Source organism: Pseudophryne corroboree, chromosome 5 (assembly GCF_028390025.1).
Source record: "Pseudophryne corroboree isolate aPseCor3 chromosome 5, aPseCor3.hap2, whole genome shotgun sequence".
In the NCBI taxonomy this organism is placed as follows: Eukaryota; Metazoa; Chordata; class Amphibia; order Anura; family Myobatrachidae; genus Pseudophryne; species Pseudophryne corroboree.
The window spans coordinates 624,752,461-625,040,818 of NC_086448.1; the positions used below are offsets into that span (position 1 = coordinate 624,752,461).

A 288,358-nucleotide genomic window follows, 5' to 3' on the forward strand; every position below is an offset into this window, starting at 1 on the left:
GATTGCCCCAAACAGGGAGGTAGGGGGAGAATCTAAATTCTCTCTTCAATTTTTTATTTAAGCTTATCCAATAAATGTAGGTATCGTGAAAAATAATATTGGAGTTAATAGCTTTCAGAATAGCTGAAGATTTGAGGTGCAATGGTGCTGATGGGGAGTAGGGAGTAAAAATCGCCTGATCTAGTTTAACATCTGTGTAGGTGGATTTATCCAGCAACCAATCCCCTGCATAGTGGAAAAATACAGATATGGTATATGATTTGAAATCTGGGATACCAAGGCTTCCTTGCGACTTGGGGAGCATCAATTTTGAAATCGCAATCCTATGATGATTCCCTTTTCATATGAAAGAGAAGATAGAAGAATTAATGGTCAGAATGTCGCTGTTGGCAAGAGCAACAGGCAGCATTTGGATAGTGTAGAATACTTTTGGAAAGATCACTGTCTTTACTGCTACTGCCCTACCCAACAAAGAAAGGGGAAGAGAGTTCCAGGACAACATTAGTGTTGACATCTTTTGAATAATATGGGAAAAATTTGCCTTGTATAAATTTTCCACTTTGTTGGTAATGTATACCCCTAGGTATTTTATCGGAGAGGTGTTCATTTTAAAGCACAAGAAGACTGGGGAGGAAGCAAGATCCATTGAATAATTACCTATCGGCAGTATTTCAGACTTGTCTATGTTGGATTTTGTATCCCGAGTCCTTGCCAAAAGCATCAATCAATGACATGATGCTGTGAATGGAGATTAAAGGGTCAGTGACAAAAAGCAACATATCGTCTGCAAATAGGGAGACATTTAATTCATGGGTTGCTATTTTTACTCCTTGATACCCTGATGAATTGCGGAGTAGAATAGCAAGGGGCTCTATGGCAAAGGCAAATAAAAGAGGTGATAAGGGTCATCCTTGTCGGGTATCTCTATATAATGGAAAATATTCTGAAATTTGGCCATTACAGATTATCTGTGAGAGAGGGTTAGTGTATAGTAGTTTGATATAAGAAATGAAAACAGGGGGAAAACTAAAATGGGCCATAGTAGAGAATAAATGAGGCCAAAGTACAAGGTAAAAGGACTTTTCTGTGTCTAGTGACATAATCACACCTGGAGGGGAAGAGTCAGAAGAGTTTTGGAAAGGTTGGACAGCCGAGATGACCTTTCTCACATTCAGGACCGAGTGCCTACCAGAAATAAATCTGGTTTGATCCGGGTGAATAATTAAGGGTAACTCCATTTTAAGTCTGTCAGCAAAGATCTTCGCCAGGATCTTAGAGTCCGAGTCAAGCAGTGATATCAGCCTATAAGATCCAGGCAAAGTTAGATCCCACCCAGGTTTTGGCAGTATCTTGATATATGCCGCGTTAAAGTAAAGAGGAGTTAAACCAGACCTTAATATATGAATAAAGGTATGAACCAGAGTGTCATGAATGTGAGGAAGCATTAATTTGTAAAAGCGGCCACCAAACCCATCCAGGCCAGGAGCTTTGCCTTGTTTCAATGATTTAATCATTTTTTAAACTTCAATAGGCGTGATAGGGTTGACCAAATCTTTCTCCACTTCAGGTGTAACTTTAGGGAAAGTAATAGTAGACCAAAGTGTGTTCTGTCTGGAAGAGGATGAGTAGGTCGAATCCGAGTCTAAATGGTCAGAGGAATATAGGGCAGCATAAAAGTCCTTCATGACATTTACAATCTGTTTATTTGAGGAAGTGAGAGAGCCATCTGGGCCTCTTAAAGGGAGAACTAGCGCTGACGGCCTGGTATTATTCAGTATGTTAGTTAGTAGTTTGCCAGTTTTGTTCCCAAAATGGTGGTAATGGTAATTGACACTGTATAAATATTTATTCCCTCTGTTATGTAGGTATTCATTGAAATGGGTCCTTGCTGTGGAATATTCCTTTTTATTAGCCATAGTTGGGTTTTGGCAGTAGTCTGAGTAGGTAGAAGAAAGAGTATGTTGTAGTTTGAGATAAGAGGCAGCATAGGATTTATTTAGTTTTGCCACATAGGATAAAATATTGCCTCATAGCACAGATTTAGCTATCTGCCAAAATAGATGGGAGTTAGTGCTCGCATGGGACTGGTTGCTGGCACAGAAATCCTCCCAACTATCCACTAACATATTTTTAAAGTCTGGGGATACCAAAAGGTAGGTGGGGAAATGCCATAGAACTTTAGAGGGTGGTTCATCAGAAATATGCAAAGTGAACCACTGCATAGAGTGGTCCAAAATAGAGATTAGTTTAATCTCTACATCAGAAACCCTAGTGAACAAGGTCCGTGAGAGCAGCATGTAATCGATTCGTGATAGAGTATGATAGGTGGCTGAAAGACAGGTGTATTCTTTGGTTGTGGAGTTGGCCACTCTTCTTATATTCACTAGAGATAGTTGGGAAGCAAAATGGGGAATCCCGAATTTAGGTAAGGAGAAGGAATGTTTGGGGAGGAGGATTTATCAAGGTATTTATCAGAAATAACATTAAGTCCCCACATGCCATTAGTGCCCCATCCATGTAAGGCATCAGTTCTGTAATGAACTTCAGAAAGAAGTGTTTCTTATACACTGTTGGTGCATACACATTACATAAGGTGTATTGTTTTGAGTGTAGTAAAACATTAGCTATAACAAATCTACCATCAGTATCAGAAGTCATTTTGGTGAGCTCACATGGAATCTTGCGTTTGATTACAATGGCCACACCATGTGCTTTAGAGCTATAGGATGCACTGGCCAGCAATTTCCAATTTAATATTTGAAGTTTCAGCATTTCTGAAGGTATTAAATGTGCTTCTTGAATAAAGACTATGTCTAATTTTAACTTTTTACAGTATACCAGGATTTTTCTGCGTTTTGCAGGGGAATTGAATCCCCCTACATTGAAGGATCCTACTTTAATTTCAGACATGATGCATACCAATAGAGATGTAAGAAAGTACCTTGGTGCCCGGAGAATATCACTTCGTAAGGGAAGAAAATTCTAAGAAAAGGGGAGGAAAGAACATTATGGGGGGGAAGGGGAAGGGGAGGGTACACAAAGACATTAGAGAACAAAGAAAACATGACATGCAATAACACGCTCAGCGTGTTACGGAAAGTTAATACACAATCATATAATTTTCCAGAAACCAGCAGAAAATGATAATACCATCAGGTATAGAAAGAATTGTAACATAAACCCAGAGCATAACTCCTTCCATGCCCGGCTAAAACTCTGTCCTCATATCAATCTGAAAGGGTAGTATGTGGACAAAAATACAATGGGTGAAACAAATGCAACCACCAAGATGATGAGCGAGTGAATGAGGCGTACTACAATATAACAAGCACTCAGGTAACCACATTTCTGTATTGGCAAGGAGAAGGAGCAGAATACAGAATATTAGGCAGGATCTGAAATATAAGGTTCAGAACATGGTTCTCTTTGACGTAGAAATTCAGCAGCATCTGCAGGTGAAAGGAAATCATAGTGTCTGTCCTCGTCAAACAGACGCAGCTTGGCGGGGTGGATTAGAGCAAATTTTCGTTTGTCAGTAAGTGCATATAGGGGAAAAAGCTCTGCAGGCTTTTGTTAATTCTGCTGAGAAATCTTGGAAAAGTCTTAAATTATTACCCTCGCAATTGAGGATGGGTTATTTTCTGGAGGCTCGCCATATCTCCAGTGTATGTGTATAACTCAGGCATTTAAAGATGGTAACTCTAGGGTGGGAGTCATTGGGACGTGACAGTGGCCCAATTCTGTGAACTCTTTCTATTATCATATCATAGGTCTTGTATGCCTAGTAATTGTGGTAGAGAGTGACTCACAAAATGTTCCAGCGAGGGCCCTTTCAGTGATTCAGGCAGCATAACTATCCTGATATTATTGCGCCTGGAGTGATTTTCAATTTCCTCCATTTTATTGATTATACCATAATTTTCCTTTCCAAGTCTTTTAACTTCACACTGCTAAGTTATGGGCTATTGAGCCAATCCTGCTCTCAGCAGTGGATACACGTGTGTTTAGATGCTGTAGCTGTGTGGTTGAATCACTTACCGCCTTGGTGAACTGCGGCCCCATAGTGAAGGAAATGGCATCCACTAAATCCCAATATAAGAGCGGGCTGTCTCGATGTCGAGGAGAGTAGGCAGAATTAGTGTCCTGTGTGTCCGTCATGGACTTCTTGGATGCCAGAGTAGCAGTGTGCGCCTCCTCGTCCAGCGCCATGACAGGGTCCACAACTCTCTTCACTTGTCGCAGCATCTGTTGCTGGGAGCGCGGTTGCTGTGAGGAGGTAACATATTTACCATCTCGGGTAGGCAGTAGATGGGGTGAGCAGGTATGGGGAGGATTGGAGGCTAAAATAGCCTTAAACAGCATCTCAGAGGCAGACACGGAGCGGAGCTATGAGGCAGAGCTGCTCACTCCATGCCCCCAGAACCAGAAGTGATGACTAAAATGTGGGTTTATAGAAGTGGAGATGTTGCCCATAGCAACCAATAAGATTCTAGCTATTATCTTCTAGAAGATGCTAGATAAATACGTAGAATCTGATTGGTTGCAAATGGCAACATCTCCACTTCTATAAACCCACACTTTAGTAAATATACTCCTTACTGTCAACTATTGTCTTGGTTTCCTGACCATATCTGCCTGCTGTTCCAGCTAAGTTCTGATGACCAAGGAATGGGTCAATATGTCACATTTTTCTTACTGTTAATTGCCCACTCTTTAGCCTATGTTACACCAAACATGGGAAGAACAATGTATTGATTAGTAACAGCAATGAGTTTGTGGTCATTTTAAAGTTATTTAATGGCTTTGGTGAAAGACTGGCACAGGCCCAGCAAAGTTATTATTTAGCTGTCCAGAATGCATTTGACTTCAAGATACTCACAGCATGTAACAATAAACCATTGCTCATTTGATTAAATGTATTCCTTGAAAGACGAGCTTGATTTAAAGATGAGCTGACCTACTCACCTCACTGGAGGAACTCATCATATTTGGATCAATACTTGCCTTGGAGTGCATCAGCTTCCATGGAAAGGCTTGGCTATTTGCCATCAGATGTTATATGCTGCGTCAGCTGGGCACTTTGAGGTGCCCATGCAGCTAGAGTAAGAAGAGGTTCTGCAAGTAAAGATGTTCAATAACTGCACTTGAATAGCATGTTCTATAGACACTAATCCCTTTTTTGACTTTGATTTGTAAGATGAAACTAACCTTGGTTTTTAAAATGAAGTCATGGCCATAGAAGTGGATGATCTTAAACAACGGCTCTGTTACACAAGACCATCTGGCTGCTGAGGTGTGTAGATTTTAGCAATAAGGAGCTGATCTAATTCAAAACCATACAGAGCCCAAAGAGCTCAATCATTCTTGGCCACCTCTGTGTCTATACCAGCAACTCAATGATCAATTGAAGGACTAAACAATTGTAGAAGTGTGATGTGTCATGATGCATGAGAGTGTCAACAGTATGTGCTGCTACCCAAAGAGAATAGACTAATTTCAACTACAGTAGCTAGACTGCTTAGCAGTAGTGAAGTTTTAGAAGGATCTTTAATAAAAATCAATTACAGTCACCCCCATTCCGTTAAGAATAGGACCACCCAAAAGACCTGTTGCTTGGCACCAAAATACTAAATTGGACCTATGTTCAACTCTGCTTCAGCCCCATAATTTGTGCCATTGCACTATAAGGAACCAATAGGAATATTATATCTGCCCAAGGTATCAATAGTGTAGTACTGTATACAGTATGTTTCACCACAATGTAACAAGAGCTTGATGCAAGACATATGCAAAAAAAAAATCTCCTGCAAAAGGCTAATTGCTACTGCAGATTTCAGTCCCATTTATTGCCATTGGTGACTGCAGCCTGATCCCTATGTACTATACTCAAAATAGTGTTGCTTTTCAGAGCTTGGTCTCAAAGGCTACTGCCATACACAGATAACAGTAGTGTAGATGCTTTATAGGGATCGGTATGGGATCCCAGCAGTTGGGATCCCGCCGTTCAAGAGACTAATGCCAGGAGCCCGACAGCCAGAATCCTGGCAGCGAGCGGAGTGTGTCACCTTGTGGGCTCACTGCGCTCACCACGCTTTTGGCCCCCTTAAGTCGCCACACTATTATATTCCCCCTCGGGTAGTGGCGTGAATGGTCGGGATTCCAACTTTGGTATACTGACTGCTGGGATCCCGACAGCCAGTAATTTAACCATATACTCTTTATACCAATGGCTTTTTTGGAGGAGAGGGATCTTACAATCCCTCTCCTGCAGCCTCTTTCCATCACCATGGATTTTCACAAGCTAACAGCATATGAACGCACATTGTCAGTCATTGTGGAGGAGTCTTTCAAACATACAAAATACTCCTCTAATGTGCAGGGAAGTACATGTTACAGGTGGGTTAAGTTCGAGGAGACCCAGATGGGTGGATTCCCAGAAAAGTACTTCAACAAAATAACTTGAATATATAAATATGAATTTATTGTATACTTAGCTAAGGTTATTGATGAATTCAGTAGATCCAGTTCGATACAGCAATCACATCATCATACTCAGGAGCCTCGCCCTCTTCGTCTAGAGGCTGAGTTATTTTCAGATCATCCTGGTTCATCCAGGCTATCTAGGCTGCTTTAACATTGAAAATGTCTATCATATATAGGCTGAAGAACTCCTGAGTAAGGGTATTTCATGTGTCCAAAGTTCATATTACGACATATACATAAATGCCAAGAAACAGTAGGGGGCACTGTTGCCTCAATTATGAGTGTTGGAAATAACATAAAAATATCAATGTGTAACATGGATTATATAGATTAACACACAAGGTGAAAACACCATTGTCTTAATATGAAGATGCAAACATTACAATGTTGACATATGTCCAACTCCAAACACTTGTCTTGTTTTTGTCTGTCTCATATAACCAGACAATGGACATTGCCCTTGCTTGTAAAATATACCTGTGTCAGGAATACTGACACACACAGAACATAGTTTGTAATAAATATATGTATATTTCCCTTGTATTAAATATATATTTCCCCCTTCTTGTCCTATTAAAAACACCATATTATATTCATAACAAACACCAACCACCATTCTAAAGATATAACATAAAGCACTCCTATAATCCAATGAAGTTAAAAACATGAATTGTATATAGTCAGTATGCAACCTGGCATGTAATGGGTAACAAGTACTATCTTCAGAATGTTTACTCATTCTGTTCTTTGTATTTGGTGCTAAAAACACATGAGAGCATGACATTAATAATGGTGTTTCTTACTCCTGATACAGTACATTACAGGGTCAGTGCTTTATCAAAACAAATTGCTAGTACATAGTTGGGATAATCATCTAAAAAAATTCTGTGACTGAAATAAAAAACATTGTACTTCTGCAATTTTTAATACTTATTGCTATTAATGTCATAGCTCTGCTATATTTCAGAAGAAAGTGATAATATGTATAAAACCATAAATAGAACTATTTTTAAACAAAGAGCAATAAAACAGTTGTAAAACAAATTAACATACCAATACGCTTCTTTCTGTAATGAACTGAAAAAGAAAGCTTAAAAAATAATTAAATTGAAACCTTTCCCAGGTGGCAGATTACACAAAAAATTGGTATTGTAAATGTGCTGTGACCATTTAAGGGTTTATTGCAGTATTATTTTAAGAAAATTGTTTTGCATTTAGAATTTTGTGTTTTCATTTATTATCACCATTTTTGTTCAATAAGCATTTTAACTTTTATCATATTTATCGGTGCATCTTCCACAGATCCACAGGACATAATAGCTACACTCTGCAACTGCCCTCCTCAACTGCATATTCTCTACTCCAGAGTATGCACAGTGCAATAACGCTGTTTAAGCCCTACAGAGAATACTGAATAAAAGTATCAAAACGCTGTTTCATTCTGTAAATAAGCAAAATGCCTCATAGGACAATTCGACCAAAGATTTGAATTAGCATATAAGGTCTTATTCAGAGGTGGACGCAGAAGTGCCTGCAGCGTCTATTGGCGGCCACCCATCTATGCCTTTATGAATATGCTGCTACATACTGTAATCCTTCCCTAGTGTACATGTGTGTGTCAAAATTTGCAAGGATTGATCATACCACTTCAGTGTCCGTACATGCAGTAATTCTGATTGCTGCATCTTTAGACCCCACCATTGGTCACACCATTCAAATTTGTACCAGCTCTATGACAGGTAAAGTTTCTACATCTGTGTCTCCGAGTTTTCAAGGATTGATCATACCACTTCAGTGCCTGTACATGCAGTAATACTGATTGCTGCAGCTTTAGACCCCACCATCGGTCACACTATTCAAACTTGTACCAGCCCTATTACAGGTAAAGTTTCTAAATCCATGTAAGGTCTCCTGTGCGATTAGTTGAGCATTTGTGTATGCAACCACTTTCCCCGACATTCCTGTAACATTCCCAAAAGACGGACCATTTCTAATACACCTCCCTGTCACCGCCCAGGAATACCCACCACATATTTAATACAATTCTCCCTGCCTGGTCCATAAATTAAAACTGTGACTCTACATAGACACAATCAGGATGCATTCATGATGTGACTTAGTTGCGTATGCAGTTACAAAAAATCACTCCAGTGAGTATGACATCATCAGTGCATCAATCTCAGAATAAGTTCCATAATACTTTACAGTATCTTCAGTCCGTTTTCAGAAAATGTAAATGGTACAATGATTATCTATTCAAGCACCTTGGATAAAATGTACCTGGGTAAACCACTTATTCATAATTCACTCACAGTCAACCTTTTCTAAGACATATAAGATCACATTTCGATGTGTGGCACTGCTTTGGTATATGCCTTGGGTACACACTTGACCTTTGGTCTCATGCATAACAGCACAAATGTAGATGTACACATTTCAGAGTGGGATAACACAGAAAAAGTTGCAGCATTATCTATTACCTATTGAAGTGATGACATACAGTAGATAAACAACAAATACATAGTATGAGCTACTATGACTTTAAAGTACTGGGTTTCCTTGAATTCTGACTCAGATCCAGTTTCTCATGCATCCATGTTTCCCTGGGTAAACCACTTATTAATAATTTACTCACAGTCAACCTTTTCTAAGACATATAACTTGTTATGATTCCAATACTCTGGTTTGGGGAGATCTTATAGCAAGGACCTGAGTACTGGAACGTAATGCTGGGAAAGAGAGTGGGAACGGGAATAGCCCCTGGCGCCCTATCTCCGTTGTCTCGCCCGTGCTGTCAGAACTCTCTTGCGAGACTATGGTTGCTTGAGCCCATGGCAGCCGCGTTTGAAGGGCGGATTACGTCTGCCCAACTCCGATGCCCCCTCAGGTCTTAATGGGAGACAAAGAGAGATCCAAGACAGGGTGATAACAAGGGGCCCTCTAACTAAACAACAAAGTCAGGGGCTACAAACTAACCTAAAACTAGAGTATGTGCGGAAAGCCGCCAGGGAAAAGGACAACCAAAATACCCACTTATCCACTCTCCTAGAGGACTGTGGAAGCGGAAACCTCCGCAAATGCTCCAAAACAGAATACAAAATAAAGCGACCTAGGCCGCAGCACGCGGCAGAGCCGCCACTCACGAAACCACACGAGATCCTCTAGCGACTGTGGCGGGTAAATGAGGACCAGAAGACTCCTTGGGGTGAGATGACAAACACCAAAATTCAGAGACTCTGAGGACAGGAATGACCGGACACAGCAGAACTGGAACAGACGTTCAGCAAACCAAAGAAGCATGCAGGAAGCTATAACCGGCGTCTGTGTGAGGCACTGAGAAGGCTTAAAACCTTGAATCCTCCAATCAGGGTTTCAGAGCCTGATTAACATAAATGTCGTGCAGCTGCCTTGCTGCACGACCAGAAAACATGTGTCTTTAATTAACTGATCGACCCTGCAACGGGGAACACGGTCCGCCCGTGGCGTCCCCGTTGCTAGGGTCCTGGCGGCTCGGCGCGCACGGCGTCCCAGCGTTGCTAGGGAGCCGGCGGCTCAGCGCGCACAGCGTCCTAGCGTCGCTAGGGACCCGGCGGCTCAGCACGCTCGGCGTCCCTAGTTGCTAGGCGCCGGGCCGCGAAGAGAACTCGGACCGCGGCGCATAACAGTACCCCCCCTTGAGGAGGGGTCAATGAACCCCTAAAGCCAGGTTTCTGAGGAAATTCCAGAAAAAATGATCTCTTGAGTCTAGGGGCATGAAGATCCTTATCCAGGACCCAAGACCTTTCCTCCGGACCATAGCCTTTCCAGTGAACCAAAAAATAAAGCCGGCCCCGGGACATTTTAGAATCAAGAACCTTCTCTACCAAGAACTCCTGTTGTCCCTGTACATCCACTGGAGATCTACCCTGAGAGGTCCTCCGAGGAAATCTACTGGAAGAAACATATTGTTTCAACAGGGAACAGTGAAAGGTATTTCCAATTCTGAGAGATCTTGGTAAACGTAGCCGAAAGGCAACTGGGTTGACCTTCTTAATGATAAGAAACGGTCCAATAAATTTGGGTCCCAGTCTAGCCGAGGATTGTCGAAGCTTGATGTTGCGAGTTGACAACCATACCTTATCTCCCACCTTAAAAGTGCAAGGACGTCGGAGCCTATTAGAAAATGTATTTTCTCGGAAGGCCGCTTTTCTGAGAGCAAGGTGCACTTTTCTCCAAATTGCTCTGAGATGGGAGGTTAAGGTCAGCGAGGAGACTGGAGAATGATGAAAAAAAGAATTGGCTCTAGGGTGAAAACCAAAAACTGAAAAGAATGGATACTCTTTGGTGGAGGAATGACAAGTTATTATAAGAAAATTCAGCCAAACGGAGAAACTCGGACCAATCATTCTGGAGTTTGGCCGAATACAAACGTAAATACTGTTTTAATGACTGGTTGACTCGTTCGGTTTGCCCGTTAGACTGTGGGTGGTAACCAGATGTTAAAGACAGTTTCATCTGCAATGAGGCACAAAAACGTTTCCAGAATCGTGCGATGAATTGTGGACCCCGATCAGAAACGATATCAGTGGGCAAACCATGAAGCCTGAACACATGGCGGAGGAACAAAACTGCCAACACTTGAGCAGAAGGCAATCGGGGAAGAGCAATAAAATGAGCCATTTTACTAAAACGGTCCACTACCACCCAAATGACTCGGAATCCGGCTGAAAGGGGAAGGTCAACCACGAAATCCATGGAAATATGAGACCATGGCCTGAGAGGAACAGTTAAAGGCATGAGTTGCCCAATAGGCAACGAACGAGGAACCTTATGCTGTGCACAAACCTGACAGGAATGGACGAATTCCTTAACGTCTTTAGAAAGACTAGGCCACCACACTGAGCGAGAGACTAACTCCAAGGTCTTAGTGATACCCGGATGCCCTGAGACTTTGTTGTCATGAAACTCAGTTAAGACAGTGCCTCTCAAAAATTCAGGGACATAAAGACGACCAGCAGGAGTAAGTCTAGGAGCTTGGTGTTGAAGCTGGTTTAACTGAGTAAATAAATCCTGTGTGAGGCCTGCCCGGATGACCGAAGATGGAACTATGGGGGTAACAACAGGATTGCTATTGTGAACCGGAAGAAAGCTACGTGACAGGGCATCAGCTTTCGTATTCTTGGAACCAGGCCTGAAGGTGATTATAAACCTGAAACGAGTAAAAAATAATGCCCAACGTGCCTGCTGAGCATTAAGCTGTTTAGCTGATTCAATATATTGCAGGTTCTTATGGTCAGTAAAAACTGAAATAGTATGTCTAGCTCCCTCCAGCCAATGCCTCCATTCCTCGAAAGCCCATTTTACTGCCAGTAACTCCCGATTACCAACGTCATAGTTGGATTCAGCGGAGGAGAATTTCCTGGACATGAAGGCACAAGGATGTAACTCCAGAGACTCCGGATCTTCCTGAGAAAGGATAGCCCCCACTCCAACCTCTGAGGCATCAACCTCCACAATAAAGGGCAGTTCCGGATTAGGATGTCTGAGAACAGGAGCCGAGACAAAGGCTTGTTTCAAGGCCCGGATGGACAACTCAGCTTCATGCGACCAATTGGAGGGATCCGCTCCTTTTTTAGTCAGAGCTACTATGGGAGCGACCAGGTCAGAAAAAGTATGAATGAACCGTCTATAATAATTCGCAAACCCTAAAAATCGCTGAATTGCTTTTAAATTAGTGGGTTGCGCCCAATTAAGGATGGCCTGGAGCTTCTTCGGTTCCATAGAAAATCCCTGGGGGGAAATTATGTACCCTAAAAAAGATACCTCTGTGATGTGAAAATCACACTTCTCCAGCTTGGCATATAAATGATTCTCACGTAACTTTTGAAGAACCAGACGCACCTGGGTAACATGTTGTTCCATCGACTCAGAATATATCAAGATGTCGTCTAAATAAACGACCACGAATTTCCCTAGGAAGTCACGGAGAACATCGTTAATGAGGTCTTCAAAAACCGCCGGAGCATTTGACAGGCCGAACGGCATCACCAGGTATTCATAGTGACCCGACTGAGTGCTGAAAGCCGTCTTCCACTCATCCCCAGATTTAATTCGGATGAGGTTGTAAGCTCCCCTAAGGTCAATTTTAGAGAAAATCACGGCGGAACGTAACTGATCAAAGAGTACAGAAATTAACGGCAAAGGATAGGTGTTTTTAACAGAGATCTTATTCAGTGCCCTAAAATCAATGCATGGTCTAAGCGAGCCATCTTTTTTCTCCACAAAGAAAAAAACAGCACTTAAGGGAGATTTTGATGGTCTAATAAATCCCTTCTTTAGGCTTTCCTGAATATAATTATTCATGGCCGTGGTTTCTGGCCCGGACAAGGCATATAATCTACCCTTAGGCAAAGTGGCACCTGGAACTAGTTCAATTGCACAATCATAGGACCGATGGGGAGGCAGAATGTCCGCATTGCCTTTGGAAAACACATCGGCAAAATCCTGGTACTCCACAGGAATGAGCTCTGGCACGACTGCTGCAACCCTGACTGGATAAGAAATACATTCTTTAGCACAAAAAGAACCCCATTGGGAAATCTCCCCGGACCGCCAATCAATGGTGGGATTATGAAAGGCAAGCCAAGGGTGACCCAAAACTACAGGAACTGCCGGGCAATGTGTAAGGTAGAATTCTATATCTTCAGAATGTAAGGCTCCTACTGTAAGTACTACTGGAGGTGTACGGTGAGTAATTACCCCGTTGGAAAGCGGACCCCCATCTAAGCCGTGCATGGTGATACATCTATCTAACGGAAAATGTGGAATGCCTAAGGCCTTAGCCCAAGTTAAATCCATAAAGTTTCCTGCAGCTCCACTGTCGACAAAGGCCGCCACTAATGAACTGAGGCTGCCAAAGGAAACCTTAACAGGGACTAATAGAGAGTTGTTTCAGGAGATAAGCTGCAGACCTAAGTGAACCCCCTCACAATTCACCTGGGCAGAGCGTTTCCCGACTTGTTCGGGCAGTTACGAGCAAAATGTCCCTTACCACCACAGTACAAACAAAGACCGGAATTTTGTCTTCTGGTTCTTTCCTCAGGAGACAGCCAGGAGAGACCCATCTGCATGGGCTCCTCGACGTCCTCTGGGAAGGTATAAACACAAGGACTAGGCCTTACAGTTGTTCCTCTTTCAGCCCTCTGCTCTCGGAGACGACGATCAATTTTTATAGCAAGCTCCATGAGTTAATCGAGAGTCTCAGGAGCGGGGTACTGGAGGAGACTGTCTTTAATGAAATCAGATAAACCGAGGCGAAACTGACTGCGCAGGGCCGGGTCATTCCAGCCACAGTCGTTCCACCAACGGCGAAACTCGGTACAATAAACCTCCGCTGGATTTCTACCTTGTTTGAGAGCGCGCTGATGACTCTCAGCTGACGCCTCTCTACCTGGGTCATCATACAAGAGCCCTAATGACTTAAAAAAGGCGTCTACAGATAACATCGCAGGATACTCAGCTTTTAAACCAAACGCCCAGGTCTGAGGATCACCCTGGAGTAATGAAATAATAATCCCAACCCGCTGGGATTCAGTACCAGAGGATGCAGGTCTTAAACGAAAATATAGCTTACAAGCTTCTTTAAAATTAAAAAAATCCTTTCTGTCACCGGAAAAACGGTCGGGTAAATGCATCTTTGATTCTGGGACTACCCTTGGGGAGGCTCGCAAAAGATCTTCCTGCGATCTCACCCGAAGAGAAAGATCCTGAACCATCTGAGTAAGTTCTTGCATCTGGTTGACTAAGAGCTGACCGGGATTTGGTCCTAAACCTGTCGGATTCATGAGGCCGATAAACTCTCACAAAAACAGAATGAGAAAAAAAATTAAACCCCCTTTAATTTTAAGTTTTGTGGCCGGTTATAATGTTATGATTCCAATACTCTGGTCTGGGGAGATCTTATAGCAAGGACCTGAGTACTGGAACGTAATGCTGGGAAAGAGAGTGGGAACGGGAATAGCCCCTGGCGCCCTATCTCCGTTGTCTCGCCCGTGCTGTCAGAACTCTCTTGCGAGACTATGGTTGCTTGAGCCCATGGCAGCCGCGTTTGAAGGGCGGATTACGTCTGCCCAACTCCGATGCCCCCTCAGGTCTTAATGGGATACAAAGAGAGATCCGAGACAGGGTGATAACAAGGGGCCCTCTAACTAAACAACAAAGCCAGGGGCTACAAACTAACCTAAAACTAGAGTATGTGCGGAAAACCGCCAGGGAAAAGGACAACCAAAATACCCACTTGTCCTCTCTCCTACCCGGCACCGCCGAGTTCCGGAGAGGACTGTGGAAGCGGAAACCTCCGCAAATGCTCCAAAACAGAATACAAAATAAAGCGACCTAGGCCGCAGCATGCGGCAGAGCCGCCACTCACGAAACCACACGAGATCCTCTAGCGACTGTTGCGGGTAAATGAGGACCAGAAGACTCCTTGGGATGAGATGACAAACACCAAGATTCAGAGACTCTGAGGACAGGAATGACCGGACACAGCAGAACTGGAACAGACGTTCAGCAAACCAAAGCAGCATGCAGGAAGCTATAACCGGCGTCTGTGTGAGGCACTGAGAAGGCTTAAAACCTTGAATCCTCCAATCAGGGTTTCAGAGCCTGATTAACATAAATGTCGTGCAGCTGCCTTGCTGCACGACCAGAAAACATGTGTCTTTAATTAACTGATCGACCCTGCAACGGGGAACGCGGTCCGCCCGTGGCGTCCCCGTTGCTAGGGTCCTGGCGGCTCGGCGCGCCCGGCGTCCCAGCGTTGCTAGGGAGCCAGCGGCTCAGCGCGCACGGCGTCCTAGCGTCGCTAGGGACCCGGCGGCTCAGCACGCTCAGTGTCCCTAGTTGCTAGGCGCCGGGCCGCGAAGAGAACTCGGACCGCGGCGCCTAACATAACTCACATTTGGATGTGTGGCCTGCTTTGCTATATGCCTTGGGTACACACTTGACCTTTGGTCTCATGCATAACAGCACAAATGTAGATGTACACATTTCAGAGTGGGATAACAGAAAAAGTTGCAGCATTATCTATCACCTATGCAAGTGATGACATAGATAAACAAATAAATAATATGAGCTACTATGACTTTAAAGAACTGGGTTTCCTTGAATTCTGACTCAGAACCAGTTTCTCATGCATCCATGTTTCCCTGTGACTCAGACCCTGGAAAGATTTCACAATTCTCTCTAAAAAAAGAAAACAGTCATCAGTTATATTTGCATTTACTGCGTCCCACTATGTTGCAACAGTTCTTGTTGTTCTGGAGATCAAACCAAGCCCAACATATTCAGCGTTCTGTTGTCAGGCTAGAGGCAAGCATGACAATATGCTGTGGAGATTTATGTTGTCTTGCTGCTGTGAATAAATCTGCGGCTTTCCAATTGTATTTATAGAAAAGATCAAATCTATTTTTTTGTGCATAGTTTGATTCAGGATGGAGTCTATGGCTACTGATGAAATCCCTTCTACCTCTAAAGCAGACAACTTTTTAAATTAAGTGAAAGGAGGGCTTACTAAAAAAAAATAATCAAAATTAATTTGTCTATAATTAAAGATAAGTGCATTAGATGTGAATTACTTACTATTTAGAAACATAGGGGTCTATTTACTAAGACTCGGATGGAGATAAAGTGGACGGAGATAAAGTTCCAGCCATTCAGCTGCTAACTGACCTTTTGCCTGTGACATGCCAGTTAGGAACCGATTGGATGGGATTTTATCTCCGTCGACTTTATCGCCACACAAGGCTTAGTAAATAGGCCCCTTAGACTACTACTACTACTGAGAGAAATAAAGAAGACTCTTGTCTGGGGGCACTCTTGACTTCTAATTTAAATAACATTTAACTTTTATTTAATATATATTAAAAATAAGTTTGAAAGAGAGATGTTCCCATATGCTGTTTAATCAGTTTAAAATATACAATTATACTTACACATCAAATATCAATATGAATAAATGTGCGTATGCAATGACTCTGTGAAAATTGATGACTTACACATTTCTGATCACTAAAGCCCTTCTATTTGAGTACATGTTGGTTGTGGTGAATTACAGTATATTGTTGCACATCAAGGCATAAATACAAATAAAATTTGAACTTGTGTAATAATTGTATGTTTTAAACTCATTAAGCAGCATATTGGGAACATCTCCTCTTTCAAACCTATTTTTAATATAATGTATACAGTATTGAAAATAAAGTTACATTTTAATGAAATTAGAAGTCAAAAGTGCCGCCAGATAAGAGTCTTCTTTATTTCTCCCAGTATTAGTAGTCTATACTTCTGACTCAGGGGAGCAACATCAGCCCACATACATCTGGGGCATTATCCATGCAGATGGCCCCAATAAATGACATAGGTAGTTGGTTAAGCAAATAAAAAACACAGTTTTTATTTTCTCTCTGTACCTCCTTCCTGGCTCACCATACCCAAGCTGGAGGTAAGGGAGTGACCTAGTATGGAGCCATATCCCCTTTCCCCAGATTTTCTCTAATTAGAAACATAAAAGATATGTGCAAAAAGCTTTTTGTATGCAGATGACACATTGTCATCCCCTTTAAGTGTAGGAAAGATATTTTCACCATAAGCAGACAAATGGATACTTCACTGTAAAGGGCCGTAATCATGGCCAGATTTGGGAAGAGAGATGTTTGCTAAGCGAACTGCTCAGCACACATCTCTCCCCCCGCACAGCACAGCGCGATGTGTGCAGAGCATGTGGGGGAAGATGGGGGGCCGCTCATTTCACCCAGCGGGTGAAAAGAGTGACCTGCTAGATTGAGCCTGCATGCAGGCCAATCTAGCACCAGTGATAGCGATGCATGGGGCCGCGCATCGCTATCATTGTCATCCTTAAGGGTAGAGAAACTACAGAGCACTCACAGAGGTTGTGATGGCCCATTCATTACATTTATGGAAAAATGGTTTGGGTGCCGCCATGGTCATGAAGACATCTACAGGTTCCGTGACCGGAGGGCGCGTGGCCAAACCAGGTAGGCATGACCTTTTACCCTTTGGAAAAAAATCTATGTAAAATACTGTACAATCTGAATTTGTTGTCATCAGCAGCTGGCCAAGATCCCCACTGGCGTAAACCCCTCCTACAGGCCCAGGCCCTGGTGATTATTACCTGCTTCCCTCCTCTTATTGCCCCTGATTGCTTTTCTAAAAATACATTTTATCTCCACTTATAAATATTACAATCAGCTCTTGAGGTAGTTGATAGATAAATTGTATGTCTTTTTCTATATTGTCATTCTAGTAAGTCTATACTTATTATGATATCCAGGCTGCACAATATATATATATATATATATATATATATATTCTACCTCTTTTTAATATCCATTCGCCTTTGGTTCTACCTATGTGTACTTTTAATTCTGCACATTTGCTATTCTTTCTCACTTCAAAGAGTCACAGAACTGTCATCTATTTCATGTCTGCCGAAAAGTGTTAATTATACAGTTCTCCATCTAGTACCATATAAATGAAAGTCCAGATGTCTTACCTGAATGCTGATTTTCTGAAGAGGACACCATACAGCTAAACCTATCCTGCCTGCAAAAAAACTCTGATAACACACTCTTCAAGATATTGCAACTTCAAATCCATGACCTTCAAAGAATATCCAGTAATTATTTTCTAAGGAAATGCTACATTGTGTCATGTAGGTTTGCCAAGATACCAAAACAATAATTTCATTGGAATCTAAGTACGTTGCCTTTAGCTTTCCTTTCTCTATGTGAATTCTGCTACTTGAATATTGCTCAGCTATTCATACTCAGATTAATGATATTTTTGCTAGTTTACTGTTGAACGTAGCAATAACAGTTACAGACTTTGCCTTGCACAAATAAACATAGGCATACAGAAATAGCAATTTTAGTACACTTACTGATATATAGTAACAAGAAAGAGGGGTCTAGCAGGCTAAATCTTTATTCTCAATGCCTAACATGTTTTATGACACTACATCATCTATGCCAATTAACAAATGTTTATGGAACTTAGGAGTTGGGTATGGGTGACCAGCACCTGGGATCCAACTGGGAGAATGCCTTGCAGGCTCGCTGAGCTTGCCGCACTGCGGGCTCAGTGGCGAGCTGTGCTCACCACAGGTTCTATTCCCACTCTATGGGTGTCGTGGAGGTATGTTGTTGAGATCCCGGCTGTCAGAGTCCCGGCAGTCAAAATACTGATGCCGGGATCCCGACACCAGTCAGAACACTGACATCGGAATCCAGACTGGGTCAGGAGACCAATGCCGGATCTATGACAGCCTGGATCCCGACTGTTGTAAGTAGCGAAGTGTCAGGATAGTGCCGGGGGTGGGGGAGGTTAGGTTTAGCCAACTCCATGGGGGTTAGGGTTAGGCTGCAGTGGCTGGGAGGTTAGGGTTAGGCTGCAGACAGGGGGATAAGGTTAGGCACCACCAGGGTGGGAGGTTAGGTTTAGGCACTAAGGGGGGAGGGTTAGGATTAGGCTACGGGGCAGGGCAGGTTAGGTTTAGGTACCACTGGGGGGGTTAGGGTAAGGCACTAAAGGGGAAGTTAGGTTAGGTTGCAGGAAGGGAGGGTTAGGAGATAGGGGAGGGTGGTTAGCATAGCATACTCACCACTGTCAGGATTTCTCCTCTCGGGATTCCAGAGTTGGTATTTTGACCGCCGGCATCCCGTCCGGCGGTCATCCATACTGACCCCGTCGTGGACACCCATGAGTGGGAATATTCCCTGTTAGTCAGCATGCTGACTGTTGGGATGTAGAGGGTGTGGGATGTAGCCACAGGTATTGTGGCCAGTGGTCTCCTGACCGCCGGTCACGTAACTACATCCCCCTTTATTAAGTGTTCCTGATGAAAGTTACAAAATACCAGGCTGGCTAGGGTTGGTCTCATTGTTTTAATTAACATGTACAGGAAGAATAAAAGGGATAATCTTTATAAATTGATATATATCATATGAAATACCAGTACTGAAAATAGCAGCCTCAATAGTCTTTGGGTAAATTTACTAAAGGTCGATTTTAATGGATTTTAAATCGATCTAAATGAATGTTATGTTTCAAGGATAATTTGATCAAAATTGATGCTGTGTTTCAAGGATTAAAAAGCACAGATACTAACAGACAATTCTTTATTTTGATTTTTAAATGTTAGTAAATACAGTATGCGATTTAGCCTCGGACACACACAACATTAAATCTATTAAAATTAACCTGTAATAAATGTAGCCCCTTACCTTTCTGAAATTCTTGTTCTAATGAAAGGTTTATTACTCAAAGGTCCTTGTGTTAGCCAACCTGGAAAGTATACTGTGATTTTAAGAAGTCCGAGAGATCAGGTGCACTTACAGTTATCTCAATAGCTGCTTTCTAGCAGTGTCATAGAATATGGAAAGGTTAATTTTGATAAAACTGTATTTAATAAGAACACAACACTTTAGAACCCAAAAATGGTATTTCTATTTAAACAGGATATGATGAAGTCTGCTCTATACAGATGGATTGCCTCAGCTTATGTAATCATTGGAAGGCACTGCTATGACTGAGAAATGATAAGAGTGTATAACAAGAAAGAGCAATACATTATTATATGTTAGTCAGCTTGCAACACATACAAACTTGTGCACCACAGTTATGTTCAGTGCTAAAACACTACAGTAACTAAGCTGGAGAATTGAAGAAGAGACATTTTAAGCATTGCTCATATACAGTGCAAGTGTGCAACAAACTTTTATCTATGATACTATGAATATGCCATGTGTTACTGTTAACATTAAATAATGCATTTTATATTGTATAAAATTATAATCTTACAGTGAACAGCAATAACTTAGGAGTCTCATCAATTTGAAAGTCTCAACATCGTAGTCAAGTAGAAAACATTGTAAAACCAATTGCTTAGCTTCTGATTGAGTGTTATTTTGCTTCCATTAATGTGAGGAAATACTTTAAAGATGAAACAACTGACAGTTGCTCCACTCTACAAAGCAACTTATATAGAATACACTTTTAGAGTAGTTCTGTGTTATTTCATTTATTTTTAACATTACCATTTATCTGACAACATTATATATATATATACACACACAAACACACACACAGTATATATATATATATATATATATATATATATATATATATGGTGAAATAAACCTGGCACTCCTCCAATGGCTGATATGCCCCGGTGCCCTCAGTGCTCCACTCTACAAAGCAACTTATATAGAATACACTTTTAGAGTAGTTCTGTGTTATTTCATTTATTTTTAACATTACCATTATCTGACAACATTATATATATATATATATATATATAAACACACACACAGTATATATATATATATATATATATATATATATATATATATATATATATATATGGTGAAATAAACCCGGCACTCCTCCAATGGCTGATATGCCCCGGTGCCCTCAGTGAAATTGATAGTTAACCGAAGAAAAACAGCGGCACCCAGGGACTTGTAGCTGAATAAACGTGTATTCAAAAATCACATTAACAGCATCATCGACTTTTCGGGGTGACTAACCCCTTTATCAAGATGTGAGAGTATATATACTCTCACATCTTGATAAAGGGGTTAGTCACCCCAAAACATCGATGATGCTGTTAATGTGATTTTTGAATACATGTTTATTCAGCTACAAGTCCCTGAGTGCCGCTGTTTTTCTTCGGTTATATATATTTATATATATTTATATATATATAATGGTGGGATTGTTTAAAATGCAATTGCTAAAATTTTTAGATTTAAAGCCAAAAAATATATAATAATACAAATGAGCTTTAATATCACATAAAAGTGGATCACAACATAAAAAGTACTTCAAAGTATTGATAAAAATATATAAACATAAAAGATCTTTGTAAAAGGTAAGGAGTTCTGACTTATCTTTAAAAATAGGCAAGGGAGTCAGTACAGGGAGCCCAACGCGTTTCGTCACAACAGACTTCTTTAAAGGGTAAGGACAGAATGAGATAACATGCCTATTTATACCCCTGGTATACTAGCTCAGGGTTGGTGATGTCATAATTGATCATGTGATCTAATGAAAAAATATAACATAAGAGAAATCAAGGACACTTGGTTGAAACATAGCCTAAGGCAAGGGAGGTCACCATAGGGATGTACACATAAAAACCAAGTGGTTTGTAAGGCTCAAATGATGTTAGGAATGTTCAAAACTGTAAAAATGTGATGAATTGCAGCACTTCCGCCACACTTCCGGTGACGGAGGTGACGCGTCACGTGTCTCCGGGTACTTCCACCCCACTTCCGGTTTTGCTAGTGCGCATGCACCGGCAGCGCTGTTTGTTCACTGCGCATGTGCCCGCAGCCTCTCCAGTTAGCAACAGTCTATGTTTAGGTCTGCATGCTGTGTATGTCCTTCTTATTAAGTGCTCCGGCGGCCATGTTGTTGGAGGGAAGCTCCATAGAGGATAAAGGAAATGCGGTGGCCATCTTTAAGGAGTCTTTGGAGACCCAGAATCGTGGTTTATCGGTATCCATGACGACGGATCCATATAAATAAAAACAAACAGAAGAGATATGGTAAAATCTATGTACTGGTTTCTTTGTTGCAGGTAAAACATGCTGGAAACTATTATATGAGGGAATAATACTAGCCCACATGATATACATTAAAGTGACAGATACATAACGCTAACAATGTGTATCTAGAAAGTGACATCATATTAAAAAGCCATAAGTGATAAGAGGATTTGCAAGTGCCACTAATTATTGAGAATAGAAAATAGAAGAGAAATGGTTGTAAGATTACAACCCCAAGGTTGTGAGGAAATAGAAGGGGGGAAGAACCAAGCGAAGAGTATTGACCTAATAAAGGATATATAAACAATGTGAGAGTGATGCTGGGAAGGTGATGATATTTGAGCTCAGAGAATTCATAGTGTTATAATTCATAAGGTGAGTCATAAATGGTGTCAACCTGGTTAATATCATGTGGTATTGGATTGGTCACTGGTTAGCTTGATGTTATTTGTCAGTCCCTACAGTACCTGATCTTCCCATGCAGTCCCCCTCCCTGGTACTGATCAGGCCCAAACACTGCTTAGCTTCCAAGATCGGACGAGATTGGGCGTACCAGTGTGGTTTGACTGTACACGAAAGGTAAACATCTTATCGCCAGAAACACGATCGCAAATTAACACACGAGCCCTGATGAGTCAATTACTTTAATGTAGTGTGACATGGACACCCAGGGGGGGAAGGAATGTGCAAAAGACAAAATTGTGGCGACAAAGGAAAAAGGGGGAGTATTGGAGGATACAGCACCTCATAGAAAGGGTGCAATCTCATAGCTCTCGTTCAGACCCGTAGGTTGCAAGGTCTGTAACTGAAATATCCAGTACATCTCCCTTCTCGAGAGTTTGTTCGCGAGGTCACCTCCTCTCTCTCCCAGACATACATGCTCAATCGCCTTGAATGTGAGATCCTCAGGGTTGGAGTTATGCTGTGATGTGAAATGTCTAGAAACAGTATGGCCTCCACCTTATTCTTGATATTCCTTATGTGTTCCTGGATCCTCATCTTTAATGGTCTTTTGGTCTTGCCCACGTACTTCTTTTTGCAAGAGCAATCCAGTAAGTAGATCACGGACATGGTATTACAGTTCATGAATACCTTTATGGTGTATTGCTTCTTGTCCTCCATGTCGCTAAAGGTTTTTCGATTCGGATGTAGATATTTGCATACATTACATTTCCCACACTTAAAGGAACCCACACACTTTGGCATTGGGGTGCTCTGGGTGGACTTCTCCTTCAACAGGCTGGGTGCAAGATGGTCCTTCAGGTTTCTAGATTTCTTGAAGATGATAACTGGTTCAGACGGTAGGAAGTCCTTAAGTACTGGGTCCATGAGAAGAATGTTCCAGTGGTTCCTGAGCGAATTCCTGATGGTCTTTTCGTGTGATTGTAGGTGGTAATGAAGGCAGCCGAATCTTTCTTGGCATCTCTTGGTTTGTACTTCAGGAGGTCTTCTCTGTCCACATTCCTTGTTTTTTCTAGGGCTTTCTTCAAAATGGGCCCCGGGTATTCTTTGTCCTGGAACCTTTTGCTGTAGACCTTTAGTTGGTCATCACAGTCCTTGGGATTCGTACAATTCCTTTTTATCCTCGAGAACTGTGATGCCGGAATATTATCCTTCCACTTCTGGAGGTGGTTACTTCGGTAGTGCAAATAACTGTTCATATCCACCTCTTTGATATAGTTCTTAGTGGTAATGCCTCCATTTTCACCAGTTAAAATCAAGTCCAGATATTCGACCGATTTGTCATTGGTGTTTAAGGTAAAGGTCAAGTTCAGATCACTGTTTCCCAGCATATTTAAAAACTAATTAAAAGATTCAACCGTGCCATTCCAAATGATTAAAATGTCGTCTATGTATCGTCTGTAGAGTACCAGTTCTAATGAAAGGTTTATTACTCCTTGTGTTAGCCAACCTGGAAAGTATACTGTGATTTTAAGAAGTCCGAGAGATCAGGTGCACTTACAGTTATCTCAATAGCTGCTTTCTAGCAGTGTCATAGAATATGGAAAGGTTAATTTTGATTAAACTGTATTGGATTGCCTCAGCTTATGTAATCATTGGAAGGCACTGCTATGACTGAGAAATGATAAGAGTGTATAACAAGAAAGAGCAATACATTATTATATGTTAGTCAGCTTGCAACACATACAAACTTGTGCACCACAGTTATGTTCAGTGCTAAAACACTACAGTAACTAAGCTGGAGAATTGAAGAAGAGACATTTTAAGCATTGCTCATATACAGTGCAAGTGTGCAACAAACTTTTATCTATGATACTATGAATATGCCATGTGTTACTGTTAACATTAAATAATGCATTTTATATTGTATAAAATTATAATCTTACAGTGAACAGCAATAACTTAGGAGTCTCATCAATTTGAAAGTCTCAACATCGTAGTCAAGTAGAAAACATTGTAAAACCAATTGCTTAGCTTCTGATTGAGTGTTATTTTGCTTCCATTAATGTGAGGAAATACTTTAAAGATGAAACAACTGACAGTTGCTCCACTCTACAAAGCAACTTATATAGAATACACTTTTAGAGTAGTTCTGTGTTATTTCATTTATTTTTAACATTACCATTTATCTGACAACATTATATATATATACACACACACACACACACACACACACAGTATATATATATATATATATATATATATATATGGTGAAATAAACCTGGCACTCCTCCAATGGCTGATATGCCCCAGTGCCCTCAGTGAAATTGATAGTTAACCGAAGAAAAACAGCGGCACCCAGGGACTTGTAGCTGAATAAACGTGTATTCAAAAATCACATTAACAGCATCATCGACTTTTCGGGGTGACTAACCCCTTTATCAAGATGTGAGAGTATATATACTCTCACATCTTGATAAAGGGGTTAGTCACCCCAAAACATCGATGATGCTGTTAATGTGATTTTTGAATACATGTTTATTCAGCTACAAGTCCCTGAGTGCCGCTGTTTTTCTTCGGTTATATATATATATATATATATATATATATATCCACGTATATAGGGTCCCTGGCACTCCGGACTTACATTCACCTTGCTCCGGTGCCTTCCCTGCAGAGCAGCATCTCAGAGACTTGCAAACAGCATTTAAAGTGCAAAAAAAGACCCCAGTGGGGTCTTTGTTTGCACTTTAAACGCTGCTTGCAAGTCTCTGAGTGCCGCCCACACAAAGGATATATATATATATATATATTTATATATATTAGAAATGAGTGGGTTCCATACATAGATAACTGTACCCCCCAAACATCCCATTCCGAGCCCAGATATGAGTCCAGCTAGGTACTTCCCGCCAGACTCAGAAACCAGAATGTGGCAAAACATCATCATCCCACTGTTGGATTCTTGCTGGTTTTGGATTCCATGTAAACAGCCGCGCGTCACTGCCATTTTGACTTCAGGTTTGGAGAGTGAGGGATTAAGACCTCTGTCTCCTGTGTCTCTCTGTAGGTGGTGGCATTGGGTGGGGTTAGTGTGTGGTCTGTAGGGGTGCTTCTGTGTGCTCTGTAGGGGTACTGCTGCAGTCACTGTGGTGTACATGTAAAGTAACATTACACTGGCCTTGTATGCTGTAAAATTTCAATGGTGCAGTTGTTAAAAATTAAAAGCACACTGCTCCTGTATGCTGTAAAATACAGGGGTGCTGCTGTTCAAATAACATTACACTGGCCCTGTATGTTGTAAAAAAAAATCCAGGGGTACAGTTGTTAAAAATTAAAAGCACACTGCTCCTGTATACTGTAAAATATAGGGGTGCCGCTGTTCAAATAACATCACACTGGCCCTGCATGCTGTAAAAATTCAGGGGTGTAGTTGTTAAAAATGAAAAGCACACTGCTCCTGTATGCTGTAAAATGTAGGGGTGCTGCTGTTCAAACAACAGTAACACTGTCCCTGTATGTTGTAAAAATCCAGGAGTGCAGTTGTTAAAGTTTAAAAGCACACTGCTCCTGTATGCTGTAAGATATAGGGGTGCTGCTGATCAAATAACATTACACTGGCCCTGTATGCTATAAAAATTCAGAGATGCAGTTGTAAAAATGTAAAAGCACACTACTCCTGTATGTTGCAAAATATAGGGGTGCTGCTATTCAAATAACATTACACTGGCCCTGTATGCTGTAAAAATTCAGGGGTGTAGTTGTTAAAAAATAAAAGCTCACTGCTCCTGCATGCTGTAAAATATAGGGGTGCTGCTGTTAAAATAACATTACACTGGCCCTGTAGACTGTAAAATTCAGTGGTGCTTTAAAATAAATGTACACTGGTGGCCCTGTTTTGTATGCTGTAAAAATTCTAGGGTGCAGTGAAAATAAATGTACACTGGCCCTGTCTTGTATGCTGTAAAAATTCTAGGGTGCAGTGAAAATCAATGCATGCTGGTCCTGTCTTGTATGCTGTAATAATTCTATGTTGTAGTGAAAATCAATGTACACTGGCCCTGTCTTGTATGCTGTAATAATTCTAGGATGCCGTGAAAATCAATGTACACTGGCCCTGTCTTGTATGCTGTAATACTTCTAGGGTGCCATGATAATCAATGTACACTGGCCCTGTCTTGTATGCTGTAAAAATTCAGGGGTGCAGTGAAAATAAATGTACACTGGCCTTGTCTTGTATGCTGTAAAATTACAGGGGTGTTGTGAAAATACAGGGGTGATGGCACTGTCCACGGTTGCGATGTATCGGCCTGACCTTCACAACACTGTATGGGAAGAGGAGGCTCCTACCACCATTTTCATGCCCCCTGCAAGTGCTGGGAGGAGCACCTCCAGTCCAGTTGCTGATATTGAGATTGAGGATGTCACTGTAGAAGTACACCAGGATGAGGAGGATATGGGTGTAGCTGGCGCAGAGGAGGAAGTTGACGATGAGGATTCTGATGGTGATGTGGTTTGTTTGAATAAGGCACCAGTGGAGACAGTTGTTGGCCATGGGATGAAAAAGCCAATTGTCATGCCTGGGCAAAATACCAAAATAGCCACCTCTTCAATGTGGAAATATTTCTCCACAAATCTGGACAACAGGTGTCAAGCCATCTGTAGCCTTTGTAAATCCATAATAAGTAGGGGTAAGGACGTTAACCACCTAGGAACATTCTCCCTTATATGTCACCTGCAGCGCATTCATCATAAGTCAGTGTCAAGTTCAGAAACTTTGGGTAATAGTGTAAGCAGTCCACTGACACCTAAATAATATGGTTTTGTTTGAATATTACTTCTCTGTGAGGATGAGGATGTAAACAATGAAGGGGGGGGGGGGGAATCTGAGGATGAGAGCAACATCTTGCCACTGTAGAGCCAGTTTGTGCAAGGAGAGAATAATTACTTCTTTTTTGGTGGGGCTCCAAACAAACCAATCATTTCAGTCACAGTCATGTGGCAGACCCTGTCACTGAAATGATTGGTTTGTTAAAGTGTGCATGTCCTCTCTATACAACATAAGGATGGGTGGGTGGTCCCAAGGACAATTCCATCTTGCATGTCTTTTCTTTGCCACATCATTCCAGGGGTGCTGCCCTATATGGGATGCTGCCTCTCTGCTCTATCAGTCAAGGGGTAACATAACATAGTATCTAAGGTTGAAAAAAGACAATTGTCCATCGGGTTCAACCTATTTGTGGTCTCCTATGCACGATTATTTTGTATAACATTTTGACTGAAGTTGCTGACTGCCGTTCCGATTAACCCCTCTTTTCTATAATAACCATAGTGCGTGACTATGCCCCGTAACCCTGGATATCATTATCCATTAGGAATTTATCTAACCCATTCTTAAAGGTGTTGACTGAGTTGGCCATTACAACTCCCTCAGGCAGGGAATTCCAAACACGTATCGTCCTTACAGCAAAAAAGCCTTTACGCCGTATTGTGCGGAATCTCCTCTCCTCTAACCTGAGCGAGTGTCCACGAGTTCTCTGTGTTGATCTAACCAAAAACAGGTCCTGCGCAAGATCTGTATATTGTCCCCTTATATATTTGTAAATGTTGATCATGTCCCCTCTTAATCTCCTCTTTTCCAGTGTAAACATGCCTAGTCTTACAAGCCTTTCCTCGTATTCCAGCGTCTCCATACCCTTAATTAGTTTGGTCGCCCGCCTTTGAACCTTTTCTAGCTCCAGGATATACTTTTTGTAGTAAGGTGCCCAGAATTGTACACAGTTTTCAAGGTGTGGCCTCACAAGTGATTTATATAATGGGAGTATAATACTCTCATCCCTAGCATCAATTCCCCGTTTTATGCATGCTAATATGCAGTGCTTCCCCACTGCAATTTAAGTCAAGGGGTGCTGTTGCCTGTCTGCTGTGCTGTTTAATTCTCCAGGGGCGCTGCCTATGCTGTATAAGTCCAGGGGTGCTGCTGTACTTAATCCTAGGATTAAATGAAAACCTAGAGCATATATGAAACAAGCTTCAACATCACAAACAGATTTGTGAAAACTAGCCACAAAAGTGGAAATGGAAATTGCCGAAGAGTTTTTAGATAAATGGGGAGAGACCACATTTGTTGCCAAAGTCAGTGTGACTGAGAAGAGACTGAGGGTTTAATTCAGACCTGATCGTAGCCCTGCAAAATTTTGCAGGGCTATGATCAGGCACACTAACATGCGGGGGGATGCCCAGCACAGGGCCAGTCCGCCCTGCATGTCAGGCCTGCCCCCCCACAGAAGTACAAAAGCATCACACAGCAGCGATGCATTTGCACTTCAGGAGTAGCTACTCATCGCTGCCTGAGTCACAGCGGCTGCTTGTGATGTCACGCAGCCACTGCAGCCCGGCCCCCGCACACCTACATTGACCAGACCATGCCCACAAAATGGCTGCCAAATGCCGCCGTGCCACCCCCTCCAACCCAGTGACCACCTCTGCCTGTCAATCAGGCAGAGGCGATCGCTAGGCAATGACAGCCATCGAGTGTTAGTCATGCTCCAGCACACTGTGGCGCCGGCGCATGCGCACTTCTCACCTGATTGCTGCACTGCGATGAACGGCAGCATACGATTAGGTCAGAATGACCCCCTGACTCATAATCCAGCGCAACTGATGGAGAGGTAAACGTTATGGTTTCTGCTGGAGCATAAGAGAGAGGTTCTTCTCAATTGTTTCATGTTAGGGACTCACTCAAATGAATAGCTCCAATTAGTCAACCTTAGTTTTGATTTATTATTGATGTTTCACATTTTGGGATTATTTTTTAAAAGATGTGCATTTGTTGTAGAGGGTGCTTCTTTTCCTAGGGTTTATCACAAGACCTTGCGGTGTTAGAAGAACAGAGTTTCAGTGATCTTGCATTACATCAGCTTTCCATTGCACTGCAGCACTAGATGGGCCCGAAGCTCATGTGAGGCACCAACAGTTGCTGAATAAGGCCCAGTATGGAGTCTCATGGTGGTTTACAGCCAGGCAGATATCTGGCTTGCCATGCTGAGTTATGCTGTGGGCACGGAGGTTAGCATTGCTTGCTTCCTCCCTCAGTCCTACTTTTAGTATGAAATGAGTTTATAGAGTGGTAAACTCCACTAGGGCAGGGGCTCAATAACATAAATTTTTACTGCACAGTCCTGCTTAGTACTTTATTGATCCGAACTCAACTTGCCCCATCTGGGTCTGCTGTGGGGGCTCAGGAGGGGCCGCTAAAACATCTAAGGGACAACTTTATTTAAAAATAAAATATGAATAAAATAAACAAGACACACAGGTATGCTCACATGCATGTAACTGGGAGACACAGGTATGCTCACATGTGTGTAACTGGGATCTGTGAAAAAAAAATAAGGTATCTGCCACAAAATATGTAAATAAAAATGCAATAAATAAATGGAAAAAAAGAAACTCACGAGATTTTCACAAATTAAGTCTCCAGACTTCGTGAAGGGGAAAATATCCATTCTTGATCTTGTGGTATACACCAGTTTATTTGCATCCCAGCAGTTAATCCGAGATTATCTTAATCCCTGAAAATAGAGAATGGGGTACAATTTTAGAGGCTTTCGCCCCTAGTTTTTCAGTTTGTCTGGTAATGTGGTAATTAATAATTATATATTTGCTTGGTTGAAGTCCTTTCTGTTCCACACCAATATACAGTAGGAGTGGAGGTGAAAATCTGTGTGTTGTTCCTGATTGCGTGTGCCTCTCTAATTTTTATTCACCTTCTTGACACTGTCCTCTTCCTCTTGCCTCTTCTCCTAATGTGAAAAGTCATCAAATATGGAGGTGGTATGTTTGTAGCTAGCTATGATTCTGAGAACTTGGCAAGCTTTTTCCAGGGGGACCACCTGTCGCTGAAATGATGGGTTTATTAAACTGTGCATGTCATGTTTAAACAACATAAGGGTGGGTGGTAGGGCCCAAGACAATTCCATCTTGCACCTCATTTTTTTCTTTGCATTATGTTCTCCTTGGGGCCTATGTTTTAAAACTGCCATCCTGTCTGCCATTGCAGTGCCACTCCTAGATCGGCCAGGTGTTTGTGCCGCCCACTTGTGTAGCTTAACTTAGTTATCCAGTGATTTTGGTGCAACCTTTTGGCCTTAAAACAATATTGTGAGGGGTAAGGTGTTAAGAATAGAATGGAAATAAGGGCAAATGAATGTCATTGGGGTTAATAATACCGTAGGAGCAAAATTACCCATAAATTCTGTGATTTTAGCTGTTTTTGTGTTTTTTTCAACAATCATCCAGATACAAAATCAAAACCCTAAGGGGTGGTTTGGGCAAAACCAATCCAGATCCAAAATACGAGCGGGGATCCAGATCCAAAGCCAAAACACAATTTACTTTAGAAAATATTTGCAGTAATACAATAAGCATGATTTTACATCTTCACTTTTTTATGTCATTTAAAAAAATAAAATAATATAATAATAATATACTGCAACAATAGTTAAAATGGCGCCAGCCAGCTGGAAATGATCAAAATAATTAATTAATATTTTTTTATGAACACTCAGTAAAATTTCAGCATATTCCCATGTTCCGGGATATTAGTTTAACATTTACATGCCCTGTGTTTGCATAATGGGATAAACATGCAAATGAAAAATTAACAAAGCTTCTGCAAAAAGAATACAAGGACAATCTCTGTAGAAGTCCAAAGACATTTCTAAGCAGCGAAAATAAATTGTGTTGCTTTTACATTCTGTTTTGCAAATGCTACATTATTATGTGTATTCTTTATTTAAGCATGACTTTATTTGAAATAGAAAAATAAGTCATGATTTAATTCTAAATGGCAGATGGAACAGGCATAAGCCATTACATTTTTGGGCAACAAGAATAAAGAAAATATATCAATGCCAGTATATTTAATTTGAAAAACGCAACAGATGCTATTTGAATGCAGTCCTGATGAATTGTGGTGCCTGTATTTAAACGAGTACTTTCCAATGCATGATATTGCAGAGACGGTAGTAATGAAACAAAATATTAATTAGCCTGAATCCCATAGTTTTGTGTGTGTGTATTATATTCCTCAGGTTTTGTTATACTGTACACATAACAAATGCAACACTCCTGTTGGATTTCATTTATGCATTTGCTTACTGTGCAAACAGGGATATATTCAAAAGCATTCAAAGCTGCTAGTAGAAGTATGAAAATTTAAACAAGGCATCACTATGTAAAACAATAGCTGTTTCTAAAGCTAATATCACATCATGCAAAGTGAAAACAATCAAAGACTCTGCAAATTGTTCCAGCTGTATTCAAGCAGCACATTGATTCCAAACATATGGAGTTTGTATTAAATAAAGTGCAAAAACCCTGCAATCTTTTCCAGCATTACACAAAGGCACAGTTCAATACCAATTCCATCTGTATTCAAGTAGCACATTGATTCCACATGCATGTAGCTTGTTATGAGTAAAGTGATATAGTGTCAATTTAGGGCTCCCAGGTACAGGTCACAACTCACCATCTGCTAGTCCATGTAAAGCTAACATTTCAGAATGGATCAGTGTCCTTTTCTCAAGGCTATGAATGTATGAAGTGCATACCTGCAGAGTTAAAAGTGCTGTGCTACCTTTGGGGAGGCTTCCTTATCTAACCAAGATGGCCACCAAACCTAGAATTGCTCATGAGTGGCACCATTTTGTCACTCTGAGTGGTAAAGTATATACACTCACCAGCTTGTGAGCCGTATGATGCTCAGCTCTGCTTAAGCTCCATTCCATTTAATCAGTGTGTATCTGAGTGAGTATGGATGTACCCATTACTTCTTCAAAAAACAATTCCATTGGAAAAGCAACTAGGCTGCTCATAGTTTCAAGACATCAGCTGGTGGGTACATTTACTCTGCTCCATCCTTAGGTATGTACACAGACCACGTTTTACAACAGGTTATTTGCCCGGGTACACAAAATACCCAAGCCCCAAGTTACTAGAATGCCCACAGCAGCTCACAGATGCAATCAGAAGCACATATACATTGCAGCCTTCTATAGAACACGGAGTAAAGAAAGCACAGTCTGTTTATAGTGCAGTGTAACAGCACAGAAGCTGATTAGGGCACGGAAGTTGCAGTTATATCATAATAAATGAATAGAGGAGCAACAATTATATTGGAGTTTATCAAGTTAAAAGGTGCTGAAAATTACACAACTTGAAAATTTTATATGGAAACACAACGGCAGCATGACAGATTGTAGAAAGTGACAGCAGATCCTGGTGACAGTTCAAACCCAGACAATACAGAGAGAGTCATCAGTACTATTAGCTTAAGTGTAGAGCAACATGTGTACTCTATAATACATGGGAAGATAAAGGGGGACTTGGATTGCATATCCCTATTTTTAAACCCAATAAGATAACACACAGGAAAATTATAAACACAGGTGCACAATCTAAGCATTAAAAATACTGATAGTCAAAATAATTCTGATAAACTCTTACAAATAACATGGAGTATAATTAAAGTTTTTAGCACAAGTTTTGCCACAAAAGTGCCACCGCATCCAGGTGAATTTCATTAGATACATGAGAAGGTTTATTTACTAAGCCTTGGATGGAGATAAATTGGACAAATATAAAGTATCATCCAATCAGCTCCTAACTGCCATTTTACAGGATGTGTTTGAAAAATTACAATTAGGAGCTGGTCAGCTGGTACTTTATCTACATCCACGACTTAGTAAATAGACCCCCATATTAGGAACAGATACACGGTGACAGCAATTTGACGTCCTTGATACACAGAATTGTTACATAATGATAACAACTGAGTCTAAGTCACTGGTATTCTGGCACAGAATATACGGTCATCTTAGATGCAACAGTGTTCAAAAGCTACAAAATATAGAGCTAAAAACCCCTTTAGACAGTACAGTATATACAGATGTGTGTGGTCCAACAGAGGTAATGTCAGAGAGTGGATACAGATACTTGTGATATTCATAGATAACTTCACAAGAATGACACAAATGTACTTCATAAGAGAGAAATCTGAAATGCCCCCCCAAAAATTACAGATTACAAAAGACTTGTAGGCAATCAAACTGGTCACATAGTCAAGACCCTGAGATCTGATAATGGTGGAGAATACCTAAATAAAGAGGTAAAACAATTCTTGAGAAAATATGGAATAGAGTATCAATTGACCAATGCATAAACAGTGTCATTGAATGAGCGAACCGTACACTATTAGACAGAACAAGATGTATACTAAAGGATGTACTGTAGGCCTAAACAAACAGTTTTGGGCTGAAACTGTGTCTACAGCAGTTTATCTCAAAAACTGTTCTTCTACAGTTGCCCTAAAGAACATAGCACCTATAAAAACATGGTCAATGATATTGGCAAGCGTAAAATATCTCTGAACTTTTGGAAGTATTGTCTACTTGCATGTACCAAAAGAAAGAAGACACAAGCTTTAGTCAAAATGCATAAAGTGCATCATGCTTGACTACTGCCACGAAAGTAAAAGTTATAGATTATGGAATCCAGATGCTAAATAGCTAAATCTGCTAAATCTAGAGATGCCATATTCAAAGAAATAGCACTAGTCACATAAAATCTGGCATTTGATATGCATAAGAAATACAGTATGTGTCCTTGGACATGCCAGCAGCTGGAGATGCATCTGAACCAGTACATTGTAGTACTTACATGCCAGAAGTGTGAAAAACATCAAGAATCATGACAGTGACGGTATTCCTAATTTTATTAGTTAAGAAACTGTTGCTATGGTCAATGCTGTTAGTGAGGGGAATCTTAATAATACGTATATCTACAGTACTAAAAAGACCAGATAAAAGTCACATGATAAATTGATGTTTTCTTATGTGTTTAACCCTGTTTTCTTTCCAGATTGCTATGAGAAAGCTTTAATTGAATGTGTAACAGAGAATTTTGTAGCGAGGGGGCTGTTGAAAGTAGAGTGCGCTACTGTGCATAGTCCATGTTAATTTCTATGGGGAGGTTTTATTCCATAACCCAGATGGTCATTGAACCTAATACTTCACATTTGCAATGCCATCTTGTCACTGTGTAAGAGCAATGCAGTGGTATAAAACTGTGAACCACTTAGCTCTAGAGAGACCAGTGATATACTGTACCTGCTCCAAAAGCGTTTCCAGTGATCCTGCACTGCTGTCCACATCCTTAAAGCACCACATAGAATTTGCCACAGAGAAGCTGTAACTGTATGTACAAACTTACAACACTGCATGTAGAGCAATACGACAATTTAGGAGTCTGATTCAGCTACTTTTTTTTCATTATACTTTGACAGTAGAGTGTGCCTTATTTGAAAAAAATGAACAAAAAAAAACTTTATTAATAGTGTTTATGGTTATTTTTTTGAGTGTCTTGTGGAGATTGTTTTAAGTGTGGTCTCTCATATTGGAAAAAGACTAAGTCCATTTCTATTTTGAATTGGCATTAGAATATATTAAATAACATTCCTTTCCTATTTCTTAGCCTTCCTAAATGTCAAAAATCTATCTAAGACTGATAAAAGTAATAAAAAGGAAGGCGTCCATCAATTTGAATGGCATAATATAAAATGTTCATGTTAAAAAAATTGAGTGATGAAGTCTAGTGATATTATTTTGTATTGTGCTTATCTCTGACTTGTATTTCTAAAGTACACAAGTTTTACATAGCATTCTTAAATGCAAACATAACAATAAATACTATTTTTAAAGATTATATAAGAATACATGATTAACTGTATTCACATCAACACATACTTGCCTACCTGACCCCCTCCACGAGGGAGAAAATGCTCTTTTCCTGGACTTTCCTGGTAATGTATGATTGCCATCACCTGTGGTGAGCTAGTTAATTGATAAGAAAGGTGTTTCACCACAGGTGATGGCAATCATACATTACCAGGAAAGTCCAGGAACAGAGCATGTTCTACCTCATGGAGAGGGTCAGGTAGGCAAGTATGCATCAACATTGTGTTAGGCCGTAACCATTGCCTTAAAATACAAAATGCCACTAATAATACATGCCACTAATCTGCTTAAAAAATGGAAAACAGCTTTTTCATAATTATACAGTATTTCATTAGTAATGCAAACTAGCATTGGACTTCTAAAATTATTTAGATTCTATGCTACAGATACACAATCAAATAATGCATAACAGATACATGGGATTTTAAATTATTTTACATTTTAACTTTACCTTTTATCCATGGGAGTTTCAACAGAAGAGGGGACCCGTGTGCACAACACACATTGCACCCATTATAGAAACACCTATGCTTTTATCCTAGTTAGAGGTCCCTTTGACTAAATGGCCCCCACAGCACCAGGGTCATTAGGAAGTGATTTTCCCTTATGGGGTTGGCTGTATTCAGTGGAGATTTAACAATTTATTATTATCCACCTCTTTTACTAAACACAAGTACAGTAGCAAATCAGTAGTCGGGCTAGCCACTGTGATTGACATTGTGACATTATGTTGTGGCTTGCACCTGAATCATAATAGATAGCCTTAGATGGCTAGTGTTTGGACAATGAGACCTTGGAGAAATGACGTTGTTGTCTCTTCTTGTGGGTCTCATAGGAAAGTAGAATTATGTTTACACAGTACATTAAAAGTACCTCTTTACATGATGCTCTCCAAGCAGAGTCGCACCAGCTACCAATGCACCAGTTTAGCTTGAAAAAGCCCCTCAGTATATCGAGTTATAGGCAGTAGTGGATTTATCACAAGGCAAATAAAGTGGCTGCTCAGGGCCCCCAAGCATAATGTATGGGTGCCTACATAATATATCAGTTCTCCATCCCCCGACATTGATTGTAGCACATCCACCATCTCCTATTAGCAGGTCCACATGCCTTATTATACCCACTGTTGCTCCGCTCATTCAGTGACTGTATTGATTATACAGATGTAGCCACCTTTATCTTGACCGATTCTCCGCCTAGACGGACGTTTAGTCATGCTAAGGCGATAGCTTAGCTTGCTGAGTTTAATCACAGGCAGGCGCATTGAGGCGATTCTAGATACTCAGCATGCATTACACATCTCCACCACTGGGTGGCTAATGCTCCACTAATCCAGTACTTTCGATCATATAGCGGCAGATTGATCTACAGCTCTGGCAAATGGTCAGTGACGACTGTAATATTAATAGATGGTGACCAATGGTCAGACGGTGAGAGTTCTCAATATAAATAAATAGTTTATACAGACACAAACGAACATGTTAAAACACTTGTGTATGCAGACGCAAAATTGTGTATGGAGACGCAAGTAATTGTGTAAAAGGAAGTATGTACAATGCATAAACACCGTGCTTTTGAAATACATGTACAGTATGAGCGTCCAAGTTTCCGTGACATTAACTTTATTATAATTTTTTTCTTTGTTATACATTCAATGGAAGGGTGCACACAGGTTTCACATAAATCTTGTCTTGTAACCTAATCAAAACTCCCTACCTGTCTACTGCATGAACTGTGCAGGCTCCCAGGGGGGAAGGGGAAAGTGGGATGGGGGAAGGCCAGGCAGTGGAAAATACTGTGTTCAAAGAACGGACCAATGCTGAAGGAGCATCAGTATCCCCTAGCTAAAATACACAGGGTCGATAGGGATAAGCGAGGTCTATGCACATAACGATACACCAGACCCCATCGCATCACAAAGTGACAAAATGTCCGAGGCACATGAACCCCCGTTTTGTAGAATTATGTGCATAGACCTCGCTTAATCCTATCGCCCCTGTGTATTTTAGCTAGGGGATTCCGACGCTTCTTCAGCACTGCCCCGAAGCCTGCAAAACCTATGCCGTCACTCGTTCCATAGCTGAGTGCTGACACAAGGTGGATGTTCATGTGCCTTAGACATTTTGTCACTTTGTGATGCGATGGGGTCTGGGGTATCGTTAAGTGCATAGACCTCGCTTATCCCTATCGACCCTGTGTATTTTAGCTAGGGGATTCTGACGCTCCTTCAGCATTGCCCCGTGACCTACAAAATCTGTGCTGTTACTTGATCCATAGCCGAGGGCCTCCATGGGGCAAGGAGTCACAGGCGGTAGCCATTTCAATTGAGTCTGCCCTGCTACAGAATTGTATGTGTACCGTATGGTGCATAGAACCTTAACAGTACAACTGCTCCTGCAGCTTTGCCCTGGTTTATGTGAATAACTCCCTCCCTGTCTACTGCATGACCTGTGCAGGCTCCCTGGGGGGAAGGGCGATGGGCTAGCGGCAGGCGGTGGAAAATACCGTGCTTTTGAAATGCAAGTACTGTATGAGTCCGAGTCCCCAGTATGTTCTTCTAGTGTACTAATTAGCATGAACAGCTTGTAATGTACAGTGCCAAGTTTAATCTTTCTATGTATAATGGAGAGATAAAAGCTCCTCCCTAAGTTCCTAGATGCCAAATCACCGTCCTTAGTATCTCTGTACAGTATGTTCTACTAGTGTACTAATTAGCACGAACAGCTTTTAACTGGATGCCAAATCATCGTACTTAGTATCTCTGTACAGTATGTTCTATTAAGGTACTAATTAGCATGAACAGCTTGTAACATACAGCGGCAAGTTTAATCTTTCTATGTATAATGGAGAGAGATAAAAGCTCCTCAGTTAGTTCCTGGATACCAAATCACCGTACTTAGTATCTCTGTACAGTATGTTCTATTAGGGTACTAATTAGCTGTTTGTGCTAATTAGTACCCTCATAGAAAATACTATACAGAAATACTAAGGACGGTGATTTGGCAACCAGGAACTTAGGGAGGAGCTTTTTCTCTCTATATTATTCATAGAAAGATTAAACCATGGGTTCCGACGCTTGCCATGAGCCTTGTGGGGTCACAGAAACTTGGGGTTGGTACCCTCCGGTAGCTAATTGTCTCCTCTTCCATACCAACCTAGCGATGAAGGCTCCCACCTCCCACACTGAGAGTCCCAGGCTTGAGTCCCAAAGTGCCAACCTTTTATTTTTATTTTTCCCGTGACATTCACTTTATTATTTTTTTTCTTTGTTATACATTCAATGAAAGGGTGCACACAGGTTTCACCTGATCGGAACGCCCTCCCTGTCTACTGCATGTACTTTGCAGGCTCCCAGGGGGGAAGGGGAGAGTGGGATGGGGGTAGGGCGAGGCAGTGGAAAATACCGTGTTCAAAGAAAAGGCATAATCAAAACCATGGGGAAATTTACGGTGTATCGTTATGTGCATAGACCTCGCTTATCCCTATCACCCCTGTGTATTTTAGCTAGGGGATTCTGACGCTCCTTCAGCATTACCCCGTAGCCTGCAAAACCTATGCCGTTGCTCGCTCCATAGATGAGTGCTGCCACAAGGCAGGGGTTCACGTGCCTCGGACATTTTGCCACTTTGCGATGCGATGGGGTTTCGTGTATCGTTAGGTGCATAGACCTCGTTTATCCCTATCGCCCCTGTGTATTTTAGCTAGGGGATTCTAACGCTCCTTCAGCATTGCCCCGTAGCCTGCAAAATCTGTGCTGTTACTTGTTCCATAGCCAAGTGCCTCCATGGAGCTAGGAGTCACAGGCGGTAGCCATTTAAATTGAGTCTGCCCTGCTATAGAATTGTATGTGTACCGTACGGTGCATAGAACCTTGACAGTAGAAACTCTCCTGCAGCTTTGCCCTGCTTTATGCAAAACTTGTGTTTTGTCAGATTGCTATGCGATCGAGCCCAGTGTAACGTAATGTGCATAGACCTCGCTTATCTCTATCACCCCTGTGTATTTTGGCTATGGGATTGTGACGCTCCTTCAGCATTGCCCCGTAGCCTGCAAAACCTTTGCAATCTCTCACTCCATATCCGAGCGCTGCCTGCCACGTGGTGGGGGTTCAGGGGCGGCGGCCATTTTGCCAGTGTGCTGTGCGATTGAGTCCGGTGTACCGTAATGTGCATAGACCTTGCTTATTCCTATCGCCCCTGTGTATTTTAGCTAGGGGATTGTGACGCTCCTTCAGCATTGCCCCATAGCCTGCAAAATCTGGACTGTTACTTGCTCCGTAGCCTAGGGCCTCCGTGGGGCAAGGAGTCATAGGTGGTAGCCATTTCTATTGAGTCTGCCCTGCTACAGAATTGTATGTGTACTGTACGGTGCATAGAACCTTAACAGTAGAACCACTCCTGCAGCTTTGCCCTGGTTTATGTGAATAAAAAAATAATAAAGTGTCTGGAAAAAACTAACATGCATTCGTACTTTAGAAACCGAACTCGGGACTCTGAGTATAGGAAGCGGAAAACTTCACCACTTCGCCGCAGACAGATGAATAAATCCATTGGTTTTGATTATGCTGTAATGTCTTAGGACGCTAACATACTGTACAAAATTCCTAATCTCAAGAGGCAATAGTGAACTTCTAACATGTCCATTTGCGACAGTGTACACTACTGGTTTTATGTTGTTTTGTCTGCGGGACTTGGACGCTCACATATTCATAAAGTACTTTAGATGGATCATATACTGTATGCTGTACTATTTGCATCTGTACCGTATATACTGTATTAAATAATGCAGCATAATGAGTATTTACTGTATTAAATAATGCAGCGTAATGAGTATTTACTGTATGCAGCGTAATGAGACGCTTAGTAAAGTAGTCCTTATTATATATTTCAGTATTGTATTTTACGGGAGACCACACGCATGCGCAGTGGTGATTGTAAAAGGCGACATCTGGTGGATGATCGCAGGTATTACACGTAAAGGTAACGCCAAACGCTCTGTCTGCCTCCGTGCGATTAGGTACGCCTCTCTGTGACTAGGCGCGCCTCCCTACGCCCCGGTATGCTGCGTATGCTCGATCGGGACAAACGCCTCAGCCAGTCAAGATAAAGGTGGCTACTTCTGTATATTAGTGTAGGCACTACAATCAGAGGGGAGAGGGGGTGGGCACTATTATATAATCACTCACTGACTGAAGGGTGTAATAATTTGCATTATACAGTAAATGCTGTTATGCTGTAAAATGCAGTCAGTGAGTGAGGGGGGATAATAATGAGTATTTTAGGTGATGGTGCTTGCTGCAATCAGTAAGACTGATATACAATGCAGACAGGGCTGGATTAAGGGAGGGGCGAAAGTGGTGGTCGTCTCGGGGCCCCCAAACATTTGGGGCCCCTACACCCAGGAGCGTAGTAGTCTCCCCCCTCCCGGCAGCTCAGCTCAGCTGTTCATTAACAGCGCTGCCGAGGAGGTGTGCCAGCATGTCATAGTCTCATGGGATTTCAATGCAGCATCCTGCAAGATTATTGAATGCTGTGCAAGGAATACCTCCTCAGCGGCGCTGTTAATGAACAGCTGAGCTGAGCCGCCGGGAGGGGGGTTACTACTACGCTCCTGGGTGTGGGGGCCCTGACTCCAGTATCTGCTACACCACTGGACGGACAGGTAGCGTGCGCACATATGTGTGTGTTGCGTGCAGCATGGGTGTATGTGTGTGTGTTGTGTGCAGCATGGGTGTGTGTGTGTACGTGTGTGATGTGCAGCATGGGTGTGTGTGTGCATGTGTGTGTGTGTGTGTGTGTGTGTGTGTGTGTGTGTGCAAGGAGGTGCTCAGTGGTCTGTTATCTACTGTAGTGGGGGCCCCCATAACTTCATTGCCCAGGGCCCCCACCATGCGTAATCCGGCCCTGAATGCAGTCAAAGAGTGAGGGTGTAAAAATGGGTTATGGGGATCAGCTACATTCAGTGAGGGGAGCACTCATATAAAATGCAGTGACTGTGTGGTGTAATGATGAAAATTAGAGGTGAGGGGACATGGTGCAAACAGGTCTAAATCCACCTCTGGATATGGGGCTTGTTATAATTTAGTAAAGAAAGGCTATATTTTCTTTTGCCATTTTGATTAGAAAAAAAAACTCATACAGTACAATAAAGATATGTCCTCATACATCTTTGCTGCAGTCACACTAAACAGCCCCTCTTGGCATGTGAGGTCACGCGAGAATCTTCTACCATCAGGCAGGGCAGTTTCAAGGGCCGGGTGAGCTGTGCAATCGCACAGGGCGCCGCGTCCAGTGTTTGCAGCAGTATTCTATTCTAGCCGACTGCATAGAATACTTATGAAATTTCCCACCCAAAATGTCTGCTGCCATAGAGGAGACAGATGTTAGAGGTCCTACTAGACCTCTAGCATCTGTCAGGGAAGAGGTCGGAACCGCTGGGGACCCACCTAGAGATGCTGTAGTGACCACAGGTACCAAATGGGAGGCGGCCCGAGGCGTGAAACCCCCTGACAATGAGCAAAAAGGTACAAATACTGATGCAGGCCAGGGCATAGCTGTGGGTCATAATAAGTTATACTGGGCAGTACTGTGTGGGGCATAATAAAGTGCCAGGGGCATTACTGTGTATCATACAGTACACAGTAATGTGCCTGACACTTTATTATTCCCCACACAGTACTGCCCAGGACAACTTATTATGCCCCACAGTTACACAGTGTATGGATTATTATGGTGCAGGGGGCATTACTGTGTAGGGCATATTACTGTGTAGGTGGCAACACTGTGTGGTGTATAATATGACTGTAAGGTAGTCTTTTCTTGCCAGGCCATGCCCATTTTAGTGAGGCCACACCCACTTTAGTGAGGTCACGCCCCCTCTCTGAACTTACTTTATATAATGTCTATGCATTTTTTTTACTGTTCGCACTGGAAGCCAAAATGTCTAGAAACAGCTTTGCCGTAAGGTGTCTTTTTTGCTTCATTTTTGCAGAAAATACATAATTTTAACACAATGTGACTTAGATGCATATGTTAAGAGACTGTGCTGATCAATTTGATATGACACTTGTACAGTATACTGTATATCTGTGTGTGATTGAGTATCTGAATCTGTATACAAAGTGCTACAGCCACAGTTTTGTTCCAATACAAGTTCTATTCTGCTCCATATACTGACTTAGGAGTCTATTTACAAAGCCTTGGAGAGAGATAAAGTTGAAAGAGATAAAGTACCAGCCAAGCAGCTCTAAATTGTAAATTTTTCAAATACAGCCTGTAATAACATGGCAATTTGGAGCTTATTGGATGGTATTTATCTCATTCCACTTTATCTCTCTTCAAGGCTTAGTAAATAACCTTACTGATATATGGGGGATGGTGGGAGTTTGGTACCATATATCGGCAACTATATGGGGTCTTGTTATTCCAATACCTGAGTTGCGGGTTAGTACCATTTGGTGAGTTGCACATCACAGATAGGGTAAGGCAGGTTACACTAATAACAACATAGTAATATAAATAATAACAAATAATGTGATGATATAAAATGTTTTTATAGCATAACTTCTTCATAGCATCTTTAATATATGTAATAATCAATGTTTTTGCATATGAATTATGGACTATAATGAAAAATACTGTATCACCAAGTAAAATGTAAAAAATGTCTTTTTGGTTCTGCGTAATATTATGTCTCTGTTCAGTCATGCTAAAAACAGACTTGTGAATGAGGCAAAACGTCATTATTCCATAAGTGTTGTATCTTGCATGTTTTAGATCACATATACTGTAAGGTATACGTTCACACTCTCAGTTGCCATTTTACACATGCAAATGAGAAGGGTTCATTGGATGCTTTTGGTTGTTAATGTACATTCCAGACATATACTGTAATTAACAACAGGCAGATAAAGCATAATTAAATTTGCATGGACAAAGTCAGATCTAATTGTGCCCACACACTGGCGTATTTATTATGGGTGAAGTGTGTGCGGTGCACACGGGCCCCCGGGGTCCAAGAGTGCCCACACCACACACACTGCACCCATTAATAGAAATACTTACCCTCCAGAGTCCCACGGTGCAGCAGCGGGTGGTATTCATGTGACCGGCGGTCCTGAGACCGACAGTCACATGACCTCCTCCACCATCCCGACCGCTCACTATCCCGATGGTCAGCAATGCTGACCAACAGGGACTATTTCCACTCGTGGGTGTCCACGACACCCATAGAGTGGGAATAGAACCCGTGGCGACCGCAGGTCGCCACCGAGACCGCAAGAGGCTTGCTGCACTCGCCCCTCCCCGCCGGGATCCCGGCGTCGGTATGCTGCCGGGATCCCGGCGTCGGTAAGCTGACCAGCGGTCTCCTGACCGCTGGTCAGCCATACTACACCCGCAGCAGCAGTGCTGCTGAAATTACTGGGAAAATGGAGTGGTGCCATTTTCCCGGTGTTTCACGCATGCACAGTAAGTAAATCACTGGGAAAATGGTCACCTTGCCATTTTCCCGAAGATCTGCACATGCGCTGTAGACTCTGGTAGAGTCCCGTAGAGACCCTAGTGCCTAGAGTACACAGTATGTGCTCCTGGAGACAGAAAGGGAAAGGAGAAATGAGGTTTAGAATAAAGATTGCCTAGGAATTTAGGGGGACATTTACTAAGCAGTGATAAGAGCGGAGAAGTGAGCCAGTAGAGAAGTTGCCCCATCAACCAATCAGCAGCTCTGCAGAATTTTATAGTATGCAAATTATAGATGTTACTTCAGTGCTGATTGGTTGCCATAAGCAACTTCTCCACTGACTCACTTCTCTGCTCTTATCACTGCTTAGTAAATGTTCCCCTTAGAATCTAGAGGAGGATTCAGAAGAGAGGGGTTTGGGTGGAAAGGAAGGCAGGTACTGAATAAGTTGTTTTTGTTATTTGTTTATATATAATTTTATGATTATGTGGAATATGTAAATGTTTTGGTTTGGTTTATTTCTTGTTTAGAACTACATATGGAATATGCTACTACCTTATAATTTATTTTAAATTGTAAAAAGGTAAATATGTAAATATGTGGTTGCAATTTTAAATAAAAAAACATTCCCAGAGTACACAGCGTTGTCGGCTAGAGAGGAGGGGGCCCAGCCAGAGCCTGCACATGGGTCTCCTCCTCTGTAGAAACGCCCCTGTGCCCACACAAGGTGCTATTTGTGCTAGGTGCAATTTGAGCCTATACAATGTTTGCTATGCAATTTGGAGTGTACACGCGGTGCTATTTGAACTACATACTATTTGAACCACATCTGATTTTGAATACACTACAATGTACTATGGCCCTCATTCCGAGTTGATCGGTCGCAAGGCGAATTTAGCAGAGTTACACACGCTAAGCCGCCGCCTACTGGGAGTGAATCTTAGCTTCTTAAAATTGCGAACGATGTATTCGCAATATTGCGATTACTAACTACTTAGCAGTTTCAGAGTAGCTCCAGACTTACTCTGCCTGTGCGATCAGTTCAGTGCTTGTCGTTCCTGGTTGACGTCACAAACACACCCAGCGTTCGCCCAGGCACTCCCACCGTTTCTCCGGCCACTCCTGCGTTTTTTCCGGAAACGGTAGCGTTTTCAGCCACACGCCCCTGAAACGCCGTGTTTCCGCCCAGTAACACCCATTTCCTGTCAATCACATTACGATCGCCGGAGCGAAGAAAAAGCCGTGAGTAAAAATACTTTCTTCATAGTAAAGTTACTTGGCGCAGTCGCAGTGCGAACATTGCGCATGCGTACTAAGCGGATTTTCACTGCGATGCGATGAAAAATACCGAGCGAACAACTCGGAATGAGGGCCTATATGCGATACACAGATGGAGCTGTGCTCATCTGAGGTGACTCCATCGCAAATGAGCACTGCAATTTTATGGTTAAAACATAATTTGCATGCGATAATTTGTAGTTTTTAGTAAAGGAAACATGCGACTTTTAGTAATAAAAATGTGTATTTTAGGTCATGTTTTTATTACTTAGTCAGAAGCATGCACAGATCAGTGAGATCCGTGCATGCTTCTGTCTGTAAAAGTAAAGAAAGTGTTAAAAATATTTAAAAAATGACGTGCCGACTCTTTCAGCCGGACCTGATTGCAAAAATACAGGAAAAAAATTGATTGGGGGTTCCCCCATATTTAAACAACCAGCATTGGACTCTTGGACCAGTTCTGGTTCCAAAAATATGTGGACAAAAGAAGTAGGGGTCCCCCATATTTTTGAAACCAGCACCATTCTCCACTAGCCAGGGAGGTGATGCCGCAGCCGGGGGACACTTTTATATAGGTCCCTATGGCCAAAGCATCACTCCCTCCAACTAGTCACCCCTGGTGGGGGTTCTCTGGGGGAGTGGGGACCCCTAAAATAAAGGTGTCCCCCCCTCAAGTCACCAAGGGCCAGGGTTGAAGTCCGAGGCTGTCCCCACCATCCCTGGGTGGTGGATGGAGGGCTGATAGCCTTTAGAAGTGTAAAAATTAAAATATTGTCTTTTGCTGTGGAACTACATGTCCCAGCAAGCCTCCTCAGCATGCTTGGAGAAGCACAATTACAAGCATGTAGGGAAGTAACAGGCCCACTGATACCTGTAGTTCTACAACAAAAGAAATATTAAAATAAACACACAGACACCATGACAGTAAAATTTTAATAAAACATACTTGCACACTCTTGTGGGTGACCTCAATTAACCCTGCGGTCTACCGCAGACCGCAGGATTCCCACCATAGAGTATAATGGAGAGTGCACTCCTCCATTATACACTATGGCCTTCACATGAATGATAGGTTGGGACCCGCCAGCCAATCAGGAGAGAGCTATTATGTGGCGATCCCTGATTGGCTGGTAGCTCCTGAAGTGACAGGAGTCATGGGAGGTCCCGGCATTTACGTAAAAGGGGATCCATGTGTAAACATGGATCCCCTTTAGTTCGAGGGTTCGGGTTTTTTGTGCTTTATTTTTTTTAACCCATGGATGCCTACTGGAAAGAAGAGGAGCAGATGCAAGGAACAGGTGAGTATTTTATTTTTATTTACAGTGATCGTGGATGCTACAGGACAAGTGGACATGAATGGCTGCGTTGGATGTAGATATGTGTAAGTGTGTGTATGTGTGTGTGAGTGTTCAAGTATGTTTTTAAACTTTTAAAGGCATTCAGCCCTCCATCCACCACTGAGGGATGGGAGGGACAGCCTCGGGCTTCATCCCTGGCCCTTGGGTGCCTGGAGGTGGGCACACATTTATTTTAGGGGTCTCCACTCTCCCAGGGAACCCCGGCCAGGGGTGACAAGTTGGGGGGAGTGATGCTTTGGCTGCAGGGACCTATATAAAAGTGTCCCCCGGCTGCTGCATCACCTCCCTGGCTAGTGGAGCCCAGTGCTGGTTTCAAAAATACGGGGGACCCCTACTTCTTTTGTCCCCCATATTTTTGTAACCAGGACCACTCCAAGAGTCTAGTCAGACCCAGATTAATGGGGGGGACCCAGGGGGTATATTACCCTGGGCCCTCCTGTCTTAAGTGCCCCCGTCCCTGCTGTCCCTTACAGGCCATTTGCATGCATGGAATTTTTAAATGAAGTTAGCTGAGAAGGGCCCCTCAGCATATATCCGCCCATTCACAGCTGAGCACCCAACACGGTGGGCACTAATTTATAGCTGCCATTGGAGACATCACATGCAGGGAAGCAGTAGCCTCACAGAATGCAGTAGCCCCATAGCAACAGTCTTTCCTGCTGATCGGTCCTATGCCACCTATACCCGGCTGGCTCGCATGGTGCCTGCTGCAAGGTAGAGGGTTTTTTTTTGTTACAGTTTTAAAGGGGGCATGGCCACACCTCCGTGATTAGGCCACGCTCTAAACTTTGACGGGATCTGTCTTCTCCTTCTGCGTCTGGCTCCTGTGGTCTTTTGCCAGCATTCTGCAGTGACTTCAGACTTAGGGGTGAGGGGTAACTGCTGTAGGGGAGGAGGGAGAGTGTGTGTGTTGCAATGTACAGTACTCTGTTTGTGTGTGGTCCAAATGTGTGTGTCTATTAAATTTATTTATATATATATATATATATATATATACACTGCTCAAAAAATAAACACTAAAATAACACATCCTAGATCTGAATGAATGAAATATTATTATTAAATACTTTATTCTTTACATAGTTGAATGTTGACAACTAAATAACACAAAAATTATCAATGGAAATCAAATTAATTAACCTATGGAGGTCTGGATTTGGAGTCTAAAAAAACACACTACAGGCTGATCCAACTTTGATGTAATGTCCTTAAAACAAGTCAAAATGAGGACCAGTAGTGTGTGTGGCCTCCATGTGCCTGTATGACCTCCCTACAATGCCTGGGCATGCTCCTGATGAGGTTGCAGATGGTCTCCTGAGGGATCTCCTCCCAGACCTGGAGTAAAGCATCCGCCAACTCCTGTACAGTCTGTGGTGCAACGTGGCATTGGTGGATGGAGCGAGACATGATGTCCCAGATGTGCTCAATTGGATTCAGGTCTGGGGATTGGGCGGGCCAGTCCATAGCATCAATGCCTTCATCTTGCAGGAACTGCTGACACACTCCAGCCACATGCATGAGGTCTAGCATTGTCTTGCATTAGGAGGAACCCAGGGCCAACCGCACCAGCATATGGTCTCACAAGGGGTCTGAGGATCTCATCTCGGTATCTAATGGCAGTCAGGCGAGCACATGGAGGGCTGTGCGGACCCCCAAAGAAATGCCACCCTACACCATTACTGACCCACTGCCAAACCGGTCATGCTGGAGGATGTTGCAGGCAGCAGAACGTTCTCCTTGGCATCTCCAGACTCTGTCACATGTGCTCAGTGAGAACCTGCTTTCATCTGTGGACGTCGGGCCCTCATACCACCCTCATGGAGTCTGTTTCTGATCATTTGAGTAGACACATGCACATTTGTGGCTTGTTGGAGGTCATTTTGCAGGGCTCTGGCAGTGCTCCTCATGTTCCTCCTTGCACAAAGGTGGAGGTAGCGGTCCTGCTGCTGGGTTGCTGCCCTCCTACAGCCTCCTCCACGTCTCCTGATGTACTGGCCTGTCTTCTGGTAGCGCCTCCATGCTCTGGACACTATGCTGACAGACACAGCAAACCTTCTTGCCACAGCTTGCATTAATGTGCCACCCTGGATGAGCTGCACTACCTGAGCTACTTGTGTGGGTTGTAGGGAGGTCATACAGGCACGTGGAGGCCACACATACTACTGAGCCTCATTTTGACTTGTTTTAAGGACATTACATCAAAGTTGGATCAGCCTGTAGTGTGTTTTTCCACTTTAATTTTGAGTGTGACTCCAAATCCAGACCTCCATGGGTTAATAAAATTGATTTCCATTGATAATTTGTGTGATTTTGTTGTCAGCACATTCAACTATGTAAAGAACAAAGTATTTAATAAGACTATTTCATTCATTCAGATCTAGGATGTGTTATTTTAGTGTTCCCTTTATTTTTTTGAGCAGTGTATATATATATATATATATATATATATGATCCAAAAATACACATTACTGAGGGATTTACATTGACATCACCAAATTTATGTATGGCAGATACGAAGATGAGCGGCAGCCAAAGGTCTTCTAACTATAGTACACCTTGTGACAAGTTGTATTGAAATAAAGTGTACAGCACCCGGCAGTGTTTGTCTCCACACAACTTGTCACAGGGTGAAGTTATAAAGGTAAAGTTGTTTCAGATTGTAAATTGTCCTAACAAAAGATTTGAGAAAATTAACAAATGAATGGTATCCTGTACCTATGATATACTATACTTAGAAGACCCGTGAGTGCCATTCAGCTTTGTATTTGTTAAATTTTTTTTTATATATATATATATATGTATATGTATATATATATATATATATATACTGTATATATATATATATATATATATACTGTATATATATATATGTATATATATATGAAAGGATGAAATAAACGGCACTCAAGGAATCAATATTTTAGATAGAAAAGCGGCCTACGTTTCGGAGGCCTTTAATCTCCATTGTCAGGACATAAATAACAAATAATAAACATTACATACCTTAAATAGAAACACCCAGATGCTCAAACGGCGTCCGTTCCTGCCTCACGACTCGATCCCGCTGACGTCACCAGAAGTGACCTCCCAACGACATCATCAGCCGGCCGGCCTGAGAAGGAGGGGGTGTATCCTCAGTGCATGTCCCATCACCATAGTTACAGACTGAAACAATACAAAGACTGTACACTAATGGATGAGGAATAAACTTATACATAAATAGCAGTGTTATCCTTACATTTCCTGCTTATTGTTATACACAATTATACTGTAACAGACAGTAGGTAAAAGAATTAACTAATGAAAAGGATCTAGCTACATTATATCCCAGGACTCAGGTTGATAAACACCTAAACCGATGAAGCGCAAGCAGTATAAACTATTAATTGCCAAGAAAGCTACTATAAGATAGTTGCTCATTGAGACCAAACGGCTGTAGCATGTGTAACGTATAGATCCACTTACTTTCGTGCTGCAATAAAATATTATCCCTATTGCCACCTCTTTTACATGGGGAGATCCAATCTATCATTTTATACCTTATTGTGGAAAGATTATGGTGAAACTCTCGAAAATGTCTCGCTACAGGTAGATCATTAATTTTGGCCCTGACTCTACTGCTCATCTCTGAATTATCAAGTGCCTTCCTAATGCTGGACCTGTGGGCTGCCATCCTCTCTTTAAAACCCCAGACAGTCTTGCCCACATACATCAAACCACAGGGGATCTAATATAATACACAACATGTGTGCTTGAACAGGTTAAAGGATATTTAATTTTAAACCTTTTACCAGAGCGGGGATGGGCAAAAGTCGCTCCTGTTTCCAGGTATTGGCAAGTGGTACAATTAATACATTTGAAGTTGCCTGGTTTTCTTGTTAAAAAATGGGTAATAGGTTTTTAAATAAATCCAGTGATGTCGTTATGCACCACTGAATCCTTAATACTATGGCCTCTACGGAAGCCAGGCATCAGTGATTTATTCAAAACGCCTGCTACAGATGGGTCTGAATTGATTATGGGCCAGTATTTCTTAGCCGCCAACACTAGTTGGTCAAAATTCACAGTATATTGTTGTGGCCAAATTAGTTTAGTCTGAGCTGTAGAATCACATTTAAACTTGAGGACCTTGTCTCTGGATATGGCTAATGCTTTATCCCTGGCATCTCTCAGTGCTTTAGGTGCATAACCCCTTAATAAAAATGTATTAAGCATTAGATTAATATGATGTACTGCATTCTGGTGATTGGAACAAATATGAACAATATGCAAAAATTGTGAATAGGGTAACCCCCATTTTAATGAAGGGGGATGGTGGCATGTAAGAAAGTGTTCCTATTCACAGGTTTGTGATAAACACTAGTGACTATTTGTTGATCAACAATTGACACCACTAGGTCCAAAAAATGGATATTGGACTCCCTGAATTCATATGTAAACTTGATGTTGTCATCTTGACCATTGAGATTACCTAGAAGCTCAATCAATGCATTTTCAGGACCTCCCCAAAATAAGCAAACATCATCAATGTAGCGACAGTAGAATGTAAAGTTCTGCGCTATCTCTGGTTTGGAAAAAAACGGATCATTTTCCACAGTGAACATAAAAATGTTTGCTAAGCTTGGTGTTACACAAGAACCCATTGCACACCCAAGTAGATGAATGTACAATGAGCCATCAAACATAAAATAGTTGCGCTTAAGGGTTTATTCCATCAAAGTCAGACAAAGGTCCATGTCTGGACCCTTGTAGTGTTTATTATTGGTCAAAAAACGTCTGAGAGCTTGTAAACCCATCTGATGGGGTATGTTGGTATACAGGCTCACTACGTCAATGGTACACATGATGGTGTTAACTTGTACTGGATTCAGATCCTGCATTTTTAAAATAAATGATGTAGTGTCCTGCAAAAAACTCTTCTCAGCCTGTACTACTGGCTGGTGATAATGATCTAAAAATTTAGATACAGCATAGAACAAAGAGTCTCTAGCTGCAATGATAGGCCTACCAGGTGGTTTTTGTGGATCATTGTGCAATTTAGGGATCAAATAGAAGACCGGTATTTTAGGCCAGTCTTGTCTAAAAGAATCCCTAATTTTTAAATCAATGAGATCTTGTTCTAATGCTGTATTCAAAACTGTGTGTAACTCTTGTTGGATCAATACTGTCGGATCACTTTCTAGTTGCTTATATACTGCAGTATCTGACAACTGTCTCATTTTCTTCAGCCCTATAGCCGCTAAGGTTCTGGACTACCAGCCCTCCCCATTTATCTGCCATTCTTATGACAATATCTTGATATGAGCGAAGTGCTGATAATGCTTCGCGTTCAGGTTTAGTGAGGTTATGATGTTTCACCTCCAAATTACTCCAATTGATTACCTCTCTTTCCATACGTTCTGAAAAAACCTTAATAGCCATATTGGTATATGTTAAAAACGTGATTATTAACAAAATCGCAAGTTATTATATTTGCGATTTTTGGAAAATGTGCAAATTTGTGGTAAAAATCGCACATTTACCGAAATTGCACCCTACTACATTTAGCCTATGGACTAGACAGGATCACGCATCGCATCACAAGGTACAATACACACAATGCAATTTGAACTAGACGCGATGCTATTTGAACTAAAAAGATCAAATAGCATGCGAGAATCGCACCATGTGTGGGCTCCATTAGAGTAAAACAATCTTAGAAAGCTGATTGATGCAAACTACACCTCTTACTTCACCTGTTGTCAATCATCAATCAATCATCCAATTATACTAACTAGTCTATTACTACTATTAGATCTTATAGTACACTATCCAGTGCAGGAAGTGAATAATTAAAAAAATATATATACAGCATAGAATATATATATATATATATATATATATATATATATATAAAGAATCGTGTAGCCCGGCACTCCCTCGGTCAAGTCCGTGCCCCGGTGCCCTCAGAATGATTAATCAATAATACAACAAATTGCTGCGGCACTCAGGGTCTTATGAAAAAAGATGTGTATTGGTTGTCAGGGTGTGCTGTTGATGTGACTGACAACCAATACACATCTTTTTTCATAAGACCCTAAGTGCTGCAGCAATTTGTTCTATTATATATATATATATATATATATATATATATACAGACCGGCACTCCATCCATTTACTTTTTATTAGCCTGGGTGCACGCCAACATAAAGAAACTTTACCAATACATCAACTGCTAGGCCGCACTCCTCGGACTTTCAAATGAACATCACAAACTCTGTAACTTTTAAGCCAAAAAAAGCTTAAAAGTTACTGAGTCTGTGATGCTCCTTTGAAAGTCCGAGGAGTGCGGCCTAGCAGTTTATATATATTTATGTTTTTCTCTCTGCAAATATATATATATATATATATATGTATATAGAATGTATATATATATATTTGCAGAGAGAAAAGCAGACAGGCAATAGAGACATATTTACAGAAAACAGGGACAAGTAGTGACAGTGGGGGGTATCCAATTACCGAAAATAGTGATATTTTTATTAACACCCTATCCAATTAGAACCCATGAAAAACACCTATTTTTTGTACAAAAATAAATAGGTCCCACCAAAAAATGCGGATATATGTATTTTTGGGGTACTTATCAGGTGTCTAGGGGGCACTTATTGTGGATTATGCTACGCGTGCCTCAGGTACGCAAAACATAATCCCGATAAGTGTCAGCATCACGAGGAGGAGTGCGCTTCATTGAGGCTAATTGGATAGCTCTTGGCAAACCAATTAGCCATGGTAAATTACTGCAGCAAATTGGATAGCCCCTGTGTAAGATGTAAGTTGAGTTTTTGTCTGCTTCAAGCTTCAACATAAATAAAGGCAGGAGCCTTGTAAAGTGAAATAATTACAGGCAGGGTCATTGAAAAAATAAATTTTCCACCTCCAGGAACCAGAGTCTACATTCACTTGCAGCATGGATGGTTTAAGGAATAGCATTACTGCCTCACAGCACTGAGGCTATGGGTTTGATTCTCACCTTGGTCCTGTGTGAAGATTGTATATTCTCCCTGTACTTGTGTGGGTTTCTTCTGGGTACTCTGGTTTCCGCCTACAATCCAAAAATATACTGGTAGGTTAACTGGCTCCCAACAATAGTAACCCTAGCGTGAATGTGTGTGTACCTGTGATAGGGAGCATAGATTATAGCTTTACTGGGGTAGGGACTGATGTGAATTACCAAATATTCTCTGTAAAATCACTGTGGAATATGTGTGCTAGAAAATATTTATTATAAATTTTGGGCTATTATAACCAAGTGCATTTATGGCTAATAGACATCCACAATTAACTTTGCATACATAAGCAAGAGAAAGTTTTATTACTGCAATAATAATAAAAATGTATACATATAGGCAATTGATTGCAACAATAAAATATGATAAAAAATGAAAAATATGTTGCCACTTAAAAGCAACAACAGTATCCAATGTTACCCAGACATCTTCTGTTCCTGCCTTGTAGTTACAAACGAATGGAGTTGTTGATAAATAAGTATTAGAATTTGTCTTATTTGGATTATATTGCTGTGAACAAGTCTCAACATAGTCTTTTCCACGGTGGTGGGTATATACTGAGAAAAATTTGCCTGTATCTCCATTGATAACACAAATGGACCAAGTTTTTCAATTGGTCATAAACAGAGTTAGTTTTTTGTGAGGGAGCTTACCGACGTTCTGTGCCCATGGCTAACCTCATCGCTCCTGATTGTGTCTCACTGCAGTGTGACCGCTTACAGACATTCTCAGTGTGCTTCTCTCCTCTGGGTGCATGCTTCCTCCCAGTTGTGTGTCTCCGGCTCCCGGCACCTTGTGACAGCAGTGATGCTGGAAGCAGCCGCTTTCCAAACAAGATTTACCCGCAGTTAGAATGATGGGTGCAGGGGTCCTTGCATCCACATGAGTAGGTAAATGATACACAGGTGATCACTAACGTGTTTCGCTTCACAGGGAAACTTTTTCAAAGAGACGCTTTGAAAAAGCCCCCTGGTGGAGCAAAACGCGTTAGGGATCACCTGTGCATTATTTACCTACACCTGTGCATAAAACGACCCCTGCACCCATAGAAGATGTCTAGGTAACATTGGATACTGCTATTGCTTTTAATTGGCCACATGGTATTAATTTGTATACTATTTTATTGTTGCAATCGATTATCTATATGTATACATGTTTTTTACTATTGCAGTAATAAAACTTAATATTGCTTAAATATGTAAAATTGATTGTTAATGTCTACTCAGCCATAAAGGCACTTGGTTATTATAGCGCAGAATTTAGAATAAAAATATTCTAGTCTGTAATAAAATCAGTGGCTTCTGGTGGAGTCCAACTGTTCTTTTATGTTGAATGTGTGTACACCGGAATCCCAGACCAACAGGACTATTCCCCTCATGGGTGTCCAAAACACCCATAGAGTGGGAATAGATCCTGTGGCAAGTGCAGTGAGCCACCAGACCTGCAGCGTGGTGAGCACAGCGATTCCACAAGGGGAATCCTCGTGCTTACCCTGCTGCCGGCAATCTGGTGGGCAGGATGCTGCTGTTGGGATATTGACAGCCGACATCCCGCCCACCGGTAAATCATACGGAATCCATGTACACAGACACATCTCTTTTTTCTTCTGCTATGATATATTATGAATAATTGATATAATGAAATAGAAATAATAAGCACCCAAATCCCAAAGAAAATATTTCTAATTAGAGCAGGAATATGTGTGTGCTATATAAATAACTGGTAGTAATAGTTTTAAAGAATAATACACAGAGATATTGACATGGTCTTTAATTTATATCATAATGTCCCATTTTCCTAGATCAAAAATGGATGATTAAACTGTACATCCCACACATATTGTATCTGTCAAGTATACAGTACTATTTCTACTTTCACTACATCCTCACATACTACCAAGCTCTCTGTCTATTCTAGCATGCTGCATCATCAGTATCTACATTTTAAAAGGAACTGGCTTTCAAAACTACCACCATTTAATTTCTGGGTGTTTCATACCCTGATTATGTCTTCCCTCCCCCCCTGTTTTACTTTCATTTGAAATGACTTGGCATCTTTTTTAAAATGTCTGAATGTTGCACAATAGAGCAAGGCTTTATTTATTTTTGTTGTATTCTATAGGTGTCATATCCGATATTAAATGGCAGTGGCGTCACAAGGCGAGTGCGGGGTATGTGGCCCACACCCAGGTGTGATGCCAGGAAGGGGTGACACCAAACTGTGGGTTCTTCCGCAGTGACAGGAGCCAGGTGCTGCAGCATGAAAGTCTGCTACAGCACCTGGCTCCTGTCATAGAAGAGGAGCCAAAAGCACTGGCAGCCAAGTACAGCCCAGTATCTCTGGAGATGTTGGGCACGTCCCCGGAGTGACAATCCCACAAGGCTATAACCACTTTATTTGCATCCACGCCCCCTTTTAACAGTGAGCGGATGTGATATCAAGGGCTGTGAGCGTCCAAATCTCATAGCCATTATGGCATAATTAAAAAAACAATGGGATTATGTATCTGTCATGCGGCAACGTGTTTAAGTGGTGAAGTGTGCCGCTTCCCATGCTTAGAGTCCTGGGTTCGATTCCCAAGGTTTGAATGCATGTTAATTTTTTCCTGACACTTTATTAATTTTTTATTTTTGTATCTATTGTAATATATCTTCACATTCAATAGAAGTGTGCACACAAGTTTTACATAAAGCAGGGCAAAGCTGCAGGAGCATATCTAAAATACAGAGCGGCTATGGGGATAAGTGAGCTCTATGCACCGTATGGTACAAATACAATACTGTAGCAGGCCAGACTCGATTGACATGGCTGCCACCCATGACCCTGTGCCTCTTGGAAGCCCTCCGCTATGGAATGAGCAATGACATCAGTTTTGCAATAATCAGGGTAATGCTGAAGGAGCGTCTCAATACCCTAGTTATATTACACATTAGCAATAGGGATAAGCGAGCTCTATGCACATTACGATAAACCAGACTCAATCACATAGTAAGATCACAAAATGGTTGATGCCCGTGACCCTGCACCTCTTGGAAGCCCTCAGCTATGGAGCCAGTGACGGCATCAGTTTTGCAGGAGTCAGGGCAATGAGGTCCTGTAGAATGAGCAATTAATAAATATAGTGTATAAAGATGCAAAACAATGTGTTTAAGCTACAGTATGGTCCATTGAAGCTAGGGATGCAGTACAGTACAGTATGTGAGCGGCCAAGTCCTGTAGCTATTAGGGCATTATCAAAAACTAATGGGAAGGGATCACTGCTTACATTTACTATACACATGAGCTTATGTATCTTTCATAATGTGTCATGTCCAAGTGGTGAAGTGTTCCCCTTCCCATGCTTAGAGTCTCGGGTTCGATTCCCAAAGTGCGAATACATGTTTATTTTTTCCTGACACTTATTATTATTTTTTTATCTATTGAAATATACCTTCACATTCAATAGAAGTGGGCACAAGTTTTACATAAATCAGTAAATCTGCAGGAGCGTCTCATTATGCTATCTAAAATACACAGCGGCTATTGGGATAAGTGAGCTCAATGCACCGTACAGTACACATACAGTACTGTAGCAGACCAGCGCCTCATGGAAGCCCTCAACTATGGAGCCAGTGACGGCATCAGTTTTGCAAGAATCAGGGCAATGCTGAAGGAGCGTCTCAATCCCCTAGTTAAATTAAACAGCAGCAATGAGGTCCTGTAGAATGAGTAATTATTAAAAATAGTGCATACATATGCAAAACAACATGTTTAAGCTGCAGTTGGTCCATTGAAGTTAGGGATACAGTACAGTACTGTATGTGAGCGGCCAAGTACCATAGCCATTAGGGCATTAACTAAAACCAATGGCAAGGGATCACTGCTTACATTTACACATCAGCTTGTGTATCTGTCATGAGGCATGTACATGACTCTTTTCCTGACACTTTATTTTTTTCCTTCTATTGTAATATACTGTACTATACCTTTACATTCAATAGAAATACTGTATGCACACAGGTTTTACATTAATCAGGGCAATACTGCAGGAGCGTCTCATTATGTTATCTAAAATACACAGTGACTATGTGTAGGGATAAGTGAGTCCTGTCACCATAAGCTGTCTGCTGTACCGTACAGTACATGCATTTGTGTCTGGGATGCATTTGTGTGTTTGTAATGAAAAAAAAAAACATTTACTATACATTTACTGTATACAGTATACCTCTAATACACATTCCTGGATGCCAAATCACTGTACTTAGTATCTCTGTACAGAATGTTCTATTAGGGTACTAATTAGCTGTTCGTGCTAATTAGTACCCTAATAGAAAATACTATACAGAGATACTAAGGATGGTGATTTGGAAACCAGAAACTTAGGGAGGAGCTTTTATCTCTCTCAATTATACATAGAAAGATTAAACTTACCGCTGTACGTTACAAGCTGTTCATGCTAATTAGTACCCTAATAGAACATACTGTACAGAGATACTAAGTACGGTGATTTGGCATCCAGTTAAAAGCTGTTCAGGCTAATTAGTAAACTAGTAGAACATACTGTACAGAGATACTAAGGATGGTGATTTGGCATCTAGGAACTTAGGGAGGAGCTTTTATCTCTCTCCATTATAATCTTTCTAAGTATAATGGAGAGAGATAAAAGCTCCTCCCTAAGTTCCTGGATGCCAAATCACTGTCCGTAGTATCTCTGTACAGTATGTTCTACTAGTGTACTAATTACCACGAACAGCTTGTAACATACAGTGGCAAGTGTAATTTTTCTAAGTATAATGGAGAGAGATAAGAACTCCTCCCTATGTTCCTGGATGTCAAATTACCATGCTTAGTATTTCTGTACAGTATTTCCTATCGATTCAGAAACCCTGCATCCTGTGCAAGCTAGGCCGACAACTGGAGAGGACCCGATACACGGTTGCTTCCCGTTTCCCTTTACAGTGTCACATAAACTAGTGGTTGGTCTGCCCCGAAAGACAAGAGTCTCCTCTTTTGTATGGTACCAGTCCTGAGTCTCTGGGACACCCAGAACCAGAGATATTAGTACACAAAGTGGACCCATTTCCCCATAGACTATAATGGGCCCGTTAATTCAGACCCACCATGGGTTCCGACGCTTACCATGAGCCTTGTGGGGGTCACAGAAATTTGGGGTTGGTACCCTCCGGTAGCTAATTGTCTCCCTTTCCATATCAACCTAGTGCCAACCTTTTTTTTAAAATATGCTCCCGTGACATTCACTTTATTATTATTTTTTCTTTGTTATACATTCAATAGAAAGGTGCACACAGGTTCCACATAGATCAGAGTGGGCGGGGGATTTTCCTACATACAGTGGCATACTGTTGCACATGTCTTGTAACCTGATCAGAACTCCCTCCCTGTCTGCTGCATGTACTTTGCAGGCTCCCAGGGGGGAAAAGGAATGTGGGATGGGGGTAGGGCGAGGCAGTGGAAAATACCGTGTTCAAAGAAAAGGCATAATCAAAACCATGGGGAACTTTGCGGTGTATCATTATGTGCATAGACCTCGCTTATCCCTATCACCCCTGTGTATTTTAGCTAGGGGATTCTGACATTCCTTCAGCATTACCCCGTAGCCTGAAAAACCTATGCCGTTGCTCACTCCATAGCTGAGTGCTGCCACAAGGCAGTGGTTCACGTGCTTCGGACATTTTGTCACTTTGCGATGCAATGGGGTCCGGTGTATCGTTATGTGCATAGACCTCACTTATCCCTATCGCCCCTGTGTATTTTACCTAGGGGATTCTGACGCTCCTTCAGCATTGCCCCGTAGCCTGCAAAATCTGTGCTGTTACTTGCTCCATAGCTGAGTGCCTCCATGGAGCTAGGAGTCACAGGCGGTAGCCATTTCAATTGAGTCTGCCCTGCTATAGAATTGTATGTGTACCGTACGGTGCATAGAACCTTGACAGTAGAAACTCTCCTGCAGCTTTGTCCTGCTTTATGTAAAACTTGTGTTTTGTCAGTTTGCTATGCGATCGAGCCCGGTGTAACATAATGTGCATAGACCTCGCTTATCTCTATTGCCGCTGTGCATTTTAGCTAGGGGATTGTGACGCTCCTTCAGCATTGCCCCGTAGCCTGCAAAACTTATGCCATCTCTCACTCCATATACGAGCGCTGCCTGCCACATGGTGGGGGTTCAGGGGCGGTGGCCATTTTGCCAGTGTGCTTTGCGATTGAGTCCGGTGTACTGTAATGCGCATAGACCTCGCTTATTCCTATCGCCCCTGTGTATTTTAGCTAGGGGATTGTGACGCACCTGCAGCATTGCCCCATAGCCTGCAAAATCTGGACTGTTACTTGCTCCGTAGCCTAGGGCCTCCGTGGGGCAAGGAGTCATAGGCGGTAGCCATTTCTATTGAGTCTGCCCTGCTACAGAATTGTATGTGTACTGTACGGTGCATAGAACCTTAACAGTAGAACCGCCCCTGCAGCTTTGTCCTGGTTTATGTGAATAAAAAAATAATAAAATATCTGGAAAAAACTAGCATGCATTCGTACTTTAGGAATCAAACTCGGGACTCTGAGTATAGGAAGCGGAACACTTCACCACTTCGCCGCAAACAGATGAATAAATCCATTGGTTTTGATTATGCTGTAATGTCTACGGGATTAGGACGCTAACATACTGTACAAAATTCCTAATCTCAAGAGGCAATAGTGAACTTCTAACACGTCCATTTGCGACAGTGTACACTACTGTTTTTATGTTGTTTTGTCTGCGGAACTTGGACGCTCACATATTCATAAAGTACTGTAGATGGATCATATACTGTATGCTGTACTATTTGCGTCTGTACCGTATATACTGTATTAAAGAATGCAGCGTAATGAGTATTTACTGTATTAAATAATGCAGCATAATGAGTATTTACTGTATGCAGTGTAATGAGACGCCTTAGTAAAGTAGTCCTTATTATATATTTCAGTATTGTATTTTACGGGAGACCACACGCATGCGCCGTGGTGATTGTAAAAAGCGACATCCGGTGGATGATCGCAGGTATTACACGTAAAGGTAACGCCAAATGCTCTGTCTGCCTCCGTGCGATTAGGTCCGCCTCTCTGTGACTAGGCGCGCCTCCCTACGCCCCAGTACGCTGTGTATGCTTGATCGGGACAAACGCCTCAGCCAGTCAAGATAAAGGTGACTTACTGTACAGTATATTTGCAGACCAGCCTCCTGTACACCCAACAATTTTGTTTGCCATAATACAGTAGAAGCAACTTCAGAAAAATCACAAATCATGGCTACTGTACTATAAATCTCATAGCCTATGAGATTTCAAGCCGTGCCATAGTGTACATGGCAGGAAAAAGGAAATACTGTATGTGCAGTACAGTACAGTGTGGACAGACCTCTTATTTATGCATTAAATTCCAAATGCAATTTAGAGGAACCCTATCCAAAATCTTTTGTCTGTTTAACTGAAGACTAGATGGTCCAAGTGGTTCTTACGGTATCTTCTGTCAAAATCTATTTTTCTTTGTACAGGTTCTACTGTATTACTAATAAAACATTTGTACCTCACACTTCCGAGTATTAGCAGACATTGAGATACTGTACAGTACAGTAAGAAGCTTGCTGGTACACAGGATGTGTTTTATACCACGGGGGGCTAGGAGGAGGTTGCTTAGAGTCAGGACTGCTTTGCACAAATACTGTACATTAGCAGTCATACTGTACCTGTATTGACTGCTGCAAAACACTGTCCTTACAAATTCCTTGTTGTAACCCAGGCTGCGGTTAACATTCTGGGATATTTGATTTACTGGACTGTAAGATACAGGCTATTAGGAGATAAGACTTGCAAATTGGAGACTCCTGCAGTATCCGTGAGGGTAGGCAACTACTGTACTGTATCAACCAACAGAATATATGTGGAGAGAAATTACCCTTCACTGCATAAAGGAAGCACTCAGTACAATTGTGCAAAGTTCTTAAATGCTTTTTTATTACATAAAATAATTAAAAACAATTACACATCATTTATAACTGTGTAACATACAGTACAGTATTATACTGAAAAATTTAAGCATAATTGTGACTTGAACATTAATACAATAATAGAGTAATACAGCTTAGATGAATCACATTTCTCCATATTGGTGATTATTAGCATTCATGTTACTCTAAAAAAGCACAGGTACTGTATACCAGTACTTTTTGAGAAACTAATGTTCAAGATTCTTGAAGGTGCATAGCCCCTCTGAGTTTGGGGCCCCCACAAGCATAATCGTTTCTCCCCGCTGTTGCCAGACCTGGCTGCAGTGTCCGCCAGTGACTGACATCACAATACATGTCCGCCAAGTTGTGACATCATGCATGACATATTGGTGCAGTCAGGGGCAGATAGGCCATAGGGCTCACCAGGAAGAATCCTGCCCCAGCCCACACATGACAGGCGGCCCACCCACCACACTCAGTACACTGCATTGTCCCAATTCATGGCTTCAAGGGATGTTATAGGGAAGCGGCAGTAAAGATGCAAGGAAAGCTGCATTTGCGTACAATCAGGCCCTATAAGGCAATTACCCATTGTCAGGGTGAACGATTTATGGTTGTTAGTGTTTTTCCCCCAAAATAAAGTATACAGCTCAGCAGGGCCAGTGCAAGGTAATTTGTAGAGATGTGCGATGGGCACTTTTTGTGTTTTGTGTTTTGGTTTTGGTTCTGGTTCCATGCTCGTGTTTTGGATCTGGATTAGTTTTGCGAAAACCACCCTTTTGTGTTTTGGTTTTGGATCTGGATGATTTAAAAAAAAACATAAAAACAGCTAAAATCACAGAAGTTGGGGGTAATTTTGATACTACGGTATTATTAACCTCAATAACATTCATTTCTACTCATTTCCAGTCTATTCTGAACACCTCACACCTCACAATAATGTTTTTAGGCCAAAAGGTTGCACCGAGGTGGCTGTATGACTAAGCTAAGTGACACAAGCATGCAGCACAAACAACATGGGACGTGCTGGAATTTGCCCAGATGTAATACATGCACAATATTGGTGGCACAGAAGAGTGTACCCCTAAAGCACACACAAACACACAGCAAAGCCTGTGAAATTAATTTGGATAATAATAACTCTTTTATTTGGAGCTATTATAATAATATGCAGCACAGGCGAGCATACCCCTACACTACACACACAGGGCAAACCCTGTAAAAATTATTTGGAAAATAATATAAGTAATGTATATACCTGTAAGCCTTTGATTTGGAGTAAATAAAATACAGCATAGGACACCACCACTGGACTTATGGCAGCACAAGACACCACCAATGGCCTGATGCAGCACAAGACAGCACCACTGGAGTGGACTTATATGGCAGTACCCCTGGACTTATACGGCAGTACTGTACGGCAGTGTCAGACAGGATGGCATTTTAAAAAACTAGTCCCCAAACAGCACATGATGCAAAGAAGAAAGAGAGGTGCTAGATGGAATTGTCTTTGGGCTCTCCCAACCATCCTTATGTTGTATAAACAGGACATGCACACTTTAACAAACCAGTCATTTCAGCGACAGGGTCTGCCACACGACTGTGGCTGAAATGACTGGTTTGTTTGGGCCCCCACCAAAAAAGAAACAATCAGTCTCTCCTTGCACAAACTGGCTCTACAGAGGCAAGATGTCGACTTCATCCTCATCCTCCAATTCCTCACCCCTTTCACTGTGTACATCCTCCTCCTCACAGAGTATTAATTCGTATTTACTGGAATCCACCATCACAGGTCCCTGTGTACTTTCTGGAGGCAATTGCTGGTCAAGGTCTTCCTGGAGGAATTTATAATTCATTTTGATTAACACCATTTTCTCCACATTTTGCGGAAATAACCTCCTAAGCCGATCGCTGACAAGGTTACCTACTGCACTAAACACTCTTTCAGAGTACACACTGGAGGGGGGGCAACTTAGGTAAAATAAAGCCAGTTTGTGCAAGGGCATCCATATTGCATCTTTTTCCTGCCAGTATCCGTACGGACTGTTTGACATGCCTATTTGGATGCTGTCACTCATATAATCCTCCACCATTCTTGCAATGGCGACAGAATCATATGCTGTGACAGTAGACATGTCAGTAATCATTGGCAACTCCTTCAGTCTGGACCAGATGTCAGCACTTGCTCCTGACTGCCCTGCATCACCACCAGCGGGTTGGCCTAGGAAATCTTTTCCTTTTCCTCGCAGCCCCAGTTGTGGGAGAAAATGAAGGAAGAGCTGTTGACGGGTCACGTTCCACTTGTGTTGACAATTTTCTCCCCAGCAGGTCTTTGAACCTCTGTAGACTTGTGTATGCCGGAAAGAGAGATACAACGTAGGCTTTAAACCTAGGATCAAGCAGGGTGGACAAAATGTAGTGCTCTGATTTCAACAGATTAACCACCCTTGATTCCTGGCAAAGCAAATGAAGGGCTCCAAGTCCCACATACTTTGCGGAATCACTCCGCCTTAGCTCCTCCTTCAATTTCTCCAGCTGCTTCTACAAAAGCCTGATGAGGGGAATGAACTGACTCAAGCTGGCAGTGTCTGAACTGATTTCATGTGTGGTAATTTCGAAGGGGTGGAGAACCTTGCACAAGACGGAAATCATTTCCACTGCACTTGAGTCAGGTGCATTCTCCCTCCTTTGCCTATATCATAGGTGGATGTATAGGCTTGAATGGCCTTTTGCTGCTCCTCCATCCTTTGAAGCATGTAGAGTGTTGAATTCCACCTCGTTACCAACTCTTGCTTCAAGTGATGGCAGGGCAGGTTCAGGAGTGTTTGCTGGCACTCCAGTTTTCGGGCCACCGACATCCTCTCATGCAAGCCCCTGTAATTTTTCAAAAAATTCTGCACCACCAAATTAATTGTATGTGCAAAACATTGGAAGTGCTGGAATTTGCCCAGATGTAATGCACGCACAGTATTGGTGGCATTGTCCGATATCACAAATCCCCAGGAGAGTTTAATTGGGGTAAGCCATTGTGCAATGATATCCCTCAGTTTCCATAAGAGGTTGTCAGTGGTATGCCTCTTACGGAAAGCGGTGATACATAGCATAGCCTGCCTAGGAATGAGTTGACATTTGAGAGATGCTGCTACTGGTGCCACTTCTGTTGCTGCGGGAGGAAATACATCTACCCAGTGGGCTGTCACTGTCATATAGTCCTTAGTCTGCCCTGTTCCACTTGTCCACATGTCCGTGGTTAAGTGGACAGTGGGTACAACTGCATTTTTTAGGACACTGAGGTCACTTTTTCTGACATCTTGGTACATTCTCAGTATCACCTGCCTAGTGAAGTGGAACCTAGGCCTATATTTACTAATAATCCGAGTTTGACCGATTTGTGTTTTTTTTTCTAAGTCCCAACACGGGAATTCACTAAGAACAAATCTCGGCAGTGTTTGGGCTATTCGTAATGGTTTTAACGGCAAAGTTCGAAAATACAAATGAATAGACCATCGGTCAAACGCGGCTGTTATTTCATACAACACGGGTATTCACTATTCATTCGTATTTGGGTGTTAGTCTCTGAGTGCTCAATTGCGGTCGTATTTTTTTGTGATTCATTAATAAAAGCGGCAAAAAAATAGACCTGCTTTTTTCAGGCGTGTTTACATGAGTTGCAACTAACAAATCACTCACACCTGAATTAGGATGCCTATAAAAGGATCTTAGGCCCATTTCAATCCACCTACACTCAGAAATGGCAGCAGGACTGTGGGCCAGTGATATTTTGTGTACTGTGGGATTCCTCGGACTCAGACATCAGCCTGTAAGTAACCAGGGCCAAGAAACTGAACATGGTCAGCAGGTTGTACAGGTTCCGCAGAGGCTGCGCAGGCCTTGTTTTTTAGGGGGCGTTTAAACTTGAACGCATTGTCCGATGATACGGTCATACAGATGTTCCGTCTAAATCGTAACATTTTCCATCTGTATGACCTTGTCAAACTGGGCCTAGACCATGAGATAGCACGCTCTCGCTCTGTCTCAGGCCTGCACAAACTCCTGGCTGTGTTGCACTTTATGGCTACTGGCAGCTTTCAGGCTGTGTCTGGGGATGTCATAGGAATCTCACAGCCCTCATTTTCAAGAATATTAACACAGGTGATGTATACCTGACTACCTCCTCTGTTTTTGGTTGGTTTTAATTACTCAGTGGCCAGTTCTGTCCTAAAATCTCAGGTTTAATATTCTTTCAAATATACACACAGGTGTTGGCTGTTTTGCAGCCCCACATCGATGTCTCAATCTGCTTCCCTACCCAGGAGTCTCAGTGGCATGCCGTCAGGGTAGATTTCTATGAGCTGGCTGGAATGCCCAATGTGCTGGGAGCCATAGATTGCACACACATTCAACTGAGACCACTTAGGGGCAGGCAGCACATCTATACTAATCGTCATCTAGAGCACTCCACAAATGTGCAGGTGGTTTGTGATGCAAATCTCAAAATAATGAGTGTTGTTGCTGGTTACCCTGGGGGCTGCCATGACTCCTTCATCCTCAGTCAGTCATCCCTCTTTGATAAGTTTGAGGCTGGACAAATGCCAGATGGATGGCTGCTGGGTATGTAATTTTGTCTGTGTAGGCCTGTGTCTACTTTGTCCAAATACAGGGGCAGATGTATTAACCTGGAGAAGGCATAAGTAAGTGATAAACCAGTGATATGTGCAAGGTGATAAAGGCACCAGCCAATCAGCTCCAATATGTAAATTATCATTTAGGAACAGATTGTCCGCTGCCTTTATTACCTTGCACATATCACTGGTTTATCACTTCCTTATGCCTTCTCCAGGTTAATACATCTGCCCCACAGTGTGTTACTTATGTGTTGCTGTATCTTAACATGAATCACGTTACTATATCTGTCTTTTAGGTGATGGAGGATATGGCTGTTTCTCTTGGCTTCTAACTCCATTGTCCCGACCTGATACCCCTGCTGAACACAATTACAATCATGCACATAAGTCCACGCGGAATGTGATAGAAAGATGTTTTGGTGTGCTGAAATCTAGGTTTCGTGTCTGGATAAGTCTGGTGGCCTTTTGTTGTGTAGTCCCTTGAAGGTGACTCAAATTGTGTTCTGCTGCTGCTTTCTTCATAACATGTGTTTGCAACAACATCTGCCACATGTTGAGGAGGATGAGGATGAAGAAAGCAGCCAGCAAGCAAAGGAATTGGAGATATCTGGTGATACTTGGAGTACAGATGTAGGGAGGCAGGTTAGGCAAGACCTCATAAATCGTTATGTTTAAGGTAAGTTTTGTTTGCTTCTTTCATTTGTTGTGTAAGCCTAAATATATTTGCCCCATTTTTCATTTAAAAACCATTACTCAGAATGTGTCTGTCTCCTTGAGACATACAAACATACCCTCGCTTTATGAAAAACAAATGTAGCATGTGTCTTGTGTTTATTTTAAAACTAAAAACAACAGATTATGAGTGGCATGCATGAAGTCTGGATAAGTGTTATTAAACTTACACAGATAATTTATTACAAGCACACATAATCCACATAGTAATTTATTTAGTATTTTACTTTATGATTGTGTGTAACGTCCTAATGCACAGGTTCTCAAACTCAGCCCTCAGGACCCCACACAGTGCATGTTTTGCAGGTAACCCAGTAGAAGCACAGGTGTATGAATTACTCACAGACACATTTTTAAAGGTTCACAGGTGGAGCTAATTATGTCACTTGTGATTCTGTGAGGAGACCTGCAAAACATGCACTGTGTGGGGTCCTGAGGACCGAGTTTGAGAACCTGTGTCCTAATTAAACACTCCTCCACATATAATATGTTAGCCTTGAGGAATACATGTGTCCCTATGTGTGATGCTCCATCGTATTTAAGGGACACAAACTTAGTATCATCCAAAATAATTTATTTCGTAATGTTTGCTGCAGTAAACTTGCTGATTTGTAAGTCAATACACAGTTTGCCACATATGTCCATTATTATGCACATTATTTGTGCTTATTAAAAAAAAACAATTTCTTTGTTTCTGCATCATGTGTAAGAAACTGATTACGCATTTTTAACACACACAAACATGGCCCAACAATAATGACATTAATTTTGGCACTGAATTATCTAAATTCGATCACAACATATTAGGGCCTCTTTAGCCAACTCGATTGTGTTATTCTTGTAATGTTGTATAGAGAAGAAAGCTAAAAGAGTTAACAATCACATTGTAATTTGTATTGGTCATGGATGAATCTGCATGGCTGCCAATTAGTCTGCCTGCAGGATATAAGAATGATTGGAATCTAAAAAGAGTAATGCTTAGAAAAAAATCAAGTGGTCTTGTTACTGCATGCTAACATCAATGTGCAGATCAAATAACTTTGTCCTCCTCCTAAAAAATTCAAAGATGTGAAAGAATAAATGTGTCGGCCAAAATCCTGTTGTTGTTTGTAACACTTATAATTAATGATGTTAAAAAAATTGACAAGGTGGAAAGTGTAATAGATATTGTGACAAACCTACACTTACTAAATGTGTTTATTTACTTCTCTATACAGAGATCGGTATATCTATTTTTTATTTATTTGTGGTTGGTTGCTTGGATTGGCCTTTGCCTTTACCACTGTCATGTTGGCGTGCTCTGGTGGAGCGCCTTGGTGGTGAGGACACTGGCGAGAGAATCGGAGTAGTTGTACCAGAACTGCTGCTTGGTTGCTGATGGTGCTGGGATCTGAGTGTTTCATTGAGGTTAGTGAGGGTGGCATTAAGTTCACGTGTTGCAGCATTTTGATTCTCTAAAATTCTGGTGATAGATTCATTGATCATTTGATTGTTTTCTAAGATGTTAATGTAGCTTTGCTGTTGTCTGTGCTGTTCTTCCATTATGCGTTGTAAGTTGCTCATGACGTGTGTAATGTCTGCATGCATGATTTCCATTGTATTGGCAATTCTGGGGGTTGGTTCATTTTGGCGACTGATATTTCTGCTGATTCTTCTGAGGTGAGCTGGTAGGTTTGCAAAAATGTGGGTCTGCCTACGCAGGCAATCTTTATTAGTGGCCTGATGTGTAGCCCAACTGTCCCAAAACACTTGATCAGTGCCTTGTGCTACTGGTGTTGTTGGACTGTGTTGTGGTGGTGGAGTGCTTTGCTGTGGTGGTGTACTCACAGGTGCTGGGTGGCTGATTCCTTGGATTAATGGCTGCATTTGTAACATGATTGTCTCATCCATGTCACTGTGTTGCTGCTGTTGCGTCTGGATGCTGGTACCAGTACTAGAATCTGGAATTAGAACCATTTTGGCGTAAGTTTGACATATGTTTTAAAAATTTAAGCAAACCAATAAACATGGAACACATGTATTTAAATGGTGCATTCAGATATCCAGCATAGCAACATCATCACTCAGAACTACAAAACAGACATATTCCTGTTTGTGGCAAATGTGTCTGGTTACTTCATTATTAAAACAAGCACATGAGTTGTATGGTAGATCATACATACTCCACCATAAAAACACACTTAAAATCTTAATTTTTGGCCTTATAGTGTTTAAATCTTAAACTTAGTAATGTTTTGGCATGTTGGTGCCAATGTTACGACAAACACATAAGTTAAATTGCGGGAAAAAATATTACTATTTTGCAAGCTTACACATGTGTTTATTTTGCAGCATCTTCAACAACAATCTGCTGCTGTATGGCTGAAGTGGACATACATATCTGTACTGGATGTGGACAAGGCCATTTTAGTCAGAATCCATTTGATGTTTTTTTTTTTTCCGGTAAGTATAGCAGATTTTGTGGAATTTAGAGTTAATTAGTCTCATTAAATGGATTATTATGAGATGATTAATTTATTTCATCATTACAGTTTCTTACTCACAATCAAGATGAGGGGAGTGTGGTTGGCATCTTGGAGGTGTGACCAAAATTTGGAGTGGTTGTACCGAAGAAACTGTAGACAATCTTCGTGGCAGAGTAGACTGCTGTGGTTGTGATTGGACATCAGACCTTGCTTTCTTTGTTGGCACATGTACTTTTGTTTGGTGTGCTAAAGGAGTCCTCCTTCTGCTGGTCAAAACTTCTTGGGATGGACCTGGGATTTAAAGTGTACTTTTGTTATGGCCATTCCTTTACAAACATAACCTATACTACAATGGCCACTTTACCTGCTTCCGCAGCGTCATCATCATCAGATGTAATGGGAGTGACTGTAGGCCGACCAGTTTTCCTTTTTTTTTTAACACTGTAAATAATGAAACAAATAAAAGAACTCATTTCTTCATGCTATTGTTGATACATCCACCCATTATGAGCCAAAAACCAAAACACATTTAAAAAAAACACATCATAATAGTACGGTAACTAAGTCTGCAGTGTTGTGTCAGGGTACAAATACAGACTCTAAATGTACCAAAAAATAGTGGTTTTGTATTAAACAAGATTACATACAGTACTAATGAAATGACACATGTAACTGGCTTCAAAGCCACTTTACACTACTCCAGCCTCTAACATGTCAACCACTGATTTTCAAACATTGCACATGGATAATTGAAAACCAAAACATAGGCCAACTTGCAAACTGGCAAATGTGCCAAAGGAAAACATTATTGTTGTACAATTCAATGACACACCAAGTCCAAACTACACATGGAAAATGTACAGTAAAAAAAACACATGACGTACTATAAAGTACTATGTTATATTGGCTTTGGTAAAAAACAAAAAACAAAAACAATGTATTTGCTGACAGACACATGAAGATGGGAGTAATATGCAACGTCACATGACACACATTACCAAAAAACATAAAGACAGAAGTAATGGAATGGAATGATAAGACAAATACACATGCTCACCATCCTTCCTGGGCAGATCGGAATCACGGACATGGGTTGCAGACACTACTTCAGGAGGTATTAAACTCCGCATGGGCTCCTCATAGTCCAGATATCTGGCAATATAGGGCTGTCCACCACCGGTTTTGCGAGCCGACTTCGCCTCCTTGGCCATTTTGGACTTGACACATCGCTTTATGTCATAGTACTGTTTGCGGCACGTGTCCTCCGTCCACTTGAATACCCCCTCACTATTTACAGCAGCAACAACTTTCGCCCACAACACCGTCTTCTTCCGTGTTGGCACCTTGGCGTACTCAGGCCCAAATAGCTGCCGCTGATACTTCATCAGCTCCCGCACCAATGCCACATTTTCTGCATAACTAAACTTTACATTCCGCCCAGTCTTAGTAGTGGTGCGTGGCTGCGGAGATGTCTGACTGTCACTATTACTGTCACTTGAGGCTGCTGCAGCAACCTCACCCACCTCCTCCACCTCACTAACCTCACTCTCACTCACCTCCTCCACCTGACCAACCTCCCCACCCCCCTCACTCACACCCACCACCTCACTCACCTCTGAGTCAGACATAATTGTCTGGTTAAACAATTAACACAGAAAAAATAAAAACAAACAACACACTCCTCCACTACCACTGCACAACTCACACACACACACACACACACACACACACACACACACACACACACAGACAAGGGACTCTAAATAAAAAAAACTTGGCCAAAAAATGAGACAAAACCAAAAAAAACAAGACTACAAGAATGACAAGACTACTTTCAAACACAATACTACACCCTGAAATCGCCCCAAAAACTCCTCACCAAACCAACTACTCACAAACCTCCACAGCACAACCTCCCTCCTCACCACTAACTAAACCCACGAGGTGCGGACGGTTTGGGGCTTATTTATATGGTTGCGCACAGACACTCCTACATCTGAAACAAAACCAATAACGAACGGGGATGAAAAACAAAACAAAAAGTGAAAATGCGGCCGTGGTTGAAAAAAAACCCTGCCGCGTTTAACATAGAAAATAAACCTGTAAAAACAACAAAAACATGTATGCAAACAACGACGGCCGTAAATGTGCCAAAAAAAAAACGACTGGCATCGACATCGGAAAACACGAAAACCATAAACTCGACTGCTTAGTAACTTGGCGTATATAGTTTCAAAAAGTTGCATGAAAATGCACCCGATACAAAACGAGTTTAAACACTACATAAACCGACTTAAACACGAATATTAGTAAATATAGGCCCTAGTTGGGATTTGGTACGGGGGACTCACTACCTAAAACAATTCTCTAAGTTCCACTGAACTAATGGCAGATACCAAATGCACGTCTAACACCAACATAGCTGTCAAGGCATCAGTTATCTGCTTTGCAAAAGGATGACTGCTGTCTTATTTCATCTTCCTCATAAAGGACTGTTGGACAGTCAATTGCTAAGTTGAAGTAGTGCAAGTGGTTTTCTGACTTCCCCTCTGGGATGACAATCGACTCCCAGCAGCAACAACAGCAGCGGCAGCAAAGGCAGCAGTTGGCGTACCACTCAAGGATCACCCGGAGGAATACCAGTTAGAGGATTCCTCAGTCTTTCCAGTGACATTGCCTGCAGGACTACTGATGTCCCTGACTGAGGATGAAGTTGACGTTGAGGGAGTTGGTGGTGTGGTTTGTAGGAGCTTTGGTACAAGAGGAAGAAGGGGTTTAGGTGTCAGTGGACTGCTTATGCTCTTACCCAAATTTTCACAACTTGACACTGACTTCTGATGAATGCGCAGCAGATGACGTATAAGGGAGGATGTTCCTAGGTGGTTAATGTCCTCACCCCTACTTATTACAGATTGACAGAGGCAACACATGGCTTGACACCTGTTGTCCAGATTTGTGGAGAAATAATTCCAGTCCGAAGAGGTTGCTTTTTCTGGCATCACAATGGGCTTCTTCATCCCATGGACAACAGGTGTCTCCCCCGGTGCCTGATTTAAACAAACCACATCACCATCAGAATCCTCATCGTCAACTTCCTCCTCATCGCCAGGAACACCCATATCCTCATCCTGGTGTACTTCAACAGTGACATCTTCAATTTGAATATCAGAAACTGGACTGTGGGTGCTCCTTCCAGCACTTACAGAGGGCATGTAAATGGTGGAGGAGCCACCTCTTCTCGTCCAGTGTTGGGAAGGACAGGCATTGCAACCGCCGACACACTTTGACTCTCCTTGGGGATTTGTGATACCATCTTAGAAAGCCCAGTTCTTTGCTGTGCTTTTTCCAGTTTAACTCTTATCATTTTTCTAGTGGGAGGATGAGGGCTTCCACAGTCATGTGAAGCTGAACCACTAGTCATAAATATAGGCCAGGGCCTTAGCCGTTCCTTGCCACTCCATGTCGTAAATGGCATATTGGTAAGTTTACGTTTCTCCTCAAACCATTTAAATTTATTTTTTTGGGTCTTTTCACTGAACTTTTTAGATTTTACATTCCCTCTACTATCACATTGGGCATCGGCCTTGGTAGACGATGTTGATGGCATTTCATTGTCTATGCCATGACTAGTGGCAGCAGCTTTAGCACTAGGAGGAATTGGTTCTTGATATTTTCCAATTTTATCCTCCAAATTTTAGTTCTCCATTAATTTTCTGGAGTTATATAACAATATGTGGTACAGGAGAGCGTACTTCTACACCACACAGGGCAAACTGTGTGAAGATTATTTGGATTAAATATTAATAACCCCTTTATTTGGAGTAAATAATATACAGTACAGGACAGCACCACTGAACTTATATGGCAACACCACTGGACTTGACTTATATGGCAGTACCACTGGAATTTTATGAAATTATCACTGGATTTATGCACCAGTACCACTGGAATTATATGGCAGTACTACTGGACATATACGGCAGTATCCCCTGACTGGATTTATACACCAGTTCCACTGGAATTATATGGCAGTTCCACTGGACTTATATGGCAGTACCACTAGACATATACAGCAGTATCACTGGACAGGACTTATACGCCAGTACCACTATAATTATATGGCATGAATACTGGAATTATACAGCAGTATCACTGGAATTATACAGCAGTATCACTGGATTTATACAACAGTACCCCTGGACATATACGGCAGATTTACTATATTTATACGCCAGTACCACTGAAATTATAAGACATTATCACTGGAATCATACGCCACTACCACTGAAATTATAAGGCAGGATCAATGGAATTATACGGCAGTACCACTGGACATATACAGCACTATCACGAACTGTATTTATACGCCAGTACCACTGGAATTATACAGCAGGATAACTGGATTTATACGCCAGTACCACTGTCATTTTACGGCAGTACCACAGAACTTATATGACAATACCACTGTACATATATGGCAGTATCACTGGACTGGACTTATAAGGCGGTACCACTGGAATTTTACAGCAGTAACACTGGATTTATATGACAGTACCACTGGACTTATACGGCAGTATCTCTGGACTGGATTTATACATCAGTACCACTGGAATTATACGGCTTAATAATTGGAATTATATGGCAGAATCACTGGATTTATATGCCAGTACCACTGTAATTATATGGCAGGATCACTGGAATTATACAGTAGTACCACTGGATTTATACGGCAGTACCACTGGACATATATGGAAGTATCACTAAATTGGATTTATACGCCAGTACCACTGAATTATATGGCAGGATCACTGGATTTATATGCCATTACCACTGGAATTATATGACAGGATCACTGGAATTATACGGTAGTACCACTGGATTTATACGGCAGTACCACTGGACATATACAGCAGTATCACTGGATTAGATTTATACACCAGTTCCACTGAATTATACTGCAGGATCACTGGATTTATATGCCATTACCACTGGAATTATACAAAAGTACCACAGGATTTATACAGCAGTGCCACTGGACATATATGGCAGTATCACTGGACAGGATTTATACTGCAGTACCACTGTAATAATACACCAGTACCACTGGACTCATACGCCAGTACCACTGGAATTATACGGCAGTACCACTGGATTTATACGGCAGTACCACTGGACATATATGGCAGTATCACTGGACTGGACTTATACACCTGTACCACTGGACTGGACTTATACGCCTGTACCACTAGAATTATATGGCATGAATACTGGTATTATAGATGGGTCCACGGTTATCTTGACCTATTATCTGCGCCTAGGCACAACATGGTTTATTTACATAAACCATTCATCTATTGTTCTCATCTGCAATACAATACAGAGAACAATACATCAGCGTATTAAGTCATTACAGCAGGGGATTAACTCCGACTGCCCAGTCTCAATTAATCCTATTAAAGGTCAAGATAAACATGGACCCATCTGTATACCACAGTACCACTGGAATTATACGACAGGGCCACTGGACTCATACGCCAGTACCACTGGAATTATAAGGTAGGATCTTTGGAATTATACGGCAGTACCACTGGACATATACAGCAGTATCACTGGACTGTACTTATACACCAGTACCACTGGAATTATACGGCAGGATAACTGGATTTATACTCCAGTAACACTGGAATTATACGTCAGTACCACTGGATTTATACGACAGTACCACTGGACATATATGGCAGTATCACTGGACTGGATTTATACGGCAGTACCACTGGAATTTTACAGCAGTACCAGTGGACTTATATGGCAGTACTACTGGATTTATACAGCAGAATCTCTGGACTGGATTTATACATCAGTACCACTGGAATTATATGGCAGAATCACTGGATTTATATGCTACTACCACTGTAATTATATGGCAGGATCACTGGAATTATACGGTAGTACCACTGGACTTATACGGCAGTATCACTGGACATATATGGCAGTATCACTGGATTGGATTTATACGCCAGTACCACTGAATTATATGGCAGGATCACTGGATTTATATGCCATTACCACTGGAATTATATGGCAGGATCACTGGAATTATAAAGTAGTACCACTGGATTTATACGCCAGTACCACTGGACATATACTGCAGTATCACTGGATTGGATTTATACGCCAGGACCACTGAATTATACTGCAGGATCACTGGATTTATATGCCATTACCACTGGAATTATACAGAAGTACCACAGGATTTATACAGCAGTACCACTGGACATATACGTCAGTATCACTGGACTGGATTTATACGCCAGTACCACTAGAATTATATGGCATGAATACTGGAATTATAGATGGGTCCACGGTTATCTTGACCTATTTTCTGCGCCTAGGCACAACATGGTTTATTTACTTAAACCATTCATCTATTGTTCTCATCTGCAATACAGTACAGACAACAATACAGCAGGGGATTAAGGGGGTCATTCCGAGTTGATCGCTAGCAGAAAATGTTCGCTGTGCAGCGATGATGCAAAAATCGCCACTTCTGCGCATGCAGCACAATGCGCATGCGCAAAGTATTTTCACAACGGCCGATGTAGTTTCACGCAAGGTCTAGCGAAGCTTTTCAGTAGCACTGCTAGCCGCAGAGTTATTGACATGAAGTGGGTGTTTCTGGGTGTCAACTGACAGTTTTCAGGGAGTGTTCGAAAAAATGCAGGCATGCCAGGAAAAATGCAGGCGTGGCTGGGCGAATGCAGGGCATGTTCGTGACGTCAAAACAGGAACTGAACAGTATGAAGTCATCGCAAGCGCTGAGTAGGTCTGAAGCTACTCTGAAACTGCACAAAATTATTTTGTAGCCGCTCTGCGATCCTTTTGTTTGCACTTTTGCTAAGCTAAAATACACTCCCAGTGAGCGGTGGCATAGCGTTTGCATGGCTGCAAAAAACATCTAGCAAGCGATCAACTCTGAATAACCCCCTAATCATTACAGCAGGGGATTAAGTCCGACTGCCCAGTCTCAGATAATCCTATTAAAGGTCAAGATAAACAAGGACCCATCTGTATACATCAGTACCACTGAAATAATACGACATGATCACTGGACTCATACACCAGTACCACCGAAATTACAAGGCAGGATCACTGGAATTATACGGCAGTACCACTGGACATATACAGCAGAATCACTGGGTTGTACTTATACACCAGTACCACTGGAATTATATGGCAGTATAACTGGATTAATACGCCAGTACCAGTGGAATTATACAGCAGTACCACTGGACTTATATGACAGTACCACTTGACATATACGGCAGTATCACTGGACTTATATGGCAGTACCACTGGACATATATGGCAGTATCACTGGACTGGATTTATATGCCAGTACCAGTGGAATTATACAGCAGGATCACTGGATTTATACGTCAGTACCACTAGAATTATACGGCAGTTTCACTGGAATTATACAGAAGTACCACTGGACTTATTCGGAAGTACCACTGGACTTATACGGCAGTACCACTGGACTTATACGGCAGTACCACTGGACATATACGGCAGTATAACTGGACTGGATTTATATGCCTATACCACTGGAATTATATGGAAGGATCACTGCATCTATATGCCAGTACCACTGGAATTATATGGCAGGATTACTTGAATTATATGGCAGTATCACTGAAATTATAATGTAGTATTAGTGGATTTATAAGGCAGTACCACTGGCCATATATGGCAGTATCAATGGATTTATATGCCATTACCACTGGAATTATATTGCAGGATCACTGGATTTATATGTCAGTACCACTGGAATTATATGGCAGGATCACTGGAATCATACGACAGTACCACTGGACTTATATGGCAGTACCACTGGACATATACGGCAGTATCACTGGACTATATTTATACGGCAGTACCACTGGAATTATATGGCAGGATAACTGGATTTATATGCCAGTACCACTGGATTTATATGGCAGTACCACTGGACTTATACAACATTACCACTGAACGTATACGGCATTATCACTGGACTGGAATTTTTACGTCAGTACCACTAAACTTATACGGCAGTACCACTGAATATATACGGCAGTATCACTGGACTGAATTTATACACCTGTACCACTGGAATTATATGGCAGGATCACTGCATTTATACGCCACTACCACTGGAATTAGATTACATAATTACTGGAATTATATGGCAGTACCACTGGATTTATACGGCAGTACCACTGGACATATACAGCAGGATCCCTGGACTTATACGCCATTACCACTGGAATTATACAGCAGTACAACTGGATTTATATGGCAGTAGCACTGGACATATACAGTAGTAACACTGAACTGGAGTTATATGCCAGTACCACTGGAATTATATGGCAGTACCACTGGATTTATACGGCAGTACCACTAGATTTATATGGAAGTACCACTGGACATATACGGCAGTATCCCTGGACTGGATTTATACGCCAGTACCACTAGAAGTATACGGCAGGATCACTGGAATTATACGGCAGTATTACTGGAATTATACTGCAGTACCAGTGGATTTATACGGCAGTACCACTGGACATATACGGCTGTATCACTGGACTTATACTCCATTATCACTGGAATTATTTGCCAGTACCACTGGAATAACACGATTTTGATAATCTCAAACGAGGGTTGTTAATATTGTACATGCACTCTCTTGTCTGTTGGGGGGAGGGGGTTCTGGGTACTCAGAAGCACCCTCCCTTTTCCAACAACTGGCCCATGTGAGGGAAGAAGAGTACAGCCTCACATAACTGGACAGCATTCCCTGTGGTGTCCTCTGATCACTCGGTCATGCCCCCAGCCTCACACTTCAGACATTATCAGACAGGCTGCATAGCCACTCAGTCAGTTCCATGTCCAATCGAAATATAGACAAATGAAAAGGGATACTGGCACCAGCAGTTATTCCAAAAATTGAAGGACGTTTCACAGATAAAAAATATCTAAAATATAAGTTTATTACAAATTTATAAAAAAAAGAGGGATAATTGCCACAAATCACATAAAACACAAAAGCTTGTTGGAAATAATAACCTCCAATAATCTCCTCAATAAAATGCTGTAATGCATTACTGGCTAGGGCTCATTCCACAAAGAGTTATTGATCCTCTTATAGCACTGGTATTACCCGATCTATAAGGTGCAGTCCCTTAGGTATCCCAATGGCTTGGAGAACCAATTTTGTAGTGGGAAATTATCCGTCCAAAAATGTGCTTGATTCCAGGAAATTGGTGGTGACAAATGAGTCCAATTTATGCCAGGAGAGATGATGAGGAGATGGTTGGTACGTGGTCCACACAAGCAGGCTCGTGTTTCCAACAAGCTTTTATGTTTTATGTGATTTGTGGCAATTATCCCTCTTTTTTATAAATTTGTAATAAACTGTTATATTTTAGAAATAATTTATCTGTGAAACGTCCTTTAATTTTTGGAATAACTGCTGAAGCCAGTATCCCTTTTCTTCAGTTCCATGTCCAACCTGGATGTTCCTACCACCGGCCTCAACATCAGCCTTTACCGGCTGGGCCAGAACCCAACAGAGGAGCTAGAGGAGAGACATGGGGGCCTGTACCTGGGTCCTCAGGCCTTGCTCTCCTATACCCTGCACCTCACCTGAGGTGGATTGGAGCACAGAGTTGTTGGTGCACGGGGTGCCCCATACCCCTCTACTCCAGTTTGTGTGACACCCTGTACCCCCGTTTCTGTGTGACATCATGTATCCCCCTACTACCCTTAGTGTGTGACACCCTGTACCCTTACCCCCTGTACCCTGCAGCTCACCTGAGGTAGATTGGAGCACAGAGTTGTGGGTTAACGGGATGCTCTATACCCCCCTACTCCAGTGTGTGTGACACCCTGTACCCCCATTTATGTGTGACATCATGTATCCCCCTACTACCCTTAGTGTGTGACACCCTGTACCCCTACCCCCTGTACCCTGCAGCTCACCTGAGGTGGATTGGAGCACATAGTTGTGGGTGCGCGGGATGCCCCATATCTCCCTACTCCAGTGTGTGTGACACCCTGTACCCCCGTTTCTGTGTGACATCATGTATCCCCCTACTCCCCCTTAGTGTGTGACACAGTGTATACACACTACCGCTTTGTGTGACTCCTTATACCCACCTAGCCCAGGGTGTGTGTTTGTGAAAATTTGTACCTCCTCTCTACCAGTGGGTATGTCACTCTGTACCTCCACTTAAACCATGTATGTGTGTGTGTCACCCTGTATCTCCCCTCTCTGTAGAAGGCTCTTTTAAAATATTGCTACGGGCCACAAAATTCTAGTTACACCCCTGATGAGGGTGGTTCAGCGGTGGATGAGAAATCAGCATCTGCTGCAACAAAAAAGTGCTACTGCAGCTTTATGCCGTGGTTGATGGGCATCCTATTCAGATGCCCAGTGGTTGCTGAGCAAATCCACCTATGTGCATACAAAGACATACAGTACACCTTCGGACATTGCTCCTGTCTATGTCAGGCACAGAATATCTGAGGGACCATTGCCACTGGTTTCAGTTCAACATGCTCCCGAATGTTAGCCACACCATGCATGCAATTACAATTGGCATTCACTGCCAGCAACTTGATGCTTTACCTGCTCCCACCTCTGACTCACTGCCACTAAGTTATTTTGTAGCCTTCATATAATTTACATAAATCTCTCTTAAATCTCTCTAATATTTAATAGCTTGTAGGTCCAGCTCAGTGAAGAATTATAAATTAGTTGAATTGTATGCAGAGATCATGGGATGGGGGGCCCTGACTATTTCATCATCTGGAAGCCCTGTTTACTCTTCCTAAGATATCTTGTTGCTTACTTACACCTTTGTTTGTTTGTGTCCAACTTCCTTTCCCTGTGACTCAGAGTATTATAAACAGTTCCTTCTGTAAGCTTCATACCTCAATACTATAACTTTTTTAGTTATTTTTTACAGTTTAAAGTACTACAAATACAAACCATTAATTTCAAAGCAGAGAATCATAACTGAAAAAATAAATTACAATTATACCATTAAAAAAGCAAATGTCTAAACTTGTTCTGTTCATTGCCTTTATCTTTTCTCATCTCTTTCACAATGGCCCTCATTCCGAGTCGTTCGCTCGGTATATTTCATCGCATCGCAGTGAAATTCCTCTTAGTACGCATGCGCAATATTCGCACTGCGACTGCGCCAAGTAATTTAACAATGAAGATAGTATTTTTACTCACGGCTTTTTCTTCGCTCCGGCGATCGTAATGTGATTGACAGGAAATGGGTGTTACTGGGCGGAAACACGGCGTTTCAGGGGCGTGTGGTTAAAAACGCTACCGTTTCCGGAAAAAACGCAGGAGTGGCCGGAGAAACGGAGGAGTGTCTGGGCGAACGCTGGGTGTGTTTATGACGTCAAACCAGGAACGACAAGCACTGAACTGATCGCAGATGCCGAGTAAGTCTGAAGCTACTCTGAAACTGCTAAGTAGTTTGTAATCGCAATATTGCGAATACATCGGTCGCAATTTTAAGAAGCTAAGATTCACTCCCAGTAGGCGGCGGCTTAGCGTGTGTAACTCTGCTAAAATCGCCTTGCGAGCGATCAACTCGGAATGAGGGCCAATGTTCAGTATATTGGCCCTCATTCCGAGTTGATCGCTCGCAAGGCAATTTTAGCAGAGTTACACACGCTAAGCCGCCGCCTACTGGGAGTGAATCTTAGCTTCTTAAAATTGCGACCGATGTATTCGCAATATTGCGATTACAAACTACTTAGCAGTTTCAGAGTAGCTTCAGACTTACTCGGCATCTGCGATCAGTTCAGTGCTTGTCGTTCCTGGTTTGACGTCATAAACACACCCAGCGTTCGCCCAGACACTCCTCCGTTTCTCCGGCCACTCCTGCGTTTTTTCCGGAAACGGTAGCGTTTTTAACCACACGCCCCTGAAACGCCGTGTTTCCGCCCAGTAACACCCATTTCCTGTCAATCACATTACGATCGCCGGAGCGAAGAAAAAGCCGTGAGTAAAAATACTATCTTCATTGTTAAATTACTTGGCGCAGTCGCAGTGCGAATATTGCGCATGCGTACTAAGCGGAATTTCACTGCGATGCGATGAAATATACCGAGCGAACGACTCGGAATGAGGGCCATTGTTTATTTGCAGTGGACTTTAACCAATGTCAGTAAATTAGTTACTTGCGCCTGTTACTGTGCGTAACTTTCAACTTTTGGATATCTTTGGAGGTCTACCAACCCTAAAGTCATGCTTTAAGATCCATAATACAGACTTTAACAATTGTATGATCATATCAAGTCCTTGTGTTCTACTTCTCAATATAACAAGACTGTAGATTGATGTGCATTTTGTGTATCTTTGTGTCATTGGTTTACTAAATATAAATATTGGCTAAGTATAGAAATCTGCAAAATATTAAAATATATTTTTGTTTGTGGGATAAAGTACATACAGTACACAAATTCTACTTAAAAGGAGTATTTCAATTGATTACTATAAATACATTTATGCCTTTAACTCTGTGTCCAATAAGGATTACAATGTCTGCTAAAAACAGTAGCAGGACCATCTCTTGGGATAGTCCTGTGATTTTAGTAACAAAGCAACAAGACATAAAGTACAAATATCAAGCAGTGTGGGCCAACTACTGCAGCCTGAGGGTAATTTTGTATATATTGCAGAAAAACTAGAACTTGTCAAGGAATGATTCACAGTCCTTTATTCTATTGAGTTAAAGATTCATTATTAAAAATGCAACAGTATTCACAGACACACAGTGTAAGAGTAATACTGCCTGACACCCGTCTCTGCAATGATATGCAAACTATAATATATATAAATATATATTACTCACCTTGACAAAGGGACGTGCCAGTCCCGAAAACGTAGGATTATGCTGTGATCTTCAATACACATTATTGATTATTTGAAAGTCTCTGAGTGCCGCTGATTACCCACTGCTTCTATTCTATTGAATCTTCATCAGAAGGCACCAGTGCAGTAATTCCCAAGTGTGGGAGTGCCGGTCCATACCACCTCTAAATATATATATACACTGCTCAAAAAAATAAAGGGAACACGTAAACAACACAATGTAACTCCAGTTCAATCACACTTCTGTGAAATCAAACTGTCCACTTAGGAAGCAACACTGATTGACAATCAATTTCACATGCTGTTGTGCAAATGGAATAGACAACAGGTGGAAAGTATAGGCAATTAGCAAGACACCCCCAATAAAGGAGTTGTTCTGCAGGTGGTGACCACAGACCACTTCTCAGCTCCTATGCTTTCTGGCTGATGTTTTGGTCACTTTTGAAAGATGACGGTGCTTTCACTCTAGTGGTAGCATGAGACGGAGTCTACAACCCACACAAGGGGCTCAGGTAGTGCAGCTCATCCAGGATGGCACATCAATGCGAGCTGTGGCAAGAAGGTTTACTGTGTCTGTTAGCGTAGTGTCCAGAGCATGGAGGCGCTACCAGGAGACAGGCCAGTACATCAGGAAACATGGAGAAGGCTGTAGGAGGGCAACAACCCAGCAGCAGGACCGCTACCTCCACCTTTGTGCAAGAAGGAACACTGCCAGAGCCCTGCAAAATGACCTCCAGCAAGCCACAAATGTGCATGTGTACTCAAATGATCAGAAACAGACTCTGTGAGGGTGATATGAGGGCCCGACGTCCACAGGTGGGGGTTGTGCTTACAGCCCAACACCATGCAGGACGTTTGGCATTTACCAGAGAACACCAAGATTGGCAAATTCGCCACTGGCGCCCTATGCTCTTCACAGATGAAAGCAGGTTCTCACTGAGCACATGTGACAGACGTGACAGAGTCTGGATACGCAAAGGAGAACGTTCTGCTGCCTGCAACATCCTCCAGCATGACCGGTTTGGCAGTGGGTCAGTAATGGTGTGGGGTGGCATTTCTTTGGGGGACTGCACAGCCCTCCATGTGCTTGCCAGAGGTAGCCTGACTGCCATTAGGTACCAAGATGAGATCCTCAGACCCCTTGTGAGACCATATGCTGGTGCGGTTGGCCCTGGGTTCCTCCTAATGCAAGACAATGCTAGACCTCATGTGGCTGGAGTGTGTCAGCAGTTCCTGCAAGACGAAGGCATTGATGCTATGGACTGGCCCGCCCAATCCCCATACCTGAATCCAATTGAGCACAACTGGGACATCATGTCTCGCTCCATCCACCACAGACTGTCCAGGAGTTGGCGGATGCTTTAGTCCAGGTCTGGGAGGAGATCCCTCAGGAGACCATCCGCCACCTCATCATGAGCATGTCCAGGCATTGTAGGGAGGTCATACAGGCACTACTGAGCCTCATTTTGACTAGTTTTAAGGACATTAAATCAAAGTTGGATCAGCCTGTAGTGTGTTTTTCCACTTTAATTTTGCGTGTGACTCCAAATCCAGACCTCCATGGGTTAAAAAATTTGATTTCCATTGATAATTTTTGTGTGATTTTGTTGTCAGCACATTCAACTAAGTAAAGGACAAAGTATTTAATAAGAATATTTCATTCATTCAGATCTAGGATGTGTTATTTTAGTGTACCCTTTATTTTTTTGAGCAGTGTATATATCAAGCAATAGCCGCCACTCAAATTAGATGCAAACGTATGTGCCTGGGTGCCTTCCAATGTCCACCTGAACGGGGACCAATACAGCAAAGAGTATGCAGCAGCACTCACAGGTCTTGTATAAGTGGAATAAATCAGGCGACCAGCACCTTGTCCAGCAGGTTAACGCCGGATTTATTCCACTTATACAAGACCTGTGAGTGCCGCTGCATAATCTTTGCTATCTATATATATATATATATATATATATATATATAGTGCGGCACTCTGGAATTACAAAGAAACACACTGCACAGTAAATTGCATCAACGTTTCAATCTTAATTATTTTCATCAGTTTGCTTCTTTGTAATTTCCGGAGTGCCACACTTTATGTCGTTGCATGCTTCTACTGGTGAGGGCATCTGGGAAAGTGTTGGATTTAATCGAGAGTGCCTGACCTCATGCTTTGTATATATATATATATATATAGAGAGAGAGAGATGTGTGTGTGTATATATATATATATATATATATATATATATATAAAAACAGTTTATATATATATATATTGTGACAAGAACACTGGAATAGTGTTTGAGGGCAGGTATGTTTGTCCCAGGTTCTTGTCTTACATGTATTAGAAAAATGAAAACTGCTAGGAAAATGTTTTGTTTTGTCAGAACCTTTTCAGTTTACTGGAAAAGCTGGATAAGGGCCCTGAAATAGAGATAGGGCAAGTTCCAGACATTGGGCCCAGTTTGGGTCTTTGGCCTCACAAAGGGCTAATCAGGGCTTTCAGCTGTGCAAGAGCCTTTTAGGGCTGTTAGCCTGATTAGTGTGTGCAGACTACCTGAGGAGACTGGAGACTCTCTGAAGAGAGAAACACGCTTCTTTATACAAGTGAGCTATACGGTGTTTACTGGAGAATTCTGTGTTTTTGTTTAGTGATAGTTAGGAACGTCTTGTGTTTAGTTAGTGCCGGACAGGCAAGGTATTTTCTTTTGGTGTATGTTTTATTTTCTGTTTAATAAAACTGTCTGTGGCCAGTTGCACCACAAACTGGACTTGTGTAATTCCTCAGCTGCTGCTTGCTGCCATTTACCCCAGGAAACGGCAACTTGTACCCTTAAAGTGTTACAACTTGGTGGGGAATGCGAGCATGCCGTTCTGCGCATAAGTGAAAGCAGCAGCTTTATGAGGCCTGCAGAAAACGGTGGTTTATGCAGATACAGCCCAGTGTGAAGTTGCTGAGACTCGCCCTGAGGATTTGATATATGTCCTGGGTGAAAGCAGCTACAAAGCCGCCTGATAAATCTGTTGACATGGAGGAACTGCTCAAAGCCTTGCTGCAAGTTACAGCGGCTCAGCAGGAGGCCAACAGACAGCAGCAGGTGGCAATAGAGGAAAATAGGAGACAGCAGCAGGTGGCAATGGAGGAAAATATGAGACAGCAGCAGGTGCATTGTAAGGGCTTGTATTTTAAAGTGCTGCTTGGATTTGTAAGTGTGAGTTGGTAACAGCAAAAGGTGAGTTCTGATTATTCTGTCTATCCATATAGAGATAGTAATATTGTGAGAGAAAGTTAATCCGAATCTGATTGTTTGTATCTATACTGGGTTTTTTTATTGTATCTGTACTGGGTTTTTTTTTGGAGGAAAAAAAAGTGTGAGGAGAAAGCCAGGATGAGGGGGTTGAATCAGGTGTGAGTAATCAGGAGGAGGAGGGGCTGAATAAAGCAGCTGGCTGAGCCTATATAATCAGTGTTTAGACTCATTGGAGCTTGCTCATTGTAAGGGCTTGTATTTTAAAGTGCTGCTTGGATTTTTAAATGTGAGTTGGTAACAGCAAAAGGTGAGTTAGAATACAGAAAAATCAGAAACACACATATTTGCAGTAACATTAAACTTCTGGTGAGGCTGCAAGGGGCTGACCTTGTGAGTGAGTGAGAGGGTCTCTTACTTGGAGTAGCAGAGGGGCTGTGATTGTGCGTGGGTGAGGGGCATTTTTTTTAACTTTTTTTTAGCAGGAGCTGTAAGCCGAGTGAAAAGGAGGTGCAGTGAGCTGGAACAACTGCAACTGCTAAGTGGAGTATCGGTGCCGCAGGAGAGAGTACTACGACTGCATAAAAGGGAAGGACCAAGAACCGCACAAAGATAGATAAGTATAAGCCAGCTTAATTATTGTATAAGTGAGATTATTTGTCTTCTACTTTTTCTTTTTGCTTCTTTTCTTTGAGAGTAACATGGAGTTAGACCTTACAAACAATATGGGAGGGGCTGTGATTGGGGACCTCACTCAGTGCATGTCGTGCAAGATGTATGCACACCTGGAGCTACTGGCCCAGTGTGATTACATCTGCACGAGGTGTATGCGAACGGTTGCCCTGGAAGCCCAGGTAACTGATCTAGAGCAAACCGTTACGCGACTAAGGGAGATTCACAATCTCGAGCGAAGTTTAGACAGAATGGTGGAGGAGTTGCGGGAGGGGTCACTGGTAGAAGAGGATGATGATCAGGTAGCCAGCTGGGTCACAGTTAGAAGGAAGAAAAAGAGGGGGAGGCTCGACATCTCCGAACTATCAAACCCGAACAAATTTGCCCGACTGGACGAGGAATCGGAGGATGATAGTGAAGAAATGACGGTGCCGGAGGAGACTGCTACCTCTAGCATCCAGAGGAGCGGTCCCTCTGGTGCAGTTGGGATAAAAGATAGTGAGGTACCTAGTCAGATGGTGGTGGTAGGGGATGCTATCATCAGGAAGGCAGATAGGGCAATCTGCTACCAGGACCGTGATCGCTGTACAGTCTGTTGTCTCCCGGGTGCTCGGGTATAGCACATCGCGGACCGGGTAGATAGATTGTTGGGAGGGACTGGGAAAGACCCGGCAGTCTTGGTGCACATTGGCACCAATGACAAAGTTAGCGGAAGGTGGGATGTCCTTAAGTAAGACTATAGGGACTTAGGAAAGAAACTTAAGGCAAGGACATCTAAGGTAATATTCTCCGAAATATTACCCGTGCCACGTGCTAGTCCAGGGAGGCAGAGGGAGATTAGGGAGGTAAATGTGTGGCTTAGGGATTGCTGCAGGAAAGAGGGATTTGTGTTCCTGGAACACCGGGCGGACTTCTCAGTCAGGCGCCATCTCTTTTGTCGTGACGGATTGCACCTGACTGAGGAGGGGGTAGTGGTGCTGGGGGGAAGGATGGTTAGAAGGTTGGAGGAGATTTTAAACTAGGAGCCTGGGGGGAGGGTTTAGCTAGAAACTACGGGTCATGCAGGGAGAATAGTGGGGATGGCGGTAGTAAACGAAATGGGGGAGAAGTTGGGGGGAGGGTAAGAGCAGGCGGTAAGGTTACTAACATGGGTACTAAAAGAGATTTTACCAAAGCACTAACCAATGACGATTACAAGTCATCATTGCTGCATAAGGTGAAAGATGTCCCTAATGCAAGGGAAAATACTTATCTTAGTTGTATGTATGTAAACGCCAGAAGCATTACTGGTAAAAAGGGCGAACTAGAAATACTTGCAGCAAGCAAACAGTATGATATTATAGGCATTACTGAAACTTGGTGGGACGAATCTCATGATTGGACAGTCAATCTAGAGGGCTATACACTGTTTAGGAGAGACAGACTAAATAAAAAGGGTGGAGGGGTGTGTCTTTACGTAAAGCCGTTTTTAAAACCTGATATACGGGAAGATATTCAGGAGGGGACTGTAAACACTGTCGAGACATTATGGGTAGAAATTGCAGCCGGGGAAAGAGGAATAAAAAGTGTATGCTATAGGCCGCCTGGTATCAACGTATCTGATGATGAATTGTTACTAAGGCAAATTGAAAGAGCAGCAGGAGTAGGAGACATAGTAGTGATTTGAGATTTTAACTATCCAGAGATAAACTGGAAAAATTATTCATATGATACTGCTAGGGGCAATATGTATTTAAACACACTTAACGATAACTACTTAGTTCAACTAATTGAGGAACCAACTACGTACAATGCAATCTTAGACCTGATATTAACAAACAATGGGGATTTGGTATCAGGTATTATAGTAGGGGAACACATAGGAAACAGCGAGCACAATATGGTCACATTCAATATCAGTTTTCATAAACAGCCCTATACTGGCTCAACTAGGACTCTAAACTTTAGCAAAGCGAATTTTGAAAAGATGAGGGTATTTTTCAGGGATATTGAATGGGAAGGTTTGTTTTTAGGAAAAAATACTACGGAGAAATGGGAGGTACTAAAAATCCTGCTAGTTAAAAATACACTCAAATTTATTCCTACGAGCAGCAAAAAAAGGAATAAAAATCATAAACCGATGTGTCTTAACAAAAAGATAAAGGAACTTATGGGCTAGAAAAGGAGAGCATTTAAAAAATACAAATCTGACGGGGAAGCAGAGTCATTTCAGCACTATAAGGAATGTAACAAAATATGCAAAAAGGAAATAAGAGCGGCTAAAGTAGAAACTGAAAAACTAGTAGCAAAGGAAAGCAAAGCGAATCCCAAAAAATTATTTAAATACATTAATAGCAAGAGATTAAAGAAGGAGAGTATAGGCCCTTTAAAAGACAAGTTGGGAGTCTTAAGCAAAAATGATAATGACATAGCGGACACACTAAATTAGTTTTTTTCGACAGTATTTACTACAGAGGACCCAATTCAGGGACTAACACAAAAACTCAATAATGATAATATCCCACTGATAGGTACTTATTTATGCGAGGAAGTAGTCTGTGACCGATTAAAACATTTAAAGATTAATAAGTCACCAGGTCCCGATCGTATTCACCCAAGGGTTTTAATGGAGCTTCACTCTGAACTTGCAAAACCGCTATTTTGATCTTTAAGGATTCAGTAATATCAGGTATGGTTCCCAAAGACTGGCGTATAGCAGAAGTAGTGCTTATATTCAAAAAGGGAAGTAAAGCTGAACCAGGTAATTATAGACCAGTAAGTCTTACATCTATAGTGGGGAAAGTATTGGAAGGTATTCTAAGAGATAGTATTCAGAAGTTCCTTGAAGTCAATAAGGTCATTAAAAGGAATCAACATGGGTTTATGAAGGACAGATCCTGTCAAACCAATTTACTTGGCTTTTATGAAATAGTAAGCGCAAACCTAGATCAGGGTACAGAGGTGGATGTAATCTTTTTAGATTTTGCCAAAGCATTCGACACTGTACCACACATGATATCACTGACCTGGTTTGGGAGCGTTGTGGACTCGGGGTTTCTTCCGGTGATGGGGAAGAGGAACCGCAACTGGGCCGCAGCAGGGATGGCCGAATGTAAATTTTCCTCATGCAGGATTAGGTCGGCAGACAGGAAGCACGTGTGGACGCTGAAGGTCTCCTGAAAGACAGAACTTGAAAGGCGCTGATGAATCAGTGAAGAATACCAGGTGCTGGAGGCACAGTGCACTGGGTGCTTGGAGACACTGAGGTGCTTGGAGGCGTGGAGGCGCTTGGAGGCACCGAGGTGCTTGGAGGCACAGAGGTGTTTGGAGGCACAGAGGTGCTTGGAGGTATAGAGGTGCTTGAAGGCGCGGAGGCGCTTGGAGACACTGAGATGCTTGGAGGCACAGAGGCACTTGGAGGCACCGAGGTGCTTGGAGGCGCTCAGGTGCTTGGAGGCACGGAGGTGCTTGGAGGCACCGAGATGCTTGGAGGGACGGAGGTGCTTGGAGGCACGGAGGTGCTTGGAGGCACGGAGATGCTTGGAGGCACGGAGATGCTGAGAACACTGGAGACTGTGAGATGGAGGGCATGCTGAATGCTGAGAACACTGGAGACTGTGAAACAGGGAACACGCTTGCACAAAGGGAGCACTGAAGTCTATCACTATGGAGAGACGATACTCAGGCGCCGGGTTCTGTCCGGCGTCCACCTTTTAATTCCCCGCCTTCCTCCGATTGGTGGAGGGGAGCCAGCGACGTCACCCGCCCACCACCCATGTGACAGCCGGGCGCAATGGCGGCGCCCACGCTCCAGGGAACTGCCTGGAGCAGCGCCACCAGACGCCGGGACCCAGCGACCACCGGAGGCGGGGACCGCCAGGAGGACCAGCGGACATGCAGGGGTAAGCACGGCGGCCGCTGCCCCTGGCGTGTGACAGTACCCCTTCCTCCAGGAGTGGCCCCTGGACACTTTCCGGGTATCGTGGGATGTTTGGAATGGAAGATACGAACTAGTCGAGGAGGAGTGACTTCGGAAGCTTTTACCCAACTTCTTTCCTCAGAACCATAGCCTTTCCACTCCACTAGGTACTGAAGATTCTTGTGGTAGTAGCGGGAGTCAAGAATCGTTTTGATCACAAATTCTGTTCCACCTTCGGTCTCCACCGAGACCAGACTAGGAGACACTGACTGGAAACTATTTAAAATCAGAGGCCGGAGGAGAGAAACATGGAAAGAATTTGGTACACGAAAGTGAGAGGGCAAACCCAATTTGCAGACTACAGGGTTTAGGACTTGTAAAACTGGGTAAGGCCCGATGAATCTTGGAGCAAACTTCATAGTGGGCACTTTTAGACAGAGGTTGCGGGTGGAGAGCCATACCCTGTCGCCAACCTTGTATTGAGGAGCTGCTTGTCGTTTTTTGTCTGCAAAGAACTTGTATCGAATGGAGATTTTCTTGAGATTAGCATGAACCTTACTCCAAATTTGACTGAAGTGCCGAAGAGTGGAAGCAACAGCAGGAACATCCTCTGAAGGAAGGAGTGGTAATTCTGGAATTCGTGGATGGAATCCATAATTGATGAAGAATGGGGACTCACCAGTGGAAGCGTGATACAGATGGTTATGGGCGAACTCAGCCCAGGGTAACAGCTCCACCCAGTCGTCCTGTGAAGAAGAGAGATAAATGCGGAGAAATGTCTCTAAATCCTGGTTGACTCGTTCGGTTTGCCCATTGGTTTGTGGATGATAAGCACATGAAAACTTGAGTTTTATTCGCAACGCCGAACAGAGAGCCCTCCAAAACCTTGCAGTGAACTGTACCCCTCGATCAGAGATTATTTCCTGAGGTAACCCATGCAAGCGAAAGTGTTCTCGGATAAATAGTAGAGCCAACTTGGGAGCCGTTGGTAGACCTGTCAATGGAACAAAGTGTGACATTTTTGAGAAGAGGTCAATAATCACCCAGATGGTATTGCAACCCTTGGAGAGAGGCAACTCGGTAATGAAGTCCATAGAAATATGGGCCCATGGTTTCCTAGGAATGGACAGTGGACGAAGCAAACCGGCAGGGGGCAAACGAGGAGTTTTGTGCTGAGCACACTGTGGACAAGAGTTAACATAGTCTTGTATATCCCTCCTCATGGTGTTCCACCAATATGTCCTTCGTAGAAACTCGAACATTTTCTGGGCTCCCGGGTGACCGGAGAACTTGGATATATTGGCCCACTGCAGTAACTTTGGTCGAAATTCCACCGGTACAGACATTCTCCCAGGAGGAGGTCCTAGAGAAGTGGGAGCTGCGGAAATGGAAACTGGACTGAGAATTAGACTATTCTCAAGGGAATTATCTTCATCTGAGGCCGTTAGGGAACGGGACAGAGCGTCAGCTTTGGCGTTGAGAGTCCCAGCCCGGTACTTAATAACAAACGAGAACCGAGTGAAGAAGAGCGCCCATATAGCTTGACGGGGGTTTAGACATTGGGCAGTTTTGATATACAGTAAGTTCTTATGATCGTTGTAAATAGTAATTAGATGTTTAGCACCTTCCAATAAATATCTCCATTCCTCCAAGGCAGATTTTATTGCCAAAAGTTCCTGGTCTCCAATAGTGTAGTTTCGTTCCGCAGAGGAGAACTTCCGAGAATGGAAACCACATGGATGCAACTTTCCATCAGAAGAGTACTGTGAAAGAACGGCTCCAATGCCGACTGAGGAAGCATCGACTTCCAAGAAGAATGGTTCTGTGAAATTTGGCTGTTGGAGTACTGGAGCTGACATTAAAGCTGATTTCAACCGGGCAAACGCTACTATGGCTTCAGAAGACCACAGACTTGGATCGGATCCCTTTTTTGTCAATGCAGTAATGGGTGCAACAATGGTGGAGAATCCCTTAATGAATATTCTGTAGTAATTCGCAAAGCCCAGGAATCTTTGTACTGCTTTGAGAGAGAGAGGCTGAGTCCAATCCCGAATGGCCAAGAGTTTTTCCGGATCCATGCGAAGCTACGTGCCTGAGATGACATAACCGTGAAACGGAATTGAAGGGACCTCAAAGGTACATTTGGAAATTTTGCCGTAAAGACGATTTCTTCATAGGCGGGAAAGTACCTCTTTGACCTGTACTCGGTGCTCCGCAAGATTCTTGGAAAAAATCAGAATGTCATCCAAATACAACACTACACTTTGATATAACATATCTCGGAAGACTTCGTTTACGAATCCCTGGAAAACGGCAGGAGCATTACTGAGACCAAACGGCATTACCAGATATTCGTAATGCCCATCCCTGGTATTGAAGGCAGTCTTCCATTCATCCCCCTGTCGAATGCGTATAAGATTATAGGCTCCTCTCAAGTCGAGCTTCGTAAAAACATGGGCTCCACGAACCCTGTCAAATAGCTCCGTGATTAGTGGCAAGGGATATTTATTCTTAATGGTGATATCGTTTAAACCACGATAATCGATACATGGTCTTAATCCCCCGTCCTTCTTCTTCACGAAGAATAAACCCGCTCCATCCGGGGAGGTAGAGGGACGGATGAATCCTTTAAGCAGATTAGACTTAATATATTCCGACATAGCCTGGGTCTCAGGTAGTGACAAGGGATACGTGCGCCCACGGGGTGGCATCTTCCCTGGGATAAGCTCAATGGGACAGTCCCAGGGTCTATGGGGTGGTAACTGATCAGCCGCCTGTTCAGAGAAGACATCTGCGAACTCCCGATAGATATTCGGAATGAGTTCTTCATCCGACCTGGAAGACACACGGAGCGGATAAACGGGTGTGATGCAACTAGAGTGACAAAACGAGCTCCAGGACAATATTTGCGACGACTTCCAGTCGACGTGAGGGTTATGAATTTTGAGCCAAGGCAACCCCAGGCCAAGATCGTGGGGCATCTCCGGAATCACTAGGAACTCTAAACGCTCTTGATGTAGAGCTCCGACCTGTAGCTTGATGGGCTTTGTACGACTTGTAATAAGACCATTGGTTATTTTGGTACCGTTGATAGCAGTCAGCGTAATAGGTCTTTTGATAGACTGCAGCTCTAAACCCAGCCTCTGAACACAAGAAAGAGAAACAAAATTCCCTGCAGCCCCAGAGTCCAGTAAGGCATTAAGAGGTTTGGCAACTGACTCAGAAAACAGAGGTACTGAGAGTAGACAATCCACAGTCGGAGAAGATTTGGTCGTGACCCCCAACTTGACTCCTCCAGAACAAGCTAGGCCTGTCCGTTTCCCGGACGGGATTTACAGAACTTGATAAAGTGATCTGCGGCTCCACAGTACAGGCACAGTTTACCCTCACGACGGCGCTGTCGTTCCTCCGGAGACAGTCGAGATCGGTTCATTTGCATGGGCTCGTCCGGACATGGTACAACCGCTTGCCTAGGAGGAAGAAGCCGAAACCTGAACCGATCCGACCGACTATGTTCACCACCACGCTCCTGCATGCGGAGGTCTACCTTGACGCAGAGTGAAATCAACTCTTCTAGTGGATCCGGCAGATCCCTAGTGACCAGCTCGTCTTTCAGACGGTCAGAAAGCCCGTTCCAAAAGGCGGCCCTGAGAGCATCATTATTCCAGCGTAGTTCTGAGGCAATGGTCTGGAAATGAACAACGTACTGCCCCACAGAACGGGAGCCTTGACGAACACGAAGCAAATCAGAGGAAGCGGCGGTTGCCCTGCCGGGCTCGTCGAAGATTCTTCGGAAGGACGTGATGAAATTGGTGTAATTGAAAACCAAAGGATCAGATCGTTCCCATAACGGAGACACCCAATCCAACGCTGACCCTTCGAGCAGGGAAATAATATACGCCACCTTAGACCGATCCGTAAGGAAATTATGAGAGAGAAGCTCGAAGTGCACCTCGCACTGGTTTAAAAAACCACGGCAATCCTTTGGATTCCCATTATAGCGGGAAGGAGTAGGAAGCTGAAGACGTGACCTGGTACCGGCCGGAGGTTGGACGTTACTGGAAACGCCAAATGGAGCAGTTACGGGTACTGAAACCGGAATTACGGAAGCTAAGGATGCTTGAATTTGATCCAATCGGCCGGACAATTCCTGGAGATATTGCATCACCTGGCCCTGTGTCGCCTCCTGAGTCTGAACTCGGGAAGCCAAACTTTGGATGGCGCTCGACTCTGTGTTCCAATCCCCCGGGTCCATGTGGCCTGAGTGTACTATCACTGACCTGGTTTGGGAGCGTTGTGGACTCGGGGTTTCTTCCGGTGATGGGGAAGAGGAACCGCAACTGGGCCGCAGCAGGGATGGTCGAATGTAAGTTTTCCTCATGCAGGATTAGGTCGGCAGACAGGAAGCACGTGTGGACGCTGAAGGTCTCCTGAAAGACAGAACTTGAAAGGCGCTGATGAATCAGTGAAGAAGGTGCTGGAAGAACAAACTGCGCTAAAGTGCACTGGGTGCTTGGAGACACTGAGGTGCATGGAGGCACGGAGGCGCTTGGAGGCACCGAGGTGCTTGGAGGCACAGAGGTGTTTGGAGGCACAGAGGTGCTTGGAGGTATAGAGGTGCTTGAAGGCACGGAGGCGCTTGGAGACACTGAGATGCTTGGAGGCGCAGAGGTGCTTGGAGGCGCTCAGGCGCTTGGAGGCATGGAGGTGCTTGGAGGCACGGAGATGCTTGGAGGGACGGAGGTGCTTGGAGGCACGGAGGTGCTTGGAGGCACGGAGATGCTTGGAGGCACGGAGATGCTGAGAACACTGGAGACTGAGATGGAGGGCACGCTGAATGCTGAGAACACTGGAGACTGTGAACAGGGAACACGCTTGCACAAAGGGAGCACTGAAGTCTATCACTAAGGAGAGACGATACTCAGGCGCCGGGCTCTGTCCGGCGTCCACCTTTGAATTCTCCGCCTTCCTCCGATTGGTGGAGGGGAGCCAGCGACGTCACCCGCCCACCACCCACGTGACAGCCGGGCGCAATGGTGGCGCCCACGCTCCGTGGAACTGCTTGGAGCAGCGCCACCAGACGCCGGTACCCAGCGACCACCGGAGGCGGGGACCGCCAGGAGGACAAGCGGTCATGCAGGGGTAAGCGCGGCGGCCGCTGCCCCTGGCTTGTGACACATGAGACTTATCTACAAGCTACAAGAATCAGGGCTATGAAGCACAATATGCACTTGGGTCAAAAACTGGTTAGATAATAGGGAGCAGCGCGTTGTGGTTAATGGATCTTTTTCAACTTGGTCTGAAGTGCTAAGTGGTGTGCCGCAAGGCTCAGTATTAGGACCGCTATTGTTCAATATTTTCATTAACGACCTAACAGAAGGTCTAGAGAGCATGGTGTCAATTTTTGCAGATGATACCAAATTGTGTAAAGTTATAAATGCGGAGGGGGATGCTGAGTCGCTTCAGAACGACTTAGTTAAATTAGAAGCTTGGGCAGCGAAATGGAGAATGCGCTTCAATACAGACAAGTGTAAGGTAGTGCACTGTGGTAACAAGAACAAAAATAACACCTACCTACTAAATGGGGTAAAATTAGGGGATTCTGTACTGGAAAAGGACTTAGGTGTCCTCATAGATAGCAAACTAAGCAGTAGTACCCAAAGTAGGACTGCAGCAAAGAAGGCTAATAAGATATTAGCATGCATAAAACGGGGAATTGATGCTAGGGACGAGAGTACTATACTCCCGTTATATAAATCACTTGTGAGGCCACACCTTGAATATTGTGTACAATTCTGGGCACCTTACTACAAAAAGGATATCCTGGAGCTAGAAAAGGTTCAAAGGCGGGCGACCAAACTAATTAAGGGTATAGAGACGCTGGAATACGAGGAAAGGCTTGCAAGACTAGGCATGTTTACACTGGAAAAGAGTAGATTAAGAGGGGACATGATCAACATTTACAAATATATAAGGGGACATTATACAGATCTTGCGCAGGACCTGTTTTTGGTTAGATCAACACAGAGAACTCGTGGACACTCGCTCAGGGTAGAGGAGAGGAGATTCCGCACAATACGGCGTAAAGGCTTTTTTACGGTAAGGACGATACATGTTTGAAATTCCCTGCCTGAGGGAGTTGTAATGGCAGACTCAGTCAACACCTTTAAGAATGGGTTAGATAAATTCCTAATGGATAAGGATATCCAGGGTTACGGGGCATAGTCACGCACTATGGTTATTATAAAAAAGAGGGGTAAAACGTAACGGCAGTCATCAACTTCAGTCAAAATTTTCTACAAAATAATCGTGCATAGGAGACCACAAATAGGTTGAACTCGATGGACAATTGTATTTTTTCAACCTTAGATACTATGTTACTATGCTATTGCTTAACAGAAAAGGTGCAGAGCCTTGCAGCCTGGATTGGAGATGTGGCCATCAGTACTCCGACCAGCTCTTGTTCTATACGGACCAGTCACTTCCTGCAGAAAATGACAGAGGCTGATGATGTGGAGGCCTACCTGACCATATTTGAAAGGACTGCTGAGCGTGAAAAACTGGCCGAAAGCACAGTGGGCCAGTCTGCTGGCACCTTTTCTGTCAGGTGAGCCCCAAAAAGCGTACTTTGATTTAAGCCCTGCTGAGGCTCGGGACTATGATAAACTAAAGACTGAGATCCTGACCCGCCTGGGAGTCACGCTGTCAGTACGAGCACAACGGGTGCACCGTGGGGTGTACGCCATGGGGAAGCCTCCTCGCTCCCAGATGCATGACCTTATTCAGCTAACAAAAAAATGGTTACAGCCAGAGACATTAACTGGTCCCCAGATGGTTGAGTCGTCATGGACCGCTACTTGAGATCTTTGCCCGTGGTCCTGCGAATGTGGGTGAGCCATGGAAACCCAGATACTGCTGACCAATTAGTGGACATGGTAGAGAGGTATTTGGCGGCAGAGGAACTACTGATGACCACCCATCAACCCATAGATCCTCGACAGCACCCTTCAGTAAAGACTGGTAAGACTGTTCCATGGGAAAAAATTGCTGGGCAGTTAAGAGAACGCAAGGCTGGAGAGACTGTAAACACTGGCCCTGGAGACAGGCCAATGGGGCTAGAACGGTCTATGCTGCCCAAACGGGTTGATAATCGTGTGGTTAAATGTTTTAGGTGTGGTATGCCAGGTAATGTTATTGCCAATTGCCCAGTCACGCAAGAACCCATGCAATGTGATGCTGCCTTTGAATGTCGCAGAATGTCCTTCTTTGCTAGGATAGCCTGTACTGTGGTACCTTCACCTGAGCAGGAAAAACAAATGTGTGATGTGTTCTTAGAGGGTAACCAGGTAGAGTCCTTGCTAGATTCAGGAAGTTTAGTTACCCTCATGAAAGCTGGGTTAGTGAACCCCTTAAAGGTCCAGCAAATACCTATTGGGGTAACTTGTATACATGGGGATACCCAACATTATGTCACTGCTGAAGTGAATATAGAAACTTGTTGTGGGTCAGCAATTGTTAAAGTAGGACTGGTCCCCACCTTGGTGCATGAGGCCATAATAGGGAGGGATTTTCCTAATTTTTGGAAACTGTGGGAATCACGTTTATCAACAGATGTGAGAAGTAAAGAGCCAGTTGATAATACCGGTGATTTTATGGATGTACGTGAGTCTTCAGAACTTTCTGACCCTTTGCCTTTTGCTAGTTTGGCTGGGGAAGTGACAGATGGGGAGTCCAGTGAGGACCCTCTTGCTGGGAACAGAGACATAGTAGTTAGAACTGAAAGCATGCCTGACCTGGAGGTAAAGAAGGATCTGTTTGCATCTGAACAGTTAAAGGATCCTACCTTAGTAAAGGCTAGAGAGAATGTTAAGGTTGTTAATGGGGAACCTGTGGTACCAGGTGACAGGGTTACGTATCCCCACATGGCCATCTGTAATGAGCTCTTGTACCACATTGTCAAAAAGGGTGAGGATGTGGTGGAACAGCTGGTAGTTCCCCAGCCTTATTGGAGAACGGTACTAGATTTAGCTCATAGTCACGTTACAGCAGGACATTTAGGGGCAGAAAAAAACCACTGAAAGAGTTTTACAAAGGTTCTTTTGGCCAGGGGTTTATAAAGAAGTGTCTGAATATTGTTCTTCCTGTCCTGAATGCCAGTATCATGCCCCTAGACCCCATTTCAGGAGCCCACTAGTTCCCATGCCTATTATAGAGGTCCCGTTTGACAGAATAGCCATGGATCTCATGGGGCCCTTGTTAAAGTCCGCTCTGGGCCATCAGTATATCCTGGTAATTATGGACTATGCCACTCGATATCCTGAGGCTGTCCCTTTATGCACTATCACAACCAAGGCAATAGATAGGGAGCTGGTACATGTTTTTAGTAGAGTGGGAATACCAAAATAAATTTTGAATGACCAAGGTACTCCATTTATGTCAAGGATCATGAAAGAATTGTGCAAATTATTTAAGGTCACTCACCTCAGGACGTCCGTCTACCATCCCCAAACTGACGGGTTGGTGGAAAGGTTTAATAAAACATTAAAAAGTATGTTACAAAAGGTTGTTGATAGAGATGGGAAAAACTGGGATTGTTTGTTGCCCTACTTGTTAATGGCCATCAGAGAAGTTCCTCAGTCCTCTACGGGGTTTTCTCCATTTGATTTGTTGTATGGTAGACACCCCAGAGGGCTGTTGGACATTGACAAAGAGACGTGGAAAGGATAGCCCACTCCTTATAGAAGCGTTATTGAACATGTAACACAAATGCAGGATAGGATTGCAGCCGTGGTACCTATTGTCAGAGAGCACATGGAACAGGCCCAAAGTGCTCAACAGAGGGTATATAACCAGAGTGCCAAGATACGGGAATTTGCTCCTGGAGATAGAGTTCTTGTTTTGTTACCCACTGTGGAAAGCAAATTCCTAACTAAATGGCAGGGTCCATTTGAGATTAGGGTCAAAGTGAATGAGGTTAATTACAAAGTATACCAGCCGGGAAAGAGAAAACCCGAACAAATCTACCATGTTAACTTAATCAAACCCTGGAAAGACAGGTTGTCTCTGTCAGCGGAGCCTTGCCCTCCTGTGTCTTCACCTCGGTTGCTTCCCGCAGTAAAGGTGTCAGAGACATTATCAGCTGATCAGAACAATCAGGTTAAAGAATTTCTCATCCAAAATAGGGAGATATTTTCAGAGCTGCCTGGCCGAACGACCATAATAAAACATGACATTGTCACAGAACCAGGGGTCAGGGTCCATTTAAAGCCATATAGGATTCCTGAAGCTCAGCGAGAAGCTGTTTCTAAAGAAGTTAAAACCATGTTAGAACTTGGAGTCATAGAGGAATCTAACAGTGAGTGGTCCAGTCCCATATTTCTCATCTCGAAGCCAGACGGTAGCATACGCTTCTGTAATAACTTTCGTAAGTTAAATGAGGTGTCCAAATTTGACGCATACTCCATGCCCCGTGTGGATGAGCTTATAGAAAGGCTGGGAACAGCCAGGTTTCTCACCACGTTTGCCCTGACCAAAGGTTACTGGCAAATACCTTTAACTGATAGTGCAAAAGAAAAAACAGCCTTTTCGGTTACGGAGGGGCTATACCAGTATAAGATGTTACCCTTTGGGTTGCATGGGGCTCCAGCAACCTTTCAACGGGCGATGGATAACATTTTGAGGCCCCATAGAAAATATGCAGCTGCCTATTTGGATGATGTGGTAATTCACAGTACAGACTGGGGGTCCCATTTGGTTAAAGTACAAGCAGTACTAGACTCGATCAGAGAGGCAGGCTTAACTGTTACCCAAAGAAGTGCTGCCTCGCAATGGAGGAGGTCAAATACTTGGGCTTCACCATAGGCAGAGGTCTGATTAGGCCCCAATTGAATAAGATTGATGCTATTCAAAACTGACCTCGTACAGTGAATAAAAAACAGGTAAGGGCTTTTTTGGGAATAACTGGGTACTATAGACGGTTTATTCCCATTTTTGCGACCACAGCAGTGCCATTGTCAGACCTTACCAAAGGGAAGCAGTCAAATATGGTGAAATGGAACCCTGATGCAGAAAAAGCATTCCAAACATTAAAAGTGGCTTTGTATGTACACAACCGGTATTATTAACACCAGATTTTTCAAAAGAATTTGTTGTACGGACAGATGCCTCAGAGGTAGGGATAGGGGCTGTGTTGTCCCAAACCAGAGATCGGGATGAACACCCTATCATTTATTTGAGTAGGAAACTCAATGAGCATGAAAAAAGGTATGCCATTGTAGAAAAGGAGGCTTTGGCCATTAAGTGGGCACTAGATACCTTGAGATATTACCTCTTGGGTAGACAATTCAGACTAGTGACAGATCATGCCACTTTAAAATGAATGTATGTAAATAGAGGTCAGAATGCTCGGGTAACTAGATGGTTTCTGGCATTGCAGGATTTTAAGTTTACTGTCGAACATAGACCGGGTACACAATTGGCCAACACAGATGCATTGTCCCGCATCTTCTGTTTGGGGGCTACAAGTGTTCCGGCCCCTAGGTTGAAACAGGGGAGGGGGATATGTGACAAGAACACTGGAATAGTGTTTGAGGGCAGGTATGTTTGTCCCAGGTTGTTGTCTTACATGTATTAAAAAAATGAAAACTTCTAGGAAAATGTTTTGTTTTGTCAGAACCTTTTCAGTTTACTGGAAAAGCTGGATAAGGGCCCTGAAAGAGAGATAGGGCAAGTTCCAGACATTGGGCCCAGTTCGGGTCTTTGGCCTCACAGAGGGCTAATCAGGGCTTTCAGCTGTGCAAGAGCCTTTTAGGGCTGTTAGCCTGATTAGTGTGTGCAGACTACCTGAGGAGACTGGAGACTCTCTGAAGAGAGAAACATGCTTCTTTATACAAGTGAGCTATACAGTGTTTACTGGAGAACTCTGTGTTTTTGTTTAGTGATAGTTAGGAACGTCTTGTGTTTAGTTAGTGTCGGACAGGCAAGGTATTTTCTTTTGGTGTTTGTTTTATTTTCTGTTTAATAAGACTGGCTGTGGCCAGTTGCATCACAAACTAGACTTGTGTGATTCCTCAGCTGCTGCTTGCTGCCATTTACCCCAGGAAACGGCACCTTGTACCCTTACAGTGTTACAATATATATTCTATATACTATATACTATATAGAAAAAAGTACTTGGATGCCTGAACATTGCACCAACAGGGACTGCAATGACATTGTATTCAAATACATATACTGTAATATGGAGTTGGGCCTACTTTGCAGCTTTAACAGCTTCCACTCTTCTTGGAATGCTTTCCACTAGATTTTGGAGTGTTTCTGTGGGAATTTGTGCCCATTTGTTCTTTAGATTATTTATGAGGTCAGGCACTGATGTTGGACGAGTAGCCCTGACTAGCAATCTCCTTTCCAGTTCATCCCAAAGGTGCTCTATGGGGTTGAAGTCAGGGCTTTGTGTGGGACAGTGACGTTCTCCAACACAGAACTCATCAAACCAGGGCCTATATTTACTAATAATCCGAGTTGGTCCGATTTGTGTTTCTTTTTCTAAGTCCCAACACGGGAATTCACTAAGCACAAATCTCGGCAGTGTTTGGGCTATTCATAATGGTTTTACTGGCAAAGTTCAGAAATACGAATGAATAGACCATCGGTCAAATGCGGCTGTTATTTCATACAACACGGGTATTCACTATTCATTCGTATTTGGGTGTTAGTCTCTGAGTGCTCAAGTGCAGGTGTATTTTTTAGCGATTCATTAAAAAAAGCAGCAAAAAAATAGCCCCTGCTTTTTCCAGGCGAGTTTGGATAATCATGCACGGATCAGTGAGATCTGTGCATGGTTATCTATGGGAAACAGTCTGTTTACTGTACAAACTAGAAAAAAAATTGCGTGGGGTCCCCCCTCCTAAGCATAACCAGCCTCGGGCTCTTTGAGCCGATCCTGGTTGAAAAAATATGGGGGGGAAATTGACAGGGGTTCCCCCATATTTGAACAACCAGCACTGGGCTCTGCGCCTGGGCCTGGTGCAAAAAATACGGGGGACAAAAAAGCATAGGGGTCCCCTGTATTTTTTGAACCAGCACCGGGCTCCACTAGTCAGAGAGATAATGCCACAGCCGGGGGACACTTTTATATAGGTCCCTGCAGCCCTGGCATTAAATCACTAACTAGTCAACCCTGGCCGGGGTACCCTGGAGGAGTGGGGACCCCTTAAATCAAGGGGTCGCCCCCTCCAGCCACCCAAGGGCCAGGGGTGAAGCCCGAGGCTGTCCCCCCCATCCAAGGGCGGCGGATGGGGGGCTGATAGCCAAGTGAAAAAATAAGAATATTGTTTTTTGTAGCAGTACTACAAGTCCCAGCAAGCCTCCCCACAAGCTGGTACTTGGAGAACAACAAGTACCAGCATGCGGTGGAAAAACGGGCCCACTGGTACCTGTAGTACTACTACAAAAAAAACCCAACAAAAAACAGAACACACACACCATGACAGTAAAACTTTATTACATACATGCACACCTACATACACACATACTTACCTATGTTCACACGAGGCTCGGTCCACTTCTCCATGTAGAATCCACGGGGTGCCTGTGAAAAAAATTATACTCACATAATCCAGTGTAGCTTGTGTCCTCTTTGTAATCCAGGTACTTGGCAAAAAAACAAACCAGAAACCCAAACCACGCACTGAAAGGGATCCCATGTTTACACATGGGACCCCTTTCCCTGACTGCCGAGACCCCCCGTGACTCCTGTCAAAGAGGGCCCCTTCAGCCAATCAGGGAGTGCCATGTCGGCTGTGATTGGCTGATTGGCTGTGCGCTCCTGAGCTGTCAGTCAGGGTGCGCACGGCAGAGATACAATGTAGCGCACAGGCGCTACATTGTATCCAATGGTGGTAACTTTGCGGTCAGCGGTTGAGGTTACTCGTGGTCAACCGCTGACCGCAAAGTTCCCACCATTGGATACAATGTAGCGCCTATGCGCTACATTGTATCTCTGCTGTGCGCAGCCTGACTGACAGCTCAGGAGCGCACAGCCGATCAGGAGAGTGCCACGACGTGGCACTCCCTGATTGGCTGAAGGGACCCTCTTTGACAGGAGTCACGGGGGGTCCCGGCAGTCAGGGACAGGGGTCCCATGTGTAAACATGCGACCCCTTTCAGTGCGTGGTTTGGGTTTCCGGTTTGTTTTTTTGCCAAGTACGTGGATTACAAAGAGGACACAAGCTACACTGGATTATGTGAGTATAATTTTTTTCACAGGTACCCCGTGGATTCTACATGGAAAAGTGGACCGAGCCTCGTGTGAACATAGGTAAGTATGTGTGTATGTAGGTGTGCATGTATGTAATAAAGTTTTACTGTCACGGTGTGTGTGTTCTGTTTTTTGTTGGGTATTTTTTTTGTAGTAGTACTACAGGTACCAGTGGGCCCGTTTTTCCACCGCATGCTGGTACTTGTGGTTCTCCAAGTACCAGCTTGCGGGGGAGGCTTTCTGGGACTTGTAGTACTGCTACAAAAAACAATATTCTTATTTTTTCACTTGGCTATCAGCCCCCCATCCACCGCCCCTGGATGGGGGGGACAGCCTCGGGCTTCACCCCTGGCCCTTGGTTGGCTGGAGGGGGGCGACAACCAGCACCAGAGCCCGGTGCTGGTTGTTCAAATATGGGGTAACCCCTGTCAATTTTTCCCCCATATTTTTTCAACCAGGACCGGCTCAAAGAGCCCGAGGATGGTTTTGCTTAAGAGGGGGGACCCCACGCAATTTTTTTCAGTTTTTTTACTCTTTAAACTCTTTCTTTAATGTACACAATGAAGCCCTGCACGGATCTCACAGATCCGGCCGGGATTCCTTGTGTTTTGTCAGGCAGTGTTTTACTCATCACTCCCGTAAAACACTGCCTGCCATTACGAATCACATCGACATCGGAAAAGACGAATGAGGAAAACTCGGCAGCTTAGTAAATGACCGTATCAGGAATCAAAAAGTTGCAGTAAAATGCACCCGATACAATTCGAGTTCAAACACCCTTAAAAACGGCTAAAACACGAATATTAGTAAATATATCCCCAAGTCTTTACAGCCCTTTTCTTTGTGCACTGGGGCACAGTCAAGTTGGAATAGAAAAGTTGGCACAAAGTTGCAAGCAATGTTCAAAATGTCTTGGAATGCTGAAACATTAAGATTGTCTGTCACTAGAGATAAGGAGCCTAGCACAAATCCTGAAAAACAGCACCATACCATTAGCCCTCCTCCCCCAAACTTCACAGTTGGCACAATGCAGTCAGGCAGGTAATGTTTTCCCTCATCCACCAGACTCAGACTTGCCCATCTGACTGCCAGAGAAGTGTGATTAATAAATCCACAGAATATTTTTCCACTGCTCCACAATACAGTGTTGGTGTGTTTACACTACTCCATTTGATGCCTGGCATTGGTCTTGGTAATGTGAGGCTTGATTGCAGCTGCTCGGCCATGGGAACCCATTCCTTTACGCTTCTGCCAAACTGTTTTTGTGCTTACATTAATGCCAATGAAAGCTGAAAACTCTTCAGCTATGAAATCAGCAGAGCGTTGGTGACTTTATGCACCATGCGCCTAAACAGTCGTAGACCCCACTCTGTGATTTTACGCTTCATGACTGAGTTGCTGTAGTCTCTAATCATTTCTACTTTCTAATAATATAACTTACAGTTGACTGTGGAGTATCCATCAGGAATGAAATTCACAAACTGTTTTATTGAAAAGGTGGAATCCTATCACAGTACCATGCTTGGAGTCACTGAGCTGTTCAGAATGATCCATTTTGTATCACAAATGTTTGCAAATGGAGACTGCATAGCTAGGAACAACATCTGGTCCCGTACACATCCAGCATATGCTATATACAGTGCACTGTCTACTATGCAGAGCCCTAACACAGTGACAGTCACAGCACACCTACACAAGCAGCACCCCAGGTTAACTCAACCCTCCTGCTGCAACCCCTCTGTTATCTCCTGTACCCCTTTCCTGACTTGCCTATCTAATTACAGCACAGAATACAGCACAGAATACAGCACAGAATACAGCACAGATGGACCACGTCCTTACTGTGCACTCTCAAAGAGCGGAGTGGAGATGGCGCCGATCACCGGGACTATATATAGAATCCAAAGCCCACAAGATCTGACAGCAGGATGATGACATTTTGCTTCTTATTCGGATCCGAATTATGCGTGCAACACTGAGTCTTAGATCCGGGCTCAGATCTCAATGTTCTCAGAGAACCGAACCTGCTCATCCCAAATATAAATATATATATATATATATATATATATATATATATATACACTGCTCAAAAAAATAAAGGGAACACTTAAACAACACAATGTAGCTCCAAGTCAATCGCACTTCTGTGAAATCAAACTGTCCACTTAGAAAGCAACACTGATTGACAATCAATTTCACATGCTGTTGTGCAAATGGAATAGACAATAGGTGGAAAGTATAGGCAATTAGCAAGACACCCCCAATAAAGGAGTTGTTCTGCAGGTGGTGACCACAGACCACTTCTCAGCTCCTATGCTTTCTGGCTGATGTTTTGGTCACTTTTGAAAGCTGGCAGTGCTTTCACTCTAGTGGTAGCATGAGACGGAGTCTACAACCCACACACGTGGCTCAGGTAGTGCAGCTCATCCAGGATGGCACATCAAAGCGAGCTGTGGCAAGAAGGTTTGCTGTGTCTGTCAGTGTAGTGTCCAGAGCATGGAGGCGCTACCAGGAAACAGGCCAGTACATCAGGAGACATGGAGGAGGCCGTAGGAGGGCAACAACCCAGCAGCAGGACCGCTACCTTCGCCTTTGTGCAAGGAGGAACAGGAGGAGCACTGCCAGAGCCCTGCAAAATGACCTCCAGCAAGCCACAAATGTGCATGTGTCTACTCAAACGATCAGAAACAGACTCCATGAGGGTGGTATGAGGGCCCGACGTCCACAGGTGGGGGTTGTGCTTACAGCCCAACACCGTGCAGGACATTTGGCATTTGCCAGAGAACACCAAGATTGGCAAATTCGCCACTGGCACCCTGTGCTCTTCACAGATGAAAGCAGGTTCTCACTGAGCACATGTGACAGACGTGACAGAGTCTGGAGATGCCAAGGAGAACGTTCTGCTGCCTGCAACATCCTCCAGCATGACTGGTTTGGTAGTGGGTCAGTAATGGCGTGGGGTGGCATTTTTTTGGGGGCCCGCATAGCCCTCCATGTGTTCGCCAGAGGTAGCCTGACTGCTATTAGGTACCGAGATCAGATCCTCAGACCCCTTGTGAGACCATATGCTGATGCGGTTGGCCCTGGGTTCCTCCTAATGCAAGACAATGCTAGACCTCATGTGGCTGGAGTGTGTCAGCAGTTCCTGCAAGACGAAGGCATTGATGCTATGGACTGGCCTGCCCGTTCCCCAGACCTGAATCCAATTGAGCACATCTGGGACATCATGTCTCACTCCATTCATTCATTCAGATCTAGGATGTGTTGTTTAGGTGTTCCCCTTAATTTTTTGAGCAGTATATATATATATATATATATATACAGAAAAGAAGCCAGGCACATCCTGGTGGGCTATATGGATTACTGGCTGCAGTGCCTTCCGATGGTCACTTAGTTGGCCTCATAATAGTAACGGAAATCGGCGGCAGTCCACAGACTGTAACAATTTGAAGCAAGTATCTATATTAGTTCAATAATACAAATAATAATAATAATAATAGTCCAGACTAATAAAGATACTTGCTTCAAATTGTTACAGTTTGTGGAGTGCCACTGATTTCCGCTACTATAGTGAGGAAGCAAGCGTATAGATATCAATAACAATCTAGTAAGAATTGATAGAAAAAAATATATATAAATAATTTTATTAAATCCTTATCTGTTACATTAGTGACTGCTAAGAACAAGTGTTTATATGTAGCTATTAGCCACATACAGTAGAGATTCAGCAAGTGAATGTTCCCAAGCGTCTTATAGTGTTAAATAATAAACAATCAACTTGAAAATGAGATAATGGTAGGAATTAGCAGCAACTTAACTTAATTATGTTTTCTTCAGTCGGCTGACCAATAATTATTCATGGTACATGAAATGAAAAAGTAGGCAAAGTAGGCATATGTAGTGTTTAACACTGCATAATACTGTGCATGGCAAATTTACACTCATGTTTGTTTGTTTGTTTGTTTGTTTGTTTGTTTCGGTTGGCTGACCAGTAATGATTCATGGTACATGAAATGAAAAAATAGGCAAGATATTGTGTGCAACTTTTTTAACACTGCATAACTAATAGAATACTGTGCTATTTGGAGTTAAGAGCTACGGCGAGTTCCACAAGTGCAAAAACCACTCACTTTTTTCAGATTTTTATACACAAAGTTTTATTTAACAATATCCACAATAGAAAAATGCTGTCCATAGCTGAAGGGTCCAGGATATATAGGATTCCCAATGCATTCCATCTGTCCAAATAGACATAATAAAATAGGGACATTAGGACAATATTTATACCTGTTGGATTTAAAGCTGGAGGACACGTGCACAAAATAGAGTATGATCACTTCCTGTCCCAGTTTGCATCACTTATGCAATTTCAATAAGGAGGAGACCAAACAATGTGAAACACAGCTGGAGTCAACCAAGTCACTTCCTTTTAGTAGTAGAATGCACCTGGAGTCCGCAGTATCATTTCCTGTTAGCAGTACAATGCACATGAAGTGCAAATGTCATTTCTGCCCTATCCAGTTTAGTAGATTGATGTCTCACTTCTACTCGTGTCTTTTTCTTTTTTATTCCAGGTATAGGAAGTATTTAGGATGGAAGGAAGTAACCATCTGAGAGAAGCCCTTAGTATAGTCATACTTTGCTATAGGCAGCACTAACTCTTTAGATGTTCATTATAGTTGAATGTATGGCAGCCATCTTTAGTTTCCATGGAACACATGGTGGTCATTTTGGGGGAGATATTTCTTTTTCAGAATAAAGTCCCAATTGTTTTTTCCAGTACCATTATTTTATGTATATCATGGAAGTAAAACTAAGAAATAGAGAAGACTTGTTAGTGCATGGTTCTTATCCATATTAAAGTAATAAACACATATTACTATCCACAATAAATTATATACATTAAAAACAATAAATTAAGTATTCATTATTGATTAAATATTTATTTAAAAAATAAGAATTAAATTAATATATTAAAGTACATAAAATAAGGTGTCATTAAAAGCATTTCTTATCATGATGAACACTCTTAAAATATGATTAGAAATCAGATTTTCGAAAAATACTAATCATAAAAGAGTAGAGTGGAGTGATTCAAAGGAAAGGTGCAATTTCAAAGAAGTCATTAAAACCAAAAGCGAATATAGGGGGTCATTCCGAGTTGATCGCTCCTTGCCGATTTTCGCAACGGAACGATTTAGGCAAAAATGCGCATGGTACGCAGCGTGCATGCGCTAAGTATTTTAGCACAAAACTTAGTAGATTTACTCACGTCCGAACGAAGAATTTTCATCGTTGAAGTGATCGGAGTGTGATTGACAGGAAGTTGGTGTTTCTGGGCGGAAACTGACCGTTTTCAGGGAGTGTGCGGAAAAACGCAGGCGTGTCAGGGAAAAACGCTGGAGTGTCTGGCAAAACGGGGGAGTGGCTAGCCAAACGCAGGGCGTGTGTGTGACGTCAAACCAGGAACGAAACGGGCTGAGCTGATCGCAGTGTAGGAGTAAGTCTCGAGCTACTCAGAAACTGCTAAGAATTATCTATTCGCAATTCTGCTAATCTTTCGTTCGCTATTCTGTTAAGTTAAGATACACTCCCAGAGGGCGGTGGCCTAGCGTGTGCAATGCTGCTAAAAGCAGCTAGCGAGCGAACAACTCGGAATGACCCCCATAGTCTCAAGGGGGAAATTCAGAGTTGTTAGCAAACCAAAAGAGCACACTTATGGGCAAAACCATGTTGTAACATGTGCACAGAGAGTTAGATTTGGGTGTGGTATGTTCAAACTGAAATCTAAATGGCAGTGTGAAAATAACACCCAAATCTAATCTCTCTGCACGTGTTACATCTGCCCCACCTGCAGTGCAATATTATTTTGCCCATTAGTGTGCTTTTTTGGTTTGTCAACAACTCTGAATAACCCCCTAAGTTCAAATATCCAAAACATTTCTCTTTTTGATAACTTATAAAGGATATCACCCCCTCTTTCACCCATTTTAACAATTTCATTGGCTTTTAAAATAGAACTTCTGGATTGGAATTGTGTTTTTCTGTAAAATGTCTATGTACAACATGGGTTGTTATTTTATTCTTAATACTGTAAATGTGCTCCTGTATGCGTAACTTCAACACTCTTTTCATTTTACCCATGTACTTTAAACCAAAAGGTACATTCCAATTTATAGATAACCATGGTGGAGTTACGGTTAATAAAGGCTTTAATCTTGTACTTTTTAGAGTAGTGATTGAAGAAGCACTTTCTCTTGGGGTGTAGATATTTGCAGATCAATTCATTCAAGTTGGTTTGTTTTTAACAAAGCTTTCTCTACCAACTTTTCAGGATATTATCTTTCCCTGAACTTCTGTGAATAGGTTTGTAGCTGTAAATTGCAATCTTCCTCTTTACTGCAGTTTCTTTTAATATGGGAGAACTGAGAAAAGGGTATGTTTTCCTTCCATTGTTTTGCATTGCAGCTATTAAAGTGCAGAAAACTGTTAGGTTCTACATTCTTGATGGAGTTGGTTGTCGTTATGCTGTTGCCTTCTCCTTTGAGCACCAAGTCCAGATATTCAACTCTTTCTTTGTTGAGATTGTATGTAACTTTCAAGTTAGAAGTGTTAACGAGATATATTTGCAAAACTCTAAGTAAGAAAGTTCATCCCCTTTCCAGATGATGAGTATGTCCTTTTGAGTATGAGTATGTACCTTTTGTACATTTTAAGATTATTCCAGTAGGGGTTGTTTGACTATATCACTTCTTCTTCCCTGCTGCCCATCAATAAGTTTGCAAAGTTTGGGGCAAATATAATTCCCATTGCTGTTGCACAAGTTTGAATATAAAAACAGTAGTTATGGCTACATTAAAGGATGAATTTAATAAAATCACATATATCATTTCCATGTAATGTGGACATCTCTGCATCTCTGTCTAGAGATTTCAGTTATCTAAAAGTCCAGTTATCAAAAAAGAAATGTTCTGGATAATTGAACTTAAGACTCTCTCACCCTTTAGTTTTAATGAATTCTTTGAAATTGCACTTTTCCTATGAATCTGCCACTACATCTCTCCATTTTGTACTTTTATGATTAGTATTTTTTCCAAGATCTGATTTCTAATAATATTTTAAGAGTGTTCATCACAATAAGAAATGCTTTTAATGACACCTTATTTTATGCACATAAGCATTTAATTCCTATTTTTTTTAAAATAAATATTTAATTAATAATTAATACTTCATTTATAGTTTTTAACATACATAATTTATTGTGGATTGGAATATGCATATATTACTTTAAAATGGATAAGAACCATGCATTAACCAGTGTTCTCTATTTCTTAATTTTACTTCCATGAGATACATAAAATGATGGTTTTGGAAAAGACAATTGGGACTCTATTCTAAATGAGAAATATCTCCCCCAAAATGGCTGCCATGCGTTCCATGGAAACCAAATATGGCTGCCATGTGTTCCACTATAATGGACATCTAAGAACTAGTGTATTGCCTATATCAAAGTATGACTATACCAAGGGCTTCTGTCAGATGGTTACTTCCCTCCATTGTAAATACATTGACCGATGCCTGGAATAATAGAGAAAAAGCCATGGGCAGAAGTGAGACATCATCTACTAAACTCATCAGGGCGGAAGTGACGTTTGCGCATCATGTGTGTTCCACTGCTAACAGAAAGTAATGTAGTGGACTCCTGGTGCATTCCACCGCTAACAGGAAGTGACAAGGCGAACTTCAGCTGTGATCCACTGCTGTATCCAATCACTTTCTCTGGTCTCCTCCTTATTGAACTACCCGAAGTGACGCATTTGCATTCCAAATGTGTTCCACTGTTGGACGCATTGTTTTTATACATTTTTCAACTGTTTTTTTAAAAGATTTCTTATATAAAAGTATGTTCAAATACCTAGAAATTACATTGTAACAGATGATAGCTGCCCAAAAGAGCCCTAGAAATTTTTGTTTACTAATTATATACCACTTCCTGTCAAACGGTGACAGGAAGTGATCATACTCTGTTTGGTCCACATGTTTCCTCCATCTTTAATTCTTACAGGTATAAATATGTCCTAATGTCCCTATCTTATTATCCCCTTGAAGAAGTATATTTGGACAGACAAAATGCATTTGGTATACTATATACTGTATCCTGGATCCTTCTGCTATGGGCAGTTAAGCTTTCATATACTTTATTTCTTGTACAATTGCTACCTGCATTGTTCTATTGTGAATATTGTTAAATAAAACCGTGTGTATAAAAATCTTAAAAAATTGAGTGGTTTATGCACTTGTGGAATTCCCCGTAGCTCATAACTCCAAATAGCACAGTATTCTATTAGTTATGTAGTGTTAAAAAAGTTGCACACAATGTCTTGCCTATTTTTTCATTTCATGTACTATGAATCATTACTGGTCAGCCAACCAAAACAAACAAACATAAGTGTAAATTTGCAGTGCAAGTGTGCGATCCCATGTGTATGCTGAGCTGTAAAAATCCACTGTGTGCAGTCTCTGCGCAGCCCAGGACTTTCTCCTACAGTGCAATGAGAATAGGCTGGTCGGGGCCGGAGCTGACGTCAGACACCCTCCCTGAAAATGCTTGGGCACGCCCGTGGTTTTCTGGACACTCCCAATAAATGCTCAGTTACCACCCACAAATGGCCTCCTCCTTTCAATCACCCTGCGAACGCCCATGCGATTGGATTTTTCACACCATCCTGTCGCTGACCGGCGATGCCCTATGTTGTTGTCAGATGCGTTAGTGTATTGCAGAGCATACATATGCACAGTTAGTACCTGATCGCCCGCTGTGAGGAAACACACAGCAGTGATCAGGTATGAATCATTCCCATGATTAAGTTGCTGCTGATGACTACCATTATCTCTTTTTCACATTGATCATTTATTCTTTAGCACTATAAGGTGCTTGGGAAAGTTCACTTACTGAATATGTGTATGTCTATAAATATATATATATATGTATATATATATATATATATATATATATATATGATACTGGTATAGAGTGGGGTTTTTGTTGTGTGCTGTATTGTATAGGGTTGTGAATCAAAGTACGCATTCACTAAGAAAAAAAGCTTAAAGCTGCAAAATTATATTATCCAATAAATTTATATTCAATTTGAATGTGGATTCACTTTTAATGTGTAATGTTTTAATTGTGAATAAATGTTTCTTGGACTATTAAAAGCCCAAAATGGGGTGAAATTATTTTAGGTGGTACAGTTTCTAAAGGTTACACATTCTTAAGCACCCTCTGTTTTTTTTCTTGTATGTGATATTGTTGTACCCTTACTAGCAAGTGTTCTAGCACAAGTTAGATGTGTGCTATATTTACAGCACTCATGTTTCTAAATCATTATTAACAAATCTGCTACTCTGCTGCTAGTATTAGGGAACAGTATTGGAAAACATTAAATGGAATGCTATAACAAATACAACCAACACAATCAATTTCATAAGCAGCACTTCAGCAAAATAATCATTACAGTGATGAAATATAATTAAATCTCAAAATTTTAAGCAGCGTAAATTAGAAAAATATATAAATACAGTAAATGTGCACATTGATTAAAGTAGTCTTCAAAATCAATGTTCATACAAATGGTCACAGTTCAGTTCAATATTCCAGTTTTTTTTATAAGTAAATAGTTCTTAAACTGTTACTAAATCATGTTCATTATGTCACAGAAAAAAAATTGAAACATTTTGATTCACCAAAACCACACCAACCATAGATTTTCAAAAGCCTCAGTCATGTACAATTATGGCAACAATAAAGCAAACATTAATATTACTGAAAATTTTATGTGTGAATTCTAAAAGAAAATAAATTAAACTTGTATTTGCATGTCCAGAGGTCTTGGGAGGCATGCCAGTGCTAGCGATAGTGTCAGATGCTGGTGCTCCTCCCCCCCTTACAGTGGCTCCAGCTTGCGCATGCACTTACTGTATGTCCATCAGCCACATGCAAAGTAGCACAGCTTAGGAGGCAAAGAAGGAAGTAATGTGAACGCAATGTGGTGGAGGCAGGTAAAATGCATATAGTTTTATTATTATATCCCCCCACCCATGTATAATCACCATTGTTCCTCCCTAACCCCACATTTCATTGTTCTCCTCTTAACCATTCTCCCTCCACATCCCAAATTATGCTCTTCTTCCCCATCCACATCCCACATGATGTTCTCCTTTCCCCACTGCACTCCCCTGTTATCCCACCCCACATACCTCACTGTACTACCCTGTTCTCTCATACCATATGTCTCACTTTTCTTTCATGTTATCCCTCCCCACTTGCCTCTTTGTGCTCCCCTTCTACTGTACATCCCACATGCCTCACTGTGCTACCCTTGCCCCATTTTACATACCTCACTGTGCTCCCCTGTTATCCCATCCCACATACCTCACTGTACTCCCCTTCCCCATTCCACATGCCTTACTCTGCTCCTCTGTTATCCCATCCCACATGCCTCACTGTACTCATGTTTCCTCATCCCACAGGACTCACTGTGCTTTCCTTTTTCCCCATCCCACGTGCCTCTCTGTGCTCCTATGTTATCCCATTCCACATGCCTCTCTGTGCTCCTCTGTTACCCCATCCCACATGCCTCTCAGTCTTTTACTTCCCCATCACACATGCCTCACTGTGCTCCCTTTTCCCATCCCACATGCCTCACTGTGCTTTCCCTTTTCCCATCACATGTGCCTCACTGTACTCCCCTGTTATCCCATCCCACATGCCTCACTGTACTCCCCTTCCCACATTCCAAATGCCTCACCGTACTCCCGTTATCCCATCTCACATGCCTCTTTCCTGCGCTTCCCCATCCCACATGCCTTATTGTGCTCCTCTTCCCCCTTTCAACATGCCTTACTGTACTCCCCTTCCCTAACCAACATGCCTCACTGCACTCCCATTCCCCATACAACATGCATCCCTTCCCCATCCCACATGCCTTAATGTTTTCCCCCTCACCATCTCACATGCCTCACTGTGCTCCTCTTCCCGCATACCTCCCTGTACTCTCATTTCTCCTCATACTTCACTGTGCTTCTCCTTCTCCTAGACCCTCATCAATATCAGTCCACCAAACACCCCCTTGCAACACCCCACCGTGACCCCCTCTCCCACTCTAAGGACTCACCTCCATACAAACACTGCCTGTTAAGTTGCCCCCCCAGGCTGTTGTTGATCCTGCTGCAGGCTGCTGTTATTGGGCGGACTGCAGATGCTGAGAATTTGGGTGGAGGCGGAGCTTCCTGATGACTCCTCAGAATTCTCAGCTAGTGATCTGATGAGTGTACAGTAAGTTGAGCTGTTACTGTACTTCGGACGCCTCAAGTTATTGGCTGAAAGAGCTAACAAGTTATTAGGCCCCAACCCTGCCCCTCATCCCAGTGCTCAGCGTATGATGCTAGATGGCTGCACACCTCACAGAGAAAATTGCTAGGATGGAGAGGATTCCTCTGTGCCACCCTGAAAGCTGGCATCTGGAAGCAAATTCTTCCATTGTCTCCAGAGTTATGCCACTGGCTAGCAGTCTTGGCTGAATTTCTGGTGAACAGGCTGGAGTTTTGTCCCACTATTATGTTGTAACCAACCCTGTCATCCATAGCCAAGTACATGTCACTTCTTTATCAGGAGGACTTCACACTGTTCCTCTCTTGGCAGTGGACATTACTTCAGTCCAGATTATGAAAGCAGATGCTTAATTCAGTTCTTGGGATGGGCACAAATCATTAATAAATTAATTGATCACTAAACAGTTCTATGTATTATGACATAGTGCTGAGATACAATTTTCCTGCTATTGTATTTTATATACATCAAGATCAACTAAATACACCTCAAAAAACTTAAAATATAAATATTTTCAGTTTTACTACATTGCATGCATATAACTGTTATCTCAGTAAATTAGATCTTATCTATAATAATGATATAGGAGTGTAATAAGTATTCACTAGGTGATATTTAATATGTTAATCCACTAATGGCAAACACTGTTGCCGTTATGATTGTCATATTCCATCCAGCTGTTTAATATCCCTTTCATTAATGAATGACACGCTCAAAAAAGAGATTTTTTAAGCCTAGAAGAAAATACATTGATGTTTATACAATCTTTTATTTAAGCTTCTATTTCTTAAGTTTTCCTAAAGAAAACTGAAATTATTTACATTATATTTGAAATACAGATACAATTGACATACTTTGCAAAGTAAACCAAAAATCTGATAAGGGATCTATACAATAGTTAAAAACTCCCACTTGGAATTTAATGAATCATGAGTCTTTTAATTAGGAGCTTGGAGAATTCAGCAAGGCAAACTTACTTAATTCCTACACTCATGTGTGGATAATATACTTTCATTACTTTTGGGATAGTCAATACATTTTAAATAATCCTACCAGCAAACAAAGAAAGAAAAGTAAAAGTCAATTAGTGCACACCAGTGATTTTGCTCATATTATGTACCTGCATATAAAGTTATTTGCTTCTTGCAAAGCACAAATTATAATTGTGTTTAGTGAATCAGTCATGTTAGAGCACATTTGATAAATAAGTGTAAAATATTATGTCAAAAGTTAAGAAATATGTGAAGGAAAAAGGAGAATCTGAAGAAGGTAATACTATAACCAGATCAATGTTCACTTTAAACTATAGATAGTATTAGCAGTACTTTCACAACTTTGTAACATATATAATATATCCTGTGCTTACTGTAACTGAAATTTGTTAATTACATTTCTCGTGTATATCCCATCTTTCTCTCACGTAATGTTGCTCTTTTTCTCAGATGAAATAGGATAGTTAAACAGAAGCCCGATATAGCCCAAAGGAATCACTTCAGTGTTATCAGAATATGGTGATATCTTGCGCCAATAGATAACTTAGGGATGAGGGGGTAAGTATGAATCTAGGAACAGCAAAAGCCTTTCAACAGGGTTAACAGGGCAAATATATTATTAGAATTGGATGTTCTGGCGCTTCTTGATTGTGCGTATATGTTTCAGTGGGGTATCACAGTATGTGGAGGAAAAGGACAAAAAACAGTGCATACTGTTGTGTAAAATAATGGGGTGAATAAAAATAAAAAAATAAAAATGTACCCTTTTGGAATGATAGGCAGGACAATTATCACCCCAATGTACTATTAGGGTTGCATATGCAACAAAGGGTGATAAACTGGAACATCTTGTTCTTATTCATCCTTGCTGTTAAACAAGGAAACATACAATTTGACAGCAGATAAGAGCCCCTTGGCCCATCTAGTCTGCCCATGTACACACACACACACACACACTAAAATGCTATAGATAATTTTTGTCAGAAGCAAATTAACCTACGAGTATATTTTTTTTGAGTGTGGGAGGAAACCCAAGTACTTGGAGAAAACCCACACAATCAAAGGGAGAATATAAAACTCCACATAGTTAGTGCTGTACTGGCAATCAAATGCATGACCTCAGTGCTGTGAAGCAGTTATGCAGAACATTACACCATCCATACTACTCTGTTGTTCTTGATTTCCCAACCAGGAAGTTATGGACACTTTCTAATGGTTCCTGTTTGATGTTCACTCACAGAAGAGTGACAAGATTTTCTGACATCATGCACATCAATTATGTATATGGTAATCAAAAGGAGTGTTAATAATCACCCTGGATGAATATTAATGTGCTTTGGCCATTTCTTTTTACCATCAGCTGTCTGTCTGTTTAGAGTTAGATGTAATTTAGTGACAAAAATAGATAATATATTGATAGAAATAAATAAAAATAAAATATACTAAAAGCTACTGCATTAATAGGGTTTATAAATAAATGGTTACAACACGCTATCTGTAGTTTGGTGGTTGGCAGATAATTTAATTTGGTTGCATAAATGGTTGGTTGGATAAATTGCCCACTACTATTTCTGTTGCTACTTTCACTTGGGAGGGCATCCACCTGCTATGCAGTCATCATGACCTTTGTGATACCTTGCAGCTTTTACATCCCACCAATTGTACCTACACACGTTTTTTAAGAGCACATCATTCTCTCTCTAGAATTGATTATCTGTTTATCTGTAATCAGTGTTTCCCTCATGCTTCCTTTTCTGATAATTCCAGCATTGTGGTAACTATGCTCCTGTCTGTGTCACTTTGAATACATCCCTTTATGATTAATAATCTTTCCATTTCCCATCCTCCCTTGGCTGCTTTGAGGAGTTCAAATGATACCTCAACATGGAATGGAATAATTATTTAGTCCATAATTTGGAGTACAGGGATAATGCAGTTCTCTTCTGTGAGAGCTCTAAAGTGGTTCTATGCATTCATATTATATGTTTTCAGGCCAAGATATGACAGGAATATTTACATAAATATAACATTCTTCATGAGGCTATGAAAGTGGCCTTTCATAGATATCAAGAATTCCCTAAAGATTATCACCTCAAAGCATATTTCAAGGAAAAATAGCTTTTGGAGAGCTTTCTCCTAGCTAATGCTCAAATGCAAATGGAGTTTGCTAAATAAAGGTTCTACATATGGGCCAACAAACCCAGTACAGTTTTGGCTGGGATGACTAACTATTAAAACATGAGGTTTTCTAGGGTGACCTCAACTGCTGACCTCTTAGCTAAATTCCAGACCTATTATGAAGGTCTCTACACTGTGACTCCTGATGATCCCCCTATCCATCACTGACTCCTCTACAAGACCAATTTACCTCCACTATCCTCAGTGCAGTGGGATTTCTTTAATAAGGACATTTCTGATTCTGAAGATTCTCAGGTTATCTCCTCTTTACTCAACAATTCCCATGGTTCTGATGGCTTCAGTGTTGACTATTGTTATCCCCTTATATTGCTTTGCTTATTAGTTCCCTTTTTCAATCTCTTCATCTTTCATTTCCTCAATTTAACGAAGCTTGTACCATTATTCCTAAATCGGGGAAAGACCCTGAACTTGTTTCTTTATATAGCCCATTAAACTGTTAAACTAGACGTCAAAATACTGGCTAAGGTGATTTAAAACTGTCTACAATCTATTCTCCTGCAGCTTCTAACTCCACACCAACTGAATGTCTCTGTGTATGGTGTTTTTGGATTGTGGAAGAAGGGACACCTGACACATCACTAAATGCCTCTAAATTGCCTAGATCTGCCCTATCTTGCTGTAGGGAAACATTATAAAGAATACAGTACAACACATCATGCACTTACATCCCCAGATATATCTAAACACCTGCATCTGCTCTTCATTAGCCCAAAAGGTTTGTTCTGTCATACTCCCTAGTGATTATGTGCCTCTCTTTATATTTATGCTGAGCAGGAGTTTGTGGGTTTAACAGAGGTATCATGAGCCAGGATTGACATCCATGTCCAGAATTGCCTGAAATGAGATAGCAGAAAAAAAGTCACATTACTTGCACCACTGTTAATTTAGTATTTAAGAATGCATTCTTAGATGTTATAGCAAGTACTCCATACCCAGTAGCCAGTCCTCTGACATCCATATACTAGCAAACTTCTCCCATAGAGCTGACTGGGGCAAGATATAGACAACATGACAAAACCTAAGATAGCCCTTTACCACACTTATCATTTTTATATCACAGACCAACTGTCTGCACTTAAATCAACACGAAAGTAATAATATTAATGTATCTCGGAGGCTGCAATCCATAAAAAAATCTATTACATAAAAAAGCATCCATGACTGCAGTCACTGAACACCTCCAAATTGATGAAGTGGAATTGATGCCTATTGACAAACACTTCTGGTCCCAAGCTCTTAGCACAAAATGAGCACAATTAATTGATCTCAGGAAATTAGGAAATCCTAAAAGCCTGTAGAAGGCAACCTATACTGTAGATCCCTCTACTTTGCCTCCTGACTGGGAAAGAGATATATATGCACAATACAGTATATTCTGGAAGTCACATAACATAACAGTTGCCTGTGTAATATCTAACTAGAGATGAGCGGGTTCGGTTCCCTGAGAACCGAAGCCCCCCGAACTTCACTACTCGAGCCCAGATCCGAGTCAGACTCGGGTGTTCCCGCCTGACTTGGAAACCAGAACGAGGCAAAACATCATCATCCCACTGTCAGATTCTCGCAGGGTTTGGATTCCATATAAGGAGCCCTGCGTCGCTGCCATTTTCACTTCGGCATTGGAGAGTGTAGAGAGAGGACGTGTCTCCGTCCTCAGTGTCCTGCATCAGTTCAGTGGTAGTGTCTTCTGCTGCATCAGTCCAGTCACAGTGGTGGTGTCCTCTGCTGCCATATGTCCAGTGCTGCTGCATAAGTCCAGTCCAGTGGTGCTATGTTGTGCTGCATCAGTTCAGTGGTGGTGTATTGTGCTTCATCAGTCCAGTCACAGTGGTGGTGTCGTCTACTGCCATATGTCCAGTGCTGCTGTATAAGTCCAGTCCATTGCAGTGGTGCTGTGTTTTCCTGCATCAGTACAGTGGTAGTGTCTTGTGCTACATCAGTCCAGTCACAGTGGTGGTGTCCTCTGCTGCCATATGTCCAGTGCTGCTGTTTAAGTCCAGTCCATTGCAGTGGTGTTGTTTTATCCTGCATCAGTCCAGTGGTGGTGTTCCTGTGCTGCTGTATATGCCCAGTGGTACTGCCGTATATATCCAGTAATACTGCCATATATGTCAAGTGATACTGCCTTATATGTCCAGCAGTACTGTTGTAAAAATCCAGTGATACTGTTGTATATGTCCAGTGGTACTGCCATATAATTCCAGTGATATTAGCATATAAATTCAGTCCAGTGGTACTACCGTATATGTCCAATGGTACTGCAATATAATTCCAGAGGTACTGTCATATAATTCCACTGATACTGCCGTATAATTCCAGTTGTACTGGCGTATACTTCCAGTAGTACTTGCCTATAAATCCAGTCCAGTGATACTGCCATATATGTCCAGTGGTAATGCCGTATACATCCAGTGATATTGCCGTATAAATCCAGTCCAGTGGTACTGCCATATAATTCCAGTGATACTGCTGTATAAATCCAGTGGTACTGTCGTAAAAATCCAGTGATACTGCCGTATAAATCCAGTCCAGTGGTACCTCCGTATAAGAAAAAACTGTGTTCCCTAATGCACACCGAGTGAAAAATATTACTACATAATAGTCAGATAATACGGAGATCTTAGTTGCGTATATATCTGCAGATATAGGGTTAAGCCCCCAGGCCGATCGACAAGGCTTCTCCCTCACTGGGGGTCCCTAATACTAGGTATGGGTCCGGGGTGCAGGACCCCACGATGTTGGCACAGGTCGGCCACCCCAGGTCAGCACACAGGTGAAAATTAATAGGGGTTAATAAGAAGCACAGAAGTGCTATGTAAGCGGTGTGATTAAAATAATATATACAAAGTGATAGGGAAAATCATAAGTGTTAATAAAGTGTTAGGGTGTGCCGACGTGAAGCAGCCTAGCCATACCGACACAGGGGCCACCGCACCCCACACCCACCCCATGAATAATTACAAATATGTCTGGGTTAAATTCCCAGTGTAAGGCCACATGGTAATGGCTCCTACAGCATCTGAGAGCCAGCTTACCTGGGGATACCCCTGGCTTCCCCTATGGCACTCGGGAGTCAGCAATCCCTCCTAATGCTGACCCATCTATGCCTCTCTAAATACAATACACAAAATGGAAAGCTGCTCAATCAGATTGTAATGTCACTCAGGTGCTAAAAGGGAGGGGTAATTCTGTGTAGGAAAAAACTGTGTTCCCTAATGCACACCGAGTGAAAAATATTACTACATAATAGTCAGATAATACGGAGATCTTAGTTGCGTATATATCTGCAGATATAGGGTTAAGCCCCCAGGCCGATCGACAAGGCTTCTCCCTCACTGGGGGTCCCTAATACTAGGTATGGGTCCGGGGTGCAGGACCCCACGATGTCGGCACAGGTCGGCCACCCCAGGTCAGCACACAGGTGAAAATTAATAGGGGTTAATAAGAAGCACAGCAGTGCTATGTAAGTGGTGTGATTAAAATAATATATACAAAGTGTTAGGGAAAATCATAAGTGTTAATAAAGTGTTAGGGTGTGCCGACCTGAAGCAGCCTAGCCATACCGACACAGGGGCCACCGCACCTCACACCCACCCCATGAATAATTACAAATATGTCTGGGTTAAATTCCCAGTGTAAGGCCACATGGTAATGGCTCCTACAGCATCTGAGAGCCAGCTTACCTGGGGATACCCCTGGCTTCCCCTATGGCACTCGGGAGTCAGCAATCCCTCCTAATGCTGACCCATCTATGCCTCTCTAAATACAATACACAAAATGGAAAGCTGCTCAATCAGATTGTAATGTCACTCAGGTGCTAAAAGGGAGGGGTAATTCTGTGTAGGAAAAAACTGTGTTCCCTAATGCACACCGAGTGAAAAATATTACTACATAATAGTCAGATAATACGGAGATCTTAGTTGCGTATATATCTGCAGATATAGGGTTAAGCACCCAGGCCGATCGACAAGGCTTCTCCCTCACTGGGGGTCCCTAATACTAGGTATGGGTCCGGGGTGCAGGACCCCACGATGTCGGCACAGGTCGGCCACCCCAGGTCAGCACACAGGTGAAAATTAATAGGGGTTAATAAGAAGCACAGAAGTGCTATGTAAGTGGTGTGATTAAAATAATATATACAAAGTGATAGGGAAAATCATAAGTGTTAATAAAGTGTTAGGGTGTGCCGACCTGAAGCAGCCTAGCCATACCGACACAGGGGCCACCGCACCCCACACCCACCCCATGAATAATTACAAATATGTCTGGGTTAAATTCCCAGTGTAAGGCCACATGGTAATGGCTCCTACAGCATCTGAGAGCCAGCTTACCTGGGGATACCCCTGGCTTCCCCTATGGCACTCGGGAGTCAGCAATCCCTCCTAATGCTGACCCATCTATGCCTCATGGGGTGGGTGTGGGGTGCGGTGGCCCCTGTGTCGGTATGGCTAGGCTGCTTCAGGTCGTCACACCCTAACACTTTATTAACACTTATGATTTTCCGTATCACTTTGTATATATTATTTTAATCACACCACTTACATAGCACTTCTGTGCTTCTTATTAACCCCTATTAATTTTCACCTGTGTACTGACCTGGGGTGGCCGACCTGTGCCGACATCGTGGGGTCCTGCACCCCGGACCCATACCTAGTATTAGGGACCCCCAGTGAGGGAGAAGCCTTGTCGATCGGCCTGGGGGCTTAACCCTATATCTGCAGATATATACGCAACTAAGATCTCCGTATTGTCTGACTATTATGTAGTAATATTTTTCACTCAGTGGGCATTAGGGAACACAGTTTTTTCCTACACAGAATTACCCCTCCCTTTTAGCACCTGAGTGACATTACAATCTGATTGAGCAGCTTTCCATTTTGTGTATTGTATTTAGAGAGGCATAGATGGGTCAGCATTAGGAGGGATTGCTGACTCCCGAGTGCCATAGGGGAAGCCAGGGGTATCCCCAGGTAAGCTGGCTCTCAGATGCTGTAGGAGCCATTACCATGTGGCCTTACACTGGGAATTTAACCCAGACATATTTGTAATTATTCATGGGGTTGGTGTGGGGTGCGGTGGCCCCTGTGTCGGTATGGCTAGGCTGCTTCAGGTCGGCACACCCTAACACTTTATTAACACTTATGATTTTCCCTATCACTTTGTATATATTATTTTAATCACACTACTTACATAGCACTTCTGTGCTTCTTATTAACCCCTATTAATTTTCACCTGTGTGCTGACCTGGGGTGGCCGACCTGTGCCGACATCATGGGGTCCTGCACCCCGGACCCATATCTAGTATTAGGGACCCCCAGTGAGGGAGAAGCCTTGTCGATCGGCCTGGGGGCTTAACCCTATATCTGCAGATATATACGCAACTAAGATCTCCGTATTATCTGACTATTATGTAGTAATATTTTTCACTCGGTGTGCATTAGGGAACACAGTTTTTTCCTACACAGAATTACCCCTCCCTTTTAGCACCTGAGTGACATTACAATCTGAATGAGCAGCTTTCCATTTTGTGTATTGTATTTAGAGAGGCATAGATGGGTCAGCATTAGGAGGGATTGCTGACTCCCGAGTGCCATAGGGGAAGCCAGGGGTATCCCCAGGTAAGCTGGCTCTCAGATGCTGTAGGAGCCATTACCATGTGGCCTTACACTGGGAATTTAACCCAGACATATTTGTAATTATTCATGGGGTGGGTGTGGGGTGCGGTGGCCCCTGTGTTGGTATGGTTAGGCTGCTTCAGGTCGGCACACCCTAACACTTTATTAACACTTATGATTTTCCCTATCACTTTGTATATATTATTTTAATCACACCACTTACATAGCACTTCTGTGCTTCTTATTAACCCCTATTAATTTTCACCTGTGTGCTGACCTGGGGTGGCCGACCTGTGCCGACATCGTGGGGTCCTGCACGCCGGACCCATACCTAGTATTATGGACCCCCAGTGAGGGAGAAGCCTTGTCGATCGGCCTGGGGGCTTAACCCTATATCTGCAGATATATACGCAACTAAGATCTCCGTATTATCTGACTATTATGTAGTAATATTTTTCACTCGGTGTGCATTAGGGAACACAGTTTTTTCCTACACAGAATTACCCCTCCCTTTTAGCACCTGAGTGACATTACAATCTGATTGAGCAGCTTTCCATTTTGTGTATTGTACCTCCGTATAAGTCCAGTGTTACTGCCATATAATTCCAGTGGTACTGCCGTATAATTCCAGTGATTTTGCCGTATAATTCCAGTGGTACTGCCGTATAATTCCAGTGATACTGCCATATAATTCCAGTGGTACTGCCGTATAAGTCCAGTCCAGTGATGCTGCCATATAAGTTCAGTGGTGCTGTCTTGTGCTGTATATTAATTACTCCAAATAAAGGGGTTATTAATATTTAATCCAAATAATGTTCACAGGGTTTGCCCTGTGTGGTGTAGAGGTACGTCTCCTGGACCCCATATTGTTATATAACAAAAATTTGGAGGACAAAATAGGGAAAGATCAAGAACCACTTCCTCCTACTGCTGAAGCTGCTGCCACTAGTCATGACATAGACAATGAAATGCCATCAACGTCGTCTGCCAAGGCCGATGCCCAATGTGATAGTAGAGGGCATGTAAAATCCAAAAAGCCAAAATTCAGTAAAAAGACCAAAAAAAGAAATTTAAATGGTCTGAGGAGAAACGTAAACTTGCCAATATGCCATTTATGAGATGGAGTGGCAAGGAACAGCTAAGGCCCCGGCCAATGTTCATGACTAATGGTTCAGCTTCACGTGATGATGGAAGCCCTCAACCTCCCACTAGAAAAATGATAAAAGTTAAGCTGGCTAAAGCACAGCAAAGAACTGTGCATTCTAAGATGATGTCATATATCCCTAAGTGTGTCTGCAGTTGCGATGCCTGACCTTCCCAACACTGGATGGGAAGAGGTGGCTCCTTCCACCATTTGCACACCCTCTGCAAGTGCTGGAAGTAGCACCCACAGTCCAGTTCCTGATATTCAAATTGAAGATGTCACTGTTGAAGTACACCAGGATGAGGATATGGGTGTTGCTGGCGCTGAGGAGGAAGTTGACGATGAGGATTCTGATGGTGATGTGGTTTGTTTAAATCAGGCACCAGGGAAAACACCTGTTGTCCATAAGATGAATTAGCCCATTGTGATGCCTGGGCAAAATACCAAAAAAGCCACCTCTTCGGTGTGGAATTATTTCTCCACAATTCCGGACAACAGGTGTCATGCCGTGTGTTGCCACTGTCAATCAGTAATAAGCAGGAGTAAGGACGTTAACCACATTGGAACATCCTCCCATATACGTCACTTGCTGCGCTTTCATCAGAAGTCAGTGTCAAGTTGTGAAACTTTGGGCAAGAGCGTAAGCAGTCCACTGACACCTAAATCCCTTCTTCTTCTTGTACCCAAGCTCTTGCAAGCCACACCACCAACTCCCTCAACGTCAACTTCCACCTCAGTCAGGAACATCAGTTGTCCTGCAGGCCATGTCATTGGCAAGACTGAGTCCTCTCCTAACCGGAATTCCTCCGGAAGATCCTTGCTGCTGCTGTTGTTGCTTCTGGGAGTCGATTGTCATCCCAGAGGGGAAGTCAGAAAATCACTTGTATTACTGTACTTCCAGTAAGCAACTGACTGTCCAACAGTCCTTTGTGAGGAAGATGAAATATGACAGCAGTCATCCTGTTGCAAAGCGGATAACTGAGGGCTTAACAGCTATGTTGGTGTTAGACGTACATCCGGTATCCGGCATTAGTTCAGTGAGACTTAGAGAATTGATGGAGGTAGTGTCCCCCTGGTACCAAATACCATCTAGGTTCCACTTCACTAGGCAGGGGATACCAAGAATGTACAGAGACATCAGAACAAGTGTCCTCAGTGTCCTACAAAATACAGTTGTACCCACTGTCCACTTAACCACGGACATGTGGACAAGTGGAACAGGGCAGACTAAGGACTATATATCTGTGACAGCCCACTGGGTAGATGTATTGCCTCCCGCAGCAACAACAGCAGTGGCACCAGTAACAGCATCTCGCAAACGCCAACTCATTCCTAGGCAAGCTACACTATGTATCACCGCTTTCCGTAAGAGGCACACCACTGACAGCCTCTTACGGAAACTGAGGGACATCATCGCACAATGGCTTACCTCAATTAGACTCTCCTGGTGATTTGTGATATCGGACAATGACACCAATATTGCATCTGGGCAAATTCCAGCACATCCCATGTTTTGCACATACAATAAACTTGGTGGTGCAGAATTTTTTGCAGGAGAGGCTGTCGGTGGCCCGAAAAATTGTGGGCCACTTTCAGCATTCAGCCACCGTGTGCCGAAGACTGGAGCGCCAGCAGACACTCCTGAACCTTCCCTGCCATCACCTGAAGCATGATGTGGTAACGTGGTGCATTTTAACACTCTATATGATTCAGAGGATGGAGAAGCAGCAAAAGTTTATTCAAGCCTATACATCCACCTACGATATAGGCAAAGGAGGGGGGAATGCACCTGACTCAAGCTCAGTGGAGAATGATTTCCATTTTGTGCAAGGTTGTCCAACCCTTCGAACTTGCCACACGTGAAGTCAGTTCAGACACTGCCAGCTTGAGTCAGGTCATTCCCCTCATCAGGCTTTTGCAGAAGCAGCTGGAGAAATTGAAGGAGGAGCTAAAATGGAGCGATTCCTCAAAGTATGTGGGACTTGTGGATGGAGCCCTTCATTCGCTTTGCCAGATTTCAAGAGTGGTAAATCTGTTGAAATCAGAGTACTAAATTTTGTCCATCATGCTCGATCCTAGGTTTAAAGCCTACATTGTATCTCTCTTTCCAGCAGACACAAGTGTGCAGAGTTTCAAAGACCTGCTGGTGAGAAAATTGTCAACTCAAGCGGAATGTCAACAGCTCCTCCTTCATTTTCTCCCGCAACTGGGGCTGCAAGGAAAAAGATAAGATTTCCTAGCCCACCCACTGGCGGTGATGCTGGGTAGTCAGGAGCGAGTGCTGACATATGGTCCAGACTGAAGGAGCTGCCAACGATTACTGACATGTCTACTGTCACTGCATATGATTCTGTCACCATTGAAAGAATGGTGGAGGATTATATGAGTGACCGCATCCAAGTAGGCATGTCAGACAGTCCGTATGAGGCAATTTGCCCTGCACAAACTGGCTTTATTTTACCTAAGTTGCCTCCCCCCCAGTGTGTACTCCGAAAGAGTGTTTAGTGCAGCTGGTAACCTTGTCAGCGATCGGCGTAGGAAGTTACTTCCACAAAATGTGGAGTAGATGATGTTCATCAAAATTAAATATAAATTCCTCCGGGAAGACCTTTACCACCATTTGCCTCCAGAAAGTATACAGGGACCAGTGATGGTGGATTCCAGTGGGGATGAATTAATACTCTGTGAGGAGGAAGATGTACACAGTGAAAGGGGTGAGGAATTGGAGGATGAGGTCGACATCTTGCCTCTGTAGAGCCAGTTTGTGAAAGGAGAGACTGAGTGCTCCTTTTTTGGTGGGAGCCCAAACAAACCAGTCATTTCAGCCACAGTCGTGTGGCAGACCCTGTCGCTGAAATGATTGGTTTGTATAAGTGTGCATGCCCTGTTTATACAACATAAGGTTGGGTGGGAGGGCCCAAGGACAATTCCATCTTGCACCTCTTTTTCTTCTTTGCATCATGTGCTGTTTGAGGACTATCTAAAATCATAGAATTTTGGGGTAATTTTGATCCTATAGTATTATTAACCTCAATAACAATAATTTCCAATCATTTCCAGTCTATTCTGAACACCTCACAATATTATTTTAAGTCCTAAAATTTGCACTGAGGTCGCTGGATGACTAAGCTAAGCGACCCAAGTGGCCAGCACAAACACCTGGCCCATCTAGGAGTGGAACTGCAGTGTCAGACAGCATGGCACTTAAAAAAATAGTCCCCAAACAGCACATGATGCAAAGAAAAAAAGAGGTGCTCCAAGGTCGCTGGATGGCGGTCACTGGATGGCTAAGCTAAGCGACACAAACACCTGACCCAACTAGAATTAGACTCCAGTATCATGTGAATTATAAGGCAATATCACTGAAATTATTTGTTATAATCAATGGAATTATTGGTCCAAATCACTGGAAGAAAATGACAAAATCACTGGAATTAAATGGCAGTAATGTCTGGAATTATATCTAATTGCAGTACCACTGGACATATACGGAAGTGTCAGACAGGATGGCACTTTGAAAAAAATAGTCCCCAAACAGCACACGAGACAAAGAAAACAGAAAAAGAGGTGCACTGGGGTCGCTGGATGGCTAAGCTAAGCGACACAAACACCTCAATATCACAGGAATTATTCATTCTAATCAATGGTATTATTTATTGGTCCAAATCACTGGAAGAAAATGACAAAATCACTAGAATTACAAGTCAGTATCACGAGAATGATATCAAATGGCACTACCACTGGACATATACGGAAGTGTCAGACAGGATGGCACTTTTAAAAAAATAGTTCCCAAACAGCACATCATGCCAAGAAGTAGCTGTCCCATATGTACCAACAAGTAAGAGTGCAATGAGGTAGCTCTATGACTAAGCTAAGCGACACAAGTGTGAGGCACAAACACCTGGCCCATCTAGGAGTGGCACTCAAGTGACAGACATGATGGCACTTTTAAAAAAACTTTTTTTTATATGACAGGGACAAACCCACTGTCCTAACAATTGGCAGGGCTGATTAAACAAACAGCCAGGGGGAAACTCCTGAATGCAGTTTGTAACCCTGGGTAATAATTTTTATTACCCAGATATAATAACAATCACTAAGGCTCCCCTGTAGTGATGTAGATGATATCCCCCCCCAGTGAACCCCCACATGGGAGTCCATCTGCGTCATGCTGAGGATGCTAAGGGAGTAGAATCCAACCTCTGAACCCGTGCAACTGTAGTGGGTGCAGACTTTCTGCTCTTTCTATGGCCTAGCCTCGTGCAGAAGTAGGCCCTCCCGAATTTTCTCAATCTGGCAGGGAAGGTACCTCTTGGATTCGGCATCTGCGTTCCATTGGTGGATCCAGAGACCTCTGCGAGCCGCTACTGCCATGGAGGATGCTCTAGAATACATAAGCCCAATGTCCCTCATGGTTTTCACCATGAATTTAGCCGATACCTTTACGTGACCTTGAATCAAGACAACATCATCCCTATGGATTGTATCAAGGTCTTCTATTAAATTGTCTGACCATTTTAACATAGCCCTAGCTACCCAATTGCATGCAATAGTGGGCCTAAGGGCGGCTCTAGTAGCCGTGTAAATGGATTTTACAGTTGTCTCTATCTTAAGGTCAGTCGGCTCCTTTAACGAGGCCGAGCCTGGTACAGGTAATGTAATTACCCCTGATGGCCTGGACACCAAAATGTCCATTATGGGAGGAATCTCCCATCTCCTTCTATCCTCCTCAGGAAAGGGATATGTCTTAAGTACTTTATTGGGGATGTGAAAAACATCTTCTGGGTTTAACCAGGATCTTTCAAATAGGGTATTCAACTCTTCCGAAACCGGGAATGTCACTAATGATTTTGCAGTTAGCATACAAGAATTTTCCTCTATTTGTATAGGTATTTCTAACACATCCCTAATGGCATTGATAAATTGCTGAATTTTATATTCCAATCTAACACAGTGCCCCCCTCTAACTTCTGTGTCGATCCATGTGTTGGCATCGATGTCTGCGTTGGCCTGCAAGACCTGTGTATCAGGAGCTGAGGGGGTCCTGGATGAAATGGACTGATCCATATCTAGAGCATTCTTCGTAGCTTTTTTCCAGCAACTTAATAGAGTATGCCCTAATGAACTCTGAGGAATCTTATTTCCTAGGCTATCCAGCCATTTTGTCTCCATCCTAATGGGATGAAACCACTCAATGCAATCCTGAGTACCTGGTACAGACTCCTCTAAGGAAGACACCTCCACAACCTCCAAAACATTTTGTTCTGACATGACACTGACCAGTGATACTGAGCACTGATGATACTACTGAGCAGTGATACTGAGCACTGATGATACTACTGGGGACTGATACTGAGCAGCACGATGCAGCACAAGACACTGAGCACTGATCAGTGATTATGAGCACTGATGATACTACTGAGCAGTGATACTGAGCACTGATGATACTACTGAGAACTGACACTGAGCAGCATGATGCAGCACAAGACACTGAGCACTGACAATACTACTGAGCATTGATACTGAGCACTGATGATACTACTGAGAACTGACACTGAGCAGCACAATGCAACACAAGACACTGAGCACTGACCCGTGATACTGAGCACTGATGATACTACTGAGCAGTGATACTGAGCACTGATGATACTACTGAGCAGTGATACTGAGAACTGACACTGAGCAGCACGATGCAACACAAGACACTGAGCACTGACCAGTGATACTGAGCACTGATGATACTACTGAGCAGTGATACTGAGCACTGATGATACTACTGAGCAGTGATACTGAGCAATTATGATACTATTGAGCAGTGATACTGAGCACTGCTGATACTACTGAGCGGTGATACTGAGCACTGATGATACTACTATGCAGTGAAACTGAGAACTGACACTGAGCAGCACGAATAGCACAAGACACTGAGCACTGACCAGTGATACTGAGCACTGATGATACTACAGAGAAATGACACTGAGCAGCACGATGCAGCACAAGACACTAAGCACTAACCAGTCATACTGAGCACTGATGATACTACTGAGCAGTGATACTGCACACTGATGATACTACTGAGCAGTGATACTGATCACTGATGATACTACTGAGCAGTGATACTGAGAACTGACACTGAGCAGCACAAGACACTGAGCAGTGATACTGAGCACTGATGATACTACTGAGCAGTGATACTGAGCACTGATGATACTACTGAGAACTGACACTGAGCAGCACGATGCAGCACAAGACACTGTACTAGTATTAGTATTAGTGAGCAGCACAAAAGCACTCTGGAATTGTCACCCCTCAGATACCACTGTGACTGGAATGATGATGACCAATGCACAGTCACAGGACACTACTACCACAGCACCCTACAGCAGCAAGATGCAGCACAAGACACTGTACTAGTATTAGTAATGTATTACTGAGCAGCACGATGCAGCACAAGACAATGAGCATTGATACTGAGCACTGATGATACTACTGAGAACTGACACTGAGCAGCACGATGCAGCACAAGACACTGTACTAGTATTAGTATTAGTGAGCAGCACAAAAGCACTCAGATGGATTTATAATCTAAATTCACTGGCCACATATGGTTTAAATGAACAATTACCAATGTATTTCTTTGATGCTTGTTTAGTAAGCATACAGTAATTAATGTAATATGCCAGGTTTTAAGAATAGGATACAATTTACCTCCAGCAGGTTGAATCAGTAATACAGACTATGTGTACTTTTATTTTGCTTACTAAAGCAACATAGTTTTTTCATATATAGCATGTACACTATATTATACTATTGCTGACATGTACTTTTTAATATGCACTTTATTCATTACCACTTTATAGCACCTTAATACATGTTTGTTAATTTCTACAGCCTTCTCCCCCTGACCCCGGGCGAGTACCTGTGACTGCTGTGATGTTGCCTGGTAACGGGGTGATGTCATTTGGCCCACCCATGTGATCAGCGAGACCAAGACTTTCGGTTTTTCGCTCGCGGCAGAGGGAGGATGGCTCATAAATCGTATGTTTTGTTATTTGCAGCATTTGTACCTTGATAAAAACGCCTGGCGCAGCATTGAAACACGTTACATTGGTACCCAACATGCACCTTGCACTTTAAAATGTAAATTTGGATTACACTAACATTTTTTTTTCAAACCCGTAGAGTGCCGCCTGGTTCTTGTGTGTACACACGCAAGAGGGTTAAGCACAGCATGTCCCAGGGAACCCACATCCATCTATTGCAGTTTGGATGGCACCCCGGTAGTTGCCTATGTTGGAAGTGAGTGCCAGCCACACATGACCTGTATGTATACATACTGCATATATATATATATATATATATATATATCTATATATGTAGAAGAAAAACTGCGGCACTCCGGGTCTTGTGAAAAGGCAAACTGTATTGGAGATTCACAACATGGAACACCAACGTTGGTGTTCCATATTGTGAATCTCCAATACAGTTTGCCTTTTCACAAGACCCGGAGTGCCGCAGTTTTTCTTCTACGTAGCCATTCTGCACACTGAGGGCACCGGGCGCCTTGGCATTTGGAGGAGTGCCGGGCTTTACTTGTTTCATATATATATATAAGGGATCTCCTGTATGACCCTCCACCCAAAGATAAGCTGCTTGTTACTAACTATTAATTTTTTAAGAAAATTTTTATTTTTCCTTCCAATATATGTCTTAAAATAATTTTATACAACTGCTTTTTACTATATAATCCGTTTTAATACATTTTTTATATTTGTAGAGGAATCGGTTTTATATGTATCTTTCAGAAAGCAAGTGTTGAATATTTTATATATATATATTTTTTATTATTTGTAAAATAAATTGCTAATTCTCTATTATATAAAAAGGAGTTTTTTCTTAATCCAGTCCTTATATATTTGATACTCCAGTCCGCTAAATATTTTTGATATATAAAAACACCAGCTGGTCGCCAGTACCCCTATCCACCCATATCTATTTATCTCCATACAGCATCTCACCAATGCTGTAAGCTTGCTTAGAGGACGGCTGACACCCTATTACCTACAAGGGAGTGTTTTTTACATATAAATATATTCAATTTCAGGTATTGTTTTCCCTCACATGTGGCGCTTTACTCCTATTTTTTACATATATATATATATATATATATATATATATATATACAGGTTGAGTATCCCATATCCAAATATTCCGAAATATGGAATATTCCGAAATACGTACTTTTTTGAGTGAGAGTGAGATAGTGAAACCTTTGTTTTTTTGATGGCTCAATGTACACAAACTTTGTTTAATACACAAAGTTATTAAAAATATTGTATTAAATGTCCTTCAGGCTGTGTGTATAAGGTGTATATGAAACATAAATGAATTGTGTGAATATAGACACACTTTGTTTAATGCACAAAGTTATAAAAAATATTGGCTAAAATAACCTTCAGGCTGTGTGTATAAGGTGTATATGTAACATAAATGCATTCTGTGCTTATATTTAGGTCCCATCACCATGATATCTCATTATGGTATGCGATTATTCCAAAATATGGAAAAATCCCATATCCAAGATACTTCTGGTCCCAAGCATTTTGGATAAGGGAGACTCGACCTGTATGTATATATATATATATATATATATATATATATATTTATACAGTATATATATATATATATTAGCCCGCATTTCCTGGTGGCCCAGTGGGTCATTTGTGGTCAGTGGCACAGGTGGGGCAGTGTGCTGTGGCAGGGGGCTGCTTCTCAGTCCGCACGGTGCAGTAACATGGGAGAGGCTTGAGTATCATTCAAATCATTCACAGCGCTCATATTGGACATCGTTCATTACCATACATACATGCCAATATGAGCGATGACACCATCGAGATTGAGGTAATTGAGCTGCATGCATGGTCGACTACCAAACATCTATGAGCGCAGGTGCGTGCATCATTTGTCGTTCACTGTGTAGACATTAGATGATGTGTACAGCCGGATCATGCAATCCCGTTGTTATTGCGCAAATCAACTAAAAATCTCATCTAGTGTGTATGGGCCTCTAGGGTTAGGCTGCGGGACAGTAATGTTATGGTTAGTAGAAGTGCAAGCATAAGGTTAGCACTTAGCAGACTTACTAAAATGTGTCGGGATGCTGATGTTGATATTCTGCCTGCCGGCATCCTGATGGTCGGGATTCCGTACTTAACCCTATTAAAGTTTATTAACATTATAGTTTATTAACACTATATGCTGTACATAGTAAAAGAATAACTCACTTAAGATGTAGAATAAAAGGAATTTCTGATGTATTTTGATTCAAGAGCGTCCCTTTTAAGAGTCCAACAATACTCAGTAAGCATACCTGGACTTAACTTGCCCTGATACTGCACACTTAAAATGCCGAGCGTTCGTAGGCAGCAGAAGTAAGATGTTCCCGCTGCCGCACATTATGAGGGGGGACTATGCTGCAATGTATGGAATTGGTAGCAGGCAGATATGCTTCCGCTACCTGTAGTTATGTGCTGTCTTTATAGCTGCATTCATGGGTGTGTGCGCATGCACACACCTGCGAATTATAGAACAACAAAGAACTGCTAGTGGGGTGGCATTGCCACAATCCGCGCCAGGAAAAGATATGTGAGGTCTAGCACTTTTTTGTGTTTTGGTTTTGGATCTGGATGCCCGCTCGTGTTTTGGATCTGGATTGGTTTTGCCAAAACCACACTTTTGGGTTTTGGTTTGGATCTGGATGATTTTTAAAAAAAAAAAACCAAAACAGCTAAAATCACAGAATTTGGGGGTAATTTTGATCCTACAGTATTATTAACCTCAATAGTATTAATTTCCACTCATTTCCAGTCTATCCTGAACACTTCATACCTCACAATATTGTTTTTAGGCCAAAAGGTTGCACCGAGGTAGCTGGATGACTTTGCTAAGCGACACAAGTGGGCGGCACAAACACCTGGCCCATCTAGGAATGGCACTGCAGTGGCTGACAGGATGACACTTTTAAAAGCTAGGCCCCAAATGGCACATGAATCAAAGAAAAAAAGAGGTGCACCGAGGTTGCTGGATGACTAAGCTAAGCAACACAAGTGTGCGGCACAAACACCTGGCCCATCTAGGAATGGCACTGCCGTGTCAGACAGGATGGCACTTTTAAAAACTAGGCCCCAAACAGCACATCATGCAAAGAAAAAAAGAGGTGCAATGAGGTAGCTGGATGACTAAGCTAAGCAACCCAAGTGTGCAGCACAAACACCTGGCCCATCTAGGAATGGCACGCAGTGGCTGAATGTCGAAAGTGGCCCTCAATTTTTGGGGCCACCGACAGCATCTCCTGGACGCAAATGTCATTTTTCAAAAAATTCTGCACCATTAAATTAATTGTATTTGCAAAACATGGGACGTGCTGGAAATTGCCCAGATGTAATGCACGCACAATATTGGTGGCGTTGTCAGATATCACAAATCCCCAGTAGAGTCTAAGTGGGGTAAGCCATTGTCCGATGATGTCCCTCAGTTTCTGTAAGAGATTGTCAGCAAGTGCCTCTTACGGAAACTAGTGATACACAGCATAGCCTGCCTAGGAATGAGCTGGCGTTTGGGAGATGCTGCTACTGGTGCCGCTGCTGTTGTTGCTGTGGGAGGCAATACATCTACCCAATGGGCTTTCACAGTCATGTAGTTCTTAGTTTACCCTACTCCACTTGTCCACTTGTCCACACGTCCGTGGTTAAGTGGACACTGGAAACAACCGCATATTTCAGGACACTGAGGACACTTTCTTAATGTCGCTGTACAGTCTGGGAATCGCTTTCCTAGTGAAGTGGAATCAAGATGGGATTTGGTACCAGGCAGTGCCGTAACTTGGCATTTTAGCGCTGTGTGCAAGAACTGACATTGGCGCCCCCCCCCCCCCGTACAAGATAGGCGCAGTGCGCGCCGTAGGCGTGCAAAAAATATATAGGGGCGTGGCTTTACGGGAAGGGGCGTGGCAACAAAATAATAGCAATTCACACTACGGTGCACAGTAGTCTCCATTATTCAAATTACGCTGCACAGTAGCGCCACTACACCAGGTAGAGCCCCTTTTATACATTACAATAGACAGCGTCCCCCTTTTTACACATTGCGGCAGACAGGACCACTTTTTACACATTGCGGCAGCCAGGCCCCCTTTTTACACATTGCGGCAGCCAGGACCACTTTTTACACATTGCGGCAGCCAGGACCACTTTTTACACATTGCGGCAGCCAGGACCACTTTTTACACATTGCGGCAGCCAGACCCCTTTTTACACATTGCGGCAGCCAGACCCCTTTTTACACATTGCGGCAGCCAGGCCCCCTTTTTACACATTGCGGCAGCCAGGACCACTTTTTACACATTGCGGCAGCCAGGACCACTTTTTACACATTGCGGCAGCCAGGACCCCTTTTTACACATTACGGCAGCCAGTCCCCCTTTTTACACATTGCGGCAGCCAGACCCCTTTTTACACATTGCGGCAGCCAGGCCCCCTTTTTACACATTGCGGCAGCCAGGACCACTTTTTACACATTGCGGCAGCCAGACCCCTTTTTACACATTGCGGCAGCCAGGCCCCCTTTTTACACATTGCGGCAGCCAGGACCACTTTTTACACATTGCGGCAGCCAGGACCACTTTTTACACATTGCAGCAGCCAGGACCACTTTTTACACATTGCGGCAGCCAGACCCCTTTTTACACATTGCGGCAGCCAGACCCCTTTTTACACATTGCGGCAGCCAGGCCCCCTTTTTACACATTGCGGCAGCCAGGACCACTTTTTACACATTGCGGCAGCCAGGACCACTTTTTACACATTGCGGCAGCCAGGACCCCTTTTTACACATTACGGCAGCCAGTCCCCCTTTTTACACATTGCGGCAGCCAAACCCCTTTTTACACATTGCGGCAGCCAGGCCCCCTTTTTACACATTGCGGCAGCCAGGACCACTTTTTACACATTGCGGCAGCCAGGACCACTTTTTACACATTGCGGCAGCCAGGACCACTTTTTACACATGGCGGCAGCCAGGACCCCTTTTTACACATTACGGCAGCCAGTCCCCCTTTTAAACACATTGCGGCAGCCAGACCCCTTTTTACACATTGCAGCAGCCAGGACCACTTTTTACACATTGCGGCAGCCAGGACCACTTTTTACACATTGCGGCAGCCAGGACCACTTTTTACACATTGCGGCAGCCGGGACCACTTTTTACACATTGCGGCAGCCGGGATCACTTTTTACACATTGCGGCAGACGGGACCCCTTTTTACACATTGCGGCAGACGAGACCCCTTTTTACACATTGCGGCAGACGGGACCCCTTTTTACACATTGCGGCAGATGGGACCCCTTTTTACACATTGCAGCAGATGGGACCCCTTTTTACACATTGCAGGAGAGAGAGAGAGAGAGAGAGAGGGAGGGAGGGACATACTTACCTTCTCCCCGCTGACAGGCTCCTCGTGCAGCTCCCTCTCCGTGCAGTGTGAAGTCAGTTGAGAAGGAGGAGGAGGGAGGGGGGAGCAGAGAGCCGCAGCAGCGCTATTTGATTGGTAGTAAGCGCTGCTGCAGCATCCCCCTCTCCTTCTGTATTGGCTGCCTGGCGCTGCTGTGGATGCTGGGATGCATCCACAGCAGCGCCAGGCAGCCAATACAGAAGGAGAGGGGGATGCTGCAGCAGCGCTTACTACCAATCAAATAGCGCTGCTGCGGCTCTCTGCTCCTCCTCCCTCCTCCTCCGCTGCCCGGCGCTCCTGTCTTCTCTCCTCCAGCGCGGCGCACAGCGCAGTCACAGAGGCGGCATGTAATGAGTCAATTTGACTCATTACATGCCGCTGGCCGTGCGCCCCCAGGGCAACTGCGCTGTGTGCCAAGCCCCCTTGGCACACACGTAGTTACGGCCCTGGTACCAGGGACACACTACCTCCATCAATTGTCGAAATTCCACTGCACTAATGCCGGATACCAGATGCACGTCTAACACCAACATAGCTGTCAAGGCCTCAGTTATGGGCTTTGCAACAGAACGACTGCTGTCATATTTCATCTTCCTTACAAAGGACTGTTGGACAGTCAATTGCTTAGTTGAAGTAGTACAAGTAATCTTCTGACTTTGTCTCTGGGATGACTCCCAGCAGCAACAACAGCAGTGGCAGCAGCAGCAGTAGGAGGAAGTGGTTCTTGGGGGGCGGCACTGACATGCGGGGTGCACTAGTCCTGTGCTGGGCATCCCCCTTCATGTCTGAGTGCCTGATCGTAGCTGTGCTAACATTAGCACAGCTACGATCAACTCGGAATGACCCCCAATATGCGGTACAGGAGAGAGTACCCCTACACAGCACAGGGCAAACCCTGTAAAAGATATTTGGATAAAATATTAATAACCCCTTTATTTAGAGTAAATAATAAACAGCACAGGAGTGCACCACTGGACTTATACGGCAGAACCACTGGACTGGACTTATACGGCAGTACCACTGGACTTATATGGCAGCACCACTGGACTGGACTTATACGGCAGTACCCCTTGACTTACACGGCAGTACCACTGGACTTATAAAGCAGTACCCCTGGACTTATACGACAGCAACACTGGACTGGACTTATATGACAGCACCACTGGACTGGCTTATATTGCAGTACCCCTGGACTTATACGGCAGTACCGCTGGACTTATATGGCTGTACTTATGGAGTTATATGTCAGCACCACTGCACTGGACTTATATAGCAGTACCGCTGGACTTATATGGCAGCACTACTGGACTGGACTTATATGGCAGTACCCCTGGGCTTATACAGCAGTACCTCTGGACTTATACAGTAGCACCCTTGGACTTATATGGCAGCACCACTGGACTGGACTTATATGGCAGTACCTCTGGACTTAAACGGAAGTACCCCATGACTTAACAGCAGTACTGCGGGACCTATATGGCAGCACCACTGGACTGGACTTATACGGCAGTACCCCATGACTTATACAGCAGCACCACTGCACTGGACGTATACGGCAGCACCACTGGATTGGAGTTATACGGCAGCACCACTGTACTGGCTTATATAACAGTGACCCTGGACTTATACGGCAGTACCGCTGGACTTATACAGCTGTACCAATGGACTTATATGGCAGCACCACTGGACTGGTCTTTTACGGCAGTACTGCTGGACTTATATGTCAGCACTACTGGACTAGACTTATACGGCAGTATCCCAGGACTTATACGGCAGTACCGCTAGACTTATATGGTAGCACACTTGGACTTATATGGCAGCACCACTGGACTGGACTTATATGGCAGTGCCCCATGACTTATATGGCAGTACCCCTGGACTTAAATGGCAGTACCCCTAGACTTATACGGCAGTACTGCTGGACTTATACGGCAGTACCCCTGGACTTATACGGCAGCACCACTGGACTGGATTTATATGGCAGTACCCCTGGTCTTATACAGCAGCACCACTAGACTGTACTTATACTGCAGTACGCCTGGACTTATACAACATTACCCCTGGACTTATATGGCAGCACCACTGGACTGGACTTATATATCAGTACCCATGGACTTATACAGCAGCACCACTGGACTGGATTTATACAGCAACACCAGGGGGACTTAAACAGCAGTACCCCTAGACTTATATGGCAGAACCGCTGGGTTTTTATGGCAGTACCCCTGGACTTATATGGCAGCACCACTGGACTTATACGGCAGCATCACTTGACTGGACTTATACGGCAGTACCCCTGGACTTATACGGCAGCACCACTGGACTGGACTTATATGGCAGTACCCCTGGACTTTTATGGCAGTACTCCTTGACTTATATGGCAGCATCACTGGACTGGACTTATACGGCAGTACCGCTGGACTTATATGGCAACACCACTGGACTGTACTTATATGGCAGCACCACTGGATTTATACAGCAGCACCATTGGACTGGACTTATACAGCACTACCCTTAGACTTATATGGCAGTACCACTGGACTTATACGGCAGTACTCCTGGACATATACAGCAGTACCCCTGGACTTATATCGCTGCACCACTGGACTAGAATTTACAGTAGCACAAATGACTTATATGGCAGCACCACTGGAATGGGCTTATACGGCAGAACCCCTGGACTTATACGGCAATACTGCTGGACTTATACGGCAGTACCACTGGACATATACGGCAGCACCACTGGACTTATATGGCAGCACCACTGGACTAGACTTATATTGCAGTAACCCTGGACTTATACGACAGTATTCCTGGACTTATATGGCAGCACCACTGGGCTGGACTTATATATCAGTACCCTTGGACTTATACAGCAGCACCACTGAACTGGACTTATACAGCAGCACCACTGAACTGGACTTATACAGCAGCACCACTGGACTTATACGGCAGCACCACTGGACTGGACTTATACGGCAGTACCCCTGGACTTATATCACAGAACCCCTGGATTTATATGGCAGCACCACTGGACTGGACTTATATATCAGTACCCATGGACTTATACGGAAGCACCACTGGACTGGACTTATCTGCAGCACCACTGGATTGGACTTATACTGCAGTACCCATAGACTTATATGGCAGTACCGCTGGACTTATACGGCAGTACCCCTGGACTTATATGACAGTACCACTGGATTTATATGGCTGCACTACTGGACTGGACTAATATATCAGTACCCATGGACTTATATGGAAGCACCACTGGACTGGACTTATACGGCAGTACCACTAGACTGAACTTATAGAGCAGCATGATTGGACTTATATGGCAGCATCATTACACTGGACTTACACAACAGTACCCCATGACTTATATGGCAGTACCCCTGGACTTATATGGCAGCACAACTTTAATTATACGGTAGCAACACTGGACTGGACTTATACAGCAGCACCACTGGACTAGACTTAAATGACAGCACCACTGGACTTATATGGCAGCAATACTGGACTGGACTTATACGGCAGTGCCCCTGGACTTATACGGCAGCACCACTGGACTGGATTTATATAGCAGCACATCTGGACTGGACTTATATGGCAGTATCCCTGGACTTATACAGCAGCACCACTGGACTGGACTTATATGGCAGTACCCCTGGAATTATACGACAGCACCCCTGGTCTTATATGGCAGCACCACTGTACTGGACTTATATATCAGTACCCATGGACTTATACAGCAGCACCACTGGACTGCATTTATATGGCAGCACCACTGGACTAGACTTATGTGGCAGCATTACTGCACTTATATGGCAACACCATTAGACTGGGCTTAAACAGCAGTACCCCTAGACTTATATGGCAGTACCGCTGGACTTATACAGCAGTACCCCTGGACTTATATGACAGTACCACTGGATTTATATGGCTGCACTACTGGACTGGACTAATATATCAGTACCCATGGACTTATATGGATGCACCACTGGACTGGACTTATACGGCAGTACCACTAGACTGAACTTATAGAGCAGCATGATTGGACTTATATGGCAGCATCATTACACTGGACTTACACAACAGTACCCCATGACTTATATGGCAGTACCCCTGGACTTATATGGCAGCACAACTTTAATTATACGGTAGCAACACTGGACTGGACTTATACAGCAGCACCACTGGACTAGACTTAAATGACAGCACCACTGGACTTATATGGCAGCAATACTGGACTGGACTTATACGGCAGTGCCCCTGGACTTATACGGCAGCACCACTGGACTGGATTTATACAGCAGCACCACTGGACTGGACTTATATGGCAGTACCCCTGGACTTATACAGCAGCACCACTGGACTGGACTTATATGGCAGTACCCCTGGAATTATACGACAGTACCCCTGGTCTTATATGGCAGCACCACTGTACTGGACTTATATATCAGTACCCATGGACTTATACAGCAGCACCACTGGACTGCATTTATATGGCAGCACCACTGGACTAGACTTATGTGGCAGCATTACTGCACTTATATGGCAACACCATTAGACTGGGCTTAAACAGCAGAACCCCTAGACTTATATGGCAGTACCGCTGGACTTATACAGCAGTACCCCTGGACTTATACGGCAGCACCACTGGAATTATACAGTAGCACCACTGGACTTATTAGGCAGCAACACTGGACTGGACTTATACAGCAGCACCACTGGACTTATTAGGCAGCAACACTGGACTGGACTTATACAGCAGCACCACTGGACTGGACTTATACAGCAGCACCACTGGACAGGACTTATATGGCAGCACCACTGGATTTATATGGCAGCATCACTGAACTTATACGGCAGTACCCCTGGACTTATACAGCAGCACCACTGGAATTATACAGTAGCACCACTGGACTTATTAGGCAGCAACACTGGACTGGACTTACACAGCAGCACCACTGGATTGGACTTATACAGCAGCACCAGTGGATGGACTTCTACAGCAGCACCACTGGACTAGACTTATATGGCAGCACCACTGGACTTATATGGCAGCATCACTGGACTGGACTTATACGGCAGTGCCCCTGGACTTACACGGCAGTACCACTGGACTGGACTTATACGGCAGCACCACTGGACTGGACTTATCTGGCAGTACCCCTGGACTTATACAGCAGCAACACTGGACTAGACTTATATGGCAGTACCCCTGGACTTATACGACAGTGCCCCTGGTCTTATATGGCAGCACCACTGTACTGGACTTATATATCAGTACCCATAGACTAATACAGAAGCAGCACTGGAATGGATTTATATGGCAGCACCACTGGACTAGACTTATGTGGCAGCAATACTGTACTTATATGGCAACACCATTAGACCATTAGGGCTTAAACAGCAGTACCCCTAGACTTATATGGCAGTACCGCTGGACTTATACGGTAGTACCCCTGGACTTATACGGCAGCACCACTGGAATTATACAGTAGCACCACTGGACTTATTAGGCAGCAACACTGGACTGGACTTATACAGCAGCACCACTGGACTGGACTTATACAGCAGCACCACTGGACTGGACTTATATGGCAGCACCACTGGACTTATATGGCAGCATCACTGAACTTATATGGCAGTACCCCTGGACTTATACAGCAGCATCACTGGACTGGACTTATACGGCAGTACCGCTGGACTTATACGGCAACACCACTGGACTGGACTTATACGGCAGCACCACTGGACTTAAATGGCAGCACCGTTGGACTGGACTTATACAGCAGTACCCCATGACCTATATGGCAGTACCACTGGACTTATATGTCAGTACCCCTGGACTTATATGGCAGTACCCCTGGACTTATATGGCAGTACCCCTGGACTTATATGGCTGCACCACTGGACTGGATTTTTACAGCAGAACAAATGTACTTATATGGCAGCACCACTGGACTGGGCTTATACGGCAGAACCCCTGGACTTTATATGGCAGTACCACTGGACTTATACGGCAGCACCACTGGACTTATACAGCAGTACCACTGAATTGGACTTATATGGCAGTACCGCTGGACTTATGCAACAGTATTCCTGGACTTATATGGCAGCACCACTGGACTGGACTTATATATCAGTACCCATGGACTTATACAGCAGCACCACTGAACTGGATTTATACAGCAGCACAACTGGACTGGATTTATGCGGCAGCACCACTGGACTTATACAGCAGCACCACTTGACTGGACTTCTACGGCAGTACCCCTGGACTTATACAACAGTATTCCTGGACTTATATGGCAGCACCACTGGACTCGACTTATATATCATTAGCCATGTACTTATACAGCAGCACCACTGGACTGGACTTATACAGCAGCACCACTGGACTTATACGGCAGCACCACTGGTCTGGACTTATACAGCAGTACCCCTATACTTATATGACAGTACCGCTGGACTTAAACGGCAGTACCCCTGGACTTATATGGCTGCACCACTGGACTTGACCTATACAGCAGTACCACTGGACTTATACGACAGCATTACTGGACTGGAATTATATGGCAGCACCACTGGACTGGACTTATTCAGAAATACCACTGGACTTATACGGCAGCACCACTGGACTTGACTTATACGGCAGCACCACTGGACTGGACTTATACAGCAGCAGCACTGGACTTATGACAGCACAGGACACTACCACTGGACTTATGGTAGCACAACACACCACTACTGGACTGATGCAGCACAACACAGCATCACTGGACTGGACATATACAGCAGCACTACTAGACTTATGGCAGCACAGGACACCACCACTGGACTGATGCAGCACAAGACAGCACCACTGGACTGGACTTATACAGCACCACTGGACTTATGGCAGCACAGGATACCACCACTGTGACTGGACTGATGCAGCACAATACACCACCACTGACTGATGCAGCACAAAACAGCCCCAGAATGACACAAAAGAGCAGGTCACCCCCCGTGCACCATGCTACTTTCCTGCACAGACACTGAGGAGACACGTCCTCTCGCTACACTCTCAATTACTGGAGTTAAAATAGTATCAATGCATGGCTACTTATTTGGAATCCAAAACTCGTGAGAATCTGACAGCGGGATGTTGACATTTTACCTCATTCTGGATTCCGAGTCTGGTGGGAAATTCCAAGCCGGACTCGGATCCGGGCTTGGGATGTGATGTTCTGGGGGTGTGGTTAGGTTCTCAGGGAACCGAACCCGCTCTTCCCTAGTGAGGACACATCTGTACTATGAGGCAAATTCAGTATGAATCGCAAGTAGCAATTTGTATGGAATTTTTGCTGAGGGGCCATAGGCACATGCGCAGCAGGCCCTACTGAGCATTCTCCCGCATTTTCTGTGGGGGGCCGCAGAAAATACGATCTCCTCTACCTGTCAATCAGTCAGAGGCAGTTGCGGGATGGGAAGGGGTGGCAATGCTCCATTTTCTGGTTGTAAACATAGCGTTGCGGGGGTGTGCCAGCCCAAACGGTGGGCTGGTACTCGTGAGCGGGGGCATGTCAAGGGTACGGCCGCATCGGCTGCTTGACATCCCACGCAGCCGCTGTAACAGCAAAAATGGCGCCAGGACTCCTGCGGCTGCAGCTAAGCTGCACTGGCAGGAGTCATCCTTAATTTCTGTTAACAAGCAGAAATTGCGTGCTGTTCGCAATTTCAGCTTGAAGCAGGGGGGGAGGCGCTGGTCAGCATGCTGGGCAGCCTTGCCCAGCACAGGGCGGCCCCCCGAATGCGTGCTAATGGTTAGCAAATTCTGCTGATTAGCAGAATTTGCTAACCTTACTGATTTGGTCCCTATGATCTAGTAAGATTTAAAAAAAATGTCCACTATAGCTTCGTAATTTTCAACCTTATGTTTCCCTAAGAAGTTCCGGCACATACTTTTTAAAGACTCCTATACAGCTTTTTCAGCCTGATTCAACTGACCATCAAAGGTCTCACCTTGAATCAGTTCTCTTACTTGAGGTCCTACAAAAATCCCCTCTTTGATCTTTGCATCTCTGATCCTTGGAAATGTCTTTTTTAAGTATGTAAATCCAAGTAAACTTCATTTTTTTTCATTAATAAAGTTCTTCGTAAGGATAAGCTGTATATGGAGTGGAGGTAGATATACTTTTTCCGAATCAGCAAATGGTGTATTGACAAAATTCTTCTTTGCTGGAGTTAGTGATGTTCGCTTTGACCACTGCCTCTGAGCGTAATAATTTCTCTAGTCTCTGTTGTCCCACTCACAAAGAAAACAACACTTTGTGAAACCAAGTTGTAGTCCAAGCAAAAAAGCAATGACTTTTTAAGTCATCACAGACATTCCATATATATTTTTCATGCTTGATTTTATCCAGCAGGCGTTTCATGCTCTCATATGTTTCTTTCATATCAGAGGCATGAGCTAGTGGTACAGATGGAAACATTTCCATTGTGGAGAAGCACAGTTTTCCAACTATCTTTAGAAGAATTGATTAATAAACACCAATCCTCTGTTTTGCACTCATGACTATGTGCAATAACAGAATTAACATAATTGTGTAACCCTTGGTTATAGTAATATAGGTGGGGGCTAATTTAAATCAGCATAGGATAGAAATATCAAATAAGTGTTTATAAAATGTGTAATATATCTGATGTTTAAGGTATTTTTCACAGTGAACAGCATGGGGTTAGAATGGGTTAATGACTTTGAAAAGACAGCCTGGGATCTCCTGGAATGTCTGCGTGCAGCAAGACATATGTGATTGATTGGAGGTCACGAGAGGAGAGCGGGACACATCCGGGTCTAGCAAGGGACTCTATATAAGCAAGCCCGGCACTCCGGACAAGAGAGGAGAGAGATATATAGTGAGGAGTGACAGGTCTGCAGGAGGACGGCAGTTACCTCAACTCCTGGTTGCACTCAGCTTTCCCTGCATGCTAGAGAAGAGAAATAAGTTTGGCCAGGCAGACTGACCCTCCTTCGGCACTTCAGGCTGTGATCTGCCCCCTCTGGATGTCAGTGCTGGTAGGGGGAGTCTGAGGGGTAGAGTGGCTCTGCTTAAAGGCTGAATCTGTGACTGAATTGAATGCCTCTTAATGAGTGAATCTACTGGAGGTGTGTAACCAGGCAGCCACTGCTATTGGAGAGGGCCTGGGAAAGCATGGTGACAGCTGGATCTCATGGGTCCTAGAGGTAATGTCAAAACACATAATTCACTGCAAAGAGTGATAATACACAGATAGTGACAGGCATCAGGAGTTTGTGCACTAGCAGCATAACACTACACACTATCTGCCAGGACTTGTTATGTATAGAATTACCTCAGTAATAAAGCAGAAGCACTATGACATCCATCACTATACCTCCCTATTAAAACCTGTTGCAGTCTACAGATTAAGAAGGACAGAGAAAGGGTCCTGTCACTGTTTCTAACCTAAAAAATGGTAGGCTGCAAGCAGTATAGCAGAATGGATTAGCTCAGCATTAAAATTATTGATCTACCAAACAGCTGCCAGATAACAGGAGTCATAGGTTCAAAGCAGAGACTTCTTAATGTTCCTAATTAGGCAAAAAGCAGACTCTCCTATTGGATATAGTTAAGGACAATATATTTATGTCAAACTGCAGCCTACCAGGAAGCAGGTACCAAAAGGAGAAGTAATTATTTCAAGCAGTGAGCCACGGCACAGTAACCTTTTCATATTTCACTATAAAAGTAGTAACTGCAGATAAATCAACACACCTGTTAGCTTCAATAAAGGCATTTCTCAATCTTGAGCTAGTAACAAAAGCAAGTAAAACATTTCAAGAAGGAAGATTTCAGTCACAAAGTGTACTTCCAGGGTTAAAACATACCTAACTACGGGGCTTATACTGCAGTATAAGAGGTTGGTCGGGAGGTTTCGATAAATGTGTTAATATGTATCAAGCATGTACATGTGTAAAGCTGTTTATGGAAATGAGAATATTTATTGCAAGTTGTTATTGAAATGCGCAAATGCATATCTATATAATTGCATGATCTTTTAGACTTCCTGAGTAAAACAGAGCATCGAACATCTCCAGCGAAGCGTTCCTGTGAAATAAAGATATTTTATTTTGCATCCAAGTGTATTTTTTTTTTCCTTAGAAAGAGATACAATAATCTAATGTGTAATAACTGCATGCTCTGATTTGAATGCACTGTTTAGTCTGGAGAATAGTATTACAGTAAGGGCTTACCCAAGCAAGCCCACAAGGTGTAGTTAATAAATTAGCTTGGGTGGAGGTACTAATTAAGTAACGTATCCTGCCTAAACGAGGTGGTAAAGGTGGGCTACAAGTGGAGGCACTGCTGAGATCCTAAGAAGGTGATTTCTCAGGAAAAGCGCCTTGTTTAAAAAGTAAAATTAAATGACACACTTGCAGTGTGAGGCTATTTTTGAGTGGTGTGAGAGAAAGGATGTCCTCCCAGAAAACTCCATGGCTTTGTCAGGAAATTTAGATGATGCTAGAAGTGCGGAAGTGGAGCTTGCTGTTCAGCAACTCTATGGGGTAAAGGAGCCTAGAGTGGTGGATTTTAGGAAAGGGGAATTGGGAATGAATAGTGCTATTTTAATAACCACCAAAGAGCCATTAGAAAAAGAGATGTTCCCTCCATTGATCCCTGCTCCTGAGAATCCTAGGTGTAGATGGAAAATAATCTGGCCGGTACAAAAACACAAGGAACAAGATGTAAGGGCTTTAGGGGATAGCAATGGTCAACTGCATTTACAGGAAACAAATGAAAGTCGGGGGGAGACCACTCTGAGAACTGACCCTAATCTGAGCAAGGATGAAAATAGTGTTATGTTATCAGCTGTTGACAAGATTGTTGGAGAATTTGGGAGGATTCATTATGAAGGGGGGTATCGAAGATTAAGGAGTTTTTCAGGAATTTGCCCAGTGTCAGTGGGAGAGGATAGTTTTGAGGTTTGGAGGGAGAAAACAATACAGCAATCAGAGGAGTGGCATTGCCCTGATACAGTAAAAAAACAGCGGTTGGCAGAGTGTCTCTGGGGTCCAGCAATGGAAGTAATTCAAGCGACTCGCAGATGTGATCCAAATTCTGGTTTCAAAGATTATATAGCTGCTTTGGATTTAGAATTTGGTACATTGGAAAATGTAAGAGACCTTATGTATAGGCTACGCCATACATACCAAGAGCAAGGTGAAAAGCTAACCTCTTATATTTACCGGCTTGACAAATTGATACACCAGATTGTGGAGAAGGGGGGTATGACTGTAGAGGAGATAAACAAAAATAAGATGCAACAACTGTTAGAAGGGGCTTTAACAACAGACCCCATTGCCCAAAAATTAAGGTATACCACAGTAAGTCGGCAATCCCCCACTTTTATGCAATTAATGGGGGAAGTCAAACATGAAGAGGCTCTGGTAGAAGCCCGGAAGAAGAATGTAAAAAAGATCAAAGTGGTAGTACCCAAAGTAAATGAAAATGTGACCCCGATAGAAGATTTAACTAAGATGGTAGAATCCTTGAGAGGGGAAGTAGGACAATTGGCAACACAATTAAGTGAAGTAAAGAAACATACTGAATCCTTTAGACCCTTAATGGGAACCCAAAGTGAGGACTGAAGGGAGAGAAACTTTAGACAAAAGAAACGTTTCCAATGCGGACGACTTGTGCATAGAGCATTTGAGTGTAATATGCGCTGGAATAATGAAGGAGACTATGTCTCTCCAAGATCGGGTAGAGGTGTTGGGTCATCGGGAAATGGTCGGGGGAGGCCGATGAACCCCGCATCAGCCCCCTAGAAAACTCTCAAACTGTAATGGGGAGTTCCCGTGGTGGAAATTCTTTACCGAAAGGCTTGATGGGACCGGCTCCACTGATACCAGCATTAATTAATGGACATCCCTGCACTGTCTTATTGGACAGTGGATCACAGGTGTCCATCATATTTGAGGGGTGGTATAGACAACACCTAGCTGATGTTCCTATCTTGCCCCTGTCAGGCCTTGTAATCTGGGGACTGAGTGACCGCAGCTACCCCTATTTAGGATATATAGCAGTAACCCTTAAGTTTCCATCAGAAGTAACTGGAGTGAATGGGGAGATCACAACTATGGCCCTTATCTGTCCAGAATCAGAAGGAGAAGATCCAAATGTTCCAGTCATCATCGGAACTAATGCTAATCTATTTAGGACATTGGCACAGTGGTGTCGGGAGGTAGGGGGAGCAACCTATTCGCAGACTTTGAATATACACCCATATTGTTTAAAAGTATATAAAAAAATTGAGGAGGAGGAGAATCCCAAACTTAATACATGGACTCCAGATGTTTTTAATTCCTGTTTTGATGGAAGGGATATACCCAATGATAATAAGAACCAACTAGTGGAGGATCTAATGCTTAGAAAGAACGTTTTCTCCCAGCATGAGTGGGATTTAGGCTTAGCTACAGGTGTGGAACATAGTATTCGGTTAACTGAAGACACCCCTTTTAGGGAAAGGTCAAGGAGACTGGCACCAGGAGACTTGGAAGATGTCCGACAGCACCTAAGAGAGCTGTTGAACAATGATGTTATTATCGAATCTAAAAGTCCATATGCATCTCCCATTGTCGTTGCTCGGAAGAAAAACGGTGATGTGCGTATGTGCATTGACTACCGCACCCTTAATAAAAGGTCTCTCTCAGATCAATATATGGTTCCGAAGGTAGATGAAGCCTTGGACTGTTTGCAAGGAAGCCAGTGGTTTTCGGTATTAGACCTAAAAAGTGGCTTTTATCAAATTCCCATGAATCCGAAGGATGCAGAGAAAACAGCATTTATCTGCCCTTTAGGATTTTTTTTATTTTTGCGGATGCCCCAGGGAGTAAAGGGTGCCCCAGCTACTTTCCAGAGAAGCATGGAGAAAGTGGTTGGTGACATGAGCCTCATAGAAGTAGTGGTATACCTGGATGATGTTATAGTTTTCGGTCAAACACTAGAGGAACACAATCAGAGACTGATGAAGGTGTTAGATCGGCTACTAGATCAAGGATTCAAACTTTCCTTAGAGAAGTGCCAGCTCTGTCAAAAGACTGTAAAATACATAGGCCACAATGTAAGTCGGGAAGGAATTGCTGCTGTTCCCTCAAAGGTGGAAGTTGTACTTGATTGGCCAAGGCCTACAAAACTTAAAGACCTGCGATCTTTTCTAGGGTTTTGCGGTTATTACCGACGATTTGTTCCCCAATTTTCCAAGATCGCTAAACCTTTGACCAATTTAACTAAAGGATACCCACCTACAAAAAAAATCACTTGCTGCTAACAAAAAAAAAACAATTGGGTCCCTTCTACCGGGTCAATGATAATTTTGGAGAGCGGTGGACTTCTCAATGTGAAACAACTTTCCAAGAATTAAAGAAGAGTTTAACGCACACACCAGTTTTGGCTTATGCTGATCCCAACAAGCCCTATGTGTTGCATATTGATGCATCCTTTGAAGGGTTAGGTGGAGTACTTTACCAAAGACATGATTCAAACTTATGCCCAATATCATATATCAGCAGGCGCTTAACCCCTAGTGAGTGAAATTACCCTGCTCATAAACTGGAGTTTCTGGCTTTAAAGTGGGCAGTGGTGGACAAATTACATGAATATTTATATGGTGTGGACTTTGAAGTCCACACCGATAATAATCCACTAACATATGTGCAAACCACTGCTAAACTGGATGCCACAGGACACAGATGGCTGGCCGCATTGTCTGTCTACAATTTTCAATTAAAATACAGACCTGGAAATCAGAACATAGATGCTGACACTTTATCCAGGTTAAAGCATTATCCCTTGGAACACCAAAACGAGGAATGGACTGAAATTTCACAATCAGAGGTGAAAGGACTTTGTTATCTGACATCCTCCTTCTGGTATGATGGAGACTATGTTGGGTCGTTAGGAGCCACAGAGCAAGCGCTTCCGCTAGCCTACTGCTGGCTGTCACAAATGGAAGTAGGAGAACTACATAAAGTGAGTCGGAGCCAAATTGAAAGTGAACAACGGAGGGATCCATATATTCGGGATATATTTGAGGCAGTTGAAAAGGCTTACAGGAATACACCATTGGTCTTACCAAATGAGAAGGCTAAAATTTTAGGCTGTCAATATAATAGGTTATTTTTGAAACATGGAGTACTATATAGGAAAGCGGTAGCTAAAGGAGGGAAGACAAAGAACCAGATGGTTTTACCTGAGAAATTTCACTCTTTGGTTCTCAAGTCTTTGCATAATGATCACGGCCATTTCGGAGTTGACAAGACATTCGGGCTTATATCTGACCGTTTCTATTGGCCAAAGATGAGAACTGATGTAACCCAGTACTGTGAGACCTGTGGGAATTGTATTCTCAGAAAAACTTTGCCTGTGAGGAATGCTCCTCTTCAAAATATCACCTCAGATGGACCCATGGATTTGGTGTGCATTGATTTTCTGACCATTGATTCTGAAGCAGGTAAGAAGTTTAATATATTAGTAGTCACGGACCACTTCACACGCTACTCCCAAGCATACTTAACAAAGGATCAACGGGCTATAACTGTAGCAAAGATCCTATGGGAAAGATTCTACATACATTATGGTCTCCCTGCCCACTTACACTCTGACCAGGGACGAGATTTTGAAAGTCGGCTCATCCGAGAGTTGTGTGAGGTCTGTGGTATAAAAAAATCCAGAACAACTCCTTACCATCCACAAGGAGACCCACAACCTGAGAGGTTTAACCGTACCCTGCTCAATATGCTGGGCACTTTGGATTCTAGTCAAAAGTCTCAGTGGAGTCGGTACATATGTCAATTGGTTCATGCGTACAATTGTACTAAGAACGAAGCCACGGGATACTCCCCTTATCTATTAATGTTTGGGAGAGAGGCACGTCTACCTATCGACATTTGTTTAGGAGTTTCAGCAGAAGAAAGGTGTTCTGTTCCCCACACTTAGTATGTGGAGCAGTTGCGGAGAGACCTTCGGATGGCTCACCAGCTTGCCCAAACCGCTGCGGAAAAGTTAGGGGAAAAAAATAAAGCCTGTTATGATTTAAAAGTAAGGGATAGAGTACTGCTTCCTGGGGATAAAGTTCTTGTCCGGAATTTAGGACCTTCCCAGAGGTGTAAACTAAGTAATAGGTGGCATTCCGAACCTTATGTTGTGGTGGAGCAGCTGTCCGGTTGCCCATCTTACAAAATCATACAGGAAGGAACTTCAGGTCCTATAAAAACTTACCACCGACAACACTTACTCCATATAGGCCAGGAAGTTAGATTTACCTCAGATCTATCAATAGAGTCTGAAAGGGAAGAAGGGTCTCGGGAAAAGGGTAAAAAACGATCCAGTGAGTGCAAAGCAGATATCCCCTCTGATGAATATGATTCTTCAGATGAAGATTTAAGGGGTTGTATCTACCAGGAAAATTGTAGATTAGACACACAGAGAGGGGAACAGTCTAATTTAAGTGGGATTTTAGCAAGTACATCCAGTGACCTGACATTTCCATTTCCATCACAATCCTCGCCTATGGTAAGTGAATCTGAGGTGTGGGATATAGAAAATTCTGATGACTTGGGTATTTCAGTAGCAGAATCTAGAAAGAGTGGGAGTGTTTTTGAAGAAGATATCTCTCATCCAAGAAGAAATAGAAGGCCTCCTAACATTTTGACATATGATACATTGGGGAATCCAACAGAGACATTGCGGATAGTACATCCTAATATAGTGTACTACTGGCCTTATTTTGGGTGGCTATCCAAAAGTTGAAGGCAGTTTGCGTAGCAATGTCAATGTTGAAATAGCAGTATGATAGGTTATTTGTTATGGTGTACAGCCCCCAATTCATAGTTCTTGGTACCAGCACACCAGGGGGAGTGTGTAACCCTTGGTTATAGTTATATAGGTGGGGGCTAATTTAAATCAGCATAGGATAGAAATATCAAATAAGTGTTTATAAAATGTGTAATATATCTGATGTTTAAGGTATTTTTCACAGTGAACAGCATGGGGTTAGAATGGGTTAATGACTTTAAAAAGACAGCCTGGGATCTCCTGGAATGTCCGCGTGCAGCAAGACATATGTGATTGATTGGAGGTCACGAGAGGAGAGCGGGACACATCCGGGTCTAGCAAGGGACTCTATATATATTAATACTTTAGTGACAGCGCTTCTCTCTGTGGTTTTTATTAATTTTTGTTTTTTGAGGCTCAGCACCTCAAATAAGTGAAGCTGCAGTCAGTATTAATATCATCAGTGTCTCATAGCCAGTACACCAGCGCCTACTTATATTTCTTTGTAGATTTTTTGGGTCTAGCAAGGGACTCTATATAAGCAAGCCCGGCACTCCGGACACGAGAGGAGAGAGATATATAGTGAGGAGTGACAGGTCTGCAGGAGGACGGCAGTTACCTCAACTCCTGGTTGCACTCAGCTTTCCCTGCATGCTAGAGAAGAGAAATAAGTTTGGCCAGGCAGACTGACCCTCCTTCGGCACTTCAGGCTGTGATCCGCCCCCTCTGGATGTCAGTGCTGGTAGGGGGAGTCTGAGGGGTAGAGTGGCTCTGCTTAAAGGCTGAATCTGTGACTGAATTGAATGCCTCTTAATGAGTGAATCTGCTGGAGGTGTGTAACCAGGCAGCCACTGCTATTGGAGAGGGCCTGGGGAAGCATGGTGACAGCTGGATCTCATGGGTCCTAGAGGTAATGTCAAAACACATAATTCACTGCAAAGAGTGATAATACACAGATAGTGACAGGCATCAGGAGTTTGTGCACTAGCAGCATAACACTACACACTATCTGCCAGGACTTGTTATGTATAAAATTACCTCAGTAATAAAGCAGAAGCACTATGACATCCATCACTATACCTCCCTATTAAAACCTGTTGCAGTCTACAGATTAAGAAGGACAGAGAAAGGGTCCTGTCACTGTTTCTAACCTAAAAAATGGTAGGCTGCAAGCAGTATAGCAGAATGGATTAGCTCAGCCTTAAAATTATTGATCTACCAAACAGCTGCCAGATAACAGGAGTCATAGTTCAAAGCAGAGACTTCTTAATGTTCCTAATTAGGCAAAAAGCAGACTCTCCTATTGGATATAGTTAAGGACAATATATTTATGTCAAACTGCAGCCTACCAGGAAGCAGGTACCAAAAGGAGAAGTAATTCTTTCAAGCAGTGAGCCACGGCACAGTAACCTTTTCATATTTCACTATAAAAGTAGTAACTGCAGATAAATCAACACACCTGTTAGCTTCAATAAAGGCATTTCTCAATCTTGAGCTAGAAACAAAAGCAAGTAAAACATTTCAAGAAGGAAGATTTCAGTCACAAAGTGTACTTCCAGGGTTAAAACATACCTAACTACGGGGCTTATACTGCAGTATAAGAGGTTGGTCGGGAGGTTTCGATAAATGTGTTAATATGTATTAAGCATGCACATGTGAAATGCTATTTATGGAAATGAGAATATTTATTGCAAGTTGTTATTGAAATGCGCAAATGCATATCTATATAATTGCATGATCTTTTAGACTTCCTGAGTAAAACAGAGCATCGAACATCTCCAGCGAAGCGTTCCTGTGAAATAAAGATATTTTATTTTGCATCCAAGTGTATTTTTTTTTTCCTTAGAAAGAGATACAATAATCTAATGTGTAATAACTGCATGCTCTGATTTGAATGCACTGTTTAGTCTGGAGAATAGTATTACAGTAAGGGCTAAAACACACTACACGGTTGTTGCCGGCCGGGAAAAAGCCGGACGGCTTTTTCCCGTGCCGGCATTGTAGTTAACAGTGTGAGGGGTAGGGTCCCTTCACACTGCACGGTCCCGGCCCGGCTGCCGGGTTGCAGCCGGGTCTCACCACTGGAGGGTCCGGCGGCCTGGCGGCCGCCGGGCCGTCTTTGGAGCCAGTGAACCGTGTGTGTGAAGGGGAGCTTTCACACACAACGGTTTCTTCTGCAGCCGTGTCTGATGCTGCGCATGCGCACAGCGTCACACACGGCTCAAAGCCGTCCAGTGTGACAGACACTGCCGGTTTCTCCCGGATGGCAAAAACTTTGTCCGGCTTTTTGCCATCCGGGAAAAACCGGAGTGTGTGTTACAGCCCTTAGGGCTTACCCAAGCAAGCCCACAAGGTGTAGTTAATAACTTAGCTTGGGTGGAGGCACTAATTAAATAACGTATCCTGCCTAAACGAGGTGGTAAAGGTGGGCTACAATTGCAAAAAACAAGTCCATCATCAAGGGAAAAAAATCCTTAAAGACAGTAAGTCTTTATCTAAAAACATTGAGATCTGTTTGGGTAAGTAAATGTGGTTCAGATGGAATATTACTGAAGTTAAAAAAAACCTTCTTAAATGCTCTATAAATGGGTTAAAATTACTGCTGCTTTAAATCTGCCGCCAAGATGTTTGGAATCATGCTGCTTTAGGGAACTCGCATATAACATATACCACAGAAAATGCAGGAAAAAAGTAAGTAATAACGAGAGGCAGTTTAAGAGAGGAGGGGTCCCATGTACAGACTCTGGGCCTAATTCATACCTGATCGCAGCAGCAAAATCTTTCTCTAATGGGAAAACCATATGCACTGCAGGTGGGGCAGATATAATATGTGCAGAGAGAGTAAGATTTGGGTGGGTTATTTTGTTTCTGTGCAGGGTAAATACTGTCAACTTTATTTTTACACTGCAATTTAGATTTCAGTTTGAACACACCACACCCAAATCTAACTCTCTCTGCACATGTTATAGCTGCCCCACCTGCACTGCACATAGGTGGTCATTCCGAGTTGTTCGCTCGCAAGCTGCTTTTAGCAGCTTTGCACACGCTAAGCCACCGCCTACTGGGAGTGAATCTTAGCTTATCAAATTTGCGAACGAAAGATTCGCAATATTGCGAAAAGACTTCTCTGTGCAGTTTCTGAGTAGCTCGAGACTTACTCTTCCAGTGCGATCAGTTCAGTGCTTGTCTTTCCTGGTTTGACGTCACAAACACACCCAGCGTTCGCCCAGACACTCCCCCGTTTCTCCAGCCACTCCTGCGTTTTTCCCAGAAACGGCAGCGTTTTTTCAAACACTCCCATAAAACGGCCAATTTCCGCCCAGAAACACCCACTTCCTGTCAATCACACTCCGATCTCCAGAACGAAGAAAAAACCTCGTAATGCCGTGAGTAAAATACCAATCTCCATAGCAAATTTACTTGGCGCAGTCGCAGTGCGAACATTGCGCATGCGCAATTAGCGGAAAATCGCTGCGATGCGAAGAAAATTACCGAGCGAACAACTCGGAATGAGGGCCATAGGAGGTACAGTAATTCATACTGCATCGCTGCAGCGGCAGTCTGAATTACTACGCACAGCACACACGCGGCGGGCGCACTGCGCATGTGCATCCAGTGTGATGCTATCAGCATCACACTGGTGCAGTCGCCTCTGCCTGATTGACAGGCAGAGGTGGTCGCGAAGTGGAAGGGGGCATGCCAACAAGGTTAGAACGCCGTTGGCGTGGTGCAGTCCAGACAACAGAGGTGTGACCAGAACATTAGGGGGGGGCAGGCCGCGGCAGCTGCGTGACATCACACGCAGATGCTGCGAATCGGGACGTGGCGGTTAACCCCCTTACCCTACTTGTGAGGTACAAAAGCATCGCCGCCGTGCGATGCTTTGTACCTGTGGGGGGGGGGGGTAGGGCATGACATGCAGGGCGGACTAGCCCTGTGCTGCACGTCCCCCCGCATGTCAGAGTAAATGATTGTAGATGTGCTAAATTTAGCACATCTACGATCAACTCTGAATTACCCCATTGTTTTGCCCATTAGAGAATAACTTGCTGCTGTGATCAGGCCCTCTGTGTGAGCCCACTCCTCTCTTTGGTACAGTAGAACATGGCGCCTGCTCCTTGTTCCCCGATGCTCCTCTACTGTTTATGCGCAAATCCCTTCCTGTGATTTGTGTTGCTGTTGCATTGCCAATGTGGGACTTTGGAGAGGTAAATATTTAAAAGTGGGTGCAGGTTGTGCTGTCTCTCATTGGCTAGAGGCCTAGGGCCAAATCCAATTCTGGGACACAGGGACAGATGAGAGGCTACTGAAAAGACAGGTACATATGAGAGGCTTCTGAATGGACAGTGGGGGGGGAGGGGGGTAAGAGGCTGCTGGATTAACAGGTGGAGGTGAGATGCTGCTGGAGGTAAGAAGCTGCTGGAGGGAGTGGGACACAAGGAGGTGAGAGGCTGCTGGAGAGAGTGGGACATGGGGAGGTGAGAGTTTTCTGGAGGGACACAGGGAAAGTTGAGAGAATGCTAGAGGGACATAGGGAGCTGAGAGGCTGCTAGTATGACACGGGAAGTGAGAGGCTGCAGTTGGGAGGCCCTGTTTATTTTGTCAGTCTCGGGCCCCACAATTTCTGATGACAGCCCTGTACATGTGCAACAGTTTCATACCAGACAATAAACTTTGATAAATTCCTGTGACACATGACCCGGGAATTTGTTGGGTCTAGCAGCTGGCATATTTCTGGGTCTAAGCTCCATGACCCTATTAGAAGCAGGCTGTTTGATTTCACAGTAAGCAAAATCCTGGGTTGCTGCTCATGCATGTTCAGTAACCCGGGATTTAGCTTTTACTGGGAGATGTATTAAGCCTGGAGAAGTGATAAAGCAGTGATAAGTGCAAGGTGATAACGTATCAGCCAATCAGCTCCTAACTGTCAATTTACATATTAGAGCTGATTGGCTGGTACGTTATCACCTTGCACTTATCACTGCTTTATCACTGCCTTATCCCTTCTCCAGGCTTAATACATCTGCCCCCTAGTGTGAAAGTGGTATGTGCAACCCCTATTCCTCTCTTTCATCTGTCTGTTCTTACTTTCTCTCAATAGCACAGATTCAATTTTAGTTTTCTTCAGTACTGGATATTTGTTTATCTACAGAACTTGACCCATTTACTCAGAGGAGTTTTAACAGAGGAGGGGGCCCATGTGCAGACTAAAAGTGGGCCATCTCCTCATCACAGTGCAGTAGACTCTGGCAGTGTACAAGAGTCTACTGTGCATGCACAAGTCTCCGGAAACATGGAACCAGCTGTGTTCCGGAGACTAAAACCCTACTGAGCATGTGCAGTGGCCATTTTGCTGGCAATTTCTTTTTTCCGTGACTGCAGCTTTGACGTGGGACTACAGAAAGTTCAGTAAAAAAAACATGGGTGCACACATTATAGAAACGCCAATGCATCTGCTGCTTTAGTTCTCCTCTGTAAAGTCTTAATAACGGTGCACTGTAATTGATTTATTGTCTTTGTTTTGATACTAAAATTGTATAATATGTCTACATATTCAGTTAAGTCAATGTTATTAATTCACTCAGGTATAATTATGGCCATCTGTTATATATTTCTCTAACAAAATTAGCTGATACACATCAATCAAAATAAAATGAATTACAGCTGCTACTTGTATCAGATTAGTATAATGAATAATTTGTTTGACTTGTCAGTTTTATATTATGCAAACTATGATAATCTACATTATTTGCTTAATACCTTGAAATATAGAAATTTATAGCTTATATAAATAACTATCTTGATCACTAGACTGCTAGCTTGATAAACAATTGCAGGATACAGTCTTGCTGATTGTGATATGATGCTGAGAAATCACAAGTCATTGGGCTCATTCAGGGCCGGTGCTAGGGTGTTCGGCGCCCTCCTGCAAACTATCAATTTTTGCGCCTTTCTACAAATACAAATGTGACCGATCTCATCCTCAGAGCTATAACTAGACATTTTGGTCCCGTCCGTCCCCCTCAAGATCCATAAATATAGGGTCATAAAAAAATGACATAATATATAGGGGCGTAAAATAATTATGACGCACAGTGGTCAACATTATTCAAAATTACGCCACACTGTAGTACCACTTATATACATTACGCCAGGTAGTGCCCCTTATATACTTTACGCCAGATACAGCCCCCTTTTACATATTGCACCAGGTAGAGCCAGTCACACATTATTTCAGGTAGAGCACCCTTTTACACATGCCACTTCCCCCAGCGGGGGAAGCGCCAAAAATATAGGGGCCACAGAATAGTACCAATTCATATTACACTGCACAGTAGTGTTCGCTAGTCACATTACACGGCACAGTAGTGTTCACTAGTCACATTACACTTCATAGCAGTATCCATTAGTCACATTACACTGCACAGTAGTGTCCGCTAGTCACATTGCACTGCACAGTATTGTTCGCTAGTCACATTACACTGCACAGTAGTGTCAGTTTGTCACATTACACTGCACAGTAGTGTCAGTTTGTCACATTACACTGCACAGTAGTGTCCGTTAGTCACATTACAGTGCACAGTAGTGTCCGTTAGTCACATTACACTGCATAGTAGTCTTCGCTAGTCACATTACACTGCACAGTATTGTTCGCTCATCACATTACACCACATAGTATGTCCTTTAGTCACATTACACTGCACAGCAGTGTCCGTCAGTCACATTACACTGCACAGAAGTGTCCGTCAGTCACATTACACAGCACAGTAGTGTCCGTCAGTCACATTACACCGCACAGTAGTGTCCGTCAGTCACATTACACAGCACAGTAGTATGCGTCAGTCACATTACACTGCATAGTAGTGTCTGGAAAAAAAAAGGCTGCTGACAGAGCAGCCAGGAGTCAACCTTACATCCGATGCATCGGCAATGTAATTGCGGATGCATCGGGAGGTGGCGCTACACATGCTGGGCAGCCTTGCTTTGTGCTGGGTGGCCCTGAGCAAGTTCAGAGATGAATGCAGATCCGGCTGCGTATTCAACGATCTGCGTTCATCTCTGAATGACCCCCTATGCTAGGTACAGCCTTTGTTCCCTCCACAGTGCGGCCCTGTTACCTGCAGGAGGTCCCGGCTCGGTCGCTGCTCCTCCTCTCCCTTCTCCGCCGGTTTCTCACAGGCTCCGTTACTCCAATGGCTCTTTAGGATGCTGTCAGTGACGAGGGGGAGGGAGCGGGTACTAATTACTTGGGCATGGGACTGATGGAGGGGCCCGGAGGGGGCCCTGGTCCGCTAAACTCCCACCTTACTGGGCAGCAGCAGCTCTCATCTTGGCAGCACAGCACATGCTGCAGTGTGCTGTGCTGCAGTGGGGCAGAGAGGCTGCTGCTAATACTGATACAGTGTGTGTTCCTGTATGGGTGGGTGGGGGGAGTGTGATCACAGTGATCACACTCCCCCCTCGAAATTATCCTGGCTGAGGGGCTTAGTGGCTGAGGGCTGGGGGCTCAGGCACTGCACCTACCCAGCACTGTGCTGCAAGGACTTTTTTGTAAAAAACCACCAAAAGGGGCATGGCCACGGCTCCCGCGATTAGGCCACGCCCCCACCATCTGAGCAGATCAGGAATTGGGATGTCAGCGGCGCTGTGTGTGGGCTGAGGCCGCACACTGCATACACACTCTGGGGAGGAGGAGGGGGAGGTAGCCGCACTGCAAGCTGCCAGCGCCGCTACCTGTCATCCAGTGTGACAGGCACAGCGGCAGCTAGCAGCATCAGGGATGCAGAGCAGGGAGAGGCTGAGCGCCTCTTCAGTTTGGTGCCTCCCTGCACTGCATCCATTTGCTGAGCGGCTTGCGCCGGCTCTGGTCTCATTGCAGAAGCTGCTAATGTCACACTGTCATCATCAGGGTCAGGGGCATAGCTATACCTATATAATAGGCCCCATAGCACAAACCCCACTAGCAAACCCCCATCTCCCGCACAACCCCCCCACTTCAAATACTACTTAAAACTAGTGATGTGCACTGGAATTTTTGTGTTTTGGTTTTGGATTCGGACGCGTTTTGGCAAAACCTCCCTGAAAATTTTTTGTCGGATTCGGGTGAGTTTTGGATTCGGGTGTTTTTTTACAAAAATCCCTCAAAAACAGCTTAAATCATAGAATTTGGGGGTCATTTTGATCCCATAGTATTATTAACCTCAATAACCATAATTTCCACTCATTTCCAGTCTATTCTGAACACATCACACTTCACAATATTATTTTTAGTCCTAAAATTTGCACCGACGTCACTGGATGGCTAAGCTAAGTGACCCAAGTGGCCGACACAAACACCTGGCCCATCTAGGAGTGGCACTGCAGTGTCAGACAGGATGGCAGATTTAAAAAATAGTCCCCAAACAGCACATGATGCAAAGAAAAAAAGAGGTGCAATGAGGTAGCTGTGTGATTAAGCTAAGCGACCCAAGTGGCCGACACAAACACCTGGCCCATCTAGGAGTGGCACTGCAGTGTCAGACAGGTTGGCAGATTTAAAAAATAGTCCCCAAACAGCACATGATGCAAAGAAAAAAAGAGGTGCAATGAGGTAGCTGTGTGACTAAGCTAAGCGACACAAGGGGCTGACACAAACACCTGGCCCATCTAGGAGTGGCACTGCAGTTTTCTAGCAAGAGGATGAGTGCTTCCATCCTCATGTGAATCTGAACCACTAGCAATAAACATAGGCCAGGGCCTCAGCCGTTCCTTGCCACTCCGTGTCATAAATGGCATATTGGCAAATTTATGCTTCTCATCAGACGCTTTTAATTTTGATTTTTGGGTCATTTTACTGAACTTTTTTAGTATACTTGACGACACAGAGGTAGAGCAGTGGACTACTGTACCGTACTGCTATATATATATATACTGGTGGTCACAGCAACATTCTGCACTGTCCCCTCCTACTATATACTGCGCACAACTAAAATGCAGCACAGGTATGGATGTATAGTATACTTGACGACACAGAGGTAGAGCAGTGGACTACTGTACCGTACTGCTATATATATATTCTGGTTGTCACAGCAACATTCTGCACTGTCCCCTCCTACTATAAACTGCGCACAACTAAAATGCAGCACAGGTATGGATGCATAGTATACTTGACGACACAGAGGTAGAGCAGTGGACTACTGTACCGTACTGCTATATATATACTGGTGGTCACAGCAACATTCTGCACTGTCCCCTCCTACTATATACTGCGCACAACTAAAATGCAGCACAGGAATGGATGCATAGTATACTTGACGACACAGAGGTAGAGCAGTGGACTACTGTACCGTACTGCTATATATATACTGGTGGTCACAGCAACATTCTGCACTGTCTCCTCCTACTATATACTGCACACAACTAAAATGCAGCACAGGTATGGATGCATAGTGTACTTGACGACACAGAGGTAGAGCAGTGGACTACTGTACCGTACTGCTATATATATATATACTGGTGGTCACAGCAAAATTCTGCACTGTCCTCCTACTATATACTACAATGCAGCACAGATATGGATTGTTTTTCAGGCAGAGAACGTAGATATTTTCAGCACACTGAGCACAGATATTTGCAAGCACACTGAGCACAGATATTTGCAGCACACTGAGCACAGATATTTGCAGCACACTGAACACAGAAACTGAGAGAACGCTACACGTCCTCTCGCTATCATCTCCAATGCACCAGTGAAAATGGCGGTGATGCACGGCTCCTTATATAGAATACGTATCTCGCGAGAATCCGACAGTGGGATGATGACGTTCGGGCGTGCTCGGGTTAACCGAGCAAGGCAGGAAGATCCGAGTCTGCCTCGGAACCGTGTAAAATGGGTGAAGTTCGGGGGGGTTCGGATCCCAAGGAACCGAACCCACTCATCTCTACTTAAGACTCAATCCCTGTGGCCCTTTCATCGCCCCACCCTCCCCAGCAGCAGACCACTTTCGACTCACTGCTCTGCCCCACCCCCCTTCACCCAGCAGACAGAAGAGATGGAGCCAGTGGGCATGCACTCACCTTCAGAGTCCCGTTGGTTGCTGTTTTATTCATGTGCATACCTCCCAACTTTGAAAAGTGCTGACCCGGGACTCCTTTGTGTGGCGTAGCCGCGCCCACCCAAAAAGGGCGCATGGCCTCAGCAAAAGGGGCATGGCTTCACGGGAATGCCTCGTCCGCCTGACCCCCCCCCCCATTTTCTGCCACTAAGGGGGCATGCCCAGTGTTCTGTGAGCTGCTTGCATGCCCCCTCTCCCTCTGGATGGAAGCATGTATTGTGGTGTTTGTGATAGGGGTGATGGAGAGAAAGAATAATGGATGGTTGTAGTACAATTTAATAACCTAAGAAACATGGATCCCCACCCTGTACGATGTGCCACGATTAATGTGTCTTCCGTTATTTCCGAACGTGCTTGGTTTATGGCTTTTGATTTTTTTAACAACCAGGAATTAGATGTTCTATATTTTCAGGAGACCTGCATCAGCAGATTGGCCCTTCTCCACAAAGCCAAAAGCGAGTGGTGTAGGGATCCATCCTTTTGGTCTCTTGCGGACGAGTCGTACAGTGGGGTGGCAGTGCTTTTTACTGGCATGGTAACTGCGCACAAGGTTATTGAATTGTAAATCAAAAGATGCATGATTTTGGATGTCACTCTGAGGGGGCATGATCTGAGGCTTATTAACATCTATGGCGCCCAGTCCGCCTGGGACAGGAAATGCCTCTTCAGGAGGAAAAAACTATTTCTTTTTACGGCTCAGCATGTTGTGTTTGGAGGCAATTTCAATGCCGTTACTAGACCAATAGACAGGGGAGGCTCAAAGCAGAAAACCCTGAGCTATGATTCAAGCTTTTTAGTCAGTATGGTTAAACAGGCAGGTTTGGTTGATGTACACATTAGGCATCAGCCAGACCTCATGGGTTTCACATATTTCTGTGGAGTGAGGAAATCAAGAATAGATAGGTTTTTTGTTAAAGAGGGCTGCAAAACTTTACCTTTAGAGGTAAGGTTGGTGAAGTTCTCTGATCACTGTTCTTAAAGTTTTCTTTGAATGTTTCACAGACCATTCCAAAAGGAATGGGCTTAAGACAATTGAGTTCTGGGCTCATAAAGGAGGAGAGAGTGAAACAATCCTTCAGAGAGTTCTTTCAGGCGCAAGAGTCACTGTTGGAGGCAGGATGGAGTAGATCTGAGTGCTGGGAGGAGGTCAAAGAGAGGGCCCAGAGCCTTTTCAGGTGACTGGTAGCAGCTAAAAACTTGAGAAAACGTGAATCCCACTGTGCTCTAAGGAGGAACTTGGATTTCTTGATATCTGAGCAGGGAGATGATGGGGAAATCTCCTGGGTGAAGTTTCAGATGAAGGAACTGAAGTATAGCTGACTCTCCACTTTGATTCTGGAGAGGGATTACGGGAAGTACCACTCGCCGGAGCCTTGCCAGAATTGTAAGAGGATGATCGAGTTAAAAGAGATACGTGGTCTCTATGATGGAAAGGGTGTCCTGCAGGAGGGGAGAGAGGGCATCCTGGAAGTCATCAGTTAATTTTATTCAGATCTTTTGTCTGAGAAAGCACTTATTGGGGAGAGGATGGAAGAATTTCTGGGGAGGAGACGCCTGGTCTCGTGGAGCCAGATGTCTCTCTTGAATGTTTGGAAAGTGAGATATCTGTGGAGGAGGTCAGAGAGGCAATTGTTGGCTTATCAACAAAAAAATCTCCAGGCCCAGATGGTTTAGCAGCCGAATTTTAGAAAGAGTTTTTGGATGTCCTGGCCCCTCGGCTTGTGGAGATTTTTAACACCAGCCTGGCATAGGGTGAACTCCCTCCCTCCATGAGGATCAGCACTTATCTTACTTTCCAATGGAAAGGACCCCGCCTGTGTTGAGAATTGGTGCCCCATAGCTTTCCTCAACACAGATAGGAAGATTTTGGCAAAAATACTGTACAATAGACTCAAAGAATTTTCTGAGCTGTTGCTTTTGCCTTCTCAGCACTGCACGGTAAAGGGCCGTAGCACATTTAGTGCTGTCCTAGGTATCTGGGAGGCCATTGAATTAGTCTAAGGCTTTTGACAGGGTCAATCATGAGTACTTATGGACTCTGCTGGAATGGTATGGTATCCCAGGGAGGATGCTGAATTGGCTTAGAGTATTATACAGCAAGGCCGAGAGCTTCCCACTTGCCAATGGTTGGGAAGCTCCTACCTTCATGGTAGATTAAGGTGTGTGTCAGGGATGCCCCCTGAGCCCCCTTCTATATGAGTTCACAATCAAACCTTTCATCAGAAGGTTAGAGAATGGCATGGTAGAGGGGGTACAGATGGATCCGGAGATGCCATTGAGAGTAGTAGCCTATGCTGATGATGTCACAGTGATTGTGTCATCAGAGGAGGAGGCTTGTGAGGTAGACCAACTAATCTGTGAATACTCTGGGGCCTCAAGCTCCATAGTGAATCAGGATAAGTGTGAAGCATTCTGGATGGGGTAGGGGGGCAAAGAGTTCAGCCTCCCGGAAAGCCTCCCCAAAGCAAGTCATCAAATAAAGATCTTGGTCATTCAGTTCGATAATGGTGATTATGCCACAGCAAATTGGGATAAAAATGTGGAGGATGCAGCCAAGAAGGTGGAGGCCTGGAGAAGATGCAAGTTTTCTCTGAAGGAAAGGGTTGACCTGTGTAAGACTTACCTGATTTCAATATTTTGTATGTTTTTTGCCATGATCCAGGTGGACCAAGTTATGTTCCTTGTTCTTCATGTTGTTATGGGGGAACAAGATGAACATAGTAAAGAGAGGCATAACCTACAAACTGAGGTAAGAGGGGGGACTCGGGATGATAAATCCTGTGGTCTACTTCATAACAACTTTTTTGAAAATATATTTTGGAGGTCTCTACCCCTCGGTGGGTAGCTGGTTTCAGGGAATGGGGTCCCCTTTTTTTGGAGCATGGCTAGATGGTGGTTGCTTGAAATGTTTTTGGTGCTAGGAAAGGATACCTCCCGATCTACGTGATTCAGTGCCTGAAGGTAATAAGACAGTGGGGCTTGGAAGTGGGGGAGATAAGAGACCTTGGGAGGAGAGAGTTGGAAAAGAGGATATTGCAAACCCACTTTCGTGTTCCACTGACCTTGAGGGATTGTTCAGGGGATGTTTGTTCAGAGGGAATCTCTCTGATTAATTAAAAAATAATTCTGATAAAATTTAGGGACATTGCCTGGCACTCCTTTCAAGGGCAGCTCTATGTTAGGGGGAACGTAAGATTTAGAAGTTCAAAGGATCATGGGTGTCTGCAGGAGGAATGTCTGTGAGAAGAAGAGACCATGGACCACTTCTTTCTGCGGTGTCCCTTTAACATAGAAATTTAGAAGGAAATTTCAAGAAACTTGGGCATTCCTTGCCCATCGGGGCTGAGTTACCCAGAATGGGTCTATGGGACATTCAACAGGTATGAGGCTTTTGAGTTGAGCACTATTTTCATAGTTAGTCTAGCAGTTAGGTATCACGTATGGAATGCATGGTGTCAAGTATCTCTAAAGGGGCAAATGACACAAGGCAAGGTAATGAGTTGTTCTATGCAAACTCCATTCCCTAACCAAGATGGCCTCCGAATCTAGTGCCTCATCCATGTTATAATGGACATGCCTACGTAGCTGCAATTGTTCAGGACTATGGCGGTCATTCAGACCTGATCGCACGCTAGGTTTTTTTGCTGCACTGCGATCAGGTCAGAACTGCACATGCGTATGCACCGCAATGCGCAGGCGCGTCATACAAGTACAAAGTGGATCGTTGCCCAGCAATGGATTGTACGAAGAATCTGTTTGCACTGCCGATCACAAGGAGATTGACAGGAAGAAGGCGTTTGTGGTTGTCAACTGACAGTTTTCTGTGAGTGTTTGGAAAAACGCAGGCGTGTACAAGCATTTGCAGGGCGGGTGTCTGGCATCAATTCCGGCCCCGGACAGGCTGAAGTGATCGCAGCGGCTGAGTAAGTTCTGGGCTACTCAGAAACTGCACAAAACTTTTTTGTACCGCCCGGCTGCACATGCGATCGCACACTTGCCAAACAAAAATACAGTCCCCTATGGGCGGCGACTATCTGCTCGCAGCAGTGCAAAATACCCCTAGCAAGTAATCAGGTCTGAATTAGGCCCTGTGGACTGTAACATAATGCATTCATGATCGCAGCTGTATGCAGATACACACCCCAAAATCATCTGTGACACACCTGCATTTTTGCTGCCACTCACTTTAACCTCACCCAAATAGTGCCTTCCTGTCAATCACTGTGCATTTAAATTCTCATTGCGAGCAGCATTGCAAAGGTATCTTGGTGCATGTGCAGAGTGATCGCGGTGCATGCGCAGTCTGCTGATAATCGCTCAGTTGCGTGAATATTGGCTTTGCATACAAACATAAATTTGTCCCCTATTACTGTGCATGCATCTTGTCACTGTGTTTGATTGACAGGTATTAGTTTCAGTTGCAATCTTGGTTAGGGAATGAAGGCTTCACATAGGAACCAACATTGAGCCTGCACAGTATCACACTTTCAATCACTGACAGTGGTCTGAAGTCCTGCTTGCGTCGTCGCAGGACCCATTCACACACATACAGTACAGGTCATGCGAACATCGGTACTTTGGGCATTATAGCTCTCTAACAACTGCACCTGAATGACTCCTAGTCAAGGCAGGCGCTTCCATTAGGCAGCTTTCAGCAGCTGCCTATGGGCATTGGCACATGAAGAATGGCTCTGCGTGCACCAAAAAAAAAAAGTGAGGCACCCGCTCTTGAGTCTCTACCCACCCTCAGGAGCTTTTCCCTCCTCCCTCTGCGGAGTCGCTCGCTTGCCCTCCCATGACCGGGGGCTGCACCTTCACACTCAGGGCAAAACTGCAGAAGAGGCTTCCCCCAACACACTGGCTGTCCTATTCCCAGCGCGTCGTGACTGGCGGGAGCGGCGCCAATTGCGATGTGGGCTGATTATGCTGTGAAACCTCCCCTCCGCATAGCATGCTACTCTCTCCCTGCCCGGTGCTTGTTGCTGTGGACATGCTGGCTGAACAAAAACACCTCTGCCTGCTCTACCAAGCCCTGACACCGGCACCAGGAAACAGACCAAGGTGAGTGAGTGGGGAGATGGGAGAGCAGAGGGGGAGAGAGGGGGAGGCTGGCTTTTCCACTAGGAGGCTTCCCCTGTGTCCAGTTCCTATCTCTCCCTGTCTTGACATAGGCCCACGTTTGAGGGCTCTCCCCAGTCCGCAGTCACCAATGGTTTGCTTGGCACTGGCTCCTCACCCTGTGGCTGTTTGATAAAACTGTGGGGTGTAGAATGCACCCAGCAACTTTATGATGTCCTGTGCAAGGTGTCCATAGACCTCCCCAGCCAGTGTGTGACAGTGTGTCCCCCATAATTATAGGTACCACCAGCCTAACCCTTCCCTCCACTCCTGCAGCTTAACCCTAACCTCCCAGCAGCGTAACCCTAACCTCCCCCTCCCACAGCATAACCCTAACCTCCCCCCACAGCCTAACCCTAACCTCTCCTCCCGCAGCCTAACCCTAACTTCACCCAAGTGCCTAATCCTAACTTCCCCTCCCCACAGCCTAACCCTAACCTCCCCTCCCCGCAGCTTAACCCTAACCTTCTCCCCCAGTGTCTAACCCTAACCTCCTCCCCCAGTGCCTAACCTCCCCTGCCACAGCCTATCTCTAACCTCCCCTCCCACAGCCTATCCCCAACCTCCCCCCCCCCCCCATGCCTAACCTTATCAGGCGACGGCTGTGGAACATATAATATGCCATGTCTGCACTTTTTCACCTAAGGGGCTTGATATTTTGGCGGGGGCGTGTGTGGGCTGGGATGACGATTTGCCTAGGGTGTTGAAAAACCTTGCACCCGCCCTGCTCCTTGTGGGTAAATAAGTGGGTAGTGCTGTACCAATTACTACTTCAATAAACCACTCCATTGGTTAAGCAACAGGGCTGTTCATGCAGTAGTTTTAAGGCATCTGCTCTATACTTAAGCCCGCACACACACCATTTTCCACCAGGAATTTATTATCAGGCTCTTCACATAGGCAATAGGCATGCTGTGTTTTGACATATGAAACTGTTGAATACTCTATTTCTTTTTATATGTTTGAAACTGCTTCCATTGAGATAAGAGCTGTAAGATGTGCATCTTGATTTTTCTAGGAACAAATTGATGATTTATATTATTAGATAATCCAAACTCCTTCCACTTTAGACCATAATGTTTTTTTCTGTCAGTTTCTGCTTGGTGTTTTTGTATGAATACCATTTAAAACTGACTCACCTGGAAAGGATTTTATTTTTATTATTCTTTTTCTTTTTAGTTTGTATACTGGCAATGTCTACTAGTACTGTATATAGAAAAAAAAGTATAGACCTGACACTAACAGCAGTATTTACAGTAGAAGCCCCTGTTGATCTAGCAGCTGTTGGTTGGGGAATACTCAACCCCTAAAAAACAGCAACCATAGTAAAAGAAAAGCCAAGTGCTAAATAAATAGGTACAGTATTTTAATAGTCCAATATATCACAATATACTGTATATACATCAGCCGGAATTTAAAAAAGAGATAAAATAATACTAAAATGAATAATCAACTGTCAAGTATGCATTTTCATGTGCACAATTCCACTCTCTATGGCATATAGGGCCCGATTCAGATCTGATCGCTCTTGTGCAAAATCGCACAGTGGCAGAATATCAAATGACTGCACATGCATATGCACCACAATGCGTGATGCCAAACTGCGACAGGATGGTGTGAAAATTTTGATCGAAAGACATTTGCAAGGTGAACAGGAAGAGGATGTTTGTGGGTGGTAACTGCCCTTTTTCTGGGTGTGTCTTAAAAAACGCTGGTGTTCCCAAGTGTTTTCAGGAAGGGTGTGTGATGTCAGCTGCGGCCCCGATTAGCCTGTTTGTATTGCACTGTAGGAGTAAGTCTTGGGCTACACACAGACTGGAAAAATCATTCGATGGTGAGTGAGCTGTGAACGGATTTGCAGATGTCTGCTGTCTGGCAAAGTTTTCGCACAGCGTACACATGCATTCGCACACTTGCATGGGGTGGGTTTTCACTCTCTATGGGTGGCAGCTATCTGATCGCAGACTGCTGCAAAAACACACAGCAGCGATAAAGTCTGAATCGGGCCCATAGTTGTAGCAATTAGAAACATTATTTTTTTCCTTTAGCTGTGGGCAATGATGAATCAGACTGTGTTAGTTGCATGCAAGTTGGTTAGTTCATCCACAGCTTAAACTCATAGCAATATATTTTTAACAGTAATTGTATTACAGTAGTAAGGTGTTAGATAATCCATTCACTCCCCAAGTAAACGTGCAGAAAGTTAGTAAAGCATACACATCGGTGACTATCAATAATTTTAGAAGTCACTGGGTGGAATTCAAATGTTTGAAAAGTCGGTTGGGTGTCTGTTTTTCCCTGTCTTTTAGATAGGAAGAAACAGACGCCCAACTGACTTTTAAAACATTTGAATCTCCCCCACTGAGTTCATATATTTACCTCTGCTCACTTGCACTCCTGGCCAAGCATTGTCATTTGTGGAAGCTTTCTATTCTTTAAATTAGGGATGGGGAACCTGCGGCCCTCCAGCTGTTCTTGAACTACAGATCCCAGCGCGCCCTGCAACAGTTTAGCATGGCCAAATAGCAAAACTGTTGCAGGGCATGCTGGTATGTGTAGTGCAACAACAGCTGGAGGGCCAAAGGTTCACCACCCCTGCTTTAAATGGTCCAAGCAGCAATGCATCAATATAAATGCAGTGATTAGGGCACCTATGGGCTACTATGCTTTCCTATGTTGCAACCCCAAAACTTCACCTCCAAACCGACTTTCTATATAATATAAAGGATCTTACTGTACCTATGGCTTTTGTGCAGTCAGCATATGTTAGTTCCCTGTTTGAAAGCCTGAAAGGCAGTGGGTGGGGTACTAATCCAGAATGAGGGCATCCCTAACCCTCAGTTGTGTATACACACATATAATATAGAATACATTGTGGAGAGGGGGCCTTGACTGCACACCCTAGCTTCTTATAATGGGATGTGCTACCATGCTGGGGGTTGGATATGTGTGACCTGTGTCAGGAGACCGCTGGTCAGCATACCTCCACCGGTATCCCGGCAGCGGAATGCTGGCGGGGTCAAGCACAAAAAGCCTGTGGTCACCACAGGTTCTATTCCCACTCTATGGGTATATGAGTGGGAATATTCCCTGTTGGTCGGCATGCCTGGGATGTAGGGGGAGGATTTTCAGGGGGCGGGATGTAGGGGGAGGTGTTGTGACCAGCGGTCTCCTGACTGTCGGTCAAATAACTACATCCCCATGCTGGGACTTAGGGGTTAATTCAGATCTGATCGCTCGCTAGCTGTTTTTAGCAGTCCTGCTTTCGCATAGTCGCCGCCCACCGGGGAGTGTATTTTAGCTGTGCAAGTGTGCGATCGCATGTGCAGCCGAGTGGTACAAAAAAACTTTGTGCAGTTTCTGAGTAACCCAGGACTTACTCAGCCACTGCGATCACTTCAGCCTGTCCGGGTCCGGAATTGACATCAGACATCCGCCCTGCAAACGCTTGGACACACCTGCAATTTTCCAACCACTCCCTGAAAACGGTCAGTGACACCCACAAATGCCCCTTCCAGTCAATCTCCTTGTGATCGTCGGTGTGAATGGATTCTTTGTAAAACCTATCGCACAGCAATTGATCCGCTTTGTACCCGTGCGACACGCCTGCGCATTGCGCTGCATATGCATGCGCAGTTCTGACCTGATTGCAGCGCTGCAAAAAACACTAGCGAGCGATCAGGTCTGAATTACCCCCTTAGTACTGCAATATAGGAACAAGGGTGCAGGTGCACCATACACCATTAAAATTATAACAACCATCATATTCGAGGTTCCGAGGTAGCATATCCCATTATAAGAAGCTAGGGTGTGAAGTCCAGGCCCCCTCTCCACAGTATATTCTTTATTATGTGTGTATATACACACCCGAGGGCTTGGGATGCCAAAATTCTGGATTAGCACCCCACCCACTGCATCTCAGGGATTTAAACAGGGAACTAGCATATGCCGACTGCACAAAAGCCATAGGTAAGATCCTTTATATTATATAGAAAGTCAGTTTGGGGGTGAACTTTTGGGGCATGGGGCTCCTTGGATTGCTCTGGCTGGGCCACTTTGGAGCATCACCACCAGACATTTATTTTTAACACCTAGATCCCCACATTTGTTTTCATTTATGTAGCATTTCTCACACATCTTTTAGACTTGTAACACTGATCAGCTAACCTCACTTTCTAATACTCTGACACCTTACTGCTGTCCTCTTTTTAACACTCAGCAGCCTCTTTCATTTGCTAACTGACTTCTCACTTCTGTCCCTTATCTGTGTGATGCCCTGGGGTCAAATGGCTGGGGTAATTTGGAGGTGCTCTGCACCTCAGAGGCAAACCCCTTTAATGTTAGAAACCTGTCTGATGAGGTCACCATGAAGTAGGTGGGCAGGCTCATATACTGGCCAATATGTGCCACCTCGGATATGATGGTTGTTATAATTTTAATTGCATATGGTGCATTTGCACCCTTGTTCCTATATATGATAGACCAAATGGGTAAGTCATTTTGCTATGACATCCCTTATTTTTTCTAACAAGTTGTCAGTGATTTGCCTCTTTGTGAAGCCAGTGATACAGAAAGTAGCATGCCTCTGAAAGAGCTGGCATTGTTTGTTAGATGCTGCTGTTCCTGCAGCTGCTGAAGGCAATTCACTCACATAGTGGGTTGTCACAGTCATGTGATCTTAAGTTTACCCAGTTCTGCTTGTCCACACATCTGTGGTCAAGTAGACAGTGTGTATAATGTTATTTTGTAGCCAAATAATTTGGGTTTTTTTTACATTCTGCTACAGACAAGCCATTGCTTTTCTAGTAAAATGGGCTCAAGATGGAATTTGGTAGCAGGGATACCAGTCCTCAATTAATTGTCTAAAACCCATTGCATTGATGGCAGATATTGGAATCAGATCTAATACTAACATAGCCGTCATGGTGACAGTGATCCACTGTGTGGCTGGGTGACATCTGTCATTCTTGTTTCCTGTTGCAAATAATTTTTTAACAGTCAATAGTTGTTTTTTTTAAATACTACTAGTATACTTCTTGTTCCCCTTCTGGTATGAAGATCCACCCTCATCAGCAGCAGTAGGTCTAGCACTCAAGGATTCTTCTGAGGAATCCTGGATAGGCCAGAAGTCAGTTAACCTTATCAAATTGGATGCAGGACTACCTCTGATCATTAGTGTGGATTTTTTTGCTGGAAGATGTTGGCAGTGGAGATTGCAGGTGTTGGATATACAGTAGCTGAGAGAAGGGAGCTAGCTGATATTGGACTGCTTGCTGTTATTTTTTTGCATAAGGTTCTGATTTTGACAAAAACTTTTCATGAACTCACAACAAATTACATAAAATGGAGGAGATTGCTAGATGGTTAACGTCCCTACAGATGCATCCTCAAACAGTGATGCGTACACCCTGCTATGCTATTCACTTCAATGGGAGCCATGTGCACATGTGCCCACCTCCCAGTGTAAAAGGAGCCGGCAGAGGTGTGTATGGAAGCAGCATGCTGTGCTGTATACACATTGCGGTCCCGCTTCAGCAAGCTGCTTTGTGCAGTAAGGCTGAGTGGGACACAGCTGTACCTCTACTTACTGTGGCTTTACAAATGTTACAGATGGCTGGACAACTGTTGTCAGGATTTGGGTAAAAATAATTCCACACATAAGAGCTGGTTTATTTGGTCTTATGCCCAGGCATGACAATGGTCTTATTATTATAATGGAAAAGAGCCGCTTCCACTGGTGCATTCACTACAAAAACAACATCCTTATCATCAAAATCCTCATTAGTGCTGGAGTCACCTACACAAATACCCCCATCAGCCTGCTACATTTCCACTGCAGCATCCTCAATTCTCTGTCAACATGTTGACTTGTGCTGCTCATCCCCACATTTGCAAAGGGTGCAAAACGGTGGTAGAGGATTCTCTACAGGTACAGTATCAAAAAGGTCAAGCTCACACATAGCACTTGTGGACACATTTAGACTTCCTCATGGATTTGTGATGTTTCTAAATACACCGTTTGTTCTACTGCCTTAGTGTTTTTTTCAGCACTGATTTCCAGTTTTAATTAATTTGACACCTCTTCTAGTCTCTGAGAGAGAAGGTCTTGCATCATCATGAGATGCAGAAGATGCTTCACTGATAGTTGCAGACCCACCAATCACAAACAAAGGCCAAGGCCTGAGCCTTTCCTTTCCATTGCATGTGGTGAATGGAATGCTGCCAGTTTTATGTTTTTCAACTGTAAACTTTCCTTGTATCAGAGGTGATGTTTTATTCTTTAGCATTTTTAAAGTATTGTTTTGATTTCAGAAGCTCTTTCTTAAACCCTTGAGCAACGGCTTTGGTAGAGGTTGAAGTACTAATATGCAAAGTTCCAGAATGAAGAGATTAAGTTCCCATCATCTCTGGAAGGTAACCCACACCAAGATATAAACAAAGGTGTTGTAATCAAGAAGTTGGGGTACCTTATCTAATATTTATAACAAATCTACTTGCAAGTAACAGGTAGTCCACATCAATATGTGATCGAAGGTTCAAATGGTGCTACCAACTGGTTTTGGATATATTGTCAAATCCCCACAGTGAGGGGACAAAAAAGAGAAACCAGTTATCACTAGGGTGCACACAACCCAACTATTGTTTAAAATATATACTTTATTAAGAATTTATTAAAGTTCCCTTGTATTAATAGTATCCAATAAAGGCTTCAATGCCCACCTATAATTAATAATATGGGTCAAGAAAAAAAATATTTTTGTTGTACTGGGACTTGAAACGTCCTTTATTATTTAACGAGCAAAGTATTAAAGTACATTTTCTATGTGCAAGATGTGAGTGTACTGTCATTGCACCCCTATCGTTATTAAGGAGCTATTGTACTACTACTATATAGCTGGAGAACCAATTTATACTCCATTTGAGTCTTACACTGTATACACTCTGAGCATCATAATAGATCCAGCTCACAACTTTTGGGGGCACGGTTTGATGATACTCTAGCAGGCTATTACCTGCAATTATTGATTATAAACTAATACTATGCCCTGAATTTTAATAACTGGACTAGCATCCTGTACCACTTTTATTGTTACAGAAATATATCTCTGACTAATTTATAAATGGCGGAAAACTAGTGTCACTTTATATGTATCAGTTACCATTGAGGTGTAACAACTGTAGCACCTTAATAAAATCGGACAATTCTTTCATGTACACTACTCACCTTTAGTTGATGAACAGTTGCAGTGAATCAGCATTGCAACATTTTGATACACTTGTTACTATTATTTTGTATCATCCTCTGTAAATAGTGGTTGGCAATATCTTTTTTATTGTAAAATACCAGCTTTATTATTTTACAACCTATGTAACTAATGGGACAATAACATATCGGATTTACTGAGTTAGTGCTGTTACAGCACCTTATACAGTCACAACTTTGAGGTTCATGAATATGTAGATAATTAAGTATATATAACACATAAAGGAATGGACACATCAGCTACTGTTTTTTTATCTTTATTCCCTGTATGTGTTTTTCTTACTTTCTTTCACACCTCTGTGATTTTAATACGTTGCTCGTTAAATAATAAAGGACGTTTCAAGTCCCAGTACATACGACAAAAATCTTTTTTTTTTTTTTCTTGACCCATATTATTAATTATAGGTGGGCATTGAAGCCTTTATTGGATAATATTAATACAAGGGAGCTTTACTAAATTCTTAATAAAGTATATATTTTAAACAATAGTTTGGTTGTGTGCACCCTAGTGATAACTGGTTTTTCTTTCTTGTCCCCTCACTGTGGGGATTTGACAATATATCTGAAGTACTAATATCATGATCATCATGATTGTCAGCAGCCACAGCACTTGTACTTGGTTGCTGCCCCTGCTGTTCTATCAACTGATCGTGATCCATAGCCACTCATTGTTTATATTTATTAACACAGTGGGACAAGGCACCTTCTGTGCTTTATTGAATGCACAAGTTATGCAAAAAATAAAATAAAACATGCTTTGTTGGGTGTGTACACAGTCACACACACACACACACACACACACACACACACACACACACACACACACACACACACACACACATCCTATATGTTCCTGATCATATAGTACAGTACACCCCTTTCTTTTACTCCCTCTTTTTTTTGTGTATTGTAATTCCTCCCTTCCCCTCCCATTATTCATTTGTATATTATAATTTTTGTAATGTATTATAGATTATATGTATTACAAATGTTGTGTATTTAAGTATGTGGATAAACATGATCTGTAATTGAAACATTTTTTTTCTCTTCAATAAAAATTAGTAAAAACAAAATAAAATGAAACAGCATAATTGAGTTTTTTCAAAAATGACAACTCAAACTGTGCACTCCCAGTGCTGATATCTATTAATGCAGGGGGCATGGCACCTACAGTACTGACAGATTGTTATACAAAAAAAATTAAACTTTTTTTGTTTTTATTCACAGATGACAAGTTGACAACTCACACTGACAGTCCTTTTATTTATTAATGCACAGCCTTGACCTGAACACACACCAGTTTTATTGTAATTTTTTTTATTTTTTTGTGTGGACTTTTTTAATGTATTTTTTTTTTTTTACACACTGTTGCAAATCACTGCACTTATATTATTAATGCAGTGGCATGGACTGGCCCTGAGCACATGAATAAGCTTAAAAAAAAAAACTTCTTTATGTTTTTTAACAATTAACATAAACTTTACACTGCAGCTCACAGCATTTATTTTCTTTTTGTTTCTTTATATAATTTTTTTTACACACTGCTGCAAATTACTTTGCTTTTTATAATAATGGTGGCACGCAACAGGTGTAATCAAATAATGGCATAATGGCTAAAAATAAATATTGCTATAACATACTTTCCAAAATGACCCTCTCCAGGAGGGACAGAATACTCTGCTCCTGGACTTCCCTCTTTATTCATAATAGCTATCACCTGTGCTGAAATACCTTTCTTATCCATTATCCTGTTCAAAACAGGTGCCTACAATCATAAATAAAGAGTGAAGTCCAGAAGCAGAGCATTCTGTCCCCTCTGGAGAGGGTCATATTGGGAGGTATGCTATAATGCTCTGGTAGATTTAGTGGCTGTGCTCTCTGTCTGGAGTCAGGTGTGAAGTGGTGCCTGAATCACAGTGGAAGGGACTTATATTAAATCAAAAACACCTGAGATCTGGCGCTGGGAAGATTACTTTTTTCCTAATTTTGGAATCCGAGCCTGGTGGGAAATCCTGAGCAAGGGCGCAGACTCCCTCAGATCCTGGAAGTTCAGGTGGGCTTTGCTCTCATTCTTTAATTTTAACATGTCTTGCTCCTACCACCTACCCATTTTATCTTTCCTATAGTAATTCTACCTCCAACTGTCTACCTCATCCTTGTAGAATGTAAGCTCTTGGACAGAGCCATTTTACCTCTTAATCTTCCATTGTGCTACAGTATCTTGTGCTCCTTATCTTTTGTGTGCTTCTCCCCTTCAGTAACTTTGACACTGTCTTCTTGACCAATCGATACAGAATCACTGATAGCTGTTGTGTCTAGCGCTATGACTCTCCACTGTCTGCTGACGCAAGCTACAGTGAGTTGCTCTACCCTTCTCTTTACATTTGACTGATTGTTCTAGTTTTTTGTTTTATTGTTTGTATTAATGCTTTGTTCACACTATTGTGTATTGTATTTCTGGTTTTTATGTCTCGGGGCCTAATTCAGATCTGATTGCAGCAGCAAATTTGTTAGCTAATGGGCAAAACCATGTGCACTGGAGGGGGAGCAGATGTAACATGTGCAGAGTTCAATTTGGGTAGGTTATATTGTCTCTGTGCAGGGTAAATACTGGCTGCTTTATTTTTACACTGCAATTTAGATTTCAGTTTGAACACACCCCACCCAAATCTAACTCTCTCTGCACGTGTTACATCTGTCCCACCTGCAGTGCACATGGTTTTGCCCATTAGCTAACAAATTTGCTGCTGCGATCATATCTGAATTAGACCCTATGTCTTCTACAGAATTGTGTACTCCATGTGAAGCAAATACAATTGTTTTTTTCAAGTGTCCTACAATCTGACTTGACATTATTTATTTTAATACCAGTTATTTATATAGCGCACACATATTCCGCAGCGCTTTACAGAGAATATTTGCCAATTCACAACAGTCCCTTCCCAAGTGGGGCTTACAATCTATGGGGCTGATTCAGACCTGATCGCTGCTGTGCGTTTTTGCACAGCGGGCGATCAGGTCTGAACTGTGCATGCGAATGCACTGCAATGTGCAAGCGCAAGGGTCAGCGGCAATGGGGAGATCTGGGCAGCGACGGGATGATGCGAAAAATCCTATTGCATCGGCGAACGCAAGGAGATTGACAGGAAGAGGGCAATTGTGGTTGGCAACTGACCGTTTTTGAGGAGTGTCTGGAAAAACGCAGGAGGGACCAGGCGTTTGGAGGGAGGATTCCTAGCATCAGCTCTGGCCCCAATCATCGCAGCGCCTGAGTAAGTCCTGGGCTGTGCAGAGACTGCACAAACTTCTGTTTGTGCAGCTTTCCTGCACATGTGATCGCACCCCTGCAAGGCGAATTCCCCCTGTAGGCGGCAACTACCTGATCGCAGAGATGCAAAAAACGCATCCTAGCAATCAGGTCTGAATTATCCCCTATATTCCCTACCACATGTACACACAGACACATTCACACTAGGGTTAATTTTGTTGGGAGCCAATTTATCTACCAATATATTTTTGGCATGTGGGCGTAAACTGGAGTGCCCGCAGAAACCCACGCAAGTACGGGGAGAATATAAAAACTCCACACAGTTAGGGCCATGGTGGAAATTAAACCCATGACCTCAGTGCTATGAGGCAGTAATGCTAAGCATTACACCATCCGAGAAACATTGGAGTTGATTCTCAGTTAGTCTATGTTTTTTTTTAATTGCACATGTCTCTGAGGGGTACATTTACTAAGCAGTGATAAGAACGGAGAAGTGAGCCAGTGGAGAAATTTCCCCATCAACCAATCAGCAGCTCTGTATCATTTTATAGTATGCAAATTATTGATGTTACTTCAGTGCTGATTGGTTTCCATGGGCAACTTCTCCACTGGCTCGCTTCTCCGCTATTATCACTGCTTAGTAAATGTACCCCTAAGTCACTAAAAAGTTGCATGCGTCCTGTGGTGAGTATGTAAAGAGGCATGTTAGCATTTGAAATGCATAGTTTTAGAAAAGTTTTAAAAATCTATTGGGCATCCCTAAATGGTGACTATTTCTATGCACAGAGGAATACAAATATTTGAATACAAATGCATATGCTTGATAATTGACATTGGAGGTCATACTCTGATGGAGATTATGCACCGAGAATAGGGCAGACGTAAGTTTCGATGGTGCGCCTGATGGAAGTATCTAAGGATACACCAGGTGGGAATATTACATAAAAAGATGCACAAAGTGGGAGTCTCAGGCCTTGCAATTCAGACGCACACTTGTACATGAGAGAAGGGCTTAAAGTAGAATAACATAAAGTCACAGATAAAACTACGGCAAAGAACGCTAAAGTGGTCGCAGCAGTGTGAAAACCTGATTCAACCCCTTTGCCTATACAGGTTGAGTATCCCTTATCCAAAATTCAAAATCACACATTTTTGGTTCCCCTACTGAGATGATGACATATATATGCATATTATATTATATGTAATAACATTTTCTCTAGTTGTGGTCATAATATGAAAATCATGTTAAAAATTAATTAAAATCAAGAATGAAAAGTGATCTTAATTTAACAGTGATAAAAAAGTATTTTCTTATCAAATATATCATTTTATACTAAGTAGGTATTTAAAAGGATGTATGAGGAGTAAAGGAGTGTACACACAGTGCAATTTTTCTTACAATTCTGACTACATAGTCAAAATCGTAAGAAAAATATAGTACATATCACACCGTGTGTATAGTCCTTGCGATGCTAATGCGCGGTCCCGTTGGATCGGCATTGCAAGGAAAAATAGACTCTGTTGGCAGCCCAACATTGACTATATCGGTGGGGCTGGGCTCTGGCCCTATCGAATAGTCAATGTCGGGCATACAGCGCATCGCGCCATGTGTACACGCCTTTAGGCCAGGTACACATCAGAGCAGGGATGGATTGGGAACAAAAAGTGGCCCTGGAAAAATTTGTACCAGTGGCCCCACATGGGCACCAGAGGAGTAAGGTCTAGCTATGGGCCATGGCAGCAGCACCCTCCCCCCAAGACTTTCCAGATAGTGGGCATGTCCAGCATCAAGGGGGAAGTTAAAAAGAACTAAAATTAAATATTATGAGCACATTATATGATACACCTTCAGAATTTAGGAAACTATATAATTCTTTAGAAAGATATATTTTCTTGCTTATTACACCAACCGTATCCCAATCACTATTCACTCAATCTTATATGTCAGCCAAGCAGGCAGACAGAGCATACATTAGATCATCTGCAATCACAGGCTAAGTGGCAAAGTCATTTTCATATATGCAAATTATTTTGCATCTTAATCATTATGTCTATAAAAAGGACCACATGTCCTCAAACAAAACAGGCCCCGAGGGTGCGTCGGCCCACCGGGAATCTTCCCTGTGAACCCTATGGCCAATCCGCCTCTGCATCAGAGTGATGTGTTTCTGTCTGATATGTTGGCTGAAGGGACATATGCGCCAACCTTATACACTGCATGATGCAGTGGTATGACGGCCAACAAGAAGATATCATTAATGATGTGCGAGAGCGTGCAATAGTGAGTACACACTAGATGATGTAGGTGATTTGTTGTTCTGATATGGCAAATCTTCCTGACATCATCCTAGTGTGTACCTGGCCTAAGTTTACAATTTTCACTCAACTTTGTCCATACATATGAAATAAAATATACTATTTGGCTTTTGAAAATTCCTATTTCACTCAGAGCACAATTAGAATTAAATGTAAAAAAAATAGCATAATAAAAAAACTTTTATTCACTTTTAATTACATGTTCTTTATGTTTATTAAATACCTTTGTTTATTTTAATTTTATTTTATTGGATTTGCTTGAAATACTGTAGTTTTGTTTTTCAATTTATGAACAACCTTTTTTGTTGAAATGTATTAGAGTTCATAATTTGGGGACAGTTAATTCACATTTGACCAGTCTTTTGGTCTTTTGGAACTGAATACTGGAAATTGGCTGCATATTTGGAAAGTGTTAGACACATGGCAGGTGCACCAATTAAATGTGATCAATGGATGTTGAATGCTGGAAGGGAATTGAATATTATCTCAATAATTGTTGAACAGGTCATAGACCTTACACACAAATTAAAACCTGTCTACAGTCCATTTAAGCTGCTTAAACATCCCTAATATTTTAAACCTTTGCTTCCACATACCAGATTTTGGTTCTGCAATGTACTATAATAGTGTTTTACTCCTGTCTCATTGTCCACATCTCCAAGTTACAATATGTGCATTTCATTGTCATTTTAGCTACAGTATATAGAAGTGTAATGTGCAAGCAAAATTATATAGTAGTCTTGGCTACTAATTATCAGATTTACAGAACACTTTCATAGATGTTTTTCCATATTGCAATCCAGGAAGACTGTGTTTGTGTAAAGTTGTAAGCTCTTTTAAGGCTAAATCCATGTGGTATTTGTAGTAAGAGCAATATACTACAGTAAGACAGAACTGATTCTGGAATGGTTTTTAACTTTCTCTCTGTGTTTATCCTTAATGCCCTCTATTGGCAAAATGTACTATTAAATGCATTTATATACAAACCTACAATATACAGTATATATATATATATATATATATATGTGTATGTATATATATATATATATTTATATATAAACTGAGATACAAATTATACTGTATGTGTTTAAAAAGATATCGTTTTGACTTGAGCTGTAAACTGGTTGCATAAAGACTTGTCTTGGATCTCTGTTAAGTGAGATATCCTGCACTTTAATAGGCTTGGCTCTGATCCTGCTTACCAAGCATGAAATAGATTTGTAAGTGAAGCATCACCAGCAGTTTTATAGCTTCTGTAATAAAGATCAATGAATTAAATTGTCCAGAACAAATAAGGTGAAAAGGGTGACAGAAAACACCAATCTGAAAGAAGACCAACAACTGAGATAATGACAGTTACGGTTGTTAACATTATATTATTCATTTATCTGTTTTGTTTTAAATTATTTGTAAAATAACTAAAGTGTCCATTTAGACTCTTGTCAAACTTGATTGCACTTGATTATAGCAATACCAAGCAAAAAGTGTTTACATTGTGTTCACAATTATGACTTCAAAGCAGAGTATTAGTTTAACATAAATTATAGTGACAAAACAATGTGCTTCCAAAATTCATAAATGACACTTCAAAATATTTCTAAAGCCAATAAAATTTAATTAAAATTATCCAATAAACTACAAATGTTTCATCATACATCTCAGGGGCCCTATACACTAGCCGATCCGCCGCCGAGCTGCCCGACGGCGGATACGGCCGACTAGCGACCCGGCGGCGGGGGGGCAGTGACGGGGGGGAGTGAAGTTTCTTCACTCCCCCAGTCACGCAGCTGCATTGAAGTGCAGGCAAATATGGACGAGATCGTCCATATTGGCCTGCATGCACAGCCGACGGGAGACCAGCGATGAACGAGCGCGGGGACGCGCATCGTTCATCGCTGGAGCCTCCACACTGAAAGATATGAACGAGTTCTCGTTCATTTATGAACGAGATCGTTCATATCTTTCCAAAAATCGGCCAGTGTGTAGGGCCTATAACCTCAGCTGACAGGTTTCGTGCAACTCAGTTAGTGTTGGGCATCTTTTTTGTCAAAAATGCATCTTATACCCCTTTCAGACTACCAGCAATAACCCAGGTTACTGCACGCGAATGTGCAGCAACCCGGGTTGCAGCACAGTCTAAATGGGGCCCAGGTCCTGATTAACCAATAGGCTGTTTAGGTTGCAGCTTGGAGTGCTGGTTCTTAATAATTTATGCTGAAATGGGAGCACTTCCTGGAGCCGCTGGAGTTAAACACCAATAAATAAAACTGCACTAGTGCACTAGTTGAGATGTGGGTGTGGCTAAGGTTCAGCCCACTGTGACTGGTCCTAGCTGTCATCCCTGCCAAAAAGAAGGCAGACTATTGGTGGGGACTGGAGTCCATGTGACGTTATGTGGAGGCGTGGCTCCCATTTAAATTGGAGGTGCCCCATCAGGACTCCTCTCTGTCTGCACTGTGTTGTTGTTGCTGCTGCTGCTGTACAGGGAAGAGTGACACTCATGACGCCGCCATAGTCTGGTCACTGCACCTGCAGCATGGGCCTGGGGGAGCTGGACAGGTGGGACTTGTCCCTGTGCAGGGAGAGGCAATTCCAGGTCTCGCAGCCGCAATCCATCGAGGACTTCAGCATAGTGAAACCGATCAGCCACGGCCCCTTTGTGAAGGTGTGCCTGGCCCGCTGAAATAACAACAGCCGGCTCTTCGCTGTTTAAAGTGAGCTGGGACCGGGGCCTTCTGAGGGATATCAGTGTGCCCTCCCCTCCTGACCATCAGGGCATGCTGGGACTTATGGTTCCATCTCAGCCTGTCCCTGTGTAATGACACACACACATATGCATTATTTATCTCTCCCATTAGCCACAGTGTGCGGCAGGTGTGAGATCATTATGGGGTTACTTTATTTACAGGTGATGCCCAGAATGGCATACTTTAATACACTCCCCTTGGGGCTGCAAACAAAAATATTATTTGGGGGCAAATCATGGTGATCTGATGCTGGCTTTCTAGTGCCATTTTGAGGCACGATGTGGGCATTGCCGGCGGTTTGCCAATACTTGGACATGAAACACCAGAACGATGTGATCCTAGCCGATATGCATACACACTGCAGGATGCAGTGGGACGATGTAACATGCCATGATGCATTCAGCAGCATGGTATCATCTGCTACGGTGGTAAGTTGCAATATCAAGCCTGTTACAGATTTTTAGCTGAATGTGATCAAAAAAATTGATGGTGGGAAAGGGTGGGGGCACATCTGTATTAACCTAGATCGGCTGGAACCCTTAATGAGGCCCTGATGGAACCAGTTGAGATAAACCGGGTCAAATGATCCAGTATTTCAACCTGGCTTGCAGTGCAGTGTGAACGGGTAATCCAGGTCGATGAGACCCGGAACCTTTTCACTGAATAGGAAGAGGCAGTACTTGGAGATCATCTCCTCTCCAAGCACTAAGTGGCAAGACACAATCCAGGAGGTCTAGGAGGAAGGACAAAATGTGAGTGCCTTCTTACTGTACCGCTGAGATGATGGCAACACTCTACAGTACCAGTCCAATACTTCTAGAAAATAGTGATTTTGGAATTAAGAGGAAATCATCCCCAGCATTTTTTATATCAGATCCTGCATTTCATATATTGGTTCTTAAGCACTAGATGAAAACTAGACTTTGTACGATAGTGCAAGGTCCACTAACCACCCAGAAGATAAGAAAGGCAGGATAGAGACTGCACAAACACAAAGGTTCTCACCATAGTTATTCTTACTTCTTAATCCCACTCACTCCCTCACAGGTCCATGTAAGCAGACAACACCACCACCTGGCCTAACCTAATGTGTTACCATTCTTTTCTTATCTACAACAAACAGGGCACCCGACTTTCTGGCCTAACATACTTAGCATACATACAACATATAGACCTAGGCCATTTAAAAAGGATGTCACAGCACTGCGCCCCAGCCTGCACTCAGATACGCCAACCTGATGCAGGTGGGCCGTCATGACGTGGGTTTTACTCAAGATGCCACCACAAAGAATATTGGAATAGTGCTCTTGCATTTACCAGACACTTTAGTCACACTTACAAAGGGCCTAATCCAGTAAGGATTGCAAGTTCTGCTTTCTAGCAGAATTTTCAATCCTTTCATTCGCATGCTGTGGGCCGCCCATAGCAGGGCAAGGCCACCCAGCATGCTGTCTGCCACCCACCCACTGCGATCATGTTGAAATTGCAGCGCAATCACAATTTCAGCATCATCCCAGAAATTATGGAAGCCTCCTACCAGTGCAGCCTGGCTGCGACAGCAGGAGGCCCGCTGTCATTTTTAAGATTGGAGCACCTGCATGTGACGACATGCAGCCACCCAAAAAACTCTCCCCGTTTATGCCAACATGGCCCCATTTCCCCGCCTTCACCCCCCGCAACACTCCATCGTCGCCCACCACCCCACCCGCCCCACGAAATGCCTCTGCCTGTCAATCAGGTGAAGGCGTTCAAAATTATTGCGGGTCACAGGACCTACACATACGCCCGTGGGGTGAATGCAAAAATGACGGTTGGATCACGAATTGCAATCCAACCTGACTTAGCCCAAAAATCTACAGTTATTGCACATATGTAGCATGGGCCTCTCCAGGCACAGAAATTCATAGAAAACAGAGATAACGCTGATAATTTGTTATAATTTATTGAGAAAATATTGCAAGGGTATTAAAAGTCAGAAAACCTAAATAATCTTACTGTGAGGTTTTAGGTGAATTGAGTGGGGGAGACCATATGAACAGTAGATGGGACCACTACTAGCATGAAGCTACTCCCTTGAAGAGTAACCACTCAGTAGTGAGTGCTTCTGATTCCGCACTCCTCCCTGTAGCACCCACCCTTTCCAGGCTGCATGTGCTTCCTTTGTTCTCACAAGGCTTGTGTAGATGCAAATTAGACGTCTCCAGGGACACTACAGCATATACAGTATATCTCTGGCTTCTTGCAGAAAAGTCATTTTATTTCCCAGGATTTTGGACATTGGAGGGGACATGCCTTAATAGTTATTCCTTTCGACAGGATATTGGATCCCCCTAACTGCTGGTAGTTTATTGCAGGAGAGACTTAATGAAAGACTGTAGTAGACACTCTCTCAGCTTGCCTCTCTCCAGGGGCCTAAACAAGACCCCATACAGTGAAAAGCAAATATTAGTTCCAAGGAAGCTTAGTCTTCAAAGTATTCTTAGTTCTGAATCTTACACAATGCAGATACAGTTTTGAAACTAGCAATTCCTAGCACACAGATATTTATAAAATATACATTTTTGGGAGCACTATAGTAATTAATCCCATGGTCACTGCAGGGTTATAACTCATAGGACTGTGAGCTCAGTTTACCCAGGGCACACAGAATGAATCTAGTCATGACTCATGACTTTGAGGAATTGGCGTACCCCATGGCAATGCCACTAAGGGGTTTGAAATGTTCTGGATAAAAAATCTTTTTAATTGGGGGTTAGAAAGCCCTAGACTACCTTTTTGAACCTCCAATGACCACGAGCCTACTGCCCAATAGAGTGACACTACACAAACCAGGGCCTAATGCCTAGGCTCACCAGTGGGGTACTATTGACTTGGACTAATGCCCAGGTTTACCAATAATGGGTGAGATACAATGAGGTGTTATCAGCATAGAGCTGAAATTGGAGGCCAAAGCAGCTGAAGAGATCTCCACATGAGTTGGTGTAGAGAGAGAAGAGAAGGGAACCAAGAACATATACAGTACAACAGTTGAGTACAACATATTTTCCTAGCACTGCAGTGCTTGCACTTAGAAATAGTCACAAAAAAATCATCATGGAAAATAAAATTTACAATCCAAAGTAGTCCTTCATTTTCTCAAACTTACTTATTTTCTGATCTTCAGAGAAAACGTAAAATCACAACAAAATATTGCTTATACAGATGGGTTCTCAATCACATTTTTGCATCATGTGGGATGATATGCATTGCGCAACTTAGATGCTCTACCACATTTAGTAATTCTTGGACTTCTGTACAGTACTTATGTATTTAATTATTAATTACCATCCCAGTTGCAAACTGTTGCATGCCATTCCAGCACTGCTCTCCTTGGCACTTACACAGTATCATTTTGTTGCATTAGTGATGCGACTAAAATGCATATACGGTACAAACCATGGCATGAGACACATGGTGCAGCTTAGTCACAAAATAATTGGAGCACCAGTAGGGCTATTTGGTGCATTTGAGGATAGGTGTATTGTATGGACACGTCTGTAGCTTTAATAGGGAACATATATTGAAAGTCAGAGTTTAGCATTTAATCTAGTATAGTAAAGCATTGCATAATGTGGCTTCATGTTAGTAAACTAAGTGTTAATAAGAAAACTAAGTAAGTAGAATTATGTTACAAAAGTGTGAATAGAAATCATTTTACTGTAGATAAATTATTTTTTATCGCGTTATGTGTGAATGAGGAAAAGAGTCTAAATTATCAACTTGCCAATGACATAAATATCCAACAGTGAGTCATAGATTAAAAATATGTCATATGAACCTGTTTTAGAAAAGTGTTAACAAATGCTGTGTCATAATACAGTCTTAAAATATACATATACAAAACTATATAAGGAAATTGCAAGGACCAAAATAGTAACATTAATGACAACAAACCTTCAGATTTATATACATACTGTTTGTCCTAGCTTGCAAAACACTAAACAAAGCATATTATTTATATTAACATTGAACTTTAGTTTAAATTGATACTAATGAAAATAATATACATTTATTTTAAAATGTAAAGTCTAGTAATCCATCAGTTAAAAATTAAATATTAGTACAATAATTACTTGGTTTGTGATACTCTATTGTCATTTTAATACTGTATATGCATATTTCAATTATTTGTTGGATATTTCTAATACATTTTTGGTTAATTTTATAAGAAGCCAATTAACCTACCAATATACTGTATCTTTTAGAAAGTGGAAGGAAATTGGAGCACCCGGGGGAAAGCTACACAAACACCATGCTTTGGTGAGAATAAAATCCATGACTGTGAGGCCAGCATGATAACCACCATGCCACTGTGCTGATTTGAATATACATCTTATATAGATCTTATATATATGTATTAAATATTATTTAGTTTGTGTGTATATATATATATATATATATTATTTTTAATAATTTGTTGCAAAAACATTGTGATATGCATTAAAGTAAAGATATTTGCAGGGATTTTGCCACCCTGTTCCAGCACACCGCGGAGATAGAGGATTTCCGGGATCCTCTTTAAATATACAACCCGCAAGCTGGATATGAACTGTTTACAGTTCTGAAAGATTGGTAATTACCCATCTGCTTTTCCTAACCAAAGGCTGTGCAATTTAATATGCTGCTATAAATTATTATATCAATTCTTTTTATATATACTTTTATTGTTTATGAATTTATATTAAATTGTGCTTCACTATACATCTCCTAATTTTTTCCTTACATGTCCTAAACAAACATACATTGAATTGTGGGAATTATAGTGTTGCACTTTTGGTGGAAGGTGAGGGATCCTTCAAGGAGAGTGTACCCCTTCCAGCTGCTTTATTGCGCACGAGCACTTTCCTTATTACCTACTGATTTGCAGGGATAGCTTAAATGTATTGGCATTGATTATAATAGTTATTAAACGGTGACTTATAAAAGTCGCTGCTTCCCATCAAAGAACCGCCAATGACAGTTAGATAGACATTTACTGTATATTCTGGTGATATACTAGTCCTCTTTGCCACTGGAGAATACTACTTGTGTTGTTGAAATGGACACTTTAATATTATCATTACATTAATATACACTTGCAATATGTATCCCAGTACAAATATATATGGGGAAATATTCTGAATAAAGCTGAAGCTGTAGTCACTGTCGGTCCACCTTATAGTATAACAGTATAGTAGTGCTAATCACTGAAGTGAAAAGTTTATATACAGTACTGTATGTATTAAGAATTACATCTGAGAGTTTAGGTAGGAGAGTTTTCATGAGGGATCATTCTGTGAGGCTGGTCTTTTGTGAAAATATCATGAGCACCATGTTTTTGTGAACTTGTTGTTTAAGGAAGCGGTGAAGTGTTCCATTGTTGCTTGGTGTTAGGTTTTATTATTGGCCTGGTGTTATTGATCAGAATTGATATGTGTGCTAAAATGAGATTTACTTTAGATTTCAGTTTAACAGAGTATGAATTATTTGATGATATTTATTGTTTATATCTATCACAAAGAACTATATGTAGGTATCACACAGGCCAGGTAAAACCTTGCCCACCTCCATTATGGCAATGGCAAAACCAGAGGTGACATTGTAAGACCACACATCATTTAGCGAGGGCCAAATATTGGACTGCCAACCCAAGTCTCGGACAATGGCACCTCTTAAGGATAAAGATGTAATCCTGGCCAAATCATCACCACTGAAGTGGATGACAAGGACCTCAGGGACCCCCAACTGCTCAGCTGCCTCAATTAAATTCCTACAAAAAATCTCTGACACCACCCACTATAAAAGTTTGGGTGCAGTTAAAAATGAAAAGCACACTGCTCCTGTATGCTGTGAAATATAGGGGTGCTGATGTCTTAATAACATTATGCTGGCCCTGTCTGCTATAAAAGTTGGGGCGCAGTTAAAAATTCAAAGCACCCTGCTCCTGTATGCTGTGAAATATAGGGGCGCTGATGTCTTAATAACATTACACTGGCCCTATCTGCTATAAAAGTTTGGGTGCAGTTCTTACAAATTAAAAGCACACTGTTCCTGTATGCTGTGAAATATAGGGGTATTGATGTCTTAATAACATTAAACTGTCCCTGTCTGCTATAAAAGTATGGGTGCATTAATAATTAAAAGCACACTGCTCCTGTATGATGTGAAATATAGGGGTGCTGATGTCTTAATAACATGACACTGGCCCTGTCTGCTAAAAAAGTTTGAGTGCAGTTAAAAATTAAAAGCACACTGCTCCTGTGTGCTGTGAAATATAGGGGTGCTGATATATTAATAACATTACACTGGGCCTGCCTGCTATAAAAATTTGGGTGCAGTTTGTACAAATTAAAAGCACACTGCTCCTGTATGCTATTAAATAAAGGGGTTCTGCTGATGTCTTAAAAATATTACACTGGCCCTGTCTGATATAAAAATTTGGGTACAGTTCTTACAAATTAAAAACACACTGTTCCTGTATGCTGTGAAATATAGGGGTGCTGATGTCTTAATAACATTACACTGGCCCTGTCTGCTATAAAGGTTTGGGTGCATTAATAAATAAAAGCACACTGCTCCTGTATGCTGTGAAATATAGGGGTGCTGATGTCTTAATAACATGACACTGGCCCTGTCTGCTATAAAAGTTTGGGTGCAGTTAAAAAATAAAAGCACACTGTTCCTGTATGCAGTAAGAATACAGGGGTGCTGTGAAAATAAAGGGGAACTGTTTTCTGTGCTGTAATAATAAAGGGGTGCTGTCCTGTGAAATGGAGAACAACAATTTGGAGGAAAAAATATTGGAAGATCAGAAACCACTTCCAGTTCCTAGTACTAGTGCTGAAGCTGCTGCAGCTGCCACCAGTCATGACATTGACAATGCAATTCCATCAATGTTGTCTGTTAAGGCCAATGCCCAATGTCATGGAGGGCATGTAAAATCCAAGAAGCAAAAATTAATAATAATAAAAAAAAAATTATCTGATGAGAAACGTAAAATTGCCAATATGCCATTCACGACATGAAGTGGAAAGGAAAGGATAAGGCCTTGGCCTATGTTCATGACTGGTGGTTCAGCTTCTCATGAGGATGGAAGCCCACCTCCTCCTCGAAAAATAAAAAAATTAAGCTTTTTAAAGCACGGGAAAAAACAACTGTGCGTTCAGAGATATCACAAATCCCCAAGGAGAGCCCAAGTGTGTCCATGGTTGCGATGTCTGGGCTTGACCTTCCCAACACTGGACGGGAAGAGGTGGCTCCTTCCACCATTTGCACACCCTCTGCAAGTGCTGGAAGGAGCGCCCACAGTCCAGTTTCTGATATTCAAATTGAAGATGTCACTGTTGAAGTACACCAGGATGAGGATATGGGTGTTGCTGGCGCTGAGGAAGAAGTTGACGAGAAGGATTCTGATGGTGATGTGATTTGTTTAAATCAGGCACCGGGGGAGACAGTTGTTGTTTGTTGGATGAGAAAGTCCAATGTCATGCCTGGGCAAAATACCAAAAAAGCCAATTATTTCTACACAAATCCAGGCACAGGTTTCAAGCCGTGTGTTGCCATTGTCAATCTGTAATAAGTAGGGGTAAGGACATTAACCACCTAGGAACATCCTCCCTTAAACGTCACCTGCAACCCATTGATCAGAAGTCATTGTCAAGTTCAGAAACTTCGGGTAAGAGCATAATCAGTCCACTGACACCTTAATCCCTTTTTTCTCTTGTACCCAAGCACCTGCAAGCCACAAAACCTACTCCCTCAATGTCAATTTCCTCCACAGTCAGGAACGTCAGTAATCCTGCAGGCCATGTCACTGGCATGACTGACGAGTCCTCTCCTAACCGGGATTCCTCCATAAGGATCCTTAAGTGGTACAACTACTGTTGCTGCTGTGCCACTGTTGTCGTTGGTGCTGGGAGTCGATCGTCATCCCAGACGGGAAGTCGCAAGACCACTTGTACTATTTCAACTAAGCAATTGACTGTCCAACAGTCCTTTGCGAGGAAGATGAAATATGATGGCAGTCATCCTGTTGCAGGTAGATTACTAAGGCCTTGACAGCTATGTTGGTGTTAGATGTGCATCCGGTATCCGCCATGAGTGCAGTGGTATTTAGACAATTGAAGGAGGTAGTGTGTCCCCAGTACCAAATCCCATCTAGATTACACTTCACTAGGCAAGCGATTCATGGACTGTACAGGGACATTAAGAAAAGTGTCCTCAATGTACTGAAAAAGGTGGTTGTACCCAGTGTCCACTTAACCACGGACATGTGTACAAGTGGAGCAGGGCAAACTAAGGACTACATAACTGTGACAGCCCACTAGGTAGATGTATTGCCTCCCACAGCAACAACAGCAGCGGCACCAGTAGCAGCATCTCAAAAACGCCAGCTCATTCCTAGGCAGGCTAAGCTGTGTATCACCGGTTTCCATAAGAGGCACACTGCTGACAACCTCTTACGGAAACTGAAAGACATCATCGCACAATGACTTTCCCCAATTAGACTCTCCTGGGGGTTTGTGATATCGGACAATGTCACCAATATTGTGCATGCATTACATCTGGGCAAATTCCAGCACGTCCCATGTTTTGAACATTCAATTAATTTGGTGGTGCAGAAATTTTTTGAAAAATGACAGGGGCGTGCAGGAGATTCTGTCAGTGGCCCGAAAAATTGCAGGCCACTATCGGCATTTAGACACTGCATGATGAAGACTGGAGTGCCTGCAAACACTCCTGAACCTGCCCTGCCATCACCTGAAGCAAGAGGTGATAACGAGTTGGAATTCCACACTCTATATGCTTCAGAGGATGGAGGAACAGCAAAAGGCTATTCAAGCCTATACATCCACTTACGATATAGGCAAAGGAGGGTAATTCACCTGACTCAAGAACAGTGGAGAATGATTTCCATCTGTGCAAGGTTCTCCAACCCTTCGAACACACGTGATGTCAGTTCAGACACTGCAAGCTTGAGTCAGGTCATTCCCCTCATAAGGCTTTTGCAGAAGCAGCTGGTAAAATTGAAGGAGGAGCTAGGACAGAGTGATTCCTCAAAGTATGTGGGACTTTTGGATGGAGCCCTTCATTCGCTTTGCCAGGATTCAAGGGTGGTCAATCTGTAGAAATCAGAGCTCTACATTTTGGCTACTGTGCTCGAGCCTAGGTTTAACGCCTACGTTGTATCTCTCTTTCCAGCAGACACAAGTCTGCAGAGGTTCAAAGACCTGCTGGTGAGACAATTGTCAACTCAAGCGGAATGTGACCCGTCAACAGCTCCTCCTTCATTTTCTCCTGCAACTGGGGCATCAAGAAAAAGGATACAATTTCCAAGCCCACCCGCTGGCGGTGATGCAGGGCAGTCAGGAGCAAGGGCTGACATCTGATCCACACAGAAGGACCTACCAACAATTACTGACATGTCTACTGTCACTGCACATGATGCTGTCCCCATTGAAAAAATGGTGGAGGATTATATGGGTGACAGCATTCAAGTAGGCATGTCAGACAGTCCATATGTATACCGGCAGGAAAAACAGGCAATTTGGAGGCCCTTGCACAAACTGGCTTTATTTTACCTAAGTTGCCTCCCCTCCAGTGTGTACTCCAAAAGAGTGTTTAGTGTAGCCGGTAACCTTGTCAGCGATTGGCGTAGGAGGTTACTTCCACAAAATGTGTAGAAGATGATGTTCATCAAAATGAATTACAAATTCCTCCAGGAAGACCTTGACCAGCAATTGCCTCCAGAAAGTACACAGGGACCTGTGATGGTGGATTCCAGTGGGGACAAATTAATACTCTGTGAGAAGGAGGATGTACACACTGAAAGGGGTGAAGAATCGGAGGATGAGGATGAGGATGACCTCTTTCCTCTGTAGAGCCAGTTTGTGCAAGGAGAGATGAATTGCTTCTTTTATGGTGGGGGGGATTAATTGCTTCTTTTTTGTGGGGGCACAAACAAACCAGTGATTTCATCCACAGTCGTGTGGCAGACCCTGTCGCTTGAAATGATTGGTTTGTTAAAGTGTGCATGTCCTGTTTATACAACATAAGGGTGTTGCACCTCTTTTTTCTTTGCATTATGTGCTCTTTGGTGCCTAGTTTTTAAAAGTGCCATCCTGTCTGACACTGCGTGCCACTCCTAGATGGGCCAGGTGTTTGTGACGCACACTTGTGTCGCTTAGCTTAGTCATCCAGCTACCTCATTGCACCTCTTTTTCTTCTTTGCACTATGTGCTCTTTGGGGCCTAGTTTTTAAAAGTGCAATCCTGTCTGCCACTGCAGTGCCACTCCTAGATGGGCCAGGTGTTTGTGCCGCACACTTGTGTCACTTAGCTTAGTCATCCAACGACCTCGTTGCACCTCTCTTTCTTCTTTGCATTATGTGCTCTTTGGGGCCTAGTTTTTAAAAGTGCCATCCTGTCTGCCACTGCAATGCCACACCTAGATGGGCCAGGTGTTTGTTCCGCCCACTTGGGTCACTTAGCTTAGTCATCCTGCACCTCATTGCACCTCTTTTTCTTCTTTGCACTATGTGCTCTTTGGGGCCTAGTTTTTAAAAGTGCCATCCTGTCTGCCACTGCAGTGCCACTCCTAGATGGTCCAGGTGTTTGTGCTGCACACTTGTGTCGCTAAGCTTAGTCATCCAGCTACCTCATTGCACCTCTTCTTCTTCTTTGCACTATGTGATCTTTGGGGCCTAGTTTTTAAAAGTGCCATCCTGTCTGCCACTGCAGTGTCACTCCTAGATGGCCCCGGGTGTTTGTGCCACCCACTTTGGCCTAAAAACAATACTGTGAGGTGTGAGGTGTTCATAATAGACTAGAAATGAATGGAAATTAATGTTATTGAGGTTAATAATACCGTAGGATCAAAATTATGCCCAAATTCTGTGATTTTAGCTGTTTTTATGTTTTTTTCAAAAATCATCCAAAACCAAAACCAAATCCCGAAAGGGTGGTTTTGGCAAAATCAATCCAGATCCAAAACATGAGCTAGGATCCAGATCCAAAACCAAAACACAATACATGAAAAGTGCCCCCCACACATCTTTACTTTAAAGCTAAAGAGAGTTATGCATCCCTCCAATATCATGTGTTGGTCAACAGCAGAATAACTAAATGTACAAAGCCTGACTTGAACTGAGATGGGAAATGGCTAGCACTGCTTTTTGAAGTCCACTGGGTCACTAATGCACCAAAATCTACTTCAACTTTGGTGGAAAAACATAGGGAAGCCCAATGTCCAGGAAACACTTCTGTCCTCTATGCAACACCCAGGTTAATAGAAGTCACACTACCATCATTCCACAAGCCCTACACCTGTTGGCACTATGTTTGAATTCCCTAGGTGGGTCAGACCCACAATATCTTGTGCAAGCATCCATTTTAAATCTACCCACTATGGCAGGGATTTTCAACCTTTTACAACTCGCGGCACACTGAGCAAGATTGAAATATTGCCAAGGCACATTTAAATATAATGGTGATGCATGGTGCAGTTGCGTGTCCTAGGATGTCATCATGTCGCAGCTTCTCCATAGGTAACGCCTGAGCCACGTCTGAGAAAGCCAGAAGAGCCCAACACTGCCCGGGCTTTGATTGGCTGACAGCCAGGGACACAGTGAGTGAGGCACAGGAGAGAAGTGTGAGAAGTTGGCGGCAGCAGAGGATGGTGAGTACCGCTGGGGGCATTTTTGAGTCTGGCAGCACTTGGGGCATATATATATATATATCTGACACCACTGCGGGCATATGTATCTGGCACTGCTGGAGGCATATGTGTCTGGCACTGCGAGGGGCATACTGTATGTATCTAGCACCACTGGGGGCATATATGTATCTGGCACTGCTGGGGGCATATGTATCTGGCACCACTGGAGGCATATGTATTTGGCACTGCAGGAGGCAATTATATCTTGCACCGCTGGGGGCATATATATATATATATATATATATATAGCTGGCACCGCTGGGGGGCATATATGTATCTGGCACCACTGGGGGCATATATGTATCTGGCACCGCTGGGGGCATACAGGGCCGGATTAACAATGGGGCGGATGGAGCTGCAGCTCCAGGCCCCCCATTGAAAATAGGCCCAAAGGTGCCTGGCAGCATTGACAGGAAAAAAACTTTTTCCTGTCACAGACTGCCAGCGGCCTCCTCTCTCCCATGCCCCCTCCTCCGGCCGCGGTACTCTCACCTCAGATGTCACGGAGCAGGAGCCGTGCAGGCAGTGTGCTGGCCGCCCCTCCCTCTCCAGGCTCTCCTTCTCCAGGGTCCTGCTGTGACTCATGGGCCCAAGCTCCGCCCCCAGACTGCACGGGGAACTCAGCTGCTGCTGCAGGAGGCCTTACAAGGTTAACTTAATAGCATCTTGATTAATGTATGTGTGTGTGTGTGTGTGTGTCAATGTGTATAGGGTGTGTATATGTGGTTGTGTGTGTGTACTTTGTGTGTGTGTGTACTGTGTGTATATGTGGTGTGTGTAGTGTGTGCTGTGTGTATAATGTGATGGTGTGTGTGTGTAGTGTGTGCTGTGTGTGTGTATAATGTGATGGTGTGTGTATATGTGGTGATGGGGTTGTGTGTGTACTTTATGTGTGTGTGTAGTGTGTACTGCGTGTGTGTATACTGTATGTGGTGGGTGGGTATAGTGTGTGTGTGTGTGTGTGTGTGTGTGTGTGTGTGTGTGTGTGTATATGTGGTGGTGGAGGTGTGTGTGTGTGTGTGTGTGTGTACTTTGTGTGTGTAGTGGTGGTGGGGGGGGGGGGTGTCAGAGCCGGATTAATAATGGGACCCCATCAAAAAAAAGGTTCCCAGCATTTCCTATGGCCGCATAAGGTCCCGTACACTCACACATCAAACGCTTTCCTCTGTTCCCGCCCGGGGGTAGAAAAACCGGGAATATTGAAAGTGAAGCACAGAAAGAGCTTGAGAAGGCTCCTGCTGCTCCACTATCACCGCATTTATGCATACCAGTAATAGCGGCGCAGTAGGTGCTTCACTTTCGGTTTCTGCCCCTGGACCTCTCCCGCACTGCTGCTCCATGATATCATGGCGCACATCCCGCAGGGTGACTGGAACATGCACTGCCCTGTAGCAAAGCTGGAGTAGTCGAGCTCAGGTCCGTGAAGTAAGGCTTGATGATCCTGACTGAGCTGCTGTATGTGGCTGCTGCTGCTATTGCTGCTGATCGTGGAAGGGCTGTAGTGCAGTGCTGTATAGAAAGGAATGCACTGCCACAATGAAGATGTTAGCAATTATATTTGGTGACTTGAAACTATATATATCTCTTTCTTTGTAAGTATGTACTAGTTTAAAACAGGTCACCTCAGTCAATGCCTGCCCCTGATTGGCTCTTCCCTCTCTCTGCTATTTACCCAAGCCCTTTCCCTTCCCTTTTGTGGCTCAAACCTCCCTCCCCCCTCCCATCGTGCCTCCTTCCCAATCCATCCCAGGTGGATCCCACACATTCATCCCAATGTCTTCCCCTCCCCCATCATGGTATAGACACAAACCCCTCACCCATCCCCCTTCCACACTCCCATACTTACCCTGGCGGCAAGTCAACCTTTCCTCAGCATTAATGGCATTGGGATCCTGGTGCTTGTAATGCCAGTACTCAAAAAAGACCAACAGCGGCATCCCAAAGCGCAGAATCCCTACACCTGCTAGGTAAGTATTCTCACCCTCCCCTTCTACCTTTCTAACCCTCCCTACCCATACCCGCAGCCTAACCATAACCAGCCCTCCCCACAGCCTAACCCTAGCCTACCCCCACTTAACCCTTCCTGTAGTATAGTGAATCTACCTTCCTTCCCCTCATCAAGCATAGTCTAACCCTCCCCGCCATACTTACGATCGAGAAGCCGTCAGTCGTAGTTCCGGCGCCAGCATTGTGCTCAATGTCGGGATCCCAGCGTCAATCTACTGGCCAGTGTTGGGATTCCAGCATCGGTATTCCAACTGCCAGCATCCCAAACGGTGATATGCTAACCAGATCCTAAATATATATATATATATATATATATATATATATATATATATATATAATCACCCAATTAAATAATACAGACATAGTTTAGATTGCGGTCAACTTTTCAGGGACCTTATTACTGTATATGTGGTTCTTTTGACTTCGAATGCCACCTGAACAAGTTGTGATCTTATCGGTGGAGTGACAGACATCATGCACTTCATATGTGTGTATATACAGTGTATGTGTATATATATTCTATATATATATATATATATATATACACACACACATACACACACACACAACCATATTCCAGTAAGGCGACACTCTGGAGACTCCAATGTAGTGAAACAAAGTGGTGTTTTAATGCCAACGTATATATGGGTTCGGTATGCTTTACCTCCGTTCGGGATCCCGGCATTCAGGAGACCGACGCTGGGATCCCATTGGGTGGAATGCCGGCAGGGAGCGCAGTGAGTCCCCTCGCTCGCCACACTATTCTATTTGCCCTCGAGTGGTAGAGTGGACCTCCATCCGAGTGGGAATTCCATGCCTCGTCCGGGATTCCGACTACCGGCATTTCTCTGGGTGTCAGGATTCCGGCATTAGTATCCTGAATGCCAGGATTCAGACAGCCGGTAAATTTATTTATTACCAGTTATTTATATAGCGCACACATATTCCGCAGCGCTTTACAGAGAATGGCCCTCATTCCGAGTTGATCGGTCGCAAGGCGAATTTAGCAGAGTTACACACGCTTAGTCTATGCCTACTGGGAGTGTATCTTAGCATCTTAAAAGTGCGAACGAAGTTTACGCAATATTGCGAACAAAAAAAACTTAGCAGTTTTAGAGTAGCTCCAGACTTACTCTGCCTGTGCGATCAGTTCAGTGCTTGTCGTTCCTGGTTTGACGTCACAAACACTCCCAGCGTTCGCCCAGACACTCCCCCGTTTCTCCGGCCACTCCTGCGTTTTTTCCGGAAACGGTAGCGTTTTCAGCCACACGCCCATAAAACGCCGTGTTTCCGCCCAGTAACACCCATTTCCTGTCAATCACACTACGTTCGCCGGTGCGAACAAAAAGCCGTGAGTAAAAATCCTTTCTTCATAGCAGAATTACTTAGCGCAGTCGCAGTGCGAACATTGCGCATGCGCTCTAAGCTGATTTTCACTGCGATGCGAAAAAAAAGAACGAGCGAACGACTCGGAATGAGGGCCAATATTTGTACATTCACATCAGTCCCTGCACCAGTGGAGCTTACAATCTATATTCCCTATCACATGTACACACACATTCACGCTAGGGATAATTTGTTGGGAGCCAATTAACCTACCAGTATATTTTTGGATTGTGGGAGGAAACCGGAGTACCCGGAGGAAACCCACGCAAGCACGGGGAGAATATACAAACTCCGCACAGTTAGGGCCATAGTGGGAATCGAACCCATGACCTCAGTGCTGTGAGGTAGTAATGCTAACCATTACACCATCCGTACTGCCCCAAAATTGACTGCAACCTATATATATATATATATATATATATATATATATATATATATATATATATATATATATATATATATATATATATATATATATATATATATATATATATATATATATATATATATATGTGTGTGTGTGTGTGTGATGTTTATGCGGTTTATGGCACCGGTGCGTGCACATCACTATCTCTATGGATAGCCTTAGACCCTTACCAGGCCATTTAATTTATTTTGCTCTTTATATATTTGGCCACTGTTGTGTATGCTGGGCCCTTTACTAGTTTTTGCCCCTTTGTACCCGCTAGTTACTGCATTGGTATGTGCTCTGCGTTTTGGTATTGTCCACCTTTGGAGACCCTATTAGCCCATTTTGAGGTCTGGGTCATTTTGTGACATTACACCGGTGGTTGGGTATATTTATTAGAGATGAGCGCCTGAAATTTTTCGGGTTTTGTGTTTTGGTTTTGGGTTCGGTTCCGCGGCCGTGTTTTGGGTTCGACCGCGTTTTGGCAAAACCTCACCGAATTTTTTTTGTCGGATTCGGGTGTGTTTTGGATTCGGGTGTTTTTTTCAAAAAACCCTAAAAAACAGCTTAAATCATAGAATTTGGGGGTAATTTTGATCCCAAAGTATTATTAACCTCAAAAAACATAATTTACACTCATTTTCAGCCTATTCTGAACACATCACACCTCACAATATTATTTTTAGTCCTAAAATTTGCACCGAGGTCGCTGTGTGAGTAAGATAAGCGACCCTAGTGGCCGACACAAACACCGGGCCCATCTAGGAGTGGCACTGCAGTGTCACGCAGGATGTCCCTTCCAAAAAACCCTCCCCAAACAGCACATGACGCAAAGAAAAAAAGAGGCGCAATGAGGTAGCTGACTGTGTGAGAAAGATAAGCGACCCTAGTGGCCGACACAAACACCGGGCCCATCTAGGAGTGGCACTGCAGTGTCACGCAGGATGTCCCTTCCAAAAAACCCTCCCCAATCAGCACATGATGCAAAGAAAAAGAAAAGAAAAAAGAGGTGCAAGATGGAATTATCCTTGGGCCCTCCCACCCACCCTTATGTTGTATAAACAAAACAGGACATGCACACTTTAACCAACCCATCATTTCAGTGACAGGGTCTGCCACACGACTGTGACTGATATGACGGGTTGGTTTGGACCCCCCCCAAAAAAGAAGCAATTAATCTCTCCTTGCACAAACTGGCTCTACAGAGGCAAGATGTCCACCTCATCTTCACCCTCCGATATATCACCGTGTACATCCCCCTCCTCACAGATTATCAATTCGTCCCCACTGGAATCCACCATCTCAGCTCCCTGTGTACTTTGTGGAGGCAATTGCTGCTGGTCAATGTCTCCGCGGAGGAATTGATTATAATTCATTTTAATGAACATCATCTTCTCCACATTTTCTGGATGTAACCTCGTACGCCGATTGCTGACAAGGTGAGCGGCGGCACTAAACACTCTTTCGGAGTACACACTTGTGGGAGGGCAACTTAGGTAGAATAAAGCCAGTTTGTGCAAGGGCCTCCAAATTGCCTCTTTTTCCTGCCAGTATAAGTACGGACTGTGTGACGTGCCTACTTGGATGCGGTCACTCATATAATCCTCCACCATTCTATCAATGTTGAGAGAATCATATGCAGTGACAGTAGACGACATGTCCGTAATCGTTGTCAGGTCCTTCAGTCCGGACCAGATGTCAGCATCAGCAGTCGCTCCAGACTGCCCTGCATCACCGCCAGCGGGTGGGCTCGGAATTCTGAGCCTTTTCCTCGCACCCCCAGTTGCGGGAGAATGTGAAGGAGGAGATGTTGACAGGTCGCGTTCCGCTTGACTTGACAATTTTGTCACCAGCAGGTCTTTCAACCCCAGCAGACCTGTGTCTGCCGGAAAGAGAGATCCAAGGTAGGCTTTAAATCTAGGATCGAGCACGGTGGCCAAAATGTAGTGCTCTGATTTCAACAGATTGACCACCCGTGAATCCTTGTTAAGCGAATTAAGGGCTGCATCCACAAGTCCCACATGCCTAGCGGAATCGCTCCGTGTTAGCTCCTTCTTCAATGCCTCCAGCTTCTTCTGCAAAAGCCTGATGAGGGGAATGACCTGACTCAGGCTGGCAGTGTCTGAACTGACTTCACGTGTGGCAAGTTCAAAGGGCATCAGAACCTTGCACAACGTTGAAATCATTCTCCACTGCACTTGAGACAGGTGCATTCCATCTCCTATATCGTGCTCAATTGTATAGGCTTGAATGGCCTTTTGCTGCTCCTCCAACCTCTGAAGCATATAGAGGGTTGAATTCCACCTCGTTACCACTTCTTGCTTCAGATGATGGCAGGGCAGGTTCAGTAGTTTTTGGTGGTGCTCCAGTCTTCTGTACGTGGTGCCTGTACGCCGAAAGTGTCCCGCAATTTTTCTGGCCACCGACAGCATCTCTTGCACGCCCCTGTCGTTTTTTAAAAAATTCTGCACCACCAAATTCAAGGTATGTGCAAAACATGGGACGTGCTGGAATTTGCCCATATTTAATGCACACACAATATTGCTGGCGTTGTCCGATGCCACAAATCCACAGGAGAGTCCAATTGGGGTAAGCCATTCCGCGATGATCTTCCTCAGTTGCCGTAAGAGGTTTTCAGCTGTGTGCGTATTCTGGAAAGCGGTGATACAAAGCGTAGCCTGCCTAGGAAAGAGTTGGCGTTTGCGAGATGCTGCTACTGGTGCCGCCGCTGCTGTTCTTGCGGCGGGAGTCCATACATCTACCCAGTGGGCTGTCACAGTCATATAGTCCTGACCCTGCCCTGCTCCACTTGTCCACATGTCCGTGGTTAAGTGGACATTGGGTACAACTGCATATTTTAGGACACTGGTGAGTCTTTTTCTGACGTCCGTGTACATTCTCGGTATCGCCTGCCTAGAGAAGTGGAACCTAGATGGTATTTGGTAACGGGGGCACACTGCCTCAATAAATTGTCTAGTTCCCTGTGAACTAACGGCGGATACCGGACGCACGTCTAACACCAACATAGTTGTCAAGGACTCAGTTATCCGCTTTGCAGTAGGATGACTGCTGTGATATTTCATCTTCCTCGCAAAGGACTGTTGAACAGTCAATTGCTTACTGGAAGTAGTACAAGTGGGCTTACGACTTCCCCTCTGGGATGACCATCGACTCCCAGCGGCAACAACAGCAGCGCCAGCAGCAGTAGGCGTTACACGCAAGGATGCATCGGAGGAATCACAGGCAGGAGAGGACTCGTCAGACTTGCCAGTGACATGGCCTGCAGGACTATTGGCATTCCTGGGGAAGGAGGAAATTGACACTGAGGGAGTTGGTGGGGTGGTTTGCGTGAGCTTGGTTACAAGAGGAAGGGATTTACTGGTCAGTGGACTGCTTCCGCTGTCACCCAAAGTTTTTGAACTTGTCACTGACTTATTATGAATGCGCTGCAGGTGACGTATAAGGGAGGATGTTCCGAGGTGGTTAACGTCCTTACCCCTACTTATTACAGCTTGACAAAGGGAACACACGGCTTGACACCTGTTGTCCGCATTTCTGGTGAAATACCTCCACACCGAAGAGCTGATTTTTTTGGTATTTTCACCTGGCATGTCAACGGCCATATTCCTCCCACGGACAACAGGTGTCTCCCCGGGTGCCTGACTTAAACAAACCACCTCACCATCAGAATCCTCCTGGTCAATTTCCTCCCCAGCGCCAGCAACACCCATATCCTCCTCATCCTGGTGTACTTCAACACTGACATCTTCAATCTGACTATCAGGAACTGGACTGCGGGTGCTCCTTCCAGCACTTGCAGGGGGCATGCAAATAGTGGAAGGCGCATGCTCTTCACGTCCAGTGTTGGGAAGGTCAGGCATCGCAAACGACACAATTGGACTCTCCTTGTGGATTTGGGATTTCAAAGAACGCACAGTTCTTTGCGGTGCTTTTGCCAGCTTGAGTCTTTTCAGTTTTCTAGCGAGAGGCTGAGTGCTTCCATCCTCATGTGAAGCTGAACCACTAGCCATGAACATAGGCCAGGGCCTCAGCCGTTCCTTGCCACTCCGTGTGGTAAATGGCATATTGGCAAGTTTACGCTTCTCCTCCGACAATTTTATTTTAGGTTTTGGAGTCCTTTTTTTTCTGATATTTGGTGTTTTGGATTTGACATGCTCTGTACTATGACATTGGGCATCGGCCTTGGCAGACGACGTTGCTGGCATTTCATCGTCTCGGCCATGACTAGTGGCAGCAGCTTCAGCACGAGGTGGAAGTGGATCTTGATCTTTCCCTAATTTTGGAACCTCAACTTTTTTGTTCTCCATATTTTATAGGCAGAACTAAAAGGCACCTCAGGTAAACAATGGAGATGGATGGATTGGATACTAGTATACAATTATGGACGGACTGCCACGGTTAGGTGGTATAAAAAAACCACGGTTAGGTGGTATATATTATAATAATAATACAATTATGGATGGACGGACTGCCTGCCGACTGCCGACACAGAGGTAGCCACAGCCGTGAACTACCGCACTGTACACTGGTTGATAAAGAGATAGTAGTATACTCGTAACAACTAGTATGACACTATGACGACGGTATAAAGAATGAAAAAAAAACCACGGTTAGGTGGTATATATTATAATAATAATACAATTATGGATGGACGGACTGCCTGCCGACTGCCGACACAGAGGTAGCCACAGCCGTGAACTACCGCACTGTACACTGGTTGATAAAGAGATAGTAGTATACTCGTAACAACTAGTATGACACTATGACGACGGTATAAAGAATGAAAAAAAAACCACGGTTAGGTGGTATATATTATAATAATAATACAATTATGGATGGACGGACTGCCTGCCGACTGCCGACACAGAGGTAGCCACAGCCGTGAACTACCGCACTGTACACTGGTTGATAAAGAGATAGTAGTATACTCGTAACAACTAGTATGACACTATGACGGTATAAAGAATGAAAAAAAAACCACGGTTAGGTGGTATATATTATAATAATAATACAATTATGGATGGACGGACTGCCTGCCGACTGCCGACACAGAGGTAGCCACAGCCGTGAACTACCGCACTGTACACTGGTTGATAAAGAGATAGTAGTATACTCGTAACAACTAGTATGACACTATGACGACGGTATAAAGAAAGAAAAAAAAATACCACGGTTAGGTGGTATATATTGTAATACAATTATGGATGGACGGACTGCCTGCCGAGTTCCGACTGCCGACACAGAGGTAGCCACAGCCGTGAACTACCGCACTGTACTGTGTCTGCTGCTAATATAGACTGGTTGATAAAGAGATAGTATACAATACATACAACAATATACTACTATACTGGTGGTCAGGCACTGGTCACCACTAGTCACACTGGCAGTGGCACTCCTGCAGCAAAAGTGTGCACTGTTTAATTTTAAATTAATATAATATTATGTACTCCTGGGGGCTCCTGCTATAGCAACCTGCAGTGCTCCCCAGTCTCCCCCACAATTATTATAAGCTTTGCCTTTTATACATTGATGTGCAGCACACTGGGCTGAGCTGAGTGCACACAGACTGAGTCACACTGTGTGACTGGCTGCTGCTGTGTATCGTTTTTTTTCAGGCAGAGAACGGATATAGCAGAGAACGGATATATTATATTAAAATAAATAAAAGTTAACTAACAACAACTGCACTGGTCACTGTGGTAAACTCTGTCTGACTCTGCACAATCTCTCTCTCTCTTCTAATCTAATTTCTAATGGAGAGGACGCCAGCCACGTCCTCTCCCTATCAATCTCAATGCACGTGTGAAAATGGCGGCGACGCGCGGCTCCTTATATAGAATCCGAGTCTCGCGAGAATCCGACAGCGTCATGATGACGTTCGGGCGCGCTCGGGTTAACCGAGCAAGGCGGGAGGATCCGAGTCTGCTCGGACCCGTAAAAAAAACATGAAGTTCGTGCGGGTTCGGTTTCAGAGAAACCGAACCCGCTCATCTCTAATATTTATGTGACATGGCACTGCTGTATGTGCTTATTTATCACATTTGTCATCTTGTGGAGGGATGTAGTTATGTGACCGGCGGTCAGTAGACCACTGGTCACAATACTGACGGCTACATCCCATCCCCCTCTAAATCCTGAAAGTTGGCATGCCGATTAGCAGGGACTATTCCCATATATTGGGAATAGAACCTGTGGCGAGAGCAGCTCACCACCTAGCCTGCAGAGTGGCGAAGGCAGTGAGCCCGCAAGGGGCTTCATTGCGCTCACCCCCTCTGGCATTCTGCTGCCCGGAACCCACGGTCGGTATGCTGACTGTTGGGATCCCCAGCACCGGAAAGCCATACCCAACCCCTTGTGGATTATGTTTGTTTTGTATGTGTATTTTATTTTATTTTAATTTTATTTATTTATATTTTCTTTTTTTTTATTTCTTACTTTTCATTTTCTATTTTCATAATTTTTTTAATACCTTTGTATTTCACATTCTGCAATATTTGTGTATTGTTATGTATTTTATCAGCCGCCTTGCTGTGTGTTCTATTACTGCTATGCTATGTGCTGTGGGATATTATACTATTACTTGCCGTATGACGCATTCTATTGGTGATACCCTCTATGCTGTTATTGCATTGTTATAGTTCTCCCACATATGTCCTTTTGTTTATAGCCTGCATGCTGTCCTGTGTGTTGTCAGTCTTCTCCAATAGATTCCCTATTGATACCACATACTGACAGCCTCTGTGCTGTGGAAATGTACATTATCTTCCTTTGTAGGACGGCACACCACTATGTTGCTATTTTGTTTCTGTCGGTAGTTACTATGTTTCAAGGTCTTTGTTTCTATGATTGCCATACATAGCCCTGCTGATGTTTCACCGCTATTGCAGACACAGGACACCAGGATTTATAGGGGTTATTCCAGTGCCGTAACTAGCCATTTTAGCGCTGTGTGTAAGAAACGACAGTGGCGCCCCCCCCCCATGTAAGACAGGGGCAGTGCGCGCCGCAGGCGTGTGAAAAATGTATAGGGGCGTGGCTTCACGGGGAAGGGGCGTGGCCACAAAATAACAGCAATTCATACTACGGTGCACAGTAGTCTACATTATTCAAATTACGCTGCACAGTAGCGCCACTACACCAGGTAGAGCCCCTTTTATACATTACAGCAGACAGCGTCCCCCTTTTTACACATTACGGCAGCCAGTCCCCCTCTTTACACATTGCGGCAGCCAGGCCCCCTCTTTACACATTGCGGCAGCCAGGCACCCTTTTTACACATTGCGGCAGCCAGACCCCCTTTTTATACATTGTGGCAGCCAGTCCCCCTTTTTACACATTGCGGCAGCCAGGACACCATTTTACACATTGCGGCAGCCAGGACCCCATTTTACACATTGCGGCAGCCAGGACCCCCCCTTTTTACACATTACGGCAGCCAGTCCCCCTTTTTACACATTGCGGCAGCCAGGACCCCATTTTACACATTGCGGCAGCCAGTCCCCCTTTTTACACATTGCGGCAGCCAGGACCCCATTTTACACATTGCGGCAGCCAGGCCCCCTTTTTACACATTGCGGCAGCCAGACCCCCTTTTTACACATTGCGGCAGACGGTGTCCCCCTGAGAGAGAGAGAGAGAGAGAGAGAGAGAAAGAGAGAGAGAAAGAGAAAGAGAGAGAGAGAGAGAGAGACATACTTATCTTCTCCACGCTGACAGGCTCCTCGTGCAGCTCCCTCTCGGTGCAGGCTGTGTGAGGTGAGAAGGAGGAGGAGGGAGGGGGAGCAGGGAGCCGCAGCAGCGCTATTTGATTGGTAGTAAGCGCCGCTGCAGCATCCCCCTCTCCTTCTGTATTGGTTGCCTGGCGCTGCTGTGGATGCTGGGATGAAGGAACCGCATCCCAGCATCCATAGCAGCGCCGGGCAGCCAATACAGAAGGAGAGGGGGATGCTGCAGCGGCGCTTACTACCAATCAAATAGCACTGCTGCGGCTCCCTGCTCCCCCTCCCTCCTCCTCCTTGAACCCGACGCTGGTCTCTCTCCTCCAGCGCGGCGCACGGCGCACACAGAGGCGGCATGTAATGAGTCAATTTGACTCATTACATGCCGCTGGCCGTTGCGCCCCCAGGGCAACTGCGCTGTGTGCCAAGCCCCCTTGGCACACACGTAGTTACGGCCCTGGGTTATTCTGTTGCCTGTGCGCTTCCAATATATACCCCACTCATTGTAAATGACATAGAGAGCCACACTGCTGTAGTCAGCACGGATGGTGTAATTGTGAGCATTACTGCCTCACAGCACTGAAATAATGGATTTGATTCCCACCATGGCCCTAACTGTGTGGAGTTTGTATATTCTACTCATACTTGTGTGGGTTTCCTCCGGGTGGTCCGGTTACTTACCACAATCTAAAAATATACTGGTAGGTTAATTGGCTCCCAACAAAAAGTGACCCTAGAGTGAATGTGTCTGCGTGTACATGTGGTAGGGAATATAGAGTGTAAAGGCCAGTACTCACGGCCCGATTTGGGAGAGATGTGTGCTGAGCGAACCGCTCAGCACACATCTCTCCCGGCGCTCAGCACAGCGCGATCTGTGCTGAGTGTGCGGGGGGAGACGGGGGGGGCCGCTCATTTCACCCAGCGGGTGAAGTGAGCGACCCGCTAGATTGGCCTGCATGCAGGCCAATCTAGCAGCAGCGATAGCGATGTGCGGGGCCGCGCATCGCTATCGCTGAGGGGGCTACACACGGAGCGATGTTGCTGAAAATCTAAGCAATCTAGTCAGATTGCTTAGATTATCGCTCCGTGTGTACCCCCCTTAAGCTCCACTGGGGCAGGGACTGATGTGAATAGCTGAATATTCTCTGTAAAGCGCTGCGGAATATGTGTGCGCTATATAAATAACTGGTAATAAATAAATAATAGTCAGGAGGGGTTGCTGCCACACAAAGAGCTGCAAAGAAGGGGGCAGGTGTAAGCTCGGTATGAACAAGCAGAGTATGCCGCGTTGGAAGGACCTTGTACTGTCAAGTTCTGGGCTAGCTGTGCCGAGAGTGCTCGTTCAGCGCAGATGTAGCCACGATGAGCATGGCTACATCTGTATTACAGTCACATTAACAAGTGGTTTGTTCATTCATAGACTCTCACATTGCAATGTTCATGTAAGTGAAGAGCAGGGGAAATGGAGATTTTTGAAAGTCGCTAGTCACACCATATGTACAGGCCACACCCCCTGTGCAGACCACACCTCCACAACACTAGTTACACCCCCCACATCACTAGTCACACTCTTGGTGTGCTGGTCACACCCCCTGCGGCAGCACATAATAGGCCCTTAATAAATTTCAGCTCCAGGCCCAAGTGGACCTTAATCTGGCACTGAGGGCATATATGTATCTGGCACTGCTGGGGGCATATATGTATCTGGCACCGCTTGGGACATATGTATCTTGCACCGCTGGGAGCATATATATATCTGGCACCACTGGGGGCATATATGTATCTGGCACTATGGGGGCATATATGTATCTGGCACCACTGGGTGCATATATGTCTCTGGAACCGCTGGGGGCATTTGTGTATCTGGCACCGCTGGGGACATATATGTATCTGGCACAATTGGAATCATATATGTATCTGGCACCGCTTGGGGCATATGATTATCTGGCACCACTGGGGGCATTTGTATATCTGGCACCACAGGGGCATATGTGTATCTGGCACTATGAGGGAATATGTTTATCTGGCACCACTGGGGGCATATGTGTATCTGGCACTGTTTGAGGCATATGTGTATCTTGCACTGTGAAGTAATATGTATCTGGCACTGTGGGGCACTTGTGTATTTCTGGTACTGTGGGGCAATGTGTATCTGGCATTGTGGGGCATTTGTGTATCTGGCACTGTGGTGCAATGTTTATCTGGCACTGTGGGGCAATGTGTATATGGCACTGTGGGGTAATATGTATCTGGCACTGTGGGGTAATATTCATCTGGCACTGTGGGGCAATGAGTATCTGGCACTGTGGGTTAATATGTATCTGGCACTGTGTGCCAATGTGTATCTGGCACTGTGGGGTAATATGTATCTGGCACTGTGGGGCACTTGTGTATTTCTGGTACTGTGAGGCAATGTGTATCTGGCACTATGGGGCAATGTGTAACTGGCACTGTGTGTACTGTGCAAAAACTAAAAAGGGGAGTCTTCCTGCGTACTGTGTAAAAAGGGGACTCTGCCTGAATACTGTGTAAAACGGGCACTCTGCATACTGTGTAAATAGGGAACTCTACCTATGAACTGTGTAAATAAGGAACGCTACTGCCGTAATGTGGAAAAATTTAATGAAGGTGTGCTGAGAGACGACACAAGGGGGAGGTGATCGTGTGCTGAGAGACGACACTAGGGGAAGGTATAGTGTACTGAGAGACAACACAAGGGGTAGGTGATAGTGTGCTGAGAGACAATGCAGGGGGTAGGTGATAGTCATGTTGGCACGCTCCATTTTCAGTTGCCATGCCCCTTCTGGTGTGTGACCACGCCCCTTCTGGTGTGTGGCCATGCCCATTTTCGGCATACACACATAGTTGATTTTATGGGGTTTTTTTGTGCTTTTTGGGGGAAGGGGTTGCACCACTCTTCATCTTGCCCTGGGCTCCAAAAACCCCAGTTACTCCTCTGGTTGTAGCACTTGGCTGGAGAATAAAACACTGTCCATTCACAAGTAATCAAGCTGGAAGTCTTTCAATATTTTAACAAAATGATCCTATTATCAACCAATTCATATATACTGTATATAAAAATAATTAGGTGGTTATGGGATTATAATAATCCTTATTTGAACATGTTAAATTAGGATTATTATAATCCCATAACCACCAGGAGAATATTAGAAACTGATTGAAAGGTCTCCAGTTGATTACTTGAGGAATATCTATGAGGACTGTGTTACTTAAATTTAAAGACTGCAAATTACCTTCATCATTCAGTTAAATAGAGAATCTCCACTATTTAGGAAACGGGATCCGGTCTGAAGATCGACAGTGTCTAGGTCGACAATGTTTAGGTCGACCACTATAGGTCGACAGTCACTAGGTCGACATGGATGGAAGGTCAACAGGGTTTTTAGGTCAACATGTGCTAGGTCGACAGGTCTAAAGGTCGACATGAGTTTTTCAATTTTTTTTTTTCTTTTTTTGAATTTTTTCATACTTAACGATCCACGTGGACTACGATTGGAACGGTAAAGTGTGCCGAGCGAAGCAGTAGCGGAGCGAAGGCACCATGACCGAAGTATGGCGAGCGAAGTGAGCCATGCGAGGGGATGCGGTGCACTAATTTGGGATCCCGGTCACTCTACGAAGAAATCGACACCAAAAATAAATAAATCCTCATGTCGACCTTTAGACCTGTCGACCTAGCACATGTCGACCTAGAAACCCTGTCGACCTTCCATCCATGTCGACCTAGTGACTGTCGACCTATAGTGGTCGACCTAAACATTGTCGACCTAGACACTGTCGATTTGATGAACCACACCCTTAGGAAACAGAGTCTGGCAGCGTGAGCTACATAAAGCTACATACACACTGAGCGATTTTCCCCCCTGCCCAGCTATGTCAGCGGGGGTGAGTGGATTTCCACAGCAGGACGCTATGGAAAGCCGCTCACCCCACCGATCATTATTATAATTATCCTTTATTTATATGGCGCCACAAGGGTTCCGCAGCGCCCAATTACAGAGTACATAAACAAATAATCAAGCAGGAAAACAGCACCTTACAGTTGACAATACAGGACAAGTACAGGGTAAATAAACATAGCTACATCAGCAGATGACACTGGAATAAGTATCAGGTGGCAGAAGACTGCTGGATTTGGTGCAGTTGAATATTATTAAAGTAAGAAAAGGATAAGCACATGAGGGAAGAGAGCCCTGCTCATGAGAGCTTACATTCTAAAGGGGAGGGTAGACAGACAGGGGTGAGACAGATGGGGTACATAGAGAGCGTGGAACAGAGGTTTAGGATGAGATTTGGCTGGGTTTGGTGAAGAAGTGGGTCTTGAGAGCCCGTTTGAAGTTTTGTAGAGAGGTGGAGAGTCTGAGAGGGAGAGGTAGGGAATCCCAGAGAAGTGGTGCAGCACGTGAAAAATCTTGGAGGTAGGAGTGGGAGGAAGTAATCCGTAGGCAGGAGAGTCGACGTGCATTAGCAGAGCGAAGAGGACGGGTGGGAGTGTAAAGGGAGATAAGGTCAGAGATGTAGATGGGAGAGGAGTGGGTGAGGGCTTTGTAAGCAAGTGTGAGAAGCTTGAAATGGATTCTGAAAGGGAAGGGGAGCCAGTGAAGGTCTAGTAAGAGAGGAGAGGTGGACGTAGTGCGTTTGGTGAGGAAGATGACCCGGGCAGCAGCATTGAGTATAGATTGGAGTGGAGAGAGGTATTTGTCAGGAATGCCAGTTAGGAGGAGATTACAGTAGTCCAGTCTGTAGATGACCAGTGAGTGGATAAGAGTCTTAGTAGCATCCTGGGTCAGAAAGGGTCTGTTCCTGGAAATATTTTTTAGATGAAAACGGCAGGTTTGTGAGAGGTGCTGAATGTGTGGTTTGAAGGAGAGGGAGGAGTCAAGGATTACTCCAAGACAGCGTACTTGGGGGCTAGAGGAGATAGTAATGCCATCAATAGATAATGAGATTGTAGGAGGTGAGGTTATGCGGGAGGGAGGGAAGATGATCAGCTCGGTCTTAGACATGTTAAGTTTAAGAAAGTGCTGGGATATCCAGCAGAGAGACAGTTGGAGATACGAGTGAGGAGAGCAGGGGAGAGGTCTGGAGAGGAAAGATAGATTTGAGTGTCATCAGCATAGAGATGATATTGGAAACCAAAAGAACTAATGAGCTTACCTAGTAAGGACGTGTAGAGAGAGAAGAGTAGAGGACCAAGGACAGAACCTTGGGGTACCCCTACAGTTAGTGGAAGTGAGGGGGAGGCAGAGTCATAAGAGGAGACAGAGAATGAACGGTCAGATAGGTAGGAGGACAGCCAAGAAAGGGCAGTGTCACGCAGACCAATGGAGTGAAGGATTTGCAGTAGGAGAGGATGGTCCACAGTGTCAAAAGCAGTAGAGAGATCCAGTAAAATAAGTAGAGAGTAGTGTCCCTTAGGTTTAGCAGCATGGAGGTCATTGCATACTTTTGTAAGGGCAGTTTCAGTGGAGTGGAGAGGACGGAAGCCAAACTGGAATGTGTCAAGCAGTGAGTGTGAGGAAAGAAAGGAAGTAAAGCAGTTGTAGACAATACGCTCAAGGAGTTTGGAGGCAAAAGGGTGGAGAGAGATGGGTCGGTAGTTGGAGAGAGTGTTTGGATCAAGGGTAGGTTTTTTAAGAAAAGGAGAGATGAGTGCATGCTTGAAGGCAGAGGGGACAGTGCCTGATGAAAGGGAGAGATTGAGAAGGTGGGAAAGATGGGAACAAGCAGAAGGAGAGAGGTAGCGGAGGAGGTGGGAGGGGATAGGGTCAAGTGGGGAGGTGGTGAGGGGACAGGAACGAATGAGGGCCATGACTTCCTCTCCAGATGCATGGGATAAAGATGTCAGAGTTGGTGCGAGGGATGGGGAGGGTTGGTAAGGGATGGGAGAAGGCTGGTTAATGATGGTCTGGTGTGATGTGATATCCTGACGTATGGAGTCAATTTTGGATGTGAAGTAAGTGGCAAAGTCAAGAGCAGAGAGTGAGGAAGGGAGACGAGGTGGAGGTGGGCAGATGAGTGAGTTGAGAGTGGTAAAGCGGCGCCGGGGGTTGGAAGACTGGGAGGAGATGAGGTTCTTGAAGTATGACTGTTTAGCAAGAGAAAGGGCAGCACTGAAGGATGAGAGCATAAGTTTGAAATGGAGAAAGTCTGCCTTAGAGCGTGACTTCCTCCAGTGTCGCTCAGCAGTATGTGAGCATTTTTGCAGATATCTGGTGCATTTGGTATGCCAGGGTTGAGGTGTTAATTTGCGAGGGTGAATAGTGGTTGGTGGAGCAACAGAGTCAAGAGCAGAAGTAAGGGATGCATTGTATGTGGAAGTGGCTTGTTCAGGGCATGAGAGAAAGAGTGTACTGGTAATACCAGTAGATGAACGGCGGCTGCCAGCGATGAAGCGGGAGTGCGCATCAGCGCTCACCGCTCATCGCTTGTCCATACACACTGGGCGGCTTTGAGCTGAAAGCAGCTCAACATACCAAAACTGAGCTGCTTTCAGCTCAAAATCGCCCAGTGTGTATGGGCCTTAAGATCTACACTTATGATCTAAAACAGGATATATTGACACCAGGAAAAAAAACAACTCAATATGAAAGCAATTAGCCCAGTACACTATGTTATACCATACTATACTATGTACTGTAACAGAGAAATAAGACAGCAACCACATGTTTGAAACAATTTTAATACACAATTCTATCTCTTTACACAATTCTTTATTGTAATATATTTTGCTATAAATCAGAAATTCAGTGAACATTTTTGAATGCATACTGCATATATAAAATTCTACATTTTAATTACAAATATTCATGGCCTCAAGTGCACCTACAGTATACAATAACTCTTTTTTCTTGGCTGGGAATATGTTCTCATTAGAATTTTATATAGCACCTCATTGCAGATTGGAAAGTATACAGAGGGAATTTATCCCTGCATACAATATACATATACTGAATTTACTTGTGAGTAAAAAAACTAATCATAGGATAAAATATTTATAGTACACAGTGGTGCGGCATTGTATGTTTATGTGTTTTCTTTTGTCTGGGGTACTAATTAAGTCACGTGCTCAAACTTTGAAATCCATAAATACTGGATTTTAATTGGAGTTTGGGAAACTGCTATGGTATTACTCTGCATGTGAAAGATTGCTTTTAATTAATTAATTGAGATGCTATGCAGGTGTAATTACCTGGCAATGCTAATTGGCTGTGTCTGGTATTTAAGGTCTGTCCTGACACTTCACCTTGGCTAGTGATAGTATTTGCTCCAGCAGACACCATGGGGGTAATTCTGAGTTGATCGCAGCAGGAACTTTGTTAGCAGTTGGGCAAAACCATGTGCATTGCAGGGGAGGCAGATATAACATGTGCAGAGAGAGTTAGATTTGGGTGGTTTATTTTGTTTCTGTGCAGGGTAAATACTGGCTGCTTTATTTTTACAGTGCAATTTAGATTGCAGATTGAACACACCACACACAAATCTAACTCTCTCTGTACATGTTATATCTGCCTCACCTGTAGTGCACATGGTTTTGCCCAACTGCTAACAGAGTACCTGCTGCGATCAACTCAGAATTACCCCCCATGTTGGGCCAAATCATCTGTCAGAGATATCAGCACTTTAGTCAGAAGTACAGTCAGAGATTTATGAAAGTATAAGATTTTTACATTACAGAACAATCATAAAGGAAGTGAAAATGCCTGGTAGTCCTCTAGCCATAGAGGTATATCTATATTGTACACTGCTACCTTTTTGTTCCTGACACTATGCTAATAGAGTGTTAGAAGCTCGTGATTGCACTCTGGAAGCAGGTGGTAAGGAACTCTCTAAAAGACATGGAAAGTAAAGTTCCTGGAACTTATGATTGTACAGATGTCAGGATCTCAAGACAGCACATTCATAGCAGAGTGTCAAACCGTTTAGACTACCTATGAAAAGTAGTTATTGTACATTAGCCAAAAGAGAGTTAGATTTGGGTGGGGTGTGTTCAAACTGAAATCTAAATTGCAGTGTAAAAATAAAGCAGCCAGTACTTACCCTGCACAGAAACAATAAAATCCACCCAAAACTAACTCTCTCTGCACATATTATATCTACCCCTTCCCCCGCCATGCACATGATTTTGCCCATTAGAGAACAAATTTTGTGATCAGGTCTGAATTAGGCCCACTATCTAAACAGTGATAATACTTATTAGACCTTGCTCATTGTGAGAAGCTTGCATTCTAAAGTGAAGCTTGTATTTTTAAGTGAGTTGTGAGCTTGAAACAGAAGCAGATGAGTATTCTCTGTCTATCTATAGGGGGATTGTAATATTGTAGGAGAAATCTGAGAGTAAATTTGGTTATGTCTGTATCTGTGCTGTGCATTCTTAATAGGTGTGAAGAGAAACTAGGAGGAGATGCTGAATCTAGTTGTGAAGAGAGACTAGATTAGCTGAAAGCCGACTAAGCATGAGGCCATATAAGAGCCCCATTTTTTGTGATTGGTTTGTTCATGACTAAGCAGTTGCTAGGTAGTTTGTAAGGGTCTGGTATTTTTCCCATAGGTTTGGTTGCCTGTCAGTCAAGGTTTTGTAGGCGTGGGCTTAGGCTAGTACAGAGGTTCCCAAACTGTGTGCCGTGGCTCCTGGGGTGCCTCGGGACACTTGCAGGGGTGCCCTGGGTTGGTGGTCCAGGACCAATTCAAATTATTCATGGTCAATATAATAGGCAAAACCAGTGCTGGTGGTTGCCAGTCATAAAATATGTGGTCAAACAGAAGCAAATCTTGTCCCTCACCACATTACTGACCCTAAGAATGACATATAAACACAATCTACTTAATGTAATATTTCTTTCTAAAATTCTCAATAAGAAATTTTTGGCCTAGGGGTGCCGTGAACAAAAATTCTGATATTCTAGGGCGCTGTGATTCAAAAAAGATTGGAATCCACTGGGCTAGTATATAATCTCAGTCATGTGCCTCAGACTTCCTCTTGCCATTTTAGAATGCTGGAAGGCTGAGAACACATACTGTATACTTATACTTTCCTCTGTTTTTCGTTTGGCCTTGTTTTATTTCCCCTGTCCCTGCCTACCTGACTGTTCATTTCCCCCCTGCCCTGTTTAATTCCAGTGTTTCCCCCCTGCTTTCACTGCAGCCATGCTGCGTCCCCGCAGGTCCGCTCCCCCCAGGTGTTTAGCTGAGGACGCGGCCTTTCAGCGTCCTCGTCCCCGCATTGTGGACTCCCCTGCCCCCGCTCCCGTAGTTACCTGCGGGTCATGGCCGTGCCTCTCCTCCATCTGTTCTGTGTGGGGGTGGGCGCGGTAACCCTGCGGAGGCCGCTGTGGGTGCTGGCAGGCCGTGTATGCGGGTGTCTTCCCTGGCTGCTGTGATGCTGCAGGCTGCCGTCTCCTCTCGCCCGGCATCTCCCGGCACATCCCTCTCCTCCTCCCCATTTTTGGCTCCGGTCAGCAACTCCGGCACCCACGTGGTGCCTGACGGCCTGGGGCTGACTGTGGGGGAGGCGTGCGGTTGATTGTGGAGGCCGGGCCGGCACGTGGACAGCAGCTGGCCCCTGCCTTACATGACCTAACATTCCTGGGAGCCAGTTTTGATAACCCCCATGCGGGGGAGCCGGCCCTGAAATCCCCGCTCCGTGCTGCCCTGCTCCCCTCTCTGGCCGTGGGTGGGGGTAGTGTGCCGGCCACATCGATGTATAGGGACACGGGTTTGTGGGTTTACCCTGGGGCCCATGTGGTGCAGGCGGCCTCTCTGACAGGGTGGCCTGCTGCAGTGCACCCGCCGAGGGCTCTCCTGCATGACTCCCCTGCTCCCTTAGGGCTGATCCGTTCCAAGGCCCCCCTTTTGACCAGTTCACAGGTGCCCCCGGCTGGACAGTTTGGGGTTTTGCAGGTGGTGTCTGTGCAGTCTTCCCTGGCTGCCTCATTCCTCTTGGGTATGCCGGTGGGTTATTTTCCGCCGGGATTCCCCGGGGTGCAGCCTTTCGCTATCGCGCCTCCACCGTGGCTCGGCAACAAAGTCAGTCTGTTGCCTCCGCCCCCCAATTTTCTCTCTACTTTACGGTTTCATTGTTGGGGTTCCAGCCCACGTGGTCCTTCAGTGTACCTCGGGTCTCCCTCCCCCCCCCCACCCGGCCATTGCGGGTTCGTATCTCAGGGATTACCCTGCTACTACGGCCCCACATCCCCAATTTTGGCAGCCGTCAACCGCTCCCGCGCAGTTCACCACTGTTCCTTCGACGTTTCCCTGGGCTTCGGGTTATGTGCCCCCCCTTCCTCATGGCTTCTGGCCTACAGCATCAGGGATGCCCCATTGGTCAGGGCTGCCCCTTCTGCCACGGTGTCCTCCCTCCTGTCCGGGTGTCCCTCCACCTCTGCACGCTGCCCCCCTCTCCGGGTTGCAGTGTTGAAATGCCCCCCTGCTGCCTGTGCCTCCTGTTTCTGTTTGTGGTGCGTGGGCACTTCCTGTGCTTGTTGTTCCCTCTGTGTCATCTGCACAGGTGTCGGCGAGTCCAGTGGAGTCGGTGGCTTAGTCGCGGAGAAATCGTAGGTCGAAGAGGGATGCGGCTGCGATGCCAGCTGAAGACGGGCCGCCGGGATTGGTGGCGGTGGAGGCGGCCGATGGTGTTCCGGGTCCTTCAGGCATGGGTGAGCATGCTGTTGTTTCTCCTTGTTCCTCCAGCACTTCTTCTAACTTTTCTAGTAGTGTTTCCTCTGGTTCTCCTTGGCGCCCGCGTAAGTTGGCTCATTGTGCATCGCGTGGTGAAGGAATCTCAGAAAGTCAAGGAGCCGGCGGCTTCAGTTCCCTACGATCCCCCACTTTTCACGGAGATGGTGCATGAGGGAAAAGATTAGGAAGGGCAAGTACATGGACATGTTCACCCTTACGGATGACATGCGTCAGGGTTTTGATACGGCCAAGAAAACGGGAGGCATTGGGGAAAATGCTTTCCGTAATTTCCATCAGTGGTTACGTGTTTTTTTGGTTTTTACGGCCTGTTACATGGAGTCACAGCCTGCTGAATATCCCAATATGGTAAAGTATTTATTTTTAGTTCATGAGATGTATTTGAAATCCAAGGGTTACGCTTGGAGGGATTACGATGAAAAGTTTAATTGTAATCAAGATGGCAACTCGGTTTTGCTCTTGGGTTTCAAAGATGTAGTGGTGTGGTTGGAAGTCATCCAGCAGGTCAGGCCCCCGGGGATGCGCCGAGCAAGAAGCCTCTCACATCTGGCACTTCTGGTTCATGCTCTTTGGCGAAAGGCAAATGTTTTGCATATAATGAGGGCAAGGGCACCAGGGGCGTTAACTGCCATTTTCACCACTTGTGCAAGGTGTGCGGAGTTCCGGCTGAGGTTGCTGGAAGTAACAAATAAGGCCCATTCCCCGATACGGGTTCCCGAGCTGCGGCGGTGGCTTAGTTTATACCCTGACAGGTCGGCTACACAAATCTTGCTAGACGGTTTCTGTCACGGTTTTCGTCTGCCCATTTTAGATTCGATACATGTGGTAGCATGTCAGAATTTGAAATCAGCCCGCGTTTTCTCGCATGTGGCTAGACTGAAGGTGGATGCGGAGATCGGCTTGGGACGCATGTGTGGTCCCTATACCGTTCCCCCTCTTCCCGCCTTGTGCATCTCCCCTGTTGGGGTGGTGCCCAAGAAGACTCTGGGCAAGTTCCGCCTTATCCAGCATTTGTCTCATCCTCATGGGGGTTCCGTCAATGATTCCATTCCCGACTCCATTTGCAGAGTGTGTTATAAATCTTTTGATGAGGCTCTGCGTTTGGTTTGTTACTGTGGTCTGGGTGCCCTGTTGACCAAACTAGATGTTGAGTCGGCTTTTTGTCTTCTTTTCATCTTCTCCCCTTACACCCAGATACCCTGCGGTTCCTGGGTTTCAAATTGGGTTTGGATTTCTACATCGATAGGTGCCTGCCCATGGGATGTTCTGTCTCTTGTGCCTATTTTGAGAGATTCAGCACTTTCTTGCATTGGATCATTCAGTCTGCCTCCGGCAACCCCGGTGTTGCCCACTACCTGGATGATTTTCTCTTCATGGGCCCGAGGGACGGTTCGGTTTGCAGCGACATCTTGTTTTCCGCCAGGTCGTTGTTTGAGGTCCTGGGGATCCCCTTTGACCTGGATAAATGTGAGGGCCCTAACAGTTGCCTTAGTTATCTGGGGATTGAAATATACATGGTGGCTGGTTGCTGACGCCTCCCCAATGCAAGGTGCAGAAGCTTTTGGGTTTGATTGACGAATGCATGAGCAAGAGCAAGGTTCAGCTTAAGCAGGTTCAGTCTTTGCTGGGCTCCTTTAATTTTGCGTGCAGGATCATCCCCATGGGTAGGTTTTTTTTGCCGTAAACTTGAACGGGCCACTGCGGGGACGGTCAGGCAGCATCACACTATTTACCTCTCCCACGAGATCAGAGATGATTTGCGTGTTTGGTTTTCATACTTGATTTCTTTCAGCCTGGAAGTATTGTAGCCTTCTCCGCATTGTTCCAACCGATGCCTCCAGCTGTTCACTGATGCCTCAGGCAGTTTCGGTTTTGGTGCCAGTGGCTGGTGTGCTGCTCCTTGGCCGCCCTCTTGGGTCTCCCGGGGTTTCACTAGGAACCTCCTATTGTTGGAATTGTTTCCTATCATTGTTGCCTTGGAATTGTGGGCTTCCAGGTTTGCGGATAAGGACATTTCATTCCACTGCGACATCCTATCAACAATCAGCGTTCTTCATCACCACAAGCCTTGTGCCTTTTGCATCATCTGGTACTCATCTGCTTGTGGCGCAATATCAATTTCAGGGCTCACCATGTTCCCGGCATTGACAACCGGATAGCAGATGATTTGTCTCATTTTCAATTTGATAAGTTCCGTGAGTTGGTACCTGGGGCGGCGGCTGAGGGTATACCATGCCCGCCTTATGTCTGGCAGATTGTCGAGATGGGTTAGCTGCTTTGGCCAGGTATGCTTTAGCTCCTTCCTTAGGGCGTATGATGCGGCCTGGTGTTATTGGATGGCATTTGACAGTAGGTATAATGCAGCAGGTAAGTCCTCCGTAGACTGTTTGATGGCTTTTGTGTGGGAGCATTATCAGAGGGGTAGGTCTAAGGCGGCCATGTCTTCTGCCCTTGCGGGCATTTCCTTCCATTCTAGACTTCGAGGGCTGGCGGATCCCACCGGGTCTTTTGTTCTTTCCAAGGCAATTAAGGTTTGGGCTAAGGAGCGCCCCGTGCCTGTGGATTCTCGTAGGCCTGTTACATTGCAGTTGTTAACTGAATTACTGGGTGTGCTGCCTCGTGTTGCTGAGTACAGTTTTGAGGTGGTTTTCTTTAGATTAGCCTTTGAGCTTGCTTTCTTTGGTGCTTTTAGGATCAGTGAGTTGGTGGCGAGTAGCAAGTCATCCCGGGATTCCGGCCTCCTGTTTTGTAATGTGTGTTTGCAGGATGACCTGTTGCTCTGCAAGATTGCATGCTCTAAGATGGATCAGGCTTGTCGGGTCGCTGGGTGTCCCTGGGGACTCAGGAGAATTTGGATGTCTGCCCGTTGCACCTGGCGCAAGAGTATATCCAGTTGCGGCCTCTGGGGGGCGATCAGTTGCTGCTGCACGCACTCTCTAGTCCTCTCATTAAGTTCAAGTTTGCCGCAGTGTTTAGGAGCTGTTTAGGGGCTTTTGGTTTGCGGTGTAGGGATTTCGGTACCCATTCCTTTTGGATTGGGGCGGCTACCCATGCGACAGCTGCAGGCTCCTCCACGGCAGCTATTCAGGAGCTGGGCCATTGGAAGTCTGCTTCTTATAAGTCATACATACTTTTGGATAAGGTTTAGTTGCGCCTATTGCGCTAACCCAAAATCTCTGTTTACCCGTCGGTTTTTGAACGAGTAGCGTTCAGGAATCGAGGGTGTGAAGCAAATTTTAAATTTTCCTCTGAGGGGGCCTAATTACAATTGGAATATCTAAGGTCCACGGGAGGTTTTTTTTGAGTTTTCTCCTTCACTTGGGTTATTTCTGTTCTTCCTGTCTTCCGATATTGTTAATTTTATTCAGTGTTCTGATTTGTTTTTTTTCTTTTGCAACCGTCGATGATCTTTTGGAACAAGTGTGGCTGGTTGGCCATTCTTATATTTTTTGGGCGGCAAGGCATCCCATGGGACGTAGGTCGGCTGATGTTTTTGGAAACAGAGTAGTCGATTGGTTGGGTGTCTGAGGTTTGAGGTGGGGCGATTTGTTGCAGCTCCTTTTCACCATGAGCGTAGGTGGGGTCGCCCTGACTGTATTGTTCTCCACTTGGGCGGCAATTATATGGGTCGCATTATAGGCATCAACCTCATATTGTCTGTTAAGGCGGATTTGGTGGCTTTGCGTTGTCATTGGGCTGGGGTCTGTTTGGTTTGGTTCGAGATTGTGACCCGTTTTATTTGGAGAGGAGCTGTGCGTTTCTCTGCCATTGAGAAGGCACGCAAGAAGTTTAACTCAGCTGTTTCTATGTTTGTTACAGCTTTAGGTGGGGTGGTGGTAAAGCATCCTTTGCTGATTTTGCACAATAGACAGTTCTACAAGGCTGATGGGGTCCATCTTTCCCCTGCAGGTGTTAGCATTTTCTTGGATAGCGTTTTTGGTCCTTTCCGTTAGCGGGGTTGTTTTTTCCTTTGTTTCTGTTGTTTTGGATGGCGGTGGCGGTTTAGTTAAACCTTTTTGTGGCGGGAAGTCGCTACCAGCCAGCAGTCAACTAGGCATAAGTAGTCATTGTGGGGCACCCTCTTTTAGAAAGACGGTGAGTGTGTCCTTACCTTACAGGTGGTCAATTAGACGTTCCCCTGCGGGAACAGCAGTATTTGCCAGAGAAAAGAGTGGTGAGTCCTGCACAATGCGGGTTATGCATTTAGGAGGCATTGTTGTTTAGTCCCCTCCTCAGTTTTTTGTGCTTCAATTTAAGTGACTGGAGCTGGCGTCTGATAGTGACTTTTCCTTTGCCATCCTCCAACATAAAATCATTCATCCTAAAATTCTAGTTTAACAAACAGGTCAGCTATCAATAAATACTGTCTGACCTTTAACTACAGCTATTGGTGTCTGTGGCATTATTTTAGTGTTAAGCTAGCTTAAAATAAGTGTTTACGTTTATCACAATAACAGTGCAGGTTTTAGTGATATCCAGGCTTCATCACAAGTGACTTAATTAGTAGCTCAGTTATTTTGAGTTAACTATCTGTGCTGCAGCCTGTATATCACTAAAACCTGCACTGTTGGTGTGCCTTGAGGACCATGGTTTGAAATGCCTGCAATAGAACATAGGTCTGCAAACTCGGTCCTCATTACCCCACACAGTGCATGTTTTGCATTTCTCCTCACAGAATTACAAGTGAAATAATTAACTCCACCTGCAGACCTTTTAAAATGTGTCTGTAATTAATACACCTGTGCACCTGCTGGGTTAACTGCAAAACATGCACTGTGTGGGGTAATGAGGACAAAGTTTGCAGACCTATGCAATAGAGCACGGGTTCTCAAACTCGGTCCCCAGGACCCCACACGGTGCATGTTTTGCAGGAATCCTCGCAGAATCACAAGTTAAATAATTAGCTCCACATGTGGACCTTTTAAAATGTGTCAGTGAGTAATTAATACACCTGTGCACTAGTGATGAGCACCAGAAATTTTTCGGGTTTTGTGTTTTGGTTTTGGGTTCGGTTCCGCGGCCGTGTTTTGGGTTCGAACGCGTTTTGGCAAAACCTCACCGAATTTTTTTTGTCGGATTCGGGTGTGTTTTGGATTCGGGTGGTTTTTTTTTTAAAAACCAAAAAAACAGCTTAAATCATAGAATTTGGGGGTCATTTTGATCCCAAAGTATTATTAACCTCAACAAGCATAATTTCCACTCATTTTCAGTCTATTCTGAACACCTCACACCTCACAATATTATTTTTAGTCCTAAAATTTGCACCGAGGTCGCTGGATGACTAAGCTCAGCGACCCAAGTGGCCGACACAAACACCTGGCCCATCTAGGAGTGGCACTGCAGTGTCACGCAGGATGGCCCTTCAAAAAACTACTCCCCAAACAGCACATGACGCAAATAAGAAAAAAAAGAGGCGCAATGAGGTAGCTGTGTGACTAAGATAAGCGACCCTAGTGGCCGACACAAACACCTGGCCCATCTAGGAGTGGCACTGCAGTGTCACGCAGGAAGGCCCTTCCAAAAAACACCCCCAAACAGCACATGACGCAAAGAAAAAAAGAGGCGCAATGAGGTAGCTGTGTGACTAAGATAAGCGACCCAAGTGGCCGACACAAACACCTGGCCCATCTAGTAGTGGCACTGCAGTGTCACGCAGGATGGCCCTTCCAAAAAACACCCCCCAAACAGCACATGACGCAAAGAAAAAAAGAGGCGCAATGAGGTAGCTGTGTGACTAAGATAAGCGACCCAAGTGGCCGACACAAACACCTGGCCCATCTAGGAGTGGCACTGCAGTGTCACGCAGGATGGCCCTTCCAAAAAACACCCTCCAAACAGCACATGACGCAAAGAAAAAAAGAGGCGCAATGAGGTAGCTGTGTGACTAAGATAAGCGACCCAAGTGGCCGACACAAACACCTGGCCCATCTAGGAGTGGCACTGCAGTGTCACGCAGGATGGCCCTTCCAAAAAACACCCTCCAAACAGCACATGACGCAAAGAAAAAAAGAGGCGCAATGAGGTAGCTGTGTGACTAAGATAAGCGACCCAAGTGGCCGACACAAACACCTGGCCCATCTAGGAGTGGCACTGCAGTGTCACGCAGGATGGCCCTTCCAAAAAACACCCCCCAAACAGCACATGACGCAAAGAAAAAAAGAGGCGCAATGAGGTAGCTGTGTGACTAAGATAAGCGACCCAAGTGGCCGACACAAACACCTGGCCCATCTAGGAGTGGCACTGCAGTGTCATGCAGGATGGCCCTTCCAAAAACTACTCCCCAAGCAGCACATGACGCAAAGAAAAATGAAAGAAAAAAGAGGTGCAAGATGGAATTGTCCTTGGGCCCTCCCACCCACCCTTATGTTGTATAAACAGGACATGCACACTTTAACCAACCCATCATTTCAGTGACCGGGTCTGCCACACGACTGTGACTGAAATGACGGGTTGGTTTGGACCCCCACCAAAAAAGAAGCAATTAATCTCTCCTTGCACAAACTGGCTCTACAGAGGCAAGATGTCCACCTCATCATCATCCTCCGATATATCACCGTGTACATCCCCCTCCTCACAGATTATCAATTCGTCCCCACTGGAATCCACCATCTCAGCTCCCTGTGTACTTTGTGGAGGCAATTGCTGCTGGTCAATGTCTCCACGGAGGAATTGATTATAATTCATTTTAATGAACATCATCTTCTCCACATTTTCTGGATGTAACCTCGTACGCCGATTCCTGACAAGGTGAGCGGCGGCACTAAACACTCTTTCGGAGTACACACTTGTGGGAGGGCAACTTAGGTAGAATAAAGCCAGTTTGTGCAAGGGCCTCCAAATTGCCTCTTTTTCCTGCCAGTATAAGTACGGACTGTCTGACGTGCCTACTTGGATGCGGTCACTCATATAATCCTCCACCATTCTTTCAATGGGGAGAGAATCATATGCAGTGACAGTAGACGACATGTCCGTAATCATTGTCAGGTCCTTCAGTCCGGACCAGATGTCAGCATCAGCAGTCGCTCCAGACTGCCCTGCATCAACGCCAGCGGGTGGGCTCGGAATTCTGAGCCTTTTCCTCGCACCCCCAGTTGCGGGAGAATGTGAAGGAGGAGATGTTGACAGGTCGCGTTCCGCTTGACTTGACAATTTTGTCACCAGCAGTTCTTTGAACCCCAGCAGACTTGTGTCTGCCGGAAAGAGAGATCCAAGGTAGGTTTTAAATCTAGGATCGAGCACGGTGGCCAAAATGTAGTGCTCTGATTTCAACAGATTGACCACCCGTGAATCCTTGTTAAGCGAATTAAGGGCTCCATCCACAAGTCCCACATGCCTAGCGGAATCGCTCTGTGTTAGCTCCTCCTTCAATGTCTCCAGCTTCTTCTGCAAAAGCCTGATGAGGGGAATGACCTGACTCAGGCTGGCAGTGTCTGAACTGACTTCACGTGTGGCAAGTTCAAAAGGTTGCAGAACCTTGCACAACGTTGAAATCATTCTCCACTGCGCTTGAGACAGGTGCATTCCACCTCCTATATCGTGCTCAGTTGTATAGGCTTGAATGGCCTTTTGCTGCTCCTCCAACCTCTGAAGCATATAGAGGGTTGAATTCCACCTCGTTACCACTTCTTGCTTCAGATGATGGCAGGGCAGGTTCAGGCGTTTTTGGTGGTGCTCCAGTCTTCTGTACGTGGTGCCTGTACGCCGAAAGTGTCCCGCAATTCTTCTGGCCACCGACAGCATCTCTTGCACGCCCCTCTCGTTTTTTAAATAATTCTGCACCACCAAATTCAAGGTATGTGCAAAACATGGGACGTGCTGGAATTTGCCCAGATTTAATGCACACACAATATTGCTGGCGTTGTCCGATGCCACAAATCCACAGTAGAGTCCAATTGGGGTAAGCCATTCTGCGATGATCTTCCTCAGTTGCCGTAAGAGGTTTTTAGCTGTGTGCGTATTCTGGAAAGCGGTGATACAAAGCGTAGCCTGCCTAGGAAAGAGTTGGCATTTGCGAGATGCTGCTACTGGTGCCGCCGCTGCTGTTCTTGCGGCGGGAGTCCATACATCTACCCAGTGGGCTGTCACAGTCATATAGTCCTGAGCCTGCCCTGCTCCACTTGTCCACATGTCCGTGGTTAAGTGGACATTGGGTACAACTGCATTTTTTAGGACACTGGTGAGTCTTTTTCTGAGGTCTGTGTACATTTTCGGTATCGCCTGCCTAGAGAAATGGAACCTAGATGGTATTTGGTACCAGGGACACAGTACCTCCAACAAGTCTCTAGTTGGCTCTGCAGTAATGATGGATACCGGAACCACGTTTCTCACCGCCCAGGATGCCAAGGCCTCAGTTATCCGCTTTGCAGCAGGATGACTGCTGTGATATTTCATCTTCCTCGCAAAGGACTGTTGGACAGTCAATTGCTTGGTGGAAGTAGTAAAAGTGGTCTTACGAGTACGACTTCCCCTCTGGGATGACCATCGACTCCCAGCAGCAACAACAGCAGCGCCAGCAGCAGTAGGCGTTACACGCAAGGATGCATCGGAGGAATCCCAGGCAGGAGAGGACTCGTCAGAATTGCCAGTGACATGGCCTGCAGGACTATTGGCATTCCTGGGGAAGGAGGAAATTGACACTGAGGGAGTTGGTGGGGTGGTTTGCGTGAGCTTGGTTACAAGAGGAAGGGATTTACTGGTCAGTGGACTGCTTCCGCTGTCGCCCAAAGTTTTTGAACTTGTCACTGACTTATGATGAATGCGCTGCAGGTGACGTATAAGGGAGGATGTTCCGAGGTGGTTAACGTCCTTACCCCTACTTATTACAGCTTGACAAAGGCAACACACGGCTTGACAAATGTTGTCCGCATTTCTGTTGAAATACTTCCACACCGAAGAGCTGATTTTTTTGGTATTTTCACCAGGCATGTCAATGGCCCTATTCCTCCCACGGACAACAGGTGTCTCCCCGGGTGCCTGACTTAAACAAACCACCTCACCATCAGAATCCTCCTGGTCAATTTCCTCCCCAGCGCCAGCAACACCCATATCCTCCTCATCCTGGTGTACTTCAACACTGACATCTTCAATCTGACTATCAGGAACTGGACTGCGGGTGCTCCTTCCAGCACTTGCAGGGGTCGTGCAAATGGTGGAAGGCGCATGCTCTTCACGTCCAGTGTTGGGAAGGTCAGGCATCGAAAACGACACAATTGGACTCTCCTTGTGGATTTGTGATTTCGAAGAACGCACAGTTCTTTGCTGTGCTTTTGCCAGCTTGAGTCTTTTCATTTTTCTAGCGAGAGGCTGAGTGCTTCCATCCTCATGTGAAGCTGAACCACTAGCCATGAACATAGGCCAGGGCCTCAGCCGTTCCTTGCCACTCCGTGTGGTAAATGGCATATTGGCAAGTTTACGCTTCTTCTCCGACAATTTTATTTTAGATTTTTGAGTCCTTTTTTTACTGATATTTGGTGTTTTGGATTTTACATGCTCTGTACTATGACATTGGGCATCGGCCTTAGCAGACGACGTTGCTGGCATTTCATCGTCTCGGCCATGACTAGTGGCAGCAGCTTCAGCACGAGGTGGAAGTCGATCTTGATCTTTCCCTATTTTTGGAACCTCAACATTTTTGTTCTCCATATTTTAATAGGCACAACTAAAAGGCACCTCAGGTAAACAATGGAGATGGATGGATACTAGTATACTTATGGATGGAAGAGCGACTGCCGACACAGAGGTAGCTACAGCCGTGGACTACCGTACTGCGTCTGCTGCTAATATAGACTGGATGATAATGATATAAAAAATATATATATATCACTACTGCAGCCGGACAGGTATATATTATATAATGACGGACCTGCTGGACACTGTCAGCACTGCAGACTCCTAAAGTAAGCTACTAGTATCAAGAAGATAGAAAAAAAAAAAACCACAACAGGTAGGTGGTATACAATTATGGATGGACGAGCGACTGCCGACACAGAGGTAGCTACAGCCGTGGACTACCGTACTGCGTCTGCTGCTAATATAGACTGGATGATAATGATATAAAAAATATATATATATATCACTACTGCAGCCGGACAGGTATATATTATATAATGACGGACCTGCTGGACACTGTCAGCACTGCAGACTCCTAAAGTAAGCTACTAGTATCAAGAAGATAGAAAAAAAAAACACAACATGTAGGTGGTATACAATTATGGATGGACGAGCGACTGCCGACACAGAGGTAGCTACAGCCGTGGACTACCGTACTGCGTCTGCTGCTAATATAGACTGGATGATAATGATATAAAAAATATATATATATCACTACTGCAGCCGGAGAGGTATATATTATATAATGACGGACCTGCTGGACACTGTCAGCACTGCAGACTCCTAAAGTAAGCTACTAGTATCAAGAAGATAAAAAAAAAAAAACACCACAGGTAGGTGGTATACAATTATGGATGGACGAGCGACTGCCGACACAGAGGTAGCTACAGCTGTGGACTACCGTACTGCGTCTGCTGCTAATATAGACTGGATGATAATGATATAAAAAATATATATATATCACTACTGCAGCCGGACAGGTATATATTATATAATGACGGACCTGCTGGACACTGTCAGCACTGCAGACTCCTAAAGTTAACTACTAGTATGAAGAAGATAGAAAAAAAAAAAAAACCACCACAGGTAGGTATACAATTATGGACGAGCGACTGCCGACACAGAGGTAGCTACAGCCGTGGACTACCGTATTGCGTATGCTGCTAGTATAGACTGGATGATAATGATATAAAAAATATATATATATCACTACTGCAGGACAGGTATATATTATATAATGACGGACCTGCTGGACACTGTCAGCAGAATGCGTTTATAGAATAAAAACACCACACGACGAGTGTTTAACTTTTTCAGGCAGACAATCACAATATACTGGTGGTCACTGGTCACTGGTCAGTCACACTGGCAGTGGCACTCTGGCAGCAAAAGTGTGCACTGTTAAATATATGTACTCCTGCTATAACTGCTCCCCAGTCTCCCCCACAATTAAGCTGTGTGAGCAGTGAGCACTCAGCACAGTCAGATATACATAGATGATGCAGCACACTGAGGCTGAGCACAGATATGGTATACTGTGTCACTGTGTATCGTTTTTTTTCAGGCAGAGAACGGATTATATTAAATAATAATAAAACTGCACTGGTGGTCACTGGTCAGTCACTAGTAAACTCTGCACTCTCTGAGTACTCCTAAGCTCCAGTAAATCAAGTGTCTCACTCTCACTATCTATTTCTATTCTAAACGGAGAGGACGCCAGCCACGTCCTCTCCCTATCAATCTCAATGCACGTGTGAAAATGGCGGCGACGCGCGGCTCCTTATATAGAATCCGAGTCTCGTGATAGAATCCGAGCCTCGCGAGAATCCGACAGCGGGATGATGACGTTCGGGCGCGCTCGGGTTAACCGAGCAAGGCTGGAAGATCCGAGTCTTCCTTCGGACCCGTGTAAAAAGCGTGAAGTTCGGGGGGGTTCGGTTTCCGAGAAACCGAACCCGCTCATCACTACTGTGCACCTGCTGGGTTACCTGCAAAACATGCACTGTGTGGGGTCCTGAGGACCGAGTTTGAGAACCTATGCAATAGAGCTTGCTCATTGTGAGAAGCTTGCATTCTAAAGTGAAGCTTGGATTTTTAAATGAGTTGTGAGTTTAAAATAAAAGCATGTGAAGCTTGGATTTTTAAGTGAATTGTGAGTTTGAAACAGAAGCAGGTGAAACTTGGATTTTAAGTGGATTGTGAGTTTGAAACAGAAGCAGGTGAAGCTTGGATTTGTAAGTGAACTGTGAGTTTGAAAAAGCAGCAGGTGAGTTAGAATACAGAAAAAGATGAGTTATAATGCACAAACAGGAACTCAAATAATGTCAATACCATTAACATCTGATACAATGTTTGGGCTAGTGCAGTAGATGTAATGCATTTGTTTTGCGGGAGGCATTCTAGAGACTCAGCTGCTGTCCAATCTGTGAGCAATTTTCTCTGCTGAAGGAAGACATAGCTAAACTGTATGCTGATATATGAAGGATGTCTATGTTCTTGAGGTCACCACTGTTTCAGAGAGCCACCAGAAGACATTCTGCCTGGACTACTGTGGGCTCTCAAAGGCAGAGATTTCCAGAGGGACACAGACATCTTCCACAAACTGTAACACTGTAAAACACATACTGTATGCTACTCTTGCAGGGCTGGAAGAGGCAACTAATAGAGGCATTACAGATCAGGAGAATATGGGGACTTCTAACTATAGGAACAGGAAAATTGCATCTTCAAAAAGGAATGCACTTCTCTTAGGAGATTCTATTATTAGAGGAATGGTTAAAAGGTTGGAGGAGATTTGAAACTAGGTGCAGGGGGGAGGGTTTAGCTAGAAATTATGGGGGTAATACCAAGTTGATCGCAGCAGGAATTTTGTTAGCAGTTGGGCAAAACCATGTGCACTGCAGGGGAGGCAGATATAACATGTGCAGAAAGAGTTAGATTTGGGTGGGTTATTTTGTTTCTGTGCAGGGTAAATACTGGCTGCTTTATTTTTACACTGCTAATTAGATTGCAGATTGAACACACCCCACCCAAATCTAACTCTCTCTGCACATGTTATATCTGCCTCCCCTGCAGTGCACATGGTTTTGCCCAACTGCTAACAAAATTCCTGCTGCGATCAACTTGGAATTACCCCCTATGGGTAGAGCAATGGGAATAGTAAGGATGGAGGAAGTGAGCTGAATGGGGGTGGAGATGGGGGGAAGGAAAGAACAGCCAACAAGGGTATTACCAAGTGTATTACCACGGGTATTACCAAAACACGAGTTAACGATTATTTTTGATCACTAATAATGCATATAGAAAATGATGTTCCTAGCATAAAAGGGAATACTTAACTTAATTGTATGTATGTAAATGCTAGAAGCCTTACAGGGAAAAAGGGGAAACTAGAAGTCCTTGCAGCAAACAAACAGTATGAAATTATAGGTATTACTGAAATTTGGTGGGACGAAACTCATCATTGGAAGTCAATCTGGAGGGTTATACACTATTCAGGAGAGACATTAAACAAACGGGGTGGAGGGGTATGTCTTTACATATAGCCATTTTTTAAACCTGATATACGGGAAGACATTCATGAGGGGACTGTAGATACTGTTGAGACATTATGGGTAGAAATTGCATGCAGGGGAAAGGGAACAAGAAAGATAGTATTAGGGTTTTGCTATAAGCCACCTGGTATTAATGTGTCTGATGAGGAATTGTTACTTAAGCAAATTGAAAAAGCGGCAGGACTAGGAGATGTAAAAGTGATGGGAGATTTAACTATCTGGAGATTAATTGGACAAATGATTCATGTGATATTGCTAGGGGTAATAGGTTTTTAAATACACTAAATGATAACTACTTACTTCCTCTAATCGAGGAACCAACTAAGTACAATGCAATCTTAGATCTAATATTAACTAGAGATAAGCGGGTTCAGTTCCCTGAAGTTCACCACTCGAGCCCGACCCCGAGCCCGGCTCAAGTTTGCCCACCTGACTCGCAAACCAGAATGAGGCAATGCATCATCTTCCCACTGTCGAATTTTTGTGGGGTTTGGATTCCATATAAAGAGCCGCGTGTTGCCATCATTTTCACGCTGGCATTGGAGAGTGTAGCGATAGGACGTGTCTCCGTCCTCAGTGTCCTGCATCAGTACAGTGGTAGTGTCTTGTGCTGCATCAGTCCAGTCACAGTGGTGGTGTCCTCTGCTGCTATATGTCCTGTGCTGCTGGATAAGACCAGTCCAGTGGTGCTGTCTTATGCTGCATCAGTCCAGTGGTGGTGTCTTGTGCTGCATCAGTCCAGTCACAGTGGTGGTGTCCTCTGCTGCCATATGTCCAGCGCTCCTGTATAAGTCCAGTCCATTGCAGTGGTGCTGTGTTATCCTGCATCAGTCCAGTGGTGGTGTCACTGTGCTGCCGTATATATCCAGTGGTACTGCCATATATGTCCAGTGATACTGCCGTATATGTCCAGTGGTACTGCAGCATGAATCCAGTGATATTGCCGTATATGTCCAGTGGTACTGCCATATAATTCCAGTGATACTGCTGTATTGGTACTGCTGTATAAATCCAGTGGTACTGGCGTATAAATCCAGTCCAGTGATACGGCCTTATATGTCCAGTGGTACTGCCAAATAATTCTAGTGATACTGCCATATATGTCCAGTGGTCATGCTGTATAAATCCAGTGATACTGCCGTATATGTCCAGTGGTACTGCCGTATATGTCCAGTGATACTACCGTATAATTCCAGTGGTACTGCCATATAATTCCAGTGATACTGCCATATAATTCCAGTGGTACTGGCGTATAAGTCCTGTGATACTGCCATATAAATCCATTCCATTAGTACTGCCGTATAATTCCAGTGGTACTGCCTTATAATTCAAGTGGTACTGCCGTATAATTCCAGTGGTACTGCCACATAATTCCAGTGATACTGCCATATAATTCCAGTGATACTGCCGTATAATTCCAGTGGTACTGGCATATAAATCCAGTGATACTGCTGTATAATTCCAGTGGTACTGCCGTATAAATCCAGTGGCACTGACCTGTGCTGTATATTATTTACTCCAGTTAAAGGGGTTATTAATATTTAATCCAAATTATTTTTACAGGGTTTGCCCTGCGTGGTGTAAGGATACGCTGTCCTATGCCACATATTGTGTTATATAACTCCAGAAAAATAATGGAGAACAAAAATTTGGAGAATAAAATAGGGAAAGATCAAGAACCACTTCCTCCTAGTTCTGAAGCTGCTGCCACGAGTCATGACATAGATAATGAAATGCCATCAACGTCGTCTGCCAAGGCCGATGCCCAATGTGATAGTAGAGGACATGTAAAATCCAAAAAGCCAAAGTTCAGTAAAAAGATCCAAAAAAAGAAATTTGAATTGTCTTAGAAACGTAAACTTGTCAATATGCCATTTACGACATGGAGTGGCAAGGAACGGCTAAGGCCCTGTCCTATCTTCATGACTAGTGGTTCAGCTTCACATGACGATGGAAGCCCTCATCCTCCACCTAGAAAAAGTTAATCTGACAAAAGCACTGTGCGTTCTAAGTTGGTATCACAAATCCCCAAGGAGAGTCCAAGTGTGTTAGCGGTTGCGATGCCTGACCTTCCCAACACTGGATGGGAACAGGTGGCTCCTTTCACCATTTGCATGCCCTCTGCAAGTGCTGGAAGTAGCACCCACAGTCCATTTTCTGATATTCAAGTTGAAGATGTCACTGTTGAAGTACACCAGGATGAGGATATGGGAGGAGGAAGTTGACAATGAGGATTCTGATGGTGATATGGTTTGTTTAAATCAGGCACCACTGGAGACACCTGTTGTCTGTGGAATGAATAAGCCCATTGTGATGCCTGGGCAAAATACCAAAAAAGCCACCTCTTCGGTGTGGAAATATTTCTCCACAAATCCGGACAACAAATGTCAAGCCGTTTGTTGCCTCTATCAATCTGCAATAAGTAGGGGTAAGGACGTTAACCACCTAGGAACATCCTTCCTTATATGTCACCTGCTGCACATTTATCAGAAGTCAGTGTCAAGTTGTAAAACTTTGGATAAGAGCGTAAGCAGTCCACTGACACCTAAATCCCTTCTTCCTCTTCTACCCAAACTCCTGCAAGCCACACCACCAACTCCCTCAATGTCAATTTACTCCTCAGTCAGAAATGTCAGTAGTCCTACAGGCCGTGTCACTGGCAAAACTGAGGCGTCCTCTCCTAACTGGGATTCCTCCGGAGGATCCTTGAGTGGTACGCATACTGCTGCTGTTGCTGCCACTGCTGTTGTTGATGCTGGGAGTCGATCGTCATGCCAGAGGGGAAGTCGGAAGACCACTTGTACCACTTCAACTAAGCAATTGATTGTCCAACAGTCCTTTGTGAGGAAGATGAAAAATGACAGCAGTCATCCTGTTGCAAAGCAGATAACTGAGGCCTTAACAGATATGTTGGTGTTAGATGTGCATCCGGTATCCACCATTAGTTTAGTGGGACTTAGAGAATTGTTGGAGGTAGTCCAAATCCCATCTAGATTCCATTTCACTAGGCAGTCGATACCGAGAATGTACAGAGATATCAGAAAAAGTGTCCTCAGTGTCCTTAAAAATGCAGTTGCACCCATTGTCCACTCAAACACGGACATGTGGACAATGGGAACAGGGCAGACAAAGAACTATATGACTGTGAAAGCCCACTGGGTAGATGTATTGCCTCCCGCAGCAACAACAGCAGCGGCATCGGTAGCAGCATCTCGCAAATGCCAACTCGTTCCTGGGCAGGCAACGCTGTGTATCACCGCTTTCCATACGAGGCACACCACTGACAACCTCTTACGGGAACTGAGAGACATCATCGCACAATGGCTTACCCCACTTAGACTCTCCTGGGGATTTGTGATATTGGAAAATGCCACCAATATTGTGAGTGCATTACATCTGGGCAAATTCCTGCACGTCTCATGTTTTGCATATACAATTAATTTGGTGGTGCAAATTTTTTTTTTAAATGTCAGGGGTGTGCAAGAGATTCTGTTGATGGCCCGAAAAATTGTGGGCCACTTTCGACATTCTGCCACCATATGCCAAAGACCTGAGTACCAGCAAACACTCCTGAACCTTCTGTGCCATCAACTAAAGCAAGAGGTCATAAAGAATGTGGAATTCAACACTCTATTACTATTATTATCCTTTATTTATATGGCGCCACAAGGGTTCCGCAGTGCCCAATTACAGAGTACATATGCACATAATAAAAACAGGAAAACAGTCACAGTTGAAGACAATATAGGACAAGTACAGGGTAACTAAGCATAACTACACCAGTAAACAACATAGAGATAAGTTCCAGGTGGCCAAAAAACTGCGAGATCTGGGCAGTTGAGGTTTATTAAAGTAAGAAAAGGATAAACACATGAGGGAAGAGGGCCCTACTCGTGAGAGCTTACATTCTAAGGGGAGGGCTAGACAGATAGGGGTGACATAGATGGGGTGCATAGAGAGTGTGGAACAGAGGGTTAGGATGAGATTTGGCTGGGTTTGTTAAAGAAATGGGTCTTAATAGCCCGTTTGAAGTTTTGTAGAGAGGTGGAGAGTCTGAGGGGGAGAGGTAAAGAATTCCAGAGAAAGGGAGCAGCACGTGAAAAATCTTGTAGATAGGAGTGGGAGGAAGTAATCAGAAGTAAGGAGAGTCGGCGTGCATTAGCAGAGCGAAGAGGACGGGTGGGAGAGTAAAGGGAGATAAGGTCAGAGATGTAACATAGTAACATAGTATCTGAGGTTGAAAAAAGACAATTGTCCATCGAGTTCAACCTATTTGTGGTCTCCTATGCATGATGATTTGACTAAAATTTCTGACTGATGCTACTGTCAGCCGTTGCATTTTATCCCTATTTATAGTAACTATAATGCATGACTATGCACCATACCCCTGGATATCCTTATCCATTAGGAATTTATCTAACCCATTCTTAAAGGTGTTGACAGATTCTGCCATTACAACTCCCTCGGTCACGGAATTCCAAACACGTATTGTCCTTACCGTGAAAAAGCCTTTACGCCTTATTGTGCGGAATCTCCTCTCCTCTAACCTGAGCGAGTGTCCACGAGTCCTCTGTGTTGATCTAACCAAAAACAGGTCCCGCGCAAGCTCTGTGTATTGTCCCCTTATATATTTGTAGATGTTGATCATATCCCCTCTTAGTCTCCGCTTTTCCAATGTAAACATGCCTAGTCTTTCAAGCCTTTCCTTGTATTCCATCATGTCCATGCCCTTAATTAGTTTGGTCGCCCTCCTCTGTACCTTTTCAAGCTTCAGGATATCCTTTTTGTAGTACGGTGCCCAGAATTGTACACAGTATTCAAGGTGTGGCCTCACTAGTGATTTATATAACGGGAGTATAATACTCTCGTCCCTAGCATCAATACCCTGTTTTATGCATGCTAATATCTTATTAGCCTTCTTTGCAGCAGTCCTACTTTGGGTACTACTGCTTAGCTTGCTATCTATGAGGACACCTAAGTCCTTTTCCAGTACAGAATCCCCTAATTTTACCCCATTTAGTAGGTAGGTGTAATTTTTGTTCTTGTTACCACAGTGCATTACTTACACTTGTCTGTGTTGAAGCGCATTCTCCATTTGGCTGCCCATGCTTCTAATTTAACTAAGTCATTCTGAAGAGACTCGGCATCCTCCTCTGTATTTATAGCCTTACACAATTTGGTATCATCTGCAAAAATTGACACAATGCTCTCTAGACCTTCTGTTAGGTCGTTAATGAAAATATTGAACAATAGCGGTCCTAATACTGAGCCTTGCGGCACACCACTTAGCACTTCAGTCCAAGTTGAAAAAGATCCATTAACCACAACGCGCTGCTCCCTGTTATCTAACCAGTTTTTGACCCAAGTGCATATTGTGCTTCCTAGCCCTGATTCTTGTAGCTTGTAGATAAGTCTCATGTGTGGTACAGTATCGAACGCTTTGGCAAAGTCTAAAAAGATTACATCCACGTCTTTACCCTGATCTAGGTTTGCGCTTACTGTTTCATAAAAGCCAAGTAAGTTGGTTTGACAGGATCTGTCCTTCATAAACCCATGTTGATTCCTTTTAATGACCTTATTGACTTCAAGGAACTTCTGAATACTATCTCTTAGAATACCTTCCAATACTTTCCCCACTATAGATGTAAGACTAACTGGTCTATAATTACCTGGTTCAGCTTTACTTCCCTTTTTAAATATAGGCACTACTTCCGCTATACGCCAGTCTTTGGGAACCATACCTGATATAACTGAATCCTTAAAGATCAAAGATAGCGGTTTTGCCAGTTCAGAGTGAAGCTCCATTAGAACCCTTGGGTGAATACCATCGGGCCCTGGTGATTTATTAATCTTTAAATGTTTTAATCGGTCACAGACTACTTTCTCGCTTAAATAAGTACCTATCAGTGGGATATTCTCATTATTGAGATTGTGTGTCAGTCCCTGAAATGGGTCCTCTCTAGTGAATACTGTTCAAAAAACTCATTTAGTGTGTCCGCTATGTCATTATCATTTTTACTTAAGACTCCCAACTTGTCTTTTAAAGGGCCTATACTCTCCTTCTTTAATCTCTTGCTATTAATGTATTTAAAGAATTTTTTGGGAGAGAATGTAAATGGGAGAGGAGTGGGTGAGTGCTTTGTAAGTGAGTGTGAGAAGTTTGAATTGGATTCTGAAAGGGAAGGGAAGCCAGTGAAGGGCCTGTAGAAGAGGGGAGGTAGACATAGTGTGTTTGGTGAGTAAGATGAGCCGGGCAGCAGCATTGAGGATAGATTGGAGTGGAGAGAGGTAATTGTCAGGGAGGCCAGTTAGGAGGAGATTACAATAGTCCAGTCTGGAAATAATCAATGAGTGAATAATGATCTTAATGGCATCCTGGGTGAGAAAAGGTCTGATTCTGGAAATGTTTTTGAGATGAAAATGACAGGTTTGTGAGAGGTGCTGAATGTGTGGTTTGAAGGAGAGGGAGGAGTCAAGGATTATGCCAAGACAGCGTACTTGGGGGCTAGGGGATATAGTCGTGCCATCAATGGATAATGAGATTGTGGCAGGTGAGGCTTTGCGGGAGGGTGGGAAGATGATCAGCTCAGTCTTAGACATGTTGAGGTTAATAAAGCGCTGGGACATCCAGGAAGAGATAGCAGAAAGACAGGTTGAGGTGAGGAGAGCCATGGAGAGATCAGGGGAGGAGAGGTAGATTTGAGTGTCATCAGCATAATGGTGGTATTGGAAGTTAAAAGAACTAATGAGTTCACCTAAAGAGGACGTATAGAGAGAGAAAAGGAGAGGACCAAGAACAGAGCCTTGGGGGACACCGACAATTAGTGGAAGTGGGGGGGGGGAGGTAGCATCATGAGAGGAGGCAGAGAAGGAACGATCAGAGAGGTAGGAGGACAGCCAGGAGAGGGCAGTTTCATGCAGACCAAGAGAGTGAAGGATTTGCAGAAGGAGAGGGTGGTCCACAGTGTCAAAAGCAGCAGAGAGATCAAGAAGAATAAGCAGAGAGTAGTGGCCCTTAGATTTGGCTGCATGGAGGTCATTGCAGACTTTTGTGAGGGCAGTTTCAGTGGAGTGGAGAGAACGGAAACCAGACTGGAATGGGTCAAGCAGTGAGTGAGAGGAAAGAAAGGCAGTGAGGCGATTATAGACAATACGCTCAAGAAGTTTGGAGGCAAAGGGGAGGAGAGAGATGGGTCGATAGTTGGAGAGAGTGTTAGGATCAAAGGTAGGTTTTTTAAGAATAGGGGAGACAAGAGCATGCTTGAAGGCAGAGGGGACAGTGCTTGATGAGAGGGAGAGATTGAGAAGGTGGGCAAGATGGGAACAGGCAGAAGGAGAGAAATAGCGGAGGAGGTGGGAGGGGATAGGGTCGAGCGGGGAGGTTGTGGGGGGGGGGATGAGGGCCATGACTTCCTCGTCAGATACATGGTAGAAAGATGTCAGAGTTGGTAAGAGAGAAGGGGAGGGGTGGTAAGGGATGAGTGGTGGCTGGTTGCTGGTCTGGTGGGATGTGATATCCTGACGTATGGAGTCAATCTTGGATGTGAAATAAGTGGCAAAGTCAAGAGCAGACAATGAGGAAGGGAGAGGAGGTGGTGGTGGGCAGAGGAGGGAGTTAACAGTGGCAAAGAGGCGCCGGGGTTGGAAGACTAGGTAGAGATGATGATTTTGAAGTATGATTGTTTAGGGAAAGGGCAGCACTGAAGTATGAGGGCATGAATTTGAAATGGAGGAAGTCTGCTTTAGAGCGTGATTTCCTCCACTATCGCTCGGCAGTACGTGAGCATTTTTATAGATATCTGGTGCATTTGGTGTGCCAGGGTTGAGGTGTTGTTCTGCGAGGGTGAATAGTGGTTGGCGGAGCAACAGAGTCAAGGGCAGAAGTAAGAGATGCATTGTATAGGGATGTGGCTTGTTCAGGGCATGTGAGAGAGAGAAGAGGAGAGAGAAGTGAGTCAAACAGGCAGGATAGGGATGAGGTGTCAATAGCCTCAATGTTACGCTTAGTGATGGTGGCCTTAGGAGGGAGAGATGGGGAAGCAGAGATAGATAAATTGAAAGAGAGCAAGTGGTGGTCAGAGAGGGGAAAAGGGGAATTGGAGAAATCAGAAATATCACAGCGGTGAGTGAAAACCAGATCCAGTGAGCTCTCGTTCACATGGGAGGGTGAGGTGGTCCACTGGGAGAGACCAAGTGAAGAGGTGAGGTTAAGGAGTTTAGAGGCAGGTGATTTTGTAGGGTTATCGATAGGGATGTTGAAATCACCTAGAATAATGGAGGGAATGTCAGAAGAGAGGAAGTGGGGTAGCCAGGATGCAAAGTTGTCGAGGAATTTGGAGGAAACGCCAGGTGGATGGTAAATGACAGCAACTCGAAGATTAGTAGGTTGGTAGAGGCGTATTTCATGGACCTCAAATGTAGAGAATGTAAGAGATGGTTCTGGAGGTATAAGTTGGTATGTGTAGCTGGAGGGTAAAAGGATCCCAACACCACCTCCATGGCGATCCCCGGGTCGGGGGGGGGGTGGTGGTGAGAATGTGAGGCCCCTAGCAGGGAGAGTAGCAGGAGAAGTGGTGTCATGGGGAATAATCCAGGTTTCTGTAATGGCCAGGAGGTGCAGGGAGTTTGAAATGAAAAGGTCATGAGTGGGGGCAAGTTTGTTGCAAACAGATCTGGCATTCCAGAGTGCACAGGATAGGGGGTATGAGTTTGTGGGAGAGATGTGAATGAGAATATCAGGATTGCTGTAGTGTTGAGGTAGGAGTAATTTGGAAGGAAGGTATAAAGAGGGTGTAATGATGGTGCTGGAGCCTTGGCTAGGAAGGGAGACTGCAGGAGTGAGGCAAGGAGGGAGTGCAGTTTGATACTGGTGGAGGAGAGGTGAGGAGACAGGCAGAGGAGGGAGAGAGCAGGGTTGAGTGGTGGGGTATAAATGGTGTGAAGGGGCTGAAGAGAGTTGCAATGGGGAGACAGAAGAGGGGAAGGGAGGCAGACAGAGGAGAGGAGAGAGGATGAAATGTAGGAGAATGGGAGAGAGGGATAGAGGTGGTACCAAGGGACAGAATAAAGGATTAGAAAGACAAGGATTAATGGGGGTTGCCTGTCTGGCCATAGTGTGGATGGGGTAAAAAGTGGTAGTATAATGAGAATAGGAGGAGGAGTGGTGGCTGAATGAGAGAGCAGTGAAGTTTGCAGAAAGAAATACGATTTGCAAGTATTTAAAATGTCGTTAATATCTACAGGTTAACAGTAAGTCAAATATTTGCTGATGTTAGATGGAAAATTACACAGTGTTGGCAAACCACAAGTCAGTGTTACTTCATCAAATATGCTTCCCAATAAAACATTTGTTTTCCAGGTATTTGCAGGGTCAGAGTAAAAGTTGCATTGAGGGGTTTTTGCAGAAAGTGAATGTATAGTTTCCTGAGTAAGTGAGGATTGGAGAATATTAGGTGTGTACAATCATTTGTAGCTGCAGTCCAAGTATTGTGTTGTTTATTTGCTTTTGATTGGAGTTTCCGTGCAGTTTCCGTCCAGTCAAAGGCCAGTATAAGTCACAGACGAAACCCTTAGAAATTTTCTCCCTTTGAAATCTTTCTACACACAATGATTCAGCTACGCAGATTCAGATAGACTACACACTAATATAAAGACCAACAAACATGTGTATGTAAGCACATTGATTGATTGGACCCTCCCCTAGCCCATCACCCATTTGGAGCAATAAAACTTACACAAACAAATGGTGTGTAGTGATGAAACCATCACACATTCCCCAAATAACTAAAATTAAAAACTTGATTAAATCTGCTAATAATAATTAATCCACTAGACATACCTATAGCTAAGCATTCATGATATTCATATATGATAATTAGCAGACGTAGTACAGCTTGCTGATGATTGTTGTCCCACTAGACATACCTATTGCTAAGCATTCATGATATTCATATATGATAATTAGCAGACGCAGTACAGCTTGCTGATGATTGTTGTCCCACTAGACATACCTATAGCTAAGCATTCATGATATTCATATATGATAATTAGCAGACGCAGTACAGCTTGCTGATGATTGTTGTCCCACTAGACATACCTATAGCTAAGCATTCATGATATTCATATATGATAATTAGCAGACGCAGTACAGCTTGCTGATGATTGTTGTCCCACTAGACATACCTATAGCTAAGCGTTCATGATACAGGCTGTATTCATATATGATAATTAGCAGATGCAGTACAGCTTGCTGATGATTGTTGTCCCACTAGACATACTTATAGCTAAGCATTCATGATATTCATATATGATAATTAGCAGACACAGTACAGCTTGCTGATTATTGTTGTCCCACTGACATACCTGGTAAGAGAACAATGAGATATGAGGTTACTTCATAGTCCTTGCATATTGATCACAAAGTAGTCCAGTATACGTCACAGACGAAACCCTTAGAAATTTTCTCCCTTTGAAATCTTTCTACCCACAATGATTCAGATATGCTGATTCAGCTAGACTACACTCTATATGCTTCAGAGGATGGAGGAGCAGCAAAAGGCCATTCAAGCCTATACATCCACCTATGATATAGGCAAAGGAGGGGGAATGCACCTGACTCAAGCGTAGTGGCGAATGATTTCCATCTTGTGCAAGGTTCTCCAACCCTTTGAATTTGCCACAGGTGAAGTCAGTTCAGACACTGCCAGCTTGAGTCGGGTCACTCCCCTCATCAGGCTCTTTTGCAGAAGCAGCTTGAGAAATTGAAGGTGGAGCTAAGACTGAGTGATTCTGCTAAGTATGTGGGACTTGTGGATGGAGCCCTTCATTTGCTTTGCCAGGATTCAAGGGTGGTCAATCTGTTGAAATCAGAGCACTACATTTTGGCCACCGTGCTTGATCCTATGTTTAAAGCCTACGTTGTTTATCTCTTTCCGGCAAGTCTGCAGAGGTTCAAAGACCTGCTGGTGAGACAATTGTCAGCTCAAGTGGAACATGACCAGTCAACAGCTCCTCCTTCATTTTCTCCCGCAACTGGGGCTGCAAGGAAAATGATAAGATTTCTTAGCCCACCTGCTGGCGGTAATGCAGGGCAGTTAGGAGCGAGTGCTGACATCTGGTCCAGACTGAAGGACCTGCCAATGATTACTGACATGTCTACTGTCACTGCATATGATTTTTTCACCATTGAAAGAATGGTGGAGGATTATATGAGTGACAGCATCCAAGTAGGCATGTCAGACAGTCCGTACGTATAATGTCAGGAAAAAGAGGCAATTTGGATGGCCTTGCACAAACTGGCTTTATTTTATCTAAGTTGCCCCCCCCCCCTTCTCCAGTGTGTACTTCGAAAGAGTGTTTAGTACAGCCGGTAACCTTGTCAGCGATCGGCGTAGGAGGTTAATCGCACAAAATGTGGAGAAGATGATGTTCATCAAAATGAATTATAAATTTCTCCGAGAAGACCTTTACCAACAATTGCATCCAGAAAGTACACAGGGACCTGTGATGGCGGATTCCAGTGGGGATGAATTAATACTCTGTGAGGAGGAGGATGTACACACTGAAAGGGGTGAGGAAATGAAGGATGAGGTCGACATTTTGCCTCTGTAGAGCCAGTTTGTGCAAGGAGAGGTTGATTGCTTCTTTTTTGGTGGGGGCCTAAAAAAACAGTCATTTCAGCCACAGTCATGTGGCAGACCCTGTCGCTGAAATTATTGGTTTGTTAAAGTGTGCATGTCCTGTTTATACAACATAAGGGTGGGTGGGAGGGCCCAAGGATAATTCCATCTTGCACCTGTTTTTCTTCTTTGCATCAAGTGCTGTTTGGGGACTAGTTTTTTTAAAGTGCCACCCTGTCTGACACAGCCGTATAAGTCCAGGGGTACTGCTGTTTAAGTCCAGTCCAGTGGTTGTGTCTTGTGCTGCCATAAGTCCAGTGGTGGTGTCCTGTGCTGTATATTATTTACTCCAAACAAAAAGCTTACATACATTATTTATATCATTATTCAAATCATTTTTACAGGGTTTGCCCTGTGTGGTGCAGGGGTACGCTCGCCTGTGCTGCATGTTATTATAAAAGATCCAAATAAAAGGGATATTATTATCCAAATTCATTTTTCAGGCTTTGGTGTGTGTGTGTGTGTGTGTGTGTGTGTGTGTGTGTGTGTGTGTGTGTGTGTGTGTGGTTAAAGGGTACGCTCTCCTGTGCCATCAATATTGTGCGTGTATTACATCTGGTCAAATTCCAGCACATCCCATGTTGTTTGTGCCGCACACTTGTGTCGCTTAGCTTAGTCATACAGCTACCTCATTGCACCTCTTTTTCTTTTTTGCTATATGCATAAAGCAGGGAATTGATGCAAGGGATGAGTGTGTCATACTCCCATTGAATAAATCACTAGTGTGGCCACATCTTGAATACTGTGCACAATTTTGGGCATCATACTACAAAAAGGATCTCCTGGAACTACAAAAGGTTCAGAGATGGGCGACCAAAATTATTAAGGGGATGGAGACGTTGGAATACGAGGAAAGGCTTGCTAGGCTAGGCATGTTAACACTGGAAAAGAGGAGATTACGAGTTGACATGATTAACATTTACAAATATATAAAAGGGACAATATTCAGAGCTTGCGGAGGATCTGTTTTGATAAGATCGACACAGAGGACATGTGGACATCTGCTTAGGTTAGAGGAGAGGAGACTTCGCACAGAGGCAAAAAGGTTTCTTCATAGTAAGGACAATACATGTTTGGAATTCCCTGCCTTGGAGAGTAGTAGTGGCAGACTCAGTCAATACTTTAAAAAATGGGCTAGACAAATTCCTAATGGATAAGGATATACAGGGTTATGGAGGGTAGATCACGCACTATAGTTAAAAAAAAGAGAGGAATAAACTTAACGGCCGACATTAACAACAGGTAAAAGTCATAAAAATAATACAGTGTATGAGACCACATATAGGTTGAACTCGATGGACAAATTTACTTTGTTAACCTTAAAACTATGTGACTATGGGACTAATTCCGACCGGTTCGCTCGCTAGGGACTTTTTGCAGTTCTGCGTTCGCATAGTCGCTGCCCATAGGGGAGTGTATTTTCGCTTTGCAAGTGTGCGAATGCATGTGTAGCAGAGCTGTACAAACAGATTTTGTGCAGTCTCTGAGTAGCCGAGGACTTACTCAGCTGCTGCGATGACTTCAGCCTGTCCCAGAAAATGGTCAGTTGACAACCACAATCACCTTCTTCCTGCAGTCTCCTTGCAAACGCCCGTGCATAGTCACATATACAACAAAACATTTATAAGGTAAGACCACAGCACTGTTCTTCTTGTTTTGTTCCACAGCATACAGCCTTGATAAAAGCATCCTGCGTAGCGCTGAAACGTTGGCAAGCTATGCCATATTGAAATTTTTGATGCACTAAAGTCTTAATTTTTTTCACCAAGTTCGTTGAGTGCCTCCTGGTTCTTTTCTATTGGGAGTGGAGAACAAGCAACCCCTCTCTATTGGACCATTTGCACCTACATGCCACAGATGGGATGGCACCACGGCAGTTGCTATACATTAGGGGAGTGCCGGCTTAATTCCATGTTTCTGTCTAATTGACTGTAAATACAGTCTCCAGCGGTAAGGCACCCAGTACCATTGAACTTTGAGGATTACTCATTTTTGACGTTCTTTATCAACATATGTGTGATCACACGCATTCTTTATTCATTACGGGATTACAATTACAACAGCCTCATTGGTCTGCTCGTACTGCATGAACATGAGCACAGCAGGGTCATCCAAACATATGGCAGCATCACAGAGGACATTAACTGCCATTGATGACACATTAGCGTTCAAAGACACAGAAGCTGCAGCAATTTTATTCACTGATGACATCTTATCCAACGAGGACACACAACGATTGATGAGGTTTACCATACGTTATTACGACAAAGGAAGAAGGAGATTGACTTTCTACTTCATGGCACTACATTATCCGACTATTATTGGGCCAAGTGCATCCCCAGGGGGTTTAGGGTGAAAAACACCCCTACCATTGGGCGGAACAATCCCGACTTTTGTCATCGTTGGATATCGATATTAAATAAGTGCAGTATGGACCTCATGCTCCTCATTATTGAGGAGGCAGGTAAAGAACTAAACAAATTTAAAAGTAACATCGCACAGTATACAGCCAACCACCAATCTGTCCTGGAGGATATACAACGTGCCACTACCTGGGACAAATTGAACACACAAGTGAATAATTATAAAAGGGACATGATCTCTTTTAAAAAATCTAAACTCCAAACAGTTACTACCAATTATGAAGACAATTGTTTATATCGATGGCTATATGGCATGCAGGAAACTACGAATTCTAGAGGCTTGAAACAACGCCAATCCTGGAGAGATAGACGATCACGGTCTACTCGATGTAAATAATCTTCCAATTCTGATAGAGAATTTGTGTGCAATGATTCGGAGGGATCAAAATCACCATGACATGCCCCTTTAGGGGTTACTACCAGGGCAAGGTTGGAACCCCCAGGCCCTGGCCCACAAGAAGAGGTGGGCAAAATCAAAGGAACTGGAAAGCCACCAACAATTTCTAGAAAAAAGAATTAATTTTCAATCTTTCATCCAGAGTTTTGAACAGACTCTGAGCAAGCAGTCCTCAACAAGGGCTTATCCTTTATCCCACCAACCCGCACAATGATTTTGGATGGACTGTTGAACAATACCATTTTGCAAGGAATTTACGTCTTAAAGAGTTTTATCAACATCAACAGACAACTACAGACCAGGATTATTTTCCTAAACTTCATCCAGATCTATGTTTGACCCCCAGTCGAATAACCCTTCTATTAAATCTTTCTCTAGGTTATTAGACAAATCCATTACCAAGTATGATCAAGCGCAGCCTCGCAAGTACCGCAATATCTCTACACAAGAACAACAAGCCATAAAGAATTTAGCGTCTTATACAGACATCATAATCCGCCCAGTGGATAAAGGCAGAGCCATCGTCATACAGGACAAGAGTACGTACATCAAGGAGATCGACCGCCAGTTAGCTGATTCTACAACATACAAGAGGTTACGCAGCAATCCTAAGGCAATTTATAAAAAAGAAATCGATGCCATCCTTGAGCAAGCTACCCTTGATGGGCATATCAGTTTAAAAGTGGCACAGTTCTTAATACAACCACAACCGATTACAACAATACTGTATACAGTTCCAAAAATACACAAGGACAATTTGAATCCACCTGGCCGTCCGATTACATCTGCAAGAGGATCTCTTACACAGCCGATTTCGCAATTTCTTGATTTACTGATACAACCGTTGGTCATTAACCAAGCCACATACTTGAAGGACACTTCTCAACTTTTGCTTTTGTTACATGACTTAACACCACTTCCGACCAATACCATTATGTGTACAATGGATGTACAGAGCTTGTACACTATTATTCCTCAGCAACAAGGATTGGAGGCCATGAAGCATTTTCTATATTCTAATAATTTTTGGGGTTTAAATATTCCTTTATTCATGAAACTTCTGGACTATACACTCACCCACAACTACTTCGTGCATAATGGAGATTACTATGTCTAACTGACCAGGTGTGCCATGGGATCAAACGTAGCCCCGAGTTATGCAAATGTGTTTATGTTTGCTCAAGAATCATCTTTTTTTTGAATCACAGGAGGTACAATCTCACATTTTATTATATAAATGCTATATTGACGACGTCTTACTTTTTTGGATGGACAGTGCCACTGAACTTGTCAATCTGTGTACTACTATCAACAGTAGCGACACCACTATCAAATTATCCATGGAATTCAGTCAGACATCCATCCACTTTTTGGATGTACAGATCAACATTAAAGATGGGCAACTTTTCACATCTGTTTACCACAAATCTACAGATCGCAATAATTTGCTTATGAATAATAGTTTTCATCCTCCAGCACTTAAGAGAGGCCTTCCAAGGTCACAAATGTTGAGAGTCACCAGAATCGCGAGTGATCGCACACAATTAGAAACAACACTTAGCCAAGTGGTCCTCCAATTTCAACAAAGGGGTACAATAAAAGGCACCTCGAATCCATCATGAGGGACGTCTTGGAAATACATAGATCTACCCTATTTGGATCAATAAAGAAACAAGTTAAAAAGAGAGTACCATTTATAACTCAATATATGACAGCAAGCTCAGTGATTACTAGAGCCACTCATGCTCTCTGGCCTATTGTTAACACAGATCCATCATTACATGCTTTAAGGATACATCCATTATGCCCTGCTTCAAAAGAAGCCGAAATTTACAAGATCTACTTGTCAAAACTGACGTTACTCAAAAAATGATCTTGAGCCACAAATCAGGATGTTATCATTGCCCTTCTTGCACGATGTGCAAATATATGGATGCGGGCCTAGTCTTCATCCATCCATGCTAAGTCTAAGAAGTCCTTCAAAATCAGACATTATGTCACTTGTACATCACAGTACATTATCTATGTAATCAGTTGTTCATGCAGACTGATTTGTGTAGGGCAAACTATTCGTACTTTTAGAGAGAGGATGGCCCTTCACAGATCTGCCATTAAGGCAGCAATTGAAGGGAAACAGAATGAACAACCGGTTGCCCGCCATTTCAAGATTGCACAACATCAACTTCACGACATGAGGTACATTATTGTGGATCACATTTCCAAGGGGATGATAGAGCAAAACTGCTGGCACAAAGGGAACTTGAATGGATTCATCACCTGTCAGCATTAGCCCCAAATGGCCTCAATGACCATATCGCTAGGAGTGTTTTTTTGGAATATCTATGTGTTTTTTTTCATCATACAGTAGATATCTCTTCTTGGTTCACAGTTTGGGAACCAACTGTAGTTTTCGAGCAACATTAATTAACTGTATCCAGGTCACGTCCATGTTTTATGCCGTTGTATGGTTATTATATGATACTTTAATATTTGCTGCTATGCTAATAATTGTCTTTATGAGTATCATTAGATTATCTCTATAATGTTACACTTTTAGGTATATCACGTTATTGTTAAATGTAGCTGATCATGAACATGCATTAATTGCATTGTTTTTAATCACTTTATTGCATGTTGTATGGTTCACATAGATTTCTAACACCATGTCACACGAGTACTGTTTTTTCAGTAGGTCACTTTTTAATACACTTTCCTTTTTTCCGCCAGCACCATCGGGTTACCAGCTGTGGACAGGATGCCCGCGATTGCTATGGTACCAGATGACATCACATCCTGATCACCTGGTCCGGCAGCTTACCGGAAGACCTATCCAACGCCAGCTCTCGTACGTTTCTGCGGCATTCCTACAGTCACATACACAACAAAACATTTATAAAGTAAGACCACAGCACTGTTCTTCTTGTTTTGTTCCACAGCATACAGCCTTGATAAAAGCGTCCTGCGTGGCGCTGAAATGTTGGCAAGCTATGCCATATTGAAATTTTTGATGCACTAAAGTCTTCATTTTTTTCACCAAGTTCGCTGAGTGCCGCCTGGTTCTTTTCTATTGGGAGTGGAGTACAAGCAATCCCTCTCTATTGGAACATTTGCACCTACATGTCACAGATGGGATGACACCATGGCAGTTGCTATACATTAGGGGAGTGCCGGCTTAATTCCATGTCTCTCTCTCTCTCTCTATATATATATATATATATATATATATATATATATATATATATATAGCGGTGGTAGGATCGGCACTCAGTGTGGGGCTGCTAGAATACTTGCTGCGGTGACCTCTGTGATATGTAGCAAGATCCAATGTAACAAGAGGAGGAATCAGCGGCACTCGGCAGTCTGAGTTACAAAGTGAAGAAAACTTTTATTGCAGTCCTACGGCGTTTCGGGGAACAAGCCCCGTCTTCAGGGACAAATCATACACTTTGTTACCCGAAACGCCGTAGGACTGCAATAAAAGTTTTCTTCACTTTGTAACTCAGACTGCCGAGTGCCGCTGATTCCTCCTCTTGTTATATATATATATATATATATATATATATATATATATTTATATATATATATATATATACACATATATATAAATAAATGTGAGGGGGGCCCAGAGATATCGCTGTACCAGTCCTCAAGATTTCTGTTTCCGGCCCTGCTTAGACTATCTAGTGCAGATATGGTCAGAAAATGTTCTGTTCTGCTCTTACATTTGCCTGTTCTCATTTTCTGGACATGTGCAAATGCGCACGTTATGCTATGCAGATTGGTATACTTTTAATGTACTGAAGTTTCGAAGAGTTAGTTTGAGTAAACTAACTGGTAGGAAAACAGCAAGATATATACAATGTTGTTGCATTCTGATAATAAGTCCCTATATCTTCAATTTATTAAAAACATTTTTTTATGGACTCTTGCACCTGAGCCCCCTATCATACATTTACACCATAATCTTTAAACAAAAAAGACAATTAAAAGTCAGTGATTGAACAGGATGAACAAAAGCCTCTGTCTTATTCAATATCCTGTTCTTTATAACCTCTCTCATTAAATGACAAACAGTAATGAGGAAGCAGAAACAGATGGTAATCTAAAAGCTATAAGCAGAGCAGCAGGAAACTTGAAAAAAGCTGTATCAGCTTGCATTTTCTATATGTATTTACAGTACGCTGAATGGGAAATAAACTACATTGCTTGGTACTGTACAATTATACACTCTTCTACATTACAGTAATGTTTAAAAATGACGACATCCTGTAATAGGTCACACAATGCAATATACAGTATAGGCTTCTCTAAATGTTATCTAGGGTGTGTAGATACTGTACATATGATTTTTATATACTACATATTATGCGTTGCCCCTTCTAATAAGAAAACAAAATCAACATTGTGTTCTGTTTGTAGAAAACAAGCTCACATATTTCGTATGGATGAGCGGGTTTGGTTCTCAGAGAACCGAACCCCTTCCAAACTTTGAAATCCGAGCCCAGATCTGAGTCAGGCTCAGATCTCCCTGCCTGACTCAGATCCAAAAACGAGGCAAAACCTCAGGATCCCGCTATCGGATCCTGAAGTTTAAGCTCAGATACCGGTCTCCATAGTAACCTGTGACGGCTCTCAGCCAATCAGCATGTTCCCATAGGCTACAATGGGAAAGATGGATGCCCCCACATTGCTAATAGCACCGCCGCCCTCACTGCCGACACTGCGGCCCACACTGCCGACACTGTCTACACGCTGCACTGGGGACACTGCCGGCAGTCCTTCACTGAGGACAACAATGGCTCCTCTGCATTGCCGACACTACCGCTCTAAGGACACAGCTGGCACCCCTGCACTGCCAACACTGCTGGCACCACCACACTGAAGACACCACTGACAACCCAGCACTGAGGACCCTCTGTCACAGTAAGTGTATCTAACCTGCACTGTATCTGACCTGCACTGTAACCGGTGCTGTATCTGACCCACACTGTATCCGACCCACATTGTTTTTGACATGCACTAAAACATGTGCTGTATCTGACCCATACTTCATCCAACCCGCATTGTATTTGATACACACTGTATCCAACTGACACTGTATTTGACCTGCACTGTATCCAACCCACACTGTATTCGACCCACACTGTAACCCACACTTTATACAGCCCACACTGTATCTGACCCACAATATATACAACTCACAGTGTATGCGGGCCGTACTGTATCTGACCTGCACTGTACCTGACACGCACTGTATCTGTCCTTCCACTGTAGGCAACCCTCTCTGTATGCGACACGCACTGTATCCAGCCTGCACTGTAGCTTATACTGTATCCAACCCCCACTCTTACCTGCACTGTATCCGACCCGAACTGTATTGTGCACTGTATCCGACCTGCACTGTATCTCAAACTGTATCCAACCTTGCACTATATCCAACCTGCACTCTGACCTGCATTGTATCCAACCCACACGGTATCCAACCTGCACTGTATCCAGCCCACACTGTATCCAACTCACACAGTATCTGACCCATACTGTATGCGATCTGCACTATATACAACCTGCAAAGAAATCCACTTACACTATATCCGACCTGCCCTGTATCCACCTGCACTGTATCTGACCCACACTGTACCTGCATTATATCCGATCCGCTTTGTATCCAAGCTGCACTGTAACCCGCACTGTGTCTGACCCACACTGTATCCAACCAGCACTGTAACCTGGTCAATATTTAACTGTGTGTCCCAAAGTATTCCGCACTGTTCAACACAGGTACAGAATGCTGTTTTTTTGTGATTGGGGAGATTTTGGTGAGCTGCTCGACAAAAAAGGTTGATTGATCAGAGCTTTATATGGGCACAGGGTGCCAGTCAGCAGCTATCCATGGCCCCCAGAAGGGAGGTACAGACTGGGCACTGACAAAAGGCATGTGCTGAAGGCATGTGCACTTGTGTAGAGGACATCAATGTCTGCTGTTGATATTTTACACATGGTTTTTATTTGTCTTTGCTGTTTGTTAACTACTTTAGAGCAATGATATTGTACAGACGATTCTCAGGAAATTTCTGTGTTATACTGTTTTCTATTGATAGTACTTGTGAATTGTTTTGATTGGTTAATGCTAATACAGTACTGATTTGTAAAACATTTTTAAACAGAAATAACTGCCATGTGTTTGTGCCACTGTTCTGTTGCATAGTTTAGCCATCCAGGCTTTGGCCTATGTTGGTGAACAATATGGTGAGCAGTGAGGTGGTCAAAATTGACTGGAAATGTGTGAAAATGGATATTAAAAATACTGTAGGAACAAAAATACCCAAAATTTCTGTTTTATCTGTTTTGATGATTTTTTCGAAAAAATACAGATCCAAAACCAAAACCCGCAAGGGTGGTTTTGGAAAAAACCAATCCAGATCCAAAACACGAAGGAGATCCAGATCCAAAACCAAAACACAAAACCCCAAAAATTGGCCGGTGCACACCACTAATTGCTACATTGCTCTGCCTTTCTAATAGTACAATTGGATGCATTGTCAATTCATTGTTATGTATGGCAGTAAATAGCTAATGACTGATTTAGAGTCTATTCTGTGGATGTACTGTATATTGGTGTGAATGTGCACTGATAGTGATGATACTGTAGCTACTTCTGCAAGCGGATGGGTTTTTTTTTGGGGAGGTGTGGTTGCTTATAGTAGATGAGTAAATATCCACAATTCTGAACCAGTCCCTTCATTTGTTATCTTGATGTTTTAATGTCTTTCAGAAAGATTTTTTTTTCATTCATTAACCTCTTTATAACCAGAAAAATGTTAAATATTCATGTCATCTTTTTTATTGTCTTGCCATGTAGTCGTTTTGCTGGGAATACATTTACACTTTTAACCCTGCTGAAGTAAACTGTACATTTTATGAGGCAGATTATTAATTTTTAAGGTAGCATACAGATGGAGCCTCCATTATCTTGGCTGGCTGAGGTGGTAGTCGCGATCGGGCATACGCAGCATCCCTGGGTGCAAGGAGGTGCGCTAGTCGTAGGGTGGCTCACAGAGCATTTGGAGTTACCTTTAAGTGTAATACCTACGATCATCCACCAAATGTCGCTTTTTAAAATCACCATTGCACATGCGTGTGGTCTCCATTAAAATACAATACCAAAATACATAGTAAGAACTAATTTACTGGTGCGTCTCATTACGCTACAATATGCTACAGTATGTCATACAGTATATTACATTGTACAGACATAAATACAGTAGTACAGTATATACAGATGCAAACGATTGTGATAAAGCCACAGTATAGTTAATTGACGTTAGGAATATATGTGAGCGTCCAAGTCCCGCAGACAAATCAACTAATAAAACCAGTAGTGTACACAGATGCAAACGAACGTGTTACAGGTACATTTTGGTCTATTGATGACTCCAGTGTTGGACTGGGGCATGAAGGGCCCACCGGGGTTGCAGTGATAGGTGCCCATACTTAGGGGTGTGGCCAGCCTCCACAGAGGCTTGAAACACACAATAGTTTAGTGCAGTGTAATGCAACATATCTACCATGTTTAATACAAGTGCACAGTCTGGAACCTGATCCCTTGAGGAAGGAGTGGGCCCTCAGGCAGAGGGGCCTACCGGTGGTTTCCCTGGTACCCCTGTGGGCCAGTCTTACCCTGGATGACTCGGAAGCTCATATTGCAAAACATGGTATTTACCACCACCTCCCCTACCTTCATTCCACTTCCCCCCGGGAGCATACACAGTTCATACAGTAGACAGGGAGGGAGGTCAGGTTACAATAAATGTACAACACAATACTACAGTACTGTGTTGCTCAAACAGTTAATTGCATCAAGATACACTCATTTATATTTATTGAACCCAGGACTCCAAGCATGGGAGGTGGAAGCCTTCACCACTTGCCCACATCGCTGCATGGAAGATACACAAGTTCATGTGTAAAAGTACTGCAATCAGCGATTCCTTCCCATTAGTGTTCGTTTATGCCATTAGGGGACTTGGACTCTCATACCAAAACACAGTATTTACCACACCCTCCCCCTACCCCCATCCCATTTCTCCCTTCCCCCTGGCAGCCTACACAGTTCATACAGTAGACAGGGAGGGAGGTCAGGTTACAATAAATGTACAACACAATACTACAGTATACTGTATATGAAAATCAGATAGAGAACTGCAGTTGCTTTGATAGGTGTGTAAATGATACAGTAGCAGTGATTCCTTCTCATAAAGTACAACACAAATTCTCTATAACTGATGATCTACAGTACTGTGTTGCCCGAACAGTTAATTGTGTCAGGATACACTAATTTATATTTATTGGTATGTCTACAGGTGCTTATAACCGCTGTGTATTTTAGATAGTGGAATCAGATGCTCCTGCAGATTTACCCTGATTTATGTGAAAGAAAAAAAATAATTAATAAAGTGAGAGTCAGAAAAAAAATACAATCACACTTTGGAAATCGAACCCCTTCCTTCCCATCGGTGTTCGTTCATGCCGTTAGGGGACTCGGACGCTCATCTCACAAAACACGATATTTACTGCACTGTACATACTTTAAAGTCAATGAACTACATTATTCCTTTCACACATTAGTTGCATCAGCATACACAAGTGTTTTAACATGTTCATTTGCATCTGTATAAACTATTTTATTTTTTTTACTCTCCCCATCTGACCATTGGTCACCATCTGTGTGTACAGTATGCAGTACAGGACTATATATTAACATTACATTTATCACTGACCATTTGCCAGAGCTTGTACTGTAGATCAATGCACCTCTGTTCGATCTAAAGTACTTGATTAGTGGAGCCTTAGTCACCCAGTGGTGGAGATGTGTATTGCATGCTGAGTATGCAGTCGTGCCTCAAAGCGCCTGTCCGTGATTAAACTCATCAACCTAAGCTATTGCCTAGGCGCGTAAACCTCCGTTTAGGCGGAGAAACAGCCAAGATAATGGAGGCTTCATCTGTATTTTAGCAAAGATATGTTTATTTTATGAGCATAAAATAGGAGAAAACTAAAAACAGCAAATAATAGGATCTTAAAAGATGAAGATTCCACCTACATATTTATTGGGATGTAATTTATAATAGCCTTACTAATTGACCCAAACTACGTCCTCCCTATTCAAACCCAAATTATTTATCAGATTTTCCTGGGCTTAGCTATGCCATATATTTGTACTTTTGCCACATTAACAGGGCCAGAGATAGGAATTTTCAATTATTATTACTTTTTATTTTTTTATTTTTTACTTTTTTTACTAAATATCTTTCAAATATACTGAAGAGCACATCTTCTCTGTTAACAACAGTAGTACAGTAACTCCAGATCTATTAATAAAATACTAGGAAGATTCTATTGTTAACACTACCAGGGAGAAGAGACATGATGAAGCAGGCAGGAGCAACTGCGATGCATCATTGGTGTTGTCCTACAGGACATATACTTACGGTATATCTCAGCTTATGTTACTGCATAGTAATTCTTAAAAAATAAAAAAGATGTTTTCTACAAATTTAATTGAAAAAAGTATAAAAAGAAAACAGAATTAGGGACAGAAAAATAGAGACTTGGAGACAAAAAGACTACACTTAGTTTGCATCTCTTCTACACACTCCAACCTTCTTGCTAATCATGGCTAACAATTGGTTTAAAGGACTATAGCCAAAAATATACATTTTAAAATTTGAACCAGTAGTGTAAAATACATTATTCAGTGTTAACATGAAATCTCATTGCTGCTCTATTGAAAAGTGTAATGTTAAACAAACGCAACAATTACAATGCCTCTCAGATATTTAGGACACTGTACCAATGATCTAACAATTTGGCAGTATTACTCAGATTTGAGGGCTCACTCCCACAATAGCAAAATCATGAGGTATCGCCTATTCAATGCTGTTCTGCATAACAGTAGAGTGGTGAACGGTTACCATGCACACCTGTCACTGGTGCACATAGCAATCAATGGGTGTTTGGAACTGAGGTGCAGATTTATTAAACTGGAGAAGGCATAAGGAAGTGATAAACCAGTGATATGTGCAAGGTGATAAAGGCACCAGCCAAGATCCTAACTGTTAATTTACATATCGGAGCTGATCGGCTGGTGCCTTTATCACCTTGCACATATCACTGGTTTATCACTTCCTTATGCCTTCTCCAGGTTAAACATCTGCGTACAGAGCAACATAGCACTTGAGAAATGCTATGCACACTCCTTGTTGGCATGACCACCATGAACTTGTGACACTAGAACTCCCTTCATAGACATGACCTTACACTCATTATTATGTAGATACACCTTCTTTTCCAATTCACCAATAATAAATGTTGGGATATATACATTAGTGTCCTAATAATATCTGATATGTTGTATGGAAAAAGAGAGTCCCGCACCAGACCTATTTTCAAAATTATAGATTTATGGGATATAGTCTCTTTAATTTTGTGTGTAATACACACATATATCTATAGACTGGTGCTACCCACTGATCCTAATATATATGCAACGAAGAAAAAAAAAAAGAAACAGGGATCAGTTTATAGGGTGCACTCGCTACCATAACCACCAATTATTATTGCTGTAATGTCATTAAACTTTTCTTTATATATATAAGTTGACACTCATTGTAGTACATTACCAATACCCATATGGAATGAATCAACTTTATTAGTATCCCATATGAAGTATTCTGGCCTCTAAGTGGGGCCTCAATAGTGAAATATAGAAGAACAATAAAAAGATAGTTGGACGTGATGTAGAAAAAATGGACAAACAAAGAAAGGATTTTGTTTAGTCCATGTGAAAAATAATAAAGAGATATTAAAAACAAAGCCGTGTGCCGTCTGTCATTTCTTAATTGTATATATTGAACCTGTGAATTATGTTTCACTCATGTATAGCAGAAAGCAGTATGATCATAACTTATATTGTCTGTATTAAATAAACTGTTACCTGATTCTAATTCTATATCTTAATGACCCTATGGCAACCTTACTCAATTGATATTAATTCAGGATTTGAATATTATTATATATGTGTTGCTATGCAAGGACAAGAGTTTCCAATCTAGATGCTACATGTGTACTCTTTTTCTATTAAATATTGCAGTCACTGTTGAATAGTGCACGCAAATTCATTCTGTATTAGATAGAATGTTGGATACAATTGTTGCTTTTATAAACAGGGTATCTTTTTCATGTTGTAACTGTGTCTCAATATTATTGGAGATCTGCAGGTGCTCCTGTGTAAATTTCCCCTAAGAGAATAGTAGATTGTAACTCTATACCCATATGCTGAGATTGATAAACAGATATAATAATAGGTAGCAAATCAGTTCTCAGTGACAAACACTTGTATGATAACCCTTTATCTTAAACACAAGAGCACAGGAATAGCATCTGTTTCATGAAATCCTCAATCCATATACTCAATATATATTGTTTTTTACAAATCCATGTGACATTACTAGAATGTTTAGTGTCCCCTTTTAACCATTGGTATTTATCTACATTGTAATATGTTAACCATTAATGGGAGATCACTATTTGTGTTTTTTTAGGGATAGATATCCTTTATTGACTAGTTATACACTTCTTGTCCAATCAGTATAGTAATACATAAACGCTAGAATTGTATATTATTTGAATGTGTTTTACTGAATATCTGGACAAGAGAAATCTTATAGTAATAAATTGTATATATAATATTTTGACACAGTAGCTATATTCTTATATGGCACGTGTAGATCAACATCTGTATCCCTAGTGATAATAAAGATCTCAAATGTATTTTGCTGGATATCCGGACAAAAGGAACCTTGCGATAATATACTGTATATACACTAGACTGTTCCCAACACAGTGCTTTACACAGATTACGCCCGCGTAAAATGACATGCAAAGTAGACGTTATAGTAATATTTAGTTGCTTTCACAAAGTACATATATTTTTCCTCTGTAAGCTAAAACAGTACTAATATGCACTACACTGTGTTATCGTGTGGCATATGTAAACACTTTCTGTGTCCTCTGACAGTGATAGGGATCCCACAGAGCAGCTTGTGCTGCCTGTGATAAATGCTATTATGATCTCACAATGCCGTTCTGTGTATAACTAAATCTCTTCTATACATTCACTATACAGTCACAGTAATCGGTTGCCAGGCATGATAGGTAAACAATTTCTTATACATTAAAGCATTCTCATTTCAATAGACAGCGCACGGCTAATCCCTATGCGCATTTCACTCTATATTAGAGCTTCGTCAGGACTCTAGCGTCCGGTGCCCGCCTAGTTGCACATTAATAAAGGGTAGGGAGACCAATCACAGCTTCCTAACAATCTAAAGTCCAATAGCATGGACGGGCAGGGGATTTTCAAATTCCCGGTCCGTTGCTATATGCTGCAGCCGCTCTGTAATCAATTAACTAGTTAGGTACACGGGCGGGAGATTTTCAAATCCCCGATCCGTTGCCGCATACCTCAGCGGCTGTGTTACTCAATTAACTAATCATCCGTATCTTGGTATTTTAGTAAGGGCATTCCAATATGCCTGATTATATTCTACCCGTAGTTATCAGGGTCCGCGTGTGGAACCCTGTAATTTGTATACCAATTAGTACGGCCAATACAAAAATAGATCTTATAAATTAAGCCACAATAGTGCATTCATTAATGAAGAAACTGTATTGCATAATGCATTTAAGATGAAATGAAAAACAGGGAAGGAATTATATATACATTATTATACATTTGTGAACACTAAATTCTAACAGGTGTATAAATCTTGAAAAGTGATATATTATTATTGGAATTTCATGTCATTACCTATTCTGATTATAAGTATACATGTACAGTAAATTAGTTCAGATAAATATCTTCTGTCTTTTATTGTGTGTTCTATTAATTAATATTACATTTATTTTTATTGTGTTTAAAACTTAATTGATTCTCCCATTATATTAGTGTGATATATTTGTGAATAAATAAAGTGAAAAAGTGAAAAGTGATGTGTAGTATGATGTTTATATGTGTAAAAATAACATAGTGCATATGTGAATCTGATTTATATAAGAAATGATTATATGCTAGCTTTACAGTGACTGTATGTGAATAGTGAATAGTGGATAAATAAATTTTGTGACAACCATTCACCCCAAAAAACAAGAAAAAGAGGGAGGAGAATTTCTAAGAAGGACACACAGTGAAATGTCCAAAAGAGCCACCATTATATTCATCTCTGTGATTAAAGTGCTCAAATAATATTTTCTAAAATGCATTAAATTGAATGAGAACGATACCATATGTACTGATACAAAAAAATTTTTTATAAATGAAAACACACCTGTATTAATAAATAAACTTTATCATTAAACATACAAATGTATTATATTCAGTATATACAATTTTATATTATAGGGTATATCAATTCGAATAGACACTGATTCCACAATAATAAATCAGAATTATATAGTCCCAATATCTTAATATTAATAACTGAACCTGCTGTAATATCCCGGGCATACATCGGGGACATAAAGCCTACTTTCATCATATTTTCATGATCCCAAGAAAAGGGTAAGTATTCAAATAAGGTAAGTGTTCAAGATGGGAAGTATATACTTACTGTAACAATATGGATTTGTATTATGGGCATAGAGTCCGTCTTAACTCAAATTCCATTTTTCCAATAAGGAAAGTATTCCATATGGTAAATATACACACATACATATTTGTTCATCCCCTAATGCATGTCTAATAACTGTAGGTCCCAAACTGGAGTACAGATTCTTAGGGTCCTTGGATAGTCAATATGTATACTAGTTTTGACACTAGTTTTCTGGGATTTTAATAACTTTTAAAGTTTTATATATAACCTTTTCGTATATATATTTTCATCCTGTTAGCGATATGTTTAGGTCCATTATCTATTTAGATGTTATAACCCAAATTCCTCCCCGAAGATATGACCATATTAGCCATATATACATGTTGACCCTAATTTGTGGTCATGCTAGATATATAGTTGGACGTAATGAATAGGGGAAGAAAGGATACGATATTCTCCCAAAATTGGATGTGATGTATATATATCATGCAGGACAAATAGGGTGACTGAATGAGATATAGATCAAAGCATAAATATGTCACTAGAGATTTTCTACATTCATTGTAGAAAATCCCATGATACACCTCACAAAAAAAATCTTTTTTCATGCAGGTACACCAAAAAATAGCCCTATATAGTTGTACTAGTAAATTGAAATAAGCTGGGGTTTTCATCTACAGGAAGGATGAGTAGTGTATTTCTTCATTTAAGCCATGTGGCGTTAGGCTATTCATGAGAAAGATGTATCTGGACTCTCTCTTTAGAAGTTCTTTCGTAATGTTGCCTCCTCTTAGCCCCAATTCGACTTTCTCAAGACCAAAGATTTTCAACTGTTTCGAATCACTTCCAAGTTTTCTCATGAAGTGTCTTGCTACACTGGTGAGTTTCTTCATATTAGCATGATCTCTCCTGGCATGATTGATACTCCCCACATGCTCCAGTATTCGTTGTTTAAATTGTCTCTTGGTCATGCCTATATACTTAAGTCCACAGGGGCACGTCAAACAATAAATGACCCCCTGGGTCGTGCAATTCATGTAATCCTGAATTTTAGTTTTAGTATTATATTTATTCACATTATCCTTGGTTTATTGAATGTATGGACAGGCTTTGCACTTACTACACTCATAACAGCCCTGGATTATTGGTTCCCGTTTCTTTTTCTTTACAAAGTGACTGTGAACAAGTTTATTCTGCAGATTGGGCGATTTCCTCCAGCTAGTGAGTATTCTATTGGTGTCTATTGGTATATGGTGTTGGTGTGATTCCTAGATTTACATAGTAACATAGTATCTGAGGTTGAAAAAAGACAATTGTCCATCGAGTTCAACCTATTTGTGGTCTCCTATGCATGATGATTTGACTAAAATTTATGACTGATGCTGCTGTCAGCCGTTGCATTTTATCCCTATTTATAGTAACTATAATGCATGACTATGCACCATACCCCTGGATATCCTTATCCATTAGGAATTTATCTAACCCATTCTTAAAGGTGTTGACAGATTCCGCCATTACAACTCCCTCAGGCAGGGAATTCCAAACACGTATTGTCCTTACCGTGAAAAAGCCTTTACGCCATATTGTGCGGAATCTCCTCTCCTCTAACCTGAGCGAGTGTCCACGAGTCCTCTGTGTTGATCTAGCCAAAAACAGGTCCCGTGCAAGCTCTGTGTATTGTCCCCTTATATATTTGTAGATGTTGATCATATCCCCTCTTAGTCTCCGCTTTTCCAATGTAAACATGCCTAGTCTTTCAAGCCTATTCCATCATCTCCATGCCCTTAATTAGTTTGGTCGCCCTCCTCTGTACCTTTTCTAGCTCCAGGATATCCTTTTTGTAGTACGGTGCCCAGAATTGTACACAGTATTCAAGGTGTGGCCTCACTAGTGATTTATATAACGGGAGTATAATACTCTCGTCCCTAGCATCAATACCCCGTTTTATGCATGCTAATATCTTATTAGCTTTCTTTTCTGCAGTCCTACTTTGGGTACTACTGCTTAGCTTGCTATCTATGAGGACACCCAAGTCCTTTTCCAGTACAGAATACCCTAATTTTACCCCATTTAGTAGGTAGGTGTAATTTTTGTTCTTGTTACCACAGTGCATTACCTTACACTTGTCTGTGTTGAAGCGCATTCTCCATTTGGCTGCCCATGCTTCTAATTTAACTAAGTCGTTCTGAAGAGACTCGGCATCCTCCTCTGCATTTATAGCCTTACACAATTTGGTATCATCTGCAAAAATTGACACCATGCTCTCTAGACCTTCTGTTAGGTCATTAATGAAAATATTGAACAATAGCGGTCCTAATACTGAGCCTTGCGGCACACCACTTAGCACTTCAGTCCAAGTTGAAAAAGATCCATTAACCACAATGCGCTGCTCCCTGTTATCTAACCAGTTTTTGACCCAAGTGCATATTGTGCTTCCTAGCCCTGATTCTTGTAGCTTGTAGATAAGTCTCATGTGTGGTACAGTATCGAACGCTTTGGCAAAGTCTGAAAAGATTACATCCACGTCTTTACCCTGATCTAGGTTTGCGCTAACTGTTTCATAAAAGCCAAGTAAGTTGGTTTGACAGGATCTGTCCTTCATAAACCCATGTTGATTCCTTTTAATGACCTTATTGACCTCAAGGAACTTCTGAATACTATCTCTTAGAATACCTTCCAATACTTTCCCCACTATATATGTAAGACTAACTGGTCTATAATTACCTGGTTCAGCTTTACTTCCCTTTTTGAATATAGGCACTACTTCCGCTATACGCCAGTCTTTGGGAACCATACCTGATATAACTGAATCCTTAAAGATCAAAGATAGCGGTTTTGCCAGTTCAGAGTGAAGCTCCATTAGAGCCCTTGGGTGAATACCATCGGGCCCTGGTGATTTATTAATCTTTAAATGTTTTAATCGGTCACAGACTACTTCCTCGCTTAAATAAGTACCTATCATGGGATATTCTCATTATTGAGATTGTGTGTCAGTCCCTGAATTGGGTCCTCTCTAGTGAATACTGTTGAAAAAAAACTAATTTAGTGTGTCCGCTATGTCATTATCATTTTTGCTTAAGATTCCCAACTTGTCTTTTAAAGGGCCTATACTCTCCTTCTTTAATCTCTTGCTATTAATGTATTTAAAGAATTTTTTGGGATTCGCTTTGCTTTCCTTTGCTACTAGTTTTTCAGTTTCTACTTTAGCCGCTCTTATTTCCTTTTTGCAAATTTTGTTACATTCCTTATAGTGCTGAAATGACCCTGCTTCCCCGTCAGATTTGTATTTTTTAAATGCTTGCCTTTTCTTGCCCACAAGTTCCTTAATCTTTTTGTTAAGCCACGTCGGTTTATGATTTTTATTCCTTTTTTTTGCTGCTCATAGGAATAAATTTGAGTGTATTTTTAGCTAGCAGGAATTTTAGTACCTCCCATTTCTCCGTAGTATTTTTTCCTAAAAACAAACCTTCCCATTCAATATCCCTGAAAAATACCCTCATCTTTTCAAAATTTGCTTTGCTAAAGTTTAAAGTCCTAGTTGAGCCAGTATAGGGCTGTTTATGGAAACTGATATTGAATGTGACCATATTGTGGTCGCTGTTTCCTATGGGTTCCCATGCTATAATACCTGATACCAAATCCCCATTGTTTGTTAATACCAGGTCTAAGATTGCATTGTACCTAGTTGGTTCCTCAATTAGTTGGACTAAGTAGTTATCATTAAGTGTGTTTAAAAACATATTGTCCCTAGCAGTATCACATGAATCGTTTTTCCAGTTTATCTCTGGATAGTTAAAATCTCCCATCACTACTATGTCTCCTACTCCTGCTGCTCATTCAATTTGCTTTAGTAACAATTCCTCATCAGATGCGTTGATACCAGGCTGCCTATAGCATACACCCAATACTAACTTTTTTATTCCTTTTTCCCCACATGCAATTTCTACCCATAATGTCTCGACAGTGTCTACAGTCCCCTCCTGAATATCTTCCCGTATATCAGGTTTTAAAAACGGCTTTACGTAAAGACACACCCCTCCACCCTTTTTATTTAGTCTGTCTCTCCTAAACAGTGTAAAGATTGACTGTCCAATCAAGAGATTCATCCCACCAAGTTTCAGTAATGCCTATAATATCATACTGTTTGCTTGCTGCAAGTATTTCTAGTTCACCCTTTTTACCAGTAATGCTTCTGGCGTTTACATACATACAACTAAGATAAGTATTTTCCCTTGCTTCGGGACATCTTTCACCTTATGTAGCAAGGATGACCTGTATTCGTCATTGGTTAGTGCTTTGGTAAAATCCCTTTTAGTACCCATGTTAGTAACCTTACCGCCTGCTCTTACCCTCCCCCCAACTTCTCCCCCATTTCGTTTACTACCGCCATCCCCACTATTCTCACTGCATGACCCGTAGTTTCTAGCTCCTCCCCCCTGGCTCCTAGTTTAAAATCTCCTCCAACCTTCTAACTATCCTTCCCCCCAGCACCGCTGCCCCCTCCTCAGTCAGGTGCAATCCGTCACGACAAAAGAGATGGCGCCTGACTGAGAAGTCCGCCCAGTGTTCCAGGAACACAAACCCCTCTTTCCTGCACCAATCCCTAAGCCACACATTTACCTCCCTAATCTCCCTCTGCCTCCCTGGACTAGCGCGTGGCATGGGTAATAATTCCGAGAATATTACCTTAGATGTCCTTGCCTTCAGTTTCTTTCCTAAGTCCCTATAGTCTTTCTTAAGGACATCCCACCTTCCGCTAACTTTGTCATTGGTGCCAACATGCACCAAGACCGCCGGGTCTTTCCCAGCCCCTCCCAACAATCTATCTACCCGGTCCGCGATGTGCCATACCCGAGCACCCGGGAGACAACAGACTGTACGGCGATCATGGTCCCGGTAGCAGATTGCCCTATCTGCCTTCCTGATGATAGAATCCCCTACCACCACCATCTGGCTAGGTACCTCACTATCTTTTATCCCAACCACGCCAGAGGGACCGCTCTTCTGGATGCTAGAGGGAGCAGTCTCCTCCGGCACCGTCATTTCTTTACTATCATCCTCCGATTCCTCGTCCAATCTGGCAAATTTGTTCGGGTTTGATAGTTAGGAGATGTCGAGCCTCCCCCTCTTTTTCTTCCTTCTAACTGTGACCCAACTGGCTACCTGATCATTATCCTCTTCTACCAGTGACCCCTCCCGCAACTCCTCCACCGTTCTGTCTAAACTACGCTCGAGATTGTGAATCTCCCTCAGTCGCATAACGGTTTGCTCTAGATCAGTTACCTGGGCTTCCAGGGCAACCGTTCGCACACACCTCGTGCAGATGTAATCACACTGGGCCGGTAGCTCCAGGTGTGCATACATCTTGCACGACATGCACTGAGTGAGGTCCCCAATCACAGCCCCTCCCATATTGTTTTTAAGGTCTAACTCCCTGTTACTCTCAAAGAAAAAGCAGCAAAAATAAAAAGTAGAAGACAAGCAATCTCACTTATACAATAATTAAGCTGGCTTATACTTATCTATCTTTGTGCGGTTCTTGGTCCTTCACTTTTATGCAGCCGTAGTACTCTCTCCTGCGGCACCTATACTCCACTTAGCAGTTGCAGTTGTTCCAGCTCACTGCACCTCCTTTTCACTCGGCTTCCAGCTCCTGCAAAAAAAAAAAATGCCCCTCACACACACACAATCACAGCCCCTCTGCTACTCCAAGTAAGAGACCCTCTCACTCACTCACAAGGTCAGCCCCTTGCAGCCTCACCAGAAGTTTAATGATACTGCAATGTGTGTTCCTGAGTGTGTATTATAAAACTCACCTTTTTCTGTATTCTAACTCACCTTTTTGCTGTTTACAACTCAAACTTAGAAATCCAAGCAGCACTTAAAAAATACAAGCCTTTACACAGAGCAAGCTCCAAAGAGTCTAATCACTGCTTATATAGGCTCAGCCAGATGCTTTAGTCAGCCCCTCCTCTCCTGATTACTCACACCTGAGTTAACCCCTCTGGCTTTTCACCTCAAACTTTTTTTTTCCCTCCAAAAAAAACCCAGTACAGATATATTAAAACAAAAAAGAAACAGTATAAATACAAACAATCAGATTCAGATTAACTTTCTCTCACAATATTACTATCCCTATATGGATAGACAGAGATTAATCAGAACTCACCTTTTTGCTGATTACAACTCACACTTAGAAATCCAAGCAGCACTTAAAAAATACAAGCCTTTACACAGAGCATAACAAGAGCAGAAGACAAATTAAGGACAGATGTATTCCGTAAAAAACAGCTACGAATAGCATACTGCATCACAGCAGCTCACACCTCCCAGCTACCCTTAAGGGAATTCCCAAAGGGGAATACATCAGGATGAGACGGAACTGCTCGGACGATGTCACCTATAAGCAGAGGGCAGATGAATTGCAAACCCGTCTTAGAAAAAGAGGTTATAGTAAGAAAGAACTACAAAAAGCGTACAATCACACCAACACCATTCCTAGGAGTAATTTACTCACTCCAAAAAAGAAAGAAAAAACTGAGGTTGCAACAAGATTTATAAGCACATATTGCAGGGAGTGGAGGGATGTGAATAATGCTCTGCAAAAATATCATCATGTACTTATGACAGATGAAGATCTATGGAAAGAAATTAGGAATAGAATACTCACTAGCTGGAGGAAATCGCCCAATCTGCAGAATAAACTTGTTCACAGTCACTTTGTAAGGAAAAAGAAATGGGAACCAATAATCCAGGGCTGTTATGAGTGTGGTAAGTGCAAAGCCTGTCCATACATTCAAAAAAACAAGGATTATGTGAATAAATATAATACTAAAACTAAAATTCAGGATTACATCAATTGCACGACCCAGGGGGTCATTTATTGTTTGACGTGCCCCTGTGGACTTAAGTATATAGGCATGACCAAGAGACAATTCAAACAATGAATACTGGAGCATGTGGGGAGTATCAATCATGCCAGGAGAGATCATGCTAATATGAAGAAACTCACCAGTGTAGCAAGACACTTCATGAGAAAACTTGGAAGTGATTCGAAACAGTTGAAAATCTTTGGACTTGAGAAAGTCGAATTGGGGCTAAGAGGAGGCAACATTACGAAAGAACTTCTAAAGAGAGAGTCCAGATACATCTTTCTCATGAATAGCCTAACGCCACATGGCTTAAATGAAGAAATACACTACTCATCCTTCCTGTAGATGAAAACCCCAGCTTATTTCAATTTACTAGTACAACTATATAGGGCTATTTTTTGGTGTACCTGCATGAAGAAAGACATTTTTTGTGAGGTGTATCATGGGATTTTCTAAAATGAATGTAGAAAATCTCTAGTGACATATTTATGCTTTGATCTATATCTCATTCAGTCACCCTATTTGTCCTGCATGATATATATACATCACATCCAATTTGGGAGAAAAGCGTATCCTTTCTTCCCCTATTCATTACGTCCAACTATATATCTAACATGACCACAAATTAGGGTCAACATGTATATATGGCTAATATGGTCATATCTTCGGGGAGGAATTTGGGTTATAACATCTAAATAGGTAATGGACCTAAACATATCGCTAACAGGATGAAAATATATATATACGAAAAGGTTATATATAAAACTTTAAAAGTTATTAAAATCCCAGAAAACTAGTGTCAAAACTAGTATACATATTGACTATCCAAGGACCCTAAGAATCTGTACTCCAGTTTGGGACCTACAGTTATTAGACATGCATTAGGGGATGAACAAATATGTATGTGTGTATATTTACCATATGGAATACTTTCCTTATTGGAAAAATGGAATTTGAGTTAAGACGGACTCTATGCCCATAATACAAATCGATACTGTTACAGTAAGTATATACTTCCCATCTTGAACACTTACCTTATTTGAATACTTACCCTTTTCTTGGGATCATGAAAATATGATGAAAGTGGGCTTTATGTCCACGATGTATGCCCGGGATATTACAGCAGGTGCAATTATTAATATTAAGATATTGGGACTATATAATTCTGATTTATTATTGGGGAATCAGTGTCTATTCGAATTGATATACCCTATAATATAAAATTGTATATACTGAATATAATACATTTGTATGTTTAATGATAAAGTTTATTTATTAATACAAGTGTGTTTTCATTTATAAAAAATTTTTTTGTATCAGTACATATGGTATCGTTCTCATTCAATTTAATTAATTTTAGAAAATATTATTTAAGCACTTTAATCACAGTCATTTCACTGTGTGTCCTTTTTAGAAATTCTCCCCCCTCTTTTTCTTGTTTTTTGGGGTGAATGGTTGTCACAAAATTTATTTATCCACTATTCACTATTTACATACAGTCACTGTAAAGCTAGCATATAATCATTTCTTATATAAATCAGATTCACATATGCACTATACTATTTTTACACATATAAACATCATACTACACATCACTTTTCACTTTTTCACTTTATTTATTCACAAATATATCACACTAATATAATGGGAGAATCAATTAAGTTTTAAACACAATAAAAATAAATTTAATATTAATTAATAGAACACACAATAAAAGACAGAAGATATTTATCTGAACTAATTTACTCTACATGTATACTTATAATCAGAATCGGTAATGACATGAAATTCCTATAATAATATATCACCTTTCAAGATTTATACACCTGTTAGAATTTAGTGTTCACAAATGTATAATAATGTATATATAATTCCTCCCCTGTTTTTCATTTCATCTTAAATGCATTATGCAATATAGTTTCTTCATTAATGAATGCACTATTGTGGCTTAATTTATAAAATCTATTTTTGTATTGGCCGTACTAATTGGTATACAGATTACAGGGTTCCACATGCGGACCCTGATAACTACGGGTAGAATATAATCAGGCATATTGGAATGCCCTTACTAAAATACCAAGATACGGATGATTAGTTAATTGAGTAACACAGCCGCTGAGGTATGCGGCAACGGATCGGGGATTTGAAAATCTCCTGCCCGTGTACCTAACTAGTTAATTGATTACAGAGCGGCTGCAGCATATAGCAACGGACCGGGAATTTGAAAATCCCCTGCCCGTCCATGCTATTGGACTTTAGATTGTAATGAAGCTGTGATTGGTTTCCCTACCCTTTATTAATGTGCAACTAGGTGGGCGCCGGACGCTAGAGTCCTGACGAAGCTCTAATATAGAGTGAAATGCGCATAGGGATTAGCCGTGCGCTGTCTATTGAAATGAGAATGCTTTAATGTATAAGAAATTGTTTACCTATCATGCCTGGCAACCGATTACTGTGACTATATAGTGAATGTATAGAAGAGACTTAGTTATACACAGAACAGCATTGTGAGATCATAATAGCATTTATCACAGGCAGCACAAGCTGCTCTGTGGGATCCCTATCACTGTCAGAGGACACAGAAAGTGTTTACATATGCCACACGATAATACAGTGTAGTGCATATTAGTACTGTTTTAGCTTACAGAGGAAAAATATATGTACTTTGTGAAAGCAACTAAATATTACTATAACGTCTACTTTGCATGTCATTTTACACGGGCGTAATCTGTGTGAAGCACTGTGTTGGGAACAATCTAGTGTATATACAGTATATTATCGCAAGGTTCCTTTTGTCCTGATATCCAGCAAAATACATTTGAGATCTTTATTATCACTAGGGATACAGATGTTGATCTACAAGTGCCATATAAGAATATAGCTCCTGTGTCAAAATATTATACAATTTATTACTATAAGATTTCTCTTGTCCAGATATTCAGTAAAACACATTCAAATAATAATATACAATTCTAGCGTTTATGTATTACTATACTGATTGGACAAGAAGTGTATAACTAGTCAATAAAGGATATCTATCCCTAAAAAAACACAAATAGTGATCTCCCATTAATGGTTAACATATTACAATGTAGATAAATACCAATGGTTAAAAGGGGACACTAAACATTCTAGTAATGTCACATGGATTTGTAAAAAACAATATATATTGAGCATATGGATTGAGAATTTCATGAAATAGATGCTATTCCTGCGCTCTTGTGTTTAAGATAAAGGGTTATCATACAAGTGTTTGTCACTGAGAACTGATTTGCTACCTATTATTATATCTGTTTATCAATCTCAGCATATGGGTATAGAGTAACAATCTACTATTCTCTTAGGGGAAATTTACACAGGAGCACCTGCAGATCTCCAATAATATTGTGACACAGTTACAACATGAAAAAGATACCCTGTTTATAAAAGCAACAATTGTATCCAACATTCTATCTAATACAGAATGAATTTGCGTGCACTATTTAACAGTGACTGCAATATTTAATAGAAAAAGAGTACACATGTAGCATCTAGATTGGAAACTCTTGTCCTTGCATAGCAACACATATATAATAATATTCAAATCCTGAATTAATATCAATTGAGTAAGGTTGCCATAGGGTCATTAAGATATAGAATTAGAATCAGGTAACAGTTTATTTAATACAGACAATATAAGTTATGATCATACTGCTTTCTGCTATACATGAGTGAAACATAATTCACAGGTTCAATATATACCAGGGCTGGCCAAACCGGTCCTCGAGATCTACCAACAGTTCATGTTTTCCAGGCCTCCTGGAGATCTGTAGAATTGTCAGTTTGGAATGAATGCAGCACATCTTAATTAGTAATGACTACACCTGTGCACCAGTTAGGTGGTCTGGAAAATGTGTAGTGTTGGTAGATCTCGAGGACCGGTTTGGCCAGCCCTGATATATACAATTAAGAAATGACAGACGGCACACGGCTTTGTTTTTAATATCTCTTTATTATTTTTCACAAGGACTAAACAAAATCCTTTCTTTGTTTGTCCATTTTTTCTACATCACGTCCAACTATCTTTTTATTGTTCTTCTACAGTATATTTCACTATTGAGGCCCCACTTAGAGGCCAGAATACTTCATATGGGATACTAATAAAGTTGATTCATTCCATATGGGTATTGGTAATGTACTACAATGAGTGTCAACTTATATATATATATATATATATATAAAGAAAAGTTTAATGACATTACAGCAATAATAATTGGTGGTTATGGGAGCGAGTGCACCCTATAAACTGATCCCTGGTTTTTTTTTTTTTTTTCTTCGTTGAATATCTGATATGTGTAAAAAAAAATACGAGATAGAATCGTTGTGACATTGCGACCTTCCCACTCTGTATTAATGTACCAATACAGTATATGACCTGCATTTCCAAAATAAGTTCAGCATAGCAATCAGTCATTTAATGTTTTTAGTTAGAGAAGCACTTCCCTCCTAAGATGACAATGCATGTTTGAATTTATAAAAAGAAAGTATAAAAATCACAGTCCAGATATGTAGAAACATCAGTAAGACTTATACTCTAGGCATGATCCTATGAGTAAGTAGGCCTAGTTTTCATTAGCTCACATTTAACCACTTTTCTATTGAGCAGAGTAAGATTATTATTATTATTATTATTATTATTATTTACAGTTTCTAATATAGCGCAGCATATTCCGTTGTGCTTCACAATTGGAAACAACAGTGATAAGACAAACTGGGTAATAACAGACAGACAAAGATGTAGGAAAGCCCTGCTTGCAAGCTTACAATCTAGGAAGGATACAAAAACAAAGGCACTATCTATAGTATAGCAGTCTCACCAGATTGCAAAGGCAGTCCTGATGGGATGTAGATATGAATGCTTCTGAAGGTCATGTGCGCGGTTTAAGAATTTGCTAGGCTTGCCTGAAGAGGTGAGTTTTCAGGGAACGCTTGAAAGTTTGGAGGCTAGAGGAGAGTCTTATTGTGCATGGGAGGGCATTCCATAGGGTGGGTGCTGCCCAAAGTAAGTCCTGCAATTGTGAATGTGAGCGAGTGATCCATGCAGAAGAGAGACAAAGATCTTGTGCAGAGCGAAGAGGTCGAATTGGGGGATATTGTGAGATAAGCAAAGAGATATATGTCAGTGTAGTTTGGTTAATAGCTGTAATGTGGAACAAATATACATGGAAATTGCAGAATGTGAAATTGCGCTCTAACCTAGTAATTTTGAGTTTCATCTGTATTTACATACACAAAGAATGCAACCCAAAATACTGTAGTGTGCAAGAATGCATCCTCATCTAGATACCTGATCCTATCACATGAGGTGTCACTCACACAATTCATTCCTGTTTAACACTACAAAATGTTTCTCTTTATATATATATATATATATATATATATATATTTCTCTTATATAATAAACTCACAGCAATAGGTCTGTGAGTTAATTATATAACCCACTATTCATATGACTTACTGTAGCTCACCATATGTTCAAAACAACTGAATCTTATCTGAACTTTCTTTGTGAATCATTTGGACAAAGACAAGAGTAGCTAGGTTTAGCAGACACTTAAATGCTATGAGGAATGATATTAAAAGAACACTGCCTCCAAAGTACAATCCCTACAAAGTACCCTTGAGGATGACTGATATCAAAGAATGATCAGTACTGTATATAAAAATAAATTAAAAATGAAAATCCAATTTCATTGATATAAACCATGAGCACTTTCCGACCGTAATACTTTAATTTGCATAGTTGATTAACACTATCTGTCCTCAGCTTGATCCAATGGGATTTATAGTCCTTCATCTTCAATGTTGACTGAAGTCGTTAGCACTTAATCTTGATCCTAACTAGTACATTACTGTAAATAAAAAGAGAAACATATTTTCGTACTGTTCATTTTCTCTACAATTTTCTTTGCAGCTGATTGATCAACAAAACAGTCAATTTAACTTTACACGTGACTTTCACCAATGTGGATGTATTCTATTCAATTAACACACAAAACTAACACAAAACATAACCTGCACACAGAACATCTTGTTTGTGTGTTTAAATAGGTTCACAACCCCATTGGTTTTCTACCCACTTAATTTATAATCTTGTCCTCTACATTTCTATCTTTCTTGTACTATGTATGAAAAGCACAAATCAAATTTAATTTCTGTTAAATCCTACTGTAGTGTGCTGATAAAATGTATCATTCTGATAGACTGAGAAACTTGTGGGAGAAAGTAAAAAAAAGAACAGGAAAATGAGTTGTCATTTGTGATATTCTCTCAAAGTGAATTTTAAACAGAAAGTCAGATTAGGTACTGAAATATGTATTTCATTTAGAATCACTAAAACTATTATTATATCTTCATTTAGTATTAATTGATTGTTGAAAGTGCTCTTTTTGACATTTAATAAGCATTCACTTTAGAAATCAACTTGCCACATAATTAACCTTGAAATTACACACTTAATAATGTAGAGAAATGGATTTTATGCATACATACTAGAAATTGTAGGGGGTGTTTAAACTTAAGATATCTAATTTTATCATTTAGCCAATTCAGTTATTCTAGTCACTGGCAAGTGATAATTACTTTGCTAAAGAATTTGACAAAGACATCATTATGTTTTTAATACTTACTGTAGTACAAGAATCTTAAATAATTTGCAAATTAAATTTGTAACCAATGAGTGCCCTGGAATTAGTGTATTCCTAGGATTGTGATGAATGTTTTTAAGTGTGGTAGTGGAATGAGGTTTCACCCATTTGTTTGTAGTAAGATTTGCCACCTAGCAACGGCATGTGGGTATAGGTAGCAAGCTTCTTGGCCATACTCTGCCTGCAGGGAAAGGGTAACTTTTGAAACCGTTTCCTTCAAATGAAGTAGCAAATATGCGCATGCACACTGGCATGTACTTGCGTATATGGCAGTCATATGCACTTAACTACTTTGCTGCTATTTAGATTTTACTTCAGCACAGGAGATGTAGAACACAGTGTCAGTTGCTGTGATTGACTCCCTGCACCTCTCTCCTATTAAACGGGGTCCGGAGGCACCGCGGTGGGGGAGAGGCAGGTGCGGGTGGTGCGGCGGGCGGAGAAGGGGGTCCGGAGGCGCTGCTGGTGGTGGAGGGGCAGGTGCGGAGGTGCCGTGGGTGGGTGATGGGGGGACCGCGAATGGAGGAGGGTGTCTGCAGATGCTGTGGGTGGAGGGGGGCAGGTGTTGGGGGAGACATATATGGGGGGTGGATGGTGGAGGGGGTCTGGAGGTGCTGTGGGTGGTGGAGGGGTGGGGGAGTGGGAGCCGCTGGTGGTGTAGGGGGTCTGGAGGCACAGCGTGTGGGGGAGGGGTGGAGTGTCGCATGTGGTGGAGGGGAAGGTGTGGAGGTGTGGTGCATTGGGGAGGGGTCTGGAGGCGCTGCGGTTATGTACCTGCCAAAAAGGTAGTTGGAGGGTATGCAGTAACAGGGCCAGGACAGGGGTGACAGGGTCAGAACAGGGGTGACGGGGCCAGGACAGGGGTGACGGGGCCAGGACAGGGGTGACAGGGCAAGGACAGGGGTGACGGGGCCAGGACAGAAATGACAGGGACAGGATAGGGGTGACAGGGCCAGGGTAGGGGCGGCAGGACCAGGATTTGGTTGACAGGGCCAGGATAGGGGTGACAGGGCCAGGATAAGGGTGACAGGGCCAGGATAGGGTGACAGGGCCAGGATAAGGGTGAAAAGGCCAGGATAAGGGTGACAGGGCAAGGCCAGGGGTGACAGGGACATGACAGAACACAGGGCACGGGAGAGATTGGTATTAGGGACAAAACAGTGGTGACAGACAGATGTGTCTTACCGGAGTCACTGCTGCTGGCCGCTGCTGTTCCACTCCAACCTGTTGGGATCTGCTGCTGGTGGAGACTTGACATGGTTGACTCTCTCAAGCTGGAGTCCTGCTTCCTCTGCCCGTCCGCATCCCCCCCCCCACTCCTCAGTCACACACCGCGGACCTCGCGCGGCTGCCGGGCACTGTGGTAAGGGGAGACTGGGAGTGACTGGTTAGCCCCCAGGAGACGCTGCGGCTGGAGGGAGGAGGGGGTCATAGCATGCACGCGGCGGGGACCTCATGGCTGCCGGGCACTGTGGTAAGGGGAGACTGGGAGTGACTGGTTAGCCCCCAGGAGACGCTGCGGCTGGAGGGAGGAGGGGGTCGGAGCCTGCAAGCAGCGCGGACTTCTGCAGCGCTGGCCGCCGGCTAAAGTGTGTGAAGGAGCTGGGCGCACCTCACTGCGGGCGGCAGCGCTGCAGCTAGCGGTGGGGTTGCCGGGGCTGGAGATAACAGAGGCAGTACGTAACCTGCACAGCGGCAGCTGCCCCACAAAACTGCAGCTAAGAAGCGTGGAGTGTGCCAGAAAGTGACCCTGCTGAGTATGCTGATGTGGGGGGTCAAGTACACAGTGAGCCGGTGCCCATCTGTCTGTATGGCATACCCCCTCACACACCTCCATACCTCCCAACTGTCCCGATTTTCGCGGGACAGTCCCATTTTTTGGGGTCTGTCCCACCCGCTGGCCGCAGTGTCCCGCGGTTGGGGGGGGGGCAGTTGGGAAGCTCCTGTACTCGCTGTTCTGCTTAGCATGCACACAGCGTCTATTTAGTGGAGACAGAGGGAGAGGGGGCATCAGGGGGTACGGATTAAGGGTGGGCCCAGGGGTACGTACCCCGGGCCTCACAGTTTTAGGGGGGCCCCCAGCTGGAGTAGCTCTGTCCCAGCTCAGAAGCTCCCCCGTCCTGCCAGCAACAGCGGCAGCATTGTGCTACAGTCAGCACACGCTGCTGCGTATTGGCAGGTCTGTGGTGTTGCAGGGAGGCAGCAGCCTCCCTGCTTTCTTCTGCCTGTGCGGGTGTGTAGGGGGGAGCAACCACCCCCTCTGGATTTACCCCTAGCTGAGGGGCTAAAATCCCATAAAAATAAAAAATAAAAAATCGGAATTTGCATAAAGGGGCATGGCCACGAGAGGCACAATTAGGCCACGCCCCTAAAGCCACAGCAGGCACAGCAATGAGATAGGGTTCCCGTCTCAAGTGCCCTGGGCCCCCCGGACTCATAATCCGCCGCTGGGGGCATGCCAGCAGCTCACAGAGCGCTGGGCATGCCCCCTCACTGACGAAAACAGGGGCGTGGCTCGCAATCGCGGGTCCACCCGTGAAGCCACGCCCCCTTACCCGTTGGCCATGCCCCCTTTTTGCTGTGCGTGTGTCCCTCCTGCCTGAAGAAAGTTGGGAGGTATGCACCCCTGCCTGTGCCATGCCCATACCATCTGCTCCTGCTCCAAGTCTCCTATAGATTTGCCCAGATCTGTGACTCATTTGACTAACTCCGCCCAGTGTTTTGACTCCGCCCAGCGTTAGCAAATGAAGCACAAAGTCACAGATCTGGACTATTATATAGGAGATTTCTCAGGTAGGAGAAGTGAGTTTTGGGATCTCCGCAGGTCAAGGCATGTCTAAATATAAAACAAAATATCTCACTTGTCATGCTGATTCTGACAGGGCAGCCTGTTTTGTTAGATGATTGGATTTCCTTACTAAAGAGCCATGCTTGTTGAAAATGATTACATTTGTCCTAAATCTGTTTTTAATCAGATTTTCCCATTAAAATTTGAAGGATATCTTAATTCATCCAGTCCTGAATATAAAGGCTCTGAACATTTTTTTAAAAGCACAACAAATTCCATATGGAAGAATTACAGGATCTTCCTTTTCTTTTTACCAAAAACTGTTGCTATATAAAAACAGGTCTCAAAAATACATTTCACTCTATTCCCATTCAAATCACGCATGCCTATTACAATTCAGGTGGAGAGATCAGCTATTCCAGTAGACAGTGATAGTTTTTGGCTTAATAATGCACCTAACTTCCTGAACAGAGTATTCAATGCAGTCATAGCCCACCTCCATCAGCATTACATTGCATCATCTTTTTTGGAAGGCATCCTTTTAGCAGATTTAGACAAGGAACCTCTGTGCATTATCCACAATATCATGCTATCACTTCTGGTAGATCTAGGTTTCACTATCAATTACCAGCAGACAATATCTCCCTGATGCCTTGTAGCTATTATGGAGAAGATGATGGCCATGTCGCCAGTTTATTTTCATGTCCCTCTTCTTTTGAAAGGATCTCAGAAACTTCTAATCACTTCAATTTGTCAGACATTTTACTTATTCTGGTGCCATGGCCCTTAATACTACCTTCTCCAGTCCTCTCTGTTACATAAAACAGTTCCCTTTGGGTTACAAAGTCATATTCAGGAAATGGCAATCAAGGAGAATGGTCTCCAGCAGTAGCCCTGCATATGAATATCTTAGAAGTGGAGGTGGCAAAGCTTGCTCTTCAGTCATTGGTTCCTCCTTCCATTGACTATGCACTTTTTCTTCTATGCCTGGATAATATCAGAACACGTACTACATCAACAGAATGGGTAGTATTCACTATTTGGCAGTATGCAAGCAATCATTAGAAATGTGGCACTGGGCCATACAGTACTCCTTTTGGCTGTCAAGGTTCCAGGAGAGACAAACTAGCAGATTCTATGTCCTGACAAAATCTATAGACAGAGCATCTCTTAAAGACAGTGATTTTCAGAAAATTGTCTTAGCTTTAGAAACTTGAGCAGTAGATCTCTTTGCCTCTCCCATGAATGCCCAAATGCTCTTTTTATTTCAAGAGTGGGGTCAATGGGCATTTTGAAAATGGAAGCACTGTTTTTTGAAGGGACAGAGGTGACTTTCCCACATGCCTTTCTGCCACCAGCTCTTCTATTGTGGGTCTTTCACAAACTCAAGAATGAATAAGTCTATCCTCTTTGGCTGTCCAAAGTTTGGTTTTCCCTGGTTATGTGCATACCTCAGAATAGGTCCCAATCTTCTGGGGCTCACACAGATTGCTTACTACTACCTTTGACATTCTACAGAACCTACCTTGCTCAATATGGGTGGCAACATTGTCATTTTAGCTGCTTTGGATGCATCAGAGATCTTGCTGTCCAGCTCTCAGAAGCTTGCTTCTTTGTTGCCTTTAGCCTTTGCAGCTTGAGAAGTAGAACCCACTTTGGTATTTCCAACCAATGACTAACTCAGACCCCACAAATTGTGAACTTAATTTTAAATGACTACAAAATAATTGCTCGTGGATAATTCTAATATAGAATATAACATTATCAGAGATGACATAGATAGTAATCTTTGTATTGTTTATTGTCTTTCTACATACCTGTTTCTCACTGCTTCTTTCAGGCAAGATATTAGACAATTAGTCATTCCTTGCAGAAAACTACTAAGATCTGCTAGGCCCCCACTATTCAAGGCTGGATTATTTCAGCCATGAGAGGCACCTGGTACTATATTTACACATCTCTTTTTAGAGGTCCTTCCATTTGGGGGCAGTAGCTACTAAAGCTGCCACAAAACATTTGTCTCTCCAAATGGTCAACAGCAAAAAACTATGCTAAATACTATTAGAGAAATGTGTATACAGGTTCAGACTCATTCACACACTGATTTACAAGTGTTGCACATCAAATTAATCAGTGCAGCCTCATTAAATGGTTTTGTCACATCTGATTGTTTAATTTGACTAATGGGCCCTACACATATAAAGATCCGCCGGCAAGCTGCCCGGCGGCGGATACGGCCGACGGGCTAGCCGGCGGCGGGGGGGGGGAGCAGTGACGGGGGAGTGAAGTTCCTTCACTCCCCCCGTCACCCGGCACCATACAAGCGCAGGCAAATATGGACGATCTCGTCCATATTGGCCTGCATGCACAGCCGACGGGGCACCAGCAATGAACGAGCGCGCATTGTTCATCGCTTGAGCCTTCACACTGAAAGATATGAATGGTATCTCGTTCATTAATGTACGAGATCGTTCATATCTTTCAGTCAGATCGACGAGTGTGTAGGGCCTAGAAGATGCACATTGAAGTGAAACAGACGGTTAGCACAAGATAAGTTGTATGGGGGACCTGGCACACCAACAAGAGCTGTTTGGCATAACTGCGGAAATAGTGTAGGTGGACATGTCTGTATGCCCATCAAACTAACCAGGCTGACACAGGTACAGTAATGCAAAACATATAACAGGCATGCACCGAAGTTTATTCATAAGCTCAATAAATACAGTACTGTTGGCAGAGACAGACTGAGGGCTGCTTTACAGCCCTGTCATATGAGCATGTGCAGGTGCCGCAGACATCTGTGCATGTTAAGTGGTGCATGGCCACCCCCATCTATCTTTATGACACTCCTGAGCAGGCTGGGGGAGGGCAAATAGAGAGCAGTAAAACTGTGATGCACATGGTCAGCCTGCCTGGCCCAACAGGCCATTGGCCCTCTTTACATTTGCCAGAAGTGCCAGATGGCCAGTCCGGCCCTGACTGTTGGCAAACTTGAAGAGTTGGAACCTGGTCCAAAAAGACAAAAGAGGCATTCATGGGGTTCTTTGCCAGTATAATGTTGTGGGAATCGATCCTTGCAACCATCTGGGCAAAAGGTTCTATACATACTGAGAAGGGTCTGTAAAATACCAAAATTGTTGGCTAAAGAGTATTTGTGCTTTTGTCATATGCAAGTTGACTTGGGTTGATAACAACCGGTTAGGTGGTAATAATGTATTAATTTACTTTACGTAATGCTATTACTTTTATGATTATTAGTAACTATCAAAGGCATAACTATGGTTTTTGGCACCCTGGGCAAGATGAGGAACTGCACCCCCCTCCCTTAACACATACACAATAAAGTATTTTTGCACACCGAAGGAGCGTCTGAAAGTGGACATGACCACATGCTTGAAAGAGCATGGCCACTGAAAATGGGGCATGTCAACATGACACGCCATTCCATATGCACCTTACCTATATGACGATTTCTCACAATGTGGAGCCTCTGAAGATATATATCCTCCTGGGAAGATGGTGTCTTCAGTAGGTATTCACTTCCACATCGGCTCGAAAGATGCCTGTTTGTGTAGGAATATTAAGGTCATCATTATACAACTGCGCTTCAGCCAGACTCATGCCCTCTGTGTCACTTTCTGCCCCCTGTGTCTCTCAGCCACACCATCATATCCTGCCTGTATCTCTCAGCACACCATCATCTCCCTGTGTCATTTCGCAGCACACATTCATCGAGAGATCACGAGTGCTGGCTGCCATCGCCGGTTTGATGTGGATGCAGGAGGCAGCGGTGGTAGGGGGTTCTCCGCCCACAGTGCCTATGCCGAGTGTGCTAGGCCTATGCGCTGTGAGTCAAACACTAAATTTACCGAGAACACCAAAATGCAGTTCTGCATTCAGTGCAACCTGCACATTGGATGCTATCTAACAAGTTTAATTTCAATGCTGTCTTTCCCAGATTCCTTATTCTACAGGGATTTTCAATTGAGAAAAGTTATCTTAAAGTACTGCTTGCTATTATTTGTTACCTCTAAGCTTCTTTTGCGTCTAAGATTTCTAACCATAAATTGAGCAACACACACGCACACATCTGACTCATTATTAAAACGTCAGGATGCCCCCGCAATCTTATGCATAATTTAAGCCATAAATGTTTTTAAACCAATTAATGTTATGGCATAAAGCTAGAAATGTTGTGTTTAAGGAAAGAACTTGTTCTACAGTGGTAGAAAGTTGCATTTTAAAGGCAAGTTTAAAATTAAGCACAATGCACTCTACAGATGTGTCAACTTACATCTTTGCTATTTTTCTCAATTTGGCACAACATGCAAAACACGGCTAAACTGTACGGATTTTAAAATATTTGTTTGCCATAATAGAATATGTATAAAGTGGCATATTAAAGAAGCAAATTAAGAAAAATCACAAGGAATGGCTACATTTCTGAGTCTATGGCATGCCATACATGGCGGGATATAGCAAAGATCTATCTGCAGTTGCACACCTACAGTATAGTCACCCAAGAACAGAAATCAAGAATATGCAGTATACTGTACATATTCTCCAATGTCAAACATTAAAAAATAATTGAGAGGTAGGAAAATGTATTCATGATATACAGTATGTAATAGTCTTTAATTTACTTTATTTAGTTTTTGGTAAAACCTGCTGGACAATAAAGGATTTGTAGCTGAGGCTTAGTTGGGAGTTCACCATATTACATTGTACAAAATACACAAAAATGTACTGATACCCGCTGAATTAGGGATGTGCGCCGGGCCAAATTTCGGGTTTTGGATTCTTGTTTTGAATCTATATCTCCTTTGTGTTTTGGATCTGTATCGCCTTTGTGATTTGGATCTGCATTTGTTTGCCAAAACCTCCCATGCGAGTTTTGGTTCTGTATTTTTATTATTTAACAAATCATGAAAACAGCTAAAATCACATAATGTGGGCCAGTTTTTGTTCCTACAGTATTATTAACCTCAATAACATTCAATTCCACTCATTTCCAGTCAATTTTGACCACATCACAATATCTTTTTTATCCAGCATCGGATCATGCAGGTTTTGAATTCCATATAATGGAGCATCCGGGACTCGGCTCATTTTTGTATTGATTCAACATATGCACAACTCATTTTTGTATTGATTCAACATATTTCCAGTTGTTTGCAGACATTGTATAAAAGGGAGTGCAATCGTGCCGAGTCCCGGATGCTCCCTTATATGGAATTCAAAACCTGCATGATCCGATGCTGTATAAATTAGAGATGAGCGGGTTCGGTTCCTCGGAATCCGAACCCGCCCGAACTTCATGTTTTTTTTCACGGGTCCGAGCGACTCGGATCTTCCCGCCTTGCTCGGTTAACCCGAGCGCGCCCGAACGTCATCATGACGCTGTCGGATTCTCGCGAGGCTCGGATTCTATCGCGAGACTCGGATTCTATATAAGGAGCCGCGCGTCGCCGCCATTTTCACTCGTGCATTGAGATTGATAGGGAGAGGACGTGTCTGGCGTCCTCTCCATTAGAATAGAGATAGATTAGATAGAGAGAGAGAGATTGTGCAGAGTCGCAGACAGAGTTAGTTTACCACAGTCAGTGACCAGTGCAGTTGCTAGTTAACTTTTATTTAATATAATATATCCGTTCACTTCTCTCTGCTATATCCGTTCTCTGCCTGAAAAAAAAAACGATACACAGCACAGTCAGTCACACAGTGTGACTCAGTCTGTGTGCACTCAGCTCAGCCCAGTGTGCTGCACAGTCATCAATGTATAAATTAAAAGCTTATAATTAATTGTGGGGGAGACTGGGGAGCACTGCAGGTTGTTAGCAGGAGCCAGGAGTACAATTATATTAATTAACAGTGCACACTTTTGCTGCAGGAGTGGTGACCAGTGCCTGACCACCAGTATAGTATTGTTGTATACTACTAATATCTCTTTAAATATCAACCAGTCTATATTAGCAGCAGACACAGTACAGTGCGGTAGTTCACGGCTGTGGCTACCTCTGTGTCGGCACACGGCAGGCAGTCCGTCCGACCAGAATTGTATTATTTATTATTATATACCTACCACCTAACCGTGGTTTTTTTTTCATTCTTTATACCGTCATAGTGTCATCCTAATTGTTACGAGTATACTACTATCTCTTTATCAACCAGTGTACAGTGCGGTAGTTCACGGCTGTGGCTACCTCTGTGTCGGCACACGGCAGGCAGTCCGTCCGACCAGAATTGTATTATTTATTATTATATACCTACCACCTAACCGTGGTTTTTTTTTCATTCTTTATACCGTCATAGTGTCATCCTAATTGTTACGAGTATACTACTATCTCTTTATCAACCAGTGTACAGTGCGGTAGTTCACGGCTGTGGCTACCTCTGTGTCGGCACACGGCAGGCAGTCCGTCCGACCAGAATTGTATTATTTATTATTATATACCTACCACCTAACCGTGGTTTTTTTTTTCATTCTTTATACCGTCATAGTGTCATCCTAATTGTTACGAGTATACTACTATCTCTTTATCAACCAGTGTACAGTGCGGTAGTTCACGGCTGTGGCTACCTCTGTGTCGGCACACGGCAGGCAGTCCGTCCGACCAGAATTGTATTATTTATTATTATATACCTACCACCTAACCGTGGTTTTTTTTTTCATTCTTTATACCGTCATAGTGTCATCCTAATTGTTACGAGTATACTACTATCTCTTTATCAACCAGTGTACAGTGCGGTAGTTCACGGCTGTGGCTACCTCTGTGTCGGCACACGGCAGGCAGTCCGTCCGACCAGAATTGTATTATTTATTATTATATACCTACCACCTAACCGTGGTTTTTTTTTCATTCTTTATACCGTCATAGTGTCATCCTAATTGTTACGAGTATACTACTATCTCTTTATCAACCAGTGTACAGTGCGGTAGTTCACGGCTGTGGCTACCTCTGTGTCGGCACACGGCAGGCAGTCCGTCTGACCAGAATTGTATTATTTATTATTATATACCTACCACCTAACCGTGGTTTTTTTTTCATTCTTTATACCGTCATAGTGTCATCCTAATTGTTACGAGTATACTACTATCTCTTTATCAACCAGTGTACAGTGCGGTAGTTCACGGCTGTGGCTACCTCTGTGTCGGCACACGGCAGGCAGTCCGTCCGACCAGAATTGTATTATTTATTATTATATACCTACCACCTAACCGTGGTTTTTTTTTCATTCTTTATACCGTCATAGTGTCATCCTAATTGTTACGAGTATACTACTATCTCTTTATCAACCAGTGTACAGTGCGGTAGTTCACGGCTGTGGCTACCTCTGTGTCGGCACACGGCAGGCAGTCCGTCCGACCAGAATTGTATTATTTATTATTATATACCTACCACCTAACCGTGGTTTTTTTTTTCATTCTTTATACCGTCATAGTGTCATCCTAATTGTTACGAGTATACTACTATCTCTTTATCAACCAGTGTACAGTGCGGTAGTTCACGGCTGTGGCTACCTCTGTGTCGGCACACGGCAGGCAGTCCGTCCGACCAGAATTGTATTATTTATTATTATATACCTACCACCTAACCGTGGTTTTTTTTTCATTCTTTATACCGTCATAGTGTCATCCTAATTGTTACGAGTATACTACTATCTCTTTATCAACCAGTGTACAGTGCGGTAGTTCACGGCTGTGGCTACCTCTGTGTCGGCAGTCGGCAGGCAGTCCGTCCATCCATAATTGTATTATTATTATAATATATACCACCTAACCGTGGTTTTTTTATACCACCTAACCGTGGCAGTCCGTCCATAATTGTATACTAGTATCCAATCCATCCATCTCCATTGTTTACCTGAGGTGCCTTTTAGTTCTGCCTATAAAATATGGAGAACAAAAAAGTTGAGGTTCCAAAATTAGGGAAAGATCAAGATCCACTTCCACCTCGTGCTGAAGCTGCTGCCACTAGTCATGGCCGAGACGATGAAATGCCAGCAACGTCGTCTGCCAAGGCCGATGCCCAATGTCATAGTACAGAGCATGTCAAATCCAAAACACCAAATATCAGAAAAAAAAGGACTCCAAAACCTAAAATAAAATTGTCGGAGGAGAAGCGTAAACTTGCCAATATGCCATTTACCACACGGAGTGGCAAGGAACGGCTGAGGCCCTGGCCTATGTTCATGGCTAGTGGTTCAGCTTCACATGAGGATGGAAGCACTCAGCCTCTCGCTAGAAAACTGAAAAGACTCAAGCTGGCAAAAGCACCGCAAAGAACTGTGCGTTCTTTGAAATCCCAAATCCACAAGGAGAGTCCAATTGTGTCGTTTGCGATGCCTGACCTTCCCAACACTGGACGTGAAGAGCATGCGCCTTCCACTATTTGCATGCCCCCTGCAAGTGCTGGAAGGAGCACCCGCAGTCCAGTTCCTGATAGTCAGATTGAAGATGTCAGTGTTGAAGTACACCAGGATGAGGAGGATATGGGTGTTGCTGGCGCTGGGGAGGAAATTGACCAGGAGGATTCTGATGGTGAGGTGGTTTGTTTAAGTCAGGCACCCGGGGAGACACCTGTTGTCCGTGGGAGGAATATGGCCGTTGACATGCCAGGTGAAAATACCAAAAAAATCAGCTCTTCGGTGTGGAGGTATTTCACCACAAATGCGGACAACAGGTGTCAAGCCGTGTGTTCCCTTTGTCAAGCTGTAATAAGTAGGGGTAAGGACGTTAACCACCTCGGAACATCCTCCCTTATACGTCACCTGCAGCGCATTCATAATAAGTCAGTGACAAGTTCAAAAACTTTGGGTGACAGCGGAAGCAGTCCACTGACCAGTAAATCCCTTCCTCTTGTAACCAAGCTCACGCAAACCACCCCACCAACTCCCTCAGTGTCAATTTCCTCCTTCCCCAGGAATGCCAATAGTCCTGCAGGCCATGTCACTGGCAAGTCTGACGAGTCCTCTCCTGCCTGGGATTCCTCCGATGCATCCTTGCGTGTAACGCCTACTGCTGCTGGCGCTGCTGTTGTTGCCGCTGGGAGTCGATGGTCATCCCAGAGGGGAAGTCGTAAGCCCACTTGTACTACTTCCAGTAAGCAATTGACTGTTCAACAGTCCTTTGCGAGGAAGATGAAATATCACAGCAGTCATCCTACTGCAAAGCGGATAACTGAGGCCTTGGCATCCTGGGTGGTGAGAAACGTGGTTCCGGTATCCATCATTACTGCAGAGCCAACTAGAGACTTGTTGGAGGTACTGTGTCCCCGGTACCAAATACCATCTAGGTTCCATTTCTCTAGGCAGGCGATACCGAAAATGTACACAGACCTCAGAAAAAGAGTCACCAGTGTCCTAAAAAATGCAGCTGTACCCAATGTCCACTTAACCACGGACATGTGGACAAGTGGAGCAGGGCAGGGTCAGGACTATATGACTGTGACAGCCCACTGGGTAGATGTATGGACTCCCGCCGCAAGAACAGCAGCGGCGGCACCAGTAGCAGCATCTCGCAAACGCCAACTCTTTCCTAGGCAGGCTACGCTTTGTATCACCGCTTTCCAGAATACGCACACAGCTGAAAACCTCTTACGGCAACTGAGGAAGATCATCGCGGAATGGCTTACCCCAATTGGACTCTCCTGTGGATTTGTGGCATCGGACAACGCCAGCAATATTGTGTGTGCATTAAATCTGGGCCAATTCCAGCACGTCCCATGTTTTGCACATACCTTGAATTTGGTGGTGCAGAATTTTTTAAAAAACGACAGGGCCGTGCAAGAGATGCTGTCGGTGGCCAGAAGAATTGCGGGACACTTTCGGCGTACAGGCACCACGTACAGAAAACTGGAGCACCACCAAAAACTACTGAACCTGCCCTGCCATCATCTGAAGCAAGAAGTGGTAACGAGGTGGAATTCAACCCTCTATATGCTTCAGAGGTTGGAGGAGCAGCAAAAGGCCATTCAAGCCTATACAATTGAGCACGATATAGTAGGTGGAATGCACCTGTCTCAAGTGCAGTGGAGAATGATTTCAACGTTGTGCAAGGTTCTGATGCCCTTTGAACTTGCCACACGTGAAGTCAGTTCAGACACTGCCAGCCTGAGTCAGGTCATTCCCCTCATCAGGCTTTTGCAGAAGAAGCTGGAGGCATTGAAGGAGGAGCTAACACGGAGCGATTCCGCTAGGCATGTGGGACTTGTGGATGCAGCCCTTAATTCGCTTAACAAGGATTCACGGGTGGTCAATCTGTTGAAATCAGAGCACTACATTTTGGCCACCGTGCTCGATCCTAGATTTAAAGCCTACCTTGGATCTCTCTTTCCGGCAGACACAGGTCTGCTGGGGTTGAAAGACCTGCTGGTGACAAAATTGTCAAGTCAAGCGGAACGCGACCTGTCAACATCTCCTCCTTCACATTCTCCCGCAACTGGGGGTGCGAGGAAAAGGCTCAGAATTCCGAGCCCACCCGCTGGCGGTGATGCAGGGCAGTCTGGAGCGACTGCTGATGCTGACATCTGGTCCGGACTGAAGGACCTGACAACGATTACGGACATGTCGTCTACTGTCACTGCATATGATTCTCTCAACATTGATAGAATGGTGGAGGATTATATGAGTGACCGCATCCAAGTAGGCACGTCACACAGTCCGTACTTATACTGGCAGGAAAAAGAGGCAATTTGGAGGCCCTTGCACAAACTGGCTTTATTCTACCTAAGTTGCCCTCCCACAAGTGTGTACTCCGAAAGAGTGTTTAGTGCCGCCGCTCACCTTGTCAGCAATCGGCGTACGAGGTTACATCCAGAAAATGTGGAGAAGATGATGTTCATTAAAATGAATTATAATCAATTCCTCCGCGGAGACATTGACCAGCAGCAATTGCCTCCACAAAGTACACAGGGAGCTGAGATGGTGGATTCCAGTGGGGACGAATTGATAATCTGTGAGGAGGGGGATGTACACGGTGATATATCGGAGGGTGAAGATGAGGTGGACATCTTGCCTCTGTAGAGCCAGTTTGTGCAAGGAGAGATTAATTGCTTCTTTTTTGGGGGGGGTCCAAACCAACCCGTCATATCAGTCACAGTCGTGTGGCAGACCCTGTCACTGAAATGATGGGTTGGTTAAAGTGTGCATGTCCTGTTTTGTTTATACAACATAAGGGTGGGTGGGAGGGCCCAAGGATAATTCCATCTTGCACCTCTTTTTTCTTTTCTTTTTCTTTGCATCATGTGCTGATTGGGGTGGGTTTTTTGGAAGGGACACCCTGCGTGACACTGCAGTGCCACTCCTAGATGGGCCCGGTGTTTGTGTCGGCCACTAGGGTCGCTAATCTTACTCACACAGCTACCTCATTGCGCCTCTTTTTTTCTTTGCGTCATGTGCTGTTTGGGGAGGGTTTTTTGGAAGGGACATCCTGCGTGACACTGCAGTGCCACTCCTAGATGTGCCCGGTGTTTGTGTCGGCCACTAGGGTCGCTAATCTTACTCACACAGTCAGCTACCTCATTGCGCCTCTTTTTTTCTTTGCGTCATGTGCTGTTTGGGGAGGGTTTTTTGGAAGGGACATCCTGCGTGACACTGCAGTGCCACTCCTAGATGGGCCCGGTGTTTGTGTCGGCCACTAGGGTCGCTTATCTTACTCACACAGCGACCTCGGTGCAAATTTTAGGACTAAAAATAATATTGTGAGGTGTGAGGTATTCAGAATAGACTGAAAATGAGTGTAAATTATGGTTTTTGAGGTTAATAATACTTTGGGATCAAAATGACCCCCAAATTCTATGATTTAAGCTGTTTTTTAGTGTTTTTTGAAAAAAACACCCGAATCCAAAACACACCCGAATCCGACAAAAAAAATTCGGTGAGGTTTTGCCAAAACGCGTTCGAACCCAAAACACGGCCGCGGAACCGAACCCAAAACCAAAACACAAAACCCGAAAAATTTCAGGCGCTCATCTCTAGTATAAATACAATATGGTGATGTGGTCAATATTGCACTCCCTTTTCTACAATGTCTGCAAAAAACTGGAAATATGTTGAATCAATACAAAAAGGAGTTGTGCATACTGGTAAAAAAAAAACACATTTACATGGTACTACATACCTTGCGTAAAGCTGGATGAAGCGGAATATTCTCCGGATCGAACATTACTTTCAGGAACTAATTTTACGTCAAGGTTGAAAAAAACCTGTACAGATGATTACAGCATCTAAAAATACATATTTTACAATAGATATTTGTCATTCTGTGTACTATAGTCAAAATTGCTTGGAAATGCTTGGAAATAAATGTTATTGAGGTTAATAATACTCAAGGAGCAAAAAATGCCAAATCATGTGGATTTTAGCTGTCTTTGCAAATTTTGAAGAAAAAAAATATGAAACCAAAATCAGCAAAAATGGTCTGACACAGATCTTTATTAATAACTAGATCAGGGACCCAAAGGAGGTAGAGTATGTATGTAGTATAAGGAAGGATTGATAAGTACTATTGTTTAATTTATTTGTTTAAAAATACTTAATTAATCATTGGGGGCATTGGTGATGGTCTTTAATGCATAGACAACAATTTTTATTGGTTATATTATTGCACTAATCTGACTTTTAGTAATCCAACTTTTACTTTTTCTTTGATTTAATTATCTATGCCTCTATGCCATCTATGCCTCTTCTCTCAATTGCTTGTACTCCATAGCCATAAACAAACAAACGTTCCAACAGAGTGGCCGCACAGGGAGCCATACTTAATGGGCGCTGCTATCTCTCACCACCATATTGGAGCATTATACAGCAGCAGCGTCTGTTCCATGGCCCACTTTCTAACAGTGGCTGTGACAACGAGGAGTGCTGTGGGCGGGCCAGGAATTATAGTGTGTGTGCTGTGCGGTGCCATGACTGCCATCAGATGCTGATGCCGTCCCTGCCCGTGCACAGTGTGATACACCACTTCACAG

General features: G+C 43.3%; 1 pseudogene; it reads right to left on the bottom strand.

Moving 5' to 3' along the window:
• Positions 1 to 22,546: 22,546 nt before the first annotated feature.
• On the bottom strand, positions 22,547 to 22,665 carry LOC134930251 (5S ribosomal RNA; annotated as a pseudogene).
• Positions 22,666 to 288,358: the final 265,693 nt, after the last annotated feature.